The sequence below is a fragment of the Delphinapterus leucas genome, chromosome 5 (assembly GCF_059928025.1).
Source record: "Delphinapterus leucas isolate spDelLeu-1000000601 "Yukka" chromosome 5, BTC_Dleu_Yukka2, whole genome shotgun sequence".
Classification (NCBI taxonomy): Eukaryota; Metazoa; Chordata; class Mammalia; order Artiodactyla; family Monodontidae; genus Delphinapterus; species Delphinapterus leucas.
In genome coordinates this window covers 25,797,133-26,085,490 of record NC_143133.1, presented here as the reverse complement: position 1 = coordinate 26,085,490, position 288,358 = coordinate 25,797,133, and the positions used below count along the sequence as shown (strand labels likewise).

The 288,358-nt window shown below is 37.8% G+C and overlaps 2 protein-coding genes and 2 pseudogenes across 9 annotated transcripts; 3 read left to right on the top strand and 1 right to left on the bottom strand.

Moving 5' to 3' along the window:
- Window positions 1–83,216: 83,216 nt before the first annotated feature.
- LOC149749103 (pterin-4-alpha-carbinolamine dehydratase pseudogene) lies at window positions 83,217–109,543 on the top strand (annotated as a pseudogene).
- Window positions 108,314–111,102, top strand: LOC115801937 (lysosome-associated membrane glycoprotein 1 pseudogene; annotated as a pseudogene).
- A 61-nt stretch (window positions 111,103–111,163) lies between these two features.
- LOC149749102 (uncharacterized) lies at window positions 111,164–141,060 on the bottom strand. 3 transcript variants are annotated; one of them, XM_089911555.1, is made up of 5 exons: window positions 140,263–141,060; window positions 139,629–139,818; window positions 138,616–138,717; window positions 132,246–136,960; window positions 111,164–111,270 (listed from the first exon to the last, which is right to left on the bottom strand). In XM_089911555.1, the coding sequence occupies exons 1-3, from the start codon at window positions 140,410–140,412 to the stop codon at window positions 138,692–138,694; spliced, it is 366 nt and encodes a 121-aa protein (XP_089767681.1). In that variant the 5' UTR covers window positions 140,413–141,060; the 3' UTR covers window positions 111,164–111,270; window positions 132,246–136,960; window positions 138,616–138,691. The 3 variants fall into 3 exon arrangements, with proteins under 3 accessions (XP_089767681.1, XP_089767683.1, XP_089767682.1); XM_089911557.1 differs by lacking the exon at window positions 138,616–138,717 and having other exon boundaries at window positions 140,263–141,052; XM_089911556.1 differs by lacking the exons at window positions 111,164–111,270; window positions 132,246–136,960 and having other exon boundaries at window positions 136,967–138,717; window positions 140,263–141,059.
- On the top strand, window positions 140,596–244,640 carry UGT8 (UDP glycosyltransferase 8). Of its 6 annotated transcripts, XM_022596257.3 has the most exons (9): window positions 140,596–140,850; window positions 156,698–156,860; window positions 162,927–163,061; window positions 172,385–172,413; window positions 173,609–174,432; window positions 218,439–218,581; window positions 220,251–220,327; window positions 222,879–223,098; window positions 227,604–244,640. In XM_022596257.3, exons 5-9 carry the CDS (start codon window positions 173,611–173,613, stop codon window positions 227,965–227,967), a joined length of 1,626 nt encoding a protein of 541 aa, XP_022451965.1. In that variant the 5' UTR covers window positions 140,596–140,850; window positions 156,698–156,860; window positions 162,927–163,061; window positions 172,385–172,413; window positions 173,609–173,610; the 3' UTR covers window positions 227,968–244,640. The 6 variants fall into 6 exon arrangements, with proteins under 6 accessions (XP_022451965.1, XP_089767677.1, XP_022451966.1 ...); XM_089911551.1 differs by lacking the exon at window positions 162,927–163,061; XM_089911553.1 differs by lacking the exons at window positions 140,596–140,850; window positions 162,927–163,061 and adding an exon at window positions 140,914–140,932.
- Window positions 244,641–288,358: the final 43,718 nt, after the last annotated feature.

Here is a 288,358-nt window from a genome sequence, read left to right as displayed (position 1 = left end):
CTTACTTTTCAAGTGCCTACAGCTCAAAATAATCAATATAGCAAGGTGGTGTATTTGGGGGTGGCATGTCCAGATCTCCTACAGTCATGTTTGCGCTGGCATATTCTGCTACCCTTTAAGTTCTAGAGAGTTTCCAGGACATTTTTATGAAAGTACTGTATGAATTGAAAGTCAAGGATGTATCAAGATTGGTACCTGATTTGTTACTGGTTTTAGAATAAGTCTTTGGAAGAGTGGGATGTAGTAAAGATACATATGTCAAGTTTTCATGACCCATTCTGGTAGAGTGCTTAAAGATTTTGAATTAAGTAATGGGATTTATAAAAATGTGCACAGTGCAGAGGGGACCAAGGAACTTGACCAGAAAACCAGTGTAGTTCAAAGAAGTATTGTAAGGAAGCATTTATTGCCAAGATCTGTAAATCAAAATCAGGTACATAATTAACTTGAGCGCCTTTTTAAATTTCTCACATACTGCAATTAACTTAGGTGGAAAAGAAGCTGAGAACACAGCAAATTTTTAACTCAAAATAGGTTTACAAGAGTGGTGACTCAGCACCAAGCTTGTGGTGCAAAAGTTTTAGAGAGACAGTCAGTGGGAATTGAGAACCTCCACACTCAACCTTTGGGAAGGGAGATAAGGCATCAAAAGAAGGACTCTGTTTAAATTCCAGGCAAAATTTCCCAACTCTTGTTACTAATATGAGTATACTCATGTAATCCCCAAGTAACACACTACCATGTAATCACTCATTTGTGTTGGAAACAATGGTGAATGCTTAGAACAATCTCCCAAAGAGCCTAGGGTCCTAGCCTGGTGCAGCTGGGTTTTGCAGGTCACTGGGTCCAACTCATTTCACAGCTCTGTGACCCTGCCTCAGTTCCACCCTACCTCAAGTTTCCTTTCCCATGGATTGATAGAAGGTACAGATTCAGATAAAGTGAGAACCTTGTCAATTTGTGTGGAACATACTAAGTCACTTTAAATTTTTCAGTAATTTTATAAGCCTATCTCACCAATCTCTACTGATAAAACTTGCTGTAGTTCTGCCTTTGTGGCTTGAATGCAAAGGTAAAAGAACAAGAGTTGATTGTGGTCTGCATGGAGTTTCCAGAGAAAGTTTTGAGGTTGGCAGAATAAATGTTGAATACTTTTTTGTGGGTATAACCTTGAAAAACTTAAGCAGATACATATTCAGTATTAATACCAGCTTCTTTCAAGTGTTTGCACACTACTATCACAAGCAAGTTATGGAAAGAATTTAGCCACACTCCTAAAATGCTCCAGAAATGTTAAGACATACTGTATCTAAATGTAGGAAAACGAAGAGAGTTTGTTTACAACTCAACAGCGGATGGCTTGCAACCACTGCTTCCCACTTAGGAGCCCAAGGAAGTGAGTTTGAACAACCTTAACTTTAATGGTTCCCTAGCTTCTGAGCAGCGCAAATTTTCTCTCCATAAGGGGATATGTGTTGTGCAAAAGGGGAGCATCATCAAATAGTACAAAACCTTTAATCCATGCAGGTATGTTCTAAGAGAAAACAGTAAGTAATTTGAGGGTTTTAAAAAAATTGAATATCCACAGTATCTGATTCTCCAAGTCTGTGTTTTTGTTCATTTTGATGATATAAGGAATCCAGAAATTCAGAGAAATAGGGATTGGTTTGTTATATATATTTTTAAACTAACTAATAAAAATCAATACAATGCAAATATAAAGGTTATTTGGAGCACCCTAAGCAAATAAAAATTAGTGGCCCATGTCTCACAGATGTTTCCCTAAAAGCAAAGCCTTGGGTGAGAATTCTTGTTCACATGATTTATTAAGAAATTACTCTCAAGAGAAGAAGAGTTAGGAATGCAAATTTGAGTAAAATTTTAAAAAGGCAAACAAGAAAGAATGTGTTCTCAGGTGGAGACTAGTTTTAGTCAGAGCTCACAACAAAGCTCTGGAACAGCTCTTGAGATCATAATCTCACAATCCTTTCTTGATAGGGGAGGGATAAGAAGAGCATATCCAAAAGGTCAAGGTGGCTCTTATTTAGCCAAGGGCAATTTTATGGAAAAGGGGAACCTGTTCATTGTTGTCAGCCAACCCTCACATCCCCTGGGAGGTGGGTGAACTGGATGGTAAAAAGGAGCTGGTCAGAACACTAGCTGTATCCACTGTAGTCCGTTTGTCAATGAGCTTCTCATATTAAGTTCACAGTATCTAGGCACAGATTCTCCAGGACTATAATTCCTCATAATTCCTGGGGAAATTTTTCAGAGGAGAGTTAGTAGGTTGAACTATAGTTCCTAATGCTTTAGTTGGTCCTGAGATTATACCTGATATTCAGCATCTCCCTCCTCCATGACACATTCTATATTCCTTTCCCCTTTGGCTAGTGCTAGGTGACTTGCTTGTTGGGTAAATGCAGACCCTCATCACTCATCTTGAGGCCTATGTTACCATATCCTTATATCAAGCTGCAGTGGTGGAACTTGCCTAGTTACACTTTCCACTGGCTGTGAGGTAACTAGAGACAGCCTAGTAAATCACTTTAGTGTCAAATATTGATATATTCCTGTTTCTCACTGTAATTTATCAGCAGCCCTACCACCTAATGATGACTAGGTCTAACATCATGCCAGTACGGTAACTATTTTCTCTGCTTACTTTCCTACTGGCATGAGGTGTCCCAAGTGACCAGGAAGCAGCAAAAGCCTTAGGTTCAGGAAGGCTCTTACTATGTCTCCTGGTAGAAACAGCCCTGCTGTAGAAATTGGGACCTCTAGATGCACAAAGTCTAATGGCATGGGACGTGAAGCACAAATTCCTTCTTCCACAGTTTGCCTGGTATCTCTACTTCATTTACTGTGAGATGCTGCTTTCAAGAGCCATCTTGCAGCATGTTAGAATCATCCCGGAGCTCTGTCTAAATCTCCGTATTGACAAACTCTCCCCTATCCAGCTCCCTTCTTGACCTAACAGCCTAAATATCCACTCCTAGGAATTTTTTTTCTAGTTTATTCCAATACCTGGAGCCTGACCAGTACCCTCATGCCATTTAGTCATTGTTTGTGATCTATAGCTAGGATGAGCATAGCCCCCTAAGCTAGGGGGTTTCTATTTGGCTGAAGTTAATTGTTTCAAGAAGGAAGCAGCTGACATCACTCACAACACCTTTCTGATGAGTGCAACATCCAGGAAAATGGAACCTGGGCAAGGCACCAACAGCCTTCACTTTACCTGATACCCACTAGAGAAACTTACGGTGAGATGCATGGAGTAAAGACACACCGCAGTCTCCATTCTGCTGCTCTAATTGAGCAGCAACTTTTTTATTGCACTCTGAATGTTGCAAAATCATAACCAGAGACTGAAGTTTTGAATTGTTTGTGCATGCTGGATTTCATGCTTATACTTGCTATACAAACATTAAGGCTGTATTGATACAAACTGCACCATACTTCCTTGCATATTAAGCGTCATATTGCAGGGATACCTTCCCTGTTGTTAAAAAAAAATCTCAGAATTTCTTTCATTCATCTTACCTAATGCCAGGAAATTCCCACTTAAAGTATTCCCTTCCTGACATATACAGTAGAAGCCATCTTACCCAATCTTTAATATATAATAGTTGATTGGTTGTTTGAAAATGTTATTTGAAGTAACACAAAAGATGTATAAATCTCTTAAACATTTTATTTTAGTTTAAAACATATAAATGTACATTTATTGGTCAATTTGGGGAGAAGATATTTCCTTTGAGTGTGGGGTCTGTGTCCATCTGTCACACACAAAATGCATCCAGTTTTATTTTCTCAAAAGTGGAATGAAAAAAGGTCTAATTCAGAAGTTCCTATATTTTATAAATTTTCCAGACTTTTAGAGTTGCTTTGTCTACTTTAATTGAGCAGCGACTTTTTTTTTAGCAACTCACAACTACTGAAAATTTCAAAAGCATTAATAGAAAAGACACTATATACTCACTCATTCGTTTATTTAGCTTATATAATTATGATGACAATTACAGTGATGTGATAGGTCCTGGGAAAAGTGCAATTAATTCTCGGTAAGCATATGATTCAAAAGCAGTAGAGCACAGCATAGCAGAGATTAGCCCCCTAGCCAAATGTGTTTAGCAAGTCAGTATATCTTATCTTGTCTGTTAATCTGTAGAGTAAGTTATTTGGACGTTGATCTACAGTACTCTTTCCCATCTTGAAAAACGAGGGGCATGTTCTTGCCTGACTTTTATATCCTCAAGTCCCATGAACACTACAAGGGCAACTCCTCCTTAATGTAGAACTCCACCATGGTCTTGTTAATCACATTCTGCTTTATAGTTGTAATTTTCAAACTCATTATTTATTTGCTTATTTATCTAGTTTAGTGTTGAAACATGTTTTTTCATTCAAAACCTTATAAGCAATCATAATAGATTAAAAAGAAAATTCTGATTAAAGAAGTGTCCTCAAGTCTCATTTATTTTGATTCTAATTTGACAAAGAAAGTGGCCCCTGAGGTTGAGTTGTAAGGAATCTAGTTTGAATACCACTAGCTAAAGTGTAGTCTCATTTCATAATTCTTCAAGTTATATTTCTGCCTATAGAATATTATCTTTTTATAGATTCAAATCTCTTATATCAAAAGTGGGGGTTTTGTTTGTTTTCCTTTAATAAACTGTGAAAGTTGTGAGTTTGGGGGTGGGGGGTGACAGGTTGTTAGAAATCTCCTTTGAGTAATTTCTCACTACTTTTACTTCTACCCTGAACGTAAAAATAATCAGAGAAGAACAACCAGTCTTTTTCTGTTTGAACTTTATACTGCTGTCAACAACAGCTTTCCTTCTAAATTAAGTGTTCTTCTATTAACTCTGGCCTTGAAAGTTCAGTCTAAATGTCATAAAAAATGGTTGCTTTAAGAGTTAGGATCTGTGCACTCTTCAGTGTCCTTTAGGTATAAAGCTAAAAGTGTTTTATAGCTTTACACTCAGCTGGCCACAATTCTGATTGTAGCAAAATTGGATTATTGCACCACATAATGAAGATAACAAGGAAGGAACATCTGTGAACTGCTGTTAAAGAATTTGTCGGAGGAGCCAGCATTTGAGAAAGGCTTCTGGCCTTAGAATCACAGAAATTTCACGTGCTAAAGGGCTTTAGAAATCATTGATTCCCCAGAGGTAGTAAGTGACCTGCCCACACAGCTGGTAAATGGCACAAACTATGAATTGCCTTAGGTCTTTTTTTTTTTTATGATTATTTTTAACTTCCCTTAGGTCTTATTTTAGTGTCCTTCCCTCAATGCAAATGGACCTTAACCTTTTGCTTTTTGTGGTTTTCTTTTTGTTGTTGTTCTTGAACTCCTTTGTGAATATAAGGAAAATAAGGGACCAATTCCTGAAAAATATACATGTTCAAACATATACCAGAGATAGCATACATTATCTGATTGAGAATCTCAATTTACTTGTCCATGGATCTAGCTTAAGGAGGAGAGAAGACTTTGTTTTTCTTTGAATTTTGTTCGAATTTCTGTGTGTTTCTAATAACTACATATTTTATCTTCAGCATATAATTTTATAAGAAGGTATTATGCTATACATATTTGGGGGGCTACTTTTTAGATAAGTATTATGTTGTCATCCATTTCAGTTTTTATTATTAATCATACATGTAATATACTGAGTTTTCAATTTACGTACAGTAAAATTCACATTTTCCCCCCACAAGTCTGTGAGATATGACAAATCAGTGAGTTGTATAACTATCACCATAGTCAGGATACAAAACAGATTCCTCCCTTCAAAATATTTCTTTACACTACTTAATTTTTATCAGATCCACTCTGTAAACTCTAATCTCTGGCAACAACCTATCTGTTCTCCATCTCTATAGTTTGTCTATTTCAGCATTTCATTATAGTGGAATCACACAGTAAGTAATTTTTTTTTTTTTTTTGGCCGTACGCGGGCCTCTCACTGTTGTGACCTCTCCCGTTGCGGAGCACAGGCTCCGGACGTGCAGGCTCAGCGGCCATGGCTCACGGGCCCAGCCGCTCCGTGGCATGTGGGATCTTCCCGGACCGGGGCACGAACCCGTGTCCCCTGCATCGGCAGGCGGACTCTCAACCACTGCGCCACCAGGGAAGCCCCACAGTAAGTAATTTTTGACTCATTACTTTCACTTAGCATAATGCATTTGAGAGCTATCCAAGTCATTCTTCTCTTTTCTCTTTCTTTTTTTGCTAGTAATGTGTACTTTTATTTCGTTTCTTTATTTTTTATTGAGGTAACATTGGCTTATAACATTATACAAGGTTCATGTGTACAACAATATATTTTGATTCTGTATATACTACACTGTGCTCACCATCAAAAGTTTTGTTTCCATTTGACACCATACAGTTGACTACATTTACCCATTCTGCCCTCCCCCTAGGCCCCTTTCCCTCTGGTAACCACTACTCTGTTCTCTGTATCTATGCGTTTATTTTTGTTAGGTTTGGTTTGTTCATTTATTTTGTTTGTTTCACATATGAGTGAAATCATACATTATTTGTCTTTCTCTGTCTGACAAATTATTTAACTTAGAATAATACCCTCAAGGTCCATCTATGTTGTCATCAATGGCAAGATTTCTTTTTTTTCATTCTTTAGGGTTAATACATAGGAGTGGGATTGCTGACTTTAATGGTATGTGCATGCTTAACTTTTTAAGAAATTATGGGGACTTCCCTGGTGGCGCAGTGGTTAAGAATTCACCTGCCAATGCAGGGGACACAGGCTGGAGCCCTGGTCTGGTAAGATCCCACATGCCACGGAGCAACTAAGCCCGTGCGCCACAATTACTGAGCCCTCGTGCCACAACTACTGAAGCCCATGCACCTCGAGCCCGTGCTTCACAGCAAGAGAAGCCACTGCAATGAGAAGCCCGTGCACCACAACAAAGAGTAGCCCCGCTCGCTACAGCTAGAGAAAGCCCGCACGCGGCAAAGAAGACCCAATGCAGCCAAAAAATGAATAAATAAATTTATTTAAAAAGAAAAAAAGAAATCAATTATAGAACTATTTCCCAGAATAGCTCTACCATTTTGCATTCCCATCAACAATGTATGAGTGATCAGTCTTGAGGGTTTTTTTCTTAATATAATATTACAATCATTATAATGATTAGTCTTCTTGTATACTTACTCTACACCAGTCACTCTGCAGGTGGAAAGAGCATACTAGATAGAGAACTGAGCCATTCTAGTGAATAACGAATGAATCTGTTGTGCTGTTTCAACGACTATCTGCTTTTGATTTTAACTTTGTTGTTAAAAGGCTGCCACGTTGTTCAACTCTAAATGGCACCAATCACGTCCTAGTCTATAGAGTTTTACCCTAATCTAATTATTTTTAGGTCTTTAGTGGATACACACATTGAGCAGAATCATCATGTGGCTGTGTTTGTAATTTTCATTAACCTTCTATCATAGTACACTATCAAAGCACGTAAAATAACCAAAAACAGTTCCTAAAACCAATTTTTGAGTCTTTAAAATGTATATATCAGTATGAATTTGTACAGCAGCATAAATTATTTCCCAAAATGTATTTACTAAAAAGTCAGTGGTATATGATATTCATATGTTTAATTTGAGGTATGTAGTATAAGGGAGAATATTTGCTAAGGGAGAAGATTGTAATAACATAATTAAATATTTTTCTCTATTTGTTTACTATTTAGAGATTTTAATACTTTATATTAAAGAGAGAGCTAGCCAATAGATCATTTTCCAAAATTATTTTATCATGGAACCCTTCTTAAAGAATTTCACAGAAAATTTTGAACCTGTAACATAAGGAAATTAGAGAGAACCATTAGAGGAAAACTCATAGTAGCACTTATTCAAGGTGATCAGTTATTATCAACTCAATTTTACGTAGACCATCTGAGAATGGTATTACAAATTGAATGCAAAGTATGAAGTACCTGCAAGAATAAAGTGGATTGCTTAGAACATTTTTATAAAGCTAGGACAGTTGTAGATAGCACCAAATAACAGGTCATAAGCAAATGTCACAAACAATATACAGAATAGTTAGCATCTTAGGAGCACTGGTTTTAGTTGACATTTCTATCAACACTTTCTATTTTCTGTAATGTTTCTATAGGCTGACAGGAGATAGCTCTTACTTAGAAAGGCAAGGATTTCTGGCCCCTGGAGTGTCTGAGGTGTTAAACCTATTATGCTCAGTTCAGGTGGTAGATTTTAAAAAGAGACAGAGTGCAGCAGTGGGAGGCATTCACTCCACTCTAAGATAAAGCCAAAAGCTTCTGCTGTGGAAGACTGAAATGAAAGAAACATTTTTGATGTCTCCATGGATAACCTAATGCTTTTAACTGTGTATTCTTTCTTAGATGCTCTGGGAATGAAAGAGGGAAAAAAATGTTTTTATAGGGTTTTGTTTGTTTATTTGTTCCAACTAGAGATTCAATTATATTTGTGCCTGCAGAAATTTATCACTTTGTATCAGACATTAGACTTAAGGCTGCATGTCATTTAATAATTTCAGCATTCCAGAACCCTCAGCTTTATCTCTTTATCTATCTATCTCTCTAATCTATCTAATCTATCTATCTATCTATCTATCTATCTATCTATCTATCTATCTATCCTCCCGTTGTATTTCTGGCCTTTTATGATGAACCACAATTTCTGAAATTAGAAGAGGCAGAAAAATGGGGCGATGTATTGTCACACACAAATTTCTCTCTCTCTCTCTCTCACACACACACACACATACACACACAATTTTCATCTAATTAATACTGCTCTTGGGCAGTTAGAGCTATTTCCTAAGGCTTATGGTACATGATAAAAGACTTGATTATAAAACTGAGCAAAGTTAAATTAATTTGTTTTACAACTCCATTCACTGAAAGTAAGTGATAAAACATGTATTTGAAAATGGGGTTGAGGTTAAATTCATAAATTTTCTTTTTGAAGTTGAGGAAACATCCAGACACAAGCTCAGTTCTAGATAATAGCTTTACAGGTCAAAATCAGTGTACATTACCTACCCATCTCTCTCCCACTGTTCCTGCTGTAATATCAAACCCAAGGGCTTGCTTCTAATTCTTTCACCTTCTTCCTTTGATTATTTAACACTCTAGCTCCTATAAAAATCAATACCAATAATAAGAAGAAATTTAAAAATAAAGAGAAGGAGTGGAAGGAGAAACAGCGAGTATAGAGTGCTAAAAACTTGTCTTTCATGGTAGCTAATAGTCTTATTTTTTATCTCTATGAATAACATTCATAATTAAAAATTATTTAATAATATTCAAATTTTAATTAAAAATTTTAGCAAATATTAACCATTATGTATTAACACATACTAACAATATATTCATAATTAAAATTATGATTAATATGTTGGGAAATGGAGGCAGCAAATTTACCTTTAGCCCCTAGTATTTTTCTTATGTTGAAATACAAAGCATGAAGAATATATGTCTCTCTAGCACCAATTCTTTGAAAAGACAATTAAAATAGGTGAACTGGGCTCCCCTGGTGGCGCAGTGGTTGAGAGTCCGCCTGCCGATGCAGGGGACACGGGTTCATGCCCCGGTCCGGGAGGATCCCACATGCCACGGAGCGGCTGGGCCCGCGAGCCATGGCTGCTGAGCCTGCGCGTCCGGAGCCTGTGTTCCGCAACGGGAGAGGCCACAATAGTGAGAGGCTCGCATACAGCAAAAAAAAAAAAAAAAAAAGGTAAACTGCTGGCAAAATCATTTAAGGAATAAAAGAGAGAGAAGGCACAAATAACCAAAATTAGGAATGAATGAAGTGCTCTGACTCTGACAGGATAAACATTTGAAAAATAATAGGATATTATTTTTGAACCACTTTATGCCACTAAATTTGAAAATTGAGATAAAATGGCAATTTTCAAAAAAATAATTTGTAGAAGTTAGCCAAAGAAGAAATATAAAACTGAATAAGCCTGATTTTTACAGAGGTCAGCAAAGTGCTCTGCTAAAACTCTTGCAGATAATCGTTGCCATGTAACCCTTTTCTGCTTAATGAGACATAAGCAGAAGTTTGGTGAGTTGTACATTCTATTGGTTTGGACAAATGTATGATATGTATGCACCTTACAGTATCATACAGAATAGATTCACTGCCCTAAAAATCCTCTGAACTCCAACTATTCATCTGTCCCTAACTTCCAGCAACCACTGATCTTTATTACTGTATCCAAAGTTTTGCCTTTTCCAGAATGTCATATAGTTGGAATAATATTGTAAAATATGTAGCCTTCTCAGATTGACTTCTTTCACTTAGTAATATGCATTAAGGTTCCTCCATGTATTTTTATGGCTTAACAACTAATTTCTTTTTAGTATTGAATAATATTCCATTGTCTGGATGAACCACAGTTTATTTATCCATTCACTAACTGAAGGATGTCTTGGTTGCTTCCAAGTTTTGTCAATTATAAATAAAGCTGCTAAAAAGATCCATGTGAATGTCTTTGTGTACACATAGTTTTCAACTGTTTTGGATAAATAACAAAGAATGTGATTGCTAGATCATAGAAGTATGTTTGGTTTTCTAAGAAACAATCAAACTGTCTTCTAAAGTGGCTGTAGCATTTTGCATTTCCACCAGAAATGAAGGACAGCCTGGTTGCTCCACATCCTTGTCAGCATTTAGGGGTATCAGTGTTCCAGATTTTAGCCATTCTAATAGGTATGTAGGGGTATCTCACTGCTGTTTTGATTTGAATTTCCCTGATGACATATGATGTGGAGCATCTTTTCAGATGCTTATTTGCTATCTGTATATTTTCTTTAATGATGTGTCTATTAAGATCGTTGGCTCATTTTTTAATAAGATTTTTAATTTTCTTGTTGTTGAGTTTTAAGAGTTCTTTGTATATATTAAATAATAGTCCTTTATCAAATGTATCTTTTGTAAATTTTTTCTCTCAGTCTATGGCTTGTCTTTGCACTCTGTTGACATTTTCTCTCAGAGAGCCGAAGTCCAACTTATCAATTCTTTCTTTTCTGCATCATGACTTCAGTGTTTCTAGGAAGTCATTGACATACCCAAGTTATCTAGATTTCTTCTATGATAGGTTCTAGTTTTACAGTTTTGTGTTTTACATTTAGGGGTGTGATCCATTTTGAGTTAATTTTTGTTAAGGGTGTAAGGTCTGTGTCTAGATTCCTTTTTTTTTTTTTGCATTCAATGTCAATTTGTTCCAATACCATTTGTTGAAGAAACTATCTTTGCTCCAAGGTATTGTCTATGCTCCTTTGTCAAAGATCAGTTGACTATATTTATGTGGGTATTTTGGGGATCTCTACTTTGTTTCCATTGATCTATTTCTCTATTCTTTGGCCAATACTATATTGTTTTGATTACTATAGGTTTATAATATATATATGTGTGTGTGTGTGTGTGTGTGTGTATATATATATATATATATATATATATATATAAAAATAAGTCAAAGTCAGATAGTTTCAGTCCTCCAACTTTGTTTCTCTCTTTCTGTATTATGTTGGATTTGGGGTCTTTCTTGCTATCCATATAAACTTTAGAATCAGTTTCTTGATACCTATAAAATAACTTTCTGGGATTTTGATTGAGATTCATTGAATCTATAGATCAATTTGGGAAGAACTGACATTTTGACAATATTAAATCTTCTATCCATGAACATGGAATATCTCTCCATTTATATAGTTCTTTGATTTTGTTCATCTGAGTTTTGTAGTTTTCCTCATACAGATATTGTACATATTTTGTTAGATTTATACCTAAGAATTTCATTTGGGCGTGCAAAGGTAATTGGGTTTGTGTTTTAATTTGAAATTCCACTTGTTCATTGTTAGTATATAACAAAGTGATGGACTTTTGTATATTTATCTTGTATCCTTCAACCTTGCTGTAATTGCTTATTAATTCCAGGAGTTTTTGTTTTTGTTGTTTTTGATTTCTTGGGATTGTCCACATAGATAATCATGTCATCTGGGAACAAAGACAGTTTTATTTCCTCCTTCCCATTTTGTATGCCTTTTATTTCCTTTTCTGGTTTTATTGCATTAGCTAGAACTTCTAGCATGATGGTGAAAAGTAGTGGTGAGAGGGGACATCCTTGCCTTGTACCTGATCTTAATAGGAATCTTCAGGTTTCTCACCATTAAATATTGTGTTAGCTGTAGATTTTTTTGGTAGCTATTCTTTGTTGAGGAAGTTCCCCTCTATTCACAGTTACCTAGAGTTTTTATCATGAATGAGTGTTGGATTTTATTGAATGATTTTTCTTCATCTATTGATATGATTGATCATGTGATTTTTCTCCTTTAGCCTGTTGATGTGATATGTCACATAAACTGATTTTCAAATGTTTAACCAGCCTTATGTACCTGGGGGAAATATCACTGGGTCATGGTGTATAATTATTTTTAGACATTGTTGAATTCAATTTGTTAATATTTTTGTTGAGGATATTTGCATCTACATTCATAAGAAATATTAGTCTGTAATTTTCTTTTCTTGCAATATTCTCATCTGGTTTTGGTATCAGGGTGATACTAGTGTCATAGAATGAGTTAGGAAGAATTCCACTTGCCTCTATCCTCTGAAAGAGATTGTAGAGAACTGGCATAATTTCTTCCTTAAATATTCGGTAGACTTCACCAGTGGACACATCTGTGACTGGCATTCTCTCTTATGGAAGTTTATTAATTATTGATCCAATTTTTTAATGGATATAGGTCTATTCAGATCGACTGTTTCTTCTTTTGTGAGGTTTGGCAAATTATGCCTTTCCAAGAATTGGTCTATTTGATCTAGATGATCAAATGTGTGGGCATGAGTTGTTCATAATATTATTTTATTATCCTTTTCATGTGCAGAAGATCTATAATGAGATCTCTCTTTCACTTCTGATATTAGTAATTTGTGTCCTGTCTCTTTTTTAAAAAAAAATTACTTAGCCTGCTTAGAGGCTTATCAATTTTGTTGATCTTTTTAGAGAACTAGATTCCTATTTTGTTGATATTCTCTACTTTCTGATTTCCTGCTTTCAAGTCCATTGATTTCTGCTCTAATTCATATAATTTCTTTTCTTCCATTTCCTTTGGATGTAATATGCCCTTCTTTTTATAGATTTCTAAGGTGGAAACTTAGATGACTGATTTTAGAGTTTTTTTCTAATATATGCATTCAATGCTATAAATTTCCCTCTAAGCACTTCATTTACTGCATCACATAAATTTTATTAAGTTGGGTTTTCATTTTCATTTAGTTCAAAGTATTTTTAAATTTCTCTCGAAATTTCTTCTTTGACCCATGTGTTATATAAAAGTATATTGTTAATTCTCCACATATTTGGGGATTTTCCAGTTATCTTACTGTTATTGATTTCTAGTTTAATTCCAATGTGGTCTGAGAACAGACATTGTATGATTTCTATTCTTTTAAATTTTCTATGATGTGTCTTATGACCCAGAATGTACTATTTTGGTGAATGTTCCAGGTGAGCTTGGGAAGAATGTGTATTCTGGTGTTGTTGAACAAAGTGGTCTATAGACATCACTATACCCAGTTAATTAATATTGTATTCAACCATGTCCTTCCTGATTTTCTACCTGCTGGATCTGTTCATTTCTGGTAGAGAGATGTTAAAAATTCCAACTATGATAGTGGATTCATCTATTTCTCTTTGCAATTTCATTAGTGTTTGCCACAAATATTTTGACTCTGTTGTTAGGTGTAAGACACATCATGTCATGTTGGAGAATTGACTCCTTTATTATTATGTAATGCTCTTCTTTTGCCCTCTGATAGCTATTCTTGTTTTGAAGTCTGCTCTCTCTGAAATTAACATAGTTACTCCTTTTTTTTTAAAATTAGTGTTAACATGGTATATTTTTCTCCTTCAATTTACATTTAATCCTACTTTCAAATAATACTATACCACTTTATAGGCAGTGTGAGTACCTTATAATAAAATAATCTTAATTCCTCCATTTCATCTTTTATATCATTTCTGTCATTCATTTTAAGAAACAAGAAAAATCTCAAACAAGCAATCTAAACTTACACTTAAAGGAAGTAGGAAAAGAACCAGTGAAGCCCAAAGTTAGTAGAAGGAAGTAAATAATAAAGGTCAGAGCAGAAATAAATAAAATAAAGACTGAAAAGACAATGGAAAGGATTGGTGAAACTAAGAACTGGTTTTTTGAAAAGATAAACACAATTGACAAACTATTAGGTAGACTCTCAAAGAAAAAAAGTGAAAGGCCCTGATAAATAAAATCAGAAATGAAAGATGAGAAATAATGACACCACAGAAATACAAAAAAATTGTAAGAGAATATTATAATCAGCTATTTACCAACAAATTAGAAAACCTAGAAGAAATGGACAAATTGTTAGAATCATACAACCTTCCAAGGCTGAATCATGAAGAAATAGAAAATCTGAGTAGACTGATCACTAGTACAGAGATTGAAACTGTAATCAAAAAGCTACCCCAAACAAAGGTCCAGGACTAGATGGCTTCACAGGTGAATTCTACCAAACATTCAAAGAAGATTTAATTCATATCCCTCTCAAACTATTCCAAAAAAATTAAAGAGGAGGAGTGCTTCCTAACTCATTTTATGAGGCCATTGTCACCCTGATACCAAAAGCAGATAAAGGCAACACACAAAAAAGAAAATTACAGGCCAATATCTCTGATGAACATAGATGCAAAAATCCTCAACAAAGTATTAGCAAATGGAGTTCAACAATGCATCAAAAGGATCATACACCATGATCAGTGGAATTTATTCCAGGGATGCAAGGATGGTTCAACATCTGCAAATCAGTCAACATGATATACCAATTTAACAGAATGAAAGACAAAAACCATATATCATCTCAATAGATGCAGAAAAAGCATTTGAAATGATTCAACACCTATGATAAAAACTCTCAATAAACTGGGTATAGAGGGGAAATACTTCAACATAATAAAGGCCATATATGAAAAACCCACAGCTAATATCATATCCAATGATAAAAATTCAAAGCTATCCCCCTAAGATCAGGAAAAAGGCAAGGATGCTCACTCTCACCAGTCTTATTCAACATAGTATTGGAAGTCCTAGCCAGAGCAATTAGGCGAAAAGAAAAAAAAAGAAAAGAAAAGAAAGAAAAAGAAATAAAATGCGTCTAAATTGGAAAGGAAGAAGTAAATCTAGCACTATTTGATTTTATATATAGAAAGCCCTAAAGACTCTACCACAAACAATTAGAAATAATTAACAATTACAGTAAAGATGCAGGATACAAAATTGATATACAAAGGTCTCTTGCATTGCTATACTAGCAGTGAGCTAGCAGAAGTAGAAATTAAGAAACAATCTAATTTACAATTGCAACAAAAATAAAATAAAATAGCTAGGAATAAATTTAACCAAGGAGGTGAAAAACCTGTACACTGAAAACCATAAGATTTTGTTGAAAAAACTTGAAGAAAACATGTAACAAATATAAAGACATTCATGCTCATAGATTAGAAGAATTATCATTGTCAAAATGTCCATATTACCTAAAGCAATCTACATATTCAATGCAATCCTTATCAAAATCCCAAGGGCATTTTTCACAGAAATAAGACAAAAAGTTCTAAAATTTACATGGAATCACAAAAGATCCTGAATAGCCAAAGCAATCTTGAGAAAAAAGAGCAAAGCTGGAGGTATCACACACCCTGATTTCAAACTAAATTGCAAAGCCTTAGCAATCAAAACAACATGGTATTGCTAGAAAAACAGATACATAGATCAAAGGAACAGAACTGGAAGTCCAGAAATAAACCCATGTACATATGGACAATTAATTTATGACAAGGAGCAAAGAACATAGGATGGAGAAAGGATAGGCTCTTCAATAAATAGTATTGGGAAAACTGAATGGCCACATGCAAAAAAAATGATACTAGACCACTATCTCATATCAAACACAAAAATTAACTCAAAATGGATTAAAACTTGAATGTAAGACTTGAAGCCGTAAAACTCCTAGAAGAAAACATAGGCAGTATGCTCTTTGACATGGTCTTAGGAATATCTTTCTAGATTTGTCTCCCCAGACAAGGGAAACAAAAGCAAAAATGAACAGAAGGGATTACATCAAAGCTTCTGTGCAGTAAAGCAAACTACCAGTAAAACAAGAGACAACCTACCAAATGGAAGAAGATAATTACAAATGATATATCTGATAAGGGGTTAATATCCAAAGTATATATAAAAAACTCATAAACTTGACAACAAAAAACAAACAACCTGATTTAAAAATGGACAGAGTAGCTGAATAGACATTTTCCAAAGAGGAAATACAGATGACGAATAGACATATGAAAAGATGTTCAACATCACTACAGAAGTAGAAATATAAAGTTGTACACATGAAACTTATATAATGTTATAAATCAATCTTATCTCAACAATAAATTTTTTAAGAGAATAAGAAAAGTTTTGATTTTACCTTTTCTTATTCTTTTCTTGATGTTCTTTCTTTTTTATGTAGATCTGAGTTTCTATACTATTTTTCTGCTCTCTAAAGAACTTTTAAAAAATTGTTTTTTGCAAGGCAGGTCTACTGGCAACAAATTCCCTCAAGTTTTGTTTATCTGAAAATGTTTTTATTTTTCCTTCACTTTTGACATAATTTTGCAGGATACAGTATTCTAAATTGGTAGGGTTTTCTCGAAACACTTTAAATATTTCAATCCACTCTTTTCTTGCTTGTGTGGTTTCTGAGGAGAAGTCGTATGCATTTTTTCGTTCTAGAATTTGTATTTTTTTATAGTTTCCATTCTCTGCATTTATTCTCTATTTACTCATTAAGATCATGTATTCCTTTAGTTCCTTGAACATATTTTCATTTCATTAACTGGATATATTTTTAATGGCTACTTCAAAGCCATTTTTGCTAAATCCAACCTTTGGGTCCCCTTAGAGTTGCTTTTTATTGACTGTTTTTCAGCTTAACTATGGGTAATATTTTCCCATTTCTTTGCATGTCTTGTAACATTTTACTGCATAGTGAAAATTTTGGATAATATCTTTTCAAGTCTTTAGACTTTGTTATCTTCCTTTGAAGAGTGTTTAGTTTTGTATTAGTATTCAGTTAGTAGCTGATCACTTAAACTTGATTACACTTGACTCTTCACCTTCTTAAGGCTAATCTGAGAATATCCATTGTGCTGTCCAATCCCTATTTGGCATAGAGTCCTAACAAGTGGTGGCAGTCTCATCTTTTTTCTGTGGAGACAAATGTTGGAGTTTGGAGCATCCAAATAAGTTGAGATTTGAAGTACAGAATCCCAAAGAAGAGGAAACTATTGGGGAATGATGTCCTGAATCTGTTTGCAACCTCTTCTTACATACAACTCTAAACCTGTAAGCCCAGAGTCGAACTGCAAGAAGCCCAGCAGGTGACAGCAGCCAGGATCCTAAAGGCCTGGGCCAACATTTTTGCAGCCCCTCAGTGATGGAGTTCAAATCCTGTCACGATAAACATCTCAACCTTGCCCTGAATGGGTTTTTTGGAGAAGCCTAAAAAAACCCTAAAAGAACAGTTAGCAAGATTATAGTGATTTGCCTGCTCTCTACCTGACAGAAGAAAGATTAACCCTCTTAGGAGGAAGATAACATCTTCCTACATTTTTTAATCCAAAATGTCCAACATCTAATAAAATGATGTCATGCTAAAATTCAGGACAAAATGATCAAAACCCAGAGAAAAATGGTTAGCTGTAGAAACAGATCCAACAGATATTAGATTTTCAAACAGAAAATTAAAAAAATAAAACTATGATTAATGTTAATATATCTTAAAAATAGAGGAAGGATTGAGAATTCCAATAGATTCCTGGAACCTATGACTGGAAATTATAAGAACTAAAATTAAGAACTCAATATTTAGGTTTAATAGCAGAATAGACCCATCCAAATAGAAGATTCATGAACTGGAAGACAGGTCAATAGAAATTATCCAGATTGAAGCACAGAGAGGAAAAAAAAAAAAGAAATTTACTGAAAAGAGTAGAAGAAACATGTGAATCACGGTGAAAAGTTCTAAAGTCTACATAATCAGTCTCAAAACAAAAGTAGAGAATGGTACAAAAGCCATATTTGAAAATATGCTAGCCGAAAATTTTCCAAAATTCATCAAAGACCTAAAACCACTGATTGAAGAAGTTCTACAAATCCCATTGCACCTGTGAATAGGTGATGTGAGAGATGTGGGTGAATACACACAAGTGTCCTACAAATATAGTCAAGGGTCTCTAATCTATCTAGGTTAGCTAAAACTTTCTAGAGAAGATAAGAAAATAAAGTGAAATTAGAAATTATTAAAACACAATATAATTAAATCAACAAGAACTTATTGAGTATCAATGCTGTGTATATCATGAGCAGATTTTAAAAATCCATTTGAGGATATGATATATACAATGAACACAATATTACAGTTTAAAATTGAGTTTAAGCTTGCAGTATGACAGTATTATGCATTGATTTACTAGGAATGAAGACAATGATAGAGATGGTGAGATGTGAATTGTCTTAAAAGGACAGACTAGAGTTGCAATGCATTAAAATAATATGGTATATGAGTCATGATAAAGTAAGTCTTTAATTTTCAAACAGTGTTCCACAAAACACTGATATTCTTTGGAAATATTTCAGAGATTTCCTGATGAGAGTGAGGATGAGTATTTGGGTATAATCTAGAAGAAATTTGAGCTAAACTAAGTAAATTTTATTGCATAATTAGAAGATTTTTGGTAGCTATCATACAGTTGATAAGTAAAAATTGTTCTAGGGACAGCAAGGACTCTGGATAAAGAATAATTTGGAAAAGGTTTATGATAGACTATACTCCATCAATATGGTAATTGACTGAGTTCAGAGGAAAAAGATGATCATTTGAGAAATTATTGTACTGGGACTACCCAAGGGATTTTAAGAAAATATACCATTAAAATATTTTAAATTCTGTACTGTTTTGTACCTCCTTGCCCTTTTGCCACAAACCATTAGTTAAAGTCTATTACACGAAAGATTATGTTAGTGATGCTTTGAGAATTAAGGGAGAAATTAAACATATACATCTTTGAGAGTAAAGTGCTATGGAAAGAGTTCAAAGGTTATAAGAAGCAATAGGGTAAGTGCAGCTGAGAATTGAGATCTGAGAGCAGGGATCTGAAATAATAATTACTGAATAAAATCCCCATGGCCCATACCCACAAATCTTCAGAAGTTTGAGCGAACTCTAAATTTTCCATAAGAAATGGGATGGAGCTATAAAAATGTAATCAGCTATTGGGCTTCCCTGGTGGCGCAGTGGTTGAGAGTCCGCCTGCCGATGCAGGGGACACGGGTTCGTGCCCCGGTCCGGGAAGATCCCACATGCCGCGGAGCGGCTAGGCCCGTGAGCCATGGCTGCTGAGCCTGCGCGTCCGGAGCCTGTGCTCCACAACGGGAGAAGCCACAACAGTGAGAGGCCAGCGTACCGCAAAAAAAAAAAAAAAAAAAAAAAAAAAAAATGTAGTCAGCTATTAAAAGGATAGATGCTTATAAAAGGCTGTGAAATGAAGAACATTTAGTTTACATTTATAATTCCAACATTTAGTAGGCTTGTCAGATAGGGCATAATTTTAAGAGGGCATAACCATTGTCTTTTAGCATATTATATGATTTTGAAATTTCTGGAGTTTAAAAATATTTAACTACAAAGAAATTGTCTCTATATATGGTTTTTCTGGCCTGGTGAAGGAAGTCAGGCAGGCTGTGATTCTGGGTGGATTTTGTGACTCAGGTCATCATTTCTGCAAAGTTTAGCAAGTTTATAGAAGTTACAAAAAATGTATAAGGGATCACATATCCTAATCCTTCACAAATTATAATCTGTAAAACACCTTTTATTTTCATCTGAATTCTGAGTTTCTAAAGAGTAATGTAATTTTTTTAAAGACTAATCATCTAAACTGCAAGCCTTGTTGACTTTGGATTTCTTGGAATGCAGAACTGTGTTTATCTCTAATCTCAGCATCTGGAGCAGAGTCTCCTATATGTTGAATTTATCATCTAAATAAGATAGCAGTGATACAAAAAAAAAGACAGATGGAGGTTTTGTGGAGCCTAAAGCTTATTGAATTTAGGAGGCCATCCTTATGGAAAGGAATTAAAAATTGCCAGTACAAAATTAAGGAGATGGATCTGAGAATCCCTAAACTGAAGCTTCACTAGCTTCACGGAAAACCTGCTCCTAACATAGATATTGATTTTTCTCTTTTAATATGATTTATATCTTCTTCTTCTATTTTGCTTTACTACTTGTTAGTTAATTCTTATGCATCATAATTTATTTTAGTTTTTTAAGGTTATTATTTTCTCCTGACAGAAAAACAAAAATTAAAGGGTATTTCTCACACTAAAAGTCATAGAACAGAGACAAGTTTTGAATAAAATGAATTAAATACATTTTCAGAGAAGTGGTATCTCTAATCAAAAAACTAAGGTCCTATATTTAGATTTAATGTCATCTTTTAAATAGATGCCATATAATCCTTTTCTACACTGGATGTCTGTATTTTAAAATGTTTCCTCTCTGAAGACAACGTGATGGCCATATAACCCCAGAAGACTTAGTTTTGTCTCTAGGTCTATATCCAGGGTAATGCTAAAAGGAGAGCTAATTTCCTTTCTCTCAGATACCAGGCTTACCTGTCAAATAATTTGTCAGCATTTTGCCCAAGGGGATTTCATTTCCTTTTCACTTTACAATAGTTTATCTATAATAGATCAAAATTTTTTAATTTTATTTTTTGTAATACTTTGTAAAAAATATTGTATTGTCTTTAAGCAAACTGGCACAGAGTAAACCAGTCTCGAACCAGGGACCTTCATTAGGACAAAAGATATTCGTTGTAATATGTAACTATGGAAACACAAAGATGACAACAAGCATTCTTTGTTAGTCTCTCTCTCCCCAAACGCCATGTAGCACCTCTTCTCTAACCACTATCTAAAGTGTATTTTGAACAATTAGGAAGAAAAAAAGCCACATGATAGGGTCAGAGAGACATTAACCACAAAAAGAAATGTAAATTTGAAAGTGACAAGTGTTGTAAAGGAAAGTTCATGGTATTGTAGATCCTATGAAAGATCCAGGAAGATCAGTCAGATGTCAGCTATTTAAAGCAATGCTGATTATGCTAAATTCTGAGGGATCAGGTAGAGTTAACCAGGTGAAGCTCAATGTGGAGAAAGGAGAACAGTAGAATATAAAAATTTCTGAAGTGAGACTAGACCTACAATGATAAAGCTTTTAAGGAATCATGGTCTGGGCCATGCTCAGACATCCCCTCCAAAATAACAGACAAGTTATTGCAACTTGTAATTCCTACTACTAAAAATAAATTGTGCAACGATTTGGAGGTTTCCTTGGGTTTTGGAAGGAGCGTGTTCTAATATTGGGAATCCTGATAAAGCTAACTTGGATGGGTCCTAGGGAGAGAAAACGTTCTCAGCAGACTCCAGGCATCCTGTCTCTTTGACCATATGACCCAGATCCCATGATACAGAATGTATCTATGGTAAAGTCACCATTGTAGGCCCTCAAATGAAAGTATTAGTACAGATCCTTTGAGTTTGGGACAAGGTCATGCCTTCTGTAACAGAATAGCAACTCTTAGCATTATATCAGGTCCTCACAGCAACAGTGTCTGATCGCTGAATTTCAAATGACTATGTGGCTAGAATACCCAGTTATGAGCAAGTACTATTAGATTCCCCCAAGTCAGGTAGGCTCAGCATCATCTCCGAGTAAAATGGAAGTGGTACATCTGTTATCAGTTTCAAGAATGTCGAAGGGCACAGGTTAGCTGAATGAATACATGGCCAAGTCCCTCATGATACTCACCTCTATTGCATCACTGCATCAATACTTCTCCCTTGACACAACTCATCTATGGCCTCATGGGAGTGTCTTATGACTAGCTGATAAAGGAGAAAAAAGTTCAAGTTGGTGCATAAATTGATCAACCTTTCATGTAGATCAAGAAGAAAATTGTACCATGATGCCACTGTTACTAGAGGTCATTTTTGGAGTGTACATGAAAGATAGTGAAGTGAAATCCTCACTGTGGATAGGGTTTGGGGCAGAGCTTCCAATAATCTCCTTTGTATGCAGATAGAAGTGACCCAAGAATTTACATAGACTCATAAGCATTGGAAATGTCTTAACTCACTGGTCAGAATCGTGGGATGAGCAAAATTAGAAGATCAAGTATAAGAATATCTGAGGAAGGAGCATGTATATGGACCTGTGATAGTTGGGACAAAGCATGAAGATATTTTTAATCACATGTGGATGCCAATCAGAGGATATCAAAAGAGGTACTAGACAACCAAGTAGATAGGATGACTTGGACTATAAATGTCAGCTCTCCTCTGACCTCAGCCACCACAGTCCAATTTTGGGTTCGTGAATGAAGTAAACACAGTAGCAAAGATAGAAGCTATGTCAATAACATGGGCTCCCTCTCACCCTCACCTCTTCCTTCCACTCAGGCTGATCTAGCTATTTCTGCTACTAAGTGTCTGACCTGCTAGCAAAAGAGACCAATGCTGAGCCCCCAGTATAGTACAATTCCTCAAGGAGACCTACCAGACACTTAGTGAGAAGTTGATTAAATCATATCCTTCAATTCTAGAAAGGGCATCAATTCATACAGACTGGAATTGATTTATATTCCAGGTATTGATTTTCCTTTCTTGTCTCCAGTACTTCAGCCAGTACCACTATTTAAGGGCCCACAGAATATCTAATCTAAGATGGGATCTAGCTTAACATTCCCTTGGACCAAGGGATTCACTTTTTAGCAAAAGAGTCATGCCAATGAACCACGAACATGGGCTACTGATACTAACACATACTGGCCATACCATATACAGGTCCTACCACTTACCACACCTATCCAGAACCCACCAGACTCAGAGCAATGCAACAGCTGACTGGAAGTACAGCTGAGATGTCACCTTGGAGATGACACCCTGTGTGGATGGTGCACTATCTATCCTTCAAAACTTGGCGTCTGCTTTATACAGTATATGTTATTATCTCAAGTAGCAGAATATATTAATTCTGAAAACCGAGGAAGAAAGCAGTAATGGTACTGTCACATTATTCACAATTTTTACTTGTTATTCCATCATTTAGGTTCTGTAGGCCTAGTGGTCTTGGTTTTGAAAGGGGAATGCTTCACCAAGAAATATAGCAAGAGAGACTTTAGAGTCCTCATGCCAGTAGACCAGTGAGCAAAAAAGGGGATCACTATTCTGGTGGGGGCGATTAGCCTTGCTCATCATGAAGCAGTAAGACAGAGCCAGGGAGGAATGTATTTGGAATTCAGATGATCCACTTGAGCTTTGCAATACTCCCATGCTCAGTTGTTAATATAATTGGGCAAGTACAGCAACCACATCCTCATAAGGGCATGGTAATCTGGAACTCAGAACCCTTGGGGTGAAAGTCACTTCAAACCACCATCCAAGTCACTGTAGGGGAGGAAAAATAATTTTCCTTTGACCCTCCTAGGTTCTTGGCTGAGACCCACCCCCATCTTCCATGATAAAAGACAGATTAATAAGAGGAAAATAAAAACTGTTTTAATTATGGACAACTATATAAGAGCCCCACAAAGATACGAGACTCAAAAGGCACCCACATGTTTGAGGCCTATATACCATCCTGAGCTAAGAGAAGGGATGGGGGTTTGGGGCTTCAAAGGGGAGAAGGCAATTCATGGGAAGGTGAGAAGAGGAAATTGGTAAACAAAGGTGGTCCTGCCAAGCAGGTAAGTCTCAGGTAAAATGGATATCTCTGGTAATAGCCCTCTTCCTGGTACAGGAGGCTCTTCTAATGTAAATTTCTTTTAAAAGTAGATTTCCCTTACAAAAGATAACTTATACTCCATTTTTAGAGCTTCTCCTGTATCTCGTTTCTTAAAAAAATAATCCATTCAAAATAATCCTTATGCCAAAGAAGCACATTTTGGGTGGCACATTCAGTCACCCTTCATTACCCTAGACTAGCAGAACTTCCAGTCGAAGGGGAGGGGATTCTACAGAACTGACCATAAAGTATGAAGTCATGGCAAATATAAATGATTTATTGCTAGTACATTACAATACATGGTATGGTGACTGACATAACATGGTATGTATGCTCCATGAACATTTACTTGTTAATCGTGCAGAATTTCCATCAGCCACTGCAAGTGTAGCTCTGATGTGTTGCTCCTCTGATTTTCACTCAGAGGAAAAAACTTGCTCTTTTAGCGTACCACAGACGAAGTAAACCAGGTGACTCAATCTGTTATAGGAGAGGCAGAGAGAGAAAGACTCCAGGTTTTATGGCCACCATGTAGCATGGGCAGGAAAGAAAGGAGGTTGTCAGTATCACTTACAGCCTGAGGACTAGCTGCAGCTGTTGATGCTATAGCTTGTCCAGCTAACCTCTTCTTGTAAATTTCCCTAGAAACATGGTGAAGCAAGATATTGGAGAAACTGTGCCTGGATAGAGTGTACTTAACATAGGAAGCAAGTAGGTCTGGGTGGTACAGCAGATGACCTGTGGTGGATGCTGTTGATACCCCACTCAGATGCCCATCCTCCAGTTGCCTTGATTGTTGGCCAGTAATACTTCTCAGCTGCCTCTTTCTCTGGTGAATTGCTCCTGGCTAAAGCCAATTTACCCATTAAGCTAGGAATGACCTCCCCATCCCCCCTTCCTCATGCGGAGGCAGACCTCAGCCGATGACTAACTGACAACAGGGTATAAAATGTTAGCCCCTTTGCCTCAAAGGGGAAATCATTCAGGTGTGATTTTTGGTTCCAGAACTTTCCTGTGGAATTAAGCTGAACTTAGTCTCTGCTGCGATCACATACTTGTTTAGGTTTTAATCCTTACCTTCTCCTGCCTGCCTCACTCCTCCTGAGGCACTGTCTTCCAATGAATTGCTTGAACTTCTCTGACTCTGCTTCTAGGAAACCCAACCTAAGACGTCTAATTGGTGAGTTTGGTGCTTTTTGTATATTGAGAGAAAAAGGTGTGTTTGTTCTTACTTCGGTCATATTTTATTTATGCTCTCTGCTTTCATAACTTTTTGTTTTTATGTATTTCACTACACTGACTATTTGCTTTACTCTGGTGTGTGTGCTCTGATAATCTGGAACACTGTTCTTGTTGTGATGGGTAACCATTGTAGACGTTTACACTTAATCCTTCAATTTTGTTAAATAGAATCCATAAACAGTGACAAAATTTGAACATTTCTTCTTCCCCATCTCCTTTCAATTTTCTTCATCCATAGTCATCATTTTTATTCTTTACGGTTAGTCCTACAGTTAATTAAATCTATGTTCACAGCCAGCACTATTCCTATATTTTCTGGCTGGCTTCAGTTCTTTCTCTAGTAGTTTCTTCATGAAGGGCTCATGGAAATTACTTTTTTTAGTTTTTTGCAGATTACATGTTTTTTTCTTATCTTTATATTTGAATAAGGGTTTGCATATAAAATTGAGTGGTACTTTTTAAACTTGAACTCTTTCTTTGCTTTCAGCTTTTGTTTTGCAATAAGATTCTTTTCTGCTACTTATTTTGAATGTATTTTTCTCTTTGTCACTGATTTTAGTCTTTTTAAAACATAAGCATTTAAAGTGCTCATCTTTCTTTAAGCACAGCCTCAGACATATTTCACAAATTTCAATATATTATACTGTCATTTTCATTCAGTTTGAAATATTTTCATTTTCATTTCTTTTATGCCTCATGTTTTACTTAGAAGTATTTTGCACAGTTTCCAAGTATTTTTTTTTAGCGGGGGGGGGGTTGGTGTTCCTGGATGTATGCTGCTGGTTTCTAATTTAATTCCACTGTATTCAGAAAACAAACTCTATATGGTTTCAATTATTATTTATTGAAATAAGAATTGAGTCTTTTTTATGGCCCATCATATAGACCATCTTGGTGAATTTACCACATGCACTCAAAGATCAGTTTTGTAGTTATTGGGTGTGGTATTTTATAACCATCAGTTACCTTGTGGTACCTAGAGTAGTGCTCCAAAGAAGTAAACATTACCCCTAGAACCTGTAACTCTTCTTTTGTGGAAAAGGGAAGCTACAGATATGATTAGATGGGGAAATGATCTGAATTTCTGCTAGGGTCCAATGGAATTACAAGGGCCTTCATTAGAGGGAGGGAGTAAGGTCAGATGGGAAAAAAGGCAATCTGATGGCTAAATTAGAGAGGCATGTGAATATATTAAGCTGCTGGCTTTGAAGATGCAGGAAGGGGCCATGAGCTAAGGCTAGAGAAGCCGCTAGAAGCTGGAAAAGGTAAGAAAATGGATTTTCTCCTAGAGGCTCTAGAGGAACGTAGCCTTGCCAACACCTTGATTTTTGACCCAGTAAAGCCCATTTTGCACTTTTGATCTCCAAAATTGTAAGATAACAAGTTGTTTTAAGCCATTAAATAATTCGGAGAGTTGCAGCAGAAGTAATAGGAAACTAACATATAGGTCAAGTTGATTCATAATATTGTTCAGATCATCTCCTTACTGAGTTTTTGTCTAGTTGTCCTTTCAGTTGCTCAGAGAGGAATGTTAAAATCCCTATGGTTATAGAATTGTCTTCATTCCTTTTAATCCTGAATTTTTGCTTTGTGTAAATTGAGGTTCTCTCATTAGATGCATACATATTTATGGTTGGATTTCCACTACAACCTATGTCTGGAGAAGCAGATCACATCTTGATTTAGTTGTTTTATATTTATAATTGGATCTTTCCTACCAGTGCATGTTTCTGGGGTCAGCCAGAGATTTGGAGAGAGTTTATCAACAGAATTTGGGGCTTCCACCCTTTAGCTCTCTCCTTTCTGGGATTCCCACCTTCATTTCTAACACCTGTGGTTGCTCTGAAAGCTTTCCTGTTTTTCACTGGACTGGAAACTTTGTATAAAATTAATTCATTCGTGCTACCTTTTGCCTAACCTCAGCTAAATGTCAGTTAAAAATGAGTAGTTAGCCCATACTGTCCACTTTACAAGCATTGACTCTCCTTCAGAATCTATTAATGGAGCCGAATCACAGGAGTGATAGCCCACCACATAACTAGGTCCCACCTCCGCACTCAAGGGGAGAAGATTGTATAGGGCATGTACACCAGGGGGTGGGAATACTGGATGGGGGGGTCATCTCAGAATTCTACCTATCATCAGTTGTTATGCAAAATGTAAAGTCAACCTCCTGAATTTTATTATACAAATACCACTCCATCATCAAGAACAAGTCACAGGCTTCATTTCCCCTTCTCCATGTTATCTAAGATAATGGGACATTTAGATGTCCCTACTCTTTTTTTTTTTTTTTTTTTTTTTTTGCGGTACGCGGGCCTCTCACTGTTGTGGCCTCTGCCGTTGCAGAGCACAGGCTCCGGACGCACAGGCTCAGCAGCCATGGCTCACGGGCCCAGCCACTCCGCGACATGTGGGATCCTCCCGGACCGGGGCACAAACCCGTGTCCCCTGCATCGGCAGGCCACTCCCAACCACTGCACCACCAGGGAAGCCCCTAGATGTCCCTACTCTTAAGAGAAAAACTGTGGCATGATTATTAGACTCATTTCATAGGTATTTCACATTTTAGGGGGTCATGGTACTTTTGAGTTTTTCTACAGTTTTTGCTTCTTTCCCCCTACCTCATCCCCAACCACACATCACTGCCCTTCTATTTTATTGCCCTTTCCTTTTGTTTTCTTCCCTTGTGAATAATATTTATAATACTTACATCTGTAAAGGAAACTTAAATGCTTAGTGTTCTTCACAATCAAATTGGGTTCATTTAACAAAATTGCAAGCATAAAGTTGATTCCATGGATTTCTAAGTTCTTTGGAAAAAGAATTTACTGTGATCTCTAGCTGGAGGTATTCTAAAATTATTTACAACAATTTCCATAATTATCTTTAAGCTCTGAGAAAGCTGCGTACAATTTATACTGTTCTTCTTAGGAATGTTTTTGAAAAGACTTAGCACACTGTAGCTTTCATATAGCTTTGGGGGTGTTTACAATGCTGTATTATTGCTCAGGGATCAGCTCTGTGGTACCCAAGTACACAGGACAGAAATCCTCTTCAAGATTGTTTGCTTGTCTATTTAGAAGCCTTTAAAGATATTGTTCCAAACTAATTCCAGACGATTAAACAACCTGCTAAGTTCTTAAACCCGAGCTAGTTCACAGTTCCATCACCAGGAAATAAGAAGTGAAATACTTCATTGATTTTTTTTTAACATAAAAATTTTATACTATACCTGCTAAAGTATCTGATAAGGAAAAACAATCCAAATTAGTACAGGAGTTGAAATCCTGACTTTCACAACTATGAGCATTGCTTTTGTCAACTAACAAGACAAACAATTTAGTAACAACTCTGATGTCCTTTATTCAAGGGAAAATCCATGGATTGGGGGAGTGCGGTGCCTCACAAGCACTTCCTGAGAGGTTTGGGGCAAGAGCAAGTTTTATACAGTGTTAGAAGAGGCAACTTGGAAACAGGGCATGATTGACCAGAAGGTCAGGGATTTCCTTATAAGACTAACAGGTCTTATTGTCTCGGGTCAGGTAAGCTAGCTAAAGCTGAGTTGGAGGATTGTGATTGGTTTATGTTAGGTTTTCTTGACAAGTGTTTCCCTAAGTCAGTGCAGACTGACTTAGGTTTAGATTTGTGACTTGGGCTAACCTCCATTTGGTGGGTCCTGATATACAAATTCATCACTTTGTTTAGTAGATGCATAGACTTGTATCACTGATACAAGTGACTTAATTTTTCATATGAAAAAACTGAGGCTGTGAAACAAATTAGAGAATTGCAGATCCAGAATTAAACAGTCTTAAGGGATCTTTACTGCCAATTCACCCTCTTTCCTCAAAATATATCTATATGGTTATACATAAATAACTTTTAATAAACTGAATTGCTAAAAACAAGACTTTTAAAAAAAACCCATCCTGTTGTAAAATGAATAACCACTCTAATTCATAATTAGATTTATTGAAAGTAGAGTATAACAAATTTTACCTACTACCATGTTTCTTCAGATGTTTCAATTGGGAAAATAGGAGCTGCAATATTAAGTCAACAAATGTACTTGAATTTTGCTTGAGCTATAATCCTCTCTTCCCTCAAGGGTCTTTCCCCACTACCAGGCCTTTTATCTTCTGACGCAGCTAGCCTTTCTTGGAAGTATTGGTTGATCTATACTCTTTCTGGCTTCGTGCATAAACAATTGATGTTTAATTGAATTCCAAGAGCATTCAGTTGGGGGGTCACTTAAACCTGAGCTTTTTAATGGGGCAGATGAGGTGGAGAGATAGAGGGGGTGATCCTTACTGTTACTCTCCTAAGGCATTACTTAAACTCCTAAATAGGTTTTTTGTTTGTTTCTTTCTTTCTTTGCCTATTTATCTGAGAAAGTAATCCTAGACTAATTTTGAGACATGGTGGCAAAATGCTGGCAAAATACCTAAGATATGCACAAAATGCTTGAATATTTTCAAAAACATATTTAATCTGTACAGAGATTTGATTCTGTTCCTAACACTCAGTAAGCACTCAGAACATGTGCTGAAAATTACACATATGTGGTTGAACTACTTTTTTCTGTAAAATTAAATTTAGAGGATGAGATGTCTTGGGTAAAGGAAAGTATATGGAGGCAGAAAAATCATTCATATTCCTGCTTGGCTCCTTTAGCAGTTCTGTGTGTTTGTGGGCAAATTATGCTGAGTTTTCAGTTTTTCCTTAAATAAAAAGAGATACTAAATATAATTACCTAATTTGGTGATATTAAACAAGAAAAATATATGTAAAATATCTGAAATATAGAAGATTTTTAAAAAATTATAGATATTTTTATAGACAGTGTTCCCTTTTGGATCTTACATGTTCTAATTTTTTAATAATTTATAGATTAATGATTATGAATTTAAATGTGTAGTAACTAATTTTTATTCTTGTCTATACTAAAAGATGACAAACCAATTTCTAATTAAGAACAGTAGTCATTCACTTGCCCAAAATAGCTGGAGAGTACACATCTTTGAATATAGTTTTATGTCTGTAACAGTAAATCTATACTGTCCAATTTTCAAGTTAGGATTTTATTACTATCATAATTCTTATTTTCTATTCTTTCCAATCTCTAAGCAATATTTTGAGTGAAATATTTTTAAAATGAATGTGTTGAGGACAGTTACAGATGTTTGACAAAGATATGACCAAAGAATCATTAGCCTCTTTCATTAACATAAACAGATATTCCACAAAAGAGTTCCTTTGCAAAACAGTTAACATAAACAGATATTCCACAAAAGAGTTCCTTTGCAAAACAGTTAACATAAACAGATATTCCACAAAAGAGTTCCTTTGCTTGGAGTTTAGGAGGGAGATACTGGTGCAGTTAAATGATTTTTAAATAATTGTTTTAGTAATAAGTTAAAATCCTCTAAAACTCTTTTTTAAAATCTACTTGTACAAGTAGAAACCAACATCTGAAAAAGATACATTTGAAGTTGGCCATCTTAATCATGGAATTCATTGAGCACCATTAGTTACTTCTGTGTTAGATGCTGGGAGAAATACAGAATAAATTTGGGTTCCAGGTCATAAAATTACATAATCTAATTGACGAAACCAGTAGGACATACATGAAAAAATGCTTAACAATGTAAAATTGTTTATAAATAACTCTTAAATTCTGTGCTAGAAATTCTGTAACTTAGGCATATAGCAAAGAACATCTAAGTGATTAAGTGAAGAAGTTGAGGGAGTGAGATTTTCCACGGAGGCCTGAATGTTTGGTGGACAGTAACGCCTGTGAGAAGTATTGGAGAGGGGATTATTTTCTTTTGCCCCAGGATGTTTTGATGGAGACATTGTATCTATTGGAATAAATACATCAGACAGGAATGAAGGGTTGAAGTTCAATGAGAATTTTAAACTAAATATTTAGACCTAGGAGTCATCACCATTGAGTCTGAAAGATGAACATAACTATAGTTTCAATACAAATAAATCAAGTTAACATGAACTTTTTAAATGGGCATGATCCTAAATTTCACGTTTAGAATTTTTAAGTTATAGTTTGGTCAAACCATGATGTATTATCTTAGTCTTCTCTGCCTACTATAACAAAATACCATAGAGTGGGTGACTTAAATAACAGGTATTTATTTCTCACAATTCTAAAAGCTGGGAAGTCCAAGATAAAGGTGCTTGCAGATTTGGTTCTTGGTGAGGACCTTCCTCCTGGCTTACAGACTACCACCTTCTCAACGTGTCCTCATGTGGTGGAGAGAGATCTCGTCTAAGGATACTACTCCTCATGACCTCATCTAAAGCTAACTACTTCCCAAAAGCCCATCAGATTGGGAGTTTGGGCTTCAATATGAATTTGGAGGGAACGTGAACATTCAATAATGTGTGTGAAAGGATGGCGGACTCATCATCTGTGCAACTTGACAGGCTCCAAGCTACGTAGACAGTGTGCTCTTTGTGCATAGTTACACAAGGATGAAGAAGAATCGAAGGTTTCCAGTATAAGTTTTATCTAGAATAAGATAAATTGTGAACTTTGAGTCAAGAAATAATAGCCAAAAATATTTGAAGTTTTAGTTGCAGATTCTATAGCCCCTACTGCTAATGGAACTTCTGTAATATCTTCCTACCAAATAGTTAGGGGTTTTATTTATGGAGCAGAACACATTGAGAGGCAAAGGAGGCAATAACTTAACACAAATCTGAGCTTACTCCAGTGAGTGCTGTGAACCAGTGGGTCAGCAGGGATCTATTCCCTGATGTGGGTGAAGGCAACTCCTCAACTACCTCATATCAAGCTGACTGAGTGAGGCCTTAAAAGATCCTCCCCAGCTTAGTGGCCTGGAGGTCAATGTCCTCAGTGGGGCCTGGTTTAGGGAGGAAGTGAGAAAATACACAACTTCCAAGAACATATAGATTGCAGATGTGTAACAGACCTAACCCTGATTCATTCATTTATTGGGTTCAGTCAACTTTCGAGTATTTTATTCATTTACATTTTCTAATCAGGGTAAGGAGAGAATTAGGAAGATTATGTAAGTATGAAAAGCTATAGCTTTAAAAAACGGTTTCTGTTTCTGAATAATTTTACTCAAAAGAATTTCTTCTGATGTGACGCACACAATTCCCTAAAAAATAATGGAATATCTGTCAAACTGCGAATTTTTTTCTTGGCTGGAATTTAGTGTAGGGTGCAATGCCCTTTTCATCTCCACCAAGGAAATATATTAAAATGAGTACTTTTTTCTTTTAAACTTTGAGCTTGACAAAATGTGTTTTTAAAACAAAAAAACCAAAAAACCTTCCTAAAGTGTGGTAAAAATCAGTGTATGTTAGAATGTAGATCTTGGGAAGTGTACAATTTATTCTGTGGTAATATTCGCTATTCTATAAATCTTGGCCATTTACTTAGGCAATGTTATGAATGCTATCTACTGTGGGTGTCTAAAGAATGTTCTGTGTTAGAAGCCAGATAATCTCATTTTGATTCAATTTAAGTTATTCTTGGGATTACCCCAAACCAGTAGGAGAACAAAGAATTATAATCCTAGAAATATTTAACAATGATTGTAAGAAATATATATCTTCAAGTGCATGAAGAAACATCACACTATCTTGGATATGTGAGCATAACGGCATGGGATGAAGCCTGCAAAATATTTTTATTGTGTCCTCTGCATTGCTTCCACCTCTGCCTTTACTAGAAGTACACCTTAGACTAAGGCCATCTCACATTAAATAAGCTAAATTAGATTAAGTACTTAACCCAGTAATTGATCTATAGTTGGCAATCAATAAATGTCATTTTTCTTCTCTCATATTTATGTAATGTGGTCAACTCAGCTGTTTTAAATATATAATCATATTTGTACAACATTGAAGACATGGAATAAATTTTATTTACAGTAACAATTTTAAAAAATAAGCAACTCTGAGTAACATAAACGTTAAAATATGACATCAAAATGAAACAACCAGCAACAGAGTTTAAAAACTCAACAGCAATTAAATATGAGAATATTCTTTAAAGATTCAAACAGTAGGGCTTCCCTGGTGGCGCAGTGGTTGCGAGTCCGCCTGCCGATGCAGGGGACACGGGTTCGTGCCCCGGTCCGGGAGGATCCCACGTGCCGCAGAGCGGCTGGGCCCGTGAGCCATGGCCGCTGAGCCTGCGCGTCCGGAGCCTGTGCTCCGCAACGGGAGAGGTCACAGCAGTGAGAGGCCCGTGTACCGCAAAAAAAAAAAAACAAAAACAGTAACAATTTCCAACAAAAATTTAATGTGGTTTTAAAGAAACTGCTAATATTGGGCCCAGAATTCCTTCATATGAAAGGAAAGCTGTACAGATGATGATATGGGTGGCTAGGTTCAAAATTGCTGCTGGAACATGATTCCTGATGCAACAGGTGGTTAGAGGGTCTTCTGAAAATAGAGACAAGCCACTTTTCACAAAAGTTGGAAACTACAGGGGTAGCTAGTGTAGAGCAAGATAATGAACATCTTGCTAATGCTTGGCCCACACACATTTTCAGCTTACTTGTGCAAGACAGAAATATAGGCTGTAATTGTTTCTATTGCCTATGCTTTTCACAACAATCTGAGAGGTGAGTTCAGCTTACCCATATATAGATATTTTCCTATCTGTTCATTATTTGAAGACTAATGCCACAATTACACTTTAAATTTGTGAAATATCAACCAGTTTTGTCTTTTAATGCAATAAAATCATTTTTGAAATCTAATGGTTTCAAAAACAACTTGCATCAACCTTTAAAAAATAGTTTCAGACTCAACGTTCACTTAATGAAATCATGCATCCTTCATGGCATGGGATGTTCACTCATCCCAAAACACCCCAAAGTGAGAAACAAAATGCACTTATCACATTTCTCTCCTGTGGATGACAGGAGAGGCTGGGAGCCTCCAGGGTTCCTGTGGGGTGGCTATTGCTCTCTCCTTAAAAGGGAGTTTTTGTAGTGACCACAGGAGTCCTAAGCATTCTGCCAAATAAAAGTTCTTGCTCTTTATCACAAAAGGGATTTTTAAGATAACCAGGATGGCTTCGGAGTAGTCATCTGTTGCCAGGAAAAATTTGGGGAGGAGGTCTACAGGGTGTGTAACCCATCTCTGATTAGTTGGTGGTGAGGCAACAGGATGGTGTCCCAGGAATCTCAATCATCAGCCTTCTGGTTTTAAATAGCCTAGGGTCCACGTGCCTGTGCACAGCCTGAAGTTACCATCTTCCACCTGAGTGGGGGCCTTAGTTCCTGTAGAAGAGCTCAGAGCTATGTACCAGATTGTTAGGTAAATTCCTTCAGGAGGAACCAGGATGCTGCCTCATCACTGCGCTACTGTTTCTTGACTGCCTTTCCTTTGTTTCTGCATTCCCTCACTCTAATTAGTAACTATTTGATTCTGCCCTTTGGAACTCAGGAAATGTCTAGGAGGCTGAATCCTTTTTCCTACAAGCAAGAAATGGGGAACACAGAAAGACTTTGCACTTGGGAAGGTCCCACAGGGTCCTGCTAGGTTTCAATTCCCCCTTTACTTTGGTACTTAATCTCGAGGGGAACAGGTGTTGGACAAGAAAGAGAGTAACATTTTGGTTGGAGAGGTTAATCAGACTCGGCAGAGGAACTCTGTTTTAGGGGGATTTGGTTTCAGAGCCAATTGTAATTGAAAGGAGTGAAGAACTATCAACCAATGGTGGGCCATTCCTCAGCATTGACAATGACATCATTGAGAAAAAAAGAAGAATGTGATACAGGAACAACAGGTAGTTACTGAGATATTTTGACTTGGCAATAATAAGGGATAATAGAGAATATTCTGCTCTCATTTTCTCTACCTATCCAGCAGGAAACCACATCTTTTAGGTAAGATCATATGTATAATTTTCATCCTTAAATGCATACAAGTGCTTGAAAATAAATATTCTGTTCTTAACGGTTTGTTTAATATCTTGGAAAAAGAAAACTCAACCTAATAACCCTTTTGTTAGTCTAATATTCTAAAGTGACTCAACTGATAAATGTTTTGAACTTCAAGGAAAATTAGCTCTTTGGGAATAAAGTAGAACTGGTTAATCCAAAAGAGATATATGTCTTAAAGAATAAAACTTTGATTTAGGAAATTTGAGAATGTTTAAAGATAATTATAATTTACATTCAGTTAGTAATTTACATTATTTTCATTCAATATTATGTCCACTTATACTGTGAAATGGAGTTTATATATAGTTGATTCTCATTATTCATGATTATGTTTTATAACGTTGCAAGAAACACTGAATTAGCAAACCACTGCTCCTAGGGGAAATACAGGGTTAGGTTCCTACAAATCTCTGGACACATTTTTGTCAATGAATCATTACATAAATTTGTTATAAGGCATCTTTAAATATAAACACACATTATATATCATATATTATATATATAGTTGATTCATTAACTTTAAACTCATGATCAACAGCACTTTAACTCATACCTGAATGAAGCTTAGCTAACACATGTATTTTTTCCATGAGGTACATTATAATTATAGCCTTCTTGCACAGAGGAATGCTACACAGCACTTTAGCACTAACTAGGGGGCCATTTTTAACAACAAAGGTTACCAACAAAAGCCCAGAAATGCAGAAAACATGGCACTAAACAGAATGCAGAAAGGACACTTGAGAGGTAAAACAGGAAAGCCATCACCTTGTTTGATCTCACCTAGGAGCAAGCACGTTGGATGACTCAAGTATTTGTGCAGGTCCCTGAATATGTGAGAAAATGCCATGAGTATTGATTTTGGGGTTACAAGTTTTAGTGAGCAGACCAAATTACAAATATGGAATCCATGAATAATAAGGATTGACTGTATATATATATGTGTGTGTAACATATATATACACATATATGTATGTATGAGTGTATATATATATATGTGTGTATATATATAATTTTTTTTTTTTCTATAAACCTGTTTAAGATTCTTTGGCCTACCAAGTCCTTGCAGGTCCTTCTGTTTTTTTCCACCAAATATCTCAATGAATGGCTCTCCATCTACCCAAATCAATGACTGGAAGTAATCCTTGACTTTATCCACAGCTTTGAGTGCAATTACTCATCAAATATTTGTTGGGCTACTTTTAGTTGTATGGCACAAAATCAACAAATTATTTTGAGCATGAGTGTAATTTATTATAAGGATTCTGGCATCACTTATGGAACTCGAGGCAAGAATCAGTGTGAGCTTCCATATGGAACTGTAACCAAACTTGAGTGTCTTTAGGTTCTTCTTTTGTTTCTACTTCTGTCTGCACATTCATATCATTCTTGTCCCTCATTAGCTTCCTCTCCTACATAACAGAACATAACCACCCATATTTGTTGAATGGACAAAATGTGTGGGAGAATATAGATACAGTTTTCCCTCCAGATAATATTCACAAATCCAAGGAGTATAAATTTTGATTACTGGAAAGGGTCAAACTACGGCTGAATAAACTTTCTGGAACTGTTTTTAATCAAACAGCATAAACTTTTATTCTATGAATATTGCCATGAAGTTTTTTTTGGTAACTATAGTAATGGCCATTTGTACCCAGCTGTTACCCTGAAAGAATAATTTACGGGGCAGTAGTCATACAAAGCAGTAGTTAAAAGTGCTTTAACATACAGGGGTACGTCTGCTACACATACCTGCCAGACACACCGTTACATATCTACCCACCACATCTTAGTTTTTCAAATTATAAGATGTATTACTGCAACTCTAAAATTAAAATAACAGCAACAAACTTTATTAGCTTGGGTGCTTTTAGCTTGAGTGATTTCTAACAATTAAAATATAACTCAGAAGAATATTTTTTTCTCTAATATAACCTGGAAAGTCAAGGTATAATTATCCAAGCTTTTTATTTCAAGAAAGATTATTATTAAAATCACTTTAGCTTAAAATTACTTTTATTTGAAGACCAAAACCTAAAATAGTATATGGAAAAGTTCTGAAATTAAAAGTACACTTTAGGTATAATCTTAATAATAGCATTATATTTATTAATATATCAAAAGTGGAATATATTTATAGAGCATTTTGCAGGTGAATGGATGTAATTATGCTTTTTTTTTTTTTGCGGTACGCAGGCCTCTCACTGTTGTGGCCTCTCCCGTTGCGGAGCACAGGCTCCGGACGCACAGGCTCAGCGGCCATGGCTCACGGGCCCAGCCGCTCCGCGGCATGTGGGATCTTCCCGGACTGGGGCACGAACCCGTGTCCCCTGCATCGGCAGGCAGACTCTCAACCACTGCGCCACCAGGGAAGCCCCTAATTATGCATTTTTCTAAAGTTTAATCACATTGGAAAACCACACATATAATTCAGTTTTTGCATTATTTGTGTCTAATTTTTAAAATATGTATATATATCACAGGTTAGCTGTTATTATCACAGGATTCCCTCTTATAGATTATGCTCCCAGACCATAATAGGTATGTGTTAAAGGAAACAGCTAATGTAAATATTAAAATATGAATATATTTCCTATAAACATACATATAAACAGGGTTCCACTTAGTAAATAGTTTCGAAATAACCATACAACTGACCACTTATTCTACCCATTTACATAGATAAATTATTGGTTATTAAAAAGTTCAAATCAATAGTTGTCCATGTGTAAAATTTACCACACCTGTCTTCCCCTCATTCTGAGCTACTCATCTTAATGCCTAAAATTCAGTAATTATAATTGAGGTTTATGTGTCATAACCACTAGCCTTTTGCTACCACTCATAAAGACAAACAAAACCCAGAATTTTTACATCTTTTTTCTTTCTAATACTTTGAGGTCTTCACACCAACATTTTTGCCACTGGGTTACATGTTTTGAAATTAATCTTCCTCATGGGTAACTTACTCCAGTCATCTTAAGTACAGGTGCCAAATTTTGGTGGATTTAGGAAGGGATTTCTACCAAGTGAGATCTTAAGCACTGCTTGCAACTGCCAGAGGTTTTTGTACTTTCCCAGGAATGTCTTTGTTGTGAATTGAAATTCTGCAGCCAAAGACAAGATTTCAAATGCAGGGAAAAACAGATAAGAGAGAGGAAGGGCAAATAATTCTCCCTGACAAGCACTGAGTTAGCATCTAAATGGGGTGTCTACACTCCTGAGAAGTTGTACTGATGCACGGTCTATCTTATAAGAGCAGGAAGTCTAGAGTTTTCTTTTTTCCTTCTGTAAGAGGCTCTAGGTTCTTTTCCTGCAGTAAGGACTGAATGCACAAGTAGTATTTAGACAACATCCTGACAGATGAATCCCCTCTGCTGCTCAAAATCCACTGGAATCATTAGAAATAACTGTCAGCCTAAGTAGAGAATTAAGTGAAACAAACCTACTGGGGAGTGTTTGTTGTTACTGTGCTTTATTTTTTTTACTGGAGTATAATTGCTTTACAATGTTGTGTTAGTTTCTGTTGTACAGCAAAGTGAATCAGCCACACATATACATATAACCCCTCTTCCTTGGATTTCCTTCTCATTTAGGCCACAACAGAGCATTGAGTAGAGTTCCCTGTGCTATACAGTCTGTTCTTCTTAGTTACCTATTTTACACATAGTGGTGTATATATGTCCATCCCAATCTCCCAGTCCATCCCACCCCCCTTTTTCCCCCCTTGGTATCCATACATTTGTTCTCTGTCTGTGTCTCTATTTCTGCTCTGTAAATAAGTTCAACTCTACCATTTTTCTAGATTCCACATATATGTGTTAATATACGATATTTGTTTTTCTCTTTTGGACTTACTTCACTCTGTATGACGGTCTCTAGGTCCATCCACATCTCTACAAATGACTCAGTTTTGTTCCTTTTAATGACTGAGTAATATTCCATTGTATATATGTACCACATCTTCTTTATCCATTCCTCTGTTGATGGACATTTAGGTTGCTTCCAATGTCCTGGCTATTGTAAATAGTGCTGCAATGAACATTGGCGTGCATGTATCTTTTGGAATTATGGTTTTCTCCAGGTATATGCCCAGGAGTGGGATTGTTGGGTCATATGTTAGTTCAATTTTTAGTTTTTTAAGGAACCTCCATACTGTACTCCGTTACTGTATTTTAGATCTATTACATTTTTCTTGTCCTTTCACTTGCACAATATCCTAGATGAGTAACAACTTGACTGAGAAAATTGAAGCAAAAGAGATTCGAGTCTTCCACCACTATATCCACCTACCTACTTGTGTAAATGTTCCTCAACTCAAGCTTCTCTCCTGGTTTTATGAAACAACTTTCTGTGCATCTAGCTAGCATCCCAGCCCCTATCTCCCATTCAAGGTCATTGCTCCAGCAATTATCCCTTCTCTTTCTTGCATCTTTTTTTTCCCCCTCTCTAAAGCATGATACCATCAGCATACAGACATACTGTTATTTTTCTCATCCTAAAACAAAAAGCAAAAAGACCCCCAAATGAACCTCTCTTGTTTCCACTCTATTTTCCAGCTCCTGTACCATTTCTCTCATAACTGAAGCAAAACTCCTTGAAAAGATTCTCCATACTCACTGCTTCTCCAAATGTCTTCCTCCTATTCTCTCTTTAACATATTTTGTTGAATTTTTTGTCCCCACTGCTACATCAGAACAATTACCAAAATCATAATAAATTATTCCTCTCCCCATCTTAGGTTCTCACCGGTGGCTCTATAATAAAAGAACAATTAACAAGAGAAAATGTTTATTAACATGGGCATCATTTCTGTATCTTACGGGAGTACCCAGAAATGAGTAACTCAAAGAAGTGGCTTAGAATTGGCTACAAAGACAATAAAGTTGTAGAGAAATGACAGCACAAAGGAAAGTTACTTTAGGCTTCCAAGGGTGGCAAAATGTGGGAAAGCAAATATATGGGAAACTGACTAGATAGAGGCTAGTTAGTAAAGTTTGTCACATAGAGTCCTCTGGCAGTCTCCAGCATAAGGGTCTCAAGCTGTCTCCAGTGATTAACTTGTATCCTTCCTGGTAGGGGAGGATGGATGCCTTTGAAAATTTATGTGCTGCTTTTAGGCAAATAGGTTGGGGGCAGAGAGCTTTTCTTGTATCTGCTTTTTATTTGCCTTCAGCTCAAAATAATCCTTATGTCAAAGTGGCATATTGTGGGGTGACATTCTGGTTTCCTTCAACCTCCTCATTGCTAAACCCTGTAATCACTTCTCAATATTAAACTTTCTTGATCTGTCAGTAGTAACTGACACAACTGGATCTCTCCCTCCTCCTTTTAATACTTCCTTCACTTTGCCTCCAGTACATCACATTCACCTGCTTTTGCCTTCTCAGTCTATTTGCTGGTTTCTGTTTTTCTCTAGGGAATTTTTTTTTTTTGGTGGTGGTACGTGGGCCTCTCACTGTTGTGGCCTCTCCCGTTGCGGAGCACAGGCTCCGGACGCGCAGGCTCAGCAGCCATGGCCCACAGGCCCAGCCGCTCTGCGGCACGTGGGATCCTCCCGGACCGGGGCACGAACCCGCGTTCCCCTGCATCGGCAGGCGGACTCTCAACTACTGCGCCACCAGGGAAGCCCTCTCTAGGGCATCTTAATGAGAGACTAGAGCCTCTTTTATCTATCTTCACTCATTCCTCTTGTAATCTTATCCAGTCTCATGGTTTAAAATACCATCTATAAGCTGATGACTTGCAAATTAATAGCTCTACCTTAAACCTCTCCCTGAATTTCAGATCATCTGCCTACTTGACATCTTCATTTGAATGTTCAGTAAGCATCTAGAACTCACCATGTTCACACTTAGTTCCTAGTATTTCCCCCAAACCCTGCTCCTTCTGCAGTTCTCACCATCAAAATTTATAGTAACCCTGTACCTTTAGTTGCAAAGGGCAAAAAGCTTGATATTAAGTCCTTTGTCCTTTTCACCCCAAATTTGAGGCAAATTCTACTGACTCCACCACCAAAATTATCCATAAATCACCAGCTTCTCTCTACCACTACCATGGTCGAACCACTGTTTCTCATCTGTATTCCAATAGCCTCCTAGCTGTCCTCCTTGCTTCTACCTTTGCCCCATCCCACCTTAAGCCCTGTAGTTAATTCTCAAGAAAGTAGCCAGGATTCTGTCAAAACAAGTAAGTCCAATCATGTTATTCCAACGCTGGAAAGCCAATAATGGCTTGTCATTTCACTTGGAGTAAATGCCAAAGTCTTTAATATGACTTACAAGACCTCATCTGACTCTCCCTGCCTTTCCTCTGTGGTCTCTTCCAGTTCCTCCCTACTTCACTCTGCTCAGCTGCGCTGGCTTCATCATTGATGTTTTAAGCAACCACCCGTGACAGCCTTTGCTCTTGATAGACTTTCTGCCCACAATGCTCTTTACTGAGACAGCTATATGGTCCACTCCCTTATTTCATTCAGGTCTCTAGAGTTGCTGCTCCAGAAGACCTTGACTGACCACTCTAAATATTAATATTCCTCTAGCCCATCTGCACTCCCTATTCTCTCACTGCTCTATTTTTCTCAGTGTTTACCACTATATTTATTTACCTTGCTTGTTGTATGATTTCTCCACTAGAATGTAATTGAGGGGAGGAATTTTTCTATTTCCTATAATGCCTGGCATGTTATAGTCAATAACAATTTTATTATAATCATGACATTTATTATTATATATTAATATTTTATATAATAAATGAATGATTTTTGCCACTACTTTGTACACATGGTATAGAGAATGACAGCTTGGTCCATAACCAATGTAATGTCTCTAATCAGATAAGTTTGCCCGCTCACGTTCTCTGATACAAAACCCTGGGTCAAGTAAATAAAAATGTTATATTCACATAGCAATATTAAGATACAATGAGGTAAATGGTGGTAATTGATAACAGCTTTTGTTAATTTAAACAAGGAGGCCATTAGACTGAGGTGTGGTTTTACTGCCATGGTGGTCTGTATGAGCAAACGCAAATCGAAGCCTGTAAACTCCTCCAGGTCACGGAATCAAAACGCCAACCAGTCACGAACAGCCAGCTTGGCTTTAAGCTATAGCCAATCCAATTTCCTTCCTTTGCTTCCACACTCTCTCTATGTTAGCCCTGCCTTGGGCTCCTATCAGTGGGGTGATCCTAGCCACTTCCAGTTTGGTGCTGCCAGAGTCAAATCGATTTTTGCTCAAATAAACTCAAATTTTTTTTAATATACCTTAGTTTATCTCTTAATACCTGGTTACATACAGTTGGAATACATTGTCACCAAAATCAATCTGAATGCATTTTGGGGAAATTTTTACACTTAAATGTGTGAATATTATGATCCTGATTCAGGTAGCCTGTGTAGAGTTCCCTGAGGAGCCCCCCTGTAATAAAAGACAGATTAACAAGAGAAAAACAGATTATTAACATGTATACCTCATGTTTGCATGGGAGATACCCAGGGAAAATGAGTACATTCTCTGAAATGGGCCCAGGCCACCACCTTAAATACCATCTTCAGCTAAAGACAAAGGAAAGCTGTTTGGGGGGAGAGGTGTTGGGTAGGAGGCCAGTTAAGAGAGCTTATCAGGAAAAGCACAGTAAACAAGGGTAAGGTTGTTATGTAGATTTAAGTGGGTGCCTTCTTACTGCTAGGAATCTCTCCCACCCCCACCCCCTCGGCTTGCAGGATCTTAGTTCCTTGACTAGGGATTGAACCCCGGCCCTTGGCAGTGAGAGCACAGAGTCCTAACCACTGGACTGCCAGGGAATACCCTGATAGGAGTTTCTTGTGATTTAGTCATCCTTCTCTTCTTGGTACAGAGGGAGACAGACTTACAAATGAAGATTTCCCATATAAATGTAAATTTCCCTTACAAAAAGGATAACTAGTTCTGTTTTCAGAGGTCTCCTGTATCTGCATTTTCTCAAAAAATAATCTCAAAATAATCCTTATGCCAAAGAGGCATCTTTGGGGATGGTACGTTCTGCTTCCCTTCACCTAAGTGACTGAAAGTTGAACATACTGAATACAATTCAATTCGCTTAAAGCCTTGTAATGTAGTTGTTTTATAGGGTGAACTTACCTAATGTTATTGCTTAAGACTTGCTGCATTTAGCCCCTTTGAATCTTGGTCCAGTATTATCCTGCTACCTGCTTATCACCTTATTTTCTGTCTTCTCTCTTCTGCCCATGTTAAAGACGCCAGAGGGAAGCATTTCCCCCTGTCCTTTTACCAGCTTATCCCATTTCCCTCTGGAGATCATCCCTATATCTGCCAAAGCACACGGTGGCCTATTTAGTTTTTACATTGTACACACTCCTCGTCCTGGTACCATACCTCCTCATGACCCTGGCATTATGTGGTATTGGGGTCTAGTTGAATGTTCCATTATTCTTGAACAGGACCAATAAAACAGGCTACATTTTCTTTCTTTGGAGATTAAAATTTTAAGTATTGCTTTATAAATAAAAAGCACTTGATAGCTTAGAGTGTTTGATAATGCATTCCCTCACCGAAGAATAACCAATGAGTACAATTACAATAATTATAATTTTAATATAGTATTAAATATATAATATATATTAATATATATTATATATTTAATATATAATGCATATTAATATATAATATATATTATACATTTAATATATAATGCATATTAATATATAATATATATTATACATTTAATATATAATATATATTAAATATATAATATTTAATGTTAAATCCCTCAGGCTATAATTCAGAGCAGGAAGGTGAAACTGATATTAACATGAACTTAACACATTTTTAGCTTACATCTCAGTAATGGAATATCCATTTTAAGTTTTACAGGCCTCCCTCATAAAATTTAGTAAAGTGACCTTTACTCAATTCATTTTTAATATAGGATAAGGGATTTATTTTTCATCTTTATTGAGAACTAAATGACATATAATATCCCATATTTGCTTTATATTTAATCCTTTTCTATAAAGCTGTGTACAGCTTTCTAAATCCAGTGTAGAGAGTGCTAAAATATAGGTGAATGTATAATTGTAAAGTGTATGAAATAAAATTTTAAATACAGATACTTTAAAAACAGTTTCAGTAAGTTGATTATTAAAATTCGATATTATAAATTTTACTTTATAAACCTAGTGTGTAGAGGAAAAACTGTCAAGTTCTTACCCACAATGCTAGCTTTCTTAGTTTAAAAGACAATCTCAAAACTCCAGCATTGTATTAGTTTCTTATTGCTGCTGTAACAAAGTATCAAAATCATACTGACTTGAAACGACACAGACTTATTATCTTATAGTTCTGTAGGACAAACATCTGACATTATCTCACCCGGGTAAAATCAAGGTGTCTGCAGAGCTGTGCTCCCTTCTGAAGGTTCTAGGTGAGAATTTATTTCCTCGGCTTTTCTAGCTTCCAGAAGCTACCAGCATTCCTTGGCTCCTGGACCCCTTCTTCCACCTCCAAAGCCAGCCATGCAGGTCTGGTCCTTCTCACATGACATCATTCCCCTTGCTTCCATTCTCAAATCTCTTTCTTTGACTCTCCTCTTCTGCCTTTTTCTTCCACTTTTAAGGACCCTTATATTACACTGGGTTTCCCTGGAAAATCTAAAGTAATCTCCCTGTTTAAATGTTGGTGAAGAGCAGCCTTCATTCTGTTTGCCATGTAATTTAACATACAAATTCCAGGGATTAATTAGGACTTGGCCATCTTTGGTGAAATGTCATTCTGCCTACTGCAAATTTCATTTTTACCAAATTAATTTTAAATTAATGGATATTCAAACACAGGAAATAGAAAAAAAAAACTAGTGTAAAACTATAAAATAGGTAATATTAAATGCATTTTCCAGGTGAGGCAGTGCAGTATCTGAGAGGTAATGTTGACATTTGCCCAACCATTGAAAGCCATTTGAACTCATATCTGTCCCAGTCTGCAGTCTAATCCTTCTATTAATTGTACTACTTGATAGGATTTTTTGCCTATAGAATATGTTCTGGAGATGTATTAACTTCGTGGTTACTTAACACTGTCCTTAGGCATGTGTGACTTGTATCAGTGGCAATAAATGCCTTCTCCTTGGTTAATCTCAGTGAGACCAATGGATTTGTTTAAGAAGCTTTCTGTTGGAAAAGAGACTCAATCTTTCAGTGTTTTATCATGGTATACTTATAACATCTTGATTCTGTCACATTTATAATGGGAACTTTGTATGAAAGAATACAAAACGCACTTGACATTTATCTTGCACTGAGTTATGTGCTCTCCTGTTTGGCTGGGGTTAACTTTAATCAGCAAGTTAACGCAGACGTTTTGGAGATCTCACTTGCCTATACATAAGAACCCAGCACTTATCTGCATAATGCATCCTGCCAAGTTCAAGGGAATACAATAGCATAATAGAACACAATTTAGAGAACAGAGAAATCCAAAAGAACAAACCTTGTCAAGAACAAAGAACTTTGTCAGTACTCAGAAGAAATAATATTTTTATATATAGTTCTCAGCATTGTTTGTGGTAATTAAAAAATATAATAGACATCATTGAAGTATTCTGTAATGGGCCTCTACAGTTTTATAAACAAATGGCATGTCTCATATATACATTGAACTTTTTGTATCTGAAGTCAATTTAATCCCAATGTCCTAGAAAAAAATCTAGCATGCTACTTTGTGCATTGTAGGCCCTCTGTAAATATTTGAATATTTGAAAATTAACACCTGAACTCAAAATGAGTCTAAGGAAGCAGGTGTTTATATTAGTAAGGCTAATATTTACATAAATTCACATAAAATGAAATCATTGGTACTCTTTGTGAAGTTAAATGTATACACGTGTTACAGAAAATTGAATAACTTTATAGCCTAGTTAAGGGAAAATATCCAATAACTAAATTTGTCTGTATTATTCTGAGCACATGAAATTATCAACTGCAAAATGTCTCATATACAACCTAGAATTTATTAGGACTTTCACTGAGAGTGACATTGACTTTTAGATTTTTTTAAGGTTGTTTTTAAAAGTTACTATTGCAGCACTGTTAGAGTTAATTTGCATTATGTTCATCTGTCAGCACTAAAACACAAAATAGCTATAAGCATAAGAAAAAATATAGATGTCCACTGTGAGACTAGATGATAGGCATCTAGTTGAACAAGACATGGAAGAAAATGACAGTTTTCTGACTGGATTTTTTTTCCACTAAAATAAAATTCCGTGAATTACACTATAATATAAAAGAAATGGAAAGTACTCATTGGTAGAAAAATGGCCACCCATTTCAAACTGGGAGAAAAAGTGTCCTGTTTCATAGAATTTAATTAGTTAAAGAGAATATCTCAGAGAAGCTTTTTAGATGCATGGGCTAGGAAAGACTCTGAACTTTGGGTGCCTTTATTGCAGTCTTATATTCTTCAAAGGTAAAAACAAACAAGTGAACATGAACAAGGCTTTATACTATGTCCTGGATAATATGGTCATTCTACAAGTATGTGTGTGTTACCTACAATATGACTGGCACAAGTATTTATTAAGACTCTAGTATTTGCTAAGCTGTATATTAGATGCTGAGGATTCAACAAACAGGACCAGTCCCTTATTTCAAGTTTATAGTGTACAGATGCCTAGCTGGGACAGATACAGGGTTAAATATGTGCATTTGCACTTCCTGGCCTTAAGAAATCACCTTGAAAGGGCACCAGAAGCTTTTAAAATGGTTCTCCTCGAAACTAAGTACATATTGTAATATTCCAGATGGAAGCATATGACAAATTCTCTATACATTTCTCCTCTATGTCTCAACCGAAACCTGGCTGACCTCCAAATACCTGACTTCACTGTTGTCCTTTCAAGAAGAGGCTTGTTCATTCTCCCACACCCCAAATTCCTAAAGCAATCACAACATTCTCCTAGTTGTTTTGTTTGTTGGTTTTGGGTTGTTTTGTTTTTTTTTTTTTTGCCAATTCTAGATTATTATTCTTCTATACATATGTGAGAAAAAGCTCTTGATCCTTTAAAATTTATAGTAACCAAATTTACCACCCTCTAAAATTCCCCCTTTTGTCAATTTTCTGGTGAATCAGTCCTTCTCCATATTCATTGAGGTGTTTGACCCCCGGTTTACATTCTTCTTTCCATTTCATTTTCTGCATTCTTCTGAATGGTTTCCATATGCAAGCAGAGGTCCTATCCAACCCCCTAGTTACCCTATTTATTTGATCTTCAAACCTAATCACTTTCTTGGGGTTGAAACCATGCAACTCAGATTGGTACTTGAACCCACATGCTGGGACTCAAACCCAGCCAAAACCCAGATTGGGACTTGAACCCATGGTCTTTTAACTGAGATCGCACACCTGGTCTCAGGACTTAATGAAGCTCAGGTTCTTAATGTCTCATCACAGAGAGAATTCAGTGAGAGACAAAGTGATAGGTAAGAAGTGGATTTATTTAGAGAGAAACGTACTCCACAGACAGAGTGTGGGCCATCTCAGAAGGCGAGAGTGGCACCAGGGTATGGGATTGTCAGTTTTTATAGAGGTGGGTAATTTCATAGGTTAATGAGTGGGAGGAGTATTCCAGCTATTTTGGGGAAGGGGTGGGGATTTCCAGAAATTGGGCCACTGCCCAATTTTTGACCTTTATGGTCGGCCTTGGAACTGTCATGGCACCTGTGGGTGTGTCATTTAGCTTGCCAATGTGTTACAATGAATGTATACTGAGGCTTAAGGTCTAGTGGAAGTGGACTAGTCTGCCATCTTGGACCTATCTGGTTCTAATCAGTTTATGTCGTGTACTCAAGCTTTTAAAGGTTGTGCCCTGCCCCCTTCCCTCCTGTTTCAGGGTGATGGGAATATTCTAAAATTGTATCGTGAGATGGTTGCACAACTTTATAAATTTACTACAAATCATTGATTGTTTCATACTTGAAGTTATTGAATTTTGTGACATGTAAAGTAAACCTCAGTAAAGCTACTAAAAATTAAAAGAAAAAAAAATCAAATCACTGTCACATCTACTGTGGTTCAATATACACTCCAAGACAGCACACAGGAAGTTACCATCTGAAAGTTCCCCAACCCAGGAGTGTTAATATCCAACAACCCCTTTATTCATCTAACCCCCTTCCCTCTGTCTTTCTCAATCTCCTTCTCCCATGTATACATGGTCTTTGACTAAATTGAGACCTTTAGTTTCCCTCTCTTTCCCCTGTGTTGACTTCTTTCTCTATATTTTGGGCATTTTGAAGTTCATAACTTCCCATACTTTCTTTTTCTACAGCCTTCCCAAACACTTCATTCCAAGTATTTCTTCTCCACTGTCCTGAAGATGCCAAAGCCATCAATCTTCCTCTCACCCTATCAGCTCTTGTGTTGCTGAGCTTTATTGTTGGTACTAAAAGTGCATGCTTTCTAGTCTCTGCTGTTCTTTCAATGCAGAAAAAAAAAAAAGCATCCTTAGCTGCTTCTCCCATTTCTTGTCTGTCTTCCAGCTCCCACAAATACAAAGACAGTCTTTACCCCTCTCATCTTACTCCTTGCCTGACCTGGCTTTTTGTTAGCAGGCAACTCTGCTTTATGCTTGGGTGTCAAGTATCTACTCCTTATCATTATCTTATTTTTCTGTTAGACGGAGTAGCCAATAATCTGGATCCAAAGCATCCCATCTCCAAAGGTGTTTTGCTCCATTAATTATCTCTTTATGTGTTGGATTCTTTCTTATGGTATATAAATATGCTCATCTCTTCCACTCAGTGGCGGGTGGAGTGGGGGAATCCCTCCTTGACACCAGTCATTGTAACACAAACTCTTTTTTTGCTCTTGTTTGCTTAATCAAATTTCTTGAAAGCAGAATATATATAGTCACTTCATTTGCTCACAAATCTCTTTTCACTTTCCGAGAACGTGACCCTGTACCCAAAATATCCCCAAATTTTCTCTGGGGACTTTGTGCCTCAAATACTTCTCAGCCACTTTTTTCGGTATAATCACTCCACATTAAGGAGCATTTAATACACTGCTTTGTGGCTTCCTGATTGTCTGTATCGCTTGACAAACACACAGCAACCATGTTTTGTCAAAATTGTAGCTTGTCTGTAGCACAATGCCTATGTCATAGCAGGTGCTTGAATAACACTAGGATGAATGACTAGACTACTACAGAAAATGAACCTAAAGTGTATTATTCCTATGAATTCATAGAACTCTATCACTGAAAGGGTGTTATGATTATTTAACTTCCCAATTCTCTAAGATACCCTATAAGTCTTACCTGTGTTAACTACTTACTAGTAACCTAATAAAGTCATTTCCCTTAATTTTCTCATAGAGAAAATCGAAAGATTGGAATAGACCATAGTCCCAAGCTGTTTTGAAATGAGCTTATTCTAAATACAATTTTCAAGCACACAAACTACATGCCACATGTATAAGTGAATGCTAGTAGTTGCCTGGGGCAAGGTCAAGGTGTGGTTATTTACTTAGTCTCAATCCCTATCTTTGGAGCTACTGAGCAGGTGTCAATGAATGGATGAATGAGTAGAAGCTAGATTTGATGCCAATTCAGGACATCTCCAGTTTTTCATGTTGTGAGTTGCAGATAGGGAGATAAATTTGTAAACCCTTTCTGATTCTGTGAGAGAATGAGAATGATAAGGAGAGGAGTCGGATATCCTAAAACAATATTGCAGTAAAATATGTTCCAAAGAAAGTTTAATTTTACACAAATACACCAAAACATAAAAGTAAAATCGATATATTTTTAAAAATGTGCTGCACTGTTTTAGGCTAAATCTGACTTCCTTTTTCCCCCTCTGCATATTGGACACTGTTCCATTTTTACTGCTCAGGCTATCACTTTCCTAAAGCAGTTGAATAAGCCCGAGAGGACAAAGGTATCACCCTGAAGGGCGTGAGCTTTGCTGTAGGGAAGCTGTTGGAATTCTATTCTGTTGACTCAGTGTCTCCTCAGATCAGATGAGTGAGAGAAGCTGAGCCTGTCAGCAGATTTTCTCCCGCTGTGCATGCTCAAGCCACATCAAGCAGGTCAATAGTATGTCCAGACTTTCCTGTTCACGGACAATATCTCCAACTCGAAGGGTAAAACTGAAGACCGCATCCAGTGATCTGCAGCAAGCCTCTGACTTTTAAGTATGGATTGTTACAGAAGAGTGTGTGTGTGGCCTAAGACAACTGTGGGATGGTTAATAGGGTTGATGCTCTGTAAGGGAACACAAAACATCTAACCCCATCATGTAAAAAGAATCATACCCAAATGCACAAGGCCTAAAAATACAAGGCTTTAACTGTTAATAAACCTTATACCCTGAAAGTTCCTGAAGCTTCTGTGAAAATGAAGCTATGTTCAAATGCTATATCCTGTGAAATAGAAATGGATCTGGTAAGTTTCGGAAGACATTTCAACAGTGAAAAAAGGTGACATAACCTTCCATAAGACTTTCTGTTTAATCTTTAGTTAATCAAATAAGTAAATTGACACTATTTTCCTAGCTTTCAAATTGTATAGGACTTTATTGTACTTTTCAAGTTCAATATTGGGTCTGAGATTCTGTGTGAAAGGTGTCAATAAAATAAAGAATATAAAGTTGATTGTGGCCGCACCTATTAAGTTGGTCTCTTATAGGGTCACTTTTCCTTTTTAGACAGAATTCATTTAAATGTTTCAAAAAATAGAATTCTATACTTACTAAACATTTCTAAAGAGGAAGACACCAGGATTTCCTACCATTAATAAATAGTAACTGTTTAAAAGCCTTAATTCACAGGAAAATACTTCATTTTTCTACCTTCACTGGAGTAAAATGAATCATCATTTGTTGCACAATAACCTTTACATCTTTAAGAAAAAGTTTCCTATTACCGTTTTTTTCCCCTCAGGGGTCCCCACTTCCATAATGTGTTTTGGGATTTTTTTGAGATATAATTGTTATATAACATTATATTAGTTTCAGGTATATAATATAATGATTTGATATTTGTTTATATTGTGAAATGACCACCACAGTAAGTCTAATTAAAATCCATTACCACACGTAGTTACAAATTTTTTTTTCTTGTTATGAGAACTTTTAAGATCTACTCTCAACAACTTTTAAATATATAATACTGAATTATTAACTATAGTCATGTTGCTGTACATTACTAAGATTTTTTTATAACTGAAAGTTTGTGCATTTTGACCCCCTTTATATAATGGGTGTTTCTTAATCAACTTCTCTGATTATAAGATAAAAAAGACACAACCAGATGTGAAAGCCTGGCTATTTTCCATTCATATTCACTGTCCCATAATTATTTATTATTCTATGTGCTATATTCACTTCTTGGGTTTTTTCTCCCCACTAAATGGAGTACTTTGAATTTCACCTGTTGGGTTTCATTTCCAATAGGTGCTTTAGTTTATTAAAGTAATTTTGAGTTCTGAAATGCTAACTACATTATAATACAACAGAATAAGACTCATGCCAAAAAAGTAGTGTCACAGCACTGTGAAAATTCAAAGAAGGGAAAGTTAATTTCTATCTATGGGGATCAGGGCAGGCTTCACAGAAGAGTAAAATTTTGGCTAGAAGAGACAGAATTTGTTGGGCAACATAGATGTTGGGAGAAAACACTGTAATAAGAATGCAGGCACATATACAAAGGTATGAGAATGCTGGGTATTTAGAGGAAAAAGTAAATTGTTCAGTTTGCCATAAATATAAAATGCATAGGTTAAAGAGATTGGAATGGAAGATTATTGATATTTTGTTATCAGAAATATAAAAATATATTTCCTCCAGTTCTCATTTACATAAAGAAAATATATAAAATACAATCCCTGTTTAGCTTTCTGAGACAAACACTCAGGAAAATTGTATTTGAAATAAGTTCTGATTATTTATAACAGGACAAACATCTTGGCACTACCTCTTTTAGAGTATGAGGAAAATTATGTAGAATTCTGCAGGACACTTAGGAAAGCAATAAAATATTTAACAATCCACTTGTGTTTGGGTACCTACAACATTCATATAACTTGCATCTCTTGCTGATAGTGGTCTATTCAGTTTAGGTATCTAGTTTAAGGATCAGAAGACAATTAACATTTAATAACAAGCTCAAATGGCTTACTTGATATTGCTTCTATGTTATTAGCTGCTTGTTTCAACTACTTTACATTAATACTGCTAAATCAAAACAAAGTTACTAAACAAGTAAAAATTAGCACAAAGGTGCTTTAAAAAATCTGTAATATGATTTTTCCTTATGTAATTCTTTTCAAGGTTACAGAAGTGAGCAATTTTTCTTAAAATGTACCTGCTCTGTAATGATGTAAATACCTTTTGGATTAAGTCATTTTTAATAAATGTAAAGGGAAACTTCTATTAAGATGTACAGAAACTGTCTACCATACAGAGAAACCTATATCTAAAACCTATTTAATTTTTTGTTCTCATTTTTACATGCTGGGATCCACTTTAAAATTAATTTTGTTTTGTAGCCTTTTTTGCTCGTTCTAATAATAAACACCCTGATGAATGAAAGACGGTATCAATATGTTTAAAATATCCTAGAACTTCCTTATCTATGTCCCACATGCCTTTTCTTCCATTTTCGTATGCAAGGTTTATTGCCAAAAACAAAAATCAACTTGCTTTCACTGAATTTTAAATTCCAAAAGGAAGCAAAACACATGCTAACTCGAAAATGAAAATGCCATCATATTAAGGTAGTGAATCTCTTAGACAAAAGGTGTATTCAAGTTCTGTTTCTATTTAAAGATGATGGAAAAAGAGCACATGCCAGCCTGTACTGTATGTGAGAGCTTTCCTATTGAACACCATTACTATTGGGTTGATATTATCTTGAAAATCCAATAAGTAAAAGATACACTTTACTTGAGTATATGAATTTTGAATATAGCATGAATTAGAGATAATTTTTGCTTAACTAAAGAGATCTGGCCATAAGAGTGTTTTAGTTTGGTGTATTGCCAACTTTTCTTCCTAGGTAATATAAAAATTTGAGCCAGCAAAAAGACGCAGCTGCCTTCCTGAATGATTCTTTGTAATGAATGTTCTACTAAAAAGTAAGTGACCAGTTGTTTTTTTTTTTTAACGTCTTTATTGGAGTATAATTGCTTTACAATGGTGTGTTAGTTTCTGCTTTATAACAAAGTGAATCAGTTATACATATACACATGCTCCCATATCTCTTCCCTCTTGCGTCTCCCTCCCTCCCACCCTCCCTATCCCACCCCTCTAGGTGGTCACAAAGCACCGAGCTGATCTCCCTGTGCTATGCGGCTGCTTCCCACTAGCTATCTATTATATGTTTGGTAGTGTATATATGTCCATGCCACTCTCTCACTTTGTCCCAGCTTACCCTTCCCCCTCCTCATATCCTCAAGTCCATTCTCTAGTAGGTCTGCGTCTTTATCCCCGTCTTGCCCCTAGGTTCTTCATGACCCTTTTTTTTAGATTCCATATAGGTGTGTTAGCATACGGTATTTATTTTTCTCTTTCTGACTTACTTCACTCTGTATGACAGTCCCTAGGTCCATCCACCTCACTACAAATAACCCAATTTCGTTTCTTTTTATGGCTGAGTAATATTCCATTGTATATATGTGCCATATCTTCTTTATCCATTCATCCATTGATGGACACTTAAGTTGCTTCCATGTCCTGGCTATTGTAAATAGAGCTGCAATGAACATTGTGGTACATGACTCTTTTTGAATTATGGTTTTCTCAGGGTATATGCCCAGTAGTGGGATTGCTGGGTCATATGGTAGTTCTGTTTGTAGTTTTTTAAGGAACCTCCATACTGTTCTCCACAGTGGCTGTATCAATTTACATTCCCACCAACAGTACAAGAGGGTTTCCTTTTCTCCACACCCTCTTCAGCATTTATTGTTTCTAGATATTTTGATGATGGCCATTCTGACTGGTGTGAGATGATATCTCATTGTAGTTTTGATTTGCATTTCTCTAATGATTAATGATGTTGAGCATTCTTTCATGTGTTTGTTGGCAGTCTGTATATCTTCTTTGGAGAAATGTCTATTTAGGTCTTCTGCCCATTTTTGGATTGGGTTGTTCGTTTTTTTGATGTTGAGCTGCATGAGCTGCTTGTAAATTTTGGAGATTAATCCTTTGTCAGTTGCTTCATTTGCAAATATTTTCTCTCATTCTGAGGGGTGTCTTTTGGTCTTGTTTATGGTTTCCTTTGCTGTGCAAAAGCTTTGAAGTTTCATTAGATCCCATTTGTTTATTTTGTTTTTATTTCCATTTCTCTAGGAGGTGGGTCAAAAAGGATCTTGCTGTGATTTATGTCATAGAGTGTTCTGCCTATGTTTTCCTCTAAGAGTTTGATAGTGTCTGGCCTTACATTTAGAAGTGACCAGTTTTGATGCAACAATCTTAAGCAGAAACAGAATAACACCTGCTTCTTATCAAAATGAGAAAATGAGGATCATTATAAAAGATCTGAGCCATTCATTTATTTACTTAAAAATTATTGAACATCTGCTATGTGCCTGGCATTGTTCTTAGCCATAAGCCGTGAATTTGAGAACATGACGACTTCGTTACATAATAGAGTAACTACTGTTACATTTTCACTTATAGGATGAAACATTTAAGAAAAGTAGCCTATAAGTAAAAATGGCCAATGATCTATAATCAATTTTCCCTTGAGTAATTACATTTATTAATTTTGTTAATATAGTTACAGTCAAACCATCACTTTCAGGTACATATTTGATCATTTCAAAGTACAAAGAAAGGTTGTTTAATGTCAGATACAGTTGTTAAAGTTATCATTAATACAATTCTGTCAACTGAACAATGCCTAAAATCTGACATTTCAGCACACAGGTCTTACTACTCTAAAAACATCAGTTATAGCTAATAGATCTAAAGGATAGCTTTTCAAAGTTTCACTTTCCTCAGCATATTCAAGTTATCATTAAAAGCAAAATAGCTGTTTGTCTATACAGATGTATCTCTAATTTGTGGCAAACAAGACTGGGAGTCACAGTAGTTATTAAAGCCAAATCAGAAGAACAATTATTGACCACCTAATCAAAAACAAGGGTATTTCTTTATAAAAGGACTAATGATGGCCTTTGAAACAAGTTAAATAGGTCTTACATAAATAAATGGTAATAAAGGTAGATGAGTGAGTAAATATAATTTCAGAGATCCAATTAAGAGATTGGACTATGGGCAGTTTTAGGTTCGTACCCCAGTGCCTCAACTTAATTGCTGTCTATCCTCGGAAAAACTATTTACCCCTTTGTACCTGAGTTTTATCAATGCTCTGTCATCCTGGATTTAAGAATTCTGAAGGAGAAAATGGCACTTATATACGGGTTGCTGGTTTAGGGCATATATTGCATCCTGTAGGAGCATATCTGAAATTTATAGGGATTATTCCTCCTCAGATGTCTAATGCATACCTTTTCCCAATACTTTAATCTTGGTTTTTCCATTTTGCTGTCTCCCAACTGGTACAACTGCTGAACATGAGTAGGCTATTCTACCAAATGAAGTAGATTAATACTAGGTATTGGGGAATTTAGTAAGTCTACCCAATTCCATGGGTGTGAGCCCACTGCTACACTTCCTCTGTAAAAGATTGGCTTGGTTATCTGATGTTGCTGAGATACCATGGCAAATGGATGAGGCTTTCTATAAGTCCACAGATGGTATTGCTGGCAGGAGGACTATCGATGGAGATTGCCTATTGACAGCCAGAATCCATGACCATCTCAGTAAAGCCATTTCTCTGTCCCTTCTGTATTAGAAAAGATCCAGTACAATCAGTCATTCACCCGAGGTCTAGCTGGTTCCCCTGGGGTATCGTGTCTGCTGTTTGCAGGCTGCGCACTTAGCCCTGACTACAGCCATGTCAATCTTGATGAACAAGTGTCTATGTTCTTGAGCCCATGAATAGCATATATCTCTGCCACCATAAGCACTTCTTCCCCAAACTTTAGGACTCATTAAGCAATACAAGGGTGGTTGGGGAAAAGGGATTAACATTTACAGGATGGTTCATTTTGTCCATTTAATTTGAGATCTTCACACACATGCACTGATCAGAACTCAACTGAAGACTTTTGTGGGTTTCTCAGCAGGTCTCATGACATGCTTTCTACATCTATCTACTCTTCTGTCTCCTTCGATGTGAATTCTAGACCTCTTGCTGCCTCTGCAGTTAGACTCCCAGTTTTATCTCTGAAACTCAGACTGCTGGAGTCTTCTCCTGGTTTCCCACTCTGCGGTATGGAAATTCTCTTCGGGCAGTAACCTAGAGTAATCATAAGGCTTACCTTATTTGTTGCCCCATTGTCAGGAATCAGTGTCCTGAAGTTTCTCATGTTCAATGTCTGAAAAGCATTATTATTTCTTTTAGAAGTTTCAGGTGGTATGGTAAATCCAGTCCCTGTTACTCTTTCTTTGGAAGCAGAAATTTCCCACCTTCCCCCCCCATCCCATATTTGCATGTATATCATTGGCCATCCTTTTATTTTTAACGCATCTGTCCAGAGTAATTTTTGTGTGTGAATAACAGTTATGTCTGGCACTTTCATTCAGTCTGAGAATCTCTGCTTTATAATTGTATTTAGACCATTTATATTTAATATAATTATTATTAGATTTAAATCTACTATCTGGCTATTGTCGTATTCCTTGCTCCTTTTTTATCTTTGCTTCACTTTTAGATTTAATATATTTTATAGTTCCATTTTATCATTACAAGTGGCTCCCTTTATCTTTTTTATTTTTCAGTGGTTGCTCAATAGCTGACATTATAATAACTGTACATTATCTATCTTCATGTAATATGACTTCACTTAGAAGTGATAAGAACCTCATAATAGTATATTTTTAATTTTCTCCTACATTGTGGTGTCATTGTCATACTTTTTATTTCTACAAATGTTATAGAGCGCACAGTAAATTTTTAATATTTAATATTTGTGTGTATGTGTGTGTAGATTCCAGTTTCACTCTGGTAACATTTTCCTATTCCCTAAGTGTTACAGACTGAATTGTGTCCCTCCCTGCTCATTTCATATGTGAAGTCCTAGCCCCCAAAACATCTCAGAATGTGACTGTATTTGTGCACACACAGTGAAAAGGCCATGTTAGAACACAGTGAGAAGGTAACATCTGCAAGCAAAAGGGAAATGCCTCAGGAGAAAACAAACATACTGATACCTTGATCTAGGACGTCCAGCCTCCAAAACTGAAAAAATGAATTTCTGTTGATTAAGCCACCCAGTCTATGGTATTTTGTTATGGCAACCCTAGTAATCTCATATACTAAGGAACTTTCTATAATGTATTGTAGTGCATATGTGCTAGAGGTTAATTCTTACAACTTTTGTTTGTATGAAGAATGTTTTATTTCCACTTCATTTTTTTGTTTACATCTTTATTGGAGTATAATTGCTTTACAATGGTGTGTTAGTTTCTGCTTTATAACAGAGTGAATCAGTTATACATATACGTATGTTCCCATGTCTCTTCCCTCTTGCGTCTCCCTCCCTCCCACCCTCCCTATCCCACCCCTCCAGGCAGTCACAAAGTCCACTTCATTTTTGAAATATATTTTTCTGGTTAAAGAATTCTGGGTGAAAAATTTTTATTTTCTTTTTTTCCTTAAATATTTTAAAATTATTTTTCATTTTCTTTTGGCTTGCATGGTTTTTGATTATCTGTGTTTTCTCTGTATGAAATGATTTTTCCCTCTGGCTGCTTTTAAGAATTTCTGTTCAATACTGGTTTTAAGCAATTTGTGATGGGCCTTGGTGGAGTTTTCTTTGTGTTAATACTACTTGGGGTGTGTTGAACTTCTTGAACCTATGGGTTTATATTGTGTTTCAAATTTAGAAAATTTTGAGCATTATTTCTTCAACTATCTTTCCCATGCATTCCTCCTTTAATAGAACTCCAATTATATTTACATTAGATTACTTGATATTGTCCACATGTCACTGATGCTCTGTTTAATCCCTGAAGTTACATTTTTCTTTCTTGCTTCACTTTGAAATGTTTCTATGCTATATCTTCAACATCATTAATATTTTCTTCTGCATTGTCTAATCTGCTATTAATATCTTCCTACTTTGGATCTTTTTACATGTTCCATTTATCTTCTTATTATATTATATTATATTATATTATATATATATATTATATTATATTATATTATATTATATATATTATATTATATTATCTTCTTATTATCTTCTTATTATAATTCTATTTCCCTTACTTTCTTGAACATATGGTGCATATTTATAACAGCCTTAATATCCTTATGTTTTAATTGTATTGCCTAAGTTTTTGTGGGTTTTCCATTGAGTTTTCTTCTCTGCAAGTTATTAAGCATATATTCTTTCTTCTTTTAGTACCTGTTAATTTTTTATTGGATGAATTACATTGTATATGGTGTGACTCTGCTGTCAGGTGAAAACTCACAATATCCCCAGCCTATTGTGCTCCAGAAATTAATTGCCTGTTGCTTCCTGGTGATTCTTTGGTCTTGGGTAGTTTCTTCTTGTGAATAGACAAATCAGTACTTATGCACAGACTCAAGGAAACCCTTATGCAAAGCTCCAGAGCTCTCCTTGCAAGACGTATAAAATGTGCTTCTGGCCTTCAACAAATTTAGAATGTGGTGGGAGAAAGTTAAGAGATCTACTTGAATAACTATAATACCATGTGTGCAGTGTTTTTTTTTATCAGTGTACAAGCAAGTCAATTTATTATGTCCACCTAAAATCAATAATCCCTGGATGATAGTAATGATAAACACTAATTTAGTACTTACTCTATGCCAAGAGCTAAGTGTGTCACATTCAACTCCTATCCTTACAAGAACTCTATGATATGTACTAATTTTGCAGAAGAGGAACCTGAGGTCTGTGGGAGGGTAACAACTTGGCCAAGTCACAGAGTAAGTGAGAGCCAAGATCTTAAACAGTCTGATTCCAGAGTCAATGTGCTTAATTAATAGTTTGCCTTCGAAGATACTTACTCATACAGACCAAATAGAAAATACAACCTAAGAGCCTTACCTTACTAACTAAAGAATTTGAATTTAAATGTTGTCTTCAAAAATGGCTTGCGGGCTTCCCTGGTGGTACAGTGGTTGAGAGTCTGCCTGCCAATGCAGGGGACAGGGGTTTGTGCCCTGGTCTGGGAGGATTCCACATGCTGCGGAGCAACTGGGCCCATGAGCCACAACTGCTGAGCCTGCGCATCTGTGCTCCGCAACAAGAGAGGCTGTGATAGTGAGAGACCTGCGCACCGCGATGAAGAGTGGCCCCCCACTCACAGCAACTAGAGAAAGCCCTCACACAGAAGCGAAGACCCAACACAGCCCAAAATAAATATACATAAAAGAACAGCTTCTACTGCTTAAAAAAACCCAAAAAAACAAAAAATGGCTTGCAGACTTTATCGTACCATACAGAGTGGTATTGGTATCCATTAAGATTGAGTTCAGTTGACAGTAATAGAAACTCTACCCAGAGTGGCTTAAACCAAAAATAGGATGTTTTTTTTTAACATAACAAAGTCCAGAGGACAAAAGACCAGAGTTGATATTGTGGCTTAAGGATGTCAACAGGAACCCAGGCTCTTTGTGTGTCTCTTTTTAATCTTTGTGATATTTACCCTTGTCATCTGAAGATGACTCTTGTATCTCAAAGCATGCTTCTGTGTATGCAAGGGAAGAACAACAGAGGGAAACAGACAAAAAATGAGGCCAAGAGAACTGGCTCACTTAACGGCTTTCCCTGCAGCTCCACAGTATGAATTCTGCTTGTATCTCTGCTCAGAAATCCATCACAGTAGACACTTCTAGCTTCAAGGGAAGCAGAGAAGTGTGTCTTTTTCTTTTTCTTTTTACTAGGTGCATTGCTTCCCTATTCAACTAGGGAAGAAGGAAAGAAAATTGGGAGAAGGCAATTAGTAATATCTCTACACAATTATTCTATATTCAGCAACCTTATCCTGTATTCTTAAGTTTTGCCAAGCATTTTTGAGAGTGTGCAGTTATCTGTACCAGTTGATTGCTTTCTTTTTAAAATTGTGATCCAAAGTAATACATTTTACTTTGCAACAGTTTGTATTTTATCTCCAAAGAATGAGGCCACTGATTTAATTGAGAGGGTGTGACTAAAGAGAAAATTTAGGTCTTAAACACACTTCACCCTGAGTGTACTTGGATAATCCCATTGGCAGCTAAAAACCAGGGTGGTTAAAAGGAAAAATCTGTTGCATTTGGCAAATTAACACTTAATTGAACATTTGGCTTGAAACTTTTGCATAAAAGAAGTAGTCATAATCATTAGAGCCACACAAGGAGTTAGTTTATCAGTCACTTATTCCCATCTATCCACCGTTAAATCACTTTTCCTGAGATGATGCTCCTGGCCCACCTGCTTTTAATATTTTGGCAGCCAGTTTTTCTTCAGCTTTATATCTCCCCGCCCAACACAAGAGTTCATGCAGTGATGAGATTCACTTCAGTGTCATGGAACGAGCCATGTTTCATGACGCCATTTTCAGGAAGCTTATACAGTACTGACGTAGTAGAAGGACTTGTAGGTGATAGATTAAAGAATATAGTTCTTCACACAGTACTGCATATAAGATAGATAACCAACAAGGACCTACTGTATAGCACAGGGAACTCTACTCAGTACTTTGTGATAACCTATATGAGAAAAGAATCTAAAAAGGAATGAATATATGTATATGTATAACTGCATCACTTTGCTGTACACCTGAAACTAACACAACATTGTAACTCAACTATACTCCAATAAAAAAAAGGAAAAAAAAGATTTAGTTCTTGAACTAGTTGTAGATATTTGTTGCAGGTACAGTATTTACATAAGACCTTTTTTCTTAAACTTTGGACCTCATTAGAGAGCAAGGTATTTAGAACATTTTTAAATTCAGCTATAAGACTATTATGTGATTAGCTAATATGTATCAAGTAATTATTGACAGGTGCTGATTTAATTTAGAAGTGCTTTTTTTCATCATTAAAAGTTTAAACATTATTATAGAATGATAGGGTAGAAGTAGAAAGTAAACTTTTTTGTAGGTTGGGTTTTGGTAGGATACTCAATTAACATGGGCTGATTGTTCCCTTCCCCAGGATCAACCCTAACAGAATATAAAGACATGTCAAAAACCTATGAAAAATAAAACAGTGAGTGATTGATGCGGAGAGACTGTACTACTTAAAATGGTATGTGTGTGGAGGGGAATGATAGTAGCTATGGCCTGGGGAAGAAGGAGGCTGCAGCTGGTAATGGGAGGATAATTTAGGAAGAAGAGTTTGAGTTCTGCTTTTGAACATTTTATCCACCATGCTACTCACTACCACCATCCTCGTGTTGCCTTGGGCAGTTAAAATATCTATGCCTCTCTTCAGGACTTAGTGGCAGAGGCTCAGTCATCTGATAACAGGAATCCTTAGGGGTAAAATCTGACCAATGACACAGGCCCAGCTGGAGAGAGGAGTCAAAGACAGTGGGTACTGACTAGGCCAGAGCTAACTGTCCCACCTCTCCCCATCCAACTACCCAGCAGTGCTGCATCAGAAATTAAAAGAATGCCTCTGTTAGTGCTGCCTCTCCCTGGGAGCGATTGAAAGAGGCTGGGAGTAAAGCCCTGTCCCAAGGGTTGGTGGTGCATAGGACTGATGAACTGTGGTTTCCTCGTCCTGGGGCTCTCCACCCTGAGTCCTTCCCCTTATTCTCTCCTTCAGCCCATCTGGATTGTCATAGATTTAGGTTTTTCATGTTCCCCAAATATGCATTCTTCGACAGAGTAGCCAGTATACCCAGAGGAACATGAGTTGACCATTCAAAATAAAGAGATGTCTAGGAAGTATATTTTTATTTCAAATTTTTAAAGTATTAACTTTTTACAGTTATCAACAGAAACAGGTGTTTTTAAATAAAGAATTTTATTTATTTATTAGGCCATGCCCCACGGCTTGTGGGATCTTAGTTCCCTGACCAGGGATGGAACCCAGGCCCCCTGCTGTGGAAGCACAGAGTCCTAACCAGTGGACTGCCAGAGAAGTTCCTAAATAGAGAATTTAAAGTAGGTATAATAAACACTCGCGGTTTAGGGAGATAACAATATGAAAAGAATAGACACTATTAAGAAAATCAATTGGCAATATTAGATGTGAAAAATATTAGATATACAATATTAGATATGAAATGAAAAACATAATAGATTTTGAAAAATAGAATGATGCAGACAAAAAAGAAATAAGAAAGCTGGAAGATCAGATTGAGCAATTATCCCAGAAGAGAGTAGATAAGGAGAAAGGAAATGTTAACAAATATGGAACCTATATGGAGAAATATTAATATCCATACAACAGGGATCACAGAAAGGAAAAAAATGGGAGAAGGTAATTTTTTTTTTAAATAACGAAGAGAAACTTCTCAGAACTAAAGAAAAATGAAAGGTCTCAGGTTAAAGAGATCCACTGCATACCAAAAGGAAATACAAAGAAAAGCTACATCTAGATATAGTAAAAATTAAGCATATTGAAAAATTCTAAAGTTTTCTGTAGAAAAAGAGATGACATTTAAAGGAAAAAAAGGAGATGCAAGAAAACAATGGAGTAATACCTTTAAAGTATTAAAGAAAAAGAGCTTTAAATCTAGAATTTATATCCAACCAAACTATCACTTGAAAGTGAGGGTACTGTTAAAACCTTGTTAAGCATAAAAGGACTAGGAAGATTTGCCTCACAAAAATTCACATTAAAAACGCTTTTGAGGGCTTCCCTGGTGGTGCAGTGGTTGAGAGTCCGCCTGCCGATGCAGGGGACACGGGTTCGTGCCCCGGTCTGGGAAGATCTGCGGAGCGGCTGGGCCCGTGAGCCATGGCCGCTGAGCCTGCGCGTCCGGAGCCTGTGCTCCGCAACGGGAGAGGCCACAGCAGTGAGAGGCCCGCATAACGCAAAAAAAAAAAAAAAAAACACTTTTGAGGAAGCACTCAATATGAAGAGAAAAAAGTCTCAGAGATGCTCTAAGAAATATGCTAACTAAAATGATTAAATAGCTAGATAAAATTCATAATTAAAAAAATAAGACCAAAAAAGAGAAACGGTAAACCCGTAAGAACTCATAAGAACCCAGAAACAAAATTCTGGACAACCATCAAGATGAGTGTTGGGAAATGAGAGACCAACATAATATAAACATAAACATAAGAGAATGTTTTTGTATTTTTAGAGAGAATATTTAGATTTTTTAATACAAAGAAAGCAGTAAGAAGAGTTTAAAAAGAAATATAAGGTGTGAGACAAATTATAAACTAAGATTGGCAAAACCAATCTAAACATACCAAAATTCAAAATACATGTTAATAAACTAAACTTGCCAGTTAAAAGACAGTGATCACCCACTGCGAAAACTAATGCAGCTAAATGCAGGGTGTTGGGTTGCCTTGTGTCTTGCCATAACAAACAAAGTCCAAATCTCAGTGGCTTAATATTTTTTTCTTACTGACATTAAAATCCAAAGTAGATCTTTAGAGAGTGGAGGGAGATGGTTGAGAAAGGAGCAGCAGGAGGAAAGTTGTGTCCATACAGTTATTCTGGGCCCAGGTTCCCTTCAGTTACGTGGAATTCTCCAGCGACTCTTCTGTTTCTGGCCAGCAGGCAGGCAGAAAACAGACAGCATGCAGGGTACCAAGGGAGATTTTAGGGCAGTTTGTAGTGGCTTACATTCTGTTTGCTCACATTCCATTGTCCTGAATTCATTTTCGCAGGCTTCTAACTTCAGGGGAGACTGAAATATGGTCAGTTTTTATGCTAAGGAGTAAAAAAATATGTTTGAACTGTTCTCTATGCCTGATCTGCTCTTCTGGTCCTCAAATATGTTTCTCCCTTCCTTCCAGAGAACACCCAAAAAAGAATCCCAGGTTCCTTCCAGTTGCTACAACTATCATAAAGTCCAGGATATCTAGATGATAAACAGCTTTCTCCCTCAGATCCACCTGCAGTTCTTCTTGGTCCAGAAGTTATGAACTAAAATAACAGGTTACCTACTGCCACCAAAACACACACCTAATGTGTAGTGAAGAAAAATGGTCAGGAAATCACAATAAAATTCTTATTTGGCAAATGGGAAATATGTCAGACAAATTATCCTGAAAAAGCAGATATGGTTATATTAATATCAAACAAAAAACTAAGACAAAAAGCACCATGAGGAATAGAGACAGTTACTACATTTAGAGAAAATGTATAACATCTCTCACCAATGTAACATCTCTAAACAGAAATGCATCTAATAAAAATAGTCCCAAAATATGTGAGGATTAATGGGTTAAACTAAAGGAAGTAATTGCAAATCTACTTTCATGTTGAAAGATTTCAGATACGTCTCAATTATTGATAGGCTACACAGATGAAAACATTAACAAGGATTTAGAAAATCTCAACAAAACTACACAATAAGCTTGACCTAATAGACATATATCAAAATTTACATCTAGCAATGAGAATACATGTCCTTCTCGACCACACATGGAAATTTAAAAAAAATCATATACTAGGACGTAAAATAAGCCTCAACAATTTTCAATGAATAGATAATGTGCAGCCTGCTCTCTTTGACTGCAAAGGCAATTAAGCTGGAATTTAATGACCAGATAAATTAAAAATCCCATACATTTAGAAGTATAGAAACACTTGTAAATAATACATAGGTTAAATATGAAATCATTCTAGAATGAAATCATTCTAGAAACTAGAAAGTAGCTAAAACTGCAACAAAACAGCAAAAGCAGTACATTGAAGAAAATTTACTGGTTTATATTAAGAGAGAAAAGGTGAAAAGTCCAACTTAGGAAATTATAAAAAGAAAAATATAAAACCAAAAACCTTAGGTGAGCCAGATATGCTTACTTTAGTATAGCTCTGTATTATTGGACTATTGAAGTGTGAGAAAGCCATGAAATGCCTTTCAAGAGACATTAAAGTACAACTAATTAACGTTAATAAATTATAGTTGAATCATTAACCTTGTGAACTGCAAGGTCAGACAATCCTCATGGAATTTCAGGACAAAAACCCTAAAGGGAAGATTATTTTGTTATGCTGTTATGTAGAAATAAACTATGATAAAAACGAGAGAGAAGGGATTTTTCCATCAGATTTTTTTTTGGACAGCCAAATAAAAGCATACTCTAAAAATTACCGTTATAAATTTCAACTAATGTTGAAGTTAGAAAAATTCCTGTATAGAGTGACTGCATTAATTCTCTCACTTCATCTTCACAAGTGCTGAGAAAGCAAAGGAAGTATGGACATACCGGATAATTTCTACTATTCCATCAGATCCACTCATTTAAAATTAAGTGGAAATACAGTAAGTCCCCTACATACGAACGAGTTCTGTTCCGAGAGCACATTCCTAAGTCCAATTTGTTCATAAGTCCAACAAACACAGTCTTTATCGCTTGGCACTTCTTACCAGTACCAGCTACATCACTGTTGCTTTTATGCTTGCTTCCGGACATCCTGGGCTTGAAATAAAGATGCCATGCTACTGTACTCTAGACAGTACTGTACAGTAGAGTACACAAAAGCACAACCACTTGTAGAGGATGCACACAAAACACAGCCACTTGTAGAGGATGCACACAAAACACAACCACTTGTAGAGGGTGCAAGTGACAATGTACACCAAACACATGAACTAACTTGTGTGATTGGACATGTGAATGCACGTTCACATCTTTGAAAGTTCTCAACTTGAAGGTTCATATGTAGGGGACTTACTGTGCCCATATCTGTTATTTCTGTTTTTTTAGTATTTTTCCCCATATTTGTTGTAAATTCTCACTGAGTGATGAAGGATTCAAGAGACAGTGGGAAAAACATGGGCATAGGCCACTCTCAAATAGGCTTCAAGTTTGATCCAAGCCCTGATATTTCCCAGACAGGAAACCTTATGCAAGTCATATAACTTTTCTTAGGCTCATATAATCTTACTTTTATAGGCTTCCTTTAAAGTGGATGAAAGTGTAACCTGAATCAGCATTCTCTTGTGAAGGTTAAGTCAATTAATATTTATTAAAGTTCTATGTTGCAGACAAGATAGCATGCAACGAAATATTGAATATTCCTGGCACGTGGTAGTCGTTTTATAAGTAGGAGTTATGAAATGATCATACTATTCTAATAATGCTCTGCATTTTAAGGAAAGGATGTAAAACCATGTTCCTAAGGGAAAAAAATTCTAATTTTTTTCTAAATATTATTTGCCAATCCATTAAAATATGAATTTTTTTTACATCTTTATTGGAGTATAATTGCTTTACAATGGTCTGTTAATTTCTGCTTTATAACAAAGTGAATCAGTTACACATATACATATGTTCCCATATCTCTTCCCTCTTGCATCTCCCTCCCTCCCACCCTCTCTATCCCACCCCTCTAGGCGGTCACAAAGCACCGAGTTGATCTCCCTGTGCTATGCGGTTGCTTCCCACTAGCTATCTATTTTACGTTTGGTAGTGTATGTATGTCCATGCCACTCTCTCACTCTGTCACAGCCTACCCCTCCCCCTCCCCATATTCCCAAGTCCACTCTCCAGTAGGTCTGTGTCTTTATTCCCTTCCCACCCTAGGTTCTTCATGACATTTTTTTTTCTTAAATTCCATATATATATGTTAGCATATGGTATTTGTCTTTCTCTTTCTGACTTACTTTACTCTGTATGACAGACTCTAGGTCCATCCACCTCACTACAAATAGCTCAATTTCGTTTCTTTTTATGGCTGAGTGATATTCCATTGTATATATGTGCCACGTCTTCTTTATCCATTCATCCATTGATGGACACTTAGGTTGTGTCCATCTCCTGGCTATTGTAAATAGAGCTGCAATGAACATTGTGGTACATGACTCCTTTTGAATTATGGTTTTCTCAGGGTATATGCCCAGTAGTGGGATTGCTGGGTCATATGGTAATTCTATTTTTAGGGTTTTTTTCTTTTTTTGCCATACGCGGGCTTCTCACTGCTGTGGCCTCTCCCTCTGCGGAGCCAGGCTCTGGAGGTGCAGGCTCAGCGGCCATGGCTCACGGGCCCAGCCGCTCCGTGGCATGTGGGATCCTCCCAGACATGGGCATGAACCCACGTCCCCTGCACTGGCAAGCGGACTCCCAACCACTGCGCCACCAGGGAAACCCTATTTTTAGATTTTTAAGGAACCTCCATACTGTTCTCCATAGTGGCTGTACCAATTCACATTCTGACCAGCAGTGCAAGAGTGTTCCCTTTTCTCCACACCCTCTCCAGCATTTATTGTTTCTAGATATTTTGATGATGGCCATTCTGACTGGTGTGAGATGATACCTCATTGTAGTTTTGATTTGCATTTCTCTAATGATTAATGATATTGAGCATTCTTTCATGTGTTTGTTGGCAATCTGTATATCTTCTTTGGAGAAATGTCTGTTTAGGTCTTCTGCCCATTTTTTGATTGGGTTGCTTGTTTTTTTGTTATTGAGCTGCTTGTAAATTTTGGAGATTAATCCTTTGTCAGTTGCTTCATTTGCAGATATTTTCTCCGATTCTGAGGGTTGTCTTTTGGTCTTATTTATGGTTTCCTTTACTGTGCAAAAGCTTTGTAGTTTCATTAGATCCCATTTGTTTATTTTTGTTTTTATTTCCATTTCTCTAGGAGGTGGGTCAAAAAGCATCTTGCTGTGATTTACGTCATAGAGTGTTCTGCCTATGTTTTCCTCTAAGAGTTTGATAGTTTCTGGCCTTACATTTAGGTCTTTAATCCATTTTGAGCTTATTTTTGTGTATGGTGTTAGGGAGTGATCTAATCACATACTTTTACATGTACCTGTCCACTTTTCCCAGCACCACTTATTGAAGAGGCTGTCCTTTCACCACTGTACATTCCTGCCTCCTTTATCAAAGACAAGGTGACCATACGAGTGTGGGTTTATATCTGGGCTTTCTATCCTGTCCCATTGATCTATATTTCTGTTTTTGTGCCAGTACCATACTGTCTTGATTACTGTAGCTTTGTAGTATAGTCTGAAGTCAGGGAGCCTGATTCCTCCAGCTCCGTTTTTCGTTCTCAAGATTGCTTTGGCTATTCGGGGTCTTTTGTGTTTCCATACAAATTGTGAAATTTTTTTTTCTAGTTCTGTGAAAAATGCCAGTGGTATTTGATAGGGATTGCATTGACTCTGTAGATTGCTTTGGGTAGTAGAGTCATTTTCAAAATGATGATTCTTCCAATCCAAGAACATGGTATATCTTTCCATCTATTTGTATCATCTTTAATTTCTTTCATCAGTGGCTTATAATTTTCTGCATACAGGTCTTTTGTCTCCTTAGGTAGGTTTATTCCTAGATATTTTATTCTTTTTGTTACAATGGTAAATGGAAGTGTTTTCTTGTTTCACTTTCAGATTTTTCATCATTAGTGTATAGGAATGCCAGAGATTTCTGTACATTAATTTTGTGTCCTGCTACTTTACCAAATTCATTGATTAGCTCTAGTAGTTTTCTGGTAGCATCTTTAGGATTCTCTATGTATAGTATCATGTCATCTGCAAACAGTGACAGCTTTATTTCTTCTTTTCCGATTTGGATTCCTTTTATTTCCTTTTCTTCTCTGATTGCTGTGGCTAAAACTTCCAAAACTATGTTGAATAAGAGTGGTGAGAGTGGGCAACCTTGACTTGTTCTTGATCTTAGTGGAAATGGTTTCAGTTTTTCACCATTGAGGACGATGTTGGCTGTGGGTTTGTCATATATGGCCTTTATTATGTTGAGTTAAGTTCCCTCTATGCCTACTTTCTGGAGGGTTTTTATGATAAATGGGTGTTGAATTTTGTTGAAAGCTTTCTCTGCATCTATTGAGATGATCATATGGCTTTTCTCCTTCAGTTTGTTAATATGGTGTATCACATTGATTGATTTGCATATATTGAAGAATCCTTGCATTCCTCGAATAAACCCCACTTGATGATGGTGTATGATCCTTTTAATGTGTTGTTGGATTCTGTTTGCTAGTATTTTGTTGAGGATTTTTGCATCTATGTTCATCAGTGATATTGGCCTATAGTTTTCTTTCTTTGTGACATCCCTGTCTGGTTTTGGTATCAGGGTGATGGTGGCCTCGTAGAATGAGTTTGGGAGTGTTCCTCCCTCTGCTATATTTTGGAAGAGTTTGAGAAGGATAGGTGTTAGCTCTTCGCTAAATGTTTGATAGAATTCGCCGGTGAAGCCATCTGGTCCTGGGCTTTTGTTTCTTGGAAGATTTTTAATCACAGTTTCAATTTCAGTGCTTGTGATTAGTCAGTTCATATTTTCTATTTCTTCCTGATTCAGTCTTGGCAGGTGGTGCTTTTCTAAGGATTTGTCCATTTCTTCCAGGTTGTCCATTTTATTGGCATAGAGTTGCTTGTAGTTATCTCTCATGATCTTTTGTATTTCTGCAGTGTCAGTTGTTACTTCTCCTTTTTCATTTCTAATTCTATCGATTTGAGTCTTCTCCCTTTTTTTCTTGATGAGTCTGGCTAATGGTTTATCAATTTTGTTTATTTTCTCAAAGAACCAGCTTTTAGTTTTATTAATCTTTGCTATTGTTTCCTTCATTTCTTTTTCATTTATTTCTGATCTGATCTTTATGATTTCTTTCATTCAGCTAACTTTGGGGTTTTTTGTTCTTCTTTCTCTAATTGCTTTAGGTGCATGGTTAGGTTGTTTATTCAACGTGTTTCCTGTTTCTTAAGGTAGGATTGTATTGCTATAAACTTCCCTCTTAGAACTGCTTTTGCTGCATCGCATAGATTTTGGGTCGTCGTGTCTCCATTGTCATTTGTTTCTAGGTATTTTTTGATTTCCTCTTTGATTTCTTCAGTGATCACTTCGTTATTAAGTAGTGTATTGTTTAGCCTCCATGTGTTTGTATTTTTTACAGATCTTTTCCTGTAATTGATATCTAGTCTCATAGCGTTGTGGTCGGAAAAGATACTTGATACAATTTCAATTTTCTTAAATTTACCAAGGCTTGATTTGTGACCCAAGATATGATCTATCCTGGAGAATGTTCCATGAGCACTTGAGAAAAATGTGTATTCTGTTGTTTTTGGATGGAATGTCCTATAAGTATCAATTAAGTCCATCTTGTTTAATGTATAATGTAAAGCTTGTGTTTCCTTATTTATTTTCATTTTGGATGATCTGTCCATTGGTGAAAGTGGGGTGTTAAAGTTCCCTACTATGAATGTGTTACTGTCGATTTCCCCTTTTATGGCTGTTGGCATTTGCCTTATGTATTGAGGTGCTCCTATGTTGGGTGCATAAATATTTACAACTGTTATATCTTCTTCTTGGATTGATCCCTTGATCATTATGTAGTGTCCTTCTTTTTCTCTTCTAATAGTCTTTATTTTAAAGTCTATTTTGTCTGATATGAGAATTGCTACTCCAGCTTTCTTTTGGTTTCCATTTGCATGGAATATCTTTTTCCATCCCCTCACTTTCAGTCTGTATGTGTCTCTAGGTCTGAAGTGGGTCTCTTGTAGACAGCATATATATGGGTCTTGTTTTTGTATCCGTTCAGCCAGTCTGTGTCGTTTGGTGGGAGCATTTAATCCATTTACATTTAAGGTAATTATTGATATGTATGTTCCTATTCCCATTTTCTTAATTGTTTTGGGTTTGTTACTATAGGTCTTTTCCTTCTCTTGTGTTTCTTGCCTAGGGAAGATCCTTTAGCATTTGCTCTGAAGCTGGTTTGGTGGTGCTGAACTCTCTCAGCTTTTGCTTGTCTGTAAGGTTTTAATTTCTCGATCAAATCTGAATGAGATCCTTGCTGGATAGAGTAATCTTGGTTGTAGGTTTTTCTCCTTCATCACTTTAAATATGTCCTGCCAGTCCCTTCTGGCTTGCAGAGTTTCTGCTGAAAGATCAGCTGTTAACCTTATGGGGATCCCCTTGTGTGTTATTTGTTGTTTTTCTCTTGCTGCTTTTAATATGTTTTCTTTGTATTTAATTTTTGACAGTTTGATTAATATTTGTCTTGGCGTGTTTTTCCTTGGATATATCCTGTTTGGGACTCTCTGTGCTTCCTGGACTTGGTTAACTATTTCCTTTCCCATATTAGGGAAGTTTTCAACTATAATCTCTTCAAATATTTTCTCAGTCCCTTTCTTTTTCTCTTCTTCTTCTGGAACCCCTATAATTCAAATGTTGGTGTGTTTAATGTTGTCCCAGAGGTCTCTGAGACTGTCCTCAGTTCTTTTCATTCTTTTTTCTTTATTCTGCTCTGCAGTAGTTATTTCCACTATTTTTTCTTCCAGGTCACTTATCCGTTTTTCTGCCTCAGTTATTCTGCTAGTGCTCCCTTCTAGAGTATTTTTAATTTCATTTATTGTGTTGTTAATCATTGCTTTTTTCATCTTTAGTTCTTCTAGGTCCTTGTTAAATGTTTCTTGCATTTTGTCTATTCTATTTCCAAGATTTTGGATCATCTTTACTATCATTATTCTGAATTCTTTTCCAGGTAGACTGCCTATTTCCTCTTCATTTGTTAGGTCTGGTGGGTTTTTATCTTGCTCCTTCATCTGTGGTGTGTTTTTCTGTCTTCTCATTTTGCTTATCTTACTGTGTTTGGGGTCTCATTTTTGCAGGCTGCTGGTTCGTAGTTCCCGTTGTTTTTGGTGTCTGTCCCCAGTGGCTAAAGTTGGTTCAGTGGGTTGTGTAGGCTCCCTGGTAGAGGGGACTAGTGCCTGTGTTCTGGTGGATGAGGCTGGATCTTGTCTTTCTGGTGGGCAGGTCCACCTCTGGTGGTGTGTTTTGGGGTGTCTGTGGACTTATTATGATTTTCGGGCACCTCTCTGCTAATGGGTGGGGTTGTGTTCCTGTCTTGCTAGTTGTTTGGCATAGGGTGTCCAGCACTGTAGCTTGCTGGTTGTTGAGTGAAGCTGGGTGTTGGTGTTGAGATGGAGATCTCTGGGAGATTTTCACCATTTGATATTACGTGGATCTGGGAGGTCTCTTGTGGACCAGTGTCCTGAAGTTGGCTCTCCCACCTCAGAGGCCCAGCACTAACTCCTGGCTGCAGCACCAAGAGCCTTTCATCCACACAGCTTTTGCGCTGCCCTAGTCTCGAAGCCCCCGCCTATAATATGAATATTAACCAATTAGATTGTTATATCAATAATCTAATAAAAACCTAAATAACATATATAACTTGAAATATAAAATCCCAGCCCCATTTTTGTTTAATTAGTATCATACGGGTGATTACTTCTTGAGACACATGAAAGAAAACAATGCCATAATTTTGCCTAAATAACATTACCATGTTAATGTACTTAATTAGGAAATCTGTTATCATTAAAATGCCTAGCACAGAAAGTGGTACGTAGTAATTGGTTAATTCTTATTAGCTATTACCATTCAGGACTAAGCCCTTTCCATGTTGGTACCTCAGTCAGCTGGTTGGTTCTCTGCTTCTACATCCACTTCCATCCTCCTTAACATACCTCTCGGATTACTTTTCCTAAATTTTACTTTCATTTTTTCATTGTCCTGATTCATTTCCTGGAATAATTTACAGATACCTCCTGCCTCAAATTTAGAATTCCAGTCTTTGTTTTCTGGAGCTTCAGCTCAGCGTGCTGGAAGTAGTAAATGATTCAGAGCCAAGAAGAGCTGGCATCCAAATCAGGCTTAGCTGCCTGCTAGTTGTGGGCCCTTGGGGATTCCTAACGTTTCTAAGCATAAACTTCCTCACTTATAAAATAAAATTGAGATAACAATGCATTTCTTATAGGCTACTGTGATGTTTTAATCACAAAGTGCTCTGAGCATAGTAGGTGGTGAAATCCACTACATTCCCATAACCTGGCTCCTCTTTATTCAAACTCGACATAGAATAGATTTGGATCTTCCTGAAACACATTTATGTAAGCATGATTAGGTTATCATGTTGTACTACAAGAGTTTGTGCATCTAACTTATTGGCTGAAAGTTACTCAAAAGGAACTGTATCATTTATCCCATTTTTTAAAGCCTTTGTACCTACCCTAGTGCCTATTAAAAAATCATACGTATCAATACATAAATGTTTGTTGAATGAATGAATGAAAAAATTTTGCTTGCTAAAAGCACCATAAAGATTTAATTCAACATTCTCATTCTCATTTTACTGAAAGTAAAATACTATACAGGGCTTCCCTGGTGGCGCAGTGTTTGAGAGTCCGCCTGCCAATGCAGGGGATACGGGTTCGTGCCCCGGTCCAGGAAGATCCCACATGCCGCGGAGTGGCTGGGCCCGTGAGCCATGGCCGCTGAGCCTGCGCGTGCAGAGCCTGTGCTCCGCAATGGGAGAGGCCACAACAGTGAGAGGCCCGCGTACCGCAAAAAAAAAAAAAAAAAAAAACTATACAGCAATCAGTATCAAGTTGATTAAATTTAGCTTAAATATTTCTTCAATAAATTCTCAAAGTTAGACTATTTTAAGCATAGCTACAGTCATTTTTATAGAAGATAAGGGAAAGGAGAAGAGATACACAATTATTGGCAAATTATTTATCTAGAACTACCATACCTAGTGATTGGCTTTAACTGAGATATAATAAAAGCTTAGGTGATTTATTCTCATTTTTCAAATATTAGTGAATTAGGCCTGACCCATTGGTGAAGTGAAATTTTAATTTCAAAGTTCTTTCTCAGAGTTTTCAGGAGGAGATGTTTCTGTTTTTGACAAGGTACTCAGCTACAGTCTCCCTACTAGTAATGGTATAAACCAGGAAATCTCTTAGGCTGATCTAGAGATAAAATAGGGGATCAAACTAATCTAGGTGTTAATGTGACTCTCTGTCTTCATTGTGGTTAGGGAAAATCTTTGAAAATAGTATTACCTGAGAAAAAGTGGTTCTCTTCTTTTCTGAGTATCATAGCTATACCACCTCTGAAAATTAATGTTTGTTCTTAGGAGATGTAGATGTTTGTGTGTGTGTATGTTTGCTTACACCATTGGAAACACCACCAATCCACAAATTTGGATTGTCAACACCACACCTGGCATTTTCCGCTACTGTGAGTACTAAAGATCGTCCTAGTGACTAAAAACAGCTATGTCAATATGACTTAGTTGTTTTCTTTGGAGGAAGGATGGGGAAGCAAAGGACAACACTAAACCAATAAATAATTTTACTACTGGCTTTAAGAAATTCCTACCAATTAATTTATCAGAGATAACACTGCTCACCTGAGTAAAGAATTAGTTTATTAAGCAACAGTTTTACTTATCACTTCAGAACCCTCACCTCCCTGTGTGCAACAATCCTAAACTATTGTATCACAAATGTTGTTCAGTCCTAATCACTTCCCTGCCTTCAAAGATCTGCCTACGGACTTCTCTGGCTGCCTAGGGACTTCCCTGGCAGTCCAGCAGTTAAGACTTCGTGCTTCCACTGCAGGAGGTGTGAGTTCTATCCCTGGTCAGGGAACTAAGATCCTGCATGTCGCACGGTACGGCCAAAAAAAGGATCTGCCTAGACCTCAAACCTTCTAGATTTTCTCCTTCTGAGGTACTGCCAAGAAGACTCTGACTAGCTCACTACACTGAGTTGGAGTAAACTTAGTTTGTCTTTACTAACAGGCTGTCTGATGGTACTTTTGGGAATTCAACATCAGGCATTTCTTACCAAAGCCCCAGCCAATGCTCTCTTCTTATTTAACCCTATGCATTTCCCTAATAAGGAAAAGCAGAAAAGACCCCAGATGTATCCCGTGTGTGTTGATACTGGTAGTTATTTTTCTAAAGTGATAGGAAAATGTATTCTCTGAATATCTGACAAAAGGGTTCTCTTCTTGAGTGGTGGAACAAGATGAGAGCAGGTCTGTGAACTGGTCCGTGATGTCATGCTTTTCCTTGGACTCTGGCAACAGTCATATTTACAGTTGGATTCTCCTCCCATATCAATTACCCACCTACTCTCTCTAGTTGTGCCTGTAACCTCAGATCACAGCTACACATTGGCTTAATGGTGTCGTAGGGAATCAAGGGAGCAGATAGTAAAGGGTAGCATTGTCTCCCCTACATGCTCTCCACTGAAGCTAAGGCAGCAATAATGCCACTGCTCCAAGGGAGCTGGTCAAAAATGCAGTGATCAGAGGCCCGTGGAGAGCTAACTGGTGTGAGAAGCTGTAGCAGCGTGGATAGGCTCAGAAGAGGATGGCAGAGGATTCCTTCCCCTTTCTCAAATATAGTAGGAGGGCAGTATTTTCACCCAAGGCAGAAATAGAAATTTGGAATACAGTTATAGAGTTATAATTAGAGCATTTTGTTTGAAGTTTCTTGTTCCTTTTGTCTGGGAGAGAATAAACAGGGGACTACTGCAATCCCTGCTCTTAACCTCTGTCTCCCTACAGGTCTGTAGATGCCTGGAGGAGACACAGCAGTCACTGCCAAGGTGAAGTTAGTTGAAGAAGGTAGGTGATCAGGGCGGGGATGTCGAAAGGCTGCTGGATCGTTCTAGAGTTGGAACTACTAATAAGAATTCACTAATCAGCTCCTCAGCCAGGGGCACATAGGCAGCTGCGATTTTGATCAAACAATTATTTATCCTGACACAGGTGGAATATGTGGGAAACATCTCAGCAGCAGAACTTATTTTTCTTCTTTTAAAAGCAGGATGATAAATTATCTCAGAGAATTGTTCTCATCTTCTTCTAAGAATATATGTGTATATAAAAATAACATGTTAAATGCAACACTACAGAGTAGACTGAGTATTAATGCAACTCTGCCTAACCAGAAGAAACATTGATTTTTTAAAAAATCCATTGGTTAGTGAAGGTATATATAATCTTTGCTACCAAATTAATTATGCATTGTGCAATAATCCTTGTTTCAGTAATCTAAATGTTGATCTCCTATGTGGTGTCTTTTGTAACTAATATTGGAAATGCAGTAGACCTCAGGAAAAGTTGTATTTCCCCTCATTTTTCAGTTACAAGGTTAACTATATATTTTAAACAAGAGAGCTGCATATAATACCATGAGGAGAGTGCCAGTCAGTGAATGAAGGAATCAAAGTTCCTGCCCTTTCTCAGAAATAAATTGTCATGACCTTGGGAAAATCATTTAACTTCTGTGAACAACAGTGCACATTTTTGTAACACTCAGAGGTCTGATCCAGATCGGGGTTGGCAAACTTTTTCTATGTAATTAATATTTCAGGCTTTGTAGGCTATCTGGTTTCTATTGCAGTTTTTTACTCTGCTGTCGTAGTGCAAAAGCAGCCATAGACAAAATGTCTGAATGGACATGGCTAGATTCCACTAGTACTTTATTTATGGACACTGAAATTTGAATTTCATACAATTTTCATATGTCATGACTATTATTTTCTTTTGACTTCCTTTCCAACCATTTAAAGATATAAAAACTATTCCTAGCTCATGAGCTGTACAAAAACAGGATATGAACTGAATTCGACCCAAAGGCCCTTGTTTACTGACCCCTGAACCACATCCCTCTTGAGAACAAAATTCCCTTTGGCTTTCTTGGGGCTGAAATGGAAAAGGAGCAGGCCAGTCCTGAGGTAAAGAGTTAAAATGAGAATCAAGAAGCTTTCAGAGAAGTCACAGAAGACAGCATAATGGAGTGATGTTTTTGGAAGGGGGCAACAAGCAACTAGCTGAGGAAAGGGATGACACAGAGAAAAGGAGTAACTCAAAAGAGTAGACTTGCCTGACTGATGGCTAGGATATGTAAGTAAAATATCTCTGGCTTGAATTGAAACAGAAATAAAACTAGAAAAAAAAATAGGAATAGGTAGAGATGACAATAGATAGGATATTATGTTTTTGTGCATGTATGTTTGCATGTGTTAGCAATAATTAACACACAGAGCTAACAGAAAACATTGTGAGTGTGGGGAAGGTCAGACATGCCTAATATGTGCAAGAAAAGAGGAACAAGGATGTGAACACAGGATGAATAAAAATCAAAACATTTTGAGTGAGCTTATAAATGAGTTGCCTTATTGTACTGCAGTTTAACTTGCTTGAGAAACAAGTTATATGGCAATAAGGCATGTGCTAAAAGCAGGTTGGCATATTGGATAATGATTTCTGTATATGTCAACAAGAGGCAAGAATAAATATTAGTTAAATGGTTAATATCAAAGCAGACATTAATTTCATCTACTGGCTATAAAGGAGTTGACTCCTATTATCCCCATCTGGGCAATGTGCTAGGTTATGCTTTCAATATGTTTATTTTTAATAAACTTACTAGAATGTCTTGGGTCTGTGACGTGCCTTATTCATTCTGGCCAATGACTTCAAGGGTTTCAGCTTGATAAGCATAGATATGGATAGATATTTATCTATTTTTCTATCCAGCAGCAATTATTTTTCCTTTAAAAATAATTTTTTATTGGAGTATAATTGCTTTATAATGTTGTGTTAGTTTCTGCTGTACAATGAAGTGAATCAGCTACATGTATACACATATCCCTCCCTCTTGGACCTCCCTCACACCCCCCATCCCACCCATCTAGGTCATCACAGAGCACCGAGCTGAGCTTCCTGTGCTTTATAGCATGTTCCCATTAGCTATCTATTTTACGCATGGTAGTCTATATATTTCAATCCTAATCTCCCAATTCATCCCACCCTCCCCTTCCCCCACTGTGTCCACATGTCTGTTCTCTTCGTCTGCGTCTCTATTCCTGCCCTGGTAATAAGGACATTCCAAAGAGATGTCCTGCTCTGGCCACATATGAAGATAAATTATGTTGCAAAGGAGTGAAATAGTTCCTAACTGATTCAGGAAAACTGTATTCGCTATGACATTATATTAAGGATGAAGAAAGTGTAGACACAATGGAAATGTTCTTACAAATGTATTTCATAAATAAAAGTAATAAAGAGCACTAGAACGTGTACCCTGAAGGAAGTTGTTTAAAGTAATAAGTAGGATTTTGCCAAGTGCTGATTCAATGAAGAAATAGCAACCTTCGTAAGAATCATAAACATTAATTTAACTCCCTCTTTACTCATCAAATATACTCAGATGTGTAATAAGAATTACTAAGATGTCATTAAGAAAAAAATTTTTACAACTTCACAGGGAAAAATTCCTGACAATAGATTTGTCTTAATGTAGGAATTCTTTTAATGTACTCTTAAAAGTATTCATCAAGGAGAGGAATTATCAACTAGACAATAACAGGTACTATATTAAATAAATGCATTTATTTTCCCATTTTAGAACTCTGCTAATAAGATTTAGTGGTATGATATACTGGGTCTTTAACTCATTCATATCTCAGCCTTATCTAGATTTAAAATGGATGAGAGCTCAATAATGGGAATGTTTGCCAAGGTACACCTTTGTTTTTTAGCATCTGCTGAGTGAAGGAGCACCTATTAGGTTGGTGAGTTGTTAATGTTCTTGGAATCCTATTACTATGTTAAGTTATGGTGTGTAATGAAATCATTTAGTTCTCTGCCTATGGTTTGTGTTACAACAACACGACCATCCTTAGAATTCTTGCTTCCCTACAACTTAGTGTTAGTTATGTATGACTAACAGACAGAAACTTGTATTTCTCCTCTAAATTTTTCCTCATCCAGTCCATTAGGAATACCTACTCCTGGTATTGATCATTCCTGAGATATTTGATGAAAAATATTTCATAGGAGAATGATTTATAACATTCTAATCCTTAAAACATTTGAATATTATAATGTGGTAAATCTGGAAGTCATATTCTTCACCCTTCTCAGGGTACGTTTTCATTGTTTGCTGGGGGTTGTAGTTGGTTGCTTAATGACTTTTCTAAATTATTTTTGTAAAATATTTTTTGTAAACTAGTTTTTGTCATGTGTGGTGTCTGAAGTCTCTGTTCCTTAAGCTTGTGATCAGCTAGTGTTTTGACAGAAATTTCCTTGAATACTTGGGTTCCCACCCACCACCCCCATAAAAAAAGAAGGAAAGAACAAAAAGAAAGAAAAGGGGAAAAAAAGCAAAACAATTCTACCATTCTCTGCGGATTGGCTCTATGTTGTGGCACTCCCTCAGTGCTTAGCCAGACTATTTACAACTATGCCTTAGCGTTAGTTCTTGCTTGTGCATAAGGAGCAGCCAGAGGTAGAAGCTTAGGGTCTTGGATTTTTCCAAGCGAGCATCTTACCGTGGGTATGTGTGTGGCTCTCTAAATTCCTCGTATATGCAAGTGCTTTTCAGTGCCCTAATTTCCAAAAGAAATTCTCTTCCCAGCTTTTCCTCCCATGCATGCCTATTGTTTGCCTCAACTATAATCTTTTGTCCCATGCAGCAGAAGCAGTGAGCTGTTCATTTGCCTTGCAATGTTTTCTAGGACTGCCTTTTCTGACACTTTTCTGCCCGGAGACAATTCTGTGTTGGGAGAAACAAAGATAGGTGCCGTGCATCATTCCTTCAGGTAGCCCCAAGGCAGGTAGAAATAAAACACTGTTCTTTGAGAATAAGGTCTGCTCTGATCACTCCAGAGCCAGGGACAAAGGTCCCACACTGGGAACATAGGCTGTTATACTTAAGACTGCTAGTGAGCTGAGGAACAAGTGGGGCAAGGCGAAAGAAGAATGCCCAGAGCTTTCCTGCTATCTTAAAGTTGCCTTTTCTTGATCAACATTTGTTTTGTTGCTGTAAAACCTTTTACTATTTCCCAGAGTTCTTCCCTTTGATTCTGGAAGTTTTCACTAGTTTTTCAGTGTTTTTGTGGAGGAAAACTCGGAGCTACCATCTCTGGCATGTTTGCTGATGCCACTCTGTTTACACTGATTTTTTAAATTTTCTATCTTATATAATCATTTAAGGCTACAAATTTCCCTTTAAGCATTTCTTTCACTACACCCCACAAAATTTGCTGCATTGTATTTTCCTTGTCAATCAATTAGAAATGCTTTCTAATTTCTCTTGTGACTTATTATTTGACCCTTAGGTTATTTAGAAGTATGTTGTATAATTTCAATATATTTGGTGCTTTTCCAGAAATCTTTTTGTTATTGATTTTTCACTTAATAACTTTAGGGGTATGGGAACGTGCTATCTAAGGTTTCAGCCTTTTGAAATTTACTGAGATTAATTTATTACCCAGCTTATTGCCTATATTAGTGAACATTTCATGTAGAAGCCAAAACGAATATGTATTTTTTTAAATCACATGCATATTTAATCAAGAAACTAAAAATGAAATATTACCCAAATAAAAAGTAAGCGCATGCTCAATTATCACGTTCCATATTTCAGAGAAGAGGCATTAAGCATTTATACCATAGTTTATTTACAAGCATATCTAGTATGTTGAGTTCAGGAGTTTGATCTTTTTTTTGCAAAGAGATTGCACTTCTTAAAATGCCCCTCTCCATAACTGTTACATGGATTATAGAACGACATTCTATAAATTTTAGTTAGATCAAATTGATTGCTAATGTTGATCACATCTTCTATAACCTTATTCATAGTTTGTTTATTTATTCTATCAATTACTGAGAGAAGGGAGTTGAATTCTCCACATAAGTTTATGAGTTTGCACAGTTCTCCCTTTATCTCTGTCAGTTTTGGTTTCATGTATGTGTTTAAAGTTCTGGTACGCTGGCTATTATATCTTTCTAACGAACTGGCCTTTTTTATCATTATGAAATGTCCTACTTTATCTCTGGTATCACTCTGTGTCCTACAGCCTACTCTTTTTGATGTTAGTATGTCCACACCATCATCTTTATGAACAATGTTTATACTGGTATAACTTTTTCCAACCTTTCCACTTTTGAGGTGTCTATGTTTTCATAGGTAAACTGTATCTCTTGCACATAGCATATAGTGGGCTCTTACTTTTTTATCTAGTCTCTCCATCTGCCTTATATTTGGAGGTTTAAATCTTATACCCTAATGCATTTGTCAATAGTTGGTAAGAGCTTCCTGCTGGTTTTGCACAGCTGTGGCTGACTTGCCTCCCAGGTGTCTTCTGTGTCTGCCAGCCCTTGTTCCTTCCTTTTCTTTGAAGGTTATTGATCCCTAATAAATACCTTATACCTTCATCTGTATCACAATGTCTGCCATATAAAACTTTCTAGTCTTGTTTTAATGCCCCCTTAATTACTGTATCCACAGACTAAAAGTGATGGTATATGTTTTTCTTCTTTAAAATCTGAATGCAAAAAGCAAGATGTGATCAAATGAAACTAGTATTTACTAAATATCTATTAATTTTAACTTGTAATTTTTGGATTTGTTCCTTAAGGAAGTTGGATTTGTTCCTTAAGGAAGCTTTCTTTTGAACTTTACTTCGACCATTTTTTAGATTACATACTGGGAAACATATCATACAAAAGTAAGTTTGAGTAAACGGTTGAGTGTTATGCATTATAATAGACCAAGCTTATTTTAAATGCAGGTATTGCTTTAATGGAGTTGATTATTTTAAGCTGAAGAGAGTTTGAGAAAATGGCAGAAACAGGAAGAACGCTCTGACCTTCTCCTGCCCTTCTCCCTGAAACAGGTTATAAGACACTCACGGTAGAGGTGCCCTCCCTACACTCAGAGGAAAGGAGCATCCTTATCTCCAAGATGGAGGGATACCAAGAAGAATCAGAATAAACAGGGCTTGCTAAGCTTCCCCCAGTTTCCTTAGCGCTTACTCTTGGTCCTATCATATTTTTCCATGACTTTCCACCATCTGTCAAAACTAGCATAAAGACACTCATGCTTAACCATTTCTTTAGGACTTCATTTTCTTATGAAGACTCCTCCCGTGTCATGTAAAACTTATTAAATGAATTTGTATGCCTTTCTCCTGTTAATATGTCTTTATCAGTTTAACTTTCAGACCTAGGCAGGGATGCTACGAGGGTCTTGGAAAACTTATTTTCTCTCCTACAGCTTATTAGAGAACACATGATGTAACAGAGACCACCTGAAATCTATTCTCACCTAGGCATTTATCCTTTCTGATCTGCAGTTTTTCATCTATAACAAAGACAAGATTAAAGAACAATAGCATCTATCTAACTTTACAGAATTGTTGTTCACATTTGATAAGATAATATTTGTGAAAGCATTTTAACAAAGTAAAAACACCATAGAGGGCTTCCCCGGTGGTGCAGTGGTTGAGAGTCTGCCTGCCGCTGCAGGGCACACGGGTTCGTGCCCTGGTCTGGGAAGATCCCACATGCCGCGGAGCGGCTGGGCCCGTGAGCCATGGCCGCTGAGCCTGTGCGTCCGGAGCCTGTGCTCCGCAACGGGAGAGGCCACAACAGTGAGAGGCCCGTGTACCGCAAAAAAAAACAAAAAAAACCACCACAGAAATGGTTATAATTTTTAATGTTTTTTTAATTTAGAGCAAGAAGGAAAATTAAAGGCAGCTATATGTCCACTGATCCTTAATTATACGTTACTTGAGGGAAGACTGTAAATTTTAAAAATATTTCTATCTTCTAGTACCTAGCAGGGAGTGCTTAGGAACATTTAGGGAAAATGATCTTACCCACTTGGAATTATCTATTTCATAAATGAGATAATATCTGAGACAAACCTTAAACACTGAGCAGAGTTTTGACAGCGTTGTTAGGCAGGTCTTTCCAGAGGGAGGGAATAGCATAATAGAAGCAGGATAAGAGAGAATACGTGGGTACAGCAGCAAACTTAATGAGGAATTCACCATAGATATTCTGAGATATTTCCTAACCACTTTTTCATTATTTCTAGAGTCAATATAAAGTGGGCCTAGGGTTATATGGGGATCTTCACGCTAGATCACCACAGAGCACTTAGCTCTTGCCCCATTAAGGTCCCTTTATACAGGACTCAGCTCTCTCTCTCTCTCTCTCTATCTCTCTCTCTCTCTCTCTCTCTGTCTCTCTCTCTCTCTCTCTCTCACTCTGTCTCTCTCTCTCTCTCTCTCACTCTCTCTCTCTCTCTCTCTCTCTCATCTGTCATTCCCTGTTAAGTCAGTTGAACCAGAACTCCCCACCCTCAATACCTGATCATCCTGTCCTGTCTTAAGCAGGAATCGTGTTAGGTAGGCTTAGATAGAGGCCCCCTTACTCCTGATATTTCCTCATAGTAATTTTCCATCCATTGACCTCCATCCAGCTCCTTGTCTAAAAATTCCCACTTGTCCATGCTGTATTCAGAGTTGAGCCCATCTCTCTCTCCAGCTGTAAAACCCCATCACAATGTTCCCTATATCTACCATGATGGTCCTGAATAAGGTCTGTCTTACCATCTTTAAAAGTGTCATGGAATATTTTTTTCTTTAACATAGGTTATTCTTCTCTTTTCTTCCCAATCTCCCATTTATGCCTCATCTATTCATAGGCAAGGTCAGGAAGTTGAGAGATCACAGTTTGGCTAAAGAATGAGATTCTTGAGGAAGATCAATAGTGATAGGGTGGAAAAATAGGTGAAGGAGTCTTAAAAAAATAGGCAAGTTAGGGTAGACCAGCTATATTGATTGGTAAGTGGGAAATTGTCTTCAACTGAAATGGTTACATTTTATCCTAAGGGCCAGAAGAAGATGGAGAGCATTGAATTCTGCATCTTAATGGCTTTTCACATATTTCCCCTGTCTGTACTTTACAGAGAGTAAGCAGTCAAGTGTCTCAGGTCTCTCCAGATGGGATCCTGTTAACACTCAGCTGCTATCAACCAGAGTTGGATGAAGTGTAAGGCCAGTCAAACCACTGCGAGGTGTGCCAGTCAGTCTATGAGGAGTGTTAAAACAACAAGAAAGCAGCGACAGTGCAGCTAGGGCTCTACAGAGAATTCTAGTTAGAACATGGAAACGTAATCCAATCCTTCATCTACCAAAGTGGAAGTGGTAATAATAGTTCTTATTAGTATTATGGTTTTGATTTATAAAACCTATTTGTCGGCACCAATGTTCTTCTTATTAAATAAGTATGGAAGAAGTATTTACAGATTATCAATTTGAAATAATGTCAAATGATTTTTCTGTCTAAGGGCAATCATAGGTTCTGGTCCATCCCTTCATCCAATTACAGGTCAGAAAAGGGGCTTTGACATGTTTCCAGTTGAAAGAGAGCAGGGAAGTTCAAATTCATGATCCTTTTGAAAAATACCAGGTCTAAATATGAGAAAACGACCAAGTGTAGACTTATAACAATTTTTATAGAACAAGATAAAGGGATTATCAAACAACACTCTTGAAGCAATGCAGACCCCTAAAAAGACCTATCACAGAAACCAAACTAAATTTTTAGAAACTGTTCAGCAGATGTTTCTTAAAAAGTCATGTTCTCTATGAAGAAAGGGCAGTAAGTGAAAAAAGAATGAGATTCAAAGGGATCTATTTAAGGGGCTTGTGATGAGGGAAATCAGTTACATTATCATCACGTCTGGATTAAGCCTGATGTCTTAGTCTTCTTGCTGTCCTCCCATTCCCAACTAAACACACTATAAAAATATAGTAGATATCCATCTATTTGAATTAAACAATAATAAGTGAAAAGGAAGACAATTATGCCAGAGAAAAAAAACAACTTTATATGATCTCATAGCAAATTCTTTCAGCTTGCAGCATCTAATCTTTTCTTTATTCAGCCTCAGAAATAATGTCAAGCTCACTCTCCTGGGGGAAAGTAAGATTCTGTTTTCACTATTTAATATTAAGAATGCTCATTATTTTGCATAAATTTTAGTTCAAATGAATGTTAATTAAACATTTAGGTGATGATGAAATTGCAGGGCTTCCTTCATTCTGAGACTTCTAAAACTTGTATAATGGTTTCTGAAACAAAAGAGCAGCTAGATTTAAAGTTCTCAAATAAGCTCAGTGATAGTTTGTATCAAAGAACATAAAATATTAGTAAAATTTTGGCTCCCTTAGTTAAAAACAGCAGATGGCACTCTTGAAGAGATATATGTGGGGACATTGAGCAGGTGAGTGTGTTAAGGATAAAAGAATGAAAAACAAAGCATAAAAAGTTTTAACCTTTACTTCTATCCATGTCTCTGTGTAATCCTCTTCTACTAGAAAATTTAGATGTCTGTAAAGTATCATCTAACAAGTTACATATTAGCAACAGGGTGATTGTTACTTTGCAAAGTAGTTAATAAAAAAGTAGGGTACTTAATTTTGATGATATTTTCTGAATTCATACTACTAATATCTGTACAACTATGAACAGTTGAATAGTGAGCTTAAATATTTAAGCTGCCTTACTTTGATTAAAAAATAATGGTGCGAGGGAGGGATAGTAAAGAAAGCAATTTTAGGAGATAGCCAGCCAAACATGTATTTAAATATGCAAACACTGACTCTGTATTTTAGTCTCTAGTCTTTCATTCAAGTTAATTTCATTGCACTCACAGTGATACTGTAATTTCTCTAGTAGACTGGATTTTTCATCCTTTAGATATTTCTCAAATATAGATTCTGATGGATACTTCAGATGTAAAAAGCATTAAGAGTTGTCATTGATCCCCTCTGGGTATATGTAGCCAATAACAAATGGTTCATTCACTAATTAGTTGGAAAATGTAGATACAACTACATCTTAAAAAGGATATATATATATATACATATATATGCATATATATATACATGTATGTGTATATATATACACATGTATACACACATACATGTATATTACATACCTAAATAGATATACATGATAAAAGAATTATAGAGCAATAAAATATAAAAATATTCAGCTAACCAAAATAAACGTAAAAGGTATTTATAGCTGTTTTAAAATTAAAAAGTATTGCCACTGCCCTGCCCAAACTGTAACTTTTCCTATCTTCAATGCATCTAAAGGGCATAAAGTGAGAATGTGTTTGGTGCAGCAAAGCCACTCCTATGAAAGGAAAAACAAGCCACATAAGCATCCTGGTATAGCAGGTACTCAAATGCCTAGTGAATTAGGACATCCAGCTGTTCAGTGGCAGTGATAGAAGCATCGTGGACAATGCTGGGTGTTCACACAGAACGTGTTCTGTTAATAGGGAAATCCCAGAAATTATATATTGCTAACTCTAAAAAGGAAAAAGCCAGTGAGGGACATAGCTATCTATCTCTTCCTCCTCTCTGTGCTTTTCTCTCCTCCCCATCTCTTCTCATGGAGGATGAATAAAAATTGGGTGGCAGTTAGACTAACTTGGAGAAAGAGACCCAGGTAAGCACTAAAACTAGCTGACTTCCATACCTCTCCTGAAAGCTCCCAGGCATTTTCCAGAGTGCAAGACCTGTGAATTTGGCAAGTCGGCTAAATTGTCTAGTTTGTTTTGTTGTGTCCCTTTTCCTATTCTGAGTCCTTCTCTGACTTCCCATTTTGAGCCCATTTATACTTTTTTTCTTTCTCTTTCACACAAAGATCAAAAACCTGCTGACTCATAAAGTCCACCTTTTCCCTGTTAAATTCCCTTACTTTCAGCAAACAAAGTCACAACTAATGTGAATATAGGGATTATCAGTAAGGTTAAATTGATAAAAACTCACTTTAGGGAACAATCGTCCATCCCTGTCATCCTACAGGCACATTATTTCTACTCATCTCCTTCTATTTCTTTTCACTTTCCTAGTTAACAAGAGACAAAATGAACATCAAAGTCAAATGCTTTCATTGCCTGCTGATCTTTCTCACTCTCGATAGTGCTTTTTTTTTTTGTAGCAGAAGACTCTAAAAACTATGAATTCATGATGGGAGTGAGTGGTGGTGGTAGGGGAATTTGTAGGAATGGGCACAATAAACAGGGAAACTTGAAATCTTGAAATTTGTGACAGAGTGAATAAATGTGCATAGGGATTTTGCTCTGCTAGAGTTTAGAAAGTGTAAGCTCTGTTTTATAGCCATCTACGCTGAGCAGGAGATAAAGCCAAAAAATACGTCCTAAGCATTGTGCAGTTGAAATCAAAGGGAACTCACTATATTAAAGCACAGAGTGATCTATTTTTCAAGGTGCAAAAATAAAATAAAATCGTCAGACACAAAGGAGTACCAGACAGGTCTTGGGGTATCAGAATTTTATATGATGTTGATAATGAAAGCAACACAGAAGGGGTTATACAAAGAATTAATTTACATTTCCTTTTTCCTCAATAAAACAAGGAATTTTCAGGACATCAAAGGAGAAACCTGTTTATTCCCTAGTTCACTTGTTTATTCATTATAACACAATGTTTATGAGTACCTGTTATACTATTGGGAGCACCTGATAGTTTGGATAGCCTTGGGGCCCATCCCAAGCTACCTTCTCACCCATTCACCTTGTAAACAAAATTTCTCTATGTAAATCAACATAAAATGAAAATATACAAAATAATATCAAGGAGACAAGTTCTTCTTCATGCTTGTTATATTTTTGTTGAAAGTCTAACAGATTTAAAGAAATAGTGTCTGTCAAAGAAAAGTTGATTTCAGTCATGGCATTATAGAAGACATGATCACAGAGGCAAACATTAGTCATTCACATCTAAGAACTGTCCAAAGAAAGGGGATCCCTAAGTCCAAGAATTTGAGTTACTCAGTTTAGTGGCAGATATGTATTTTGTGGGAAAAGATACATTGGCCTGATGCTTTTAAATATTCATTTCAAATAATCAATTTTCCCTGTTGTAATTTTTCTTTCAACATGCAGAAATTCTCTGTAATGCTACTTTTCCTATAACTTACTTACAGGGGGGGAATCCACTGTTTGAAAAATTTTAAGTGTTTAATTCTGTTAGCACTTATACTTAGCATTGTCCATTGATGCAATTCACATTCTGATTTCTCTATATTTGTCTCATGAGTCTTATTTGAACTACTGATACTTCTAAAGTCTGATCAAGTCCAGAACACCTAAAGTGGTATTTTTAGACTGTTCTGGGGAACACAACTGTCCCAAGAATTATAAAGAGGTGTTTCTGAAATTAGTATTCCATGCTCAGATAAGTTTAGAACTTGATTCAAATTCACACTCTCTGCCCACTCACTAGCTATATGACCTGCATCAAATACTTAACCCTTTCATAATTAGAAAAAAAATCTCCATTTTAATCATTATATACATGTGAGAATTGTGAAAACTAAATAATAATAAAAAAGGTAAAGTACTTAGCTAGTATGTAGCACTTTGTAAGTGCTCAGTAAATGGTAGCTAGTAGCCATAACAGCAGTAGCAGAAACAGCCCTTAAGTTTCTCTACTTACGTCATTATAAGCCATTAATATTATCATCACTAATACAGTTTTGTGTGATATTTTATTAATTTGTACTTACAGTCCCTTATGTAAGCTGGAAAATAATATTAAGCTTATTTCTAGAAAATTCTTCTAACAGATTTCAATTCACCATCAAAAAACCTGGTAGGGCTTCCCTGGTGGTGCAGTGGTTGAGAGTCCGCCTGCTGATGCAGGGGACACGGGTTCGTGCCCTGGTCCGGGAAGATCCCACATGCCACGGAGTGGCTGGGCCCGTGAGCCATGGCCGCTGAGCCTGTGCGTCCGGAGCCTGTGCTCCGCAACAGGAGAGGCCTCAACAGTGAGAGGCCCGCGTACTGTTAAAAAAAAAAAAAAAAAAAAAAAAAAAGCCTTCTGGTAATTAATCAGAGACATGAATGGTAGTGTTAGCTTATAAAGCATATTAATAAATGTATGAAGGAAACATGACTCATGAGAAAAGTAAACAGCTCCATTGACTAAATTATAGTGATAAAACCAAATGCTAAAACATTATATGGAGTCATATGATAGCATTTATTGGGGCAAATGTACATACAACCACTGATGATAAAAGCAAAATATTAACAGGAAATATGGGCAAGGATTATAGTTTCTGAAGGTTGGGATTAGGAAACTCTAAAACATCCCATCAAAACATTCACTTCAAATTAGAATGATGTTTAAAAAGCCAGTTTGCATTTCAAACAATTACTGATAAATCAAGATTTCTCCATTAGTAGGCTCTTTGATTCATTATATGAATCATAAATACAGTTACATCGTCAAAACAAGAGTGCTGAGTATGAAAGAAACATCCTCACACCTTGTAAGATTGCCACTTTTTCCTTAATGCCCTTGTTTTTTTCACATCAATAAATATAAAGTGCAATGTGTTAAATTAATCTGAATTTGTAACTCATAACTAAAGTTTAAAAGCAAACCATAAAAATGTAAAATTTGCATTAAGCAAATATTACCAAAAACTAATAATTTTTCTATACCTTGATCTACAGATTCTGTAGGTTACTAAGAAAATCATCAAAATAACAGTAGTTACAAATGACTAAAGCACAAGAGCAAACAATTGTCACATGAATACAATTAGTAAAGAGAAAAAATTTTTCAATCTTGTTCTATATTAAAAACTGAAGGTAAACATAAGGTATGAAATTTACTCATTAAATCAGCAAAAATAATAGAAACTTCTAGAGTAGTAGTACTCAATAATGGCCAGATTGGCTAAAAAGAACATAGGCTTTGGTGTCTGACAGTTTAGATTTGAATCCTAGAGCCCTAGAGCTTTCAACTACTGTGTGATTTTTAATAAATTCTTAGCCTGTCTGAGCTTCTTTTTTCTTTTCTTCAAACCTGGGGATAAAAATATTTTCTTCCTAGGATTGTGATAGGAAGTTAAGAAGACAAGGATCATTTCTGATATTTTCTCACCAGTGACTATCAGTATCTGACATATAGTTGATATTCATTCAATATTTGTTAAAAGAATAAATGGATAAACAAGCAAAGAAACATGAAAATTAAGACTGGTAGGCAAAGAGATCCCATAAATATTTATTGCTATATATATGTATATACTTTTTTGCAAATGTTGCAATAAAACTTTATATTGCTGATAGCAATGTAAGCTGATTCAACACTTCTGGAAATTAATTTGAAAACTTGTGATAAGTGACACACAATTTTTCAAATGCCATAATCATTCCTCTGGGAATTTACACTCCCAATTTATCAAAATAAGACAAATGCTTTATGTAAAAACATCTTCAATATAGTGCTAAATAGAATAATGAAAAGAATTTAAGCAACTTGTATGTTCATCAGCTAAGAACTTATTGATGAAAATCTAGTATATTCAATCACTTGAATATTTTATAGATCATTTAAAAGATTGGCATGAAGTTCTTACGTCAAAGTGGAGCATATATTTTGTTCAGTTCTGGTTTGTTTTTCTGGTTAGCACTGTTCACAGCTTACTGTGCTGTATCTTATTTTTTTATTAGAAAAATATAGGAAATGTAAAATAAAGAAGTAAATGTAACCCCTAATCCACTAATTTATAAAATTATCATGTAGAGTATAAAGCAAATGACTTTTCCACCATCAGACATCCAGTGAGACTTCTGCAGAGATGATCACAATTAGCAGTTTGTGATGTTTCTCTAGAAGTTAAAGGTTATAGGATATGTGTTGGTTGGAATCATCAGGGAACAAAATTGTGTATTTTCCAACCATATGACTATGGATAAAACTTTATGCATGTAGATATAGGCATATGAAAAAGTGAATGAGTAAAATATCTGCAATGAGTACTGGGATTACATTGATTTCTAAACTTCCTTCAGTGTTGTTATAATGATTCTGCAAAACCGAATTCTCTACAATGAAACAATTGCCTCCAGTAGACATAGGCAAAAATTGATATAAGAAGTAAAGCAATATTATCCAGCTAATTAGAATTTGGGGGCTATTTTTGTTATATAATACAAACAGGAAACAGAAGATTAAAACACTTTTAAGGGTCTGGTAGATGAAGAATGGTGCCAATATGGCCTTAATCTCTAAAGCAAATTTATGTTATCCAGGGGAGTGCTTGTGTTCAAACTGTACACAACATTCTGAGCATTATCAGTTATTAGTGACTGCTAAGTCATTCTCAATATGAATGTTAAGACAGGCACACCAACAGTGAATCATATAATACTGTCAAGGTATTATTATATAATAATATACTAAGCTTGTATGACATCAGAATGCCATTATTACTTGAATAAATTTGAGTCAGTATAGCTAAGAAGAAATGTTTTCCAAGATAGGTGAAGTCTCGGTGTGTAATGCTGGAAAACAACAACAGATGGACAAACTATGATATAATATTAAGTGGTTTATTTATTCAGACCATTTATAGGTGTCTGACCATTTATAAAATTAAAAAATGGGGTCAACCGAATAGCCAAAGCAATCTTGAGATAAAAGAACAAAGCTGGAGGTCTCACACTCCCTGACTTCAGACTATTCTACAAAGCTACAGTAATCAAAACAGTATGTTGGGCTTCCCTGGTGGTGCAGTGGTTGTGAGTCCGCCTGCCGATGCAGGGGACACGGGTTCATGCCCCGGTCCGGGAGGACCCCACATGCCGCAGAGCAGCTGGGCCTGTGAGCCATGACTGCTAAGCCTGCGCGTCCAGAGCCTGTGCTCCGCAACGGGAGAGGTCACAACAGTGAGAGGCCTGTGTACCGCAAAAACAAACAAACAAACAGTATGTTACTGGCACAAAACCAGACACATAGATCAATGGAACAGAATAGAGAGCCCACTAATAAACCCATGCACTTATGGCCAGTTAATCTATAATGAAACATTGCAAGAATGTTTTGCAAGAATATTGCAAGAATATACAATGGGGAAAGGACAGTCTCTTCAATAAGTGGTGCTTGGAAAACTGCACAGCTGCATGTAAAATAATGCAATTAGAATATTTTCTCACACCATATACAAAAACTCAAAATGGACTAGAGACCTAAATCTAAGACTGGAAACCATGAAACCTCCTAGAAGAAAACATAGGCAGAACATAAATTTTGTTTGACATAAATCATAGCAATATTTTTATGGATCTGTGTCCTAAGGCAAAGAAAACAAAAGCAAACATAAACAAATGAGACCTAATTAAACTTAAAAGCTTTTGCACAGCAAAGGGAACCATCAGCAGAAGAAAAGGACAATCTAGTAAATGGGAGAAAATATTTGCAAATGAAATGACCATCAAGGGGTTAGTATCCAAAATATATAAACAGGTCATACAACTCAATACCAAAAACTAACAACCCAATCAAAAAATGAACAGGAGATCTGAATAGAAATGTTTCCAAAGAAGGCATATAGATGGCTAACAGGCACATGAAAAAGATGCTTAGAATGGCTAATCATCAGAAATGCAAATCAGAACCACAATGAGTGACCACCTCACACCTGTCAGAATGGCTATCATCAAAAAGACCACAAATAAGAAATGTTGGTGAAGATATGGAGAAAATGGAACCCTAGTACATTGTTGGTGGGAATGTAAATTGGTATAGCCACTATGGAAAACAGTATGGAGTTTCCTCAAACAGCTAAAAAACAGAACTACCATATGATCTAGAAATTACATTCCTGGGTAATTTCAGAAGAAAATGAAGACATTAATTCAGAAAGATCATGCACCCTAACGTTCACTATTATTTATAATAATAACATGCAGGATTATTTATAATAGCTAAGATATGAAGCAGCTTAAGTGTTCATCAACAGATGAATGGATAAAGAAGCTGTGGTATATATAAAAACAATGGAATATTACTCAACCATAAAGAAGAATGAAATTTTGCCATTTGCAACAACATGGAAGGACCTGGAGGGTATTATGCTTAATGAAATAAGTCAAACAAAGAAAGACAAATACTGTATGTTATCACTTATACATGGAATCTAAAATATGAAATGAGTGAATATAATAAAACAGAAGCAGACTTACAGATATAGAGAAGAAGCTAGTGGTTACCAGTGGAGAGAGGGAAGGGGGGAGGAAGAAGATAGAGGCAGGGGATTAAGAAACTACTATGTATAAAATACATAAATAAGCTACAAGGATACATTATAAAGCACAGAAAATATAGCCAATATTTTATAACTTTAAATGGAGTATAAATCTATAAAACTATTGAATCACTATCTTGTATATCTGAAACTAATATCCTAAATCAACTATACTTAAATAAAATTAAAAAGTGGGGTCAAAATTGTTGATGGGTCCAACCAGCAAACATTATTGACTCAACAGCAAGAGTATTTCTTATGTATCCCAGTTTGGAAAAGTTTGCTGGTCACATGTTGTACACAGTATATTTTATGACCATATATGTCATCTAAGATGATTTGGGAGTAATTAAATAAAAAAAAAAACCAAGTAAACAGAAAACCAGTTGAGGCTGGGTTACACGGTAGGAGAAGGTGTTGACTAATGCAACTGAAAATCCAAAGAGAGGCAGGCTTTGAGTTTGATAGATCTAGCACTCTAAGAAGGTTCTCAAGCCTCAGTGTCCTTCTGTCTCTCTGCCATGACCTCCATTGTCATATTCCTTCTAATATTAATCCCTAGAATGGCTGACAATTGCAATGGAAGACGCATGCCTATTTGTTCATAGCAAATGTAAGAGAGAGTGGCTTCCTGAAATTCTTCCAGAATAATGAAGAGGATCTTTTCTACAAACTCCCTGCAAATCACTGTAAGAATCTCAGGATTCTGAATGTTGTGCATGCCTGTCTCTGAGCCAAAAACTAAAAATGGGAGTGGGATTAGCTTTAGAACTACCAGGTCCACTTTCTAAGGGGCACTTAAGCTACATGGCTGAGATGCAGGTAGCTAAATATTAGGATTCGCTGTGGAAGGTGAAGGAGATAATGGATTCTAACTACTGAAGAGCGTGTCCACTATAACATCCCCCAAAAGAAAATGTTCCCATATTTTTAATGTCAGTGCAAGTATGAGGAAAAAATTATGAGTCAAAGGATACTTTCCAATACATAAATTGTTGTCGGAAGTTGTTGCCAAGCAATAGGATTTAGGAAGGTCAAAGATGTGCTTGTAAATGGAGATTTCCTGCCCTGCACACCTCAGTGGAACAATCAGAACTTCATTATCTGTACTTCAAGCTATGCCTCCTTTGCTGCCTTGTTCTTGGGGAGCCTGTCTGTTTTCTCTGAGCAGAGATTGCTCTCTAAATGGCATGGCCCAGACACTTTCGAACTTTTTTGTTGTTGTTTGACTGTAGTATTTAAAACCAGATTTATTTTATTTTATTTGTTTTTGGTGTTTCAGTCTTTTATTTTCATTTCTTTTATTCCATCTTTCTTGCTATTTTTACTTACCAATTCAGCTCTAGTATTTTATTTTCCTTTTTAACATCTGTATTGGAGTATAATTGCTTTACAATGGTGTATTAGTTTCTGCTTTATAACAAAGTGAATCAGCTATATATATACATATATCCCCATATCTCCTCCCTCTTGCGTCTCCCTCTCACTCTCCCTATCCAGGGGCAGGACAGGAATAAAGACACAGAGGTAGAGAATGGACTTGAGGACGCGGGGAGTGGGAAGGGTAAGCTGGGACGAAGTAAGAGAGTGGCATGGATATATATACACCACCAGATGTAAAATAGATAGCTAGTGGGAAGCAGCTGCATAGCACAGGGAGATCAGCTTGGTGCTTTGTGACTTTCAAACTTTTAAATGACTAAGTCATTTGAACCAGAAAGCATGATGTTGCTGTCAGTGAGCTCAAAATTTGCCCCACCAAAAAATACTCCCTTAGCCTTATGTAGCAGGAGTACTTTGTGCTCTTCAACTTTTTGACACTGACCTAGTGCTTACTAGACGAGAACTTTCTCCAGCTTCCTATAAATTTTGGCCATAATTAAATGGACATTGGTTTCCAAACCATTCAATAATTTTTATAAATTTTTTCATTAGTCTGTTCTGCTACAATGAAATAGTTGAAGAACTAAGAACCTCCATATTATTAAAGACTAACTTTAAAAAATTGTTCTAATGGGCAGGAAGGTGTTAAGTTCTGAAGAATTTAAGAATAAATACAATAAATTTATTTACCCTATAGAACATTTCTATTTTAAAGCAGTTTTATTGCTCTTAGAACATAATTGTAAAGTTCAAACATCATTGATCAAGACTAATTCAATTACATTGCTTCTTATACATATCACTCTTATAACATATTGTCACATTAAACAAAGCAGAAAACCCTCAAGTTAGACAACTGTATTGTCTACCCAACTTTTTTTTTGAATACCAATGCAACGCTTTTTCCTAATCTCTACTAATTGTTTCTCTTTCTTGTTTATAACTAACAACGTTAGCATGAACTAATAAATAAATATACAAAGGATAGGGCTCCCTTCACTTAATCACTTGAATCATATCCAATTCTAGTAACAAAATGTCCCACTTAGGGAAAAATAAATGCCTCAAGTGGGTTTATATTAGATCTCCATTGGTATTAGTTTACGGTGAAGGCTGCATAGAAAAGAGGTGCAAAAACGCAATGGCTCCAATGGAGATAGTTATTTCTCTCTTACATGTAAAAGCCCAGGAAGGGTAGTTGGACTTTATGCCATCGCCCAGAGATGCTGGTGAGTAGGGCTTGCTCTACCATCCTCCGGGGCATTGTCCTCATCTGCGCATTGAAGTCTGATGGCCATTATGTCCAGTCCCCCCAGTGGGAAGAGAGGAGGTACAAACTAGCACTCGTGGTGTGGTAAGACCCAGCCTGGAGGTGGCACAGTGCCTTCTGCTAGCATTCCACTGGTGAGAACTCAGTCACATGTTTCCTCTGGCTGGTGAGAAAGAGTAGCTCTGAGTGACCAACTATGGTTTTAACTCTTTTTTTCCTATGGAAGGAGAACAGAACAGATCCTAGGGGATCAGTGGTCTCTAACACTCTTTATAAACATTGATATTTTGCATTTATTTTGTCACATATCTGAATGTGAGAAATAAGACCTTGGATTTTGTAAGTTTGAAAGAAAAAAATGAATTTAATATTGGATTATTTTTGTTAACTTATTGATCATTTCTTTTTAGCTGTGATAGTATTCTTTGATGAGTGTGAGTTCTGAAGAAGAAAACTACTAGTATTTATTGAGAGCTCACTCAAAATTTCCTTTAAGTTTAAAAATGGAAGCACTCTTAATTTATAAGCAGAGCTGAATGAGTAAGTTGTCTACTCAAAATACACCCACTGCTACTCCTGTCATGAGTGTGGATCTAGTCAGCTGTGGTGATAGCTTCAAGGCAAATACTTTGGAGGCACAAACCATTTCAATTTCCCTGTTTCTCCCAACTCACTGCTTTATAATCCCTGTTCCTCAGATATAATTTAGTTTAGAAATGTATTTATTTAATTCTTCTAGCATTTTTAAAATTAATTTTTATTGGCGTATAGCTGATTTACAATGTTGTGTTAGTTTCTGCTGTACAGCAAAGTGAATCAGTTATACACATACATATCTCCACTCTTTTTTAGATTCTATTCCCATATACGTCATTACAGAGTATTGAGTAGAATTCCCTGTGCTATACAGTAGGGTCTTACTAGTTATCTATTTTATATATAGTAGTGTGCATATGTCAATCCCAATCTCCCAATTTATCCCTCCCCTCCTTTCCCCCCGGTAACCATAAGTTTGTTTTCTACATTTGTGACTCTATTTCTGTTTTGTAAATAGGTTCATTTGTACCATTTTTTTAGATTCCACATATTATATGATGTGATATTTGTCTTTCTCTGTCTGACTTACTTCACTCAGTATGACAATCTCTAGGTCCATCCATGTCACTGCAAATGGCATTATTTCATTCTCTTTTATGGCTGAATAATATCCATTGTATATATGTACCACATCTCCTTTATCCATTCCTCTGATGATGGACATTTAGGTTGCTTCCATGTCCTGGCTACTGTAAATAGTGCTGCGATGAACATTAGGGTGCATGTATCTTTTCGAATTATGGTTTTCACCAGGTATATGCCCAGTAGTGGGTTTGCTGGGTCATATGGTAGTTCTATTTTTAGATTTAAGGAACCTCCATACTGTTCTCCATAGTGGCGTCTATCAATTTACATTTTCACCAACAGTGCAAGAGCGTTTCTTTTTCTCCGCACCCTCTCCAGCATTTATTGTTTGTAGATTTTTTTTTTTTTTTTTTTGCGGTACGCGGGCCTCTCATTGTTGTGGCCTCTCCCGTTGCGGAGCACAGGCTCCGGACGCGCAGGCTCAGCGGCCATGCCTCACGGGCCCAGGCGCTCTGCGGCATGTGGGATCCTCCCGGACCGGGGCACGAACCCGTGTCCCCTGCATCGGCAGGTGGACTCTCAACCACTGCGCCACCAGGGAAGCCCATGTTTGTAGATTTTTTGATGATGACCATTCTGACTAGTGTGAGGTGATACCTCATTATAGTTTTGATTTGCATTTCTCTAATAATTAATGATGTTGAGTGATGTTGAGTGATGTTTAATTTCCCTGTTTCTTCCAGCTCACTGCTTTATAATTCCCTGCTCCTCAGGTATAATTTGGTTTAGAAATTTAAATTATTACATCTGCGAAAAACTGGATTTTATTGCATTTTTAGTTCAAAAGTAGACTAGAGCAAATGCTTTTCTACCATAAAAAGGTGAAATTGAGAAAAAGGATAAAATAATAAGCAAAATATATTGAATGGACAATTCTGAAGAAACATTTCATTTGAATTAAAATTTGATTGGGAGAACAGATATGTGTGTAGAGGAGGGGGTTGGGAGAGTCAGGGAGGATAGCCCCCAGATCCCTGGGCCAATAAGAATAGATATCCTTCTAAGCAACAGTGAATTGAGGTTCAAACACCATTCTCGTTAGCTGGAACCCTTTTAAACCTAGAACAAAACTATGTAAAATTAGAAGGAAGAGTGATAGGGATTCTAGCATAGAATTTCTAGAATTCTGTAGCTCCAGAAATCATCTAAGGGAATATACTGGACCTCTATCAGCAACTCTGCTTTTATATATTTAGCTTGAAGATGTGCAAAAATTAAACACACATACACTATATTTTTTTAAATAATCTTTTACCTCACTGTACTTTGCTAATATCACTTCATTGACAAAATAGTTTACCTTATTACAGTATACTAGGAAACAGTTCTTATCTTTGCAGTTTAGAAGGTTAATAATGATTAAAATAAAAGTTAGTGAACTACCTTTCCAAGTTACTCAGTATCATCCTTATTGGCGAATCACAACAAGGAAAGGGATCTGCAGTTAGGCGCTACCACTAGTGAAATGTTCTCCTTTACATTTCACATACTTCCTATACTGTGAATCTACTTCTTTCTGTTATAACTACAGCACAGAGAGTGATCAGTTTGGCAGTTTTCACCTTTGTAATGAACCATCTATGTACCAAGCCATTGTTATTAAGCCGCTCAGCTTTGCTCAGGCTGAACATTTTCCTTCTGTTGAGAGATGTTCTTTTGGCCCGCTCATTTGAACTACGTATATAAGCAGTGTGAAGTCTATAAGAACCCACAGTATCTTAACTGCACATATTTCTTTTAATAATCTTTTTAGAAGAAAAACATGTTACAGCTTCTTTGGACTGAGTCCCTGGCAAAAGGGCAAGAGGGAAGTTTTTCCTGGTCTGGCATGAATTCTGAAAATTCAGGATCTTCCTGACTGGAGACCCATATTGTTTGCCCAAGGACATGCCCATAGCCAAGTTTCAGGTTCTGCAGGGAACACCTATGTCTTGGTTGTACTCCAAGATGTTCTAGAAACCTTGGGAAACGCAGCTAGTCCTAAGCAAAGTTTCAAACTGAGAATTGTCTGACAATTTTCCATTTCCCACTTATTTTTTTCTCTCCTCCAACATATTTTATACCCAGAAACCCCAGGCTCTCATCGTAGTTCTCATTTATCCCCACTTGTACTATGTCAACCTGTTAGAGGCTAGTTTTAATTATTATATTGGAAAAGGAGTGACAAAAGATAGCTAATTTTAATGACCACATCATTTGCTATCACATGTTCTAAAGGCGAACGTGTTGAGCACAGATCTATTGCTTCACTCAAAATAATCGAAATTAGAGGTTAGATTTCAGACAGAAGTACAAGCAGGTGAAGACACATCCTAGAGAGAGAGTCCTTTGCCTTATCTTTTAAGCCCAACCACATGGGCTCTGACTTCATCTAAGCATGCGTTTGGATCTGCTCGGAAAGCGAAGTAACTTATTTAAGGTGTGGCTGGTATTTCATGTTATCACTATGTTAATCTAATGCAAGCAAATTGCAAGGATGCAGGAGCCCTATTAATCTCTGAAACATCCTCCTGAAACTCTAGCGAGAGAAAGGATCCTGTTGTTCAAGAGAAAGGGTTCTGTTCTTTCAGTAAGTCTGTGAGAATACTGAATTTGGATCATGTTGAAATAGGCAGTTGCCAAAGTGGCCAAAACAATTACTTATTTATGGCTTTCTTTTTAAGATGTATATTTAGGCAAGTGTCTGATTCTAAGGTACACATTCAGGTACCACGCTGGGCATAGGGGAATGTGATAGATGCCTCCTTGGGAAGAAAATGGAAGGGTGTTTCACAGATTAAATTCAGAAACAACCAACAAAAAGGCTTAGGGAGAAATGGCTTGTCCAGGGAAAAGTGATTTATTAAAAAAGTGATTTCATAAAACTGGACACCAAAGCACTAAGGGGAGGTTTACATAAAATAGTAGATATGGTCAGTATCTGTAAGATAGAAGTTTGGTAAGATAGGCCGTATAATGTGATACAAAGACATGTAAAACTGACTATAATCGAATCTAAACTGTGAAGTTCTCACGGGTGGCTTCTAAAAGGGTATTCACTGAAGTCACGTGAGTTGGGAAGTCTCACCGTAAGAAGTTATGTGATGGATAACAGGTTATTGATATATGAGAGAGAGTACTATGTTTTAAAAAATGCCACAGTGCCATCTGACGATTCAAGTGGTCTGAGACTCTGTGTTAACTCTTGTCACTATTTACCTTTTTGAGTTGTGAGAATTCCAAGACAATGAGGTATAATGGAAAGGACATGGAAATTGGAACTGGGAGGCCTTTACATCATAGGCTGTTTAGTCTCTCTGAATCAGGACTAGAGTGTGTAAGAGCCTTTCAGTTGTATAATTCTGTGATTTTGTGAATATGATGTACATGAAAGCACGGCCAAAATATGCTGGCATAAAATCACAGAATTTTAAAGGAGCGTTTTATCACGTTATGGTGAGTGGGTACATTTTAAAATGTACTTTATTTGTGAGTTTATTCTCAACAAGTTTCTAGTAATGATTAGATATTTCTCCTGATACTTTGTCTATCCTTTGTCAAAAGAAAACCATATATGTGTTGCTACAGAGCTAAAAAAAAAAAAGAAGTGGTGAATGGATAATTGGGGCAGTCTCAGTCTTAACCCCATTCTGAGATTTGAGTTGCCTGCCAGGGACCTAAATCTCTGACATCAGAGAGAGTAACATCTTCGTCTGTGTGAGCATAATAAGTCCCGTGTCAGAGTCTTAGGGAACGTGAACAAACACAGAGATACCATCCACTTCATTTTTCTGTGTAGAGATGCCCATCCAGTTGGGTCTCATCTGGCTTGCCCTTACTAGGGTAGAGAGAGCTTTCAGGCTGGAGGGCTCAAGCGTCTCAAGAGGACAGCTGCAGCCCACAGGATAGAAGTGGGTGGAGGGGAAGATGGCTGTCTCCAGAGCAAACCCTGCCTCCTCCTTAGCAGATTAGGAAAACAGATGCTTATTAGCAGCAACAGGAAGAACTGGCAGACACCTTGGGGATGAAGTACAATAACTTCCACATGCTTCACATCATTCCAAAAACATCCGCTTTTAGAAACACTGTTGAAGTTTTGCTTTTTTTTCTTTTTGGTTTAGAATTTGTTTTTAGTTTTTATTAGAGTATAGTTGCTTTACAATGTTGTGTTAGTTTCTACTGTACAGCAAAGTGAATCAGCTCTACGTATACATATATCCCCTCTTTTTCGGGTTTCCTTCCCATTTAGGTCACCTCAGAGCATTGAGTAGAGTTCCCTGTGCTGTACAGTAGGTTCTCATTAGTTATCTATTTTATACATGGTATCAATAGTGTATATGTGTCAGGCCCAGTCTCCCAATTCATGCCCCCCCTTCCCCCTTGGTATCATGCATTTGTTCTCTACATCTGTGTCTCTATTTCTGCTTTGTAAATAAGATCATCTATACCAGTTTTAACACTGTTGAGTTTTGAAAGAACTCTTTTTGGATCTACTTTAAGATAATTTTTAATCAATGTATTATAGCTTAATGGATAAGAGTTCAACTCTGATTTGGAATCAGACTCCTTGGCCTCAAAACGCACTTTACCATTTACTTTGAGCAAATGATTTAACCTTCTTGCGTGTCAGTTTCCTTATTGGTAAAATGCTGATAAAAAGGATATGTACCTTATAGGATGGCGGAGAGGATAAAAGGAGTACTTAGCAAGTGCTTATCAGTAGAATGACCAATATTTATTAGTTATTATTATTGTTATTTTTATGTAAAACAAACAGTTTTCTGTAACTAAAACCTCAGGCAGCTGATAAATGTGTCTATTAAGTCCAAACTCCACTAGCATTTCATTTTCTTTTATTTCTTTTATAGTCAAGGTCAGATGTACTATTCCAGAAACCTTTCAAGCTTCTAATTGTTCTCAGGGCCATCCACCGTTGTGCCTGTCATTCAAGTTTTTTTGGTAATTCCCCATTTTCTCTCTCTTACTAGCTTTGAACAAACTTGTAAAATGTGTGAAACCAGTAGACACTAACCCTAACCCCATTATCTCATACTCTGAATTATTAGCTTCAAGCGTTTTTCCTTGCCTATCTTGTTCTTTATTAAGCATCCCACCCAGGGAGGGATAAATTGGCAGACTGGGATTGACATATGCAGACTGCTATATATAAAATAGATAATAAGAACCTACTATATAGCACAGGGAACTCTACCCAATACTCTGTAAATGACCTATATGGGAAAAGAATCTAAAAAAGAGTGAATATATGTATATGTATAACTGATTCACTTTGCTGTACACCTGAAACTAACACAACATTGTAAATCAACTATACTCCAATAAAAATTAATTTAAAAAAAACAAAAGGTTGAGAGTTACAAAAAAAAAAAAAGCATCCCACCCAAGAGCCTTCTAATGATATGGTATGAACCTTTCATTGTATTCTCTCAGTTATTATAAAAATTTAGATGGTAAGTATCTTTTAGAAATATGGAACTATAGGACACGCTCGTCTCCTCCACTGCCACCTGCTGCGGCCGGCGTCCACGCTGCACACAGCACGGCTGGCAAAGCCCACAGGCTAAGTGCTGAGGAGAAGTACCAGCTGCTGTCAGACCTGCGGGCCATGGGGTGGAACGAGCCGGAAGGCCAGGATGTCACCTTCTGGCAGTTCCATTTCAAAGACTTCCGTAGGGCTTTTGGCTTCGTGATGAGAGTGGCCCTGCAGGCTGAGAAACTGGACCACCATCCTGAATGGTTTAACATTTACGACAAGGCCCACATCACCCTGAGCACTCACGCGTGTGCGGGCCTTTCAGAACTGGACATAAATCTGGCCAGCTTCATCAAGCAAGTAGCAGTGTCCGTGACATAGACCCTGCCCTTCCTCTCTGAGTTCTTCAGGGGAAAGGGGGGACTGAACTGGGGATCCAGAGAGGGAACTGGGGAGCCCCGAAATGTTGCTGCAGTCAAAACTGACAAGTCGATCCTGTTGCCTCCGTTTAGAGGCAAGTCTCTGCCATCAAAAAAGGCCAGCATCACCGCCAACACCAGAACTTAGACCACTTTTCCCCACACCACTCTCTCCCTCCTTGGGGCTCTTTTACGTGTACACTGATTTGAATCAGTTCTTCTCTTGCTTTACAACTTTCCAGCGACAGCAACGATTTCTTTCCAGGCAGTGTCTTGCTCCCTTCCTGATTCATTTCCCAAGAAGCTGTGATGGAAAAGTGTGTCTAAGATAAAGTCTGATCTTAGAAGCCAGAACCGTAAAGTCATCCTCATCCTATGTGACAGACATGCATGTGCTATTATGCTGCCAATAAAAACACTGTTTCACTTGGAAAAACAAAGAAATATGGAAGTATAAAGTTCAAAATTTCCACTCCTTTATTCTGCTCCCACATCTGCCTGTGCCTCAGTTCTCTCCATCTCCAGGAGATGATCAATAAAATAGATGATCAATGAAGCCCCCCAAGAATTGACACTGTCTTACAAAGTCCCACAAATATCTTCTAGCTAGTGCTGTTATAAGATAAACTTCAGATTCTGTGGTTTTGCACATTTCTCTTCTTAACGCACAACCTGTCTTCTGCTCCTATTCTTGCAAACAGTTCTTAGAAAGCAGTGAGTAGAAACCTCTCACTGGTGTTAACAAGCGAGAAATGACAACTTTCTAGTGTTATCTCTCCTAGTAGATACAACATTAGCCTAAAATAATTCATGATAATCTCAACATGATGGTGGGCAGAGGAAATGACCAGTATGGATGCTGGCAGCTTCTCAGGACCGTATCAGTGATTATATGCAGGCACTACTTATTCTATCAATGATGTCTCTAAGCAAATTATCTCTGAAGATAAAACACGTTCCTTGTTTAGGTCAATTCTGCCTGAGATGATATTTTGCACAAGCTTTACAAAAGACCCTGTTAAGACAAGCTAGTTTTACCTGCAATAGCTTTTCACTGTAACTTTTATGGGTGACACTGGGAACATATACTATGTGTTGATAAACGCAACGAATCACTTTTTATCATTTTAAAATCACTTCCACTTTTACAAAGGCTATAAAGCCATAGTACCTGGAATTTTATTTCTCTTTCACCTAGAACATCTTTCTAACAGTCAAAAAATTACCTGGAAGGGGCAAAAATAAATATGGAATGAGAAATATCACTCTTCTGTTCTTCAGAAAGAAGAATAATAAGCTTTTCTAGAGTGCCTATCACTCTCCAGGAAGTGTGTTTGGCACTAGAGATATATATGCATTTCAATCAGATTTTCCTTGTTGTCAAGTATTTTATAATTTTTAAGAGAAACTTAGAAAAATATAAAAGGATACAATCATATGTTAAAAGTACATGTAATCAAAAAAACACATATAATCATGTAAGATTGCAAGTGTGTTCAAGATACTATGAGTTCAAATGAGGGACATTTAATTCAGACTGTAGATACCAGAAAAGTTTTTCAGAGCAGGTGACTTTCACTGAGCGTGTGTGTGTGTGTGTGTGTGTGTGTGTGTGTAAAATTACCTAGATACAAAAAGTGGGATCTCATTCCAGGAAAACAGAACATAAGCATTGTCCATGAGAAAATAATTAGGCCCAATGGTTCCAGTATCCCATTAGTTGCCCTAACATGGGTTGGAAGATAAAGATAGCAGAATGGAGACCAAAGACTCCTTAGGTGTCCATGAAGCCATGGGTTGACCATAAAACAGTGTAAGATGAATGAGTAGTGTCATGGACCCTTCTTACTGTCATTGCTGCTCACTGATCCCACTTCTGCCTGTGCCTCACTCCTCTCCATCTCCAGGAGACTGACAGTCTCCACTACTCTACGCAAGTGCCAGCCCTGCTAAAATGTCCCCATTTAGCACCATCAGTGGCATCTTGGAATTATCTCAAGCCATGAAAAGGACCAGAATCAACTTACAGGTAACGTAAATCCCCCCAATTATTATCATGTCGCTTCCATTCTCTGCTATGTACATCCTTTATAAATACAACGTTCTTTCCTGTCGTGTTGGAAATGTGAGCCCACTGTGACTAAGGTCATATTTAATACAGACCCGACATTTTGTTGGCACTCCCTAAGTGTTAAATAGCAATGAGAGGAGATGGAGTAGTACAAGAACAAGAAAGTGATTAAAATAGATCCCAATCGATTCCAGCTGCATTAGAAACCTAAGGGGAAAAAGTGAACACTTATTATCAAATTATAAAACCGAAAATATGTCTAGGAAAGTGTGGGCTATTTAAAATCATTAGATAGTTTTGAACTGAAATCCCTTAAAACTATACAACAAGAAAGTATTTTCCAGATGTCCCTTATACCGATATGGAGAACGTAAAATATACTTCCCTTACAATTTGGATTTTTAAACATTTATTTATAATCATATTAAAATGTGAAGTTTTACTCATTGTTTTAGATATTTAGTCAAGTGAATATCTGACTAATGAATAACACATGGTACAGGAAAAATATATATACATTTTAATTTTAGGTCTTCTGAAGCCCATTGTTCATTTCAGGCTGCCTTACTGAGAGTCCTTGCACCAAACGCCTCTGGTTGCATTCCATTCAAGACAAAGGCATATTTTAGGGATGTACCTCTCACAAAGAGGTATTGATGGACCAGGAATCAGAGTTTGGACAAATGAACATTTCATTATAACACAGCCTAATTGTTAAAGCTCTTCTTATTGAAAAGAATAAAAATTTCATTATTCATCACAGTAGCTCAGCATGAACTCCTCCTTTTTTTCCCCACAATGCACAGTAAGAATGGCAGTTTTAAGCTTATCATTGAACATTTTGGAAGTGTTGGTTCTTCCTTCCTTTTGCTCTAAATGCGCTAAGAAGTATTTTAGTAACAATTATGAAAAAAAATTGGTAATAATTTTAAGCTAAACTTTATACGTGGAATTGTGAAAAAAAATCTCAGCGATCACAAGAAAATGCAATTTAAGAGCTGCCTGGAAGGCCTGCTTTTTTCATTTTAGGGCCCTGGGATGGTTTTATGGGATAATAAGGATTCATAGGACCACCCTAAAACTCAAATAAGATGAAGACATAAGTACTTTAGAAACTATAAAGGTTTTATAGAGCTAAGGGAATAAAATTTGCATTGGTAATTCTTATCTCTATACAGCTTTTAAGTTTAGTATCTTTTCAGCTTCTCCAGGAAAGATATGTATTGATCACTGCCCTAAGTGTAAAAACTGAAACAGGGAAGGACCAAGATACGGTGAAGGTCACTAATCTGGCACTCAGAATTCCTGTTATTAATTAGATGATAATGTTGAGTATGTCATGTAAACAGCTGACAGCTCAGTGTGTCCTAGTGGTGAAAATGCGGTGGGTAGACTAGATGAAGAACACAAATGCATGGCAACCAATAGCCCTCACACCTGAGTGTGCATTGCTAATTGATCATAGAAGTGGTCTGGCTAAGACATTGTGGTCTCAGAATCTTTGTTGACAGTACGCCAATCAAAGCTGGCTCTCCAGGAGCTAGACAGTCTCTAAGAGTTTCCTTTTCCAGGTCTAAGAACCTATCGTTGTCACCTGTGAATGTAGATCAATTGCATTATCCATTCTCACCTTTATTGCTGCTCCGCCCTCATCTCCTACCTCTCTCTCTCACTCTGCCTGCGCCAGCCACACTGGAGGTGTGTCTTTGTCTCACAAACTTTGCAATGACTATACCCTCTGCCTAGAATACTGTACTCCCACGTGTCCACGTGCTCACTCTGTTATCTTCCCCAAGTCTTCACTAATCTCAGCCTTTCAGTGGTGTTCACAGGAGTTGGTAAACTATAAGCCATGGGCTGAATCTGGCCCCCTGTCTGTGTTTGTATGGCCCACAAAGTAAGAATGGCATTTACATTTTCAGTTGAGAAATACGTAAGTCAGAAGAATTATATCCTGTGGCACATGGAAATTACATGAAATTCAAATTTCAGTGTTCATAAATAAAGTTTTATTGAGACACAGGCTGCGTTTGTGCTAAAATGGCCGAGTTGAATGGTTATGGCAGAGACCACATGGTCCACAAAGTGTAAAGTATTTACTATCTGGTCATTTACAGAATAAGTTTGCCTACCCCTAGGATACACTTAACATTTTGTTAATTACTGGAAGTACTCACCGGCAATCCTGATGCCCTCTCTTTCCCTCTCAATTTTTAAAAATAACATTTATCACATTGTACCATACACTGCCCTTGTGTATTATGTATACTGTCTCTCCATAAGAGCACAAATTCCATGAAGTCAGAGGATTTTGTCCACTTTATTATCTGATATATTCCCAGTGCCCTGAACAGTATCTGGTACATAGTAAATATTCAATAAATATAATTCTGGAACGAATGAATTATATGGAAGATACCCGCATTACGTAGAAATATATTAGATGGAGTAGTCCCAGGAGACTTCAGGAGAAGATGATATTTTAGTGTTAAAGGGTACAAAAGACTTAGGGAACATTTTTCCTAGAAAGGGGTACTGAATGAAAGAACATGTGTGTACGGTAGCCTAGATGTAATGCAGAGCCCGGGAGGTAGAGAGGAGGTGGAAAGTAGGCTGAGCCCAGGTTATGGAAGACTTGGAATGTCTGATTAAGATGCTTGGGTATAATCTTATAAAAAATAGATATTTCAGGAAGATCTGTCTGATAATGATATGATATATACAGTATGAGTTGGAGCAGGTAAAATATATGTGAGAATTGTAATAGCCTGGGTTCAGGCTTCTAAGATTGGACAGTGGCAGATGAAGTGAAAGAGAAAGGACACAGGGAGAAAGGAAGGAGTAACCAATGGTACCTTCACTATTGTGACCTTTGGTGAAAAAATGTTTTTGTCAAAAGTTGAAAGGTAGCAGAAAAGAGAAAGCATTAAAAAATAAAAACCAGTCTGCTTCAGTTCTTTGTAGTTTATTGAATAAATATGCATACAGTTCCCAGTTTAAGACTTCTGTAGATTTTATGCCTCAGAGAAGGCATATATGGTGATAAACCTGACAATATAAACTAAACCAATTAGATTTTAGTAGAGTTAGATTAGTTGAACTATTCAGAATGAAGTCAGAATGGGTTTCACTCAGGTAGCTTTTACTTGTGCCATTTGTGTTAAACAGAGATAATAAATCCAAATATACGTGATAGTGCCTAGATTTTTTTTGTAAAAGTAATAGCATGACATAATTCTAAGTGAAAGACAAGAAAATATCACATACAATTTGATTCAGTTTATGTAAAATTTTATATATACTTTAGATGGAATTTTAGGCTGTATTCTCTTCTCCATATTTTCTGTATTATTTGAGCTTTTTTTTCTGCAATGACTATATTATTTTTTTTTACAATCACAAAAGAGCTATTTTTATATTAAACTATTAAAAATGACGGGTTGGATGTATAGCAAAAATCTCCATAGACTTGTTTAGATATTAAGAACAGATTCATGCTACAAACTATTTATGTGCTATGAAGAGAATTAGGAAGTATTTAGCAAAGTTTGAGATAATAATGTTCAAATAAGCTGACTGTCAAGTACATTTGAAATGTTTTTAGTCTAGTAAGAACAGGCAATTGACTGATTAAACTAAGATTATGAATTTTGGAAACTAGACCTCGGTCCAACGGCAAAGAATCACTTGTTGCTTGAGTCATCTTTAAAATGGGTTATGGTAATCTTTCCTTAAAGGGTTATTTAAAAGAATTAATATAAAGGATATAAAACACCTGTCTAGTGAGTAGCTGTTCCAAAAATGATAGCTATTATTATTAAGAATTGGATAAGTAGTAAATAAAATAAATCAGAGTTTGAGAGTCAAGCTACATTTACTTAATCCTTTACTTAATTTGTTCCTCTTAATGCCATGAAGTACTGTGCTAAGTGCAGGTGAATACATGTATTATCAAGGGCCTGCCCTGTCTTTAAGGTATAAACAATGCATTTAATAAGGTGTTACAGATGCTATGACTCAAGTTCCTATACGACAGAGAATTTAAATCAGGCCACCTCCCCAGTGAAAGTTCAGCATCTAAAACTATGTGCTTTGGTGTACCCTGATGCTTTTCACTAAAAATATATGTAAAAGCACTTCTATTTGGAAGCTGTTCTTTTATTCATCCATTCATTGAACAGTTATATATTGAGCATCTTCCATTTTCAAACATTCTTCTTGTAGCTGGCCCTATACCAACAAAGACAAACAAGATTTCTTCTCCCACAGAAGTTTCAATCTAATGAAGGCAGAAAAATAAACTAGGAAAAAAACAGAAGATAAATTCAGTCAATACTATAAAGAAAATCAAACACGGTGGTATGATGGACCAGGCTAATTTAGCTTAGTTAAGTAAGGCTTTTCTGAGCAAGGAGTATCTGACCTGAAACCTGAATGATGAAGCTCCTGTCATGTAGAGAGAGAAAATTTGACAGGAGGGAATTCCAGACTCAGGAAATAGCTAGTACAAATCACCTAAGGCGGGACCAAACTTAACCAGTTCAATAAACAGAACTGTTTAAAACTATGGTTGAAGAAACAGGGGAAAGAGAAGGAAGCTGTGAGGTCAGAGTAGTGTTCTCAACTATAAGCTTGAATATGAACTCCCCTATGTAGCAGAAAGTTACAAAGAATCCTGACATTTCAAAATCAAGGATTTAATTCAATATTCTAGAACACTTGAGGTCATCTACTCTACCTAAGCGTGTAATTCATTTATTTATTCGATTAACAAGTATTTGGGGACTTCCCTGGTGGTGCAGTGGTTAAGAATCCGCCTGCCCAAAGGGAATGCTTCTGTCTCCAGTCTCCTGATAGCTTTTGGAAGAGGCCATATGCTGACCCTCCCAAGTTTCACAAGAAATGCAACACGTTAGTGTCCAGCTGATGCGTTTTGTTTATAACTTGTCAGATACAGGGATTTTCTCCAATTCGAGCTCCAGGGCAATCAAGACTGTGGAATCCGTAACCGACACCAAGGCAGACATAAATAAAAGGTACAGGTGTGTGAGCAGCAACCAGATCCGCATTCGCAACGTGACCATCGGGCTCCGTGACGCCACACTCCAGGCCTACCTCTCCAACAACAGCTTCTGCAGGGAGGAGACGCGCTGTAAGACTGGCCCTCCCCGCCCACCCCGGCGGCGCCGCCCCAGTCCTCGCCCAAGAGACCCTCGGGGTCCAAGTACAACGTGAGCGTCACCAGCGGGACCTGCCTGCTGGCCAGCATGGGGCTGCAGCTGAACGTCACCTGCAGGACGAGGGACAACACAACGGTGACCAGAGAGTTCAGCATCAACCCCAACAAGACCACCTTTGGGGGGAGCTGCACAGCCCAGCTGGTGGCCCTGGAGCTCCGCAGCAGGAACCAGCTCCGCAGCAGGAACCAGCTCCTGGCGCTCCAGTTTGCGATTAACGCAAGTTGCAGTCGGGTTTTCCTGCACCGAGTTCAGCAGACGCTGACTCCGCCCGATGCCGGAGACCCCGCCTTCAAGGCCGCCCACCGCCCGCTGAGCGCGCTGCAGGCAGCCGCCGGGAACTCCTACGAGGGCAACGCTGAGGAGCGCGTGCAGGTCACCTAGACCTATTCAGGGTGTGGGTCGGCGTTCCGCGTGGACGGGGACAAGTTTGGGCCTGTGGAGGAGTGTCAGCTGCGTGAGAACAGCATAGTGATCCCCATCGCCGTGGGCGGCGCCCTAGCAGGGCTGGTCCTCAGCGTCCTCATCGCCTACCTTATTGGCCGGAAAAGGGGCCACGCGGGCTGCCAGACCGCCTTGCCGGCCGCCCGCACCCGCCTTGGATCAGCAGCAGCTGCAGGGCCTCGGGCCGGTTCCCTGGGCTTAGATTGTTGTTGAGGGAGGCACCCTTTCTTGCAAACTGGTTTTCACATCTGCTTTATCCAATGTGAAGTTCATCCGGCCACAGTTACTATTCACAAAAGAGCAACTATGGAAATGACGGTGTTCATTTTGCTAACTGGGTTAAATATTTTGCTAACTGGTTAAACATTAATATTTACCAAAGTAGGACTGGAAGGGGGGTGGAGGGTAAGAGAGCTTTTCTAAATGGGCACTGGCTCCACTGTCATTTGGCTTTTTAAGATTCTGGTGTTTGATCGCTTCACTCTTTACTCAGGTGTAAGCCTTGCAAAGGGAGAGTCTCTGGTCTTAATGCTTTGATGGAGGCTGGTAGCTGTGAGCCTGACGCGCTGAAGAAATCAGTAGGAACGAGAATCGTAGAGCAAGCAGTAGTACGAAGAAGCAGATCTGAGAGGCTGGCCCCTCGAGCATCGGTACTCCAGGACGCCGGGTCCTCGGGCTTTCCACTCTCTGCCACTCGAGAGCTTGCACCTTTTAAAATAGAAAAATGGGCGTTGTTTTTATTTACTTTTTTGTAAAGTAATTTTCCTTCTGTTGGAGGTTTGGGGTGATCCTTTGTCTGCACTGTGTACAAAAATCGTTTCACTCTGATTCATCACTTGCAGCTGGGTGGCCTGTGTGCTGAGGAGCATCCCCTCCTGCGACGCGTTGCCCTAAGGATGCTGATAAAAAGTCTTTTTGTTAAAAAAAAAAAAGAAAAGAAAGAAAGAAAGAAATCCGCTTGCCAATGCAGGTGGCACGGGTTCGAGCCCTGGTCGGGGAAGAAGTTGCCGCGGAGCAACTAAGCCCGTGTGCCACAACTACTGAGCCTGTTATAGAGCCCGCGAGCCACAACTACTGAAGCCCTTGTGCCTAGAACCCATGCTCTGCAACAAGAGAAGCCACCGCAATCAGAAGCCTGCGCACCGCAAGGAAGAGTAGCCCCCACTCGCAACAGAGAAAGCCCGCAGGCAGCAACGAAGACCCAATGCAGCCAAAAATAAATAAATTTATTTATTTTTTTTTTTGCGGTACGCGAGCCTCTCCCGTTGCGGAGCACAGGCTCCGGGCGCGCAGGCTCAGCAGCCATGGCTCACGGGCCAAGCCGCTCCGCGGCATGTGGGATCTTCCCGGACCAGGGCACGAACACGCGTCCCCTGCATCGGCAGGCAGACTCTCAACCACTGCGCCACCAGGGAAGCCCATAAATTTATTTTTTTAAAAAAAGAAATATTTGTAAACACCTACCAAATACAAAGCCTTCAAGAAATTTAACCCATAGGAAAGCTCAGGTGTATACACTTTGTGTCAGAAGTTAAGGTCTCATACAGACAAGGAGAGATCACTTCTTGCTGGGCAAATCTGAGATTTTGTGGTTGAGTTGGCATTTGAGCTAGGGCAGGTGGGTAGGATTTAAACATAAAATACGATGATGCTGAGGGACACAAGAAGGCATTCTAGGAAACAACATGAGTAAAAGCATAGAGATAAGTTGTTTAGGTAATAATAGCATGCTGTTTGAAATTCCTCTTATAAAACATGTTTGAGTTTTAAAATTCAACAGATCATTGTGAAACCTAAACTTGACCTTTTCACATTTGTCTCCCACTTTCCTTTGCAAGAAATTATGTGTGTGTGTCAATCAGAATTCTGTGAGCTACATCACAGGTGTTCTACATGCATTGAACAGTAGAGTGAGATGAGATGGATAGGCCTTTCCTCCTAACTTTAAAATACAGTCATGCTGGGTCTTGTGCTAAACAGTGAAGTGCAGGAGGAAAGGCCCAAAGTGTGAGGGTCATCAACTACAGATTTCCACAAGGTCTGGCGATCACCAAGGCTACGAGTCACTGGCCAGCCCAGTGCCCACCAGGCCTGGTAAACCAAGAAGTGATGTTAAGGAAGTGGAAACTGGCTGATTTGTATGAATTTGTTTAATCTGTTCTCAACCAATAACACGATTTACATCAGGTGATGTGTTTATGACACCTGGATTCAGAAAGGCAGTCATTTGGTTATGAACTCATTGTTTCCTTTTCAGAAAAATTGACCTCACCCATTAGCCCTTTTATGTAGTCTTCCTAAAGCTTACCACTATCTCCATAATGCCTCCTCAACTGTTCACAAATGTTATTTCACAAGTACCGATGCTTCTCAAATGTCAGGTTTGCAGGGGTTTTATTGCCACATTTCAGGTTGATTAATGTAAGAACAAATAAATAAGGGCTTAAACTGTTGATGCCTCATGGACAGGTAGGGCTGAAGATGGCTGCCAGTAGATAAAATAGTTGGCGATAGAACAAGATTATATTTATAATAAAGACACAGGTCTTAGGTCCTAAGTAGTAACTCCTTTACATCTATCCATTTATACAACTTGCAGTCTTCTCCCCTCTTGCAGTTGACAGGCATCTGACATATATCAAACAATTAATACAAATAGGGTTGATGTTTGGGCAAATTGGACAAGAGAAAGATTTTAAAATTTAATTCTAGGGGTCAGTGGTAAAAGGCAGAGTTTTCATGAACATGAATTCCCTAGAATTTCTTCAGCTCTGTCAGTGTCAGCAGTACTTCCATGTATTGATTCAGGGAATGTTTATTGAGGGCTTACTCTGTAACAGTCACTGTGCTAGAAGGTAAAGATCCAATGTGACAAACGAGAGAGTCCCTGCATCGCAGAATTACAGAAAAGGAAACTAAAAGGACAATACAACTGATGAGGAAACTTCAGAGGACAGAGAAGTAGCAAACCTAGGCGTTGAGTCTCAGGGCTGTCTCCTTGGAAGAAGTACCATATAGGCTGAGACATAGATGAGCAGGTGTTAGTGGGTTGATGGACAGGAGGGTCACAGAGGTGTGAAGACATAGCTCTTCCAGGAAAGCTACGGCTGGAATGTCAGGATTGGGGTCCCTGCGTAACGTCACGTAATATAAATTACGTTACTCTCTAATACTCTCTCAATGTGCCCTCTACTCTTCCTACATAATACTTAACATGACGTGCAATTCTATATTTATATAATTTTTAAAAATGTCTATCATTCCTCTGCTTGTTTTGTTACCTCACTTTTGGGCACATAGTAAGGCACTCATTTGTTGAATCAACAAGCAGCTGAGAGGTGAGGGAGGGAATAGCAGAAAAGATGCTAGAGAGACAGCCAGGAGACAAATTAAGCAGGGCTTTCTTGACCGTATTAAGGAGTCCTGAACCTTCATTCTAAGAGAAGTAAGAGATAAAGAGCTTTGAGCTACTCTTTGCATTTCAGAAAGATCACTTTGACTGCAATGTAAAAAAACAGATTGGAAAAGAGCCAGGACTCAGTCTGTCAGTTACCTGAGCCAGCTGAAATTATATCACTGGGAGTGGACTTAAAAGAGAGTTAGGATGAGAAATTGAAGAGGTTTGGTGATTGGTTAGATAAGGAAGGGGAGAACAATGGAGTTCTCCAAAATGACTCATAGGTTTCTGCATGGGACAGCTAAGTGAATCATGAAGTAAAGCAGTGTTTTGTTTTTGTTTTCGGTGATGGAGAAATGAGATTCAGTTGTGAGCATATTAAGTTTAAAATGCCTGTAACGTCATCTAAGAGATGTTCAGGAGGGAGTTGGATGGATATCGGTCTCTGAAGCTTATGAGAGAAATTTTGGCTGGGGTTAGAGATTTGTGAGCCATCAGAAGATAAAAACATGAAAGTTGTCCTTTGCTGATGCAGCTGAAAGGATTCTTGCAAGTCCTGCTTCCATAGACACTCTTAAGGGTCCTCTTCTAGGCTGACTCCAGCCAGTCCACACACAGAGAAATAAATCACAGAAGAAGATTTATAACTTTGGGAAAAATCACATGGTCTTTTTCAGACACTGTAGAGGCCATTATGACGGCAGAGCCAACAAAGTGGCAGCTGGACTCTATAGGTCTCTACATCGCAGTTCAAAGTTCAACCTTTCATCTCCTTGCTAAGTAGTGATCCTGTGTCACTAGTTTTCTTTGAGCCTCTTTGAGTAAGACACACATACATCAGGAAATATGTCGGGGCATTGTTATCCTACAATGCCACGCTGAATTAATCATGTCATTCTATTTACACATGTAATTCCCTTTGACCAGAAATTGAAATTGCTTTTCTTATTTGCTACTTCTCAGCGTGGACCTCTCATTTCATAACTGCTGTGACCTGTGTAGCGAAAGACTCTATGTGCCTTGGATGTGTTTCGTTTGATTTGTTTTGTTACACCAACAATGTTTAAAAGAGCAGTTAACTTGTAGGTGTTGTACTTAGGTACAATACAAGTACCATGAAGTAGCATGAAGCCTTTCATCCTACCTATCTCTGGCATTTATTTTAAATGCACACCTTCTGCAGATACTTGGTTTGTGACCCTTACCCTAAAGTGTTAAGATCAACAACGAAAGCACATACGTAATACAAAAGTAGGCTAGCAAAGGAAAAGATGAGCTAACGTGTGATGGGCATGGGAAGGAGGAATAGTTTATCAAAACCTCCCTATATTTTACAGAACAAAAATGAATTTGCCATTTTTCCAGGTAGACCTGGCAGAGGAAAGTACACAATAAAAGGCGTAACATGAACGAATGAAGCATTTTCAAGGATGTATAGGTAGTAAGGTGTTAATGGTATAAAATGTTTGCAGGCAATAAAGAAGCACCCTGAATGCCATGGTAAGGGTTTTGGGATTTCCTTAGACAGAAGGGAGTGAGGAAAGTATTTGATGCCACAGAAGAAAATGATCATTCCTTTTAAAAAGAGCTCCTTGGCAGCATTATAGATCATGGATTTGAAGGAAGTAAAGCCAGAAGAACTATTAGGTCATTTTCCATGGCATTCATGTCGACACAAATTCGGAATCTACGCTACTAGTGAAACCTTGATCTCTGAAATCATTTACTATAACTGCCTGCTCTTTAAGTCTCCCAGTAAACACACCCTCATTATTTTTTAGGACTAATAGCCCCCTAATCTTTCTTCCTTGTCCAAGCCTATTCTCCCTTCTTGGCTTCACTCCTATCCCTATTCAGCCTGCAATGTAGGGATCAACGTTTTTGTCTGCACTCTCACCAACACTTCTGATTCCTTTCGCCCCTCGACCTGAGCCCAACCTTTATCTTCCAATCCTCTTACTCACTCTTAGTTAACTTCCTCTCTCTGTGGTTTCTAGTTTCCCACAGCTGGAAGCTAGAAAAATCTCTCTAGAGGCCTGTTAAAAATTCTAGAACCTCAACCCAGGCCCACAGAAACTATCTCCAATGAAAACTGGCTTTTAAAATAATATTCTAGTTGATTCTTTTCATCTGGTAAGTTTAGAAAACAATGCATAGATAAGTCCATAATTCCCCAATAGCAACTCCTCTGAATTTATTCCAGAGCCCTAAAGCTGCAGCTCAGCTCTCCTCCCTAATTTGCCTAAATTTAATGCCGAAAGAATGAAACAACTTATTCTTTATTCTCTTGCAAGGATTCTTTACCCTTCCTGTCCCTCTTATTTCACAGCTTAACCCATCTGTTATAAACTGAACGTTTGTGTTCCTCCCCCCACGTCCCATCCCCCAATCCATATGTTGAAGCCCTAACTACCAATGTGACTGTATTTGGAGACATGACGTTTATAAATGTAATTAAGGTTAAATGAGGTCATAAGGCTGAGGCCCTGATCTGTTAAAATTAATGTTTTCCTAAGAAGAGACATCAGAGAGGGATCTCTGAATCTCTGAGAGACTCCCCTCACCCAGACCCTGGCTTCTGTCTCTTTCCAAAGAAAGGCCAAGTGAGCACACAGCAAGATGGCAGCTGCCTACAAGCCTGAAAAAGAGCTCTTACCAGAACCTGACCATACTGGCACCCTGATCTCAGACTTCCAGCCTCCAGAACTGTGAGAAAGTAAATTTCTGTTGTCTAAGGCCTCCAGTCTTTGCTACTCTGTTATGGCAACCTGAGCAGTCTCATAGACCATCCTTTCCTTATTTATGACCCAGGCCCCTCTTATCTCCTCTGAGACAAGCATCTATTTAATTCCTACTAAGTGCACAGCAAGACAAATTTGGTTCTTGTCCTCATGAAGCTGAGCCTGGGTGGAGAGGATAAGATATTACAAGGTTAACTCTTCCTTTTAGTACTTCTCTTTCTCTCTCTCTCTTTCCTATATTTAATCTCTCTCCCTCCATCTGTCTTCCTTCTCCTCTCTCTCTCTCTCACTCCTCCATGCACAACTCCCTCTTTTTTGGTAGTACTCCCTTCTCCTTGATCCCTGGGCCCTCTCTCTCTCTCTCTCTTTGAACTCATTCTCAAAAAAAAAAAAAAAAAAAAGAAAAAAGAAAAAGAATCTCTCCCTCTTTTTAACCTCTCAAGTTACTTGTCGATTCCCTTCTTTCTACAATATTCAGGATACTAAAAGAATTAGTGATCCTATCTTAATATAATCATGTATTTATATTGTAATTTTGCAAATATTTTCAGTAAAATAAACATTTATCTGAGCTGCACACACACAGAGAAAGAATAGTCTTCAAAATACATTCACCTTCCTCACTGGCTCTGTCATAAAGAAAGATCTTATACTCTTATTGTTTTTGTCTTGTTTTATAACCTATTGAAATGTTGACCTCTCCCCACTTGGGCTTATTTCCCTCAGTTCTGATCACTACTCTCCACTCCCTACCAGATAAAGTCTCAAGTCGGACTCCAATTGGCACCTTCCACCATTTCTATCTCAAACCAAGGAATTCACTGTCATCTTTCATACTGTCTGCTTTCCTTTGACCTGACATGCTTTTCCCACCTCTGTTTCCACATGAAAAAGAAACTCTTGCTAACCTATAAGACCAAGCTGACAAATCACCCTTTTGGAGAAGCCTTACTTGGCCCTTCCATGGCTTATCTCCTCTTGGGTTCCCAAAACACTGGAAATAATTGTAATGACATGTTTATAGGTTTAGTAGACAGGCAGTCCCCTGGTTTTTATATTCCTAGTTCCAGGTACTTATTTAATATTTACTAAATATCTAATGAATGAATAAATTAAAACAAGCTACCTTTTCAGTTCTATCTTGTACCATATAATCCTGTGTTCCATTCAAATCAAACTAGCATTAACATTTGTTTCTTAATACTTTCCCAAATTCATCCCGGAACATACTGACACCCTCCCCCACCCTGAGACTTGCTTGCCTAACTCCAAAGGCAGCACCTTCTTTACCCATTAAATGAAATTTAAAATGAATATTTTTGCTGTGACAGATAATGCTGTTTTACTGAACCTAAATCACCAGTGCTGGATTTAAAGGTAGAAATGGTAGAAAGATGTAAAATCAGAATTAAAATGTTTCTACATTTCAACTTCAACACTACTGTTGAACAACAACAATTTTTTTGAACAATTAGTATAACACCAAACACTATTATAACTGTTTTTCGTGTGTCACTAATTTCATCTTCAAAAAAACTCTATGAAGTAGAAATTATTATCATTTTACAGATCAGGAAATTAAGAGACAGATGGTCAATAACTTGTGTAGTAAAATGATCTAGGCTCTAGAAAACTAAGATTTGGATCCAGACATCCTAATTCTAGAACCTGAGTTTTTGACCAGGAAGATTTATTCCATCACCACTTGCTCAGTCTGTATAATCAAATTTCATACATAATCAAACTGCCCTCAAGCAATATAAAATGTTAATTTAATGAGATGTCATCTGATAACTGTAAGACAGGACTGTCTTATTCACTTAAAGATCAGTATTATGGCGAATATGAAATCCATTGAAATACAGTATCTTATCTGATGATTGCTGGGATAGAGAACATAAAAATTATTTTTTGCCACATTACTTATAGGTGAAGTAATTCTACAAGATGTTTACAGAGCATGGTGGAGGAAAAATATAGATGTTTTCCTGAAATGAGTTGTTTTGCACAAAGAAGTGGCTACAAACCAATAAGTTACCAATTACAATAAAAATAGAGTCTGATTGCCATGGAGTCTGTCCTACCATGTGTTCTGTAATGACTCAATTATCCTCCCACTTTTCTTTACTTGAACTACAGTAAGTCCCCTACATACGAACCTTCAAGGTGCAAACTTTCAAAGATGCGAATGTGAGTTCACATGTCCAATCACGTAAGTTAGTTCACGTGTCTGGTGTACATTGTCACGTCTGTGCATCCTCTACAAGTGGTTGTGCTTTTGTGTACTTTACAGTACTGCATAGAGTACAGTAGCACAGTATCTTTATTTCGAGCCCAGGATGTCCGGAAGCAAGCATAAAAGCAGCGGTGATGTATTTGGTACTGCTAAGAAGTGCCAAGCAACAACAACGGAAACAAAAGTGAAGATAATTGAGAGGGTAGAACGAAGTGAAAAAGAGGTAGATGTCACTCGTTCATATAACATGAATCATTCAACCATCAGCATAGTTCTAAAGAACAAGGACAAGATCATGGAACGTGTGAAGTCTGCTGTGCCAATGATGTCGACCGTAAAACTGAAGAAGCATGGAAAAGTGATGAAGGAGATGGAGAAACTTCTCAGCGTGTGGATGCAAGATCAGCATCAGCGTCAAGTTCTGCTCAACTTAATGCTGATTCAAGAGAAAGGTAAAAGCCTTTACGAAGACTTGAAGTAGAAACACGTTGAAGAATCAGAGGGCGCATCTTTTAATGCCAGCCATGGCTGGTTTCATCAGATCAAGGCTAGAGCCAACCTTCACAATGTAAAAGTAAGTGGTGAGGCAGTGAGTACAAATAAGGTAGCTGCCTGGGAATTTCCTGAAATGCATTGAGAAATTATTGATGCAGGTGCATATTTACCCTAGCAGGGTTTTAATGTGGATGAGACAGGATTGTACTGGAAGAGGATGCCAGACTGAAGTTATATCAGTAAAGAGGAAAAGTTGATGCCAGGCTATAAGGCAACAAATGATAGGCTAACTCTGTTGTTTTGTGGCAGTGCTTCCAGCGATATGAAGCTGAAGCCTCTCTTAGTTTATCATCCAGAGAACCCAAGAGCCCTTATAAATGTAACCAAGGGCTCTTCCTGTTGTGTGGAAGAGTAACCCCAAAGCCTGGGTTACACAGGCCATTTTCCAGGACTGGCTTTTCCACCACTTTATCCCTGAGATAGAGAAATACTGCTTAGAGAAGGATGTCCCATTCAACATTCCTTTGCTGCTCGACAGTGCTCCGGGCCACCCTCCATTCATGGACAACTTTCATCCCAACGTCAAAGTACTGCATGTGCCACCGAATACTAATGTCACTCATCCAACCTATGGACCAGGGAGTTACAGTGATTTTCAAGAAATATTATTTATGTCACACTTTTCATCAGGCAGTAAAGGTGAGTGACGAATCTGGAACAACCTTGTGACAATTTTGGAAGCACTATTACATCTACAAGGCCATAAAAAACATTGACTTTGCTTGGCGTGAAGTTACGGCCATCGTCATGAATAGGGTTTGGAAGAACTTTTGCCCGCAGTTTGTTCACGATTTTCATGGATTTGAGAAGGTGGTTGAGGAGTCCAAAGAGGTCTTCAGCAACTTAGTGACCCTCAGTGAGAAGCTGAAGCTAGACCTGCAAGAAGACGACTTCATTGAACTTCTTGCTGTGCAACACGAGGAGCTGACTAATGAAGACCTGATGGAATTGGAGGCCCAGAGACAGGATGAAGAGAGACAAGAGGAAGAAGAAGTAACTGAAGAAGTGAAGAGATTCATGACACAGGAAATGACAAGGGGATTTTCTTTATTTGAGGAGACACTGTTAGTTTCTGAGGCATAGGACCTGAAGGTAGAACCATACACGAAGGTTGCAGCAGCCATTCAGAATGCAATCCAGTGCTACCATGTCATCTATGATGAGAAAAAAAAGCTACTACCCAGACATCACTGGATCGTTTTTCCAAGAGGGTAGATAGAATTGAATCCAGCAAGGGACCAGAACCTGTGCCATCAACGTCAGGCGTGAGTGAAATTGCAACTTGCCCTCCATCTCCTACTGCTGACGATCCTTCAGCTCTACCATCTCCCGCCTCCTCTCCCCCCTCCAGCCAGTAACTCTTCTTGCCTGTTCACTCGATGCCAGCCCCTGGATGCCAGCTGTTGTACTGCACTGCTGTACTTTTCCAGGTACTGTACTGTAAGGTTAAACATGTTCTCTTTATTTTTCGTGTTTGTTTTTTATGTATTATTTGTGTGAGAAGTTTTATAAACCTATTACAGTACAGTACTATATAGCCGATTATGTTAGTTGGGCACCTAGGCTAACTTTGTTGTACTTACAGACAAATTGGACTTATGAACGTGCTCTTGGAACAGAACTCATTTGTATGTGGGGGACTTACTGTACTGCAAAACTTTCCTTCCTGTAGCATCCTGTGCTGTTATTTGGGCTTCATTTGATGAGACCACACCTCTGAACGCAACAGAAATGTGGGCACTAGGATAAAAGGTTGTCTTCCAAAAGCTACAGAATGCACTCAAATTAATTTTAATTTCTCATAGAGAATTCTAGGATGCCAAAGAATACATACCAGTTGGAGAAATTCTGGCCTAAACGAAAAACAGGCCATTTCCAGGAACACATACCCTGTTCATGAGATCTTACCATCACAGAGGCTACAGTAGAAGATGAGCAGAAATAAGGAAACAAGGGTCAAAAGAAAGTGAAATCTCCTTAAAGACTAGAACACAGCTTAATAAATTGCTCATGTGTTTATCTTCCTGACTCAGGCCTTGCTCTTACCCCTAAAAGACTCAAGGGAATGGAAAGATAGAAAACCTATTGAAAGGGCACAACACAAAGGCTTTTAAAGCCTTCTGAATCACAGCCAAAGCTCCATCCTCCTAGCAGACTAGTGTTTGTGTTTTTACTCTTCAGAGGTGAAGGAGAAGGAGTGTTAGATCCCCCCTAAGTTACTAGAGTTTAGAGTGCTGGTCTAAAGGTGAGTGAGTTAGGAAACAGACAATGCGGGGGGCGGTTAAGAGTCCTGGGCCTCAATTCGGGAGCCATGGAAACCAGGCATTAACTCCTGGTGTTGACTGGAGGCAAATTATTTCATTTCTTTGTTCATCATTTTCCTTTTCTTTCAAACTTGGCAGTTGGACTAGACCAGAGGTCTCTGTTGTCTAGTTCAGATTTGAGGTCTTATGATTCTGTGAGATGGCTGCAGAACATGATGGAGGAAATCACAGTCAGGATTTCACGGGACGTCCCTGCTGGTGCAGTGGTTAAGAATCCGCCTGCCAATGCAGGGGACACGGGTTCGAGCCCTGGTCCAGAAAGATCCCACATGCTGCAGAGCAACTAAGCCCGTGCACCACAACTACTGAGCCTGTGCTCTAGAGCCCGCATACCACAACTACTGAGCCCGTGAGCCACAACTACTGAAGCCCACGGGCCTAGAGCCCATGCTCCACAACAAGAGAAGCCACCACAGTGAGAAGCCCACGCACCGCAACAAAGAGTAGCCCCCGCTCGCCACAACTAGAGAAAGCCCGCACGCAGCAACGAAGACCCAACGCAGCCAAAAATAAATAAATAAAATAAATAAATTTATTAATGTCTGAGTTGTAGGATATCATTGAGGTATCTTAATAAGTAACCTTCTGCCCTCTTGGGTACAGTTTAAGACATACCCTCTGGTCTGCTGTACTCAGTGGGACATACATTGTGTTCCAGTTTAAGTTTTTGGAAGGTGGGTGGAATCTTTTCTTCTTGGGAGCAAGCTGTTCCACTTTGACTTCTAAAGGGCTTCGTGGAAATGAATGTTAAGTTTAAATCAGGAAAAGCAATTTTAACACCACACCCTAAAAAAAAATCATCTTTCAGGGAGGTAATGTTTCATCACGTTAGTCAAAAAGCAAATCTTATTAATATAATAACTTGTCATCTGTGTGTTTAGTCCTTATTTCACAATATAAGGGTAAAAATGCTACAGTGTGTGTGTGTGTGTGTGTGTGTGTGTGCATTTAATGCAGTTGTCAGTGACAACTAAAAGTTGGCATTTTGACCCAGGAAATGTCAGAATCATCAATCCCAAATTATTGTCATTCAAGATGCTCATCTGAAGTTCTACAAACCTGCCTGATGATTAGGGAACTTTGGGGAACTTTGTGAAGCAGATCATTCCTGGCTTTGTCTCCTAGGGCAGTTTTTCCCAACTTCTCATGCTCTGTAGAATCACCTGGGGAACATTAAAGCTCCAGATATCCAGGCCACGTGATAAAATCTCTAGGGCTTGGCCTGGGTGTGAGTATTTTTTTGTACTTATTTCTGAAATATAATTGACATATAACATTATATTAGTTTCAGGTGTACAATCTAATGATTCGGTATTTGTATATACTGTGACTTGATAACCACAATAGGTCTAGTTAACAACCATCACCATGCATGGTTAACAAATGATGTTTTTCTTGTGAGGAGAACTTGTAAGATCTACTCTCTCAGCAGCTTTCAAACATACAGTAGAGTACTAGTAACTATAGACACCATGCTCTACGTTACATTCCCATGACTTATTTTATAACTGGAAGTTTGTACCTTTTGACCTGCTTCACCTATTTCGCCTCACCCCCTACCCTCGCCTCTGACCTCAGGCAACCACCAATCTGTTCTTTATATCTATGAGCTCTTTTGTGTTTGTCATTTAGATTCCACATATAAGTGAGATCATATGGCATTTGCCTTTCTCTGTCTGACTTATTTCAAGGGCATGAGTATTTTTTAAAGCTCCCCAGTGATTTCAATGTGTAGCCAAGGTTGGAGTGATTAGAGAATGATCCTAGAAATCAAGGGTCAAAATACTGACCAAGAATCAGTATTTTTAGCAATAGCTTATAGGTGATTCTTATGAACACAAAGTTTGGAAGTTATTAAATTTGATATACAAGGATATATTTCAAGTTATTTAAAGAAATAACTGTCCACATTTGACTAACTTCAAAATATATAGTTCGTAATATATATAATATAAAGTTTCTCTTATTTGGGATAAGAGATGTTTTCAGAACCCATGTGCGGTTTAATTGACATTATGTTCCGGATCCTGACCCCATATCACACCTGTCTTCTGGTTCACTCTCACTCTGGTGCACCTAATTAATATTCTAAGCAATGATTCTGTTACATCAGAGCTTCCCAACTGGCAGTTGTTCTTGAAAATGCAGTGAGCCACACCCTAGACCTTTTGAGTGGGAATCTCTGAAGGTGGCGTTCAAAAATTTGCATTTCTAACCATTCAGAGATTTGTATTTCTAAGCCTCCTGGGTGGTACCTGGGTACGGCAAAAGTTACAGACTACGAGAGCCAGAGAAGACAATGAATGGCGTGAGCACAGGAGGCAGATACTAATATCCTGCTCTCATTTCCTCCAGTCAGGGCACCTTTCATAGAGGCAAACTAAGCCACTCTGTGGTAATACTAAAGGAAGCTTTTGAAAGTGTTTGGCTTGTGGACCGTGAGCATTGTACATATGAAAGGTAAATATGACTCACAAGTCAATGAAATCGCACCTTGTTACTCCACAAACATACTTAACTCTGTGTAGACATTTAAGTGGGAACATGGCCTAAAATTAGGGAAAGTAGGGTTATCAATACACACGCACTTTGTAGCTCCTTGTTCTTGCGAGGTTTCTGTGTAGCGCAGACTTGAGATAATAAATTCATTTTCTAGAAAAAAAATCTTAAAATTTTGATTATCATCATCCGGTTGTATATTGAGGTATTTTCTTATGTTCACCAAAGATGCCCCCCCCCAAAACCCTCAGAAATAAGTGACCTGAAGTTAAATACTTTTATAAAATACCCACTTGTTTAACATGTCTACCCCCCTAGAATGTGGGGCAGTGCAGGAACTGTATATTCTGTCTTGTTTGCCATTGTGTAACTAGCCCTTGGCGCTCTACCTAGTGTATACATGATTAAAATATTTGATTATTTGAAGAGCAAATGAAGGCTATATATATCACTTGTTGAAAATTCTCCAAATAAGACAAGTTTATAAAAAATTTTCACTTAAACTTATAACTAGAATGGTGTGGAAAACAATAACAGCAGCAGCAGTTACAGTTACAATCTAGTAACTTTAAACTTGGAAATACAAAGTAAACTCACAGATCTCCTTATGGTATATATTCTGGATAGGAAGTACAGACATTCTAATTATCTATTTTAGATGTGAAAAGTGATGATTCTTAACTCCCTCAGCAAACATCTCAAAGCCCAAATTAGGAGTTGGACTAGTTGCTATTTTTAGCTTTATATTAGCTATGTAATTAATATTAGTTTTTTTGTTTTTGTTTTTTGGGGTACGTGGGCCTCTCACTGTCGTGGCCTCTCCTGTTGCGGAGCACAGGCTCCGGACGCGCAGGCTCAGCGGCCATGGCTCACGGGCCCAGCTGCTCCGCAGCATGTGGGATCTTCCCAGACCGGGGCACGAACACGTGTCCCGTGCATCGGCAGGCGGACTCTCAACCACTGCGCCACCAGGGAAGCCCAATATTAGTTTTTTAATATAGCTTTCTATCTATGTAGAGATCTATGTTTATATATCTACAGATATAGTTGGTTCTCAAGCTAGCAAAATATATATCTGAAACAGGAGGGAAGGACGCAGGGCACAACCTTTGAAAGAATGACATAGTCCGAGGACCTGACATAAACTGACTAGAACCAAATGGATCCAAGATGGCAGACAAGTTGACTTTTTCCACTAGACCTCGAGCCTCAGTATATGCTCACGTCAGCAAGCTAAATGACACATCCACAGGCGCCATGACAGTTCCAAGACCGACCACAAGGATCAAAAAGGGGGTGGTGGCCCAATTTTCTGGAAATCCCCACCCCTTCCTGAAATAGCTGGAATACTCCTCCCACTCATTAGCCTATGAAATTACCCACTCCTCTAAAAAGTGACAACCCCATACGCTGGGGACTTTTCTCACCTTCTGAGATGGCCCACACTCTGTCTGTGAAGTGTGTTTCTTTCTCAATAAATCCACTTCTTTCCTATCATTTTTGCCTCTCACTAAATTCTGTCTGCAATGAGACATCAAGAACCTGAGCTTCATTAAGTCCCAAAACCAAGTGTGTGATCTCAGTTGGAAGACTGTGGGTGTTGGCCGGGTTCGAGTCCCGCCTGCATGGGTGCAAGTCCCAATCTGAGGTGCACGTTTTCATATCTATGTATATGGCCTATATGGGAAGTGAAAAGATTATTTAAAGAAGTCCATGGGGCTGCATGATTTAAATTTGACAATTTCCAAGTTTTATACTTAATTTGTTTTTGCTAATTTATTTCTTTGCTGGTATTATTTAGAAATTGATGACAAGTTAATGAAATTTCATATAGGTTAGCATAGTAATAATAGTATTTCACATGAGATAATAGCAGTGGCTGGTAGACTGGCCCAATTCTAGTTCCTGACTATCATTTAATAGCTGTACGTATGACTTTGTATGGGTCAAGGTCCAGTCAGGACAGAGAACACCAGTAGCTTGACTGTTACTTCGGTGTAAATTGTTATTTAAGTTAAATGAAGTAGAAGTCTAGATTTCTCAGAGGTTGCAAGTGCTGGAAGCAGCCCTCATCTCTTAATACTAGGGGAAAAAGAGATGACGTTATTGAAATTTGGAACCATAGGGCATGGGACCCAGACCTCCGAGGAGAAGAACTTAGTGAAGCTGGTTCTGCAACAGTTGGACAATTGGGGCTTCCTTGGTGGCGCAGTGGTTGAGGGTCCGCCTGCCGATGCAGGGGACACGGGTTCGTGCCCCGGCCCGGGAAGATCCCCCATGCCGCAGAGCGGCTGGGCAGAGCTGGACAATTGCAAACTGTATTTTCATGCAGGTAGAGGAAAGGACTTCTGCTGGAGTGAGAAACCTTCAGGGCTAATACCCATAGCACACACATGCAGACAAGAAGCCTAGAGGAATCCCACATGAAACAAAAAAGAGCATGTGCCTTCCCCCTCCTCTCCCTCCTCCCCCCTTCCAGTCGCCCTCACACGCCCCCTCTTGGCAGAGACTAACATAGACACAGCTGGAGAAGCAGAAACATGGTTTCTCAGCCTGAGAATCACAAATCACAGGGGAGAAAGGCCAAGAGATAAGTTAATAACTGATGCAAGAAGCACAGTGATAAGCGTTGCATGGTAGATAAGAGGAGACTGGTAGGTTGTCCTAATTTAGTTCCGGACCTCATCACTTAATAGCTATGTGATCTTTGGTTACTTATACTTGATAAAATTAATTTGCCCTAGATATAAAATAGGAAGAGTGTTAACATCTTGGAGTTGTTGTGAGAAGTGAATTCAATAATGAGGTAAACTGCTTATCATACAGGCACAGATGAGTGTGTGACAAATGTGAGCTATTATAAATTTTATTTGCATTATATAGCAAGATAGTACCTTGATATATTTTGAGTAAAAACTGCTGACTTACATAACAGATCAGTGGTTTTCAACTTATGAGTCTTCAGTACCTGGGAAGGCTTGGATTTATAGTAACATTCCTGGAAATTAATATGCATATTTCAAGCAATAAGATTCTGAAAGTATAACTACAGTCATTCATTAATTCGTAATCTTCCCATTATGTGCTGTGTCCCTGTCATTGTAGAATTTACAGTTTAGCAGAAGATAGAGACAACTGAACAATTACAATAAAGTAGTATAAAGGCCAGGATAGGGAAAGTATAGGGATATAACAGATGGGCAACCAACCTCAAAAAGGGCTCACAGGATATTTTCCAAGGAAGAGAAGCTTGAGACTCTAGTAGCCTAGCCAGGCAAAGTTTGCAGAGAACACAGGCACTCCACATACTTTATAAAGTTAAAAATAAAGAATTTATAAGCAAAAGGTTTTGCACCACTAGTGACAATGGAAAATCTAACATTCAAGGAACATATTAAGATCTTCAGATTGTACAGTGAGAATGTTTAATCCTATTTCTTGAAAGGTTTAAGACAATGTCATATAATTTTTTCAGTCCTTCTAGAGAATTCGGTGGAGTGCTGAGTAGATAAAGCTCAATATATATTTGTTGGAAAGTACAGGTCTATAGTTTTGTACTGTTATGGCTCAGGGTCTGTCTGGTGAGATTGGTATCCATCATACACTGGGGTTATCAGCTGAGCGCCCTGACATTTTAGAACAGAGATTACAAAGTGGGGAAGGAAGTGAATTGTGTTCTATTAATCCATTTAATAACAATCCAGTTTATATATCATATATACGTAATTTCAGAATTATATATATATATATATATATATATATATATGAATAGCTCTGAACTCTAACACACAGCAGTAGTGGGGTGATGTTTCCAAGGCTGTTGCATCACATTTTTTTCCCTCTTGGTCCCTGGTTTTGATTGTACATCCATGTGTTATAGAGATCAAAGAATTATTGCTGCGAACATCTTGGTGGAGTTATTGTTTCAGTGTGAAATGACTCTAGACGTTCCTGACTTCTTTTTATCGTTGAATAACAACTTGACTACACAAGATAATTTTTTGTATTCAGTTTTCATATATGACGTTATTTGTTGTACAATATCATTGGCCAGAAAACATAGATGTCTTAGTTCAATTGCAGATCTGCCTTTAATGATCTCTTATTCTCTGAGCTAATAAGTCATACCTTGCGTTATTTCTTTCTTTATAAAGAAAGAAATAATTTCTTTATAAAATACATGTGATATTTATCACCAGCCTACCTCCAAGAATTCTACAAATGATTAGTGAGACAATAATTTCAAAGCTGTCTGGTGTTCTCTGGGGAAAATACATTGCATGAAATTAGCATTAAATAGAAGAGTGCATCGATATACAAATGAGAAATAATGATAATCCTTTACCTTTTATGTACTCTTAAACCTTATTAAGAAGTCAACAGACTATTTTTATAATGTTCTCTATCAAGAGGGAAAAAATGATGAAATAGAAATGTGTCTACATATGTGTGTATATATGTTTTGAGCAGAAACTAGCTTGGGGGAGAATAACTTGGAAAACACAGAGATTCTTGACGCCTTAATTTCTGTAGAGACAGTACACACATGCAAAGTGGGACTAATCATAGGATACACAGAATAACCATAAATTGTTCAGTAATCAAATGAGGAAAAAGACTCAGAAAGGGAAAGTTATTTTTCCAAAGTCACGCAAATAGAGAGATGGCCAAGAGAGGATAATTTGCTTCCCTTCCACATTAAATCAGTAAATAATAAGCACGTGCCAAGCATCCTTTTTGGGAAATGTAGGAGTAAGGTACAGTTCCTCAGGAATATACAGTTCAGTATGGTTTCCAGCTCTTCATACATTTATACTGTATTAAGAGAAGCAATTTGAAGAAAGGCATGAATGAACTGGGGGTCCTTGTGATAAAAATACGTCATTTTGAGACATCCAGAGTGATGTATTTTATATATTTATATACATATTATATATATTATGTACATAATATATAATATTCCTATATAAATTGGAAAGTTAACTCTTTTGGGAGAACAAAGTAGGGAAATGCAACAGGTTAAAGGTGAACAAAATCTGTTGTGAAGAATTTTTGCACTAAGAATAAATATTCATCAAATTAATACAAGCACAGTACTCCAAGATACCATAACAGTTACACTTTCAAAAAACCTGACCATCTTTCACTATTCTATATTTGTCTGCTTTTACAATGTACTAAGTTAAAGATAGGAGTAGCTCTGCATCTAGAGGGCACACTCACCTATACTAATATATCCCTTTCTTTGTGGACTAAATTTCCCTTTTCACAGGTGTAGTTAAAATTAAGCCCAGTCATTTTGTTAGATAAACTAGTTACTACTACTTCCGGGTAATTTCCATAAAGTACTAGTAAGACATAATTCGATACCTAAAGTTTTAAATGACTTAGTGGTCTAATTGCTTATCTTAGTGCTTAAGACATCTACAGGGGAGAGCAAAGCCTTTAAACCATTAGGGCTGTGTCAACTACCTTAGTCACTTATTTTGTAATGTTTTAATGGTTGCGATCTCTATTACAGGCCAAATCCACGGTCAGATTTGCAATCCTGATCTATGTAATCTGTATTGCTTCTAAAAACCTAGGCACTTATTCTATATTACGAAGCTTCTCTCACAGGAATGTATCTTTAAATATGAAAGTAGTAGGCAGAATGAAAAATATAGGTTCTATTATGATACAGTTAAATAGGCTATTCTTCTATAAGCTCACTTTCTAAATACTCTGTGTCAATAGTAAGACTACATTTACTACCAGATAATAATCATAAAATCATAATTAAAAAAACTACCATTTCCAAGCAAGTGTTCTTCAACCTATTATTTATTTAAATTGACTGAAACTCAAGTATCCAATAGCATTTATCAACTGCCTATTATGTTCTAAGCAGTAGGACAAATGTATTTAATAATTGCGAATCTCGCTTCAAAGATATATTTTCCAAAAAAATTATATTGACTCATAGGTTTGAGGCTAATATTATTAAAAATTGATTTGATTTGAAAGTGGCTATACATATACAAACTGATTTTAAAAATACTTTCAAATGTAACTACCTAAAAACACAGCTGTCCTTCAGCTATGCTTTGGGATGCCCTTCAACTCTGTTTCTATTTCTCAAAGTAGATTTGAAAGTTCCCATTTGGAACTGTTTTTAGAGCAGTTTAACAAGCCACAGTAAACATGTAAGTGTCAAACAGTAATCAGTATCGAGGCTGCAAAGAACAAAAGAGCTTTATGTGGGGTCTTAAGTATTGCAATGTGAGAAACACAAATTTGGCTAAAATTGAAAGAGTGTTCAGGAGAAGAGAAAAAGTCAGGGTCTTATACAGACAAAAGCCACACGATTAAGCTTGTCTGGCAAGAATTGTGATCGACTCTGACCACGAGTCAGGAAATATTTCTCCTTAAGGAATCATGAGTAATTTTAGGATAAGGATCTGAAAGTATCTCGAATTTCTGGCAGATGTTCTGGATGCCTTCATTAGGAAAATAAGTGGTCAAAAAGATTCTGAGATGTGCATAAGTCACCCTTTCTCAGTGGCCTCCCGACTCCATTTTAAGAGAACTCTCCTAGCAATACCAACTTCATTTTGATTCTCCCTTTACATAAGATGTTTCTTAGTAGTCATGTTTGTTTTTTTTTTTACCAAAATATGACTTTACCATCTTGACCTGATCCAGTTCACCAGGTTTGCTTGGCTCAGAATAGCATTTATTTCCAACAAGCAAATTCATTCACAAAAGACAAAGATTTCTCATCATTGAAAATGTTCCTGAGAATTGTGCCACAGGCCCTGATGGCAACTTTTCAAGATTAGTTCTAGCTTTCCTTGACTAATGGCTACTGTAGACAGTTTCCCAAGGTAAGGGCTTGGTAGGAAATGATTTATTTGGATGTCTAAGTTCTGGTATTTTTGTTTAAACAATCTGTTTCATTAATTTATGTTACTTGATTAGGCATTGTGAGTTAATGATTTTCTCTGCTATTTACGGTTATTTACAGATCCTATAAATTAACACAGCTCTTATTGCCACTTCACCCAAGCTTTGAAGGGATCATTTGCAACTCAATAGTGAAGCATTAAAGGATTTTCAGGTATTTTTATTAATTAATGAAAACCAAGGCTAACAAATGTCTCCTGTCTATGTCTTAATGATCTTGTGTGATATTACAGACACTAATGGTTTCCTTTGCAAGAGTTAGTTAATGGTCTTATGCCTTTATTAACAGAATCCCTCTCTTCTATGAAATGACCAGAAAGTGGGTGTGAAGAAAGGTGGAATACTTTAAGGAAATACTTAAGGGGAGGGGACTAAAAGAGAAAAGAGGACGCAAGAAAGAACTTATTGTTTTAAGAATGCATGCTTCTCATTAACTTTATGTACACTACATGAATGCTTGCATGGTGCAGGAAAAATATTTCAGGAACAAACTTTAATACTATTAATGGGAGCTGATTCTGCAATCCACTCCATTTTTCATTACCATTTTAATGGTTTTAAAAATAAGCATTTGTTTAATTTGAATAATTCTGAAGGCTCTGGGGCAAAGGACCTGTCCCTACTTGTTACCCTGGGGAAAGTAGGCCTGGTGCATAGTGACCAGGGAATGTGGGAGCCTGATAACAGAAGTGGGCATAATTTGTCCTTAATCAGCTGCTCAGGAACGAAAACTGACCAGACTCTAGCCGGGACCTCCAAACTGGGTCAAGGCTATGCTTTAAAAACTTTAAATATAATTTTAATTATATTACAGTAGGAGATGCTTAATACATATTTATTGAATGAGTTGTTTAAAGTTGAATATTATTTATGGTGCATTTTTGAAGTTGGAAGTTTTTTCATGTTTTATATGTTCTAGGACATAAATACAGCTTTATACATATGATTAGATTGAACATCGGCACAACTCTGTGCAATACACTTACAGGTTATTGGATATTCTCCTATGTCCGCTCTTTCTGATGGACTTTAAAATAATTTTCTCGAGTGCCAACATTCCTAAAAAAAAAATAAGCATTTGTTGTAATTAGCTACAATTATTATATGGCTATTTTTCAGTTATAACTACAGAATCCAAATCAGGGTTAATTCTAAGATATTTCAAAGAAACCTGTAATCATAATTTACACCGATCATAATTTTAACACTTCTATTATCTCTAAAAATTATTAGAACTACACAAATGCTTACAATCAAATTGCCTCAGTTTTCTCACCTATAATATAAAAGAGTAAAACAACTGATTCATTCTGAAATCTGGCTGATCAAAATAAAATTGGGAGCTTTTATGTTTAATGATTTTTAAAATTTTTGAATAATTTTAGACTTACAAAACCTTGCTAAAATAGTGCATCAAAGTTTCATACACTGCACATCCATTTCTCCATAGTATTAACATCTCATATTAATATGGTACATTTGTTACAAATAATGGACCAATACTAATACACGAGTATTAACTAAAGTCCATGCTTTATTCAGATTTTCTTATTTTTTATCTAATGTCCTTTTTCTGTTTTGGGACCCCATCCAGCATACATTACATTTAGTCATTATGTCTCTGTAGGCTCCTGTCTGCTGTAGTAGTTTCTTAGACTTTATTTTTCCAAGACTTTTACGCTTTTGAGAAATACCAAGTATTTTGTAGAATGTCCCTCTATTGGAGGTTACCTGATGCTTTTTTCATGATTAGACTAGGGTTATAAGCTTTGAAGAATAATACTGGAGATTTTTTAAAATATACATTTCTGTATTTCTAATTTTGTGGATCTAGGATGGGGCCTGAGAATTTAAAATTTTTCAAAGTCTCCTCAGGGTTCAATCATTACTTCTGGTGGGTGCTATTTGCTCTGTCTAGTAACAACCAGACAGTTAAGGATTAAGATCTGAGAATCTAATCTTTCTTCAGTTCTGAAAAATTCTCAGCTATCAAAATTTCTTTTGATATTTCATCCTTTCTTTTCTTCTGAAACTCCAGTTACATGTATACTTGAGTTAATGCGTTCTCTAGGTCTCTTAATGTTGGTGCGCACGTATATGTGTATGTTTTTCTCTCCTCCATCCTGAATGAATTTCTCAGAACAATCTACTAATTTCTCTTCACAGATGTATAGAATTTATTCCTTACAATGAATTTTTAAGATTTCTATTTCCTTTTGCATGTCCAAACTTTTCTTGAGATGTTTTTGCCTTATAAATTCAGAATGAATTTTTAATTTTGGTTTTTAATAGATGCTATTTCTTTACTAAGTGTATTTTAAAGTCGTTGTCAAATGATTCCATAAGTTAATATAATTTACAAAGAATTCATGCTTGGAGCAAAGCAGTTTTTGTTTGCCTTTTTTTAACCTTAGAGTTCTTCGTTTGTCTTTGGATTTTAGTATATATTTTATCCTGACTGGAGAGGGACAACTTTTTTCTCCTGGTCTGGCCTTTCTCATCTAATAGTTTTCAGGTGCCTGTGATTGCCTTCACCTTGCACTCCTGAGCCACCAATTCAGAACCAAGTTTTATAACGGCATTTTAAGTCTCCTGCTCTGGGGAGATATTGAAGACACCAAAGGTCCATGCAACTAGAGTCGGCTAGCAACTTGATTTGATTCCTAGTTTTCGGTCCTCACACCCCCTGTAACCACTCTTTTCTATGTGGCTAGGTTTCTAGCCTTTTTATTCAGACTCCATTCACATTTGTGGGAGTTCTGGTCCAGCCCTTAGTTCCTCTTCCTGTATGGAGTACTGAATTAGTTATCTATTGCTATATCACACATTACCACAAACCCAGCAGACTGAAACAAGACACATTTATCATCTCACAGTCATGGGTCAGGAATATGAGCATCGGTTACCTGGGTCTTATAACCAGGGATTCTCAAGGCTACATGCCAGGTGTTGGCCAGGTTGCCTTTTGACTGGGGAAGAATATACTTTAAGGCTCATTCAGTTGTTTGCAGAATTCATTCCCCTGCAGCTGTATGACTCAGGACCCCAACTTCTTGCTGGCTGTTGCTTGGAAGCCACTCTTAGGGCCTAGAAGCTGCTCTCAGTTCTTTGCCACGAGGACTTACCCCATATGGCCGCTTATTTCCTCAAGCCTGCAAGGAGAGTCTCTCTTCTCAAGAAGGACCCTCTTCTTTTAAGGGCTTTCACCTGATACCCTTAAAGTCCTACCCACACAGAATAATCTACCTTTTGATTAATTCTACATTACCTGATTTGGGGCCTTAACTACATAAAGGCCATATTCTAGTGGCCAGAAGCAAGTCAAGGTCCCACACACACACAAAGGGAGGGAATTACAGAGAGCATGATGTCAGGAGGTGAGAATCATGGGGTTACCCTGGGGTCTGTCTGCTACAAGCACCTTTAGTCCCCAAACCACCATCGATGCATCAGTATCTAGTCCCAGAAGACACAACTCTTGGCCCCAGCTTGGCCTCCTGCTTTGCATTTCTGTTCTATTACTAGTTCAGGAAGATGTTTACCTTGTTTCTCACTTCCTCTATGTCTATCTAATTGGTGTGTTTTAGCCTTTTATATTTTATCAGGCATAAATTTGTGTTTGAAACAGAAAGGTTTTGTAAAAGCATGAACATATGAAGCCATCTTACTCCATCAAAAAATTTCTACCTTATCAGGGTTAGGACAAGTTTCTGAAACCCAGGGTATGTTTTAATGGTAAAGAAGTATTTATCCAAATGGTTTGGGGAAGATGGATTGGTAGAGAGGATTATTTTTGGTGTGAAAGGATAGGGAATTGGTCAATATAGCTGAGGCACTTAAAAATTAGCCATCACGTTTTAAAAAACAATTGTAAAAGTAGTCTACATCTGCTTTACAGCAAGAACTTCAACTTCTAATTATACCCTGGAAAGACCCACTCAATCTTGATGTCCTCACACTACAGAAATAGTGCTGTCACTGACTAGGTTTTTTCCTACCTGGCTTGCCCTTTGTATGGGATATTCCATCAGACAGTTCTTTATTACACAAAAGTAAGGGAGCCAGTGAATGAAAAACAAGGCAAGAAAAGAGATACTCAAAACAGGATTCCAACCATAAAATCAAATACACACAGGCAACATCATGATGTGAACACTAGGGTCAAAGTGCTTAGTGTTTATTGTTTTTCATTGATACAGAAACCCACTTTCTTTGCATACCTTGGGAGGGTCAGGCTTAGGCCTGACACTTATGAACAAAAATATACTTAATAGTTTCATCTGGGAGTTAAAGCCTGACCTGAGAAAGTGACTGTTTAAGCACCATGATTTTAAGATAATCATATGAAATGAGTCACAAAATATTGCTAATACCAATCTGCCAGGGCAAGTCCTTTATTTCTTTTCTGAAAATAATACAATTAGTTCTTTATGTTAAAAGGCAGAGTGTATAATTCTAAAAAAAAATGTGGATTCTGGGGGTCTTCTTTAACTTTCCCAATAAATGCAAGTTGACTAGGCAGATAAATTAACATTTACTTAGGGAAGCACACAGACCATGATACCAGGGGGATGTAATCTAGGTCATAAAGTTTTGATATTTTAGAATTATGTTCAGTGGATCTTAGAGCCACTGTACAAGGGCGATTAATTTAAAAAAATGGATGAAGATTAGTATCTATGAAAGTATAAAGCAGGTATGGTAAACATGACCTCATTCACCTAGTGCTGGAATATTAGAATTAGTTGGTATTGCCTTGAGTTTGCAGGGTATTAAGGGCAAATAAATTATGATGCTATAATTGTAATATATTATGAAGCTCTTTATTCCCAGGAAGCACCACAGGCTGAACATAGAAAGGCTGTACTATGTAACACCCACGAAATGGGTGGGAAAGGAAGCTGTTGCGGACCCAGGCTTAGCTATGTATGATGTCATGTAGTACCACTTGTTCTCTTTTAAAATCTTGGCTGGTATCACTGACAGAGACTCAACACAGGGCTACATAAGAATCCAGGATAGCAAACTTTCCAGTTCTGAAAGGCCAAAGGCCTTAAGACAGATATTCTGTCTCCATAGTTTCCCACAACTAACTCTGAACAGGGTTCATCATGAAGTTTTAGAAATTATTTTAAAAGATTTAACTTACTAGGTACTAGATTAGAGACTAAAGTTTTATTGATGACATTTTCTAATCATGAAAAGAAATATTGCTTTAGAAGGACATATAGAATAAGCTAGTGATGTCTGTCTATAATCATGTAACCAAAATTATTAAAAGTACAAGTGGTTTTTTTTTTTGGCTTGCCCTTTATATCAGGTATTCCTTTAGACAATTCAAAAAATGTATCTTTTTACCTTTTTTTTTTTTTTTTTTTTTTTGCAGTACGCGGGCCTCTCACTGTTGTGGCCTCTCCTGTTGTGGAGCACAGGCTCCGGACGCGCAGGCCCAGCGGCCACGGCTCACGGGCCCAGCCGCTCCGCGGCATGTGGGATCCTCCCGGACCGGGGCACGAACCCGTGTCCCCTGCATCGGTAGGCGGACTCTCAACCACTGCGCCACCAGGGGAGCCCAAAAAAATGTATCTTTTGATGAGAATCGAGTAGTTATCCATCACTTCCACAATTCTAGAAATCCCTCTTTGTTTCTCCAATCCTTCCGTTACAATTTGATCCATAGATCAACATTTTCTAAAGAAACCTATAATGCATAATAAAACAGAATTAAGATGAAAAATGAAAAAACTGCATATATTAAAACTTATAAAAATGAAAATACTTGCACGTATTAAAAAAACGGGATATGGCACTAAGTAGAGTGTATAGTTGAAACCGAAAGCAAGAAGCTGATGTCTGCAAGAAAATAAGAGATGATGGAAAAGGAAAAAGAGCCAAAAGGAGAAGGTGAAGAGGAAGTGAAGGTGAAGGTAAAGATAATCTGCCAGTTTTTATCTTATGGACTTTGTGTATGATCTTCACTCTGTTTGCCCTCAGGTTTGGTGTTCTTACAGTAAGTCAGAGTCTATAGGAAACAGGAATTAAACAAAATAATTGCAACAATTTTAAACTGGATACACAGAAAATTAAGCCCCTCTCATCACTAGGTACCTCTGTACTGTGACTTGCCTATTTAGCAGCTGTTCTGGGGGGTAAAAGAGGAGACACAACAAGGCAGACTGGGTTTATGTGCTTTTTGAATTCCAAGGGTTCCCCAAATAGTCAGGTTGGATTTATGTACTTCAACATTTTCTCTGACCAAGACTTGAACTCCACTAGTCTGGGTGGACTAGTGGATCTAGTCTGAATAGACTAGTGGCTCAGGGTGTGATCTTTGACTCACAATTCAATTCAGTTCCCAATTTTGCCACTTTCCAGTTTGACTCCCCAAACTTCTGCTACTCTGTCTTCAACAGGAAAAAATAATAGTACCTACCTCCAGGATTTTTAGGAAGATGAAATGAGATCACTCATTAACTTAGCATTGTGCCTGGAATTACACTTTGAAAACTCAAGTAGGAGCCATAATAATCATTATTATTATTATGGAGAGCAGCATCAAATTAGGCCTAAAGACTTTTTGTGTGCATTTAGACTCTCTATGCTCCTCAGAGGTCCAAAGTAGACAATCACATTTCTTGGGAACTAAGCAGAGCTCAAAGGCCTAGTTTGTGAAGCCAGTGATGTTTCCAGTCATAAGGTACCCCACTGCAATATATTCAGATATTTGGGACTATTGGCAAAGGGGTTTTGGAATGTACAGCCACCCATATTTCTCCCCATGATTAAACTTAAATTCATTCTGCTGTATTCTATACTATATGGTCTATATTACAAAGCAAATGATATAAAACTGTACCATTTATAACTGATTAAAGTCCCAGAGTTCATGGTTAATAATCACCAGGCTGAGCTAGTATTTCTCATAAGTCATTGTTTATCTCCCGATAAAATCATATGGGCCCAAACTGACTAAAGAACCAAAAGCATTTTTTTTAAATTAAAAATTTTTAAATTAAATTAAATTTTTTAAATTAAAAATTTAAAAATTATCAGTATACTGATACACTTGGTCTACCGAAATTATGAGGGAATTTTTATATCACATTTCACATTGGCTAGGAACTTCCTTACTACAGATATGCTGTTCAATTCAACATTCTATAAACTAAAGCTGATAGGCAGAATTTTGTGTGAATCTGGATGGGAGCTTGGAAGATGGAGTAAATATGAAAAATACACACTCTACCTTCAAGAGAAGGAGCAAATGCTTTCATTATTTACTTTATCTAGCCATTCAGTCAATAATATGAAGTGCTAAGTGCTGGTAGATTTTTTAAAAAAGAGAGAGACACTCACCAATTTTCTTTATACTTTCAAGCTCCCAAAATGCAATTCAACTATTTATACAATGACTGACTTATCTTGTTTTAAATTATGGGATGTCCTCTGTGTGCAGAGCTGTGAGAAATTCGATAATCATTATATAAAGAAAGTGGGAGGCAACAGAGAAACCAAAGAAACAACAGACATGGACATATCCACACATAATAGAGCAATGCCTTTTCTTCCCAAAAGTCTGCCAAAATCTTATACAATGGTCAGTTTACATGACTTTATAAGCAAAGAAATGTGACACAGATTTTTAAAAATTTTTCACACAATAAAATTTAACGTTTTCACTTAATTTCTAGTAATCTTTTTTGACCATGAATTTACAAATGCATTATGCAACAAACAGCTTGCAATTGCTTGAACAAGTGCTTGAAGCTTGACACTTGAGAGAACAGAGCTTTCAAAGTAAATGCTTAAATTCTCTTATGTCAGATTGTTACCTATGTTCACATTTTAGGTTTTTCTAATGAAATTAAATAAAAAATAGAAGACAGTAATCTCCTTGGATTAGGTACAAAGGCTGAAAAAATATCCCCTGTGCTTTTCACAATATTTCAAATTTCTTATCTGCAAAGAAAGTAAGCACATTCTTTTCTGAAATCCACATCTGGAAGTCTATCGGTGAACATTCTTCAGTATATGGACTTCGGACCCTGCACTTCTTAAACACAGAGTCATAAGTAAAATGAGAATAACGGTGTATGTTACATTTTTCCCCCATTTAACATTAAGTAATACTATACACAATAAAACATAATTTCCGTTTCCTTTTCTAAGAGCACAAAGTCCCAATCTACTTTTGAAATTCGGTTTGGAGCAAGAAAAGGATAGCCTGACTTGGCATTTTTCCCAATTCCAGTGATTAAACGTATAACGTTCAGGTGCAGTGGCGGCATCTTAGCTTCTGGAGCTTACACCCGACATGATTTTTGCTTTTCTGAAAGTTATGTCGTATATATATTTATCGAATACATTACCAATCATGCTCAAAGGAAAAGCCAACAACACTATTCGATTTTCCTGGTTCCCAGGAAGCTCGCACCCTAGGGTCAGACTCTTCAAGGCGCTTGGGCTCTCGGGTCTGAGGCGCCACGGGAAGGGCCGCTCCAGCAGGCCTGGGTACGCAAAGGTGCTTCGTGGCTGGGACGCCAACTTGGCGAGGATCTGCTGTTGGCAAACACAGATTAGTCAGGATAAAGTCGCCACAGACTCAACCAAGCAAAGCATAAATGGCCCTTTCAGCACAAGCCTGCGAGGAGGGATGTTACCGAGCGCAGCAACCCAATTTCTTTTCTCCGGGATCCCCAAACTCGTGTTTTCGAACGCTTTCCGATTCACGAGGCAGGTGGCTTGATCACCTAAGTGCCCCTCACCCCCTTTCCTTCGCGTATTTCCTCCACCTCCTAGCCCAAGTTTGACTTTTTAATGGATTCGGGAGGATTGAGGCAGACTAGGAGGCTGGGGAGGGAGAGAAGGCGCACTACCACCACACCACGCGGATTCGCGCGGTGCTGGTGCGTTGAAAAAAGGCGGGCACGGGGACCAGACGGGAGGTTTAAGAGAGGGCACAGGGGACGCCTCGCTGGGGGAACAGGGGGCGGGGCCACGTGCCAGTTCCAGGGTTCCGAGCTCGAGCACCGGAGGGCTCGCGAGCGTCCCAGCCTGTCCGCCGACCGCCGCTCCGCCCGCGAGCATCCCAGTCCCAGGACTCTTAAGCCCTCGCTCAGCCCGGGAGCGCGTGGCACGAAGGCGCGTCCGCATCCATGCCCCAGCCGAAGGAGCAAGAGGTGCTCGCAGCCCCAGGCGTCTGATGCGAGACTGAGCACGTGGCTGCCCGCGTCGTGCCCCGCTGAGCCAGGCGCGACAGGAGAGGGGCGCGCTCCAGCTCTGCTAGCCGCGCGCGAGGCGAGGCGGGGCGGGGCGGGGCGGGGCCGGGGGGGGCGCGGCCGCCCGCGGAGAGCCGCGGAAGAGCAGGCGCGCCGCGGCCCTGAGGGAGGACACGGTTAAAGCTTTGCCGTCAACTGTGAGTCCCGAGAGCCAGTCCTAAGCTAACACACTAACTCTGCAGCCTTCCTCACGACCCCAAGCCACCGAAGGCGGCGACACCTGATCCAGCACACAAACGGGTCCCTTCTGTCCCCGGATACAATTTCGCGGCGGAGACGCACTCAAACTCACGCGCAGCAGCCAAGAGCGGAGGTAAGCGGACGGACCGCGCCGCTCCAGCAGGCGGAAGGGGGGCGGGGCGGCAAGAGGAGAGGGGCGTTGTTTGCTCCCTGAGGTGAGTGCCGGGCGGATGGCTGCGACCCAGGGGTGGGGGGTAGGGATCCGAAAGTGCAGATGGGGTTGGACTGAGGGGGTAAGGGGTTGGGGGTGGGTAGGGTGTGGGGCGGAGGTGTGTAAAGGAGATCTTTCCGTGCTGCCTCGCTCGCGCCCGTGCTCCTTTCCCTGCCGTATGGCGCACGTTTGAGGGTCCTCTGGCGTTTCGTGCGTGCAGGCTGAGAGAGGGATCACCCGGCGTGGATCTGGCCAAGGACCTTGCACTTGACCCCGGAGCTATGGGCACCGCGGAGCCCCCGCCGCCAGCCAGGGATGGGGGCCCGGGAGGTGCTTGGGAAACTCTGCAACTCTCCTCTACTTCGTCCTCTCCCTGAGGGGGAACTAGACCTGGGTGCATTGGGGGTAGCGCGGGTCTTGGGGCTACACACACAGACGCACAGAAACAGGGGCCTTTCAGTGCCCGCAAGCCTGTGCGACCCCCGGAAATGGACAGTGGTGGCAGGGTCTCCGCGCGGATGCGGGAGCCATATGGCGTGCCCTTGCTTTAGAGAAGCGTGTGCGGGTTAGGAGGCGAGAGAACGACGCGCTGCAGGAAGTAGGGCGCCTTCCACGGGCTAGAGGAGCGGCGAGGGGGCCTGGGATGCGTGGTTTGGAGTTGTAGGAGGCGAACCGCATCGGAGTGCGACAGGGCAAAAGGACAGTCACGCGTGCCGAGGGGGTTACTCAATCTGTATGTGTAAATTCGCTGGTTTAATGGAGGGTTTATGAAGTTGAGTACGGGGAACGTGCCGCTCTGCAGCACTTCCTTAGGGAAAGTACCACCTCTGTACCTGTACCTCTGGTTCCCATCGCCGAAAAGCAACCCCAAGAGGTGGGGTGGGGGGTGGTGAGGAGGGGAGAAAGTGAAAGAACTTCTGAAAGTTCTCGAACTCGGAAGACTAGATTGTGTTAACTAGTCATTCTCACGGGGGAGAGGGCGTATCGCAAGGGGGAGGAGTGGGTAGCATTCGAGTCACCTGCATTATGAACCAGTGTTAGCAGTAGAGGCAGCCTTTTATTTCAAGTGGGTTCCACCCAGAAACGATAGGAAAAACACTACTCTAAAAACCTTCGATTTCCCTTGGGCTGTCATCTCGTACAATGAGTTTTTTAAGATTAATGACATGAAGGTGTGGTTGTTTGGCTAGATGCCAAGTGTGCTGTTGTTTCTATTTATGATAATTTCATGTTCAAAGAAAAAATAAGTCTGCACTTGGAATTGGTGTAATTGGTGTGCTTTATTTCCACTTACTCCCAGAAAAAAATGCCACTTGAAGGAAGGCTAGGAAGTGCTTTTTAATTGGTATGTTAATAGTGTTAGGAGTAATCACATTTTATTCCCTGGAGAGTTTTAAATTAATGGAAGAGTCATGCACATCAATATTGTATAGTGAGGGAATCCGAACTTTGCATTAATTGAATTAGATCATAAACCAGACTATTTTTTCTGTCTCAGAGAGAAACAGTGGACTAGTTTTCTCTTACGGAAACTATCTCCAGGCAGTTTGCGATAATTGCTTTTGGACTGTTTCTGTTCGGCAACTATTCTAGATAATTCTAGAGGGAAACACTCAAGTGCTATTTGATTTGCCTGTCACCCACAAGGTAAGGTTGACATCTTGTGTGATTTAGAGCTATAGCAGTGTTTAAAAACTACCATGAGGCATACTTCCGTGACATTTAGTAATAGCTTGATAGTATATTAGTAGCTCGGGCATAACTGAGTAAAAACTGTACTTGTGACTTTCTCTTGATAATACTACTGTAGAGAGTCAAACTCTTTTTAAGTCTAAAAGTTCCAGAGCTTTATGCTTGTTGTACTAATGCCTGGTGTGCATATTAGAATAAGTAAACCAATGGAGTAAAAAATATTTGTAAAAAAAATTTATTTTTTGTACAATCTTTTTGTGTGTAAAGAGTTTGACAGTTCACATTTGATTTGAATTACTTAAAACATTTCATGGTACCTTATGAATAACTATCAGCTTAATTACCATGATAATATTGATGGCAAAGGAAGAAAATAACCACACTCTCAATTGTCAGACTCCTTTTCGAAGCTATTTATGTGCTTGTTTATAAGATAATATTGACTTGATGCTGTTTAATTCACATTAGATTTCCAAAGTACACCAGGAGAGTAAGAACTTTTGATTGTTTTTGCAATATGTCATAATATCTCATTTATTTGACACTATCTGGGTTATTACTTATTTACATAAGCACATTTTCAAAATAGCTGACCCCTCACACCGTTAATTACTGACACTTTAAAAAGTTAGCTATTGAAACAAGTAATTTCTAAACATTACACTCGTACTTGCTCCCCAGGATGTAAGTTATTTTTTTTTGTTGGACTGTCTTTATGAACATGAATTCATAAAGAATTGAATAGTGCTATTCCTTGAGGTGTATAGAGCTGTTTTTGTTTATAGTAAATGGCCTCAGCCTGCCTGGTTGAAATAGTAGATTGGGGACAGAAGTACTATTCCTTTTTCTTTATGGTTTTTCTGGGTCCTCTTTCTGTTATCAGCTATCACTTTCTGCTGCTGTCAGGCTGTGAGCGGGCCCTGCTGCTCTATTATCTGTTGTCTTTCTTTTTTTTTTCTTTTTTTTTCCTGAAATGATGTGGGCTATTGCTCGAGTATAAAGCCTGCGTAATTTGTGACAGGTACTTGCTGTTCTCATCCTTTGTTTCTGGGCTAGATAGTGAGCTCAGTGGCTGAGGTTCCTAGAAGGGTAACTTCTATATAAATGGTTTTAATGTGTTTTTTTAATAGAAAATTTTGTATATGAGATCTTTAGAAGGGTGTCTTGATTTCAGACATTCAGTCTTCTGGAAGATCTTTGCTTTTCCAAGAAATTGAAGCAGGCTTTAAAAAAAGTTTCCTTTTCTTATGGTAGGCCCAGATTGTCTTTGTTTAGGAATACGTGTGTGATGATACTTTACATCCTGCTTTCTGCCATTGAAATTGACTAGCTGTATGTAATGTTGGCACTATTTCTCTACTCTGGAAGCTAGGAATAAGAAGTGTGATTTGATAAGCCTGGTGCCCATACTTGAAGCTAGGTGAATCATTTCAGTATTACTTTGCACATCCACATATGGGGTTACATAATCAAATGAGTTTGAATAAAGTTGTTTAATTTCGTGTTGAAAACGCTGATAATTATATCTTCCTAATTTAAAGCATTTCACAAACATCCTTCTTTTTTTCAACACATGCTTACTAAAAGCATACTATGCATTGGGCACTATGGTCCTGTACACTGGGGATATGCAGACACGTAAGACCATGGGAGGACTCTGGGTTTAAGAGGATTAGATAGATAGAAAACAAGTTGGCTTCAATAAGTACAAAATAATGCTATATGTTCTTGAGTGCTTTGATAGAGAAATGCAGAGTGCCCTGAACAGGCATTTGGAAGTGGCCAGTTCTACGTGGGGACAGAGACTAAAGAGGCTTCATAGAGAAGGTGACAATAGAGGAGTCAGTGTAGACAAGGGCAAGATCATGGAGGCTGTTTGCCATCCTACACTGTGTGGACCATTTTCTCTTCAAGGTTGTTTTAAACAAAGGAGTGGTGAAAACACAGCTCTCACAGCAGTCTAGAAGGATGGATCTGAGGTGTGAGACAGGAATAACAGGTTAGAAGGTATTGGGGTGATCTTGCTAAGAGAAGTTGAGGAACTTACATCAAAGTTGTGGCAGTGAGATGAAGAAGAGACTTTGGTCACACAGATGTTAAGGTGGTAGAAGCTCTCAGATTAGGTGACTGGTTAGATGGTGGGTGGTATGGGAGGATGGGATAGGGAGAAGCCGATTTGAGGACCAAGGATGATAGAGTTCAGCTTTGGACATGTAGAATATGAAGTGCTTATAGAAAATCCAGCTGGAGATGAGTGTCCGATGGATCATTGCACAGAACTTCTGAGCAGAGAGGTCTAGGCTAGATAGGTAGGTAGATAAATGGATAGATTAATGGATGGGTGGATAGACTGACTGCTTTAACCATTTTCAACATATAGGTGGTTGCAAAAAAAAAAAAAAAAAAGGCAGTCAGTAGATCTTCTAGGGCAGGTTCAGAGAGTAAGATGAAAAAAGAGGCCTGGGGAGATTCTAAAATCAAATTGTTGGCTAGAGATATAGGGAGCAGTAAAGAAGGAAAAGGTACAGAGTGAAAGTCGGGAGGAAAATTAGGGGAGAGTAACTTTTAGTAGCTGAAGGAGGAAAGAATTTCAAGAAATGAGGGGCTAAGTACTAAAATGAGGGGTATCAGACAGTCCTGGTTCTGCCCCTGACTAGCTATGTGACCTTGAACTCAGAATTTAGTTCCCTTTCCTCATTTACATAATGAAGATCAAAGTGTGACCTCCCAGGGCCACTGTGAGGATCAAATGAGATAAAGTCTATCAAGCTCAGTGACTGGAAGTTATCTGGTTTGTGTTCAATAAGTGCTAGCTGTTTTTATGGAAAGCAGGACTTGGATTTGGTGATAGGGAGGTCTGTAGAGACTACGGCTTTCAGCAGTACTTGCTCTCAGGGTTTAGGGAGGGTGATTAAAAGATATGTTTCAGATGGAAACTTGATCATATTTATAGCCTTTGAGGAGGAAGCCAGTACAATAGGGGCACTTGAAAATTTTGAAGGGAAAAGAGAGAACCATTGGAACATGTTCCTTGGCTGGGGGGCAGGGTTGGCTCAAGAGCTCCGGGAGATGTTAGCTTCCTCAGGACAAGCCATGCTTCCACCAGCCTGGAGGGTCCACAGCATCTTTGTTGCTTTTTAAAAGCATCTGGTAATCAAATCATAGACATTTTTAATGTCTTATTTAAGGTTTCTTGGTGTTTAAGTGAGTTTAAGTGAGTTCTAGTTTCTCAGATAATATAATAAGGACAAAGATTATTCATTTTAAAAGATTCTGAAAACAAAAACAAGATAGGTGATATTAAAACTGAACACAGTATAATTTAATGTTTAATTCAGAAGGCATTTCCATGTCTAAGGCATGGAAGGCATTTCCATAGGGTCTTAAAAATCAACACCATGGAAATCAGGTATTAACCTGTGTAATAGGGGAAGGACTGATTTGTAGATTTCTTAAAAAATTGAGCTGACCATAGTAATATTTAAAAATATCTACTTTTGGGGCTTCCCTGGTGGTGCAGTGGTTAAGAATCCACCTGCCAATGCAGGGGACACGGGTTCGAGCCCTGGTCCGGGAAGATCCCACATGCCACGGAACAACTAAGCCCGAGCACCACAACTACTGAGCCTGCGCTCTAGAGCCTGAGAGCCACAACTACTGAGCCCACGTGCTGCAACTACTGAAGCCCGTGCGCCTAGGGCCTGTGCTCCGCAACAAGAGAAGCCACCGCAATGAGAAGCCTGCGCACCACAATGAAGAGTAGCCCCCCGCAACTAGAGAAAAGCCCATGCGCAGCAACGAAGACCCAACGCACACAAAAATAAAAATAAAGTAAAATAAAATAAAATCTACTTTTTTCCTTAGGATTTTCTCTAGTTGGCTGAAGTAATGCTTTGTATTAGAGATAAACATCTAAAATTAGATTTCTATTTTAATATGTATATATTTTTTACCCTGTAATTAATGGGTATTTTGAAAAAAAATTTACATATGTGAATTGGTTTGGGAACCACTCAACAATTGAACATGGTGCATGATGTTTACTAGTTGGTTTTTGGTGATTAACTGGTTATAAATATTCCATTTTAGTTCAAATTAGTAAGTCTGTTTCAATACATGCTTATTAATATTCACTACTTATCATTTGTTTATATATATATGTATGTGTATATATATATGTATGTGTATATATATATGCACATACATATATTTATATAATTTTTTTTTTTTTTGGTTGTGCAGTGTGGCATGTGGGATCTTAGTTCCTTGACCAGGGATCAAACCCGTGCCCCCTGCAGTGGAAGTGTGGAGTCTTAACCACCGGACCGCCAGGGAAGTCCCTCATTGGTTTATATAACGTGTAGCATAGTACATAGTTTTTAGGACACCCAATAAATGTTTTCTGAGTAAAATGAAATTAGATGTTCAGTATTTTTAAGGTGAACTGAAATGAAGTCCATTATGTATCTGGTTTTTAACCTTTGATGACGTTCTTTCCCTGAAATTCTCTAGCTACATTTTTTGTTATCAGGACCTCTCTGTTTTGGAGTTGAGTTTCAGTCTGTTGTGCTAACTGCCTCACAGTGTATGGTCCCACTCTTGCAAAACGTAGTGGGCTGTGCCGGTGATTTTCAATTTAGGACTTCTGACAGTTCCATGTTACATATTCACCAACTCAGTTTTGGACTCTATACTGTCCTGCTCAGGACTCCCTTACAGAGATGACAAGTGCCACATTGAAATTAACTTAGACGTGAGGTCAGCATTTAGGAGTGCAGAGCCCAAACAAAGACAGAACCTTTGGGTTTGTGAATGGCACGGTATGTAGGACAGCCTAGGTCAGTTCCTACTCTGGTTGGAAATTTATGTAAGTATTAAAACATTTGGATTAGGTAGAATGTGGATTAGGTAGAATGTGTAGAATTTGGATTAGGTAGAATGTGTAGTTAGGAACATTTCAGAGATACTGTGTATTTTGCTAATAGCTTTGTGCTATTTGTCTGAATTATTAATAATGGAAACAGTCACTATATTGGAGGTGTAATTTCCCTTGACTTGATTTAGAGAACAGAAATGAACCTTTTGGGATTCTAGTCCACTAAATAAATTTACATTGTATCTGATTTGGTAAACATTTGCTTGATTTGGGAATATTATGAATACAAACATGTGTAAAATTATTTTGCACTTTTCAATTCTATTTCGAAGAAATTTGATACTTGACACATTTTCAAGAGTTATACTATTTTAGCTATTACATTGGCTATAACTTGCTTTAATAATAACCATGGGGCTGATTTTCCTTCAAGTGGGATGTTTTAGTGTAAACAAAATGTTCCCATGGATTTAAAAACTTTTTAAAAAGTAGAATCAAGTGTACGAATATGCTGTATATTTTTATAATATGTTCCTGAAAAGTAGTATAAAATTCAGTTTTTATAAATTGAATATTTATAGAATTTAAAATTTTCAAAACACTTGAAAGTAAGGCAAAATTTTAACTCTTAAAATATAGGTGACGGGTATACAGATGTTTTCTATATTAATCTTTATACTTTTCCATAGGTTTGAAATAGTCGACAGTCCAAAATATATGAAGAGTGATTTTAAAGCATATCCTATTTTAAAGGTACCCAGAGACTTTGCTTATTTAAAGCAATCTCAAAGTACACCTCTCTATAAAAGGAATCCCATTTTGGTTAATCTGTTTTGCAAATTCAGACTTTCCTAATGGACTTACACAACAACAACGACAAAACTTGGGGACACCTCTGTACCACATTGTAAATATAGTCACATCCACCATCTTAAGCTTGTAACATACAGGCTTAATCTGATTCTGGACCTCATCCTCACCTTAATATCCCTTATTCAGAAGAGAAGGCATTGACAGGAAGAATTTTTTTTTTTTTTAACTAGCAATGGAATAAGCCATCCAGCGGTGTTGCCTTCCTGCTTTGAGAGAGCTGCCCTGAGACTGCGCGGATGACACAGGCCCTGCAGTCCCTTGGCTGTGGCTTCTCCTTCTGAGGAAGGCCATGTGCTTTACATAGACTTTGCATGTGTGCTGCTGTACCTGTGGTTCATCTGTACTCGTCAGCCAATCAGGAGAGTGGGGCTTAGAGGAAAACTAGTCAAACAGGTTTGCCTGTCTACTTAGAAGGGCGGGGGGGGGGGGGGGTGAGCAGTGAAATTTGTGGATAAGGTCAAGGGTGAAACTATTTTAAGGAATATTAATGCTAATCACTGACTCTGTTTTTTCCTGGTTTTGAAAATACTTCAGGGGCATTTGTGAGAATATATCTTAATGGAGCTAAAGCGAGAGTAAGGGAACCTGGAAGGAGAAATAAATAAGAAACAGGGAATTAGAGCAAGATGGAGAGTGGACAAGGAAAGACAGTAGTGGAGGGGAAGGAAAAAAAAAGAGGAAAAGGACAAGTGTCTCAGTGGTGTATGTGGGCTTTGTGTGAACCTGGATCATCATAGCAGGAAACCATAGTATTGATCTGAGCATGAGTTTAATTAAAACCAGTAGCTGTGATCCTCAATATCCCAAAGAAGGAACAGCCTACTGGCTTAGGGCTGAGGTTTACTAGGAACGTTGGTGGGAAAATGTAGTTACCATCTCAGACACTACCTTTATGTGGGAAATTCTCAGTTCCTTTGAACAACAGTCAGATGTTACATTCATACAGCTTTTTTGCACTTTGCAAATTGCTGACTCATACATTGTGTCATTTTATCCTCATTCTGCCCCTGAGCGTTGTCCGGTAGGTAGTCACATCTTACAAACCATGACCTGGGGCTGCAGAGCTCTGAAATCACCAGGACAGTCTGCAGGGGATTTGATGTTGGAACCCAGGCTCCTGGCTACTCATTTTCCCATGGGAATCCTGGCTTTCAGGGCTCTCTCTCGTCCGGCTGCATTCTGATCACCCTTGTTTACTTCCTCCTGTGCCCAGCACGTTCCATTTATTAGGTTCATTTCTCTCTTTAGGCATTTGCTTTAGGATACCCCACACCTGAACTGTTCTTTTTTTTCGTCTGTGCTTTCAAATTCTCATCCTTCGTGGTTTCTACACTCAGTCCCACCTCAGACTGTTGCTTCCCAGTTTCTTTTGCTTTTCCTTGACTTTCATGTCTACATTTGTCCATGATATTTGAACACTTAGTTACGTTCATTCTCCCTCTAAGGAGAGTATGCGCAGTTAGAGTGTGGACTTTCACTCTTAGTTTCCCCATAAGACCTTGGACAAACATATTAATCAGAGGTAACATATTTAAACGTAATTGAATGATACCTTCAGTGACTCATAAAGCAGGCAAGGAGGTAAATTCTCTAAAATGCTGTATGTATATTGATGCTTTTTTCCTTTTATTTTTTTTCAAAACCACATATTCAAACTTGAAATGCTCCCTTCCTTTTTTTTTTTTTCAAGTATGGAGTATTAACTTTTTTTAAAAAACTTTTATTTTGCATCTTTATTGGAGTATAATTGGTTTACAATGGTGTGTTAGTTTCTGCTTTATAACAAAGTGAATCAGTTATACATATACACATGTTCCCATATCTCTTCCCTCTTGCGTCTCCCCCCCTCCCACCCTCCCTATCCCACCCATCTAGGTGGTCACAAAGCACCAAACTGATCTCCCTGTGCTATGCAGCTGCTTCCCACTAGCTATCTATTTTATGTTTGGTAGTGTATATATGTCCATGCCACTCTCTCACTTTGTCACAGCTTATACCCTTCCCCCTCCCCATATCCTCAAGTCCATTCTCTAGTAGGTCTGGGTCTTTATTCCTGTCTTACCTCTAGGTTCTTCATGATATTTTTTTTTTCTTAAATTCCATATATATGTGTTAGCATATGGTGTTTGTCTTTCTCTTTCTGACTTACTTCACTCTGTATGACAGACTCTAGGTCCCTCCACCTCATTACAAATAGCTCAATTTCGTTTCGTTTTATGGCTGAGTAATATTCCCTTGTATATATGTGCCACATCTTCTTTACCCATTCATCCATTGATGGCCACTTAGGTTGTTTCCATCTCCTGGCTATTGTAAATAGAGCTGCGATGAACATTTTGGTACATGACTCTTTTTGAATTATGGTTTTCTCAGGGTATATGCCCAGGAGTGGGATTGCTGGGTCATATGGTAGTTCTATTTGTAGTTATTTAAGGAACCTCCATACTGTTCCCCATAGTGGCTGTACCAATTCACATTCCCACCACCAGTGCAAGAGTGTTCCCTTTTCTCCACACCCTCTCCAGCATTTATTGTTTCTAGATTTTTTGATGATGGCCATTCTGACTGGTGTGAGATGATATCTCACTGTAGTTTTGATTTGCATTTCTCTAATGATTAATGATGTTGACCATTCTTTCATGTGTTTGTTGGCAGTCTGTATATCTTCTTTGGACAAATGTCTATTTATGTCTTCTGCCCATTTTTGGATTGGGTTGCTTGTTTTTTTGTTATTGAGCTGCTTGTAAATTTTGGAGATTAATCCTTTGTCAGTTGCTTCATTTGCAGATATTTTCTCCCATTCTGAGGGTTGTCTTTTGGTCTTATTTATGGTTTCCTTTACTGTGCAAAAGCTTTGTAGTTTCATTAGATCCCATTTGTTTATTTTTGTTTTTATTTCCATTTCTCTAGGAGGTGGGTCAAAAAGCATCTTGCTGTGATTTACGTCATAGAGTGTTCTGCCTATGTTTTCCTCTAAGAGTTTGATAGTTTCTGGCCTTACATTTAGGTCTTTAATCCATTTTGAGCTTATTTTTGTGTATGGTGTTAGGGAGTGATCTAATCACATACTTTTACATGTACCTGTCCACTTTTCCCAGCACCACTTATTGAAGAGGCTGTCCTTTCACCACTGTACATTCCTGCCTCCTTTATCAAAGACAAGGTGACCATACGAGTGTGGGTTTATATCTGGGCTTTCTATCCTGTCCCATTGATCTATATTTCTGTTTTTGTGCCAGTACCATACTGTCTTGATTACTGTAGCTTTGTAGTATAGTCTGAAGTCAGGGAGCCTGATTCCTCCAGCTCCGTTTTTCGTTCTCAAGATTGCTTTGGCTATTCGGGGTCTTTTGTGTTTCCATACAAATTGAGAAAATTTTTGTTCTAGTTCTGTGAAAAATGCCAGTGGTAGTTTGACAAGGATTGCATTGAATCTGTAGATTGCTTTGGGTAGTAGAGTCATTTTCACAATGTTGATCCTTCCAATTCAAGAACATGGTGTATCTCTCCATCTATTTGTATCATCTTTAATTTCTTTCATCAGTGTCTTATAATTTTCTGCATACAGGTCTTTTGTCTCCTTAGGTAGGTTTACTCCTAGATATTTTATTCTTTTTGTTACAATGGTAAATGGGAGTGTTTTCTTGATTTCACTTTCAGATTTTTCATCATTAGTGTATAGGAATGCCAGAGATTTCTGTGCATTAATTCTGTATCCTGCTACTTTACCAAATTCATTGATTAGCTCTAGTAGTTTTCTGGTAGCATCTTTAGGACTCTCTATGTATAGTGTCATGTCATCTGCAAACAGTGACAGCTTTACTTCTTCTTTTCTGATTTGGATTCCTTTTATTTCCCTTTCTTCTCTGATTGCTGTGGCTAAAACTTCCAAAATTATGTTGAATAAGAGTGGTGAGAGTGGGCAACCTTGTCTTGTTCCTGATCTTAGTGGAAATGGTTTCAGTTTTTCACCATTGAGGACGATGTTGGCTGTGGGTTTGTCATATATGGCCTTTATTATGTTGAGGAAAGTTCCCTCTATGCCTACTTTCTGCAGGGTTTTTACCATAAATGGGTGTTGAATTTTGTCAAAAGCTTTCTCTGCATCTATTGAGATGACCATATGGTTTTTCTCCTTCAATTTGTTAATATGGTGTACCACGTTGATTGATTTGTGTATATTGAAGAATCCTTCCATTCCTGGAATAAACCACACTTGATCATGGTGTATGACCCTTTTAATGTGCTGTTGGATTCTGTTTGCTAGTATTTTGTTGAGGATTTTTGCATCTATGTTCATCAGTGATATTGGCCTCTAGTTTTCTTTCTTTGTGACATCCTTGTGTGGTTTTGGTATCAGGGTGATGGTGGCCTCGTGGAATGAGTTTGGGAGTGTTCCTCCCTCTGCCATATTTTGGAAGAGTTTGAGAAGGTTAGGTGTTAGCTCTTCTCTAAATGTTTGAGAGAATTTGCCTGTGAAGCCATCTGGTCCTGGGCTTTTGTTTGTTGGAAGATTTTTAATCACAGTTTCAATTTCAGTGCTTGTGATTGGTCTCTTCATATTTTCTATTTCTTCCTGATTCAGTCTCGGCAGGTTGTGTATTTCTAAGAATTTGTCCATTTCTTCCAGGTTGTCCATTTTATTGGCATAGAGTTGCTTGTAGTAATCTATCATGATCTTTTCTATTTCTGCAGTGTCAGTTGTTACTTCTCCTTTTTCATCTCTAATTCTATCGATTTGAGTCTTCTCCCTTTTTTTCTTGATGAGTCTGGCTAATGGTTTATCAATTTTGTTTATCTTCTCAAAGAACCAAGTTTTAGTTTTATTGAGCTTTGCTATCATTTTCTTCATTTCTTTTTCATTTATTTCTGATCTGATCTTTATGATTTCTTTCCTTCTGCTAACTTTAGGGTTTTTTTGTTCTTCTTTCTCTAATTGCTTTAGGTGCAAGGTTGGGTTGTTTATTCGAGATGTTTCCTGTTTCTTAAGGTAGGATTGTATTGCTATAAACCTCCCTCTTAGAAGTGCTTTTGCTGCATCCCATAGGTTTTGGGTCGTCATGTCTCCATTGTCATTTGTTTCTAGGTATTTTTTTATTTCCTCTTTGATTTCTTCAGTGATCACTTCATTATTAAGCAGTGCATTGTTTCACCTCCATGTGTTTGTGTTTTTTACAGATCTTTTCCTGTAATTGATATCTAGTCTCATAGCGTTGTGGTCAGAAAAGATACTTGATACAATTTCAGTTTTCTTAAATTTACCAGGGCTTGATTTGTGACCCAAGATATGATCTATCCTGGAGAATGTTCCATGAGCACTTGAGAAAAATTCATATTCTGTTGTTTTTGGATGGAATGTCCTATAAGTATCAATTAAGTCCATCTTGTTTAATGTATAATGTAAAGCTTGTGTTTCCTTATTTATTTTCATTTGGATGATCTGTCCATTGGTGAAAGTGGGGTGTTAAAGTCCCCTACTATGAATGTGTTACTGTCGATTTCCCCTTTTATGGCTGTTAGTATTTGCCTTATGTATTGAGGTGCTCCTATGTTGGGTGCATAAATATTTACAATTGTTATATCTTCTTCTTGGATCGATCCCTTGATCGATATGTAGTGTCCTTCTTTTTCTCTTCTAATAGTCTTTATTTTAAAGTCTATTTTGTCTGATATGAGAATTGCTACTCTAGCTTTCTTTTGATTTCCATTTGCATGGAATATCTTTTTCCATCCCCTCACTTTCAGTCTGTATGTGTCTCTAGGTCTGAAGTGGGTCTCTTGTAGACAGCATATATATGGGTCTTGTTTTGTATCCATTCAGCCATTCTGTATCTTTTGGTGGGAACATTTAATCCATTTACATTTAAGGTAATTATTGATATGTATGTTCCTATTCCCATTTTCTTGATTGTTTTGGGTTTGTTATTATAGGTGTTTTCCTTCTCTTGTGTTTCTTGCCTAGAGAAGATCCTTCAGCATTTGTTTTAAAGCTGGTTTGGTGGTGCTGAACTCTCTCAGCTTTTGCTTGTCTGTAAAGGTTTTAATTTCTCCATCAAATCTGAATGAGATCCTTGCTGGGTAGAGTAATCTTGGTTGTAGATTTTTTTCCTTCATCACTTTAAATATGTCCTGCCAGTCCCTTCTGGCTTGCAGACTTTCTGCTGAAAGATCATCTGTTAACCTTATGAGGATTTCCTTGTGTGTTGTTTGTTGTTTATTCCCTTGCTGCTTTTAATATGTTTCCTTTGTATTTAATTTTTGACAGTTTGATTAATATTTGTCTTGGCGTGTTTTTCCTTGGATATATCCTGTTTGGGACTGTCTGTGCTTCCTGGACTTGGTTAACTATTTCCTTTCCCATATTAGGGAAGTTTTCAACTATAATCTCTTCAAATATTTTCTCAGTCCCTTTCTTTTTCTCTTCTTCTTCTGGAACCCCTATAATTCAAATGTTGGTGCATTTAATGTTGTCCCAGAGGTCTCTGAGACTGTCCTCAGTTTTTTTCATTCTTTTTTCTTTAGAAAAAGAATGCAGTTGTTATTTCCACTATTTTATCTTCCAGGTCACTTATCCATTCTTCTGCCTCAGTTATTCTGCTATTGATCTCTTTTAGAGTGTTTTTAATTTCATTTATTGTGTTGTTCATCATTGCTTGTTTCATCTTTAGTTCTTCTAGGTCCTTGTTAAATGTTGCCTGCATTTCCTCTATTCTATTTCCAAGATTTTGGATCATCTTTACTGTTATTATTGTGAATTCTTTTTCAGGTAGACTGCCTATTTCCTCTTCATTTGTTAGGTATGGTGGGTTTTTATCTTGCTCCTGCAACTGCTGTGTGTTTTTCTGTCTTCTCATTTTGCTTATCTTACTGTGTTTGGGGTCTCCTTTTTGCAGGCTGCAGGTTCGTAGTTCCCGTTGTTTTTGATGTCTGTCCCCAGTGGCTAAGGTTGGTTCAGTGGGTTGTGTAGGCTTCCTGGTGGAGGGGACTAGTGCCTGTGTTCTGGTGGATGAGGCTGGATCTTGTCTTTCTGGTGGGCAGGTCCATGTCTGGTGGTGTGTTTTGGGGTGTCTGTGGACTTATTATGATTTTCAGGAGCCTCTCTGTTAATGGGTGGGGTTGTGTTCCTGTCTTGCTAGTTGTTTGGCATAGGATGTCCAGCACTGTAGCTTGCTGGTCGTTGAGTGAAGCTGGGTGTTGGTGTTGAGATGGAGATCTCTGCGAGATTTTCACCATTTGATATTATGTGGAGCTGGGAGGTCTCTTGTGGACCAGTGTCCTGAAGTTGTGTCTCCCACCTCAGAGGCAGAGCCGTGAGTCCTGGCTGCAGCACCAAGAGCCTTTCATCCGCACGGTTCAGAATAAAAGGGAGGAAAAAGTAGAAAGAAAGAAAGAGAGAGAGAGAGGGAGGGAGGGAGGGAGGAAAAAGGAGGAAGGAAGGAAGGAAAAGAAAGAAAGAAAGGAAGAAAGAGGATAAAATAAAATAAAGTAAGGTAAAATAAAATAATGTTATTAAAATAAAACAATTTATTAAGAAAAAAAATTGTTTTAAGTTAAAAAAAAACCAAACATCGGACGGATAGAACCCTAGGACAAATGGTGAAAGCAAAGCTATACAGACAAAATTTCACACAGAAGCATACACATACATACTCACAAAAAGAGGAAAAGGAAAAAATAATAAATCTTGCTTTCAAAGTCCACCTCCTCAATTTGGGATGATTCGTTGTCTTTTCAGGTATGCCACAGATGCAGGGTACACCAAGTTGATTGTGGAGATTTAATCCGCTGCTCCTGAGGCTGCTGGGAGAGATTTCCCTTTCTCTTCTTCGTTTGCCCAGCTCCCGGGTTTCGGCTTTGGATTTGGCCCCGCCTCTGCGTGTAGACCGCTGGGGGGCGTCTGTTCTTTGCTCAGACAGGACGGGGTTAAAGGAGCCGCTGATGCGGGGGCTCTGGCTCACTGAGGCTGGGGGGAGGGAGGGGCACGGATGCGGGACGACACTTCGGTGGCAGAGGCCGGCGTGACGTTGCACCAGCCTGAGACGCGCCCTGCGTTCTCCCGGGGAAGTTGTCCCTGGATCCAGGAACCCTGGCAGTGGTGGGCTGCACAGGCTCTCCGGAAGGGGGGTGTGGATAGTGACCTGTGCTCGCACACAGGCTTCCTGGTGGCGGCAGCAGCAGCCTTAGTGTCTCATTCCCGTCTCTGGGGTCCGCGCTGTTAGCCGCGGCTCGCGCCCGTCTCTGGAGCTCCTTTAAGCAGCGCTCTTAATCCCCTCTCCTCGCGCACCAGGAAACAAAGAGGGAAGAAAAAGTCTCTTGTCTCTTCGGCAGGTCCAGACTTTTTCCCGGACTCCCTCCCAGCTAGCCGTGGTGCACTAACCCCTTCAGGCTGTGTTCACGCCGCCAGTCCTCTCCCTGCGCTCCACCGGAAGCCCGAGCCTCAGCTCCCAGCCCCGCCCGCCCCGGCCGGTGAGCAGACAAGCCTCTCGGACTGGTGAGTGCTGGTTGGCACCGATCCTCTGTGCCAGAATCTCTCCGCTTTGCCCTCCGCACTCCTGTGGCTGCGCTCTCCTCCGTGGCTCTGAAGCTTACCCCCCCCCCCCCGCCACCCGCAATCTCCGCCGCGAAGGGGCTTCCTAGTGTGTGGAAACGTTTCCTCCTTCGCGGCTCCCTCCCACTGGTGCAGGCCCCGTCCCCTATTCTTTTGTCTCTGTTTATTCTTTTTTCTTTTGCCCTACCCAGGTACGTGGGGAGTTTCTTGCCTTTTGGGAGGTCTGAGGTCTTCTGCCAGCATTCAGTAGGTGTTCTGTAGGAGTTGTTCCACATGTAGATGTATTTCTGGTGTATCTGTGGGGAGGAAGGTGATCTCCGCATCTGACTCTTCCGCCATCTTACCCCTCTCACCCTTCCTTTGTTTTTAAATGAAATGTTCTGTATAAACTGCTGTATCATTTAGTTACAACAGAAGAAAAAAGTTGGTCTGTAGAAAGATTATATATAGTTCTTTGAACTCGGCATTATAAAATTCATAATTGTTTAGTAGATTTTTGTTTTAAAATTTGCCTGGGGCTTCTAATGGATGGAAGTGTATTCACAGCTAATTCTAAGAAAGGCTAATAAGAGGAAATAATGACAGAGATAATTAAGTGTTATTTAGTTTTGGGGTTTTTTTGTTTTTTTTTTTTGTGGTACGTGGGCCACTCACTGTTGTGGCCTCTCCTGTTGTGGAGCACAGGCTCCGGACGCGCAGGCTCAGCGGCCATGGCTCACGGGCCTAGCTGCTCCGCGGCATGTGGGATCCTCCCGGACCGGGGCACGAACCCGTGTCCCCTGCATCAGCAGGCGGACTCTCAACCACTGCGCCACCAGGGAAGCCCTATTTAGTTTTTAATTTGTGTTTATATTTGAATATAAATATGGCTGATGTCATGGAATAGTAGTTGGAAAAGAATGATTACACATATTAGGAAGCTGTGACTTCAGAAGCATTTAAATGCTCCCTTCTCCCCCCACCCCCCAGTTAAGACGTTTTATATCGATTAGCCAGAAGCACAGGCCGAGTTCTTTTCCCTCTTACCAAAGTTCTCTGGTTCAGAATGTCTCCTCTTCCATCTCTTCCGGCAGGGTAGTAGGAGTAGGAATAGGAATAAGAATAGATGTCAAGAAATCTCTTCAAAAAAAGGAAATTAATGGGTTAGGAAAGACTATTATTAATAAGAAGCGATGCCTGACTCTTATTTGCCAGTTTTAAATAATTCTTGAGAGCATTGAGAGGTGACTGTTATTTTGACTAGCATATGCTTTAGAGTGTACGTTTTGTTCACATTTCTAAACAATGATAAATATGCAGAAACAAGGTCCTCTGGCTGTCCTGCTCCCTCTTTTTGCTCTCTCACTGTTTCATTTGTCTGCCTTTCTGGAGATAATGTCCTTGCCTTTGGTGGGGAGTTCAGAAGAGAAATCCCAGTGAATGGCTTGCAAATTGTCAGTAGGGATGTGGGTAGAGGTGTGTTTGGGGGGCTGGGGGAGGGTGGTAGAGTCTGCCCATCAGTAGAGTAGGATCTGGTCTTTTTATTCAAATCATCCTGTATAGTAGTTGCCCAGCCTCTATACGAGCCCAACTGCTTTATGCTGTCTCATCATTATTTTTACCAGTAAAAGTAGTTTAGCTTATCATTTTGATACTACATAAATGCAGTACTACTCTTATTCCTACTCTGCTCACAAGGCATGGAAGGGGAGACACTTTGAACCAGACATGTTGAATTCCTGGAGGTTTGTCTAGTGAGCATCTGTAACATATAAGAATTAATCCAGGGACTTCCCTGGTGGCACAGCGGTTAAGAATCTGCCTGCCAATGCAGGGGACGTGGGTTCGATCCCTGATCCGGGAAGATCCCACATGCCACGGAGTATCTAAGCCCGTGCACCACAACTACTGAGCCTGCTCTCTAGAGCCCGTGAGCCACAACTACTGAGCCTGTGCTCTAGAGCCCGCAGGCCACAACTACTGAGCCCACGTGCCACAACTACTGAAGCCTGCAAGCCTAGAGCACATGCTCTGCAACGAGAGAAGCCACTGCAATGAGAAGCCCGCACACCGCAACAAAGAGTAGCCCCCACTCGCCACAACTAGAGAAAGCCTGTGTGCAGCAACAAAGACCCAACACAGCCAAAAAAAAAAAGAAAGAATTAATCCAACCATTCGTTCACAGGCAGCCTATTATATGATAGAAGTCTTCTGCCATAGAGCCAAAATACATGGTGACTTTTCAAATCTAGTATAAAATTGAAAGGTTTTTATGTATAAAACTGTAAGAAGGTCATTAGTAAGGCTTTTCAAAGACTGCTGATTTGCTTTGTGGATCCCAGAATTCAAGAAAAAGCCTGTTATCTGGCATGTGGCAGTGGCAACTTTGGAGAGTCTTTATGTGGTATAGATAAGAGATACTGGATTAGGACCCAGGAAACCTGAGTGCTAGTTCCGACTCTGCCAATGAGTAACTATGAACTAGCCAAATGATGCTTGGCAACCACCTGCTGGAGACCTTGTCCCTTTCTCTACAAATGAGAGGGCTTGGACTCGGTTATCTTTAGTTTTTAAATTGGGACTGATTTATTTCATAAAATATGAAAATACATATTTTAACATATAGTTGGCATCATTTCATAACAAATATATTAAGTACCAATATTTAAGCATATTAATATTATGTTTGCAAGACTGTTAACAATGGCAATGATATACAAAAGACTTCTTTAGACTTGCCTCATTGTGTTGACTATCAAGTCTAATCCTAGATGCTTAGAAGCCACAAAACTACATTTTTACTTGTTTGTAAGGGAGTATCAGAGAAATGCATTCTCTGCCTACCAAAATCTTCCTCTTCTGGAGAACAATATAAGGTTGCTGTTTTATCTGATCCTCCATAACAACCTTCTCTTTGTGATTTGACTAGCGTTTTATGAGACAGCAGTGGGGAAGTTTGCTATTTGTTCACTCTACAGGACTTGCAAGGAACTGAGTAGGGAAATATCCAGAATTATTTTAAGTTTGTTTTTTGGTTATATTTGGCCAGACATTTTGGGTCCCAAAACATGTTTAAGTTATCACATGGGGATTTATTTTGTGACTCTTATAATGTTAATGTAGATAATGTTAAAAATTCGCTTAAACTAGTGATATTAAAGAAAGGATATTATTAATAATAAGAGAAACAATCCCATGATCTTTTGTGATCCTAGTACATTTTTGAAGCCTTAAGATTCTCTAAGAAATGGAGTATTGAAAAGCTGTTTCCCACACATGTGATTTTGTCCCATTGTGGGAGAAGATAATTTGATCTGCATTTCCTCCACATTCATTGTGGTATTCTGCTAATTAAATCCCAATGAAAGAGTTATAAAAAGTCCTAATGAAACATTTTAAAACATTAATCAAACATCAGTTTTTTTTAAGAAAGCATATACCTATGAGAACCTAAAGCCTCATACAAACTCAGTTGTACGATTTATGAAAATTTTCTCATTTGTTTAAGGATGAGATCAGAATCAAAACAAAGAATTTCCTTATTGTTTGTTGAATGTTGATCACATGATGCAGAAGCATGGAGATAACTGGTACCAAGCTGGTCTTAAGGAGGTGCAGAAAAAGAAATCCACACTGTATCTGTGGATATGGATATGGATATCTATAAAAATTGCGGTTTTTAAAATTGCAAACTTTTTTCTCTGTCAGTGATTCTCAGAATGGTCCCTGGACCAGCAGCATCAACATCACTTGGGAATTTGTTAGATATGCAGATTCTTGGACCCCTCCCAGATCTACAGAATCAGAAACTGAGGACAGGCCTAAAAGTCTGTTATAACAAACTCTTCAGGTGATTCTGATGCACACTAAAGTTTGAGAACCACTGATTTATGATACTAAATATAACCAGTTCCAATTTTCTCATGTGATGAAAAAATTTCTAATCATTTTAGGGACAAAAGAAAAATCTAGTGTAAATTTCAAAATGTTTTCCTGGTTAACACTTTTCCTGGTTAGTTTTTATAACCTAAATTCATGATACTGTATTTTATTTACTAATTGGTGGTTTAGGGGTATTCAAGTATTCTTAGTTTTGCCAACACACACACACACACACACACACACACACACACAAGCTCCTCAATTTATTAAAAGACAACAAAAAAAGTGGGTTGGATTAGTTTACTTTTGTGTATTTTGCTATGACTTTGTGGAAGTGTAGCTCACTGGTTCTCAATATCATAATCCCTTGGGGAGCATCAAAAAGAAAACAAAAAACTCTAAGACCTAGGTGGGCCTCACCTCCAGAAATTCTGATTTTTAATTGATCTAGGTTGGGAGCGGCAGGTTTTCAGGCGTCTCTAGTTTTCACGGGCTCCCCAGATGATTATAATGAGCAGTCAGAGTTGAGAGCCACTGGAGTGGAGCTGTTTGTTGGAAGATTGGCTCACCTACCAGATATCAGTTCCTTAAAAAAATTGCATATTAAGTCCATTAGGTCCTTTCATTATTTTAAGCAAATTGTCTTTTGTTTATGTGTGATTGAAAAACAATTTGTTTTCCAGTAGGTTATTGGTATTGTTGACTGGTTGACCTCATTATTGATCATGTTTTATTACTCTTCGTTCTACCTCTCGGCTTGACTCTAAATCTTTGCTTACTCACAGTGCGGTGTGCACACCTACAGCGTCTTGTGTCACCAGAGAGCTCGTCAGAAAGAAATCATTTGGGGCCCCATACCAGACATACTGAATCAGAATTGCATTTTAAAAGTATCCCTATGAAATGTGTCTTCATAGTAAAGATTCTCTAGAACATAAAGTTTAAAATCAGGGTGAATTTCATTTTTCTTCATTTTTTTCCTCAGCATCCATTGATCTGGTCTTAACTACTTTTGTGAACCAAATCATATCAGTCTCATTAAACTTATTCTTAATCCCATTTTTCAGTAAGCTTTAGAATTGTAAGCGATGTTCCAGACCATCTAATTTAATATCTTCACCTGGCAGGTGAAGCGAATTAGGTGCAGAGAAATTAAATAACTTGGCCTAAATTACAGAGGCTGTGGATTTGGACATCCATAGATGCATGCCACATATATATTTATTTTTTTCCTTTAATTATAGGGACTTCATGATAGGGTCACTTAAAATGATTTTATTATCATAATATAAACAACTTGAGATGTGAGCTACCTGAAAAGACAGTCTTAGGTTACCTAAATATGACACATATTCAAAACACCAAAATTTTAAATACACGTTGACATTTATTTAAATTATCTATCCAAAGGGACATTGCTAATACTTTACTAATACACTAATATTTCAAATTGTCTTATAATTTGTATAATTTAGTGATAATGGGAAAGTAGAATATGTGATATTAAACTGAATGAAAATTGAAAGGTACCGCATGTCTTTATAAATTACTAAAACTGTATTCACACGCTCCTGAGAGATTGCAGGCACTTTGTCACAGGACATTTAAAAATACTTGGAGAGTGTTTATTTGTTTATTCGGGGTTCCTCAGGATCTGTAGTTGGGCATTGTCATTTTCTGAAGCCCCAGGACAGTTGAGCTTTATCAGGTCTTTAAATTTCAGACCCACACGTACACTGCATCACTTGTATTTCTCTTATTGCACATAAGGATTAAGTATGAGATCCCTGTCTCTCAATCTGGTGGTTGAATTGCATCAAGATCTCCAGCTGCTTCTTACAATTGCAGGTTTGGGGATTTCTACCCAGACTTCATAATAGCCTGTGTGTTGAAAAGACCCTGGAATCTGCATTTTTAGTTAGCACCATGGGTGTTTCTTTTGGATGTGAACATTTCAGAATCGTTTCATTAGGCGATTAAATTTGTGTTTAATATAGTTAAATTTAATCGCCATCATTGAGCATTAATTGGATACATATAATTTACTGAGTACTGAGTGCAATGTCTATTGGTATCCATATGATCCTATTTTTCTTTTCTCTCTTATTTTCTTGTTTTTTATCTTACCTTCCCACCTGATGATTTCAGAGAAGGATCCCAAGTGGGCCTGGGCCAGCTATCACTGTTAAGCGAATAGCATCGAGTTTCTCATTACAGCTTCACTGCCTGTACTATAGATGTCTGGGAAGAGGTAATTGCAGATACTGGCAGTGTAGACAAGTGGTAAGTACAGCTAACCTGGAGTGTTACAACAGCAACAGCAACAGTAAATGACAACAAAAACATTCCCTACAACTTCTCCTTCAAAAGGAGGCTTTTCCTGTACCCCTTGGCACTCATCAGAGGACCAAGTGCAGAAATGAAGTTTTTGAACTTTATTGCTAATGGTTTATTTTCTTCAGTAGTTTGCATTTCTCTTAAGCTGTGCACTTCCAAACAAATAAATGTCTTTAATTTTTCTGAATGAATCAAAACCATTAATTTGATAAACTGGCAAATTTTGAAAATCTGTTCTCTCTTTTTATTAACTGCCAATAGCCAACCGAATGTAGGGTTTTTACCCAGATTGCCCTCTTGATTAATTAAAGGTGCCAGACTACTGCCAGATCACAGCTTTTTTTTTTTTTTTTTTTTTTTTTTTTTGCGGTACGCGGGCCTCTCACTGCTGTGGCCTCTCCCGTTGCGGAGCACAGGCTCCGGACGCGCAGGCTCAGCGGCCACGGCTCACGGGCCCAGCCGCTCCGCGGCATGTGGGATGTTCCCGGACCGGGGCACGAACCCGTGTCCCCTGCATCGGCAGGCGGACTCTCAACCACTGCGCCACCAGGGAAGCCCCACAGCTTTTTTTTTTTTTTTTGGTGGGAATCATTAGCCGACAGCAGGTGGCCTTAATTTCCTGAATTATCTCTCCCCATCACCCACCCCAAGTCAAGGTGTTCCCACTTCACAGTGTGATTTTAGGGGACTCCTTGCTTTCATAGTTTAATTGCAAATAGATGGTCATAATTAACTTCAGAACACAAGATATTGTTTACTTATGAAAGATGAATGTTTAAACCTGGGCCGTTTAACAACTCTGTAGCAATAAAGCTGAGTTTTCCCCCAGTTTGACCACAGTTACAATATGTTTTTTCAGCTTTGTTTTCTTCCTCTCTTTGCATGGTGGGATGAAAGTGGATTAAAAATGGATATGAAGCTCTGCAATATACTAGATAATTTCTTATTTCAGTCTTACTCTCAATCATATTCTCCTCATCTATAAATGGGAACAACTATTTTTGTCTTTATCTCAGTATAAAATGAGATAATATTCATAAAGCCTGTGACGCAGGGAAGGTACATAGTACAGCTCTTTTTACAAGCTGCTGTTTATTGGTAGTTTTATGTTAGGATATAGATTTCAAGCTATGGGGTGACCAGCTCCTTCTGGTTTGCCCAGTACGTTCCCAGTTTTAGTGCTGAAACTCTGCATCCTGGAAATGCTGTCAGTTCTAGGATGGTTGATCACCCTAGTGCTGGAAACAGTGTCAAAATAAAATGACTCTAAGAAGGTAGTTGAGTTGTCTCTTAGATGATGGTTACAATGGGCAGAAGCAGGCAGAGCTGATACTCTGGTTCCACAGCGTCAGGTGTCTTTGTTGTTACACCTTTCCTGGTTTGTACTTCTGTCTTGTGGTCCAGGATGTTAATCATTACCACGTCCTCATTCCAGCCAGCAGGAAGGTGAAAAGGGAAATCTCTAAGTGTATAAATTAGAATTGCACATATCACTATGCTTCCATCCCATGCCCATTTACTAGAACTTACTCATTGTGGCTAAAACTAGCCCCTAGAGAGGTTGGGAAATGTCCTTAGTCTTTTTGGCTATGAGCCAAGCTAAAGTAGAGGATTCCATTACTAGAAAAGAGAAGGAAAATATATGCCACAGCTGTCTCTTACATGCCCATACATGGCATCCAACGAATTCCAGTTTCCTTTCATATTCTATTGTTATTTAATAAGTGGTAATTTTCTTGGCCATTCACAACATTGCTGTGAATGTGCAGGAAGTTAACAAATAAGATGAAAAAAGACCCCTAGACTTAAGGAAAAGCTGTAATGAATCTGTGCTTTAACTTGATAACTTTCTCCAACTGCAGTATCCATTACCCCAGAAATTTTTTCCATGATTGAGATGTGTAACTAACTCCAATGCCTCAAGCCAACCAAAGCTTTTGATTTAGAATTTTATTCAGAAGTAAAGCAATAGATATAATTATAAATTCATTCATTTAAAATTAAAGGACAAAAACGAGGCCATTAGTGGAGGTGCCTGTGGTCCAGCTATGTATCCTGGTTCAGAATCACAATCGCAGTCATTCATTCAATAAATCTTTATTGAGCACTGTGTGGTTAGGCAATGGGAATAAAACAGTCATCAACTTTTACTACAGTTTCTACCCTTTCGGAACTTAAATTGTGCTGAGAAAAATAGATTTTTAAAATAAAATTTACATTTATTTAAAAATACTAGTAATGGTGCCCAATTAGTTTTTACTTTGCTGGATTTATTTTTATTTTACTAGATGGCATTTTCCAAGGCTTTACTTGTAGAAGGTGCTTTGAAAAGAGATGAAATTACTCAACAATATTTCATATAGTACCAGGGTCAACCTGTGGTGGCAGTTGTGACTGATATATTTTCTCTTATTGCAGTCCACATAATACTAAATGCCAAGGAAACTTAAAAGCACAAAGAAATTCTGTTGTTCAGCTTGCTAGACTACATAATCCGCTTTGAGGGCTAAGTCACTCACTTCATTTTTCTAAATAGCCCAATTCACCACATACAGACATGATTTTAAATTTCCCATTAGCTCTTGTTTTTCCTTTAATGTGAAAACACTTTGATTACTTCTTGTTTAAAATGATAGACTGTGAATCGCTGAGCTGCTGGGATGGTAGGCTGTCAAAACCTAAGTGCTTTCCTTTGGTTTATGTGCTTGTCATTTTTTCTTCCTATATAGTTCATCCTCATGTATGCTCAATTCAGAGTTATTAACGATCCAACTTCAAATAGAAAAAAAACAGAGAAATGATTCTTTCAAATGGTGGCCAAAGGTGATGCCCCCACTTTTTAAAAAAAAATTAGTAGATGGAAATAGTAAGGTTGCCAGAGGTCTAGTATGGTGTTAGGCTCTGGTGTTTGCGAAAATGGGAGCAATATGGATTCATGAAGTCTATTTCTCATCTTTAAAAATCTCAGTGGTATGTTGGGGTGTTCCTGTGTTAAATGTTAGCGTATGTGAACCATTGTTGCTTAGGAGCAGGAACAATATATAGCTAATCTGATTTGTTTCTGGTGCTCTTAAGGGTTTACAACAATTTTGGGGGGCCTTGGAGGGATCACTTTTGCAAATGAGTGTTTTGCACATGCAACATTTAGGTACACCCCGATATCCGTGTTGTTTTGCCCCAATTAATTCACTCTTCAATGTTGAATGGCTTCCATATGGTGAGGAGTGGGCACACTTACTAAACTTGGCATTGTTTTTTGTCTTGAATGCAGACCTAGGAATAATTTTTATGTAAAGAAGAAAGGGTGGACTGATGTGCAAAATGAAATTTGTTTAGAGTCTTTGCATTGTGGATTTTCTTCAGTATTCTGGCAGTGAGGTACCGTCAAGGAGCAGTAGCATCTCAGAAGCCAAGAGAGAATTTGGAGCAGGTGGGGGATCAGTAGTATTTAGGGTGGGAGAGTAGTCCAATCAGATAAGTGCCGGGAAAAAAAGGGCATTTGTGTGAAAGTTAGGAGATATTTAGTGCCCTCGGCAATGAGTGTGCAGGCCGAGTTGTGGGGCAGCCAATGGCAGGCTGTAATCATTTGGAGCGTAAGTAGGGCCCAGCAAACAGAGACTGATGTTTTCCGACACTCGACTCCAAAGGGAGAGTGAGTGTAAGGCACGCTCAAGGGGCGTGTAAGTTGAAGGAATGTGTCATAAATATTATGTATTTTTGGTAGAAAACTTCAGAGATCTGGAAATATATAAATAGGAAACTAAAACAATATCACTCAATCTGACAATCCAAATTTACTATTATAACAGTTTGATATTTACTTTGTCATTATAATCATTTTATGTATGCATATATCAAGTATATGTAAAATTTTGTTTTCTTGCTTATTATGTTATAGGCATTTTCTCAAATTAAAACTGTTTTACAAATCATGGTTTTTGATGGTTCTATGGTTTTCCATTGTAAGATATACCATACTTTGATCAATCCTTTACTGCTGGATTCTTAGTAGTTTCTGCCTGTTTGCTGTCGGAAGTGAGTGCAGGGAATGTCTTCGTACATACATGTTGGTAATTCTGATTCAGCATAGCTTCATAAATGTAAAATAATGTGCCAGTTGTTTTTCAGAACACTCGTGCCGATTTACATTTTCACCAACTGCGTAAGACTGTGCTATAGCCTTGGCAAGGACTGAGCCTTATCATTAAAAATCACATCTTTGATGATTTCATGAAAGAAGAAATCTCGTTTGTTCATTTGTTCAATCATTCAGCAAGTTTTAAGCTCGTTGGACTAACTGGGAGGTTGAGTTTGGACTGCGTGTGGAGGGGTGACGTGCCCAGTGCCACCTGTAGGGTGCACGGGTGAGGAGCCACCTGCCACCTCCCATACACCAACATTAGGAGGGTTTTAGCCCGAGTTATCAGCTCTCACTGCTCTTTAGGCAGGTTATGCACTTTTTCTAGAGAACTGGTCTTCATTTTTACTTTTGGGGGTAAATGCAGCAGCCCCTGCTTTGCCTCTTTGGGAGTGAAGGGGAGATGTGATGGATGGGAAACTCGTTCAGTTCATCTTTAGAGAGCGCCTCCCCTTCATTTCTTGCTCGTCCCCCCTGTGCTTGCTCTTCCAGGGTCCTCTCAAGCTCTCAGCCATTCTGGAAGCAGTTTTCATCCTTGCTGCAGGCTTTCCCTCTGTGTGTTCTGGGCCATGACTTCCTGCATTCTTTTCTCTCAATAAGCTATTTGTCAAATTTTTGACACAAACGGTGTCACAACTCCATTCCACTGATGACTGTAGTTTCGCCCATACCTCACCTGCTCATGTCAATTCTCAGAGGTATTAGGTATTTATTCCCTTTTATATTCTTTACTATAATTCCAAAGGAGCTTTGGGAGGAAAGGAGTAGAAACACTTGGGTTCGGTCAGCCCTCCTGGACTGGAAACCTTTGCACCAGATGTTTTAAACATTCTAAAAATATTGAATGATTATGTAATAGAATCGAATAATGGTTTTTTCCTTTGTTTTATGCTCAGAATTATCTTTCACTTTCCAGAGATCATTTAAAGCTCAACACTCTTAACGGCTTTATTAGAAAAAAAAAATTTGACATTATTCTGTCTGATTTACTTTGGGGAAACTCTAAGGTAAAAAATGTAGTGATTTTGTTTTGCAAATATAAAGCCAGTTTTTCACACTTCATATTGAGTGAGTTGTTCTTTCTTCGTTTACTTGTACTTCCTTCATCTCATATTATGTTCATATTCAAGAAATTCTTACAGGCTGCCTACTGTGATCCATTGATTTGACTCAGGATTCTTGGGCTACTTCCGTAGTGTTTTTATTTTGTTTTTTTAATTGAAGTATAGTTGATTTACTATGTGTTAATTTCTGCTGTACAGCAAAGTGATTTAGTTCTCTCTCTCTCTCTTTCTATATATATATATGCACATCCTTTTTCATATTCTTTTCCATTATGATTTATCTCAGAATACTGAATATAGTTCTCTGTGCTATACAGTAGGACCTTCTTGTTTATGCATTCCATATATAATAGCTCGCATCTGCTAACTCCACCCTCCCACTCCATCCCTCCCCCACTCCCCCTCCTCCTTGGTAGCTGCAAGTCTGTTCTCTATGTCTGTGAATTTGTTTCTGTTTTGTAAATAGGTTCATTTGTGTCGTATTTTAGATTCCACATATAAGTGATGTCATATGGTATTTGTCTTTCTCTTTTTGATTTACTTCACTTAGTGTGATGATCTCTAGTTGCATCCGTGTTTCTGCAAATGGCATTATTTCATTCTTTTTTATGGCTGACTAGTATTCCATTGTATATATGCACCACACATATACATAGAGTGTTTTAATTACAAAATGTATTTTAATATTTACCTTTCTGTCCCAAGTCATTACTGTTTCTTTTTCAAAAGTGTATTCTCTCTTCTTGCCTGTTCTAACCAAGAAACATGGCTATAGTTTGGTCAAATTCCAAACAAAACAAAGCCATCCAGTGGAATTTTGAGAGGAATTTATTCAGTCCATTTATAATATGGGAAGGATTAGCTTTTTTAGAATATCATATTCCATTATAGTATTTCTATACACTTAGTATTATTTCCATGTATATCTTCAGGGAAAGGCTTGCCATACTTAGTATAGCCAAAATATATAATCCTTTTAAATTAATTTTACAGGTATTTTATATACTTTATTGTTACTGTGAATGAGATCTTTTTTCATCACATATTATTTTGAAAAATACTTATCATTATTTTTATTAAGAAAAGAGTAACATGTCCAACGTAGAAAAAGTTAAATTAAAATCCCTTATAATTCATACTATCCAGAAAAAAACCACTGCCCTTTGGTGTTTAGCATTCCTGTGTATATATACGTATATATCTTTTACAGAGTGCTACATGCTATAAACATGTTTAGTAACCTAATCTTGAATATCTTTCCATGCCATTAAATGTTCTTTTACAGGGTTGTTTCGGGGCTGCATTGTATGCATGAACGACAATTTATTTAACCCGTCTCCAGTTGTTGGGAATCTAACATATCTCGAAATGTTTGCAATTAGTAACAGTCTTCTCCTGCCCTAAATAATGGCTTCATGAAAATGCTTATAGAAGTTAAATGTCTATTATGTATATTGTAGGCTGTTTTTCTAGGATATCATGTTTCATTTAATTTTGTTTATAGTGCATTTAATACATCCACATCCTTTTTTTTATCATCTAGTTTATTTTCTTTTCATTATTTTATTTCAGGTTGCTTTAAAATTTTTTCTTAAACTAGTAAACTTTACTTTTTAGAGCAGTTCTAAGTTCACAGCAAAATTGAGCAGAAAATACATAGAGTTTCCATATCCTCCCTCCCCCTGCACATGCCCACCTCCCTCCGCTATCAACATCTTGCACCACAGGTACATTTGTTTTGATCAGTGAATGTTGCCACATCGTTATCTCCCGAAGTCCATACTTTACAGGGTTCATTCTTGGTGTTGTGTAGTCTGTGGGTTTGGGTAAATGTATAATGACATGTATCCACCATTGTAACATCTTACAGAACAGTTTCACTACCCTAAAAATCCTCTGTGCCTCCACGTGTTCATCCCTCCCTTCCTTGCAGACCTTGGCAACCACCAATCTCTTTAGAGATTGCCTAAATCTCCACAGAGATTTGCCTTTGCCAGAAGCTTATGTAATTGGAATCATACAGTATGTAGGCTTTTCAGGTTGGCCTCTTTCATTTAATAAATATACATTTTAATTTCCTCCCTGCCTTTCCATGGCTTGGTAGCTTATTTCTTTTTAGTGTTGAATAATATTCCATTATACAGGTGAACCACAGTTTATTTATTCACTTAACCTAAGGTGGTGTACTTGGTTACTCCCAAGTTTCGGCAATTGTAAATAAAGCCGTTATAAACGTTCCTGTGTAGGTTTTTGTGCAGACGTCTGTTTTCATCTCCTTTGTGTAAATACCAAGGAACACAATTGCTGGATCGTATGGTGAGAGTATGTTTAGTTTTGTAAGAAACCGCCAATTTGTCTTCCAAAGACTGTTTTGCATCCCCACCAGCAATGTATGAAAGTTCCTGTTGTTCCACATCCTCTCCAGTATTTGGTGTTGTCAGTGGATTTTGGCCATTTTAATAGATGTGTAGTGGTTTCCCATTATGTTTTAATTTGCATTTTCCTAATGACATATGATATGGAACATCTTCTCTTACGTTTATTTGCCATATGTATTTTCTTTGGTGAGGTGTCTATTGAGGTCTTTGGCCCCTTTTTAAGTCAGGTTGCTTGTTTTCTTATTGTTGAGTTTTAAGAATTCCTTCCTTACATATCTTGGATAACAGTCCTTTTATCAAATATGTCTGTTGCAAATATTTCTCCCAGTCTATTGCTTATCTTCTCATTCTCTTGACCTTATCTTTCTCAGAGGAGAAATTTTAATATTAATGGAGTCCAGCTTATCAATAGACACATTCTGATACTTCTGGACTAGCAAGTATCTCACTGTTTGTTGGTAGTTGTGTTAGTCATTCTGTTATCCATGAAAGAGATAGTTCTGAGGTTAAAGTGCTGTTGTAATCCTTCATAATGAACTTTGTATTTGAACAGCGAATAACACGCTTGTGCAAATGATGCTTCTTTGTTGGTGATGTCTTTTTTCATGAAGACATGCAGGCCTAGTAGACATTATTTTTAGAAGATATTTTATCACATGAATATTGGTATTTCTGAATAGTTACTTTTAGAATTTTTATGTACAGAATCTATGTACTTTTTCTAACCTTATTTTGGTACAGTAGCCACTAGTAGTAATTTAAAGTCAGTTCCTCAGTCACACTAATCATATTTTAGCTGCTCCCTAGAGGCTACCATATTGGACAGTAAGGAGATAGAACATTTTCATCATCACAGATCGTTCTATTAGATAGTGCTGTTCTAGAATGTAAGCAATTGTGCATTAAATCATCATTTTGTGCAATTTCTTTTTACTTTGCAGTAGGTACTAAAATAAAATAAAAAAGGGAAAAAAATAAGAAGCATGGTAAAAGGATTTGTTTCCCTACTATTATTTGTTTTGTTTTTTAGTGATTTATGATAAAGTAATAGTTTTAACTGCAGCTGAAGGAACTGAGTCTGCTCAGCTAAATGCAAAACACAGTCAGCAGAGCAGTTGCCTACCATCAGTCCATCATCCTGCGTGTCTTCTTGGACATGCATGTAGTAACAGGCACTATTAATCACAGCAGTGGACAGTTCTGCTGTAATAGCTGTTTCTACATAAATCTTGCTCCTAAAATTAATAACATGTCTACTTAAAATTCCTAACTTTTCCTCCTTGGCATGGGAAGGAGGCTACACCAGAGAGACACATTGGAGAGACAACACAGGAGAATAAAGACCTGGAAAGTTTTCTCCAAGATTGGTTGCTTAATTTTCTTCCTTCAGTGACCTTGTAATTATAGAATAAACTTACTTTATTGCTACATAAACAGTGTTTTCTCCAAATTTATTTTTTAAAGCCCTCACGTTAATTCAAGCAACATTTAGCATAGACTTTTATCTGTTTATAAAGCATATTACTTCTGTTTACTCTTAATGATGTAGTATCATTTAGAAATGGTTTGAAAATTTCCTTGTAATGAGAGAGGGAAGAAGCACCTGGAAATATTTATAGTTTAATCTTGGTATTGGAAGAATCTATCATTGCCTGCTATTGATTTCTTCTTTTTTTTTTTTTTTTTTAGGTTGCTTGCAGTGTTTGAATGTTGAGAAGGTATAGTTGTTTAAACTGCATTTACGTGGTGGGAATTTGTACAAGTAGGATGATTAATGTATGATAATGAGTAAAAATAGATATTGATTTGGTGATTGCATATAAATCTATTTTGAGTTGTTCCTTGAAGTAAAAGTGTCCAATTCTCATGGGTGACTATTGTTCATATCTTTCCCTATTTGGAGGCTAATTTAGAGTCTAAGAAAAAATTATTTTGGATAGGTAGGGGGAGTTTGCATACTCTATGGCCCCCATAGGTATTATTTCTAAAAAATGATAGAGGATGAATCTAACTATTGTATATACTCTATTAACACAAACGCATAGAAGAAGCATTAGCCATCAAGGATACAGCCATCATCTGACTTGCCCTTTGCACCTGAGTTACAGGCACAGCACAGGAAGTGTAGTCAAGGACATAGTCACTCATCAGTCACTTCTTTCACAAACATTTACTGAGATGCAGTTAACTTTCTTAAACATTTCTATTAAAAGTTTCTCTTCTAGATAATGCCCTGAAATGAATCAGCAAATTGATATAAATTACATAAACAGAGTCTGCCAGGATACTTAAGGGTATTTAGATAAAGGAGAAAGTCACATTCAAGGTCATTTTTTTCCTGTGGAAAAGTGTATTTTCTATAGAATTACTACTTGAAATAATTATTTTCTAAAACATAATCTTTCTTTGGTATGCTTTAGTCATAACTAGGAAGGTTACTGCTGTGATAAAATGCTTTAAAAAGAGACATACATGCTGATATACCTGGAAATAAGAAGTCTTGGCTCTAATTCCTGGGATTAACATTGATGTTCAATTAAAAGATAAACAGATGTTTCATAGATACCTCATAGCTATTATTCAAAGAAGAGAGATCTTTTGTCATTCAATCTTATAGGTTTCGTTTCAAATTAAAAAAAAAATTAGTTCTCCATTATTGATGCAATTGTGTGTTCCAAAACTGATACATTTTAAATATATTTCAGTCTATGCCAGTTTTGCTGTCAATTCTATACTTTGAAAAATACCTTTCAAAAATAAAGAGGCAACTAGAACAAACATTGGGATAATTTATAAAAGTGATCCTTAGGCAAAGTACTGGATCATCAAATACTTTGAAAAAGTGTCTTTGTGGTTGTTTTGAATGGTAAGGGTTGCATTCTGTTTTCAGTAGTTTTCTGGTTGTCATTTCAGCTATGAAGTCTTACACTCCGTATTTCATGCTCCTGTGGAGTGCTGTTGGGATAGCGAAGGCCGCCAAAATCATCATCGTGCCGCCAATTATGTTCGAAAGCCATATGTACATTTTCAAGACACTAGCCTCTGCCTTGCACGAGAGTGGGCACCACACAGTGTTCCTCCTCTCTGAAGGCAGAGACATCACGCCATCTAATCATTACAGCCTCCAGCGCTACCCAGGGATCTTTAACAGTACCACCTCGGATGCTTTCCTGCAGTCCAAAATGCGGAATATTTTCTCTGGGAGATTGACAGCAATCGAACTGTTTGACATACTGGATCACTATACCAAGAACTGTGATATGATGGTTGGCAACCGTGCCCTGATTCAGGGTCTAAAAAAGGAAAAGTTTGACCTGCTGCTGGTGGACCCTAATGACATGTGTGGATTTGTGATAGCTCATCTTTTAGGGGTTAAATATGCTGTATTTTCAACTGGCCTTTGGTATCCTGCCGAAGTGGGCGCTCCTGCCCCATTAGCTTACGTCCCGGAGTTTAACTCACTCCTCACAGACCACATGAACCTGCTGCAAAGGATGAAAAACACCGGCGTTTACCTCATTTCCAGATTAGGGGTCAGCTTTCTGGTTCTTCCCAAATATGAGAGGATAATGCAGAAGTACAACCTGCTGCCGGAGAAGTCCATGTATGACTTGGTCCATGGGTCCAGCCTGTGGATGCTGTGTACAGATGTAGCACTGGAGTTTCCGAGACCCACTCTGCCTAATGTTGTTTATGTAGGAGGGATCCTCACCAAACCGGCCAGCCCACTACCAGAAGTAAGGTTTGCTGAGCTCCTTGGGAATCTTTTCTAAATATCAATGTCAGTTTGTCAGCTTTGAGTTTTGAAGAGATAGACCTGGGCATTGTCGGGTAACAAATGCTATTCTAAAAAGTGGTTAAGACACAGAGCCTACCAAGGTCCCTTTATCTGTGGGTGCCTCACTCCCCTGGAACGCATTCCTACGTCAGAGGAGCATTTCGGTAATCCCGAGAGGCCACTCTGCCATATGGTCAGTAGACTGGAAAGTAGATTTTTGATTAAGTTATAACTGTAGTATAACAGAGAATGTAGTTAGATAGTTCGTTTTAATGAGTGTGAGTGATTTTGCTTTTAATTAAACACAGAGATCCTTCTATCTCCCCCAGAAAGCACAAACACAGTTGTCTGCATCTAGGTTAGGTCCCGTGAACTCAAATAAGTAGGATGACGTGAATAGTGGTTCTTCTTTCAGCAGTCCTGACCACTAGAAAGTTTATGTCCAACATTGAAAATGAGGTAGTAACTTCCATTCGCCTAGGAAGCTAACTAATTTTAAGTTAGTAAGCAAATGTAACTGTTTAAAGAAATCATGCCCCATTGTGATTTCATTTCAAAGATGGAATTAATTATGTCTTAACAAAACCCTTCTACTCTGAGTCAAACCTGAATTCTTTTTGCTGGCTGAGCTGTCAGCACATACCCTTGTGTTCTGTTCTCCATCCTAGTTTGTTTTTTTATTAGGTATCTCAAACTGGCAGGAGCCATGTTGCATATCGGTTGTTGTAGGGGATTTTCTAACCTCAGGTTGACGCTGGATTTAATCTCAACATCTAATGGCATTTACGAGAAGTGTAGGGCCTGTTCTATGATTTTTGCTATTGCAACCATTTCTACTCTTAAAATTCTTGAAGTAGCCACTCGCGACAACTGTTAAATTGTTTATCCCTAACTCTGGTCACTACATTTAAGAAAAAATCTGCCAGGGCCTTGATGAAGAGTAAATCTAGTTTTTCTCCTACAGGTATCAGGTAAGCACAATCACTAGGCAGAATTTTCTCGTGGGGACATAAGGTGATTGGAATATACAGCCTGTAGACTTCTTTAACACCTCCATTAGAAGCATATTTAATAAATAATACTTTGATATATTTCATGTAACATGAAGAAATAGAACTTGCCAGATCTTTGGCCCATAAGCCCTAGATGCCGCTGGTAGAGGCTGTGAGAGTGAGCTCAGGCCTTCTCTCTGACACCAGCTGTGAAGGATAGGGGTTAGTCTCAGCATGTCTCAGCCATTTGTGAATTTACTTAACCCCACTTCGAATCCCAGATAGTCTCTGCCAGAGTCACTGTGTGGTGTATTATCCCTCTCCTAAAGGTAACTAAAATCAAACTTCAGAAGCAGCTTCCAAGAGACCTGGAAGCAAGTCTGTCTCTGCTTTAACTGAGTCGTTCGTAATGTCAGGCAGATCAGCCGTACTCCCTCAAATCTTCATCTTTTCCCAAACCAGGGTACTGCCCTTCTGCTTGCTCCTTTGGGTTTTTGTTCGAATGCTATCTCCCTTCTTCAGGTTGAAGAAGGAACCAATGATAAGGAATCTTCTGATTGCCTTTTTTTTTCTTCCATCCCTGTACATTTTTCTTGAGTTGTAGTGGCTTGAACTATATAAGTACAGAATACTATTGTATGCTTAGTTAAGTAGCATGGGTCCTTATGCCTGTTAGTTTCACTGTGGTAGTCCCCCCTTATCTGCAGCTTCAGTCATCCTCGGTCACCCACGGTCTGAAAATATTAAAATTCCATAAATAAGCAGTTCATAAGTTTTAAATTGCGCATCATTTTGAGTAGCTTGATGAAATCTCACATAGCCTAGCTCTGTCCTGCCCAGAATACCCAGCCATCCACATGGTCTGCTCCTGACATCCAGCCGTTGCCATCGTAATGGCTCCATGATCCAGCATCGCTTGGAGCAGATGATCCTCCTTCTGATGTATCATCAGAAGGTCAACAGTAGCCTAACTCTGTGTCACGGTGCCTACGTCATTCACCTCACTTCATCTGATCACGTAGGCATTTTATCATCTCGTGTCATCACAAGAAGGGTGAGTAGAGCACAATAAGATATTGAGAGAGAGAGAAACCACATTCACATAATTTCTATTACAGTATATTATGATCTATTTTATATTAGTTATTGTTGTTAATCTCCTACTGTGCCTAATTTATAAGTTAAACATCATAGTTATGGATGTATAGGAAAGAAAAGGTATGTATAGGGTTCAGTACTATTCAAGATTTCAAGCACTCACTGGAGGTTTGGAACATATACTCTGTGGATAAAGGGGGGGCCACTCTACCTTGTTTTACTTTAAAAGCATCTTTTGTGTGGTTTTTGGAGCCTCATATAAGGTTATTACCCAAAATGTTTTCTGATTTGCCATGATTTCTAGTTTGACACTGGCTTGACCTACTTTGTGGGCTTTCCTGTTCTTTTTTCCTCTTTGGGCTTTTTGTAATGATTCTTTTGAAAATGTGCTCTTTATTTACAATTATTGCTTTAGCTGTGACAGTTAGTTAGGTGTCACACTCAGATACATACACATCTGGCATGTGCATGTGTTATGTATGTGGACCAGATAAGTATATTATTATCATGGAAAATCTGTTAGGTTTTAAGTGTGAAGGGCCTTTTTCACTTCAGTGTGCCATTTACAAAGTTATTCAATAGGGAATATTTTGAAGAATGATGTGTGTTATCCTTTCATATATTCCTCACACTAGTGAGGCTTTATATGTGTAGGAACACGTGTGTTCCTATTGCGATTTCTCTAGTAGATTTGTCTGATACAGTAAACTGTACCTCAGGTTTCTGAAAGGTAATGAGTTTCTCAAATGCCGGTATTACTTACAGGTCATGGTTGTGACACTAAAATAATAGAGCCCAGCAAGTGGCCTCCTAGAACACATGATTCACTAATAACAGCTTAATTGTTAACTGCCTTGGTATCTTACACTGGCAATGGATTAAATTTTCCAGATGTCTGGAAATGATTTGACAGTGGGATTTCATTTCACAACCTGGGATGAAAAGATAGAGAAAATGTCTAAAAGACATTTTCCAGGAGCTTTCATAATGTTTGAGCCCAAAGAAACTCTAGAGAGCATCTAGTTCAGCTCTATTTTTCCTCCTCAAAATACAAAAATTCGTTTGTCACACAGGAGATGAAAAGAATTTGAGTGTCTCGTCCAGACCAGAGTTTGTGGCACAGCCAAGTGAATTGTTTTGCTATTAAACAAAGCCAAGTGGATTGTTTTGCTATTAGTTAGATATTTTGTCAAGCTGCCTGCATCTCTTGTCACTCATTTTCCTCATTTACACATTTAGAGTGTATACAAAACTATGCAGAGACAATTTTGCTAATCCTTATTTGCTATCTCAAAGATTGTGAGGACTTAATATGAGAGTCATATTACGCCATTTGGACTCTTCCTTGTGCTTTACAGATGTAATGATAGAAATCAGGCAGAATCCAAATGCTTTTGATTACAAAATGTTGCATTGGTGTAGAGTGAAGAAATTGCCTGCCTTGATAATAGAATCATTTCTAAATGCATGCGCCTAACTTATCATACTATTTACTACCGGGCTGCCTACAGTAGGAGGCCTTAAAATGTCCTTAAGGGGAAGAGGTTTAGGTTGGATTATATCCATATAGTGGCTTATCTCTATCTTTGCAGGGTGGTAGAGAACATGGAAACAAATTAAAAAAATAAAAAGCTTTACTTAGGTCAGGAAGGAGGTCTGTAAATAGATCCCTATTTGATTAGGTCCTTCAAGTATTAAATGTGAATGAAATAATAACATCTTATAGAGGGTGACTGCAGCTTTTAGTGGTTTGATTAGGAGGTAATAACAATAATACTACCAAAGAATAGTCCATTTACTTAGGGAGTCTTTTGATGATTAAAATTCACATGTTTCAGGTGATAGCTTTTAGATGATTTCCCATTAGTGGGAAGTGGTCTAGCCCTGTCAAGCAGTTGACCTCAGCCACTTTTCAGCTTCTATAGCCCTGAACCGTAATTGCACCTAATGGATTGTACCTTAATTATTGGTTTTTCACATGGCTTTCTCCCTAACTAGGGTGTGGATGCCATAAAGGGTGGACACCAAGGTGGGTAACCTCTGTACCCTGAGTGCCTGGAAAATGGTAGCCACTCAATGAATGTTTAAAATTAAATGAATTGCATCAAAGAGAAATAGTTGCCAAAAAATAGGTGATTGAACTAGTACAACAGTGTTGTTAATATTATAACCATTATTTGTTCCAAGTTATGTCCAGATGCCATTGCAGCCATTAAGTAACCAAACATTACAGGTTAAGTTATTTTAATGAATTAGAGTAGCCACTTAATGATACTGATATTGAGAAAAGGAGATCGTCATACATTATTACCCAACTGGTGAGCTAAATGGTCTCTACTATGTTCCAAACATACATGTGAACAGGGCTAGTAATGCAAGTCAGGCCAGCTGTTGCTGTGTTAAAGATGATTTGGGAAAAAAAAAAAAAAAGATGATTTGGGGTGGTATGGCACTCATTTGGTGGACCTCAGAGGTGCTTTATGGCCAGGCTAGGAGTATGAAAGGCATTTTCATTTCACCATTTGTAGAGACATTCTTAATTTAGGGAAACACAGTCCTGGGGAAAGATACAGATAAGAGATAAACAGATAAGAAAGAGCAAGAGGCCAAGGACAGTGTCATGAGATACTCACTGTCATTTTGTAGTTTGCCTGAACTCCCTCACAGAGAAAGGTTTGGGGGGAAAAAAGAGACATTGTGCAATGGATTCATTAGATTAACCCACTTGTGAGCAGATCAGGTTATGAGAAGAAGAATAAAACCAAGAAGCAAGACAGTGGCTTTTTAATTTAGTTTTCATTGAGTCACCTAGAAGCCATTACTCATTATTACATATGGAAATGGAAAGCTGACCTCCCCAAGAGTGAATGGATGTCTAAGCTGAGTTATGGGACCAGAGTCCTTGGGGCTAACAGATTGATCCAGGGTTGCACAGCAGATGTGGAAAATTAAGGCCATCTTAATAGTATGTTGCATATAAGTTATCTCTTGAAATATAAGGCTAGAGATAAAATTATAACCATTGTATCATATTGATTAAAATGTCCCCTTTTAAATAAGTATCATTTAATCAAAATATATCTTTTATAGTAAGTTCCTTATGTTGGAGACCATCACTCACAAATAATTTTTTAGGATGTTTTCATCCATGCAGTACTACTGTGCTATATTGGTAGCTGTGCAGGGATCGGAAAATTGAGAACTCTAATATTTGGAAGAGATGAATGATTTAATTCCAATTACTGATTCTTAGCTTAAATATTCACCACAACATGATAGTTGGGCATAAATAATAGATTCCCTGTGGGAACTCAGTAATGTAAATGTTGTTGCAGATATTTCTTGCAAAGGTTTTGTAGGTTGATCATATATTTTTGTCTTTATTTTGTAGTAAGAAACCAGATTACCTGGCTAAGTGAATCTATCCAAGAGGTAAATCAGGCACTGTTGCAAACATCAATAAGTTACTGTTTAGTTCACTGATAGTGGTAATTTTCTAAGAAGCACTGTAGTTTTAAATAGCTTATCAGTTGCTTCTGTAAGCATCATAGGCTTAAAAGGGTTTCCTGATACATTAGGAGACCCGAATATAATTGAAATTGCAGAGTCTGACATGATTTTTGAACACCTTCCTCCCTCTGCTGTTAAGTGTTTAAGCTTTAAGATGCCCTGCAGAATTGTTCGTTTAGATATTAATTCAAATGCTGGCGATGTCAAAGGAAATATTTTTTAACTGATCATTTTCTACAAATGATAGTTCTCATCATTAAATTGCTGTTGGCATCAGTTTTTAGAATGATATTCTTCACAAATAGTCTCATTCCAAGCCAAACAGTTAAATTGCTACTGTCAATGAGGTTGTCAGATCTATTCCTGAGTGCAGATTTTGACAGAGAGGATGGAGTGAGCATGAGCTTCTGAAGAAGCAGTGGCACTGGAGACAAGCTACCTATTTCATAGTTTGTTTACGGAATTTTTTATACCAACTTGCCAGGGGCTGCGGCAAAGTAGCAAAGTGGAAAAACATGGGCCTTTTCAGCCAAATGGTCCTGGCTTTTAGTCCTGGCCTTCATAAGACTCTTTCGGACAAGGGAGGGAGTCAGCCTCATTAAAACGAGGACAGCAGTGCTTACCTCGGAGGGTTTCCATAAATGAGCGCAATGGCAATAACTAGTGGTGGTAGTTGTTGCTCTTATTATTGTTGTGATAACTCGTTATTTAAGATCAGCTGTAGTTAACTGAATCACTATCACTTCCTGTCGTCCACCTGGCAGATGGAAGAATGGTTTCAGAGGCGTAGGGAGTATGTGGAGGAAGTGTCTATGGCGTCACGTCTACTCATTTTAGGGGTTGGCACTTGGTACTTCTACTTCCATCTTGGGGATGTTTATTTCTCTTTCTTTCATTGTCTTTCTCACTGAAGTAGAATGAAAATGACAAGTGAGATAGGTGCCCCTTAGACTGTCTGAGTGTCTTAAGAAATGAGCAGAAGCTGACAGGTATGTGTTGTAAGGGCAGGAGCATTAAGGAAGCAGCCCTCTGGTACTTCCGAATGCTGGCTTCTTCAGGTTCAGTGATCCTATCTGTGGTTTTTCAGTCCTTTAAATGGAGGAGCAGGGATTCTGCTCCTGTTCTGCCACCTCCAGGCTTGTTCCTTCTCCTTCTGGGCTTCCCATTCCTGAGGGACCTTTGGGGAAGCTCCAGACAAATAACTACCTGCCTTCTAGACAGAGATTCTACCCAGATTCTCCTCCACACTCAGGCCCTGCTGAATTAGATTATTAGATTAGGTAACCCATAACCCTCAAAAAAAAAAAAAGTTTGAGATTTTCTTCTAAGATCTAGAGTGCAGACTGCAATCAACCTCGGTGTTTATCCTTACTTCTTCCTATATCTCTATAGCCTCCCCAAGTTGTAGCTTTTGTATACTGTAATTCCTTCACTCTCCGCAGTATTGTTTAGATCAGAATCTCATCACGTTCTTGTTAAAACATGGATTGTAGGGCCAGTTAGGAGATCTGGGATGGGTGTGCTAATCCGTAACAAGTTCCTAGGTGATGTTGATGCTGCTGGTTTAAGGACTAACCACAATTTGGGAACCACTCATTTACATTCAGACAATAAGTGTGAACTGTACATTTTAATTACATTATGTAATATATTTTGTATGAGAATCATTTTTTCCTGATCATTATAGATTTTTTCTCTTCTAGAAAATTATTTTCAGTATAAATTGTACCACCAAAAATGTATATACATATCTAGATTTCCCTTGCTTTAGGAAGCAGATCTACATAGAACATCCATGTGCAGCCATGTTAATAATAGGTAGGGTCTTCAGTACTAAAGTCCTTTAACTTTTCTCCCTATTTTCCTTTATCTCTATCACTGTTTTTTTTTTTAACATCTTTATTGCAGTATAATTGCTTTACATTGTTGTCTGAGTTGCTGCTGTATAACAAAGTGAATCAGCTATACATATACATATATCCCCATATCCCCTCCCTCTTGTGTCTCCCTCCCACCCTCCCTATCCCACCACTCCAGGTGGTCACAGAGCACCGAGCCGATCTCCCTGTGCTGTGCGGCTGCTTCCCACTAGCTATCTATTTTACATTTGGTAGTGTATATGTGTCCATGGCACTCTCTCACTTCATCCCAGTTTACCCTTCCCCCTCCCTGTGTCAAGTACATTCTCTACATCTGCGTCTTCATTCCTGTCCTGCGCTAGGTTCTTCAGAACCGTTTTTTTTTTTTTAGATTGCATATATATGTGTTAGCATGCGGTATTTGTTTTCCTCATTCTGACTTACTTCACTCTGTATGACAGACTCTAGGTCCATCCACCTCCCTACAAATAACTCAATTTTATTCCTTTTTATGGCTGAGTAATATTCCATTGTATATATGTGCCACATCGTCTTTATCCATTCATCTGTCAATGGACACTTAGGTTGCTTCCATGTCTTGGCTATTGTAAATAGTGCTGCAGTGAACATTGTTGTACATGACTCTTTGAATTATGGTTTTCTGAGGGTATATTCCCAGTAGTGTGATTGCTGGGTCGTATGGTAGTTCTATTTGTAGGTCTTTTTTTTTTTTTCCGGTACGCGGGCCTCTCACTGTTGTGGCCTCTCCCGTTGTGGAGCACAGGCTCCGGCGCGCAGGCTCAGCGGCCATGGCTCACGGGCCCAGCTGCTCCGCGGCATGTGGGATCTTTCCTGGACCAGGGCATGAACCCGTGTCCCCTGCATCGGCGGGCGGACTCTCAACCACTGCACCACCAGGGAAGCCCTATTTTTAGTTTTTTGAGGAACCTCCATACTGTTCTCCATTGTGGCTGTATCAATTTACATTCCCACCAACAGTGCAAGGGGGTTCCCTTTTCTCCACACCCTCTCCAGCATTTATTGTTTGTAGATTTTTTGATGATGGCATTCTGACTGGTGAGAGGTGATACCTCATTGTAGTTTTGATTTGCATTTCTCTAATGATTAATGATGTTGACCATTCTTTCATGTGTTTGTTGGCAATCTGCATATCTTCTTTGGAGAAATGTCTATTTAGGTCTTCTGCCCATTTTTTGATTGGGTTGTTTGTTTTTTTGTTATTGAGCTGCATGAGCTCCTTGTAAATTTTGGAGATTAATCCTCTGTCAGTTACTTCGTTTGCAAATATGTTCTCCCATTCTGAGGGCTGTCTTTTCATCTTGTTTATGGTTTCCTTTGCTGTGCAACAGCTTTGAAGTTTCATTAGGTCCCATTTGTTTATTTTTTTTTTATTTCTATTTCTCTAGAGGGTGCGTCAAGAAGGATCGTGCTGTGATTTATGTCATAGAGTGTTCTGCCTATGTTTTCCTCTAAGAGTTTGATAGTGTCTGGCCTTACATTTAGGTCTTTAATCCATTTTGAGTTTATTTTTGTGTATGGTTTTAGGGAGTGTTCTAATTTCATTCTTTTCCATGTAGCTGTCCGGTTTTCCCAGCACCACTTATTGAAGAGGCTGTCTTTTCTCCATTGTATATTCTTTCCTCCTTAATCAAAGAGAAGTTGACATATGTGTGTGGGTTTATCTCTGGGCTTTCTATCCTGTTCCATTGATCATGATTTCTTATTTTGTGCCAGTACCATACTGTCTTCATTACTGTAGCTTTGTAGTATAGTCTGAAGTCAGGGAGCCTGATTCCTCCACCTCCAGTTTTTCTTTCTCAAGGTTGCTTTGGCTATTTGGGTTCTTTTGTGTTTCCATACAAATTGTGAAATTTTTTGTTCCAGTTTTGTGAAAAATGCCAGTGGTAGTTTGATAGGGATTGCATTGAATGTGTTGATTGTTTTGGGTAGTAGAGTCATTTTCACAATAATGATTCTTCCATTCCAAGGACATGGTATATCTCTCCATCTGTTTGTATCATCTTTAATTTCTTCATCAGTGTCTTATACTTTTCTGCATACAGGTCTTTTGCCTCCTTAGGTAGGTTTATTCCTATGTATTTTATTCTTTTTGTTGCAGTGGTAAATAGGAGTGTTTCCTTAATTTCTCTTTCAGATTTTTCATCATTAGTGTATAGGAATGCAAGCAGTTTCTGTGCATTAATTTTGTATCCTACTACTTTACCAAAGTCATTGATTAGCTCTTGTAGTTTTCTGGTAGCATCTTCAGGATTCTCTATGTATAGTATCGTTTCATCTGCAGACAGTGACAGCTTTACTTCTCCTTTTCTGATTTGGATTCCTTTTATTTCTTTTTCTTCTCTGATGTGGCTAAAACTTCCAAAACTATGTTGAATAATAGTCATGAGAGTGGATAACCTTGTCGTGTTCTTGATCTTAGAGGAAATGGTTTTAGTTTTTCACCATTGAGAATAATGTTGGCTGTGGGTTTGTCATATATGGCCTTTATTATGTTGAGGTAAGTTCCCTCTATGCCTGATTTCTGGAGAGTATTTATCATAAATGGGTGTTGAATTTTGTCAAAAGCTTTTTCTGCATGTATTGAGATGATCATATGGTTTTTCTCCTCAATTTGTTAATGTGGTTTATCACATTGATTGATTTGCATATTCTAGAATCTTTGTATTCCTGGGATAAACCCCGCTTGATCATGGTGTATGATCCTTTTAATGTGCTGTTGGATTCTGTTTGCTAGTATTTTGTTGAGGATTTTCGCATGTATGTTCATCAGTGATAATGGCCTGTAGTTTTCTTTCTTTTGGCATCTTTGTCTGTATTTGGAATCAGGATGATGGTGGCCTCATAGAATGAGTTTGGGAGTGTTCCACCCTCTACTCTATTTTGGAAGAGTTTGAGAAGGTTAGGTGTTAACTCTTCTCTTAATGTTTGATAGAATTCGTCTGTGAAGCCATCTGGTCCAGGGCTTTTGTTTGCTGGAAGATTGTTAATCACAGTCTCAATTTCAGTGCTTGTGATTGGTCTGTTTATACTTTCTGTTTCTTCTTGGAAGGTTGTGCTTTTTCTAAGAATTTGTCCATTTCTTCGTGGTTGTCCATTTAATTAGCATACTGTTGCTTTTAGTATTCTCTCATGATCCTTTGTATTTCTGCAGTGTCAGTTGTTACTTTTCCTTTTTCATTTCTAATTCTATTGATTTGAGTCTTCTCCCTTTTTTTCCTGATGAGTTGGGCTAATGGTTTATCAATTTTGTTTATCTTCTCAAAGAACCATCTTTTAATTTTATAGATCTTTGCTATCATTTCCTTCATTTCTTTTTCATTTATTTCTAATCTGATCTTTATGATTTCTTTCCTTCTGCTAACTTTCTGGGGTTTTTGTTCTTTCTCTGATTGCTTTAGGTGTGAGGTTAGGCTGTTTATTTGAGATGTTTCTTGTTTCTTGAGGTAGGATGGTATTGCTATAAACTTCCCTCTTAGAACTGCTTTTGCTGCATCCCATAGGTTTTGGATCATCGTATTTTCGTTGTCATATGTCTCTAGGTGTTTTTTGATTTCCTCTTTGAATTCTTCAGTGATCTCTTGGTTATTTAGTAGTGTATGGTTTACCTTCCATGTGTTTGTGTTTTTTACATTTTTTCCCCTGTAGTTTATTTCTAATCTCATAGCTTTGTGGTTGCAAAAGATGCGTAATGCAATTTCAGTTTTGTTAACTTTACCAAGGCTTGATTCGTGACCCAAAATATGATCTATCCTGGACAGTGTTCCATGAGCACTTGAGAAGAAAGTGTATTCTGTACTTTTTGGATGGCATGTCCTATAAATATCAATTAAGTCCATCTTATTTAATGTATCATTTAAAGCTTCTGTTTCCTTATTTATTTTCATTTTGGATGATCTGTCCATTGGTGAAAATGGGGTGTTAAAGTCCCGTACTATGATTGTGTTACTGTCGATTTCCTCTTTTATGGCTATTAGCATTTGCCTTACGTATTGAGGTGCTCCTATGTTGGGTGCATAAATATTTACAATTGTTATATCTTCTTCTTGGATTGATCCCTTGATCATTATGTAGTGTCCTTCTTTGTGTCTTGTAACAGTCTGTATTTTAAAGTTTATTTTGTCTGATATGAGAATTGCTACTCCAGCTTTCTCTTGATTTCCATTTGCATGGACTGTCTTTTTCTATCCCCTCACTTTCAGTCTGTATGTGTCCTTAGGTCTGAAGTTGGTCTCTTGTAGACAGCATATATACAGGTCTTATTTTTGTATCCATTCAGCCAGTCTGTGTCTTTTGGTTGGAGCATTTAACCCATTTACATTTAAGGTAATTATCAATATGTATGTTTCCTTTACCATTTGCTTAATTGTTTTGGGTTTGTTTTTGTAGGTCTTTTCCTTCTCTTATGTTTCCTGCCTAGAGAAGTTCCTTTAGCATTTGTTGTGAAGCTGGTTTGCTGGTGCTGAATTTTCTTAGCTTTTGCTTGCCTGTAAAGGTTTTAATTTCTCTGTTGAATCTGAATGAGATCCTTGCTGGGTAGAGTAACCTTGGTTGTAGGTTTTTCCCTTTAATCACTTAAAATATGTCTTGCCACTCCCTTCTGGCTTGCAGAGTTTCTGCTGAAAAATCAGCTGTTAACCTTATGGGGATTCCCTTGTGTGTTATTTGTTGCTTTCCCCTTGCTGCTTTTAATATTTGTTTCTTTGTATTTAATTTTTGATTGGTTAATCCATGTCTTGGCATGTTTCTCCTTGGATTTATCCTATATGGGACTCACTGTGGTTCCTGGACTTGATTGACTATTTCCTTTCCCGTATTAGGGAAGTTTTCAACTATAATCTCTTCAAATAATTTCTCAGTCCCTGTCTTTTTCTCTTCTTCTGGGACCCCTATAATTCGAATATTGGTGCATTTAATTTTGTCCCAGTGTTCTCTGAGACTGTCCTCAATTCTTTTCATTCTTTTTTCTTTATTCTGCTCTGTGGTAATTATTTCCACTATTTTATCTTCCAGGTCACTTATCTGTTCTTTTACCTCAGTTATTCTGCTATTGATTCCTTCTGTAGAATTTTTAATTTCATTTGTTGTGTTGTTCATCATTGTTTGTTTGCTCTTTAGTTCTTCTAGGGCCTTGTTAAACATTTCTTGTATTTTCTTCCTACTATTTCCAAGATTTTGGATCATCTTTACTGTCATTACCCTGAATTCTTTATCAGGTGGACTGCCTATTTCCTCCTCATTTGTTTGGTCTGGTGGGTTTTTACTTTGCTCCTTAATCTGCTGCATATTTCTCTGTCTTCTCATTTTCCTTAACTGACTGTGTTTGGTGTCTCCTTTTGCAGGCTGCAGGTTCGTAGTTCCCATTGTTTTTGGTGTCTGCCCCCAGTGGGTAAGGTTGGTTCAGGAAAGTGTGTAGGCTTCCTGGCGGAGGGGACTAGTGCCTGTGTTCTGGTGGATGAGGCTGGATCTTGTCTTTCTGGTGGGCAGGACTGTGTCCGGTGGTATGTTTTTGGGTGTCTCTGAACTTATTAGCCAGCCTCTCTGCTAATGGGTGGGGTTGTGTTCCTAACTTCCTAGTTGTTTGGCACAGGTTGTCCAGCACTGGAGCTTGCTGGTCGCTGAGGGTAGCTGGGTCTTAGTGTTGAGATGGAGATCTCTGGGAGAGCTCTCGCCGATTGATAATACATGGAGTGGGGAGGTCTCTCATGGTCCAGTGTCCTCACCTTGGCTCTCCCACCTCAGAGGCTCATGCCTGACACCCGGCTGGAGCACCAAGACCCTGTCAGCCATGTGACCAGGTACGTGGGGAGTTTCTTTCCTTTTGGGAAGTCTGAGGTCCTCTGCCAGCGTTCAGTAGGTGTTCTGTAGGAGTTGTTCCACGTGTAGATGTATTTCTGATGTATTTGTGGAGAGGAAGGTGATCGCCACATCTTACTCCTCCACCATCTTGAAAGTCGATCTTCTAGGAACTGTAACATTTGTTATTATGGTTTTTATTTTTTAATCTTCCAGTCTTTTTGCTCATGAAGGGAAGACCCACACAGGACCTTAAGTATCCTGAAGAAATGGCAAGATTTAGGTATTGCCAAATTTGGGGGACTATCCTTCTGGAGAAGATGAAACTATCACTTTTTTTTTACAACGTTCTAAAAATATTTTATCTCAGGTTAATATACAGCACTGGATCAAAACAGGCTATGATTTTAAAGTCATATTACAGAAATGCCTGTTTCTAAAATTCTAAGAAGTTATATGCTGAAATTGTTTTTGTTCTTATGTACAATCTTATATCCAAAATCTAGTAGCAAGCAGAATGTCATTTACTTTATGTAGCATTTTGTAAATGCTCACTACCCATTAACATTTCTTTGTATTTATAATATATCAATATTATAAATATAACAAAATGAGAAAGGGTTTGTTTTTTAGTGTCCAATCTTTACATTAGCTTGCTTACTCAGAAAATACAGTTGACCCTTGAACAACACAGGGGTTAGGGACGTTGACCCTCCTTCCTCTCAAAAATCCACATGTAGGGCCTCCCTGGTGGCGCAGTGGTTAAGAGTCTGCCTGCCGATGCAGGGGACACTGGTTCGTGCCCCAGTCCGGGAGGATCCCACGTGCCGTGGAGTGGCTAGGCCTGTGAGCCATGGCCGCTGAGCCTGCGCGTCCGGAGCCTGTGCTCCGCAACGGGAGAGGCCACAACAGTGAGAAGCCCATGTACCGCAAAAACAGAAAACAAAGAATAAATCCACTTGTAATTTACAGTTGGTTCTGTATACACAGTTCCTCTTTATTTGTAGTTCCTCATTCACGGATTCAAGCAACCACGGATCGTGTAGTACTGTAGTATGTACTATTGAAAAAAATCCATGTGTTTGTGGATCCATGTAGTTCAGACCCATGTTGTTCAAGGGTCACGTGTATTTTTACACTGCGACAACCACTTTTATGTTTTTACTTTGAAGGCATCTCTCTTGCAAGTTAACAAACCCTGAGCATGCACGTAAGGCAAACACTGGCCCCTGCCTGATAAACCCAGTATTGTCCTGGAGCTGAGAGTTGCTTTGTAAGGGGTATTTTTGTAGCAAGAAAAACAGGAGAGATAGCCAGAGAGAAATAGGCATTGAAGTAGTGGGATGGAATTTTTCAGGTACTTCTTAATCCAGAATGTATTCTAATTCCATCTGAAATCATGGAGTATAGAAAATTCCTCCTCACACAGTGTAGAGGGTGGCAGGACACTCACAATGCCTGTACTCAGTAATAGGAATTGGCACCAAAATAAAAATGATAAAAGTATGCAGACCAGAACCCTGAGTATTTGTGGTGGAAGGCCTGTTCCTTAAACCCTGATCACAAAGCAACTGTGGAATACACATACCTCCACCATTTTCTTTTGGCTTTATATCAAGATATATTTTTGTAAAGCAACATTTATTGCTGTTTTAGGAATCACTTTTAGTAGGAGATTTAAGAATTCTGATTCTATCAGTATAAATGTAGTCAGTTAATTAGTCTCTTAACAGAGCATTCATTCTAGAAAGTACTGTGAGAGGGAGGCATGTCTTCTTTTTTCCTAAAAAAGTTTGTCTACTTCTGAGAAGAGTGCCTGTTAAAGTTAATACTTAGATTATTTCACATGGGTGGCTTTTTGTCAGGGTGGCCTTTGGGAAAATTGGTGCTCAAATGCAAGAAGGGAAAACTTAATGCCATGTTCAGGATATTATTTATTTTCCCTCGATTTGCTTCTCTTCTTTTCCCCTAGATATATGATAATAGTAAAAATAAACCTGTCAAAGTAAGCTGACCTCATTTTATACATCTTTGAATATAGCAACTACTTAATAATTGTCTGTTGCTTTGAATTGTTTTATGCTCAATTAGATCTAGAGAAAAGTCCTTTTGATAGTAACTGAAAAGATTTCATCTGCGTAGATCTTTAAGAAAGTCACTAGGCTCTGAAAAACTGAAGACCTTTCAGAAAGAGTAATGGAAGAAACTCTTTGACAGCAGTGCTATCGGCTCAGTCATCTTTTATATCCCACCTAATTTCATACCTAATATTGCAGCACTATGCGAAGTATAGGCCCTCATACATACATTTTGAATTAATATAATTTCGAGTTGTAAAAGCTGATGCGTTTGCCCAATTTATTTTGCAAAAGTGGGATAAAATTGTTTTTACACTGTAAATTGCCAGAGTTTTTATCGGTGAAAAGCAGCTCAAATGTCTTGATAAATATTATTAAAATCTTGAGGCTAATAACTAAGTTCCCTGCCTACCCTTGTCAGCCCAGTGTGAGGAACAGCTAAACCAGCTTGATGTTTTCTTTTTCACTGCAAAGTCCTTTGAGAACTTTTCCCTGTGTGTGGCAGGGAAAAGGTTTTGCAAAACACAAAGGGATGGCCACTCATAAAAAGGATAGATAGCTATTTAGTTATATATTCAGTGCATGTTTATTGAGTTCCTAGTATGTGCCTGGCACCGGGCTAGTAATGTTAAGTGCAAGTTAGTTTCTTTGTGCTGCTTATAGTCTAATGGGAGAAATGACTAGTAAAGATGTAGACAGATTAATAAGATGTATAATTTCGATGCTGAAGTGCTGGGAAGGAAACCAACAGGGTGCAATGATAGAGAACAAGGAGACAGGGTAGGGCCTTAGGAGAAGGTGGAGCCAAGGGGAGGAAAGCTTTCCAGACAAAGGACACACCCATCCTCAGGGTGGAAGGCACTTGCACTTTGAAGACCCCAGAAAAATCAGTGAGGCTGAAGGCGTGAGGCTAGGGCAGGTGGCTCAGCTGGGTTTGGAGAGGTGAGCAAAGATCCTGCCACTAAAAGGGGTTTGGATTTCACTAGATGAGTTTAAATGTGACTGGATTTGTGTTTAGAAAGACTCCCTCTGGTTGCCTCTGGTTGCTTTGTGGAGAAAGTATTATAAGAGAGGAAGAGAGAAGACAGGAGGACCGAATGGGTGCATGTTGCTTTTTTTAGCTCAGGAAAGAGGTGGGTTGATGGATGCGGAGGTGGTGAGCAGAGGGATGATTCCAAGTATACTGGGAGGTAGAATTAACTGGGATCAAATTTGGGGAGTGGGGATACTTCAAAAACAGGCAGGTTTCCTGCTTAAATAACCAGTAGGTGTCATTTCCTGGATGGGAAAGAGTGGGGGATGAACAGATTTTTGAGGGAAAATGCATTGTTCAGGTCGGGACATACTGAATTTGAGAAACCTGTGGATGTCTGAGTGCAGATGTTCAGTTGACCTTTGAACATGTGAGCATGTAGTTGATAGGAAAGGCCAGGGCTGTGTATTCAAAGGTGGGGGTGATCTTCCAGAAGACAGTACTAAAGTGGTGGGAATAAATGAAATTACTTACGGAGAAGTGTAGAGAAAGAGGAGGACTTAGGTTTGAGCCCCTGATACTCTATCATGTAGCAGCTGGGTAAACTCAGAGGAGCCTCCAAGAACTCTGAGAAGTCAAGTGGTGTTTTAGAATCCAAGGAGTGGGTGTTTCAGGAAGGGACGGTCCATCAGTTATCATTGCCACCAAATCAGGTGTTTCCATGTGTTAGTTGGGGACATATACATGTGGTTGTATGTCACCAGACAACTTTAATTGTTGCTAAGTAGATAATAGCAACAAAGGACTTTAAATTCATGCTCACCTTTAAGAATCAGCCTTGCATCTGCTGCATCAGTCCGTTGGTAAAGTTGAAAGAGCACCCACTGGGAACCGGACAAATATATCCAGTTGACCCTTGAACAACAGGGGTTTGAACTGCGTGGGTCCACTTATGCGCCGATACAGAGGAACCATAGATACAGAGGGCCGACTGTAAATTATACTGGGCTTATTGACTGCGGGGAGGGTTGGCACCCCTATCCCCCAAGTTGTTCAGGGGTCAGCTGCGTATTCAGAGTCTCTGGCTAGGTCCTGGAGAGATCGATTTCTCTTTGTGGGCTCCTGTTTCTTTATCACTAAGCCGTGGGTGGGTGAGTGGATGGGGATTAAACTGGTTTTTAAAGGTTTATCCACTTCAGTGATGGTGTGAAATCGAACATATTGAGCACCATACATACATTAAAATCTAGACTTATATTCTTAAATTAAAACATTTTTACTTTTGGTGCAATTAATGTTGACAGAATCAAAGTCAAGCAGACCTCTCTGTAGGTGTGTTTTAAGTCCTAGTTCATAGAAGTGGAGGCTTGCAGAGAGTGGACAAGGGATAGGTATGAAAGAGGATTGATTTTGCAATTTACATATAGCGAAGCTTTTGTTGTCTGGTAAATCATAAAGAATAATTAGAAATAGTATTAAGAGAAATAATTTTTGCTTTTTAAAAAGCTGATTAACATTCAGTTCATCGTTTGGTTTTATTTTGCACAATACACAAAATACATCTTTTTCAGGGAATATAATTGAATTACCACTTTTATTGAAGGATATTTTCCTGAAGTGTAATCTTAAAGAGAATTTTAAAACACATCAAGTCATACACACAATGTGGTTTCTTCTCACCTGAAAGATTATATCTTTTAGTTTTTAATGAAAATTTGTGAATGGATTTTGTAAAATATTCTTCTCAAAGGCAAAAATTGAAATGATAGGAAAATGCTTAAAGCCTTTGCAAATTTGATTTCATTTTGGTAAAGTTCATACTTAGTTGAACATTATGTAGAGCAGTAAAAAAAAGGAAGGAATTTGCCCACTACGTTGCCAAAGCTTAGATGCGTGAAAACTTGTGTTAGTTATACATAGAAAATATACATAGAAATACGTATAAGATTGAGAACTATCATACATCTGAGGCACGAAACAGAAACCTGTTTTCTGTTAACAAAGCCTTACCAAGTAAGGTATTTTTTTCTCTTTACAACTTATTTCAATTGAGTTTTAAGTAACTTGCTTCATAAATAAAACTTCAAACGAGGTTTATTTACTGGATCTTTACAGATTTAAAGGGTAGAAATTTATGCTGACACGTAATTTGGATCACTTTTCTATTATGAAGATAGAAAAGTCGCCATTGTTTTAAATTATTTAGAAGTGTTAGGTGTTATAAGGACTAAAGTTAGGTAAAGATAAAAAGTGGAGTTATTTATCTACTAGTTTATTATGTACAACTTATTTTCAGTTGAATGTAGAAAATTCATTTTATTCAAAAAAGTATATAGGTTTCCTATAATAATGTTTGAATATAGGTTATCCCTCTAGACTTGCTTAGTAATTGTCTTTTTAAAACTATGATGATTTAATGGCAATCATATGTAATATGTTATTTATGTGAGTTAAACTAAACCAGCTACTTAGATTAGGCTAATTTTGTTCCTAGTCCAAATAATTTTTCAACAGAGATGAAAAATACGACATAGCTGTTAGCTTTATGCACACATTGTACATAATCTGTGCTTATATTGATAACTTTACTTCTTTCAGCTGAATAGGGCCTCTAAAGTTTTATATCCAGTATTTGAGTACTTTTGTTTTTCTCTTTAAAAAGTCAGTATTAGGCACTACTGGTTACTACCAGCTGAAGCCTCACACAGCTGTGTATTTAGCATTTAATCATGCTAAGAATTGCTAATTAGAACATCAAACTGGACAAAGCATACCCAGTGGAGTCGAGACAATGCCATTTTTGTTTGAGAAACATAAATAAATAATCTTTACGCAGTAGTGGTTTCATTAATGAGCTTTTGTGCCGAGTATGGAAAGTAGGCAATCTTTAGCAAAATGTTTTAACCCGCTGGGAATACTTTATCAATATCATCCTTTCACAGAAATCTATAATCCCTCTAAAATGTGGCCAGCCTTAGTCAGAACTGTCAAGTTTACATGTGGCTTTTCGACTTCTCTTTCTATTCTTCGCTTTCCTTATTCTGTTTCCTTTCAGTAACACCCCCCAACCTGACAGCCACCCACCACTAAACACACACAGACTTTCTGCTGCTCTCCTCTCCTCTGCTGTGTTTTACCTCTGATTTGAACCCTGCTGTAGCCCCTTCAGTCAGCCTTACTGTGGCTCAGGCTGCCCAATGCTCCCAAATCAATCCCCTTCTCCTTTTCTTTTTGTTAAAAAAAACACCTTGTTTCCAAACCTGAGATGCAGTTAGTTAGCTGTAGTGTAGATGAGAACTAAGACGTTTATTCAGTGCTGTGTTAATGGCTGATAGCAATGTTAACGTATTACCTTTCTAGGAGTAGTGAATATTTTATACTGAAATCGGAGGTCTCGTGTCAGTGAGACATCAAGTCAGATGAATCAATACCAGCAGCATAACTAGTCTGGTTAGGAAAAGGGAAAGATAATGGCTCCAGAGAATGAGGGGCACTTGCTGGGTGTCCCTAATATCAGTTCTTTTTACCCACTCACGTTATACGCTTAAAAGTTCTAACTTATTCTGGGAATGCAGCCATTTTAGCTCTTTACAGCACCGGATCTCACAGTCCTCGTGAGTTAAGTGGTAATAGGAGGGTTATGGGGCCTGATGTGGTGCTAATACAATGGGTGCTTAACACTCTTGTAGATTTCACAGACTAAATAAGCCAGACAAATACTATGTTGAGAAGCAAAGATGTGCAGAAAATATTTAAATGCATTGAAAATGTTTAAATGGCACAGATTTTGTTGAAAACATTTCCTGTTAGAAGGATGCATTCGGGGAAGTACTGAAGTTATGATTGTCTGAAATTCAACAAATACATACTTCTTAGTTTTTTCTGTTGTTTGTTTTTAGCCTTTGTAGACTAGCTCTGATCCATTAATTCATATTATTAAACCTATGTCCTTGTAAGTAGCAGAAGAGTTCTGGAATTCGAGAGACTGAAGTGTCCCATGACTGCCACTTGCTAGCTTTGTCACCTGAGCTTTCCACGTCCAGTTATTTGTAAAAGGAGGGGGATAATAACATTTTTGTCTATGTCAAAAATGTTCATTGAAGAATGAAATGGTATTTGTATCTATAAATTGCAGAGCATTATATAAAAGTAGAGGATTATTGAGCCATTTCATGGGAACTATACATTATGGATTTTAAAAGATATATATTAAGATGAGCTGCATTTTTAAGAGAACATTTAGTGGAGAACCAAAGGTCTGAGTTTTAGTGCCATGTCCCCCACTAACTTCAATAACAAACAGGCTTTTTCTGGCAGTTTTGCTTATCTGGATGAAAACGAAGAGCTAAAATCTAAATCGAAAAGACATTTGGGAAGCCAAAATGTCTGGGAACTAAAATTCATACACTCGACTCACGGTAGATACCCTTAGACCTTCTTCCCCCAGAGTTAATTCACTCTAATTATATACCTGTAAAACAGCTGGGTTATTTTATTTCTAAGACTGTGGAAGATTAAAAAAGCAAATAACTTTTTCATGTTGGCATGCTGAAAATAGTGAAAAATAACAATTGAATAATCTGGCAGAAAAAGGAGACCCCTTCCGAAACAACTAGAAGAAGAATAGAAGTAACTGAAAGAATATGGCCCTCTTGGGCCATTTAGTGTTACAGACGCTAAGGACATTGCTCTGTTACAGTGACACAAAAACAAAATTAAGTTCATATGGTATATATTCCCTGCATAATCAAAGAATGAAGTGTGCATAGCACCATTATTAGTCCATCCATCAATAATAGGCTCTAGCTGTCATGTAAACTAAAGTACCCAGAAAGATGCAAATTCACAACAGGCTTCAGATAGCTTGTATTTGTACTTAGGTTAAGGGATCCAGAACTACTTCATCAAGATAGGCCCAATTTATTCATTTGCAAAATGAAGAGCTTGGGCTAAACTAACCTTTAGAATTACAAGCTAAATATGTAACCTCATCTATCTCTTCTACCAGAATAATATTGTATACTTTAAAACTCAGCCACATTTCTTGAAATCAATTCTTACATAAACTATATATATATATATATATATATATATATATATGATAAAGACGGAATAGCATGCAGTACTTGCTTTTCACTTAAAAACACAAAAAAAGCCTTTCATCTTTAAGATCAGACCATAAAATAACACTTAGAAATTTTTAAGTTATTTATTCATTTATTTAACAACTATACATGAAGCACTTTCTTAAATCCATAGACTGTGTTAGCTCCTGGGAATAAAAGAAAACTTAAGTGTGGTGGAAGAGACAGATATTAAACTTCTAATCACATTAAGTGATATTTGGAAATGCTATGAAGGAAAACATAGGTACCTAAAGAATGTGGCATTAGAACCTAGGAATAACAAATAGTGTCTATTAGGAGCTTTTACCTGGGAGTCCCAAGTCCACTGCAGTTTTTCTATCCCTGGGTTCTGGATCTGTGCTATGAAATGCTTACAGGATAAGACCACCGCCTTATAATAAGACCCTCTGGGGAACGCAGAACTAAAGCTCCTTCAAAAGAGTAATAAGGAAAATGTCAGGCTGGGCAGATTTGGGGGCATTCATTTCTCCTTCCCTCCCTCCCTCCTTCCTTCTGTCCCTCTTTTCCTTCTCTGCCATTCTTTCCGTAATAATTTATTGAAGGTCACCATGTGTGAGGCACATTTTAAAACTCATCTCCTTTGACAGGAGCAAGGTCCTCCTTCTGCCACCACTGTGGCTGACATTTTAGGTCGTTCTGACCTTTGATTCATGCTGAATGTTCTCTACTTATTGGAAAGTTACTCCTTCCCGCTAGCTGCTTGTTTGTCATTTTTCAATTTCACTAAGTTTAACAGGTTGGCTGTCACCAGCACATCCATGCTTAGGTCCAGCGTCATTTTTAGACATCTCTTACTGCAGAAGGTCTTCCTGAGCTTCCATCCCAAGCTCACTGAGGATCTCTAAGGCTCATAGACTTTCCTACTCTGATGGGGATCTCACCTGAGGACATTATTCATCCTTATAAAAGAAAATGCCCAGTCCTTCATACCTATATCCTTGTTTATTCACCCACTCACTTATTGAGCAGTATTTGTTGAGCCCCTTCCTTGTGCAGGATACTCCATTAGATGCTGAGGATTCAGAGTAAAACATCATAGTCTCTACACCTCCAGAGGTTCTTACATGTAGTCTGTCAGTTTTATAGCCCATTGGGATTTCCATGCTGGTTCCACTTGTGAAAGAAAACCCCAAGTGGAAGTGAAGGACAGCAATCTCTAGCTCTCTGTCACCTTCTCTATAGACTCCATTCACTTATATCATTCGTTCATCAGTTCTGTTAGCAAATATTTATTGAGGGTTAGAAGTTATTCTGAATGCCATGGCCAAGTAGTATATGAACCATGCCCTCCATTAAAGGAACTGGAAGAGGCTGCCATCCCCAGACCTGACCTTATGGACATTCTGATGTCCCAGCTCTCTTGCTGAACAAGGATTTTCATATCCCCGTTATGCCTAGGCACACAGTTAAGGCAAAGAGTAGGATTGGGTTTATGCACTCAGAAAGTGATGCCAGGAAAGGCAGCCTCCTGTTAATATGGAATGAAGAATCTCTGCCCTGTAATCTTTACCATCTGTTTGCTTTGCCTTTTTTTCTTTTATTGTCCCTTGACTTTTCCCATAAGATCCAAGTACCATTCCATTTGGAAACCATCTTTGTTGGAACTGATGTAAGGAGGCCTCCTGCTACTAGAATGGACTCAGGCTTTCAGGCCAGGCACTATGTTTTAATCATGGTTTCCCTGTTATCAGTTTTAGGTTATTGGGCAAGTTATTTAATTTCTCTGAACCTCAACTTTTTTAATCCATGAAATAAGAAAAATAATTCCATTGTAAAGATAAACATGATAAGTTGTAAGTGCCTGGCACAGGTAGACTTATTTTTCCTTGGCTGCCTAGCGTTGTCTCCCAGAAATAGAGCTGATAGGAGGAAAAGGGGATCACAGGTAAGCACTGAACTGGAACGGAGATGACAGACGCTTTATTGGATTCATTGTTGACTTTACTTTCGTGTGGCACTTACTCCACTTTGGTTTTCACTGTTTTGATCTCATAGATTGATGATTTTCATGTATAGAGATATTAGAAAAGTTTTTAAGAATTTTCCTTAGAAGAGAAACATTCCTCAGGTTCCTACATCTATAATATTCTTTAGGATGAATACATTTATAGCTGTTGACTCCAGTAGCTGCTCACTGCCATCTAAAATAAATAAGAAAGTGTTTAAAAAAATAGTGTTAAAGTAAAAAAAAAAAATATATATATATATATATATATATAATGTTCTAGAGCCATATATTGCTGGATTATATTTAATTTGAAGGTGTAGCCTAGAAAATACCACCAAAAAGACAGGATAGTCTCACCTTAAAAGTGAAGCCCTAATTTTTCTGGTACTTTAATCATTATTGTTAATCTTAGAGTAATTTCTGTCGAGAATTTCTGGTGAACTTTTGACTGTCACTGTGTTCAAACATGACAGGCAAAATCTAAATTTAAAAGCTAAATTAATAGCCTTTAGGAGGGCTAAGGATGAAGTTTGAACTAAAAATTTGCAGTGAATCTTTGTCAACTAATAATCAGTTGCTAAAAAAGGGATCACAAAAGCCATGCTGTTGGTGGCATTGTTATCTTCATAAGTAATAATGTTACTTTAAAATACAGCATCATTTTTAGTTTATTCCTTCCTTTTCTTCCAGCCGTGTAAGAAATCTGTCCCTCTTTGCTCAACCTCATTTTGTTTCCATTACTATAAACAAAGCAGTACTTGACTTTGGATTATATTAAATTTTGGTCTGGTGACAGTTCTCAATGAGCCAGTCATAGATTCCAATTCATATGAGTGATGAGAAAGCTATGTCTTACGTAAAATATTTGGTCTAGAAATTTTTCATAATGTTAGTTAAAAAGAAGAAAAGAAAAAAAGAATATTTGATGTCTATAAACCTCAGTGGATGTTAGCTACAGCTTTATTCATATACATTTATATGACTGGTGTTACGAGATTAAGACCCCGAGTGTTTTGACAATATTTACTGATTAATAAAATGAGAGATTAACCATTGAAGTAAATTGATAGGAAAATGAGAGAGGAGGATGGAGAAAAAAATTATTAAATTTTTCAGACTTAATTTTTAAGAGCAGTTTTAGGTTCACAGCAAAATTGAGATTCCCCCTATACCCTTGCTTTCCCATTATCAACACCCCCCACCAGAGTAGTACGTTTATAACAATTGATGAACCTTGTGTCACATCATTACATCATAACCCCACAAAGTTCATAGTCTACATTAGGGTTTATTCTTGGTGTTGCACATTCTGTGGGTTTTGACAAACGTATAACGACATGTATTCATCATTATAGTGTCATACAGAATAGTTTCATTGCCCTAAAGTGCTATGCACTCCACCTATTCATCCCCCCCCCCACCAACTCCTAGCCACCGCTGATTTTTTTTTTTTAACTGTCTCTATAATTTTGCCTTTTCCAGAATGGCATATAGTTGGAATCATGTAGTATGTAGCCTTTTCAGATTGGCTTCTTTCACTTGAGAATATACATTTAAGGTTCCTTTATGTCTTTTCATGGCTTGACAGCTCGTTTCTTTTTAGTATTGAATAATGTTCCATTGTCTGGATGGACCACAGTTTGTTTATCCACTTACCTACTGAAGGACAACTTGGCTGCTTCCAAGTTTGGGAATTATGATTAAGCTATAAGTACTTATATGCAGGTTTTCGTATGGTTATAAGTTTTCGACTCTTTTGGGTAAATACCAAGAGTAATTGCTGGATCAGATAGTAAGAATATTTTTAGTTTTGTAAGAAACTGCCAAACTGTCTTCCAAAGTGGCTGTATTATATTTGCATTCTCACCAGCGATGAATGAGAGTTCCTGTTGTTCCACATCCTCGTCAGTACCTGGTATTGTCAAGTGTCTGGATTTTGGCCATTCTGGTAGGTGTGTGGTGGTATCTCATTGTTTTGTGTTTCCTTGACAATATAGAATGTGGAGCATCTTTTCATATGCTTCTTTGCCATCTGTATATCTTCTTTAGTGAGGTATCTGTTCAGGCCTTTGTCCCATTTTAAAATCAGGTTCATTTTATTATTGAGTTTTGTATATTTTGGATAACAGTCCTTTATCAGATGTGTCTTTTGCATTTTCTCTTAGTTTGCAGCTTGTCTTCTCATTCTCTTGAAATTATTTTTCATAGAGCAGTAAGATATTAATTTTAATCAAGTCCAGCTTATCAGTTCGTTCTTTCATGGATCATACCTTTGTCATTTTATCTAAACAGTCATTGATATACCCAAGGTCATCTAGGTTTTCTCCTATGTAATCTTCTAGGGGTTTTATATTTTTGTCTTTTACATTTATATTTGTGATCCATTTTGAATTAATTTTTGTGAATTGTGTGAGGTCTGTGTCTAGATTCATTTTTTTTGTATGTGGATATCCAGGTGCTCCAGCACCATTTGTTGAAGAGACTGTCTTTGCTCCATTGTATGCCTTTGCGCCTTTGTCAAAGAGCAGTTTGTGTGTCTATTTCTGGGTTGTCTGTTCTGTCACATTGACCTATTGGTCTATTCTTTTGATAATGCCATAGTGTCTTGATTACTATAGCTGTAAAGTAAGTCTTGAAGTTGGGAAGCATCAGGTTTCCAATTTTGTTCCTCTTCTTAATATTATGTTGGCTATTCTGGGTCTTTTACCTCTTTATATAAACTTTAGAATCAGTTGATATCCACAAGATAACTTGCTGGAATTTTGATGGAATTGCATTGAATCTATAGATTAAGTTGGGAAGAGCTAACATCTTGGCAATATTGATTCTTCCTGTCTGTGAACATGCAATATCTCCTATTTATTTAGTTCTTTGATTTCATTCATCAGAATTGTATACTTTTTCTCACACAGACTTCATACATATTTTGTTAAATTTATACCAAAACATTTCATTTTTGGAGATGCTAATTTAAATAATATTGTTTAATTTCAAATTCCATTTGTTCATTGCTGGTATGTATATGGGAAAGTGATTGACTTTTGTGTATTAACCTTGTATCCTGAAACCTTGATATAGTCACTTATTAGTTCCAGGAGATTCTTTTGGCCTTTCTAATCATCATGTCATCTGTGAACAAAGACAGTTTTATTTCTTCCTTCCCAATCGATATAATTTTTATTTCCTTTTCTTATCTTAATGTATTGCATCCCCATACAGTGTCAAAAAGGAGTGGTGAGAGGGGACATCCTTCCTTTGTTCCTGATGTTAGTTGGAACGCTTCTAGTTTATTTCATTTAAGTACGGTGTTAGCTCTACAGTTTTTTGTAGATGTTCTTTATCCAGTTGAGGAGGTACTTCTCTATTTCTAATTTACTAGCAGTTCTTATCATGAATGGGTGTTAGATTTTGTCAAATGCTTTTACTGTATATATTGATATAATCATGTGATTTTTTTCCTGTTTTAGCCTGTTGATGTGATAGATTAATTTATTTTTGAATGTTAAACCAGCCTGGCATGGCTGGGATTTTATTAGATTTTTAGAACCTAAACTAGATGCAATTAAACTTGAAGAAATTACAGGGTCTAGATTTCTCCATTGCCTGAATTAGTCTTCTCATCTTCATTTGCAATTTGACAGAAAAAGGAAAAATTGATAGTCATTATTTTTCCATCCATCTGTGCATATTACAACATGATGGATAGTTTAAAAAGTTAATTTGAAATGTTACAAGATGAAATTTAATAGTTTTTAAGCATGTGGAAATTTCTTTTAAAGGGAAATAAATAAATATCAATAAGAGGAGGAAATGGGCTCATTGTTTTGTAAGGGAGTATACATGGGAGTTAGTGCTACCATCAAGCTGAGTAACAGCCTCCTCTTGTTAAAATTGGTAACTTGACCCCCAGGTACTTAACAGAATTGTGAGGTCAGATGCACTAATGGCTGGCAGAAGGATCATGAGCTTTTCCAACTTAACATTAACCTTGGTGGAACTTTTTTTTTTTTTTTTTTTTTTGGTACGCGGGCCTCTCACTGTTGTGGCCTCTCCCGTTGCGGAGCACAGGCTCCGGACGTGCAGGCTCAGCGGCCATGGCTCACGGGCCCAGCCGCTCCAAGGCATGTGGGGTCTTCCCGGACCGGGGCACGAACCCGTGTCCCCTGCATCGGCAGGCGGACTCTCAACCACTGCGCCACCAGGGAAGCCCTTGGTGGAACTTTTTTAAGCCATTTATATCTTTGAGATACTGGCACTTGGAGCCTGCAGGTTTTTCATCTGTATTAAGGGGAAACTAGCTACCTTATAGTGGTATTTTGCAGTTTAAATAGGATAGTAGAGTAAGTAAAGCACATTGTTTCATGCCATGCCCAGCATATACTAGGCATGCAATAATCAATAGCAATTAGCTTAAAGCAAGAAAAACATACTGTTATAATATTTTAGTTCAAATTTTATTGACGTATACTTTTCAATATGATATTCTTTAGCTAAACCTGTTCTTTTTACCAACTTATTGGGCTATGAATATTTTGCTTCCTGAATTCACTTCTCCATTTTCACTTGAATGAGCAGCTGTAATGAATCACCCAGTACGGACAGCTGAATAAACTAGCACTCAACAATTCAGTAAATAAAACATCATTTTATTTTTTTTCTCTTTTCTCTCTCATCTGCTTTAGTTTGTAAGCAACAGGATTTAAGTTTGCTGTTTGACTTTCTGTTGGTATAAGAGAAAAATGTATTTATTTAAAAACTGTTGTTTTAAAGTCCCGTAAAAAGATAACTTATAGAAAACTTAATAGGGTGGAATTGTCTAAAGACACTGTTTTCCTCTTGCATTTAGAGAAATTCCTTTTCTTTAAAATTTTTTTTTAAATTTATTTATTTATTTTTGGCTGCGTTGGGTCATTGTTGCTGCGCACGGGCTTTCTCTAGTTGCGGCAAGTGGGGGCTATTCTTCGTTGTGGTGCATGGGTTTCTCATTGTGGTGGCTTCTCTTGTTGCAGAGCACAGGCTCTAAGCGCGTGGGCTTCAGTAGTTGTGGCGCACGGGCTTCAGTGGTTGTGGCACGGCGGGCTCTAGAGCGCAGGCTCCGTAGTTGTGGTGCACGGGCTTAGTTGCTCCATGGCACGTGGGATCTTCCCGGACCAGGGATCAAACCCGTGTCCCCTGCATTGGCAGGCGGATTCTTAACCACTGCGCCACCAGGGAAGTCCAAGAAATTCTTTTTAATGCAGAATATGGTGTTGTCTTTTGTGTATATTACCGGTGGCCCTCTGAGATAAGATGTGATCTCTGATATGTATCACACTTTAATCAGAACAAAATTAGAAAGAGCTGACCCTTTAAAAGATTGTTTTTCTCCAAAATGGGAAATCATTTTTGGGATGCCTAAAAGAAAAACAAAGAAGCTTGCTTTTTGTTCTTGTTATTTTAATGGTGTTTTAGTTTGTAAAATTGTGGCTTAAGGTCCAAGGTAAAAACTGTGAAGTGGCAGGGCCCAGTACTTAAGATGCACAGTCACATTCTCTCTGACTTTTTTGTTTAAACATTAAGTTATAAAACCAATTCTGGATGCAAGATGATGGCAGTGGCATTGAAAGCAGCTTCTAGGCCATTAGGCACTTACGTTCAGAAGGATGGAAAGAAATACTATAACCGTTAAGTTTAAATTTTAATAGTTACACATTATTGGTGAATGATAAAGCACCTAAATAAGGTGGATGACACCTAACTACAGTTGAGACAATTAGTTGGGAAAATCCTTGGGGGCAAAAAAAAGTCCTGAACCATAAAATAACAGGTAGAAGTAGTTACGTGTTTTGTGGTATTCCATTTGGTACTGATAAAAAGGCCCTTGTGGGGCTTAGAGTAAACGTTATCACGTATTCCTGAGTGAGGTTAGTATTACTTGACTTTTAAATAGCTTCTTCCTGCCATTATTGTAGAGTAAGGTACTATTTCACAGATAAATCATTCAAATTTATTTCCTTCTGACAGTGCTGAGCTCGGTATTTGGCATATACACAGTAGGTCCTCAGTGGATCTCTGTTGGATGCATGAACGCACTTGTAACTTTTATGTTAGTTGCTTAGGTGGAAACAAAGACTTTAAGTATAGTACATATGGAGTTATAGAAAGGGAATCACTTTGGCTAACTTAGGCATTCTTTTTCTTTGTTTTCTTTTTTGGTTTTCAACCAGATGTTGTATTAGAAATATACACCAAACTAAATCTTGCACAATAGCCAACCAACCACATGCATTCCTTTTTAATATTCTATTGAAAGCTATTGAAAGCCATGACACATCAAAAATGAAATATCATATTTCTTAAACTACTTCAATGCATCTTTCTTCCTGGTTTCAGCAAATACTGATGGTTCTTCCTTGGATATGTTTTCTGTCCCTTTCTGTTCCATTTTATTTTTCCATTCCCATTTTCTGCAAATTGTAATGACCTCATGTGTGACAATTACGAAGGCTGCTCACCTTTTTCCCAGACTTCACCCTTCAGTCACAGTGTCCTTCTTCCCTTAATGTAATCTACCCTAAAAACAATGACTAATTAATCTTCAAACAGTACAGCACTGGTATTTCTCTCTTGATAAATTCTGTGTGGTTCCCATACATAAATGATTACGTTCAAAAACCTGATACTTGCAGTCGGGACTACCTGCTTACCTTTCTTATTTTATTTCTCACAATTTTAACATCACTTCATTTGAAAGACTTCCTGAACCCTTAGATACTTTTATCAGAATTCCATAGTCTATGTTAGCACATCATATTGAATTTGCAAGGATTTATTTACTCATCTTTCCCTCACTGGACTACGAGTGTCCTGAGGTAGGCGTCTTGTTTCATCATTTTGGTGTCCTTGGAGTTGGAATATTATAGGCCTTTCATAAATATGCACCAAAAGAACGAGTCAATGCAACTTATAATTTGTGGTCTATGCGTTTTCAAATCTTTCCCTGCCTAAGATGTCCTATCCTTGCTTTATGCCTATTAAAATCCCATATCTCCTTCTTTCCTTTGTTCAGTTAAAGCTTGCTGAGTGTTAAGTGTCTGCAAGATACTCTACTGGGTACTGAGTATGCAGTGGTGAACATGCTTCTCTGCCTGGTCCCTCTATAGCTGAAAGCAGTGTGCTTGCCTCTTCCATTAACAATTTGATGTACCCCTTTACTGGGGCTCATCACATCGCTAGTTATTTATTTGGGTCTTTACATATTAATATTGCTAACGTGCTCTTAGCTCATTAAAGTCACGTCAGCTTCTACTATAATTAAATATTCATCAAACACCTACTACATACAAGGCTCAGAGATACAGATTTCCTAACCATCGTCAAGAACTGAAAGTAAATAAGGATGCTTTGTGGAAGGAATTCAGACTGTATTTATAGAAGAAAAAATTTAATGAGCAATTAACAAGTCTAAGAATTGGTCAGAATTGTTAGGAAAGCCATTGTAAAATTCCTTGAATGGGAATAAGCATCAAGAATTTCACTACCAAGGGTCATTGAAAATAATACTGGTGGATGTCCTTTGGTGTGGGCTCACCATGAAGAGGCATGACGTTGAGTGATTTACAGGCACCGTTTCATTTCATCCTCATGCTTATTACAGGACAAAACTGTGGAAGACCTGTGAACACAAGCAGATATCCCAGCTCATGTATAGCATAGTATTCTTGCTTATTATTATAGTTATGTCAATTCAGTGTCATTTGTTTGCCAACTGGGGAAGTTTTCTACCATGAAGAATCTAAACTGTAATGAATTTAGCTTTTCTTCCAAAGTCCTTTGCCTATTCAGTACCTGGGCATATAGAACAGAACACTTCTTGGTTTGATTCCCTTTATTTATCTTCATTATGTAAGATGGAATGTCACTCCAGCGTATTGAGCTCACTGTCGGCAGATCAGTACGTGGTAACGCTTATGTGCTTTACTAACATTCAGAAGCATATGAAGAGTATGCACTTCTTACCTGTGGTGAGGAAGGAGGATTGTGTCATGAACATGTATGCTCAGTAGCATCACTTATATGTGTCTTCAGACACACAGATAACCTATTTTGTATTCTTTATATTTTTGCAGTCAGATAAAATCCAGGGTACTATTTAAGCTGTATGTAACGGTTTTGGAGAAAGGCCTTTTAAAAAAATCTTTCCATTATGACACAAGAATGAGATTTGACATAGGTGTACTTTTAGTCCAATTTTGTCATGTATCATAATTAAATAAAAATACATTTATGAAGAAGAAGCAGGTGGCACATTTTTAAAAACTCCATTGGCTGTGCTTCAGGTGGATTAATACATATGCACTAAAGCAAAAAAAAAAAAAAGAGAGAAAATAAGAAACACAGTGTTTACCAGTAACAAAATTAGTTAAGTTTTTTTCCCCGTGAATATCACTGTTTTTCACTACCTTCCAGTGCACTGCAAAGGGGAAGGTAACATGTAGTCTTGGAGGATATAATGCAACATAGTATCTTTTCATTGATCAAGTAAAAAAAATTCTTTGTGGATTACTTGGATTAATATCTTCAATTTACATAACATTATTCTGAGGAATTTAAAATAGTCTGAATTGTCTCATAGACTATATGGCTGTCCCACCATTTTATAATAGAGGGCACTAGAACTTAGGACTGGAACTCAGTTCTAGCTCCACTTCTGATTTCCTGGTTTCAGTTTATGTCTTTCTTCAGTTTCTTCAATTGTAAAATAAATTAGTAGGACTATCATGAGTTTTAGCTCTTCAGACTTTGTGATGCTCGCGTGAGGTTGGATTTTCAGGTGCAACTCCTAGTCACCAGGGTACTAGGATTGATGATACAGTATGGGTAGAGTATTCTATCTTTAAAGCAACCCAAATGATCCAGAAATTAGCATTCTTATTAATAATTTGCAATGCGGTACTTCTTAAACCTACACCACAGAGTAATGAATTTGTTCACCGGGGTGATACCGGGAAAACCATATGCAGTCAGCCATAAACATGGACATTTATTTGAAGTCTCCTATTTTGCATTCTTCTTCATCATTGCATTACTTAGGAATTATGTTTTAACACAAAAAACAGAAAACAAATAGTCATGCACAATGGAAGTGTAATTTTGTGTCACAAAAAGGAATTTCTGGGCTTCCCTGGTGGCGCAGTGGTTGAGAGTCCGCCTGCCGATGCAGGGGACACGGGTTCGTGCCCCGGTCCGGGAAGATCCCACATGCCGCGGAGCGGCTGGGCCCGTGAGCCATGGCTGCTGAGCCTGCGCGCCCGGTGTCTGTGCTCCGCAACGGGAGAGGCCACAACAGTGAGAGGCCCGCGTACTGCAAAAAAAAAAAAAAAAAGAATTTCTAAGGTTGGCAGTCCAGGGTGGTATGGCAACTTTGAGACGTCAGCAGGGATCCAGCTCTCTGTTCTGCCATCCTGGAGTGCAGCTCTGGTCCTCATAGCCAAAATGGCTGCTGTGTTCCAGCCATTGGCAGGCCCAATTACTTCCTCTTACGTCTCATTGTCCAGAACATTGGCTGCTCACCTTTTCATGCTCAGCTTCAGCTAAGGCTGGAAAATGTCCTCTTTACCTGGGCTGCAATGAGCCTAGCTAAAAGCTGGGAGTTGTTACTAAGGAAGTAGAGAAAATAGATATTGCTAGGCAACTAGCACTCTCTCCTACAATCTTATACCTTCATTTGTTTTATTATTTTAAAAAAAGGACTTTAACATTATTTGTAGATTAAAATTACATTCCAGGATGTATTTATTTTATGGCTTTGTGGTGTGGGCATTCCCTCCTACACCTGGGTGTTTCCTCACTTTGAGAAGTACAGATTTATATGTGATTGTTTAAATTCAGTAAACACTGACTTAAAATGGTATGTGAACTGTTAATTAAAAGCAACAGTGTTTTGGACCAGTGGATTTTGAGTTTTGTGTTGTTGTTTTTTTTACCACACTGGATTGGTATGCAGAGATTTTTCCCAAGCTGAGCTGGAGATTCTGCATTTGCCCTGAGGACCTGTTGTGTGTAGGGATCACTGGTTCCTCTTTTCCCAGGTGCTAAATTCTTTACTGTGATTCCAGCTGTGTGGTCACATTCGTTGCCTTTTGAGTTGCATTATTTCAAAATGACTGGCAATTGACCAGCCTTGGAACCCTTTTTCATATCACTTTATCTGCATGTTCTCCTCCTGGAGCAGATTACAGTATTACAAATAGCACTTGTGGGGTAATTTTCCCACATTCACATTTCTCTTATGTATGAGCTATTTTTTTAAGGATTGTATGCTTAGAAGCCATCTGTGTACAGCTACTGCTTACAAATATATTAAAGCTAATTTGTCCATTTTTACTTTAATATACGTACATTCTTACATTTTTTTGCAATACTTAGTCTAATATTGTGACTATGATTTCTAATTCCATGAAAATAATTTCTTTCTTGGTGTTGTTTTTGACTTTTGGTTGTTGGTTTTTCATCTATTTTGAGGATTATTCAGTTTGTCAGAATCAACTGTCAGGTAACAGGAATCCAAGATGAACTCACAAAATTGGGGTGGGGGGCGGTTTGTTTGTTTTTTTAACCTTTGAGCCCTCTGGCACATGCTCTTTAACTGACCATGTTCATTTCTTGCTTTTCCATAGAAAGGCCTTTTCTCCTGTAGATGTGCAAACTCACCTCTCTTCAAAAACTCTTTACTTGATCGATCCTTGAAACATCTGATCTCTCTTCTTCGCAGTATTTCTTCTGTACTTTTGTTCTCAGTTTGCCTAGTCTCAGACATATTTTTAGAACTAGATGAGATAGTTGAGATTTTTGCCAGCAAACTTCCTTGTAGCTGTTAATTTAGAGGGAAAATTGGTTTACCCGTTTTTCCAATTTTCATTCTAGTGGATGATCATCATAGAGATTTTCCTTTGGAGCCACATAGTGAAATAAATCACGTATATCAGGAAAATATGTGAACAATTGGACTTAAGATTTGGCAAGTCTTTATTCTTTCCATTTTTCCCTCAATTGAGAATACTTGAAGACTCCTAAGAGAAGTATTACTTAAGCCCTTTTCTTTAGCCATGTTTCTCTTTTATAAGATAAAATTCTCACATCTTTTAATTTTATGTGAAATTTAAGACAATTTCAAGACTAAAAACAAATGCTGGTTTTCCATACATACATCACTTCTGCTCTCTTGCTGTAATGCTCTGTCATGGGCTTCCTTCATGTCTCCTCTTTTACAAACATATTTCAGATTCATAAACTCTTTAAGTTGCTTACATTTAAAGATATGCAGAGAGATGCTTTATTTTTAACAGATGCAGCAAGTCCATCCGTCACTAATGCCCAGGAATAGGAGTAGAGAAGGTGAATTTGTTGTCCCAAAGTTCCCATTGGTACAATGTTATCTGTCACAGCTAGGTTCTTACGGCATCTCCTACATGACCTTTAAGTTAATTATTTATCCATAATATCTTTGAAGTACTGAAGTCAACTTCAGTTATCCTGTTACCACGTATAACAATAACATTTTGTGAAAATGCACATAGATTTCAGAAAAATATTTACAAATGAACCTTAAGAATAAACCTGTTTATAGGTTGATGGATGTTTGCATGGGTTTGGTTTAGTAAAACAATAATGAAAACTTAATGTAACCCATCGGATAGATATATATCCAATGAATATTTATTGAGTGTAGATGAGTCATGGGCCATACACTCCTTTAGGTGCTTTGGTATTCAAGGAATTTATAGTCTGCTAAAGGAGATGATATATGTATGCAAATAATTTTATAACAAGTTCAAATGTGGACAGTACCTAATGGAGATGTAAAGTACTATCAAGAGAAATAAAGAATAAATCCTTAAACTTGGCAAGAGCAAAGATTGATGTAGAAGGTGGTGTTTGTTCTGACCTTGAGGGGCCTGTTGAATTTGGATAGCTAGGAGTACCATGATGCAGGGGAAACAGAGAACCCAGTTACCAGTGAGAGCAGGATGGGATAGGCTAAGAGAATGTGGAATGATCTGGTGTGGTTCAGGGTCAGAAGTGAGAAACAGACTGACCTTGCATTGTCAATGAAAATTTTAAGATTTTTCTCATGGATAAAGTTAAGAGAAATTGAGTACTCAAGCACCGAGTGGAGAGTACTTGAATAAGACTTTTAAAATTCACTGGTTCAGGTTGGGCAGTAAACTTTTGAGAGGGCCCAGGCGTTAGGACAAAAAGCAGATAGGTGAGAAAGGAAATTTGGGGTTTCTTGTTCAAAGATAGACTTCTACCGCAAGCTTCTCTAGGAGCACAGTGGTTAATTGTGTCGATGGAAGGAAGTCATGATAATGGTGAAATAGAAGAACAGATCGATCCAAGTTGTGGTTCCGCAGAATTGACTCGAGAGTATGAAGGTGCTGAGGGAATGCTCCTGGCAGAGCATATGCATGGAGAGAGACCGGGAGGCAGAACAGCCCACACAGTCTTCTGATGATTAGCCTCCATTGGTATAGCCTTTGCTGGGCCCAGCAGGGGTTTTCAGCTTATTCTGAGCTTCCCTTTCTCTATCCAAGCAGAGAGTGAGATTTGTTTCGTAATACGTAGGGTAGTGCATGGAAGGTTACACAGTCTAGCTGGCACTGTTATCGTGGCTCTGCATGTTTCTGCCCCAGGGAGCAATGCTTTCCCTGAAATGACTCACCTACTCATCCCAGGATCAATGAGCCATTGCCCAGACCCTTCTGGGTCATTGGCTCTTTTTTTTTTCTTTTTTTTTTTTGCCATACGTGGGCCTCTCACTGTTGTGGCCTCTCCCATTGTGGAGCACAGGCTCCGCACGCACAGGCTCAGCGGCCATGGCTCAAGGGGCCAGCCGCCCTGCGGTATGTGGGATCTTCCCAGACCGGGGCACGAACCCGTGTCCCCTGCATCGGCAGGCGGACTCTCAACCACTGCGCCACCAGGGAAGCCCCATGGTCTTTTTTTTCCATGCAGGAATGTGAACGTTTAGAGTTGACAGCAGATTGTTTTGGAATGTTCCAGGATCACAGATCTGTATACTACACTCACACGTGCCAAGACAACATACGCCTACTGTTTCTGCATCTTTATCCCTCCCTTTCATACCCCTGTCCTCCTTGTCTGTTACAAATCATCATGCTCAGATCTCTCTCACCCTCCCCAAACCTCTGGATTCTTAATTTCCTTTTGTAACATAAGAAAGATTTAGCTGTCACTTTTTGCGTTGATTTTTTTTTTTCCTGGTGAGATTTTCATCTTTTTACACCCAGTGGTTACTTTCCATAGTGCCTGGGTACCTTGCCATGATTATATCCTTGGGACATCCTGACTGTGTGCAGTTTCTTGAAGGTCTTAAGAACCTTGAAAATTTAACTGTCTTCAAAGTCAAATCGGGGTTTCAAATTTTGCTTACTTCTTTTAATTGTAACTGTAATGGCAACAATTAAAAGCCTTATGAGAAAGAAAAAAGATACTGCAGAATCTCAGTGGAAATGAATACACCCTTCTAGGTACTTATTACATCCTCCTGAAAATGTTCAATGTGTTAATGAAGGCATCTTCTGAGATTTTTTTTTTTAATAGAACCATCACCTTGACATTGATCACTCTATTGCTTCTTCAGGTTAGTTGTAGCTTAACTCCTTTGGATAATCTTAGAAATTACTTGACTGTTCTGAAAAACTGACAACTATATTTGATACTGCATATATAACATTTTTTGTACTTTTTCTCATTTATGTATTTGTTTTAACTGGCTTTATTCTGAAGGATCAAAAACATGGCGAAGAGAGTATGTATAATTCATAGAAAGTGTCTTGGTGCAGAATAACTTTATTTTTTTCCTTTTCTCAGTGTGGCTACCATTTCAGTCCATCATCTGTGTGTTGCTTCTCAGACTTCCTGCCCTGGGAAAATAACACCATAATTTTTATGTTTCAAATCACTTTTATATATTTGATCCCATTTAATCTTCACAATGCCCCTGTGAAGTATTATCAGCATTTTTTAAGAAGAGAAAGCTGGGCCTCAGAGAGAATAGGCACTTGATGGAGATTGCACAGCAAACCGTGGAATTGGGGTTTAAACCAAATTCTTTGCCAATTAACTCAGTAAAAACAATGGTTGGTCCGTTTTCGTTTTGAATGGTAACTTTTATATTTTCAATGGTATTTTTAATTATTGTTTGTTTACTAAGTCTTGGTTAACTATCTTAGCAGTAGTCAAAGATCACGTTTGGTGTCCCGTGGTGTTTTTAAAACATTTTATATCAAAAATGTTCATTATTATCTTATCTACTAGATTTTGCAGAATGAATATTTCAGTTCTGTGCAGCCCACCTGACCAAATTGGAGCATTCTTTGTATCAGGCCCTTTAAAATGGGAAAAGAGGCCTATTGATATTGGTGTTGGGAACAAGAACAGAGGTCCCAACACCCCCCCCCCCTTCTCCCATCACCATCTCTGTGTAGGATTCTCTCACAGTCCAGGCATTCTTTGCCTCAGAATGGATGGGGCTGACAAAGGATGCAGTGTTATTGGTGTCTCCACTGCACTGGCCCCCTCTCAAGGCTCTATTTTGTGGGGAGAAAGGAGTAGGTTTGGGTCATAGGCTGCCGTCAGGACAGATCTGGTGCTAACCTCCGCAGCGCAGTCTGTCCCCAGGCTCTGAGCTGTTAAATATTTCCTTAGGGGTCTGTCCACATCCTGATGTCCTCAGAATTAAGCCTAGACAGGATAGAGGTGGGCCTGTACCACCTTTTCATTAGATATTCTTTCATTGATTCTGAAGTGATGATCTTTTAAAAGTCTAAGTTTACATTTCTGGAATTGGGATGTGTTTTACATTTGTACAATTAAGAGGAAGTTTTGTTTTTGGATAGGAGGCTTAAGTGTATAAAAAAGGAGAAAGAAGTCACCCAATGATTGTCTTCTCTAAAAGTCTCAGAATCTGCTCTCTACTCCTTCTTAGAATATTTTTTCACTATCCTCCATGTCTCGACATTCACCATGTCAAAATATTACCTGAAGTTACTGGAAGTTTTAAACTCTGGGGGCGTTTGCTGCCCCAGTCTAGCTCTGGTACATCTCTTGGGTCCTGTACCACCCCCATCTGCTGTCTCACAGGGCCAGGTTACATTACCCACTCATCCTGAACCGCGCTCCAGGGAGGGAAGTGGGGAGGGGGAAGATGATATACTTTTCATTGCCTTATTCTTCCAACAACCAAGTCAAGGCATTTGGTGTATAATTACTGTAGGGAAAGGAATCTGGCCATACCAGGAAACGCATCATGTGGACCAGGTCACAATTGTTAAAAAAAAAAAAAAAAAAAGCAAATATGTTAAATATATAGTATTTGCTTATGATAAATATGTTTTCCATATTTCCTTATTATGCTACTTTTTTCCACAAAGGGCATAAGACGCCTTCCCTATTTAACTCTACAAGAAGATAAAATGATTATTCTTATTGCAACGTTGTCTTTTCAAAAGCTATGTATATAAAATTATAGCAAAGTGTAGGTAGGTATCTAAATTGGTTACTTTAATTGCATAGAAATAGAAATAGTCATGGTAATAAAGTGAGAGAAGCACCTATGACTATTGCTGCTTTCCCGCTCAGTATTTGTTCTATTCCTGTGACGATTTTGCTTTTACTTACATTGTGGAAATGACAGAGTTTTTCCCCTGGAGAATGAGCAGGAAAAACCGTAGAGACAGGCTCTGGGTTTGGGCCTGTGATGATGGCTGAGAACCTGGGAAACTCAGCAGAGCCCGGACATCCATGCTCTGTTCCTGCCCTGCCATCTAGTGGAGCAGCGAGCATGCAGTGCTGGCCAATTAAGTATAAAGGACTGAATGCAATTACTAAACTCGTGTGGTACATGATGTGAGGTGTGTATTCTGTACATATATGCACAAATATCCATAACATACATAAGAAAAAGTGGTACTGCTAACAAATGGCAGTTGATGTATTTTAAAGAACAAAGTCCTTAAATGAAAAGTATTGAGAAATCTATCACTGCAAATATTAAAATGTATTATAAAAGAGCAGTAAGTAAAACTCTTTGACACGGACACAGGAATGGATGGATAGATCAGTGGAAGAGAATAGAATTTAGAAATTGACTGAGAGGGTGGCATTTCAAATAAATGAGCACAAGATGAAATAATACTCTGTAGTGTTGAGAAGGCTGGCTGTTTGGTTAAAAATAAAGATGGATCCCAGTTTCATTCTTTACTCCAAAAAAAGTCTGGTGAGGAAAGGTTAAAACTTAAAGAAATGAAACTATGTAAAATTACTAAAAAAAAGGTAGAGCTATTTAAAAGATAATCTTAAAGTGGGAAAAGTTTGCTAAATAATTGGAAAATAAACCCAGAGTTCACTTAGGAAAAGGCATTTTATCCTTCTAGCAAAACAAAATAGTTGACAGAAAATTATAAAACAGTAATACTTAAAGGGAAATACTACAGTCAATTCTTAAGTTAAAATCAATTAAGTAATAGTATATTGACAGCATCTAATAGAGTACTATACAGACTACCGAGAGAACAAGAGATGAAAACAATTTGAATTTACGTTTCTCTGATTATCCATCTGAGGCTAAGCATCTTTCCATGTTTTATGCCGTATGCTCTCCTTCTGTGAAAGAGGTGTTTTCTCATGTTGTTTGTGGGGTTTTTTTCCCTCATTATTTTGTTTTAGATATTAATTCTTTGTTTTGTGTGTTACAAATACTACTGCATCTATTTATTCTTTTACTTTGTAAAATGTCTTTCATACTCTAGAAGATTTTTGTTGTTCTACAGTCAGATCTGTCAGTCTTTTCTTTATGACTTCTGGAGTCTGTGACTGGCCCAGGAAGACCTTCCCCACCCAAATACACGAACATTATCTTTGGGGGTTTTCTTCAAGTACTTCATATATTTTAATTCAATTTAACTTTTTAATCCTTCTGTAATTTGTGTTAGTGGAGAGATCTAACTCACTATTTTTTCTGAATCAGTAGCTGGAGGCCTCCTTTCTCCGCTGATGAAAATACTGACTTCCTATCTTCCTTCTCCTAATAATGAAGACATGCATTGTGATGGTTCTAGATTCTAGAGTACATTTTAATATCTTGAAGGGTAAACTCTGTTCTTTTTCAAAAATTTCTTGGCCTCTCTTGTACATTTTCTTTTCTAAATGAATCTTAGGCTCAGCTTTTCAAGTTCCGTAACAATCCTTTTGCAATGTAGGCTGAGGATGCATTGAACTTAATTTTATAAAAAATCAGCATCTTCATAACTTTGATGTTTCCTTCGCAGCCCATGTTACATCTCTCCATTTGAATAGATTTTCTTTTTTGTCCTTCGGTAAAATTTTCTTGTTTTCTTTATGTGCATCCTTAGGTTTACTCTAGTCTTAAATATGTATTATTTTTGTTGATATTGTGAGGGTTGTTTTTTTCAGTCCAATTTTTTAAGTTGGTATTTGCCCCAGGACAGGGGGTTTCTAAAGTACCTATATTTTTAACAGCGGTAAGTTTCTGGAATTGGGATTTTTTTTTAACATTAATTACATTTATTATGAAGGGGGCGGATTAGTGAAGAGTTGTTATTAAGTCAGTTTATATTTTATAACTGATGGGGTCTTAAATTCCAGAAAGTACGGTACGTATGTATAGAGTTGAGATGCCACCTGGCCTTCCAGCCCTTTGGAGACCTAAGCACACTTTTTGTGAAGTTCTGGTTCCAAAGTCTTCACTATAAGTTGAGCAAATTCTAGATCCCTTCGGCCTCTGGCTCTATGCTACCAGAAGGTCACTGTATCAGCCAAACCCCAAACCCAGCCCCTTCTATGTTCTCATAAAACATGAGTCACACCAGACATTTTCTGAGTTGAGGCTGCAGATTGGCGATCACAGATCACGGGGAGGGGTTACATCCCCAAGCGGCCCAGTGGCCCCTGCCCCTCACTCTCTCTACTCCGACCTCTCACTCCCCTGTTCCATCTCCAGCTCAGGACATAGCAGTGGGGATATCACCTCGGGGCCTCACTCTCCCCTCTAAGCCAAGTGCAGTGTTATCGTCTAAAAATGCTGAGTACTTTCCCTGGAGGGAACCATAATGAATAAAATTTTCTCTATTCCCTTCCATACAAATAAAGATTATATACTTGAATATATTCTTGTTACGGCTAATGACTATGGTAGGAAAAAAGCTGGAAAAATAGGTTTATGGATTTCATTTTATATCATGCAAAACAAAGAACAAACATGTATACAAAGAGTCAGTTGAAACTCAAAGACCTTTTAAGTCCTCGGGAAACAAAATTTAAATGTTATTCCCATAACGCTTAGTATTTCTGAATGTAAACATTTTGTAAATGGCATCGACCCTGAAATTTTTGTCTTTAGAGAATTGGATAGTAGGTAATAAATTATTTGAAGACAAACCATAGGGAGAAAACACCATATGAATTCAGATCATTCTACTGTGCAGCATTTGTATTTGTTCTAAGTATATCTGGCTTAAGACTATATATAAATTGAAAATTCTAAATTGTTTTGTTTTGTTTCTTACTTTGAATCTACAAGTTACGCTGTTAAATTTTCAGCACGTGATAGTCTTGGTAAATGTGGTAGAATATAAGTTAAAAGCTTTAATCCACAGTTGATATATTCTCGATTTCTTTTATATGTTCATAAACAGAGTTTCCTGGAAAATGAGGTGCTTTGATAAGGTTTTCTTCCCTCCCAAATAATTATAGCCTATTTTACTCACTCAGTAGCTGGAAGGATGTACCTCCTTTCCATCATCACTCTTGGTCATATAATGACACTCCTCACTAATTCATTTGAGGCATAAAATGTGGTCCCCTCTTCCCTGCTAAGAATATAAGTGTGATAGAGCCAGTTAACACAGATCTCATTAAGTGAGAAAAGGAAAAGAAAGGGGAAAGAAAGCAAAGAAAACAAAGACATAAAGAGGGCTAACATTCCATATAAATACTTAGTATTGAGCTATGTGGTGATGCTATTGCGATGATACTACTTACTGTACTTCTTTTTTTTTTTTTTTTGCGGTACGCGGGCCTCTCACTTTTGTGGCCTCTCCCGTTGCGGAGCACAGGCTCCGGACGTGCAGGCTCAGCGGCCATGGCTCACGGGCCCAGCCGCTCTGTGGCATGTGGAATCTGCCCGGACCGGGGAACGAACCCATGTCCCCTGCATTGGCAGGCGGACTCTCAACCATTGCGCCACCAGGGAAGCCCCCTTACTGTACTTCTTACCTCCCAGCTGCAAATCAGGTTATGCCAGAAAGTGGTGTGAAATGCAAAGAGCACGGGCGACACAGTCATCTTGGTAACTTCTTCATCCTGAACAAGAGACCTACCGGGTCTGCGAGATATAACAGTGACAGCTCACTCACTCTGCACATTATGAATACACAGTGCGTTTGTCCCGTTTCCATGACTATATTATGGCATAGGTGTTGCCAGTAGACAGCATGTTTGTTTTCCTTACAGCAGAATTATGTATTCTTCAAAGTGCTGTGGCTTTATTCATTTTTATATGGCAAACTGAAGCTCAGTGTCTTTGACAAAGACTTATTCAAAGGGATAACTTACCATAAAAAAAAGCTGGTGCCTACGGAATAAAATAAAGCAAGGGTGGTATCCCTTAAAACGAACTTCTTTCAACTTCAGTTAAATCAATAATACTGGTAGAAATGTGTTAATGTGTCTTCCTCTGAAATGAGTATTCCTGAAATTTGACAGTTGTCCCTATTTAACATCAGATATGCCATGGCCCCTTACCTATTAGCTGTAGATGGACATGTTTGAGAATTTAGCATTTTCCCACAAAATGAGAGAAAGCTTCTGCTCAGATATTTCCAGAACCCCTGGATGCCTCACTATACAGTATGCATGATTTCTATTCTGTGTGAGTTGAAGAAATAATTAGAGAAATAGTAAAACTTGTTAGGCCTATGGATGTTTGGAATTATTAGCTAATTCCTTCTCTTCTCAGTCATTAATACAGTATGCTCTTCAGAAATGAAAATTATCAAACTTAGACCAAGATAAAATCAGCCCACTCCTAAAATAAAAGTCTCCCTGGGTGGGTGGGGGGCGTGGTAGTTAATGTCTTTGTCATATGTCTAATCTTTCACTTATGTCCTCATACAAATTTATCTCTGACCGTATTTTAAACATGAGTTTCAATTTTTTGTTTTTTACTTCTGTCTGAGCTCTTAGGTCATTAATTACTGATTTTTTGTTGTTGTTTTTTGATCTTAACCAAATTACTACCTGCCCTTCTTATTTTAGTTAGCATTATTCAGTGAACTATTTTTTTAATAAAGCAGTTATCTAAAGGAAAATATTATATTACCTTCACTGTTTAATTGTTTAAGAAAATTATCTGAAGGCTTTTTAAAAACTGGGCTGTGATGACACTGATTATGAGCTGTGTTACTCCTTCATAAAATTAACTGCCACATTTTGATTTGCAGGATCTCCAAAGGTGGGTAAATGGTGCTAATCAACATGGCTTTGTCCTGGTATCTTTCGGAGCTGGTGTCAAGTATCTGTCAGAAGACATTGCTAACAAACTGGCAGGAGCTCTGGGGAGATTGCCCCAAAAAGTGATTTGGAGGTAAGGTAATAATATAGGTTGTTTGTTTACTCTTGATTTTCCATATCCTCTTACTTAGCCCGCAGGTCTGAGTAAAGCACAGCCCATTGATTCCCTGGCAATATTAGCAGGATGCCTTTGACTTTTCATTTTGTTTCTTAGTGTATCGAAATCTAGGGATTAACTTATATAATACTCTGTGATGGTTAAAAAGGCATCTAGCCCATAGCATAAAAAGAAGATCTGATGCACAATGATGTATTCTTGTGAAGGGTGCATTTTTATGTTACCCTCATTTACCCTTCTGTTATTTATTATCACTTAAAAATGTGTAATTGCATGCATTTCTGTATACTCCTTCAAGTCAGTGTTGGAATGAGGAAAAAATGATGGATGAATGATTAAATAGGTAAAATATTTCATGGAACCTTTTGGGCTCCCACTTTGTCTATAAATACTTCCGATTTCCTTTATCCAAGAGACCAGGCCTTTAAAAATACAGTAACTTGGGCTTCCCTGGTGGCGCAGTGGTTGAGAGTCCGCCTGCCAATGCAGGGGACACGGATTCGTGCCCCGGTCTGGGAAGATCCCACATGCCGCGGAGTAGCTGGGCCCGTGAGCCATGGCCGCTGAGCCTGCGTGTCCAGAGCCTGTGCTCCGCAACGGGAGAGGCCACAAAAGTGAGAGGCCCGCGTACCGCAAAAAAAAAAAAAAAAATACAGTAACTTGCCAGTTAATGCTAGTCAAAACAGACCCCACTTCTTCTTGGAGGCACTGCCAACATGTGTCTGTCTCTGGAGTTTCTAACGCAGAGTCTAAACTTGGATCTGGACACTTATTTAGTGTGTATTTACTTAGTACCTGTCCCCACCATTGGGCTCTAGGGATACAGCAGTGATCAAGGTCAGCCCCAGTGTCAAGCCATTACAAGTAGGCTCTGAGTAATAGGGGTTTTTCCTTTGTAACAACTGTGGGAGGATTAGCTCCTCCTTATCCTGGCTAAGCTATGAAATGGATACATATTTTATTCCAATGGTTTAAGAGTTCTCCCTTTGGATTCCAGTCCTATTGGATTTCTTCTATTAGGCTTAACCCAGAAAGTGCCCCTTCTACTTTATTTGGAACAGTTTCGTATCTGCTTATTTCAAACTCTTGCCATTCTCTCAGTTGATAAGCACTGTATGGTTTATCTTTCAAAGATCAAGGCAGGAAACAGCCTAATTATGTCCTTTGCCCCACAGAACTGTCTCTGGGGCCCAGCTAGGGAAGAGTACTTCCTGCTTTCTTCCAATTCTTGAGCCTTCCCTCAGTTTCTGGGTGTCCAGATGGGAGCTATTGACTGCCCAGTGGTGGCCCTTGCTGGTCGTTCCTGTTTCACCTTCTAGCTGGTAGAAAATGACTTTCTAGCATAGGGTCATTTGGTTGCTATTTCCCCCATCTCTGTGGATAGGGGAGGAGAGCTGAAGGAAAATAGATCTCAGTATAATCAGAGTGTTTCTTATTTATCCCTCAGTCAATGAAAATGTGAAAAACTGAAATTTTTGTTGTTACTAAAACATTTCTTCCCTCTTAAGAATGTCAACGAAAGATCATGTAACATTTATTTTAAATCCAAAAATTTAACCAGAGAGTTCATACGAGGAGTAAAGTGTGATTTTTTGGAAGATTCATAGTCTGGTGTAAATTTCAGGTTTTCTGGAACCAAACCAAAGAATCTGGGAAACAACACCAAGCTCATAGAATGGTTACCACAAAATGACCTGCTTGGTAAGTCAGTGACATGTGGGTGCTTACTTGGCTTTTAGATTTTAATTGTGTAAATGTGAGATTTATACTCGAGTGGCTTATACAATACATGTATGGTGTATAATAGAATCATGATGTCATCTAGTGCGTTAAGCCCTAGATTTCAGACCAACAAGTCAAACCTTTAGTTATTGGCAAGTAATTTTAAAGTATAATCATTTAGGCCTATAAATTAAAATTTTTAGACCAGTCACAAATTTTAATTTTCTGAAAAATATACTTAATACTATATAAGCTAGTGGTGAGTAAAGTTATACCTAGTTATGCCGATCAGCTAAAAGTAGTAAAATTAAAACAGTGAAAACTTAGATTTATGTTATAGTTTTACTACAGATGTATCCAAGAACCCAGAGAAATTTGAAATTATTCATTTGTTTGAAACCACAGAGAAGCAGAAAGCCAAAATAACAGTCAACTTATTTTAACTTTACTTGGATTATCTACCTAGATTTTACCCTAAATCACTGGGCACTTTTGAACACTTTATTTCTTTTGATTTATTTATTTCTTGGGGTTCTGATCCTCAACTCGAAATTAAAATACCAATTATATGCATATCTTTTAAGATATCTGAATCTGAATCTAATTCTGTTTAATAAGCACAGATAGTAAAATGTAAATTGTTTTATTCATTAAATCTCTAGGAAAATATAAGGCCATATTATTCTTTAAGATATTACTTATTAAGGAAATTATAAAAATGTTACTGATTTTGGCAATATCGACCATCATTTGTTCAATAATACTAATCTAACAGATTATGTAAAAGTAGCTTTAAGTTATATTCTTAAAAATAGAGTTTTAAAGAATATCTTTTAGAAGCTAAATTGACCCCCTAAAAACCTGCAAATTGAATTTTGTAACTAAAAAACAGTAAGTATATATATAAATAATTCCTTTTGTTTAGTTTATTATAAATGTTATTCTATAAATGGTAAAACTGAGAAAAAAATAACAAGACAGTTTACCCTTTTTGATGTTTGTATTTTTTTTCTTTTTCTTTTTTATGTCTTTACTATTATGACTTCAGATTCCATAGAAGGTAGGAAGGAAGCAGTAAATTTAAATAAGATATCTTGACCATCAGCCATCTCAGTTCAGCAGGGGCACTGCTGTCTGGGAGCATCTAAACTGGTCTTATGGGTTTTTTTCTGCGAGGCTCTACAGCGAGGTGTAGCTACACCCAGAGGCCCTCCTCAAGTTCACGTCTCTTCTGGGTTCCTCAGAATCTCAGCTGTCTGCGTTTTCTGAGATTAGCATCCTTTTTAACTCTAGCCATGACCTTTGTGGGTCCTCTGTTGGTTTCTAACTATGCTCAGAAGATTCCTCCAGGATGAAAAGCAGGAACCAAATCAGTGCCTCTCCCCTCCCCTCCCCTCATGACACTCCCCCCTGCTCTCGATACACCAGCTCTGCATTATTTTTCACTGCTGGGCTTGGTGATAATAAAGTTTTGTTCAAAGAAAAAGGGTTGGTTCTACTACTGAAAAGAAAGTTTGAAATCCACTGCGAGGGTAGATCCCTTAGTTGGGCTGAGTTGAGAAGCCGCTTGTGGGTCAGAGCAAGAGACACTGAGGGACCAGCCTGCTAGATGTTGAGGTGGGAGAGTCCTGGAGCCCCATTGAGACCCAGGTTCACACACAGAGTTCGTTTTTTTACTTGATGTATGTTTATCTTAAATGTTTGTGTTTTTGCAAGCTATGATTCCTTTCTGGCCATAGAGCACCTATCCTGAGTGCAGTGTTTCTTTGTCTTACACTTTTTATGCAAAACTTTTTGCTCAGAAGGAGATCTGGATTTTTAAATACCTCATTAATGTTGATGAATTATCTCTTTTATCTCCATGACAGCTAGATGTTACGTGATGTCCCATCTCTTACAACTAACTTTTGTAACTGTCTGTCCCTACATGTTTTTATACCTAAAATGTAAAATCAGACCCTAAGATTGTGTAGCACAGGTGCTGATATGACTTGAATGTTGTAAATGCTAAGCACCATACAATGTTCCTCTTTGGGTAAGCACAGAAACTCTTCATGGACATCTGGAATCCAGCCCCACATTTTTACATATGTTTTTTTGCAAAGTGTGTTTGACTTTAATATAGATAAATGCTTGAGTAGTCAGAAAGTGAGTATCTGTGTTTAGTAGAATGTGATTGCCCCCTGGTACTTTCTGTCATTTCTTGCTTTCATTGATATCCTGTTAATTATTGGCCATTTGAATGCAGTTGATATTTGTGTTTTGGGAGAAGATATTATGATATAATTCCTAAAGTTATAAATGTTAGCTTAAAAATGGCTTTTAACTGATATATATAAATCAGATAATTATGTATATAACAAGCATTGTAATTGGTATAGAGCAGTAATCTGTGAAACTGTGCCTTTAAAAATCCTATATCTGAAATGCATGTTTATTATAATATCAGCTTTTAAGAAATTTCTGGAAAATCTCTTCCTAGAACAATACACAATATTCTAAGTTGTTTTCTTTTTTAATCCTTCTTTAGGGCATTCAAATATTAAAGCCTTCCTGAGCCATGGTGGTTTGAATAGTATTTTTGAAACTATGTATCATGGTGTTCCTGTAGTGGGAATCCCACTCTTTGGAGACCATTATGATACTATGACCCGGGTACAGGCAAAAGGTATGGGGATACTGCTAGAATGGAAGACAGTTACTGAAGGAGAGCTGTATGAAGCACTAGTGAAAGTTATCAATAATCCCAGGTAAGGTTTCAATTAATATTAAAGCAGATGAAATATATATACCACAGCACATTGTCAATAGCTGATTATTGCCAGTAGGTTGTCAATAAACCAATTATAGAAATATCCTTTAGATTCCTGTGTATAATGCCTTGTGCATGTTTCTGTCATTTGAAAAATAGAAATAGCAATCATTTGGCCAGCCTTGTATGACCTTGAATAATATTCTGCCAAGGTTTGACAAACTAAGGAAAAACTACCATGGGAACCATTGGGTCCCTACTGTGTGTCCATTTTTGTGTCCTTTATCTCATTTTGATGCTCATAAAACTATATATCACTGTTCTCCTTATTCATCTTATAGAGATGAGGCACTTGAAACTCAGAGAGCTTATGTAATTTGCCCATAGTTACAAAGCTATTAGAGTAGGAATTTGAACCAGGACTGTCTGATTCCAAAGCTGGTGCTCTTGATACTGCCTGGTGCTGGGTTTCCCTAGTGTGGGGCGTCAATGAAATGCCGAGATTTTTTTACTCAGGTGAATGACTAGTCAGAATCTTTATTTTATTTTTTTTCTTAAATTCTTGATGTGTCTTGAGTTAACCCGGTTCACAACTGAGCCTGAAAGAGTAGAGAGTTGGCCTGTGTAGTTTTAAAACAAAGCAACAATATTTCCCATTTTTATGTGACATTTAATTGATCTTGCCTTTCAAATGGCATTAATGTCTGAAGAGTGTGAGCTTCTTCTGTTTATATCCAGGGTAGATGGCATAACAGTAGACTGAGAAACGCTGCCATATTCTAAGAAACAACCAACAATAAGAACAATTCTTTCATATAAAGCGATGTAGCTTTTAGGTAAAAGGCTGGGTTCAAGTGCACTGCAGTTCATTATGCTGTCTTATGTGGGCTTAGAGGTGGCCTTCATGTGCTGGCCCCTTAGAGGATCCAGTGTCTTGGTCACAGCTCTTGGCACTTGGATCAGTATGTTTGCTAATCTGAGGTACCTGACTGTGAGATCCCTTCATCTGTGTTCTGTAGCCTTTCTTTTAAAAGTCTAGTGTTTTTCAAAATGTGATGTTCTTATGGAAGATGATATGTATCATACAGGCTTTTAAAGGAAGATTTGTACAATGCAGCCCTCAAGTAGAGTTTGTAGAGAGATAGTGGCAGAGCTGCCGAGATTGGGTCGGTTATGCAGAAAAAGCAAAAGTCTGGATCATCCACACAAAATCAGTCTGGCTGTGTTCTGTGAGGTGTAAAAGGGGCCAAATCAGAGACCAGGCTATAGTCTTAGGTCACACTGCGATTAAATCCCAGCTATGCCATCTTCAAGTATACATATGTGCTTGATTTCAAACTAGGTTTTATTTTGTTTAGTGAATAAATTTATATTCTTCCACAGAGTATCCGTATAAGATAAATAGTTATTTGCATATAACCCTTGAAAAGTTTAAATATTTAACTAAAGCCTTTTGCACATTCAGGGTAGGAAGATGTCTTTATTCATTGTAAAAATGACAATGATTCAGGTAGTATGTTCTTTGCTAAAAGTAATTATATGTAAACTTAAGGCATTTATCTTTTTTGTTTCAAATACATGATAATGTTCCATATTTAACATGCCATAATTATTGAAAAGGCTGATTTGATTCACTAATATTGTTTCCAAGATATTCTAGTTTAAACCAGTAGTGCTAAAGAAGTATCACTTATTTCTTTTTTACTCAACTTGAACCATGTCTTCCTTCTTCCCATACTAGTTGTTTGGGTTTATTTACTGAAAGCTATTGCTTTTGTTCTTTGGAAGGAATTCTTTTGAATCTGGAGATTTTATTAAAGCAAGTTGTAGAGAAAGATGGGTAGTTAATCCTTATGAACTTAACACATATCCAGCCCTTGGTTATTACTTTTTTTTTTTTTTTTTTTTTTTTTGCGGTACACGGGCCTCTCACTGCTGTGGCCTCTCCCGTTGCAGAGCATAGGCTCCGGACGCGCAGGCTCAGCGGCCATGGCTTACGGGCCCAGCCGCTGCATGGCATGTGGGATCTACCCAGACTGGGGCACGAACCCGCGTCCCCTGCATCGGCAAGCGGACTCTCAACCACTGCGCCACCAGGGAAGCCCAGTTATTACTTTTGATAGGAGACACTTCCCCTTTTGTAAAATAAAATGTGCAAGTCACATGAGCCCCTTACAAGGTAATTTGTTTTATTAAAAGTAATTTTATCCAAGACATTCATAAGGAGAGTTTAGAAGTGGCCTTAAGTGACCATTTTAATCACACTGTTCTTTTTTTTTCCCCCGCAAACTTTATATTCCTACTGGTAGAAATTTTGGGTTGTCAAGCAAACTATGCTGAAAGGACAGTGCCACTTGCTACCTCTGAAAGGGGGAATCTTGGAAAATTGGGCCGGGCAGTGACTTTATGAGTCTGCTTTTGGGGAGAAGTAAAGGTCTGAGCGATGAGGCCCTACTCCATACTCACGTAAGCTGAGGCAGGTAAGGACTGGTTCTGGACCAGTGAGCCTATTGGAATTTCATAGGTGGCAATGAAGCCAGAGTCCCTGCAGAAGGATCTTTGTCACATGCAGTCTGTTTAATCATCTCTAGAGAATGGGCCATAGTCTCATGACATTAAGGTACCTGAGGACCAAGATGTTTTTAATCCTCCTTCTTCTATGTTAAAATAGAAGGTTGAATTTCATTTTCTAAGATACCATGTTTCACTTCCGTATTTTAAAGATGCCCTTTTATCCTGTAAGAATTTTCTCACAAAACAGAGTAATCAAATGTTTCTAATTTACCTTTTGCCATTGATTAGAAGTAATGATAGATTACAAAGCAAGGCCTCTTAATAGTACAAGGAATATTACAGGGATGGCCTCTTAATATTTGGGTGAGGTTTTACACTTTTAAACCAACTGGTTTATTATATAACAGTAATTTTGTTGTAAGGCTAGGATGACACAGAAAATGGGCTTTTTCTTTTAAAAAATTTACTTATATAAATATTCAAAATACAAGAAAACAATTAAAAATAACAATAGGTAACAACAGTTTACAGTGTTCTATAGTTTTTTCAGAAACTTTTCAACACATGGTAGACAGTATGGCTTAGGAGAAAGATCATGGACCCTGGGAGGCAGGAAATTATGGCCATGAGGGCAGTCTTTTGTTTTTGTTTTTTTTGCGGTACGCGGGCCTCTCACTGCTGTGGCCTCTCCCGTTGCGGAGCACAGGCTCCGGACGCGCAGGCTCAGCGGCCATGGCTCATAGGCCCAGCCGCTCCGCAGCATGTGGGATCTTCCCGGGCCGGGGCACTAACCCGTGTCCCCTGCATCAGCAGGCGGACTCTCAACCACTGCGCCACCAGGGAAGCCCGAGGGCAGTCTTTTGGATGATCTTCCCACCATCAGTCTCTTCCTTTCTTTAATCCTCTCCCCAAAGCTCTGGTTTAAAGCCAGTCTCTCTGATTTAATGGTCTTTGATTCTAAGAACAGGGCTGCATATCTTGTCATTCTGAACACACGGGAAGGAGACTCACGTTCCAGTCTAATTTCCAGCCAAACACCCCTGTGCTACATACTCTTTCCAAATAAGTTTGTTCTGGGCATACTCTTGCCCTCCCACCGTTATTACTTAGTTCACACTCTTCTCTTGGCCTAGCAAGTTTTCACATGTCCAAACTTTTGTTCCTGTATAAGGCACAGCTCAAGGGCCACACCCTCCATGATGTGTTTTGTAATCCTTCCATGTGGAAATTATTTCTTACGTTTGAACAATGCAAACTCTAATCAGAGATCCATGCTCAAAGGGGCTTTGTGCCAAAGATTGGCATAGAAATGTACAGTTAGATATTTTTGATCCTCTTTAGCTGATTTTTAAGGAGTGTTGTCTTTATACGTATGTATATACATATACATATATGTATCTCTACTGCATATAGTGTCACTCACATATGGCTTCATAGTGTTTGTCAACTCCTTTTCATCTGTTTACTAAATATAATCTCACTCTGTCAGCTAGTGCTGTTTTAAATCAGAACAAAATTAAATGTCACTGCTAAAAGGAAAAGGTGTTGGGACAAAATTCTGCATTTTTTTCCACCGTCCCTCTGTTTTAGAATCTAATAAATTCACTCCTCTTCCTGGTTGAGACTCATTGATTAATAGTATTTAAAAGCATATGAAGAGAAGGATTACGTGTATATAAGAGGCATGGTCTAGTGTAGAAGGAGCATAGGATTTGGAGTCAGAAAAACTTGAATTTGAATCTCAAATTTGTAATCATGGTCAGGTCACTTGGTCTCTCTGATTTTCATTTTCCTTATCTGTGTAAAATTTATTTTACTGTGTTAGTATAAGGTAATGTGTTGAAAGCACTTATCACAGTGCCTGGCACATACTAGGTACTTAATACAGGATAGCTATTTTTATTATTTTCCCCATTTTTAACTTTAGGGAGTTACGATCCTGAGCCTTGTAGCTACATGATCATTCTGTGTCTTACCTCCACCTCATAGCTACCGTCAGAGGGCTCAGAAGCTTTCAGAAATCCACAAGGATCAACCTGGGCACCCTGTCAATCGGACTGTCTATTGGATCGATTACATTCTGCGTCACAATGGAGCCCATCACCTACGTGCCGCTGTCCATCAAATCTCTTTCTGTCAGTATTTTTTACTGGATGTTGCCTTTGTGCTTTTGCTTGGTGCTGCCTTGTTTTACTTCCTCTTGTCCTGGGTCACAAAATTTATCTACAGTAAAATCAAAAGTTTGTGGTCTAGAAATAAGCATAGCACAGTTAATGGACATTACCATAATGGAATCCCCAATGGCAAGTATAAAAGAAATGGCCACATTAAACATGAAAAGAAGGTGAAATGAGCCAACAGCCCACCTGATAGTAACAAATCTGTTCAGTCATTGAATTTTTATTGCTATAATTTAGTCTAACAACTACTAAAAGGAAAACATGAGTAAACAATTCTGACACTCCCTTATCTGATCTTACTAATGAAATTCTGTGGAATTAAGATGGCTGTAAAAAGCACAGACCTAAAATGCAAAAATGTATTTTATGCGAATACTGATGCAGAGAGTTTGGGCACTGAACCTTTTAGACGCCTTAATTATTTAAATCAATTAAGTGACCGTGTCAGACTTTAGTTTTAAGTCTTGATATATGTGTGTCCCAGATAAGGAATGGTTTCTTTTCTCTTAAAAATATTTGTTTGTGTATGTATGTGTGTGTGTATGTGTGTGTATGTTTCCTAATTAAGATTATTTCAGCCAGCTGCTTGTTACATTTGTTGATGGTACAACACATTCAAGAATGAAATAGAAAGACGGTTAGGATCCAAACGTTTCTCTTCTAGAATTTCATATATGGGAGCTCAGAACACTACCATGAAAGAACGCATTTCTCTCAAAACTGAATGCAGAGGAAGAAAAGGAAAAGATAGATGACACCGGTTTTTGTACTTCTAGGGTTTTTTTGTTTATTCATTTTAGGTTTTTTGTTTTGTTTTAGTTTTGCTTTTCTTACAGACTGTAGATACTTCTGGGGGAAAAAACATACAATTAAGTAAATGTATAAATTGGTTGTCACATTTTACTTCTATTTTCTCCCTACCAATAATTTGCCTCTGGGAGAATTTTATAGTTTTTTTCTATTTCATTTTAATGAATAACAGTATGTTAAATGTATAATTAAAACAAAGCAACAAAGGTCTGACTTTTGTTCAGAGTACTGAAGATTACTGCTTCTATGGCATCTTTAAACAGGGTTGTTATTTGAATGTTTTGTAACTGTTTGATGGCTTTTCTGTAATGTAATTTTTGAATGTTCAGGTGTGGTATTTCCAAAGTTTTAACTTTAAAAAAACACCTCCTTCATCCTATTTTGTTGTCTGGGCCACACAGTCTGTTACATAGGTGCCAACATTTAATTCTTTTCATTGGAACATTTGCTTTTCTCCATATTGGTACCTGCTTTGTCTGAGAGGTTTGAGATCTGGTTACCAAGTCAAACTTTACATGTTATACAGAAGTGACAGAGAAATTGTACTACTTGTTTGTGAAAATGAGTTCCCACTCCCCTCCTCACTGCCTTCACCCTCACTTCAATCCATTGTGGCTGACATGGGACAGGAATAGTATTCATTTGAGGATAGGGGTGCAAGTCACAGACATCACAAAATCAGGACCTCCCAACTGAACCGTTCACTTGCTGGCAACTACGAGTTTATTCCCTGTCATTCTGTTTACTTAGCATTTGCACTACACATGTTGAGTGTATGCTTTATTTATTTGTAGTTTGACATCTTATGTCTGACAGCTGAGAGTAGAAAAATACAGCATCTACCTAATGACGTTCGCTAACATGGGAAGAGTTGTGAAAATTCTAGAATGCTTAAATCCTTATCATACACTATGACATACAACTTCATCACACTCCCACCAGGAGCCACTCTCCTGTACTTAGAAATAATGTCACAAGTAGTTTTCTAGTGTACAATGCAGGCAAATATATTGCTGTCTGAATACTTGAAGAAATGGTATTACACATATAAGCCTATTAGTTATACCTTTTCACAATCTTACAATATTGCCGTTAAAAGGGAAAAAAGACACAGGCAATGAATGGTGGGATGGCAACAGGACTTAGAGTGTATGAATGAGTTGATTCTGCTTTTTTGGAATTGGATAAAGGTGACAGTAGGCATTCACTGGATGATTAAGCATAAATTAATCTCCACTGTGATAAAAACTTAAACAATAAACATTATTTAAAAATAGAGAAATGTTGTTGGAATAAAATTTTTATTCAGATTTTATTTCACAATATTACGTAAATCCATTATAAACATGTTTCTGAGACAGGTCTCCCAACCTTTGTATGTGTATATGAGTGTGAAAACAGTGTTACATGTGAGAATTTTTTTTAATTATTATTAAACAGAGGTATTTACCTTACAAGTACATCAACATGGATCTTAAAATTGTCCCATAATTAAGAATGTTAAGTGTAGGTATTTACTGATCATTGTTGTTTTTTTTTGTTTTTTGTTTTTTTTTAGTAAGCTTATTGTTAGCCAGTTTTGGTAAATAGAGTGATTTTAAATTTTCCACACTTGGGCTAGATTCTCTAATAAAGTAAAGTTTTCAAGAAGGTATTTATTCATTTATTTTTTAAAAAGAACCTCTGCAAGTATTTCTGTCGCTGGTCATCATATCAAATGCAAATGAGAATTAAGACATCAATCGTTTTTCCTCTAGAGCCATAACTTTTAATATCCCTCCACATAGACGTAGAGGCAGAATTTGAATGTCCGGGATTGAAGGGGAGTGGTGTTTAGGTTGAAGTGGTGGTTTATGATTGAAGTTGGAGAAAGCTAGAGATTCTCTCTTGAGGATGTAGACACTTTGTATTACAATCTGGGGACATTCTCAGACTCCCAAATACAACACTGATATCTTCTGACAAAGTCTCTGGTGGTGTTTATCAACTTAGGTTTGGGAGTACTGTCCTTAATGAATCACCTCTGAACCTTACCTATCCAACAACTTATTGACCACATCTCCCGCTAGATTGTGATACACAACACCCCTCTCCAACTGCTGAAATCCACCATACTAGATCCACAGAGGACTCCAATTCAGAAAAACCTATTCAGGTGATCTGCTATCTGCCCTTGCCCTCCTTCCCTTCTAGGAACCAGTAGTGGTGAGGCACTGCTGAGACAAGACGTAGCATCCTGTTTTTTTCCCACCCATTTCCTGTTTCCACCAAAACTACAAGAATATTTATGCTCAGATGACCTGTCTCAGTGTCATGCTCCCAGCTTTGCCTTGTAATTAGGCAGATTAGACATTATAATTGGACACTGTGGGGCATAAAACTTGTGATGAAATTAACATGAAAGAAGTTCAGTTTGTTGTTGTGAAACATTTTGTGGACCATTGTTATTTATAAACGGTAAGAACCTTCTTTGAAATACACAACTGTAGTGAATTGAAGAGAGAATATTTATTTATAAGCAAGAACTCAGGAACTGCCATGGAGGGGTGGGGAGTGGAAGTGACTTGACGTTCAGTGGATGCCTGTCCCATTGCAGACAGTATGCTGGATACCAGGGGAGTTTACAGATGATAAGGACAGTCTCTCCTTCAAGGAGCTTGTGATCTAGTGGGAGACATGGACACAGAAGTAACTATAATGTAAAGTGCCGGGGCCCATGGCAGATGTATGTGCAGGGTACTGTGGGAACACTTGGGAGGCAAGAATACATGTCAAAGAAGCCTCTCTGTGTGCACCAGAGAATCCACACTCACTACTGGCTTGTCTGTAACACAATGTCCATGCCGTTAATTGCTTCATCAGGAACATCCTCATGAATTCATTTTTTGAATCAGGTATTGAATTCAAGCTCTGATTGTCTGAGGGTCATGACTTTGAAGGCTTAGTAAATAACCTTACTTAGTAAGGTTAAAGATTAGTAAATAACATTTACTAATCTTTAACTTTTGAATTTCTTATTTGTATGATGATGGTTACCTCATGGGATTTTCTTGAATACATATACACACACCACACACACACACACACACACGCACACGCACACATACACTGTGCTGGCCATTATACTGAATGTTTAATACACTGTGTGTGTGCATGCATGTGTTTAAAGCATTTAGCATAATGGCCCGCACAGGATGAGCCCTCAAATCTGTGGTATTAGTCATGGATATACTGAATAGACTAACTTCTTTCACATCATCGTGCTTTCAGTTTTTGAAAGTTGTTTAGGAAAATGTGTTTTATTCATTTCATTCATTTATTCAACTATTTATTAAGGCTTCTATTCACCTGGTGGTATTTTAGGTGTCAGTGGTGCACTTGGCTCTCACAGTTATATCTTGTCCTCTCTCTTCATAGCTCAGCTATTCACCAGATCCCAAAATGCTGCTAAAATGGAATGACTCCACTTTGAAAAGGTTTAAAAATGAGAGAACCAGTATAAGGTGACAAAAACGACTTCAAGGGATAATACAGTGATCTGTTTTATTATTGGAAGTATAATTATTTTCATTCTTGTTTCTAAGTAATTCAGCTGGTTTATAAATACAAAATCACATTAGAGGATGCTTATTTGCAATTGGTATTATCAAAAATAATTTGAAATAGAAAACTTTTAAATCTTATATGACAAAGTTTAAGAATTATGTGAATGCTATTAAAGAGCTTCTTATCCTTCTTACTTCTGAGACAGTATAATTTTTAGCCAGCTTTTAAAGGCATATGTTTCATGCGAAAATGCTAGTGAAAGTTTTTGCAGAGAGCAAAAACGTTTTTCTAACAAATTTTAGCTAGTGGTGTCTTAGAAATCTATACAATTAAGATATATGTCAAAATGACATATTGTCATTTTTCTACAAATTCTGCAAGATGTTACAAGTTCCTAATCACTTGGGTATTTCGGTTTCTGACTTGGGGCCAGGGTGGGGAATGGCATGAATGGTCTTATTTTTCAAGATATGGAAACCAAAAGGCACACTATAATTATGTAATTTGCACTCTTTTGGGTAAACAAGACATAATTTAAGAAAGAATTAATTCATATAACCCACAAGATTACTGATAATATGCCTAGTTAGTGTGATAAAACCAGCAGATTTTTTCCAGCAAGCAAAATATTGATATAATCCAAGGTCACGTTGAAAAATCAAAACTACATGTAAAATTATACTATGTTATTCAAATAAAACAATTATAGTGTAAATCTACTCAAAGAAGTCTGACACCAACATTAAATATCTCAGGTATTACAAAGCATTTTCATTTATTAAATAATAAAACCTGAAGTCCTCACTGAATTTTTTTTTTTTTTTTTTTTTTTTTTTACGGTACGCGGGCCTCTCACTGCTGTGGCCTCTCTCATTGCGGAGCACAGGCTCCGGATGCGCAGGCTCAGTGGCCATGGCTCACGGGCCCAGCCGCTCCGCAACATGTGGGATCTTCCCGGACCGGGGCACGAGCCCGTGTCCCCTGCATCAGCAGGCGGACTCTCAACCACTGCACCACCAGGGAAGCCCCCTCACTGAATTTTATACAACTAAAAATATTTCATTGCTGTGTTAGTTTCTATCTACAGTTAGTTTTGACTCTTTCAGTAATGTATTTTATGCAGTAATCGATTGTTTCTTATTACAAAGGCAGAGTTAGCTTGAATTTAATATAAGATCTACACTTTTAAAAGGTAATTTCTACTAAGCCGTTAAGTCCTTAGTCCTAATATTAAGGTCAATTTTCCATCCAGGTCAGAAATAAGTAAAAGACAATGTAACAAAAAATAGTTTCTTATTGAGAGCCTAGTTACAAACAAATAATTTTGCTGTTGAAGGATCTATTACTCTTAGCACAGCACTGCATTAGAATGTCAAAAACTAATATGTTAGGAAGACTTTTATATATTTATGCTAATTCTGCTTTAGCTACCCTCATGAAACTGTAGCTGAAGTCCATGCGTATTCCTTACTTTTAGCAGAAAATGGTAACTTCGAGTATAAACATATTAGGTAAATAGCATGTAACATTAAATTTCAAGTTAACGATGATGTGTGGTGTTATATTTCTGAGTGATGTCTAGGCATTTTGTTCTCAAATCGAAAGAACTGATAGAGATCAGGCATTTAGAAAAGCCCAAGGCTAACATATAAAAATCATCAATTCTGCTTCCAATCCTGATTCTGCCCTCTGTATATAACAAGTTCACCTTATGAATAAGAAGGTGCTTCTAGGTGCTTAAAAATGCCACTGTGAACAACTGGTTAAAGCCTTGGCCAATAGAAAAAAAAACAAGTACAAATGTATATATATATATATATGCATTATATAAATATATAATGTTAATACTAAGTATGCGTATGTGTAGTTAACATTTAAATTATACTAAACAATTCTTTAGAATTAGATTATAAAAATTAACTCAAACCAAAATTTCTTCACCTATTTTTTAAATAATGGTGGTATTATAAACTTAAAGTTTGTTTCAAAAGAAAAACTTCTTTGAAACTGAATGATATTCAAAAGAACTAGCCAGTTTTAGCATCTAACTCAGATGTACCTCTGTAACGCTTCTTGCTAAAATATTGTGGAAAACAGGATGAAATTGTTATAAAATAAAATCAAGCTACTGCTCTGAATATATAGTCTTCTTTCTGGAACTTCCATCTTCTTATTTATTCTAGAGTAGAAAATATTTTGAGATTTAAAAGTTTAAACTAGATCCTAGTTATGAATAATATTTTCTCTTACAATGAATTCAACTGACACAAAATTTTTCATTTAGGATCTCAAGGAGATTAGAAAAGGAAGAAATTCACTTATGTACCTCTGAATCTATTTCACAGATCCAAGAGAATGGATAAGCCAGCTTTGCCGTTTGTGAAAGCGCAATTAACTTTTTTCCCGCCCCCCCCCCCCCCCCCCCGCCCCGGTACGCGGGCCTCTCACTGCCGTGGCCCCTCCCGTTGCGGAGCACAGGCTCCAGATGCGCAGGCTCAGCGGCCATGGCTCACGGGCCCAGCCGCAATTAACTTTTGAGTTGAGTGTGTTGGCTTCCGGTTCCAGATTTCATACTACTTATTGCATAAGCTGCCTTCTTCCCTTCCTTGCTTACCATCTTCTTGCTTCCAAGCTTTCAGTTTCCTCTCTTGGGTTGTCTGCTGTTCGATGTTTTCTAAGTTGCCCTAGCATTTCCGGGTTTATGGTGCATAGATTGTGCTTATGTATATAATGATGCCTTTGTTTTTTAACAGAGTATGGAAACCCAATTGGAAGTTCAAGCATTCCAAATTACCAAAGGCCAAACTGAGAAAATGTTCAACTGTGTTAAAAAATATTTTGTCTGTCACAGATACAGAGAACAAACGCATGGGCACCAAGCGGGGAAAGTGGTAGGGGGTAGTGATGGTGGGATGAACTGGGAGATCGGGATTGATATATATACACTAATATGTATAAAATAGATAACTAATAATAACCTGCTGTATAAAAAATATAAAATTCAAAAAAAATATTTTGAACTAGCTGAATGTCATTTAGGATGGAAGTTCCATTAAAAACAATGATACACAGATGGTGCTTCTTCATAGGTTTGGGAAGAATGCTGCATTGACTAGGGCACTGTGTAGACCTCTGGCTGGGGGACCCTGTAAACTGGTTTGGGGTGTAGCTTAGGGATCTTTAAACTGTCAAGCCATGTATACCCCTTCTTACCTCCCACTTGGTCAATCAAAGTTTTTATATAACTGATTTGTACAAATAGAGACCTGAACTTTCCCCCATGAGAGCCTGCCTCATAATCTTTACTGGAGCTTCTAAAAGGATCTTCTGCACCAGGATGCATTTTATCTCTGATTCTCTAACTCTCATTTATTTAGCATCACTCATTGTCCCTGATATTAAAAGAAGATGCTGGAATGCAGCCAGTTGTCAGGTAGAGCCAGAGATAGGCCCAGGCCTGATAGGTGGCAGCCATTCAAGAGCTTAGCCTAGGATGGCAGCATGTTCATCTTCCCTGTAGCAGTAAACAGGTGTGGGGAACAAAGCAAGGATGTCCTGGGAAGGAGGCAGAAGTTTCAGATCCATGACTGCCTCAGAATGGATGCTTTGGATGAATGGTTCCTCCAACCATGCAATTTGTATTTTGGAATGCTAGCCCATCTTTTTTTTTTTTTTCTTCTTCTTCACCGAAATGAAGGTGGGACGGGGCAAAATCAAGCAAAGACCTTTAAAGTCTTGAATACAGGACCCAGGGAAGTCAATGGGATTTGGCAAATGCAAGACCTTGGCGGTATCCAGGCATCTACAGCCATGTGGGTCCTCTTATGTCATAGATGTTTTCACCGTGCAGCAGATGTGATCCCTGAGAATGTAGCTACAGCACTGGAGGGGCATGTAGAGTCAGCTCATGTGTTTCCATGCCAAGATGGGACGGTTCAAAACAACTCTCTGCTGGCTATTGTATATTTTCTCAAATGAGAGGGATAATTTATTATTCTCCAGTTTTAAAAGTAAATAGATTGAATTTACCATTTGATTACATGGAATTTTGTTTTATGGCCAAGTGTGTTCTATTAATCTCCCAGCTTCGGATGTCAGCTCTAATGTCTTCAAAAAATTTAGACCTAAAAACGTCTCCTTTTTTTCACATCAGAATTTTCTCATTTAATTGACTGAACACTTCCTCTCCATAGCCACCATATTTCCTTCTGCTGTTCTTCACATCACTGGTTAAGAAACTACCCCTAGATATTTAATGTAAGTGTTTTCAAATGCCTTACACCATGGAGTCTATGAAAACGAAATAGAAAAGAAGCAGATGAGGGAAATAGTATAATTTTAGAAGGTGCTTTAGATTCTGTATGATTTCACTTCACTTATATTGCTTTAACTTTTTATTCTATCAATGAATAGTAAGTAGCCTTCTAGTTTTCTTTTTACCTCATTGTTTTCTACTAGTCAAGCTTTAAAGTTTTAGTCTTAAGAGTGTCATCCTAAAATCCTTTAAGCAAGTACAGAGGAACACTAATTACTATGTCTTTCCTTAACCTCCAGAAGACATAAACCCTCTACTCATGCAGTTAAACTGATTTGTTACTCTATTTATCATTGCATTTGGCATGGGATGCCATGTTTATTTGTTACTTTCGAGGTTTTCTTATAACCTTTGCTTTTGGATTTAATTTTAAACTAAAAATTATAAGTTGTGGGTTACTTAGTTTGGGGCTGTAATACAGAGTGCTGTTCAAGGCTACCTGTCCCCTGGCCTTCACCCATGTCCCAGCCCCTGAAGCCCCTTACCAGTCAGTCCAAATGCTCTTATTAGTTCAACATAGGAGAACATCTTATTGTTATCAGCATCAAATAGCTCCAGTAACTCTTGTTCTGGTGTCTCTTCTCCTAGTAGACTTTCTATTTCATTGTAAGTCAAACATCCATTGGCATCGTTGTCAGCACCATAGAGAAAGATTTGAAGATCTATGGAAATGAAAGACTTGATTTTTGGTGTCAACTCAAGCATCTACCACCCATCAGAACAGTGCTTTGTCCTCATTGGATTGGTGCTTCTGTTCCTAAGATATACCTAGGTCATTTTTACTCCCCACCTGGGCTTTTGCCGTACATTTCTTTAACAAGTCAATTGTTCCTTACCTTCCTTTTAACACCAGCTTATCACTTCTCTTTATTCTACTCTGAATTATCTGATCATTTACTTTAATACTTATCCTTCTGTTATGTGTTCTCAAGGTGTTTTTATAGTTAAACCATAAACTCAGTGTTTTTATTGGTTTCTATTTGCTTCATTCATTAATATAAGCATTTTAATGAAATGATTCTTTTTCATGCATACTACAGTTTTTTATGTATCTATTGGATCTTTATTCTCTACTAAAACTGTTACCAAACTGTTACCAAAAATATCCATCTGACTACATTGTAATCTTTTTATCCCAAGCCCTTGAATCATTTGCTTATTATATTCACTTTCTCCCTCCTATTTTTCTAACGCTTCTTAATGTTACATCAAAAGTAGCCTACTCTTTTTGCTACCAATTCTGAACATACCGACATCTCCTATGCTAAGTTGGATGTGATCTATAACATTTAATTTACACATAATCAAAGGTTGTTTCGTCATTTATAGCACCACTAAATAACATTCCTTTGTCAGTATTCTTTTTATCCTCTCCATCTCACTGATCTCAGTACTGCCTTTATTAAAACACAATCCAACATTGTTTTCTGTGTTTCTAAAGTGCCAGGCACTCACTGTACGTGCCACTGGGAATACAAGGATGAAGAAGCCACAGTCCCTGACTTGAAGGAGACAAAACCCGCAAGTAAGCAGCTTCAGTCAACAGGGGAATTTATATTGTAATTAGGTATAGACAATATGCTGTTGAGGCATAGAGAAGAATGAGGGAATGTTCCACCTGGGGCTTGTTTTAGTTGAATTATAAAGAATGAATAGAAGTTCACCAGGCAGAGAAGTGATTAGAGGTAATTTTGGGAAGGCATGATCCTATGGTGGATCATGAGTTATGCAGCAGTGCGGCACAGTCAGAAACTGCAAGTAGTTTGTTCTGACAAGACGGTATGTGTTGAAGACGGGATGGCCACCATACTAAGGAAAAATATTTTCTGAAAACTGTCTTCCCTTTGGATCTTCAGTTAATCACTCTCCAATGTAACCTGCATTGCATTAGCTAGGCAGTAACTCCCCCCCACCCACCCCAGGCCTGTGTCTGTGTCTGAGTGCCGAACACCTGGTCTTATGGCCCAGCTTTCACCACTGTTGGTGTCAAGCTTCTTGTGTTACACATTATTTGACATAATGTAAAGGCCCTTCTATCCTGCTAAATTGTAGAAAAAGACCAGATTCTAACACTCTTAAGTTTACTTGCGCTTGACTTAGGAAATCTGCAAAATAGTTGTAATAAGTCCAACTTCTTAGCTAGTTTGAAGGAAAATGAGTTCTTTTCTGGTAATGAAAGGATTCAGCAAAATCCTGAAATTACAGTTACAAATAAATTTATAAATTATGTTTATAATTTATGTTTTGCTTAACATGGTAAAGAAAAATAAATGTCTAGGAACACTGACTGACAGAGTGCTCGAGAAAGACAGTGGCAGAGTAAGCATTACGATTATCTAGGCAGTCATGGGTTAAATGTGAGTACAGCAGTTATGACCTAATGTTGTCCACAACAGCGAAAGAGAAATTACTATAGCAACAACAGTAATGTACAAGAAATATAACTAAATGTTCTTTATTACAATTTTTAGGGCTTTTAAATGTAGCCATGCATATCATCCAATTAACACTTGGTTTTTTTGGAGTTTTGTTTGGGGCTTTGTTTTAGCAGTTATTACTATTTTTATTAATCTCCATGTCACAAAAGCTTGTATTCCAAACACCAAACCCAGGTCCCAGAATCAGATCAGCTGTGGCTCCTAAAGCTTCCCGAAAGTGCAGAAGGAAAGGATAGGCAAACTCAACTGCAGGACTGTTGAAGGAACTGCGTGTGGTAAATGAAGCAATCATGGCATCTGACTCTTAATAGTTAGCTCTCTTCTCAGATTCACTTTTCTCTGGCAGTGGGTGAAGATAGTTAGGCTATAAAGTTAAGAAAGGTTTCAGGAAAATTTTAAGAAGCGTGTGCATGTATCTTCTAATGCTTTTTAACTAGGGTTCGATTAACTTGTTCACGCTCAACAGGCCTATTCTTGCCTTGCAGCTGGCAATAAGCGACACTCCTTCTCGGGGAGGAGGGGAACTTAAACTTTTTTTCCTTGATCTTGACTCATTTTTGGAGAGAAAGTGAGAGAAAGAGGCTGGGGAAGCAAGCAGCTTTAAGTTTTCTTTCGATAGAGGCCAATAATGGTAGAACCTTCTGATAGATTTAAAGCTCCAAGGTTAGGTATTGATGTTTTGGATCATGTTTGGTTCCATATGAAGTCCAGGGATGCATTTATATAAAGGTTAAAAAAATAGGATTTAGCTGTCTGATATGTCGCCAAACCTGGGTATTTAAGGTAATAGAGCTGGCTGAACAAGAGTGGCTGGGCTGGGAAAACGGAGGTTGGCTTCATGCCTGTGCATGAAAAGTAATTTAAATGTCCACTCAAAGAGAACCTTAGTTACATCCTTCACTGCTTCTCCCACTAGAAGTTTTGTTCAAGTGGTTTTGACCCAGAGTGATCAAAAGTTCCCTCTCTCCACATTATGTCAACGACTTCTTCTGAAAATAAAGTAAAAAATACAAACCACTGTATGCAAATCATCATTAATTTCAAACAAACAAAAAGTATCACTGATTTTATTTTACACTCGCTTTAAAGAACGTGAGTAAAATCATTCCTAGAGAATGTTCTATTTTGGGTCACTACTTTATGATTAGGATGACAGCTACTTGGCCAAGATTTATTGAAGGTTATGCCTTAATATAAGTTTCTGTTTAAGGAAGTTGGATTAGTGCCCTTTAAGGTTTCTCCAAATATTGGGTGGACCACCTGACAAATGAGTATCATATTTGCTTGGTGTTGTCAAAGCCACTGACCTTTTCTTTCCTCCTCTTCAGTCACTACCTCCAGCCAAATTTGGCCTATTATCATGGAGACTCTCCATTTCTGAAATATTCTACGCCAGTATCTCACTCTCTGGCTTAGCTTCCTGTTATTCCAGTACCCATTTCTACTATTTATTGGTGTCCAGTTCCATAACTATTCCATTTATTTCCTCTCAATCTAAAAGTTTCTTCCTGGAAGTATTTTCTTTGATACTAAGTCTGAGCCTTTGATCCCTAACTTAAAAATTCTATTGTCTATACTGACAAACTCTTGCCTTTACTATCCTGCTGCATCCATATAGCAAAGTCCAATCCTGGATCAACCCAACCACCTGTGTTCTTTCTTCCTGTACCTGGATTGGTAAGCAATGCTGGCAAAAATCAAATAGCCACATAGGTTGATGCTACTGAAAAATCAAGCTCTTCATTTTAGTTGGACTGCCAACGATACCTACTCATCATTTGATTTGTTCCATTTCAGCTCTCTGATTCTCCATAGCTATTTCAAACCTTCATCATTTTCCCCTCAGGTCTTTTAACTTGCCAATTTACCCACGTTGGTTCCAGTGGATGAACTTGCTTTTGCTTTACTGAGAAAAAAGATGTCCACAAGCAAGTGTTCCTTCACATCCTGCCATTTCTCCTAACTCGTTCTATCCATGCCTTTTTCTTCCTTTCTATAGTTTTCAGTGAAAAAATAACAATGTAACAAAACGGACAATAACAAAACTCACACACATTCCCTCTCAGTGTCTAAATTTAATTTCATTATCTAGACTCCACTTCGGAATTCTTCAGTTTTGTCATGCCATCAAAATATGTGAATGAGAATATCTAGGAGGCATTTGAATAAACTCGGGAAAGAAAACCTGGCTGGAGAGACCTCCTTAGGATTCAGCGACAAATAACAATGGTATTAAATCATGGCAGAAGAAAAGTGCTTGGCGCCTAGCACGCACTCAATATCAGCGGCTTCTTGACCCGAGTCCCCTAATCGCTTCCTCTTCCTTGTTGCCTCTCTCAGTTACTGACACGAGCATTAGTAAATCACCCAAGCCATGAAAGCTGGATCATCTTAGATTCCTTCCTTACTCATCACCTCCCTTCCAACAAGAATGTCTTGCTAGTTCTGCCTCCCTAGCATCTCTTGAGTCTTTACTCTTTCGCCATCATCTTACTTTGGAGGGTTATCTCTTACCTGATTTATTAGCCACACCTCCCTAATTGTTCTTCCTGCTTCCAGATTTCTTTCTTTACAACCTATCTTTCTCCTACTTAAAGAATGATCTATCTAAACATGCACACTTGATCATGTTACTTCTTATTACTCGAAGGCTTTCAATAGCTCCCTATTTATAATGAGATAAAACCTAGACTGGCACATTAGACCTTTCATTGATTGGTGCTTGACACCATCCCTAAACTTATTTCTTGCCGCTTACTATACCATCTCATCAGCCAAATGGAACTACTTGTAACTTCTCAGATGTATTATATTCTCTCTAGTAAATATAAGCATTAGTATTTCTTTCCCCTCTTCCCAATTCTGTCCTGACCTTTTCCTTGGCTAACTCTTAACCTCTTCAAATCTCACCTCAGAAATTACCTTTTAGGTAAAGACTTCTCAGTCTGAGTTATGCCCCTGGCCCCCAATTTCTCTTCTGGTTTTCTGTACTCATAATTGTTCACATATTAGCTTCTCCACCACAGACATTGTATTAGAGACTTTTATATCTGTATTTCCAGTACTCATAACAGACCTGAGACCTAGGAAGCACACATAAAGTGTGCATTGAATGAATGAAAGAGCATTCTAATTCTTTTTGGTCGTACTGCCTCCAGATCAGTGTGCTGGGAGCTGGGATAAGAATTTGGGGTGGGGATAGGGCTAAACTTATGTTTGACGAGACAACATAACTGTCACCTTTCGAGCACTCTGTCTCAAGTAAGATCTCCTTCCTAGCTTTCTCCTAGCACTAAGCGTATGTTTTCCTCTCTCCTACTGAGCTTTGAGTTCCTCCATCGAAGGAACTACATCTGTCTTATTCACTGATGTATAGTTGGTGTCTAACACAGGATAGGCTCTCAACAGAGGCTACAGAATTAACTAATTAGTTAATTCGCTTCAGGGGAAAGTCTAGGGGAAGAGTGGGAGAGCCTCTGTTTCTTTCTTGAGTCCACATTGTTCTTGATTTTCTAAAGATAAACTTTTTTTTCTTTGACACTATCTGTTTGTGTAGTAGTTACCTTTCTCCCTTGTTGCCCTGATTAACTTATAGATGTTACAAATTAAGGTAGAACACACTGGCTTTCCATGTTTAGTGGAAAACATGAATCGAATATATTGTATTTACCACGATTTTATACACTGTGTATATAATTACGTGTTATAATATGTGGCATATATATTATATCTCAATAAAGATGTTATTAGAAAATAAACCCATGCAAATATATCATTTTAATGCAAATGGAAAGCTTAAAATAATAACAGTTTTAGCCATGTCAAAGGCAGGCAACCTACAGTCATTTTCTTAAGTTCTTTAATCACTATTTCCCCCATGTTGGAAGGATTTGTTATCTTTTGATGAACTAATATTAACAGGTTACTCATGAATATCCAGATAATATAAATTCATCAAAAGTTTTTATAATTGGACAAGTTTCACTCGTAGTCTTAGTGTGGCTTCATTTTATGCTTCTAAAACTTGGATACTAATCACTTAAGTTCACGTAATTTTTGCTTTCATTTTATAGAATAAACTATATAGAGTAGGGATGCAGGACAAAATGAAGAAATTCCACTTTTCAGTTATCCCTAGCCTTAGAGTTATTTTAGAGTTAAATATACAAAAATATATTGAATGTTTCAGCAAAAAGAAAGTATATGTACGTATAATTAAAATTTGGACATTTAATATTTATAGGATAGATATTACTAAAAATAAGGCAGGTGATTTGGAGACAAACTACTTCTTACTTGTTGAACCTTTTCCAGGTGATACGCATGGGCACTCAGCCTTACATCAAATTGTAAGACTTACCTGTTAAGATCCTTTATGAATGAAATGACTGTCTTGGGTTTCTCTTCCAATATTTCAGAATCTACTACATCTTTAGGATCTCGTGACGCTGGTTCTGGAACAGCTTTTTAAAGAGAGAAAAACAATCAGTGACCTTGGTCTAAGAGAGGTGGGAAACGGAATAGTCACATATTTGGTGTAGGATATCTAGGCAAACAAAACGTGGGTCTAAATTATCACGCTATAATCATCTCACCAAGTGATCTGGAACAGAATGTTTAATTCCACACTCTTTTCAGTTATACGTGTTCTCACAAGTTAATGTTTCCTTTCCTTCTCCCCTCTTGGCTTCGTGCTTTTCTGTGTGTGTTATTCAGACTCCTCAGCAGGATAATCCACTTCTTTGTTTTTTCAAAGACACATTTATTGAGCTCCCACTCTGTGCTAGGCACAGGACTGTGTGTGTGGATACCAGGTTGAATAAGACATTGTCTTTCGCACAAAGACTCTACTGTCTAACGATAAGTTTGACGGCAAGAGGTTTTTTCGAAGTGTGATGTTGTAGAAGGTGCCCAGGTTGAGAATTCTAGTATAATTAGTATTCTTAAATGTAGTTTCAACCAACTCTCTTAACAAATAGCCATGGTGACAATGACAGACATAAAAAGAATAACTCCAAGTAGTTCAAGAAACCAAGCAACAGCTACCCATTCGAGAACTGTAAAGAGAAATTTTGACTAAGTATATTGATAAAACATCAGATGGCATGATTTGAAAGACTCCACTCTGCTGCAAGAATGGAAGATCCCCAAGGGTTTTGGGGGTCCTACAGAATAGGAAAGGACAACTTGCTGAGATTCACTTTGTGAATGAATGTATATGAACCCATATAAATGCTCATATGATATGAGTTAACATCCCCAATTTTTCAAACAAACACAATACTACTTCAACACTGGACTTCGTGAGAGTGATAGCTCCAAAAGCATCTTACAAACAAAGTGGAAGCTCTCCTACTCAGAGAGGGAGGTAGGGAGTGAAGACAGCAGAAATCCTCACTTTAGTCCAGCAAAGGCGCATTGATGGCTATTACACTGCACTAACGTCCAGATGCGGATCTTCATCAAACTCTCCTGGGAAAAACCAACCCCGTCTAATTACTCACCTGGAAAAACTCATTTCCCAGCCCCACACCTGCTCCAGAACAGCTGAATATTGTTGGAGAAGCCACAGAGCTGGTCAGCCTCATTATACTCCTGACCCCAATCTTAATAGGGCTGGCAACAATGCCCACCCTTCCCTCTATGCTTTCTTGGTAGATTTGCTATTTTTACATTCTCTTTTATTAATCCTTCTACAGTCGCTCTTCTCCCTCAGGTTCAGGTGATGATTTTACATCATACTTCTTTTAGGAAATAGAAGTAGTCATGAACTTCCTCACGTACTCTACATCAAATCTACCAGTCTTCCCTGCCTCTGTATCTGCATTCTTTTTGCCTTAGTAATTGTTAAAACGCATCCGGTTCCCATCAGAAGTCAGTTTTTCTCTACTTGCAGTTTGGATCCCAGTCTGATTTTTCAGGATTTTACTACTGCAATTATCCATCATATTTCCTGTGCATTGATTTCTCTCCATATATATCCCCAGCAGAATAAAAATATTTCTTGCCATCTCCTGTCTTTAAAAAAAAATTCTTAATACTGTGTTTCCCTCCAATTAATTTGGTTTTCGCTTTCTCTTTCAATGCAAAACTTCTCAAAAAGGTCCCCCTATTCTTTATGTAACCCACTTTTGTTGGACTTCCTCCCTCATTATTCTATTAAACTGTTTTTTCCAAGACCTCCAATGACCTCCATCTCGTCAGACTCAAGGATCACTTTTTGTCTTTATCTTATTCAAACCCAATCTCTCAGAATATTTGACATAATTCCCTCTGCCTTGAAATAATTAATTTTCTTAATTTTTCCGTCTCCATCTCATTTTCTATAAAGGAGAACACAGTACTATGTTTAACCTGTGTCATGGTTGTTGTGGAGGCTAAATGAGTTAACACAGGAACAGAATTTAGAATGGTGCCTGGCATATGGTATTTCTCAATAAATGAAAGCTACTATTGTTTCCTAAGATGTGCTATCCTGTTTCCCCTCCTATCTCAGTGACCCTTTCTAGGTTTGATTTCTGGCTACTCCTCTGCTGTTAGACCTCCAGATGTGGGAGCTCCCCAGAACTGGAGTCCTGGGCCCTTTTCTCTATCAGAACTCTCTCCCTATAGGATCCCACAGAACATCATGCCTTCGATTATCATACATATGTTGATGTCCAAAATGTATATCTTCAGATCTTACCTGTCCCTACAATTCCCAACTTAACTGTCTATTTGGCATCTTCACTTTTCAGTCTGGCAGCACTTCGAATTTAAAATGTCAGAAACAGAATTTTTAGTTTCCCCTGCGATTTTCCCATTCTGTATACAGTACTAATACTTGTCCAGTTACTTAAACACCTCGATGGCTATATTTTTCTCATTCGCCAATCAAACAGTGAGGTCCTGTTGCTCTACCACTGGGAGTTTTCCTGAAACCTTTCATTTCTCTCCGCCTCAGTCATGATGACCTCTAGCTTATTGCACAAGGCTCCTAAAAGGTCTCTCATCTTCCATGCTTGGATTTCTAATATCTAGTTTCTACTCAACAACCAGAGACCTCTTTAAAAAACATCTATCCTGCCATGTCACTACCCTATTGAAAGCTTCTAAATATCCTACTTAAATATCTTCCTAAACATCTTACTGTGGCCCACCTGATCCTACTCTTCTCGCCATGACCTGTGCTTTCAACCAGCTATACTACACTTTCCACTTTCTCAGTGAGCTTCAGCCTTACTGGACTTTCTGTGTTTCTCATGTCTCCCCTAAGGGCTTTGCACTGCTGTTCCGCCCCTAGAAGGCCCCTCCTTCAGATCTTTATCTGATGCCCTTTCTTTTCATGCAGGCCTCTGTCCCAATGCCTTCTACTCAGAGAGGACTTTCCTGATCACTCAATTTAAACTACCCTTCTCTGGCAGTTTCTTATCTAATCACTCTTTCTTAATATCTCCATAGCACTTATCATTATCTAAAATCACCTTATTTATGCATTTCTTTCTTCCTTATGTTTATTTCTCTCAATAAGAATGCAGTCTCTACAAGAGCAGGGATCTTCTCCAACGTTCAGTCCTCGGTGAGCAGGGCTATGCCTGGTACCTGCTACTTGTTAAATAGTGTTGAATAAGTGCAGGTTCAGGAGGGGATGTTTCTAATAAAATGTGGGAATAATCAAGGACAAGCCGTATATTCTCTCTGTTGGTAGCACTATATCTTATAGATGTCCTTTCCTTAAATATAAGTAAACAATACATTCCTGAGAGCATAACAACCCCCTCCAAACTCTACCCCTGGTCAGCATGGACTTGAATACCAAAAATATTGAGTTGCAAAGAATACGGAATACCCATACTAAAGTTTCAAAGACAAGTCTGTTACATACAGTGACTAGATTTCTCAATTTATCTCAAGCTGCTGTGACAAGGTGGACAATCTCCTAGTTTTCTCCATTCATGCATTATTGGTAATCTCTGCTTTTCAAGTGTAAGTTACGCAAATAAAATATTTCCCAGGTAAAATGCTTTGTCAGTATGTTGCTGCCATTAATATTACATGTGGCATTTAGATTATTTACAGAAACAGGGACTGGTGTGGAAAAATCCAAAGTCTCTCTTCTCATGATTATTGCCGTGTATCATTCATGCATTTATTCATTCCTTCAACAGATACATACAGAATGCCTAATATGTGCCAGGAAATACGTCTGAGGATAGACAATGAGTTACTAAACGTGTAGTATGCCCACCCTTTTCTCAATATCATACTAAAGCAAATTATCAATATAACCAATGATCAACATACCAGAAATCTAATAATTTTAACTAGACATTACATATGAGAGTCCTGTAGTATAAAATTTCTTTTCTTTTTCTTGGAAGGGTTGAACTGGTAATGTATATAAATTTAAATATTCCATCCTGGTGATATTCAATGTGCTCTCCATAACACAGAGATTGTCTTTAAGTTGGGAAAGCTGCCAAAAAAACACCATCCATGTCCTACAAAGCAAATTATAATTAGTGAGTGTTTAAAGGAAGATAAAAAATGCTCAGTCAAAATAGTTTCAGTTACATTGCATTATGTCCAGAAAAAAAAGAGATGCTATTGTACAAAGCACATCTAGGGAAAACACTTAATACCCAAAGGTGGTTTCTGATAGTACATTATAAAGAAAATATTCCATATTTAAGATAACTTATTCATTATTTAAATTATATTATTATCAATTTTTCCTTCTTGATCCATTTAGGTTTAAAAGTTTGCCCATCAGGTAAATCTTACCTTACTCACCTGAAACAAACAAAAGAGATGGTTAGGTTAGATTTATGGAATAAAATTGCACATGTAGCATGGAAGTTTGCTTTGTGAAGGAATTCTACCATAAAACCTTATGAAGCAAATAATTCCATTACTATTTCTTGAGGAAATAAACCCCATAAGTGAAAAATATATATTCAAATACTTAAGGCAATTAAACATGTAAAATTAATTGTCAAATTTCCAGCTGGGGCTCATAGTAATGCTCATAATGATATGAACAGTTTCAATTACAAATAGTCTTATAATTCCCCACATCAGTGAGGTCTCTGATGGGTGAAAGAGGCCAACTTTCCCTTATTTTCTAAAGAAAACTGGAGAGAAAATATACATGAATATGTATATTTGTATATATTTATATGACTATGTTAATATATAAGTATTCACTACAAAATAACTGTCAAGATGGCAATGCCTGTCAGCTGGGTCTATTAAAAATTTAAAAATGGTAAACAGTGACCTCTCTATTAATATGTACTTGAGTTATTTTGTGTAGCATGTAGAAACACATTATTTAAGTGCTGAGGTATTAAATATAGTGAAGAACATTTTACTAAAATTAGTTTCCTGGTTGTGTTGAGAAATAGAAGAAATACTTTTCTGACAGGAGCTGGAGATCCAAAGGCTAAAATGCTGGGTAGGTAGTGTTATGATAAACAATCCTTTAGTGACATCTAGTGGTAAAATGTAGATTTATCCATCCACTTTTTTGTAATCTAAGATGTCAGTGTTGAATACAATCTTGAGAGATGCTGAGATTTGGAGATTGGAATAAAATGGAGAAATTTAGTTAAGTTATTTTCTTTAGAAAAAATACCATAAAACTGGTTAAGAACAAAGGGAGAATCATGAAAGAGAAAAAGGAACTTTTACTAAAGATTTTTACATTTTATTGTGAGAAATTTATGTGGAGAATAAAATTTAAAACAATTTGTTCACCAGTTTATAAATACATTTTTTTCTGAAGTTATGTTTCCCTGATGTAGATATGCTCCACTTCTGAGTAGAAGAACCACACTTACTTACTCTGACTAGGCAAATTCCAGAAATGTGGAATTCTAAGAGAATTCAGATGGAACCTGTGTATATATATTCTATTTTCAATAACCTGCCCTTATTCATCATATTTTATAACCATTATATTTTTAGGATGATGGGGTAAAGATGTCCTTATAATTGGTTGCAGAAAATTTTGTTGACCTAGGTTTCTAATTTATATGTTATTTAAGCAAAATAACTTCCCAAACAATGAATTGTTAGATTTTTATTTGACTTTAAGGTACAAAATGATCTCTCTCTCTCTCTCTCTATATATATATATATATATTTTTTTTTTTACATCTTTATTGGAGTATAATTACTTTAAAATAGTGTGTTAGTTTCTGCTTTATAACAAGGTGAATCAGTTATACATATACATATGTTCCCATATCTCTTCCCTCTTGCATCTCCCTCCCTCCCACCCTCCCTATCCCACCACTCCAGGCGGTCACAAAGCACCGAGCTGATCTCCCTGTGCTATGCGGTTGCTTCCCACTAGCTATCTACCTTACGTTTGATAGTGTATACATGTCCATGCCTCTCTCTCACTTTGTCACAGCTTACCCTTCCCCCTCCACATATCCTCAAGTCCATTCTCTAGTAGGTCCGTGTCTTTATTCCTGTATTACCCCTAGGTTCTCCATGACATTTTTTTTTCTTAAACTCCATATATATGTGTTAGCATATGATATTTGTCTTTCTCTTTCTCACCTACTTCACTCTGTATGACAGACTCTAGGTCCATCCACCTCATTACAAATAGCTCAATTTCGTTTCTTTTTATGGCTGAGTAATATTCCATTGTATATATGTGCCACATCTTCTTTATCCATTTATCCGATGATGGACACTTAGGTTGTTTCCATCTCTGGGCTATTGTAAATAGAGCTGCAATGAACATTTTGGTACATGACTCTTTTTGAATTATGGTTTTCTCAGGGTATATGCCCAGTAGTGGGATTGCTGGGTCATATGGTAGTTCTATTTGTAGTTTTTTAAGGAACCTCCACACTGTTCTCCACAATGGCTGTATCAATTTACATTCCCACCAACAGTGCAAGAGGGTTCCCTTTTCTCCACACCCTCTCCAGCATTTATTGTTTAGATTTTTTGATGATGGCCATTCTGACTGGTGTGAGATGATATCTCATTGTAGTTTTGATTTGCATTTCTCTAATGATTAGTGATGTTGAGCATTCTTTCATGTGTTTGTTGGCAGTCTGTATATCTTCTTTGCAGAAATGTCTATTTAGATCTTCTGCCCATTTTTGGATTGGGTTGTTTATTTGTTATAGAGCTGCATGAGCTGCTTATAAATTTTGGAGATTAATCCTTTGTCAGTTGGTTCATTTGCAAATATTTTCTCCCATTCTCAGGGTTGTCTTTTGGTCTTGTTTATGGTTTCCGTTGCTGTGCAAAAGCTTTGAAGTTTCATTAGGTCCCATTTCTTTATTTTTGTTTTTATTTCCATTTCTCTAGGAGGTGGGTCAAAAAGGATCTTGCTGTGATTTATGACATAGAGTGTTCTGCCTATATTTTCCTCTAAGGGTTTTCTGGCCTTACATTTAGGTCTTTAATCCATTTTGAGCTTATTTTTGTGTATGGTGTTAAGGAGTGATCTAATCTCATACTTTTACATGTACCTGTCCAGTTTTCCCAGCACCACTTATTGAAGAGGCTGTCCTTTCTCCACTGTACATTCCTGCCTCCTTTATCAAAGATAAGGTGACCATATGTGCATGGGTTTATCTCTGGGCTTTCTATCCTGTTCCATTGATCTATGTTTCTGTTTTTGTGCCAGTACCATACTGTCTTGATTACTGTAGCTTTGTAGTATAGTCTGAAGTCAGGGAGCCTGATTCCTCCAGCTCCGTTTTTCGTTCTCAAGATTGCTTTGGCTATTCGGGGTCTTTTGTGTTTCCATACAAATTGTGAAATTTTTTGTTCTACTTCTGTGAAAAATGCCAGTGGTAGTTTGATAGGGATTGCATTGAATCTGTAGATTGCCTTGGGTAGTAGAGTCATTTTCACAATGTTGATTCTTCCAATCCAAGAACATGGTATATCTCTCCATCTATTTGTATCATCTTTAATTTCTTTCATCAGTGTCTTATAATTTTCTGCATACAGGTCTTTTGTCTTCTTAGATAGGTTTATTCCTAGATATTTTATTCTTTTTGTTGCAATGGTAAATGGGAGTGTTTTCTTGATTTCACTTTCAGATTTTTCATCATTAGTGTATAGGGATGCCAGAGATTTCTGTGCATTAATTTTGTATCCTGCTACTTTACCAAATTCATTGATTAGCTCTAGCAGTTTTCTGGTAGCATCTTTAGGATTCTCTATGTAGAGTATCATGTCATCTGCAAACAGTGACAGCTTTACTTCTTCTTTTCCGATTTGGATTCCTTTTATTTCCTTTTCTTCTCTGATTTCTGTGGCTAAAACTTACAAAACTACGTTGAATAAGAGTGGTGACAGTGGGCAACCTTGTCTTGTTCCTGATCTTAGTGGAAATGGTTTCAGGTTTTCACCATTGAGGATGATGTTGGCTGTGGGTTTGTCATATATGGCCTTTATTATGTTGAGGAAAGTTCCCTCTATGCCTACTTTCTGCAGGGTTTTTATCATAAATGGGTGTTGAATTGTGTCGAAAGCTTTCTCTGCATCTATTGAGGTGATCATATGGTTTTTCTCCTTCAATTTGTTAATATGGTGTATCACACTGATTGATTTGCGTATATTGAAGAATCCTTGCATTCCTGGAATAAAGCCCACTTGATCATGGTGTATGATCCGTTTAATGTGCTGTTGGATTCTGTTTGCTAATATTTTGTTGAGGATTTTTGCATCTATGTTCATCAGTGATATTGGCCTGTAGCTTTCTTTCTTTGTGACGTCATTGCCTGGTTTTGGTATCAGGGTGATGGTGGCCTCATAGAATGAGTTTGGGAGTGTTCCTCCCTCTGCTATATTTTGGAAGAGTTTGAGAAGGATTCGTGTTAGCTCTTCTCTAAATGTTTGATAGAATTCGCCTGTGAAGCCATCTGGTCCTGGGCTTTTGTTTGTTGGAAGATTTTTAATCACAGTTTCAATTTCAGTGCTTGTGATTAGTCTGTTCATATTTTCTATTTCTTCCTGATTCAGTCTTGGCAGGTTGTGCATTTCTAAAAATGTGTCCATTTCTTCCAGGTTGTCCATTTTATTGGCATAGCGTTGCTTGTAGTAATCTCTCATGATCTTTTGCATTTCTGCAGTGTCAGTTGTTACTTCTCCTTTTTCATTTCTAATTCTATTGATTTGAGTCTTCTCCCTTTTTTTCTTGGTGAGTCTGGCTAATGGTTTATCAATTTTGTTTATCTTCTCAAAGAACCAGCTTTTAGTTTTATTGATCTTTGCTATCGTTTCCTTCATTTGTTTTTCATTTATTTCTGATCTGATTTTTATGATTTCTTTCTTTGTGCTAACTTTGGGGTTTTTTTGTTCTTCTTTCTCTAATTGCTTTAGGTGCAAGGTTAGGTTGTTTATTCAACATATTTCCTGTTTCTTAAGGTAGGACTGTATTGCTATAAACTTCCCTCTTAGAACTGCTTTTGCTGCATCCCATAGGTTTTGGGTTGTCGTGTCTCCATTGTCATTTGTTTCTAGGTATTTTTTTATTTCCTCTTTGATTTCTTCAGTGATCACTTCGTTATTAAGTAGTGTATTGTTTAGCCTCCATGTGTTTGTATTTTTTACAGATCTTTTCCTGTAATTGATATCTAGTCTCATAGTGTTGTGGTCAGAAAAGATACTTGATACAATTTAAATTTTCTTAAATTTACCAAGTGTTGATTTGTGACCAAAGATATGATCTATCCTGGAGAATGTTCCATGAGCACTTGAGAAAAATGTGTATTCTGTTGTTTTTGGATGAAATGTCCTATAAATATCAATTAAGTCCATCTTGTTTAATGTATCATGTAAAGTTTGTGTTTCCTTATTTATTTTCATTTTGGATGATCTGTCCATTGGTGAAAGTGGGGTGTTAAAGTGCCCTACTATGAATGTGTTACTGTTGATTTCCCCTTTTATGGCTGTTAGTATTTGCCTTATGTATTGAGGTGCTCCTATGTTGGGTGCATAAATATTTACAATTGTCATATCTTCTTCTTGGATCAATCCCTTGATCAATATGTAGTGTCCTTCTTTTTCTCTTCTAATAGTCTTTATTTTAAAGTCTATTTTGTCTGATATAAGAATTGCTACTCCAGCTTTCTTTTGGTTTCCATTTGCATGAAGTATCTTTTTCCATCCCCTTACTTTCAGTCTGTATGTGTCTCTAGGTCTGAAGTGGGTCTCTTGCAGACAGCAAATATATGGGTCTTGTTTTTGTATCCATTCAGCAATTCTGTGTCTTTTGGTGGGAGCATTTAGTCCATTTACATTTAAGGAATTTATCGATATGTATGTTCCTATTCCCATTTTCTTAATTGTTTTGGGTTCTTAATGTAGGTCTTTTCCTTCTCTTGTGTTTCTTGCCTAGAGAAGTTCCTTTAGCAGTTGTTGTAAAGCTGGTTTGGTGGTGCTGAACTCTCTCAGCTTTTGCTTGTCTGTAAAGGTTTTAATTTCTCCATCAAATCTGAATGAGGACCTAGCTGGGTAGAGTAATCTTGGTTGCAGGTTTTTCTCCTTCATCACTTTAAATATGTCCTGCCAGTCCCTTCTGGCTTGAAGAGTTTCTGCTGAAAGATCAGCTGTTAACCTTATGGGGATTCCCTTGTGTGTTATTTGTTGTTTTTCCATTGCTGTTTTTAATATGTTTTCTTTGTATTTAATTTTTGACAGTTTGATTAATATGTGTCTTGGCGTATTTCTCCTTGGATTTATCCTGTATGGGACTCTCTGTGCTTCCTGGACTTGATTAACTATTTCCTTTCCCATATTAGGGAAGTTTTCAACTATAATCTCTTCAAATATTTTCTCAGTCCCTTTCTTTTTCTCTTCTTCCTCTGGAACCCCTATAATTCGAATGTTGGTGCGTTTAATGTCCCAAAGGTCCTTGAGACTGTCCTCAGTTCTTTTAATTCTTTTTTCTTTATTCTGCTCTGCAGTAGTTACTTCCACTATTTTATCTTCCAGGTCACTTATCCATTCTTCTGCCTCAGTTATTCTGCTATTGGATCCCTTCTAGAGTATTTTTAATTTCATTTATTGTGTTGTTCATTGTTGCTTGTTTCATCTTTAGTTCTTTTAGGTGCTTGTTAAATGTTTCCTGCATTTCCTCTATTCTATTTCCAAGATTTTGGGTCATCTTTAGTATCATTACTCTGAATTCTTTTTTAGGTAGACTGCCTATTTTCCCTTCATTTGTTAGGTCTGGTGGGTTTTTATCTTGCTCCTTCATCTGCTGTGTGTTTTTCTGTCTTCTCATTTTGCTTATCTTAGTGTGTTTGGGGTCTCCTTTTTGCAGGCTGAAGGTTCGTAGTTCCCGTTGTTTTTGATGTCTGTCCCCAGTGGCTAAGGTTGGTTCAGTGGTTTGTGTAGGCTTCCTGGTGGAGGGGACTAGTTCCTGTGTTCTGGTGGATGAGGCTGGATCTTGTCTTTCTGGTGGGCAGGTCCACGTCTGGTGGTTTGTTTTGGGGTGTCTGTGGACTTGTTATGATTTCAGGCAGCCTCTCTGCTAATGGGTGGGGTTGTGTTCCTGTCTTGCTAGTTGTTTGGCATAGGATGTCCAGCACTGTAGCTTGCTGGTCGTTGAGTGAAGCTGGGTGCTGGTGTTGAGATGGAGATCTCTGGGAGATTTTCACCGTTTGATATTATGTGGATCTGGGAGGTCTCTTGTGGACCAGTGTCCTGAAGTTGGCTCTCCCACCTCAGAGGCACAGCACTGACTCCTGGCTGCAGCACCAAGAGCCTGTCATCCACATGGAAAAAGAGGAAAAGGAGAAAAAATCATAAATCTTGCTCTAAAAGTCCACCTCCTTAATTTGGGATGATTCGTTGTCTATTCATGTATTCCACAGATGCAGGGTACTTCAAGTTGATTGTGGAGCTTTAATCCGCTGCTTCTGAGGCTGCTGGGAGAGATTTCCCTTTCTCTTCTTTGTTCTCACACCTCCCAGGGGCTCAGCTTTGGATTTGGCCCCGCCTCTGTGTGTAGGTCGCCTGAGGGCGTCTGTTCTTCGCTCAGACAGGACGGGTTAAAGGAGCCGCTGGTTCGGGGGCTCTGGCTCACTCAGGCTAGGGGGAGGGAGGGGCACGGCGTGCGGGGCGAGCCTGTGGCGGCAGAGGCCGGCGTGACGTTGCACCAGCCTGAGGCACGCCGTGCGTTCTCCCGGGGTAGTTGTCCCTGGATCCCGGGACCCTGGCAGTGGCGGGCTGCACAGGCTCCCCGGAAGGGGGGGTGTGGATAGTGACCTGTGCTCGCACACAGGCTTCCTGGTGGCGGCAGCAGCAGCCTTAGCGTCTCATGCCCATCTCTGGGGTCTGCGCTTTTAGCCGCTGCTCGCGCCCGTCTCTGGAGCTCCTTTAAGCAGCGCTCTTAATCCCCTCTGCTCACGCACCAGGAAACAAAGAGGGAAGAAAAAGCCTCTTGCCTCTTCGGCAGGTCCAGACCTTTTCCCGGACTCCCTCCCGGCTAGCCGTGGTGCACCAACCCCCTGCAGGCTGTGTTCACGCCGCCAACCCCAGTCCTCTCCCTGCGCTCCAACCGAAGCCCAAGCCTCAACTCCAGGCCCCGCCTGCCCCGGCGGGTGAGCAGAGAAGCCTCTCGGACTGGTGAGTGCTGGTCGGCCCTGATCCTCTGTGCGGGAATCTCTCCGCTTTGCTCTCCGCACCCCTGTTGCTGTGCTCTCCTCCGTGGCTCCGAAGCTTCCCCACTCCGCCACCCACAGTCTCTGCCCCGCGAAGGGGCTTCTATAGTGTGTAAACCTTTCCTACTTCACGGCTCCCTCCCACTGGCGCAGGTCCCATCCCTATTCTTTTGTCTCTGTTTATTCTTTTTTCTTTTGCCCTACCCAGGTACGTGGGGGGTTTCTTGCCTTTTTGGAGGTCTGAGGTCTTCTGCCAGCATTCAGTAGGTGTTCTGTAGGAGTGGTTCCACGTGTAGATGTATTTCTGGTGTATCTGTGGGGAGGAAGGTGATCTCCGCGTCTTATTCTTCCGCCATCTTCCCGGAAGCCTCTGATCTATATTTTTAACAAATGAACTAAGAGCTTGAGTCAGCACGTTTCAGTGGCAGAAACACAGTGCTGAAGACAGAGCCTGTATTCAGATGTGTATCTACTAACAGAAATAGGGGCAAATTAGTTAATGTCTTTAAGCTTAAACCTTATTTTTAGAATGAACATATTGGACTAGATAACTTCCAAGCTCCCTCTGAATCCCAATCTCATTTGATTTTTATATGACTATTCATATGCTTTATTTACTCTTTGGAACAAAATTCTATCAAAGGGTAGGAAAAAAATTCACAATTATTCTTCTGAAGGCTGTGTCTACATATTACAAGCAGAACTGGAATTTTCATTAATTATCCAGTTAATTTAATTACTTTAGGCATTTAAGTCCAAACAATTTTTCATAGCCTCATTTACCTACATTAATGTGTCTATATTGATTAAATTAAATGTTTAGTCTGCACTTTGCTATGTTGATTTAGCCCTGTGAACTGAAAGGGAGATAATGAGACAGTATATAATAATCTAAACTACTAGAGTTTCTCAGGGGAAATACGTGTTTTCTTTACACTAGATGAGTTCCAATGCATTAATCATACTCTAAATGAACAAGGAAATATTTGAAACACATGGTCAAAATTTTAGGACCAGTTATTGGTTTTATTAATTCATTAAAAAATATTTACTGAATGCCTACTACATGCCAAGGGCATTGTGTTTAAGGAGACAGTGGAGAACAGTGGACCCAGGTCTTCACAGAGTGGCCAGCCAGCCTAGCTGGGAGAATTAGCATCGACAGCATTAGAACTAAATGGAGTGGTGTGAGATCCTATGGGGCTTTATAATAATGAGGCCTTAATTTTGTCAGGAAATTTAAGATGCATATTAAAAAGGTATATTTTATCCACTACTTCTAGATGCCTCTAAAACAAAGATTCTTCAGCTATTTTAGTCTGTCTTCTTGCTAGAACTAAAAATGAGAGCATTACTAAAATACAGAATTGAAAGACTTTGGGGGTATGATCAGTTGCCCTGTGTGTCACAAGTAATGGCTTACTTTTTTTAACAACAGAGGCAATTCAAAGTCACTCTGCAATAATGCTATTCTCACTCAAGTTTGTTCTGATGTTTTGGTGAGTGGGAGAAGTTGTCTATACCTGGTGCATCAGGACTTTTACAGGCTTGTGAGAGGGAATTGCTAATGCTGTCTGTCCTAAACATGAAGGTTGAAGAAACCAAAGCCCTTACCTTCGCTTTGGAGTATCTTTTGTAATATTTGATTTTCCTCTGATTTGGTGTCATATGATTCTTGGTTCTTGTGTGTTCCAGTAAAGGGGGCAATTTTTGTCTTCTTGCAAAAAACCTACAGATTTTAAAGCTGCACCTGGCATCTTTGGCTCTAGGATTCAGATCCCACAACTCTAATTGAGACCCTAATAAACCTGCCCGAGTTATGTGATTCCCACAACATGATTTTAAATGTAAAGAAATGGAAGCTGATAAGCAATAGTTCGAAAAGATATATGCACCCTCATGTTCATTGCAGTGCTATTTACAATACCCAAGACATGGAAATAATCTAAATGTCCATTGATGGGTGAATGAATGAATGGATAAAGAAGATGCGGTGTATATATGCAATGAAATATTATTCAGCCATAAAAAGAATGAAATATTCCCATTGTAGCAACATGGATGGACCTTGAGGGCATTATGCTAAGTGAGATAAGTTAGACAGAAAAAGACAAATAGTGTATGTTCTCACTTATATGTGGGATCTAAAAACAACAACAAAACTAGCTCGTAGATACAGAGAACAGACTGGTGATTGCCAGATAAGAGGGTAGGGGGTGGGGACAAAAATGGGTGAAGGAGGTCACAAACTTTGAGTTGTAAAATAGTAATCATGAGGATGTAATGTACAGCATGGTAACTGTAGTTAATAATACTGTATTGCTTATTTTAAAGTTGCTAAGAAAGTCGATCTTAAAAGTTCTCATCACAAGAAAAAAAAACCTGTAATATGCATGGTGATGGGTGTTAACCAGACTTATCCTGGTGATCATTTTGCAATATACACAGATATTGAATCATTATGTTGTATACCTGAAACTAATACAAAGTTAAATGTCCATTATACATAAAAAAAAGAAAAAGAGGGCTTCCCTGGTGGCACAGCGGTTGAGAGTCTGCCTGCTGATGCAGGGGACACGGGTTCGTGCCCCGGTCTGGGAAGATCCCACATGCCGTGAAGCGGCTGGGCCCGTGAGCCATGGCCGCTGAGCCTGCGCGTCCAGAGCCTGTGCTCTGCAACGGGAGAGGCCACAACAGTGAGAGGCCCGCGTACGGCAAAAAAAAAAAAAAAAAAAAGAAAAGAAACGGGCGCTGTGAGAGGCTGAGTGACATAGAGCTAACAACATTGGAAAAATAAAGACAAAGCAAAACAAAAGAGTACATAACCCTCCAAATGAGAATGTCCTTGTTTTAGAGTGTTCTTTTTTATCTTCATTAAAGCATTTGTAACTTTTTTCTTCAGCGTAATCATGGTAATATATATATAATTTTTCTGTTTCCTTTTTTGCCTGGCATTGCAGAATATACATTTTTCCACATTGCTAAGGATTATATTTACATTTGTTGTCCTGTATAATAGTCCATCAGAAGATACGTCATAGCTTAATCATTGTGTGCATGTGTGTAAAAATATAATTTTCTGTTTTATATCTTTCTATTGTTTACTATTAAGAAAAATGATTTCAGGAATATCTTTGAGTTTGTTACTCCCATATATTTGCATTCTTTTATTACAATAGAGCCCAGAAACTGAAATTCACTTGACCAGTGGATAGGAATATTTGATGGCTCTTGGTAGGCATCGTCAAACTGCTTTTCAAAAAAACCTTCAACAGTTTACAGTATCATTAGTGCCTATTTTCCTACAACGCATCATTATTATGGGTTAAACTTGTTTTACCTTCTTTTGCTAGTTTGCTGAGTGAAAATTTTTGTCTCTGTTTGATTTTAATTTTCATTTCTTCACTAAAAAAGATATTTGTGTATGGTTTCTTGTCTATCTGTTAGTATTTAAATTTTTTCTTCAGGTTTCCCATAAGTTTTCATATTTTTTGGCAAAAAATATCTCCTACTGTATTATTTGCCTTTAATGTTTGTAGGTAACAGCTTAATTTTTCTCTAATCTCTTTTCCTTTACGAGTTTTCAGACTTACAAAGTCACCTCTGTCCCCTCTAGGGTGTTGATAGATATTTAGCTCTAATTTCTATTAGTTGTACATTGTTTCATTTTGAGTATTTTAATTTTTAATCAATATAAATTAGCTTTAGTGTTTAATGTGAGATATTTGCCTAAGCTGATTCTCTCCCCAGTTGATAAATAATAATTCCAGCCTTCATTACTATATGCTTTCTTCACTCTGATTTGGTCACGCTTTCTTTGTCACATAAAAGTTTTTATCAGCGCCAATGTCTGTGTCTTATTTAAGGTGTCTGTTTTCCTTCTTTGCTCAGGTTTCATCCTGTTACATTCTTTGCCCATCACTGACCTTGACGAATATTCATTGAATGATGGTTATCATTCTTTCTATGATGTCTGCTGATAAGCCAGTTGGCACTCGGATCTTCTGACATCAAGTCTAGATGTCTGTCTTTTACATTTTTCTCCTTTGCTCATTTCAATGCAATTTTGTTCAAATGTCTCCTAAATATGTTTGATCTCAGATGTATCATGTGAGGACTTCTGAAAACCCAGCTTCATTCTTTTGATACAGCATTTTTTCCAAGAAAAGCTCCATGCCTGCCTATTTGTGAGTCACTTAACATTCGATCAATTAGCAACAAGACACTGACTCAGAAACAAAGAAAAAGTTTTAACAAAATGGCATGAACAGATGACAAATCTGGGAAAGAAAGCCTCCTTTTTTCTATTTAGCCTACTGACCCTTTTTTCTGGGCTGGAATCGGGATGATTTCAAAGATGCTCTTATGCTATTGCATGAAATTATTCTGTGCTGTTTATGGATGAATACAAGCTAGCCATTCAGTGAAGAAACTGCCACTGTCTTAAACCCAAAAGAACAATTCAAGGATAACTGACTTGATATCCTGTATTATATCCTAAATATAAAATATTTGCAGTCCTAGTCTGAAGTATACACTTGCAAAGTAAAGCAGAAAAGGCATGTGAATATAAACTCAGTTATTAATACTACTCGTATCATTAAACACAGTCTATTTGAAAACACTCCCAGGATATAAGTGGTGATTTATTTGTTTGGGGAGGTATGTATGGAAATTTCTCCTCCTTCTCACTAAACAATCTCATCTGAGTTCTTCATGTTCAGTAAATTCTAAGCACTAGGGAATACATTTTCCCTCCTATAACTCAACGTGGTTTGCATTAGTCCTTAATAAATATATTATGATATGCTATATACCTCCATTTGCAGTTTCAGAAATCATTGCGTAGCTTCCTGCCAACCACCTCCAAGATGAACAAATAGGTTCTTGCACTCAAGGTGAGTAACTGTGTCTCTTTTAAAATTGAATTATTAGCCTTTTAAAAAGTTAATCATCCTCACTGGTGCACCAACCTCGACAGAGTACTGACCTCCTCTAAGCGTTTTTGAAGGTTGTTCCAAGTGGTGGTGACATTTTCAAGTCGTCTTTCAAAGGCATTCGTTTTTGAACGAACAGGATTCTGTAGCTGCTAAAAAGAAGCATCACAAAGGCAGCACACCAGGCAAAAACAGTGAGATTATTAGTTGGATTGCAGGTAAAATTACTTGAAGCTGTTTGACTCTTGAGTTTCTCCATAAAGGCTTAATGTTTTTCAGTAAGGTGCCAGTGGTATTTTAGCGGTAAAATACTGACGTCCAGTGGAGAGACAAATAAAACCTTGTTCATCTCCTTTGAAGAGATAGGAAAAAGTTGCTTATTCTAAGAAATTGTCCACATTGAAGAATTCATTCAATTTTAACTCATATAAATTCGTATCTCTATATTGTCCATCTAAAACAAATTATCAACATAGATGTATAAATACGTTACAAGTTTTCTGTTGTAATCTCTTTTCGTTGTGGTTGATTATTGGAAACTAGCTGCAGGCAAATACTTGTTTCTTAGGTCATCAGACTCTCATCACTAAGTAAATATGTATCATTTGCTTACACATAATTATATTTGTGACATTAAAATAAGCCTATAAAAGATATGTTTTTCATCCTAAAGAGAACGAGTTATTGTGGGCTTTTCCCCTCATAATTTGGTGTGGTTGGGCTGAGTCAACGCTTGGCTGATTTTCTAATATTAAATAATTAGATGTGCTTTAACAGTTAAAAAACATGAACGAGCCATTAGTGCCGGTGTACTAAATCATAGTCCGCGTAAGTGAGTCCTTCTAAAATACCACTGTTGTCAGTGGAAATCAGAACCTTAGGCCTGTAGCATTCTTGTCAGCAGAAAGCAATGTGGATGCTGCCCGACACGAATGAATGGATTCTTATTCACACCTCAGATAAATTCAATAGCCTAGACTGAGAACTCAAGAGCCACATTGAAAAAAAATTGAAAAGGGAACCATGATGGACATGATGTGGAAATTCAAATTAACAGCATTTTTTCATTCATTTATTCAGTGATTCCATTCAACATGTACTTATAGAATGGCTACTATGAACTAGGCATTTTGCAAGAGTATTTTTCTTTCATTTTGAGAAAAATAAAAGATATCAATGCTCTATTATTTGAGATAGGAACAGATGAAGGGGGTTGGGTGTTTTTTTTCTTTACATTTATTTTCCTTTGAGGTACAGTTGATAATGGGCGGTTTTTAGCATAATTTTAATTAGCACATTTCCCCCAGAATATTGGGTCTCTCTGTACACAAATTTGAATTGAGCAAGATGGGTGGAACAGAGAAAAGGCTAAGAGGAACAGAGTCTTTTCAGGTTGTATATGAGATTTGCTGCTACTTGAAGACCACTGAAAACTCTCTTGTTATTTGAGGGGGAGCTTCTCCTTTCCTCACCATAGAGGATAAATAACTTACATTTATTTTATCTGTACAATGTCCCAGGAAACTAGAAATTTCTGGTTTAGTATCTGCTCTTGCTAAAGATTAGGCAATGGAAAAATTTCTAACCATATTAGTGAGATAATGAGAAAGATTGGTAGTGGTCACTCAGAATCTGATTAAATGTAAAAATGCATAAGTTTACTTTACACCTTAGTTAGAAGTGATTCTGCGGGGGAAACCAATGCTGGTGGATATATCCAGGAAGGAGGATAGATAGATAAGGAGACATATCACCCATATATGAACTTGGTAAGTAAGCTGTTGAAGCTCAGATACAAATTCACACAGGAGTGACCTAATTTTCTCAGTATAACATACCAATCCCACCTGCCAGATTCTTGGCTACTCTGTGATTGGGCCATGTATAGTAATTGAGCTGAAATGATAAAGTCTGGCTAAATAGTGTATTGGGAGTGGGGAAGTTGGTTCTTTTATGACTGTATAAAGATTTTTCATGTTTTGCTTTAAAAAATTATTGGAGTATAGTTGATTTACAATGTTGTGTTAGTTTCAGGTGTACAGTAAAGTGAATCAGTTATACATATACATATATCCACTCTTTTTTTAGATTTTTTCCCCATATAGGTTATTACAGAGTATTGAGTAGAGTTCCCTGTGTTATACAGCAGGTCCTTTTGTCGCTATTTTCCTATTTGGTATAACTCTGAACATGGTCCATCCTATTTTTTAAAAGGCAGCTCTTTATTTCACCCAAACTATGAACCCATTAAGATTTCAATAGCAAATGTGGCTACTTTCTTGCTTAATACAAGTGCAAATGACTCAGGCCAATATTCCATAGGAAATGTAAGCTGCATTTAGGCACTGCTATTCCAGGACTAACCACTGTTAACACTTTGTACCACTTTGTTGCCAAAAATTTCCATGGGAAACTAAAACTGGCTTTCACTGAAGCTTTCTTAGTCTTTAAATTTGTGGACAGAGATTATTAAGGATTACACTTCACTAATTAACATCAACTAGTTAATGTATAAAGATTTATGTAGTAATACTACTAAGAGAATCAAGTAGTAATACTACTTGTAGTAATACTACTAGTAATACTATTATGTAGTAATAGTACTAAGAGAATCAAGTCACTAGGCATGGGTTATTGATGCATCAGGTAATGCCTCCAAGAGGAAGGAAACAGAGATGTGTTCTGGTCACGCTTCCTCCCCCCCCCCCACCATTTTAACATACTCCATAAATATTTTATATCTCTAGATGAATAGTCCCCTGCTACAGACAATTGAATGATAAACATTCTCTTGTATGAAATTGAATTAGTTTTATTACCAGGATCTAATAGTAACCTCAATAGAAACTGTCTCCAACTATCTATTTCTTGGCAGAAGAAAGAATTACATGTAAAATATTCTGAAGTGAAAGTTAACATAGGGAAAACGTTTGGCTTATTTACAGTTCATTGCAAATTAATATATAGAGGCTCATCCGGTGTTCTGCATGGTTTATTGGGCATCTTCATATAGTTTAAGGGGCAATGGGTAGAACCCTATAAACATGTTCCCAGCTAAAATTATTCAGGCATGCACTATGGCTTGGAGTCGTGAAGGCTAGCTTGCCCAATTGTCGCTGTATAACACCCAGAATTGCTGTCTGATGACCATCTTAGTCTTACCCGCGGGTATTACCTGGCTCACCTGGGAGCAGAGGTGATCAGCCCTAGTCAGGTACATGCCCTTTTAAAATTTTTACAAGAAGATGTCATCCCGCTCCCAGCGCACCTGCCTATTGAAGCAGACAGCACTGCACTGACCTCCCACAGTGAAAGCGACTGTACTTAGGGTCCTTTCCAGGAGTATAATCTTGACCTGTCTTTCAATAGCTTTCAAAAGCTTGGTTAAGATAAGCCATAGTCATAAAGGACTGCATGGAGATGATATTATCCATCCATTCATCTAGATATGTATTTTTCAAATATTTTTTAGTAGCAGGATACTTTTATCAAGTTGGATTTTATGTGCAGCCTGATAAATAAAGTGGATTAAAAGAGAAGTCTACCCAAAGGGAGTCTCTTTTGAATGAGATGGGACCCATGATGCCTTCCATGGCAACCACAGCTCTGCAATGAACAGTTTGAAAACCGCTGCTCTAAATCCGGGGTTGCAAGCCCAAATGTCTTTAGAGGCCTGCTCGGGTGAAGGTATATGAATCTATGTCTAAGAAACTTTGGGAGTAGTGAGGGATACATATAAGAAACAAAGATCATATTTGAGAGAAAGCCTTTGGGGAGGTATGTATCTTCTTGTTATAGTATATGCGTACGTGTGTGTGTGTGTGTGTATACACCTTGGAGGATAACTGACAAAACTATATAATGTAGGAACATTATTTAATCTCTCCCATTTTTAAAATGGAAATGTTATTACGTAGCAAACAAGTTTGTTGGATAATTAATTGATATCATGCATATGAAATACTTATTAGAATGCTTGGCACAAAATAAGCATTCCGTAACTATTTTGTAGTAACACTTATTTTATAACTGGAAGAATACACGCCAATATGAGAGCTAATGAAGATCATCAATTATGTTTTAGGAATTGATAGCTTTATTTTTTACCTTATAATTCCATTTTTTATTCACTGAGCTCTTGTGAAATAAATTACATACCTCATTACATTTCATCTCTAACCACCTCCAATGTGCATCTTTACAAAAATAAGAGCACACATACACCTACAATAGCATTAACACATCCGAGAATAAAAATTTCTAAATGCCATCCACTCCCCAGTCCACTGTCAAACTTTGCCCTTTGTCCCCAAAAGGTCTCTCACAGTGTTTGTCCAATAAGCAACTTTAAATGGAAAAAGGCCATTTTTTAGAGTTGCTTTCTATATAGTCTAAACATCATTTGGCCATTTTAAGCAATTAATTTCATACAAGTTGGCTAGTAGAACAGGACAAATGTTAGGCAAACGGAAAGGGCAAGGAAGATACCTGGCTAGAACAGTCTGTTAATGTGGGTTGACAGTCAGAGCATGCTGTTCATTGCAATTGGTATTTTAGCAGCTGGAATCCAATGTCACAGGATCAGGAATCATACTTTTAGAATTGATTTCAATGAGTAATATGACAATGAACAATAATAAGAACCTGAGAACTGACATCATAGAACAGAGAATTCACGACTGTTTCCATAGACAGAAACTGGTCTGATAATTTATGCATGTAATGGTGCAGCTGGGTGATTTTGTCTTTCATCTCAGGAAGTTCCAGTGTAGTAGACATATTCAGTTTGTAAACACATTCAAATAAAGAGGAGACATCCCATGAGGTGAAAAACAGAGGAGCATAGAAAGCAAAGAAGTTACTTTTTTAAAAGTTTCTAATATTTTCTGTGTAATTGACTGAATTACAGTCTAACTGAAAAGACTCAGTACCAGGAAGATACATTGATGCAAAGGAATAAAATTTTAGTAAAATCAATGCAGTTTAAAATTTAGATCTTCTATTAGAAAATGATAAGGCAAAGTGTTATTTTTTGTTTTTCAAATGTGGGTGCTGTTTGCTTTGATTTTTGAGCTGTTGGCAACTATTTTGAGCTATTTCCACCACTTGTGGTTTTGTACGTTGTGAGAGACTGACAGCAATCAGAGAAAAGATAAACAAGAATAAAACTGAGCATTGGTTGTCTAATTTACTTTAGCCTGAGGTTTTCCAAGCTAGCCGTTAATTGGAGTGAATTCCCAATGATTTCAGATCTTTGAAGGTAAGACTAAAATCGTTAGTCATCTCTTCCCCTCTCCTAATTCCCCATCACACACACTCACACACACACTCACACTCACACAGTCCTTGTTAGAAATAATTTGACAACTTCAAGAATCATCAGTATGATTTACACTATCGTAGGAAGCAATGGACTTATTATGGGTTTGAGGAGCTGAAATCAAGTCGGATGTTTTAACCATTTCCTCTCAGTGTCCTTCCTTGTTTCCTCTGCTCCGTGTTGTCTCACTCTAAACGTTCTTTCTGAGTGATCGCTTTCATTGTATTTCAAGTATGTTAGGTTTTCTTATTCAAAAATATGATTCATTCGAGAAATAATGGAGCACCTATTATATATCAGGCACTTCTATAGGCACTAAGGATCCAATTGTAAACAAGACAGACAAGCATATCTATCCTCATGGATCTTGCATTATAGAGCAGGGAGAGAGAAAATAACCAAAATCAACAAGTGAGAAATATAATATGCAATGGAGAAAAATAAAGTCAAGAAGGAAGAAAGGGAGTTCTGGTGAAGTGGGAGTGGGGAGAGGAGTCACAGGTATAAATAGGGTAGATGGGGAAGGCTTTGACTATGCTGGATGCCTTGTTTGGGAACACTATTTACTAGAGCAAGGGGGAGAATTATATGTATATGTACTTTTTTTTAAGAGCAGTTTTAGATTTACAACAAAATTGAGAGGAAGGCACAGAAATTTCCCACACACCTCCCCATCCAGTACATCCATGGCATCCCCCGTTATCAACATCACTCACCAGGATGACACTTTTTTTTTTTTTTTTTTTTTTTACCAAGTATGAACCTACATTGACACATCACTATTACCTAAAGTCCATAGTTGGGGTTGTTTTGGTGTTGTACACTCTATGGGTTTGGAGAACTATATAATAACCTGTGTCTACCACTACAGTGTCATACATAGTTTCACTTCCCTAAAAAATCTCCGTGCTTTGCCTATTCATCCCTCCCCAAAACTCCTGGCAACCACTGATCTTTCTACTGACTCCACAGTTTTACCTGTTCCAGAATGTCATACAGTTGGAATCATACTGTATGTAGCCTTTTGGGATTGATTTCTTTCACTTGGTAACATGCACTTAAGCTTCCTCCTTGTCTTTTCGTGGCTTGATAGTTCATTTATTTTTAGCAGTGAATAATATTCAATTAACTGGATGTATTACGGTTTATCCAGTCACATACTGGAGGACATCTTGATAGCTTCCAAGTTTTGGTAATTACGAACAAAGCTGCTATAAACATCTGTGTGCAGATTTTTGTATGGACATACATTTTCAACTCCTTTGGGTAAATACCAAGGAGTATAATTGCTGGATCACATGGTAAGAGTACGTTTAGTTTTGTAAGAAACCACAAAACTATCTTCCAAAGTAGCTCTACCACTTTGCATTCCCAGCAGCAACACATGAGGGGTTCCTGCTGCGTCACATCCTTGACAGTGTTTGGTGTCGTCAGTGTTCCAGATGTTGGCCATTCCAATAGGTGTGTAGTGGTATCTCATTGTTTTAATTTGCATTTCCTTGATGACATATAATATGGAACATTTTATGCTTATTTGTGTGTTTGCTTATATATTCATTTTCCATCTGTATGTCTTCTTTGGTGAGATGCCTATTAAGGTCTTTGGCCCATTTTTAATCTAATTTTTTGCTTTCTCATTGTTAAGTTTGAAGAGTTATTTGTATATTTTGGATAATCTTTTATCAAATGAATCTTTTGCAAATATTTTCTCTCAGTTCATGTCTTGTCTTCTTATTCTCTTGATATTGTCTTTTGCAGAGTAGAAGTTATTAATTTTAATAAAATCCAGCCTATCAATTATTTTTTTCATAAATCATGTCTTTGGTGTAGTATCTAAAAAGTCATCACCATACCCAGGATCATTCATCTAAGCTTTATTTTATGTTATCTTCTAGGAGTTTTACAGTTTTGAGTTTTACATTTAGGTCTATGATCTATTTTGAATTAATTTTTTTGAGGGATGTAGTCTGTGTCCAAATTAACTTTTCACATGTGGATATCCAGTTTTTCCAGCACCATTTGTTAAAGAGTCTGTCTTTGCTCCAATGTACTGCCTTTGCACTTTTGTCAAAGATCAGCTGACTATATTTATGAAGATCTATTTCTGGGCTCTCTATTATGTTCTATTGATCTATTTATCCATTCTTTCACCAACTTTAACCACACTGTCATGATTACTGCAGCTTTATAGTAAGTTTTGAAATCGGGTAGCATCAGTCCTCCAACTTTATTCTTCTCCTTCAATATTGTGTTGGTTATCCTGGATGGTTTATAATGTTTTCTACAAAGGCTCAAATGGGCTAGACTTGGTTTTGACTTTCATCAACTAGGATGAGAAGCCAGTTGATGGTGGCTGAGTTGAAGCCAGTTAGGAAGTTACTGCCATATTTAAGCAAGCTCTGAGCAAGGATACTGCAGTAGGTGTAAGGGGGACATGGTCAGGTTCTGAAAATATTTTGAATGTAGAACCAACAGAATATGGATATTAGGGAAAGGAAAATTTCAAATTGTCATCTGAAGTTTTTGACCTGAGAAAATATGCGAGTGGAGTTACTATTGAAAAGTGAGATGTAAAGAGTTCCAAAGGAGCAAGCTCTGTGTGTGTGTGTGTGTGTGAGTGTGTGTGTGTGTGTGTGTGTGTGTGTGAGAGAGAGAGAGAGAGAGAGAGAGGGGAAGAGTCAAGTGGGGCTTTTTGTTTGCAATGCCTATTAAACATACAAATGGTGATGCTGCATAGAAAGTCTTGAATATAACAGGCTGAGGTTCAGGGGTGAGTTCGTGAGTAGAGATATCAATTTAGGAATTGTCAGCAGTGTATCTCGAGCCATGAGATTGAATGACATCACTAAGTGAGTGCAGATAGAGAAGAGGTCCAATGGGTGAGCTCTGAGACACTTCACTCTTTAAAGATTGGAAATATGCTACGCAAACAACAAAGAAGATGAAGAAGGAAGCATCACTGAGATAAGAGGAAAACCAGGAAATGATGGTGACCTAGGAAGCAAGTGAAAAAATATTTTGAGAAAGAATACGTGATATACAGGATCAAATGCTATTGATGGATCAAGTAAAATGATGGCTGATGTTTACCTTTGGGTTTTGGACTACAGGGTAATTGGCAACTTAACTAAAGCTGTTCTTTTGTAGTGTGTGAGGAAAAACCTACCTGGAGTGGGTTCAAGAGGGCATGAGAGGTGTGGATACAATGAGTGTAGACAACTCTTTTGAGAAGCTTAGCTAAAAGAAGAAAACGGGACAGCTGTGGAGAGGGTTGGGAGAAACAAGAGAATATATTCAATTCTTAAGGTAGGAGAAATAACAGCATGTTCATATATAGATGAAATAGTCCAGTAGAGAGGGAAAATTGAAGCTTGAGAGACACAGGAGAAATTTTGGATTGAGTAGATAAGAGGAGACAAGACTTAGTACACAGGTGAAAGGTTTGACGTTAGCTAAAAGCACAAGCACATCAGCCACAATAATAGAAGAGAAATCATAGGGCACAGATGCGGGAAGGTGGGGAGATAGAATGGTGCAAGTGTGCAGATGTAAACTTCAGTTTGTTTCCTTTCATTTAATGAAATAAGGTCATTGACCCAAAGTAATGACGGAATTGATGTGAGGTTTTGAGGAAAGAAATACATATAGCCTAGTTATCAGGAGAGTGGCTTAGTAAATGGACTAGAGGACTATAGTATTTTAGCGGGGCAGTATTAGGGAGCCACCTGCTGGAAGACATGATGAATTTTAAAGTGGCTGTGATCTGCGTGTGCTGTCATCACTACGCTCTGTCATCGAAGTGCAGGTCTAGAGTGGGTAGAGAGAGCTAGTGTGTGGGTTTTGCTAAGTGAATATCACAAAGGAAGAGAGAGGGATGATTAAAATAATTGGCCAGTGATTTTAAGCTGGTGAATTGACTGAATAAAGTGAAGTGAGAGGAAAGTGGGAGGCAGTGGAAATGTAATATGATCAAAGTATGACTTTTTTTCCTGGGGTTAAAGGATTATTGCCATTGGCGTACATATTAGTTTCCTACTCCTGCTGTAGCAAATCACCACAGGCTTAGCAGTTTAAAACAGTACAAATTTATTATGTTATACAATCTTGGATGTGACAGGTCCAAAATATGTCTCATTGGGCTAAAATCAGGGTGATGGCAAGGTTGAACTTCTTTCTGAGGCTGCAGGAAAGAATCCACTTTTTGTTTGTCCATGTTCTGCCTATTATATTTCCAAGGTATTTCCCAGATGAGTCCCCACTTTTCCACCTTCATAACTGCTGACCTATATAGTACATACCCTCTTTTCATTAGTTGCATGAGATATTAAAAAATTTTTCTAAAATGCCTTTATGTCTCTAATCTCACTTCCAATTAACTAATTTAGCTAGTGAAAAGAGGTATGGATTCTTTTTTTTAAAATTTTATTTATTTTATTTTTTGCTGTATTGGGTCTTTTTAAAAATTTAATTAATTTTTTTATACAGCAGGTTCTCATTAGTTATCCATTTTATACATATTAGTGTATACATGTCAATCCCAATCTCCCAATTCGTCCCACCACCACCCCCGCCTTGGTGTCCATACGTTTGTTCTCTACATCTGTGTCTCAATTTCTGCCCTGCAAACTGGTTCATCTGTGAGGTATGGATTCTTAAGTCAGATATTTCTCGGTTTGCACACTGACTTTGAAACTTACTGTTGGACAAGAGAAAAATAATTAAAGCTATAAGATTTTAAACTTTCCTCACCTGTCAAAATGGGACACAACAAAAATTACCCTCTTTATAAGATTATTGCTAGAATTAAATGAAATAGCACCTAGCTAATTTATGGTGTTAAATGATGTCCAATTAATGCTAGTTTCCTTCTTCCTCTTATATTTCTAGTCTTTCTATAATGCAGATTTGAATGTGTTATTCTACCATGAAAAACAAAATCTCAAATAGATTCTCCCTGACTACAGAATGGAAAACAGTTCTCTACCATGGCGTACAAATTTCAATGATCTGGCCGTTTTGTACCTTTTCCTCTTCTACCCTCAGTCTCAGCTGGTGGGCTTAAGTTACAGGAACCCCATTGGCACTAAAGCACTTGGCTCAATTTCTAAGTAGTACAGTGTCCTGGAAATGGGCTAACACAGAAGCTGACAATAGCACACCAAAAATCTATTTCTTTTGTGTTGTAGCAGAAACTTGCCAGCTGCAATCATTACCTGTGCTGTCTCACTTCTTATATTCTTTATATGTTTCAGTCTTCTGCAACAAAATGGGGCCCTACTTCTGAGTGCTGGGTAGCAGAATTTACAGAGAAGTGATGCATGCCATTTCCAGCCTTGGCCCTTAAAGCCTTACATTATCCTCCATGCTCACTTTCTCTTTCTTTGTCTGCAGGCCAGATGTGGAGCCTATAAGTTACAGGAGTTTATATCCATGACTGTTTACATGACCAGTGTCCCCCCTCCAACCCACATTAGGTTGTGATGTCAATAAGAACGAAGCTTTTTTGGGCATGATAATCCATTGACTTTTATTGTTGATTCTAATAACTGTTGGCCTACTAGACTCACACAAAAATTGAGGGGAGCTTACAGCTGTAATAAACCCTAAGCTATGTGTCAGTGGTTCAGTGGTTGGGCAATGGGCTACAAAGGAGCAGCTGTAACAGGATGACAGTTGAGATCCATCCTTTATCATGGCCAAATGTTTGGTAAAAATATAACTTTCGATAATGAGAAAGGCAGACCTCAAGCCTGCCAATACTGTCTCTGTGAAAAGAGGTTGGAAAACAGACCATCATTCATGAGTAGTGGTTGCTGTTGGGTGAGTTTGGCCAGGTATTGCAAGAGACAGAAGGGCTCAGAAAATAGTGGGCCTATTTGTTACCAGAAAAGAACAGGAGAATTTTGGAGGCCTTTCTAAGGTAAGAAAGCCAATTGATTCTGAACTTTTATGAGAGACATAAAAGATAAGATTAAAAAGAAACTTTGAGCATGGAAATCCCAGTGAGACTTTTCAGTTGAAGTGAGTTACTAAGCCCCACAGACAAATCAAATTAAAGGTATCTTCTAATTTGGCCTATTGTCCCTCCTGGCATCAAGGTGGCCCATTAAGTTGAGAGATGAGGTTTAAGGATGAGCAAGCACAGAAACAGCGAGGTCTAGGACAGTATCTTGTGTGTGGTTACTGGCATGTGAAAGTCAAATAAATCAGAAGTCTATTACTACATTTTTTTAAACATCTTTATTGGAGTATAATTGCTTTACAATGGTGTGTTAGTTTCTGCTTTATAACAAAGTGAATCAGTTATACATATAAATATGTTCCCATATCTCTTCCCTCTTGCGTCTCCCTCCCTCCCACCCTCCCTATCCCCCCCTCTGCGTGGTCACAAAGCACCGAGTTGATCTCCCTGTGCTATGCGGCTGCTTCCCACTAGCTATCTATTTTACGTTTGGTAGTGTATATATGTCCATGCCACTCTCTCACTTTGTCACAGCTTACCCTTCACCCTCCCCATATCCTCAAGTCCATGCTCTAGTAGATCTGTGTCTTTATTCCCGTCTTACCCCTAGGTTCCTCATGACCTTTTTTCCCCTTAGAGTCCATATATATGTGTTAGCATGCGGTATTTGTTTTTCTCTTTCTGACTTACATCATTCTGTATGACAGACTCTAGGTCCATCCACCTCACCACAAATAACTCAATTTCGTTTCTTTTTATGACTGAGTAATATTCCATTGTATTTATGTGCCACATCTTCTTTATCCATTCATCTGTTGGTGGCCACTCAGGTTACTTCCATGTCCTGGCTTTTGTAAATAGAGCTGCAATGAATATTTCGGTACATGACTCTTTTTGAATTATGGTTTTCTCAGGATATATGCCCAGTAGTGGGATTGCTGGGTCGTATGGTAGTTCTATTTTTAGTTTTTTAAGGAGCCTCCATATTGTTCTCCATAGTGGCTGTATCAATTTACATTCCCACCAGCAGTGCAAGAGTGTTCCCTTTTCTCCACACCCTCTCCAGCATTTATTGTTTCTAGGTTTTTTGATGATGGCCATTCTGACTGGTGTGAGATGATATCTCATTGTAGTTTTGATTTGCATTTCTCTAATGATTAATGATGTTGAGCATTCTTTCATGTGTTTGTTGGCAATCTGTATATCTTCTTTGGAGAAATGTCTATTTAGGTCTTCTGCCCATTTTTGGATTGGGTTGTTTGTTTTCTTGATATTGAGCTGCATGAGCTGCTTGTAAGTTTTGGAGATGAATCCTTTGTCAGTTGCTTCATTTGCAAATATTTTCTCCCATTCTGAGGGTTGTCTTTTGGTCTTCTTTATGGTTTCCTTTGCTGTGCAAAAACTTTTAAGTTTCATTAGGTCCCACTTGTTTATTTTTGTTTTTATTTCCATTTCTCTAGGAGGTGGGTCAAAAAGGATCTTGCTGTGATTTATGTCATAGAGTGTTCTGCCTATGTTTTCCTCTAAGATTTTGATTGTTTCTGGCCTTACATTTAGATCTTTAATCCATTTTGAGCTTATTTTTGTGTATGGTGTTAGGGAGTGTTCTAATCTCATACTTTTACATGTACCTGTCCAGTTTCCCAGCACCACTTATTGAAGAGGCTGTCTTTTCTCCACTGTACATTCCTGCCTCCTTTATCAAAGATAAGGTGACCATATGTGCATGGGTTTATCTCTGGGCTTTCTATCCTGTTCCATTGATTTATATTTCTGTTTTGGTGCCAGTACCATACTGTCTTGATTACTGTAGCTTTGTAGTATAGTCTGAAGTCAGGGAGCCTGATTCCTCCAGCTCCATTTTTCGTTCTCAAGATTGCTTTGGCTATTCGGGGTCTTTTGTGTTTCCATACAAATTGTGAAATTTTTTGTTCTACTTCTGTGAAAAATGCCAGTGGTAGTTTGATAGGGATTGCGTTGAATCTTTAGATTGCTTTGGGTAGTAGAGTCATTTTCACAATGTTGATTCTTCCAATCCAAGAACATGGTATATCTCTCCATGTATTTATATCATCTTTAATTTCTTTCATCAGTGTCATAATTTTCTGCATACAGGTCTTTTGTATCCTTAGATAGGTTTATTCCTAGATATTTTATTCTTTTTGTTGCAGTGGTAAATGGGAGTGTTTTCTTAATTTCATTTTCAGATTTTTCATCATTAGTGTATAGGAATGCCAGAGATTTCTGTGCATTGATTTTGTGTCCTGCTACTTTGCCAAATTCATTGATTAGCTCTAGCAGTTTTCTGGTAGCATCTTTAGGGCTCTCTATGTATAGTATGATGTCATCTGCAAACAGTGACAACTTTACTGCTTCTTTTCCGATTTGGATTCCTTTTATTTCTTTTTCTTCTCTGATTGCTGTGGCTACAACTTCCAAAACTATGTTGAATAAGAGTGTTGAGAGTGAGCAACCTTGTCTTTTTCCTGATCTTAGTGGAAATGGTTTCAGTTTTTCACCATTGAGGATGATGTTGGCTGTGGGTTTGTCATATGGCTTTTATTATGTTGAGGAAAGTTCCCTCTATTCCTACTTTCTGGAGGGTTTTTTATCATAAATGGGTGTTGAATTGTGTCAAAAGCTTTCTCTGCATCTATTGAGATGATCATATGGTTTTTCTCCTTCAATTTGTTAATATGGTGTATCACATTGACTAATTTGCGTATATTGAAGAATCCTTCCATTCCTGGAATAAACCCCACTCGATCATGGTGTATGATCCTTTTAATGTGCTGTTGGATTCTGTTTGCTAATATTTTGTTGAGGATTTTTGCATCTATGTTCATCAGTGATATTGGCCTGTCATTTTCTTTCTTTGTGACATCTTTGTCTGATTTTGGTATCAGGGTGATGGTGGCCTCGTAGAATGAGTTTGGGAGTGTTCCTCTCTCTGCTATATTTTGGAAGAGTTTGAGAAGGATAGGTGTTAGCTCTTCTCTAAATGTTTGATAGAATTTACCTGTGAAGCCATGTGGTGCTGGGCTTTTGTTTGTTGGAAGATTTTTAATCACAGTTTCAATTTCAGTGCTTGTGATTGGTCTGTTCATATTTTCTATTTCTTCCTGATTCAGTCTTGGCAGGTTGTGCATTTCTAAGAATTTGTCCATTTCTTCCAGGTTGTCCATTTTATTGGCATAGAGTTGCTTGTAGTAATCTCTCATGATCTTTTGTATTTCTTCAGTGTCAGTTGTTACTTCTCCTTTTTCATTTCTAATTCTATTGATTTGAGTCTTCTCCCTTTTTTTCTTGGTGAGTCTGGCTAATGGTTTATCAATTTTGTTTTTCTTCTCAAAGAACCAGCTTTTAGTTTTATTGATCTTTGCTATCATTTCCTTCATTTCTTTTTCATTTATTTCTGATCTGATCTTTATGATTTCTTTCCATCTGCTATCTTTGGGGTTTTTTTTGTTCTTCTTTCTCTAATTGCTTTAGCTGTGAGGTTAGGTTGTTTATTTGAGATGTTTCCTGTTTCTTAAGGTAGGATTGTATTGCTATAAACTTCTGTCTTAGAACTGCTTTTGCTCCATCCCATAGGTTTGGGTCATGTGTCTCCATTTTCATTTGTTTCTAGGTATTTTTTTATTTGCTCTTTGATTTCTTCAGTGATCACTTCGTTATTAAGTAGTGTATTGTTTAGCCTCCATGTGTTTGTATTTTTTACAGATCTTTTCCTGTAATTGATATCTAGTCTCATAGCATTGTGGTTGGAAAAGATACTTGATGCAATTTCAATTTTCTTAAATTTACCAAGTGTTGATTTGTGACCCAAGATATGATCTATCCTGGAGAATGTTCCATGAGCACTTGAGAAAAATGTGTATTCTTTTGTTTTTGGATGGAATTTCCTACAAATATCAATTAAGTCCATCTTGTTTAATGTATCATTTATAGCTTGTGTTTCCTTATTTATTTTCATTTTGGATGATCTGTCCATTGGTGAAAGTGGGGTGTTAAAATCCCCTACTTTAAATGTGTTATTACCGATTTACCCATTTATGGCTGTTAGTATTTTCCTTATGTATTGAGGTGCTCCTATGTTGGGTGCATAAATATTTACAATTGTTATATCTTCTTCTTGGATCGCTCTGTTGATCATTATGTAGTGTCCTTCTTTGTCTCTTGTAATAGTCTTTATTTTAAAGTCTATTTTGTCTGATGTGAGAATTGCTACTCCAGCTTTCTTTTGGTTTCCATTTGCATGGAATATCTTTTTCCATCCCCTCACTTTCAATCTGTATATGTCCCTAGGTCTGAAGTGGGTCTCTTGTAGATAGCATATATACCGGTCTTGTTTTTGTATCCATTCAGCCAGTCTGTGTCTTTTGGTGGGAGCATTTAGTCCATTTACATTTAAGGTAATTCTCGATATGTATGTTCCTATTCCCATTTTCTTAATTGTTTTGGGTTTGTTATTGTAGGTCTTTATTACTACATTTTTGAGTGACTTGTGTTGTCAATGTAACAGTGACAATGAGAAAAAGCCTTTGAATGTTCAAGCTATTAAACAAATTTCAGGCCACCAAGCTTTCTTCAAGAGGAAATGAGCAGTAAAAGCTGGGCACCCCCAAAGGATGGCATTCTTCCCAGTGGAGAATGATGGAAAATGAAGAACCTTCTAAGAGGTTGAGTCCAGGGTCACGAAGAACAATGAAAAACTAAGAATGTCTCCCCGAAGGCAGAAGCAGGGTATAATTCAGGAACCTCTACCAAGTGCCAGGACAGGAACCTACATTTACTATGTTGACCTCACAGGATTTCAGAGTCACTGCAGTTAAATGACTGCTCTTGTTATTCCCTTTTTCAAATGGGCATATTTATTGTAGTTATTTTGTCCCTGCTCTATGTCTATAATCATATATATATATATAATATATATATATATATATATAATCCAAATAAACTTGTTTTCTTAGTACATAAAGAATCACCAGGAATGGCATTTGCACTTGAGGACTGCACATCTGGAGATTCTAGGCTTTGGGTTAGAGGCAGTGTCTGAATGAGACTTTGCCTGTCCCCTTTTGGGGAGGTGGCAAAAGTACTCTGTGTGGAGAGCAAAGGCATGTTCAAAACACAAGGGTGTCAAAGACTGGCTAGTTGTTCACAAATATCGATTTTACTTGGCAGCCAGCTAAACATGACTCCTCAGCCGTTTCATAGGTGGGGCTGTATGACTCATTTCTGCTCCTGGGATAGTGGGTGGAAGTGCTGCCCACCACTCTCAGGTGGCCCCTCACATAATTCTCTCTCCCTTTATCCTCTGGCTACTGCTGAGGATCAGGCAGAAGCCTTAAGGTCCCAGGATATGGCCAAACCACTACATGGACGTAAGCTTGAATGGCTTCCCGCAGCAGAGCTCCTTGATGACCCTCATTACATGGCGATACAAGCAAGAAGCGAACATTTACTATGATAAGCCACTGAGATATCTTTTTTCATAGAAGTTAGCCTCCCTGCCAAGCACACGTGAATTCCAGAAGGTAGAGCTAAAGTTCCTAGCTCCCCTTAGAGTTAATCGTGGCCATATGACTGACTGAGTTCTAGCAAATGGAATATGAATAGATGCAAAGCGTGCCATTTGTGCGCCAGCAGATATGACCGTCCAAGATCTCTCACCCTGTCTGTTGGGTGTATACAAAAAGTAATCATACCTTAAGAGACAGCAGACCCTCTGAAGGAAGGAACCTGCGTTCCTGGATTACTGCATGGAGAAAAGCCACGTGCCAACCAGAAATACCCACTTTATGTGAGTGAGAGGTAAACTTTTGTTTTTGTTTGTATCCATCTCGTCTTTTTGTAATAGCACTTAGCATTTACCCTAGGTAATAAATGGGCCTATATATTTCCATTGCCTGCATTTTATTTAGTCAGTTTGCAATGTCTCTCCCTGACTTCTCCAGCTAAAAATTCCTGTCCAACTTTCAAACCCTGTCTCAAATCTCAGCTATTCTCTACATTTTTCTTAATTCCCTGAGCGTTTATTTATTCTCTTCTCTAGGATAATCGAGAATTTTATATATCTCTATTATTGTCTTTATATTATTCAATTATAATTATTAATTTGCATGACTTTCTTCCTTGACACTTAAATCATAGAAGGCAGGAGTTTCTGTTTCTGTTTCTACCATGTCTCACACAGAGTAGATGACCCATGGTTTCAAAATGAACAACATCATTTGTATTGAGATGTATTGTCATCTTATGTGGTCAAAGATACTGAAATGTTTTATGAGTATTGAATATCTATTGAAGAATTATCAAACCAAAAATAGTTTAAAGTAAACCTCATTAAAACAAATTCAGCTTTGGAACAAATAGAACAAATCATCTGTCTGTCTATGTCAGTTTCAGTACATTGGAATCCTAATAATTCTATGACCCTGATGGAAGAGAACAAAGGATGCTATAATGGAGATTCTTCTTCCTACTCATCTCAGGTTAAGAAAGGATCTTAATGATTCCTACACTAACCTATTAATTATTTACAGACCTGGTGATCTGAGTGCTCTATCTCTAACAGAGTTAGGTTTCAGGCCTCCTCAGGCATGTGCTGTGTCTGGGTTGCGCAAATGCCATCAGTTTAGACTTTTGCAGAGGTTTCTCACCACTTTCTTCAAGGTCTTTTATGACCAAATAGAAACTTTTATTCCAGGAAATGAATTCCAGATGTGAGAGAAAGCCATTTTGGAGAAAGGTAATTATATTTGATTTCAGATCTGATATAAACAAAAGAAAACAACTTATACACAGAACTCAATTTCCATTTGATTGGTTCATGTATGACTTACATGATTTCCAAGAGCCTTCTTAAAGTTTTACCTTAATAGTTAAAAAATTTGAATATGAATCAGATGTACTTGCAGTGACTGAATTGTCAAAATTTTAATTTTTATTATAGCACACTGTATGAATGTAGTGAAAAGGCCATAGATTTAAAAGAAATAGCTCATTGGCTCTGAATAGAAAATACCTCAGAGAAAATGTTATCATCAGATCAATTCTGTTTATATTTCTGGATAATATGATGTGTATTGATCACCAAAAGGCAGAAAGATGGACCAAAATGCCATGAGCTTCACAATCAGGGCCTCATCTTACCGTTCTCATCTTTTTCTCTGCATGCTTTCTTAACACGTGGAATAAAGCTCTTATTAAGTGCTCTCTTCTAGGTTACCTTTAAATGACAGCCCTAGATACTCCATGTATTTGTGAAGATGAACAAGCTAACAGATACCTGACACTGTTTACACCAAGTTGCCTATATCCTTTGTACCTATGATTAACATCTTATAAGATATAACTATTGAATTTCACATGGTATTTTGAAAGGTCACCATTTTAAGCAAAAATAAGCTTAAAGAGAGAGCGCTTAGCTGAGTCATATACTTATTACAATGAACCAATAAAAAATGCATCTAGAATTACAATTTCCCAGCCTATACTATTGCCTGTTGTCCACGACTGAATATGTAGGGAATGTAAGCAACACAAAGGTGAAAAGTGTATAATACTCAGTACTAAAGCCATCTGCCGCTAATGAGTAAGAAGTCTTTATTTTGTCTCACCCCATTTTCTTCTTAAAAAATTACCAAACAGTTGGAAAGAGTGGATCACCGTCGGTTGCTTTATGATTGTTACTACCCTAAATCTTGTTGCTCTGGGCAAGCTATACCATGATTCACTATTGTAGGGAAAAGAAAGATGGCAATGGTGGAGCTTAAAGGTTTCCATTATTATTATTTTTGAAATGTGAAAGTGGCTTTAAAAACTGATAGGACAAGAATCACAGTAATGATTACATTCAACATAAAAGCACACTGTTTCTGGCTCTAAAGATGTAGATGCACCAACTATCTAGGTTTTTAACTAATATCCCCTATAATTTATACCAGTTAAAATGAAAAAGAGTTAGACTGCTTTTCTACTTGTAAGAGGAATAGCAAATAATCATTTTGAATTCTCTGATGCAAGATAGGAATCCAGACAGGTAAATGTTGGTATGAAATTCCATAGCCAGAATTTCACATTCTCTTTTATGCCTTAATTATTTGTACTCAAGTTTTCAAAGTATTTAACTCATGATCTTTTCTATCACAGTAGTCCTAGGCTTCCCCTTCTCCAGTCTGTCCCTTGTCATTATGACAACAGGGACCACAAATTTAACAATTATTAAACTCACCTTTTTATTTCCACCTGTCCCTCCCACCCCCAAAGACCTTGACCTATAACTTATCAATATTCTCCTAAGGTGGAGTACCTTTTGCTGGGGAACTCAAGCCATACCTCAGAGTCCTCCTTCCTGTCTTATTCATCTTCCTTTACCTCAGCCAGTCAGTCCTAGAGTCTGCTCTATCTCTCAAACATCTCTCAAATAAATTCTCTCCTTCGCACTCTCACTGTCAAAGATTTTATTCAGCATCTTGTTCTCTCTTTTCCAGAGCCAACCTGCTAACGGGACTTGCTATGTCTAGCCTCTCTCTAATTTTACTTCTTTCCTTCCCTCAAACTTGTGTTTCTGAAACACGTTTCATCTTTTCACTGTTCTGACTGAAAACTCTATTAAGTCCTTATCATATGCATCAGAGTTAAGATTTCTTAACTTGACTTACGAGGTCCTTCGTAAGGTGGCTCCACATTACCTTTCTTATACGACTCCCTACCATCACCTTACGTTCCAGCCACGCTGGACCACCACTATTCCCAGGTCATTCCACCCTCAGCCACGCACTGATAGTCCCCTTCCTAGAATGAGAGATTAGAGAGGCGGTATAGCTCAGTGAGGAAGGCCATGGATTTTGGAGTCAACTTAAACAGGCCTTGAATCTCTGCTCTGCAATTTGCTCTCCATGAGGCCAGGTCAAGTGACTTAAAATTACTAAGCCCAACTTCCAGTATCACATCTCTAAAATGGGGATAATAACATCTACTTCTCAGGGCTGACATGAAGATTATATACACTTACTTATATTAAGTGCTTAGCACAATGACTGGAAAACAGCAAATGCTTAATAAATAATTGTTCTTATCCCATTGCTGCTACTGCTGCTATTACCACTATTACTATTCTACTACTGCAGTTGTTTTTGCCTTTAGTTGCTAAGACAGTTTTTGAAATTCTCAGTGACAGATACATCTTTTCCTGAGCTTGTGCTTGATTATTAGAAACAACTGAAGACATTTTGACTGAATTCTTTTAAAATGAGTGATTAAATGTTATAATACTATTCTGGTCATTTGATTGTAAAACAATGTTCTAATATTCCAGTTCAGGCGATCGACCTTGAAAACAATTTCAACAGGTAGTTGTTGAAAAGTGTTTGGAGAAATATCGGCATCATGAAGTACTTGTATGGTTAGATGATGATGTAATTAACTATTCAATTGCTTTTCTGAATGAAAAAGGCATTATTAATAATTATGCTGAGCCTAGAGGGATAAACAAGGATAGTCCCTGGCAACGTGCCCCCCACTCCAAGTTATTTTAGCTGTTTTCTCCTAAGTGAGCTGCAAAGGCTTGGGTTGCAGAAAATTAAACTTGAAGCATCAAATATTATACCAATGACATATAAACATCAAATAATATATTATTTAACATGAAAAACCTCCACCCAAATCAGTCACTGCCTTTTGGATAAAGCTAAATTTACCTTTGCTAGGTTTCGTGACGTGACTGACATATGTAAACAAGATCCATTAAAATGGTAATTGTCAGATATTTATTCATTGACGATTTAATTTTGATGAGGGAGAAGCGTAGTTTCGATAATTTTCCAAATGTTGTAAAGACAAAGTAGCTCATATGTAAGTTACAGTATGCACAGCTGCCAATAAGCTTCTTTGGGCTCTTGAGACAATAGAGAAATCTCAGAATTTTCTTTAATATTTGCATGAAGACAAGACACCTGTCAAGGTAAAGGTGAGATTGCATGTTCTTTGCAAGAAATAAAATGACAGATACGAAAATACTAAATAAGCACAATGTTGAAAAGTTGTCCTCTCTCCTGGGGAGATCCCAAAGAAGAATCCTCTTTTCTCTTTGACATCTATTTCTTACGTCTTTCACAACTTTTGCCAAGAAAGGTGACAAAAAGATTGTTTCTCCTGTTTGCTTAGCTGATAACAGTAGTCTGTACTTCAACAGGGAAACAAAATGCAAGCAAAGTGCTTTATCTGATAAAGGTACACATTCTGAGAATATTCGCCTGCTGAGAATCTCACTTGTATTTTAATAAGCAGGGCTGTAAGTCTCCTATTTTCAAAATTATTACCCTCAGCTTTATTGCATGCTCATTAATTGCTTGCTGTGTGTAGAATACTTTGCTAAGCACTGAGATTACAAAAGTCTGTAAAGCAAAGTTCCTTCTGGGAAGATATTGGGTGGTGACTTTAAATGCTGTGTTGTATGATCATACTCGCCCAGCCATTAAGAACAGCTTTACAGAAGAAAGACCCAGTCTGTGTGGCCAGAGTTAGAGACTCACTCAGTGTTTATACATGTTTTGTTTTGTTATTTTTTCTTGCTTTTCCGAGTCGTACTCCTTGTCTCCTTAGAAATTTCTAATTTCTAATCCAGGACCCTTTGGTTCTTGTCACTTTATAACTTTGTCCTCATACCTTTATCTAGAGTAGCCTCACAAATTACACACTGTCTGAAAACCACTGGTTTTGGTCTTGATATGCCCCATTGCCCTTGGAATCCACTTAGAATCTACTTGGTGAGGGGGGTTGGCATTTCTAGAAATGCAACATTACTTAGAGCTACAGAATATCATAACACAAAATAAACTTGTCAGAAATATCTGCAAATATACATAAAATCTGGATAAACGTCACAAATTCATTCAAAAACATATATTGAGCATCTACGATGCATCCAGCATTAGTGAAAATGCTTTGGCTAGAGCAATCAAAAGAGGAATAACGTTCCTGCTCTCATGCTGCTTCTATTCTATTGTATGCATGGAGAAGAGACAATGGATTGTATGTATCATATATATATATATATATATATATGTCAAGTAGTAATAAGTGTTCCGTAGAAAAATAAAGCAGAATAAGGAGGCTAGGGTATGATGGGTGGCACTGTTTTTAACAGGAAAAACTCAAAATCACTCCGATAAGGTATTATTTGTGCAGAGTCATGAAGGAAATAAGTAGCTGAAGATAGATGAGGGAAGAGAATTCCAAATAAAGAAAATTCCAACTGCAAAGGCCCCAAGTTGAGTGTTCTTGGAGTTTTCAAAGAATGCTAAGTGAGGTTAGAGCTCAATGAATAATGAGAGTGTAAAGAAATAGGATGAGAGAGGTTGGCAGAAGCAAATTATGGACAGCCTTCTAGGCCATGTTGAGGATTTTGGACCTTATTGTGTGAGATGCAAAGACACTGAGAGTTTACAGCAGAAGAGCGACATGGTCTGATTTCCGTTTTAAAGGATTATGCTGGTTGCTGTGTGGTGTACAGGCCATAAGAAAGACAAAGATGGAGACCAGGACACCAGACTTGAAGCTACCAGAATATATCATGTGAGAGATGCTAAAGCTTGGATTGGGTGGAAATATGGTGAGAAGAATTAGAATCCTGGAGATATTTTAAAGGTAGAGTTCACAGGGTTTGTAGATTTGCAGGTGTATGGGCTGTGGGTAGTAAGAGTAAAGATTAAGGTTGATTCTAAGTCTTTAGAACAACTGGTAAAAATCAAGTTGCCATTTATTAAGATAAAGAGGACTACAGAAGAAGCAGGTGATCAAGAGTTTGGTTTCAGGCATGCTGAGTTTGGAATTCTAATTCAATAACCAAGCCAAGAGTTTGAGTGGGAGCAGTTCACATAAAAGTTCAGAGCTGGAGTATGTATTTGGAAATCATCAGCATCTAGATGATATTTAAATCCCTGAATGTAGATGAGATCACCCTGAAGTGAGTGAAGATGGAAGATTTAAGCCCTGAGCTTAGGAACATTCTAAGATCAAGAAGATGAGAAGATGAAGATGCAGCAGGAGTGAGATGGAGACATGGCCAGTGAAGTAGGCATAAGAAGCAAGAGAAAATGGTATTCTGTGGCAGAGTGAGGAACATATTTCAAGAAGCAAGAAGGGATTGCCCGTATCAAAATGCTGCTTAGAGATCTAATAAGCTAAGGCCTATGGAATGGTCGGTCATTGGATATGGCAACTTGGAGGTCACAGCTGAGTGTGACAAAGGCATTCCAATTGGGTGGCCAGGATAAAGGCTCGACTCAGTGGATGCAGCAAGGACCTGGAGGACACTAAGGAATGGTTTCAAGCATGGACAATTGTCTGCACTCAGTAAGATTGGCTCATATTTACTGAGTGCAGAGGATATCTTGGTATTTCTCTAAGGACTTTCTAGCCATTAACCTTCTATGAGGAAGGTATGAATATTACACACACTTTTATTTTATTTTATTTTTTTAAAATTTATTTATTTAATTCTTCTTTTATTTTTGGCTGCGTTGGGTCTTAGTTGCAGCACACGTGATCTTCATTGCAACACGTGGTTTGCAGTGCGTAGGCTTCTCTCTAGTTGTGGCGTGCAGGCTCCAGGGCACGTGGGATCTGTAGTTTGCAGTACTTGGGCTCTCTAGTTGAGGCATGTGAGCTCAGTAGTTGTGGCACACGAGCTTAGTTGCCCCCTGGCATGTAGGATCTTAGTTCCCTGACCAGGGATTGAACCCACGTCCCCTGCATTGTAAGGTGGACTCTTTACCACTGGACCACCAGGGAAGACCCACAATTTTTTAGACAGGAAAAATGAGCTAAGAGAAAAGCTAAGTAACTTGAATAATAACACACAGTAATTGGTGCAGCCAGGATTTGTAACCCAAGGAGTCTGGTCCCAAGAATCTGGCTCTTAATCCTTATGTTATGAGAGAAGAACCACTACAACCAGTTTCATAATTTCCTAATGCTAAGACTGCAAAAATTAAATGTGCCATTTCATAGGACGACCTTTGATGATGATACAGTCTAGTTTAGATGAAGGCACTAGCAAGCAGTTCATGTCTTATGGCTTCCTGTCTTCTCTTTCTGGAAGTAAAATAGTAAAACACTTCCAACTTAGATTAATTAGGGAAGAAGACAAGAAAATGCACTGAAAATATTTATTGTATGATTACTACGTGCCAGGCACAGCAGCTACAGGACAAAGTCATTGTTCTCCTAAAGATTAGAGTCTACTAAAAACAAAGCCAATTAAAAGTTACAAAACAATATGATGTTTTGGTGAATCTTATAATAAGGCAGGCACAGGTGCAATGAAAACACCAACCAGGGGCCTCTGACTCAGAGCCCAGGGAAGCAAGCACTGTTTAAGTTGAGATTTGAGGACTATATGGACTATTAGATACACACTCAGGAAATCACTCTATGAGTAGCTTTACAGAGATATGTATAGACTGGGGTAGCAAACTATGACCATGGGTCAAATCTGACCCTGTACGTCTTTTGGCCAATAAAGTTTTATCGGAACATAACCATGAATCATTTGTGTACATATGGCTGCTTTCTCACTACAATTGTAGAGCTTAGTGGCTGAATTACCTGCAAAATAGAAATGATTTACTATTTGGCTGTTTACAGAAAGGTTTGCCAACCCTTGCTATAGATGGTCTACTTGATTGCATGCATAAAGTTACTTATCGTTAAGATGAATGTTTTTAAGATACATTTGTAAAGATTTGTCATTTGATTGAAAAACGTTTAGAATAATTTTAAATTAATTTCTCAAATTAAAATTATTTGGAAAAAATGTAAAAAGGTCTGGAAACACTGGCCCAGCTCTTTCCAAGGCAATTATTGATTTATTTGTGTGACCCCCTTAAGATGGGACACAATCCCTCCAGATCATCACAGTTCCTGTCACTCTTATTTTATTTATACCTGGATCCTTGTCACTCATTTATGTTACCTTTCTGGACTCTCTAGGAACTTGAGTTTTGACCCTTGGAAAGCGAATCTAAGATAAAGTGTGTCTTTTCAAGCAAAGACTGGTACAGACAATCAATGGAAGTTCAAAGATTAAAATACAGGCTATTGGCAGAAGTCTTGGCCCATGTAGATGACTCTTTTTGTATATGTTAACAGAGTTGACCCCTCATCAGTTTTATTTTCTGTCTCAGAATTACAGAGACTAAGATTGGAGCTTCTTGTCTAAGAACAAAGGAAATTCAGTAGTTTATTAGGAAGGAAAAAGAGAGAGAGATTTTTGGATCCCAAATTTCATGGACATAGGAAAACACTATTCCAGTGAAAGAGCAAGACAGAAAGTAAGAAAGACCCAGTTTTACTTGAATAAAACCTGAATGAATATTACACTTCTTATGACCAGTATTTTCTTTGTAATGTTATCATTGTCCATTATACTATCTCTTCCGTGTTTCCTTCTAGTTGTTTCAGAGAAAGAAGGGTAGAGAAAGGACGGGGAAATAACATCCCTTTCTGTAATGGTCCTATAGAAAATGTCCAGCGGGGAGAAGAATGGTTGCAGAGAAGAAGGAAGCAGAAAGATGTGGGCCAGATGAATGGGAAGTTAGAAGTCAGCGTGGGGTGTTCATTATGGTAGGAGGCTCTGCATGGTGTTATACATGATCAACAATAAGAATAATATTTGTTGATTCCATGCCTGAGCTGGGCTCAGATTCTCATTTTTGGAGGTGAGAGGTCCCAGAGTGTGGGCCAAGAGTTAAATGATCCCAGCTGCGAAGACTGTAGAGCAGCAGGACATTGTGCTTATATTTTGTGAAGCCAAATGTTTGGCATTTCAATTGTATCATCTGTAGTTTAGCAGAAAATACAATTCTTCCACCAAATATAATGCAAGTAAATAGATAGCTTCTGATATCTCTAATTGTAATTTCAAGTAGTAGATTAAGAAATAAGTTGCCAGAATTTCTTTAGAGCCTGAAAACATGAATTAATTTTTTTTACAAAATGTAAGTAATAGCTAATTGGGAGGAAAGGGAAAAAATATAATCTTCAAGTTATATTTTGTTCAACTCAAAATGGGCCCATGTGCAAGCTTTAAAGAATTGCTCTACTCCTTGTGACCTAACTAAAGTGTTAGCACAGATTTACTTGAGAGCTTTCCAAGAAGGTAGTTACTTTTCTTTGTTAAAGAATTTTTTAGACGCTCTGTGATTCTTTCTGATTTCCTCCCTTTTTGTTTCCTTCTCCTTTTGTTCTATCTTCTCATCTTCTTTTCTTATTCTTTTCATCTCTTTGTTTAAGAAAGTAGACACTGGTAAAGGGGGTCTTTTGGCAAATTTGTTGATAGAGCGAACGGTTCTTAAGAAAACTTCTCTGTTCTTTTCTCTTCATCATGTCTTAGTTCATCTTGTCGGGTTGAACCTTAAGAAAGTGCAGATACTGAATGCTTTTGCCTTACAAAAAAGGGCCAAATGTATATGGATCAGCCTATTCCAAAGTTTATCGTGTTACTGCTCTACCCAAGACACTTTCAATCACTTCCCATTGCTGATAATGTAAAATTCAGGCTCTATAACCTGGGTATTTGAGAGGTTTCACAATCTGGGCACAGCATTTTCTACCACAAATTTGCTAATCCAGTCAAATCAGCCCATCTCAAGACCCATTTCCTTTCGAAGCCTTCGCATTTCAATGTAGATCTTCCCCTAAACCCCTGGCGCTGTATGTGCTGTAAGACCATGGTGTCCAATGTGTAATTAAACGAGAGCTGACTTTTTGGTGTTGCAATACTCTGTAAAACGTTATTGGGATCCCAAAGTAAATTGAAAACTACTTATGAGTAGGGCCCATGTCTTAAGCTCTTTTATATCTCTTTATCTATTCTAATACCTTAGAGCACTGTAGGTATTTGACTACTATTTAAAAAAAATTTTTTTAATAGATTTTCGGGTAGCAGTTTGTTCAAGACTTTGTGAACTCTGCCCAAACTAATATATTCCATGGAGTTGAAAAGTGTGGAAGCTCTGAGTTCTGCAGTTTCTTTTCCTAATTTACGACGTTTTGTAAACATTAGGAGAAGATCATTTAACGTTCCTGTTTGTTTGAATATGGATTCCAGACTTAAATTTTAGTTGTTTCTGTCCAATGATTTTACTGAGTTCAAGAAAATTGTGGTCAAAAGTGTGAGAAGCAAACTTGTTTTTGAGAGCATCTCGGTCAGCCTACCAGCAAAAGAATCCCTTCGCATGGAATATGCAAACTGTCTAAAAGAAGAAAATTAAACCACACCTCACTCAAACAATGAGCTCAGGGAAAGCGGCTCTGTGGGAAAGTTAATTTCTGGCAACGCACTGAATGATTTTTCTGCACGTGCCAGCAGGACTGACACAGGGCTGCAGGGGCTGCCACGTGGCAGGGAGGGACTGCTGTGGAGCTGGCAGAGGTCCCAGCTAGTTACTGGCAGGAAGACGGTCATGCAGCCGGCAGTGGAGACTGGGAGACAGGAACCTGGCTGGAGCTGCTGTCAGCAATTCAAACCAGGCATCAACCCAGCTTAGAGTTCTCTGAGAAATCCAGGATTGACACCACCTAATTCTGAAT

What these genes read in the sequence shown, in the direction of transcription:
- LOC149749102 (XM_089911555.1), bottom strand. Translation starts at nt 140,412, where the DNA reads ATGCGGACGCGCCTTCGTGCCACGCGCTCCCGGGCTGAGCGAGGGCTT. An exon ending in AGCTCGGAACCCTGGAACTG is followed by an intron (nt 139,819 to 140,262) that starts GCACGTGGCCCC and finishes GTTTGCCAACAG; the next exon opens with CAGATCCTCGCCAAGTTGGC. An exon ending in TTTTCCTTTGAGCATGATTG is followed by an intron (nt 138,718 to 139,628) that starts GTAATGTATTCG and finishes AATTTCTCACAG; the next exon opens with CTCTGCACACAGAGGACATC.
- UGT8 (XM_022596258.3), top strand. Translation starts at nt 173,611, where the DNA reads ATGAAGTCTTACACTCCGTATTTCATGCTCCTGTGGAGTGCTGTTGGG. An exon ending in CGGCCAGCCCACTACCAGAA is followed by an intron (nt 174,433 to 218,438) that starts GTAAGGTTTGCT and finishes TTTGATTTGCAG; the next exon opens with GATCTCCAAAGGTGGGTAAA. An exon ending in CCCCAAAAAGTGATTTGGAG is followed by an intron (nt 218,582 to 220,250) that starts GTAAGGTAATAA and finishes TGTAAATTTCAG; the next exon opens with GTTTTCTGGAACCAAACCAA.